Source organism: Streptopelia decaocto (genome assembly GCF_964273445.1).
Source record: "Streptopelia decaocto genome assembly, chromosome: 7".
NCBI lineage: Eukaryota > Metazoa > Chordata > Aves > Columbiformes > Columbidae > Streptopelia > Streptopelia decaocto.
The window spans coordinates 42,301,885-42,532,169 of NC_138661.1; the positions used below are offsets into that span (position 1 = coordinate 42,301,885).

The following is a 230,285-nucleotide window of genomic DNA, read 5'->3' on the forward strand; positions in this document are numbered from 1 at the left end:
GCCAGATGGCTATACTGCAACTTTAACCAGCTACCTTTGTGCTACATTCCCTGCCACTTTTGTTTCATTTACTGCCCAGTAAACAATGAAGTGTAAGAAACAATGTTTTCTCAGACTGCTGTCAAGAGATCCCTGGAAACACCTTCACCTTTTGGAAAGATAACATTGCCAGGAAACTTCCCAGTCCTGTGCCAGCAACAGCTGTGTGCATTAGTAGCCTTTTTCCATTGAAGAGGTTGATTGTCAGTGGTGGTAGAGCAGCCTTCCTGTACCTCAGCCCTGACCTAAATGGAGAACTTTTGCAATCAGTTCAATTTTTGTCACCCAGCCAGTCTTTGGCATTTCTTTCACAGCAGCCAACAAGACAAGTAGTTAATGACAGTTTCTGTTGTGGCAGACATGCCTGGTGAGAACTCACTAGCCCATTTCCTGATACCTGTTCATTAACTGACAGGCAACCACAGCTTAACATCTTCTCCACTCTGTTTTGGGAAAGAAGAAATGTTCAGCCCTTCCACTTGCAAGCACTAGTGTGTCTTATCCAGCAAAAAGCCAGACCCCTCCCAGAACACAATCACTGGGTTTTGTGCTAAACTGCAAAATGGTATTCAGCAAGAATTTATATCTGCAAATGAAAAGATAAATGTTTGATATGCTGCTCATGAAATCAAGGCAGACATGAGCCCACATGGAAGTTTAATTTATGTGAATACTGTTTAAAAATCAAACATAAGTGTTTTGGGTTATAAAGTGACATAGGATTGTTGCTTTCTAAAACAGTGCAAGGCTTACAGATTTTTCATAACTATCAAAGACAATTTCCCACATTTCTCCACTGATCTCGTATTAGCGATTGTTGTCTAAATCAGATGAAAGGGGAACCTATAAGCATCACAACAGTAAAAATTCAGCAACTAAATTGCATCTCTGGAGAGATAGAGAAAAGTTCAGAATACCGTCTGAAATGAAGAGAGTAAAATTTCTCCTTGTTTCACATCTGTATAGTCTTTAAAAACTTAAAGAAGAGGAAGGGGCATAACTCCTCTGTATATCTTCCCAGAGGAATAGTTAGAAGCCTTCTCTCTGTCACAACATTAGCTAAAATGAGTAAGTAAAAGCTCCTGACGAATACGACAGGCTTCTGAATCCATTGATTCCATTTGCTCGTACTCTTCTTCTGGTTGTTCCATGTGTCCTGTGGCTGGGGAAGACCACACATCCAGCCCGTGTTCCAGGGAGATGTTGTGGAGCACACAGCAGGCCAGAATGATGTGGCTGGATTTCTCCGGAGAGTACTGCAGGGTTCCTTTGGATCCATCCAGGCAGCGGAAACGCGACCGAATCGTTCTGAACGTCCGCTCAATGACGTTATGAGTGGCAGAATGCGCCATGTTGTAACGATATTCTGCAGGTGTCTCAGGGATGTGCAGAGGGGTCATTAGCCATGTTCGGAGAAAGAAGGAGCTGTCACCTGTTAGCAGCAAAAAGGAAGAGGACAAGTTACCTACTTACAGTTAACCACAGCTTTCAGCTCTTGAACCTTAGTTTTCTGTACTACAGACACAGAACAATTTATTGCCCTGGCTAAAGCAGAAGGTATGAGAAAATAGGAAAGAACAACAGTAACACAGGTTTACAAATGTGACAAAAGAACAAAATAAAAACATTCTGGTTTACACAGGGAAATCCTGGAAGAACACAGAAGAATTTTAAGATAATTCATTTACTATAAAATACAGTGAAAGACAGCTAGACTAGGGCCATACATAGAATTAAAAATTGCATAATTTGGCTTAGAAAGGTGTAGGATGCTGACAAGATCTTAACAGAATGAATGTAAACTAATATATACAACAATCAGACTGTATAAAACACAGATTGGATGTTACTCTTCTAGAATTCTAAAAGAAATATTGTACAAACTGAATCACAAATCTCAAGGAATTTGCAGGAAAGCAATCAAAAGTAAATATAACTTGTGCCCAGAGGCTCTAGACTCAAAGAAGAGCCAACATGTAACAGAATTTCCACTAGAAAACAAGGATGAAAAATTGACTTACCAAGTAGCCAGCCATCTTTATGTAGCTCAGTTTCAAACTGGCTTGTGAGGGCTGCCTGCTGTAACACTGTGCAGTCAGGCAGGCTGCCTGGCCAGTGCGTTTCTGCACTCAGGAGGACTCCTCTGGCATCACACACCATCAGGCAGTTAAGGGAATGGAGACCCTTTCGGTTCACATAGGACAGGTCCTCAGCATTTGGCGCCTTGATTGCCACGTGGGTGCAGTCAACCACCCCCAGCACTCCCGGCATGCCTGCCAGCCCATAAAAGTCATCCTTCAGGCTCTGTACAGTAGCTTCATCCTCAGGAAAGTGAATAAACTGAGAGGCTCTTTCCACCAATGCCTCAGTTACATTGGTAACGCAGCGGCTCATGGAGGCTTGACTAATGCCGATAGCATCCCCCATGCGAGTCTGGAAGGAGCCGGAGGTATAGAAACCCAATGCAGCAAGTATCTGTGTCTCTGGACTGATGGCCCTGGACCGCTGGGTAGGGTGAGAGAGACTGGCTCCCAGGAGATCCACCAGGTAGTAAATGAACTGTCGGGGAAAGCCGTACGTGGATACTAGATACTCATCTGTGACATCCTCCAGCTTGAAGCGATCCAGAGTCCTGTGTCCGCGGCCATAGAGCAGGAGGTCACAGTCAAGAACCGCAATGGGTACAGCCATGGCTGAGGGCCAGGGAGGCCTCTGGAGCTGCCTTCGCCTGCATAAACCAAACGGGAAGGAGACTCAGGATGGCTCGTGCTGGTCAGCCTTTCAGACTCTGCTACCATTCAGGTTATGACACAAATATTTTTCCTTCTTTCTATCTGCTTTTAAAACCACAAGGGGCCGAAGCCGGCGGGCTGACTGCGGAACAGACAACTCTCCAGCCCTGCCAGGCGCTGACAGCAATTTACTTCCCGTGACGGGCAGGTGACTGGTGCACCACAGCAGCCGCTTCCCGGGCTGGGGAACCGTCCCAGTCACCGCCGACCCGGCTGCCTTCAGACCCGGGGTGGCACAGACACGAACCGCCGGTACCCGTGTGTGCGCCCCCCCCGCCCCGCCGGGCCCGGCCCGGCTCTGCCCGGACGCCCCTGCGCGCTGAGGGACAAGTGAGCAAGCCCACCGGCAGCGCCGGGCTCCCTGCCCTTACCGGCCTGCGGTCCCTTCCAGGCCGGGCCCCGCCCCGAGAAGCCCGCACCCGCCGCGCTGCGCTGCCCGCCGGCCCGGCCCCGCCCCGCCCCCGCGGCGCCGTTACCGCACCACACTGAGGCCCCCGGCTGGGCCGCGGCAGATTCGCCACGGCAAGGGCGTGCGGGCAGGAGTGGCGGCGGGCGCTGCTCCTCTTGTCTCGACCCCGGCTCCCTCTACTGCCGGCCCCCCAGCCCAAGGCGGTGCGGGTCGCCGGGGAGCGACGACGGCCGCGTGTGGAAAGTGCCGCCGCGGACACGCAGACGCCTCCCTCCCTCCTCCTCTCCCTCCCACCGCCCGCCCGCAGCGGATGAAAACAAACAGCGGCGGCGATGGCGGCGGCGCGGCGGAGGCCGCGGCTCTGAGGGCAGCGCGCAGACCCCCACTACCGGCCCCGCACCCCCGCAGGCGCTGACAGCCGCGGCGAGCCGCCGCGGAGCCGCCCGGCAGCGAGATCCCCGCCGGCCCGGGACCAAGGAGAGGAGGTGGAGGAGGGGCGCTGGCCGGAGCCCCAGGGCGGCCGCGGGGCTCCTGGGGCTTGGAGGTCGCGGGCCCGAGGCCGCGGGAACCCCCCCGTGCCCGGGCGGGGCGCTGAAGAGACGCCGGGGCACGGCGGGGGAGCGGGGCGGCGGGTCCCCATCGGGCAGCCGGGCCTCCCCGCGGGATGAGCCGCCGCGCCGCCAGCACTGCCGCCCCCGCGCAGGTACCGGGGCCGGGCCGGGGCGGGAGCTCCGGGAGCCTGCGGGCGGCTCCTCGAGGGGAAGGGGATGGGGACGTGGATTTGAAGGCTTTGGCTGCGGCTTCGTGTCTCCGTTTTACTTTCGCTTCGCTGCTCGCTCCGTGGGGGTTTGCTGCAGACCCGTGTGCGCGGCCGCTGGGCTTTGGGCTCCTAGGGACTCAGTGGAGATGGGGAGGGATGTGACCCCCTGAAACCTCGCTAAGTGGTGTCTCTTAAAATGCTTCAGGGCCTGTTAGAAATAGGTAGAACTTCAGACCCCATTGTCCGTTGCATAGTTTTCCTGTAACATGCGAGTTTACTACCTGTTAGGGAAGATCAGGGATTTACAAATCATTGCATCTTTCTTTCCTGTTGGAGCTGGCGCAGTCAGGCTTCCACCAGTCGTTCCCATCGATTCGGTGGGAGCACAGCCTCCTGCCCTGTCAGTGAACAGGTGGAAAAGGGACACTTTGGACCGAGCCTGCAGATTGCGTAACAAAGCTAAAAAGTGGCGTGACTAGGCACACTGTAAAACCACAGTAAATTACTGCCTTAGCTGAAAATTGGTTGGCCGTGCAAATGAAGTCTATGGCATCTCCAAATCGTTGCAGGAGTGGCCTGACCTGGTAGAACCCTCCTTCCTGTGGCAAGAAAAAAAGTAATTCAGATGAATTAGGTGGTGTTTAAATGTCCAGAAGGATCATACAGGATCACTTTATTTTGCTTAAATGGTATTGTATAATTTCAACTTTTCTGAACGTACATTCACATAGAAGTTGAGACCTGGTGGTTACATTGGTTGTTGTAGTACAGGGTACATAGAAGCAGGTTCTGGTTCAGGCTGTATACTTTGGCCTGACAAACAAAATTAGAGGATGGACCTTTAAACTGACACCATTTTTAGACCTTGGGGAAGTACAGAATGTAACTGCCGGTCAACAGGAATTACTTAATTTTGCTTTTAAGCCAGTGGAGCTGGCAGTTTTGGCATTAATAAGATATTCCCTTAGCTGGGAAGTTATTTATTGGTTATGAAGCAAATATGTTTCCTGATTAGCATGAAAAATTGCCTTTTTATCAGTCAAAACTTAATCATATGATGAACTACAGAGACTTTGATTTGATCAGGGTGTTTACATTATGTGAAACAGTTTTTCTTCTAGATTCTACTCTAGTCTTTTCTTAAAAAAATCCATAAACTTTAAAGAATGAGAGTGGCACACCTTAAAATTTAGATCTGTTCCCTCCCTCTCCCTGGGTTTCTGACTAACCTACTAAGAAGGCAAAATGGAGACTAATTTTAAGTAATTGTAGGATGCTGGAGTTTGACTTGTAGGTCCAGCCTCGAAACAGAGCACTGTCTTTATGGACATCTTTTTATAGTTGCTTATTAATGTGCTCAAAATACCTGCTTGCAGTGAAGCTTCGTGGTCATTGAAGAGGATGTTCTAGGAGAGCTTTCTTGGCAGTCGAGCCTATTTGTCAAAGGAACTTGCATGTGCTTCTTGTTTACCTGCATGATTCAAGAAGGCTTTTCTGGAGCTTCACATAGGACATCTTTAGAGATTGGATTTGGCTCCTGTATTAACAAGGAAGTTCTGAAAGGGTGGTCGGGACAAGGAGCCTGGTTGCGGGGGGCACAGACAGGTAACCAGGAATGGGATGAGAACTGTTCATGGCCCTCTGCTTAGGACAACAGCCCTTCTGGTTTCTTCCCTCTGCCTTTTCTAATTTCACCCTGGGATAGGAACGCTGAGTAATTGTTTTGCATTGGTAAATATCTATCTGAAAGGAAAGCAGGATGACTTGAAGTTGTAGCAGCCGTGTTCAGAGTGAAATTGCAGAGGAGGGAGGTGAGGGAAGCAGCCTGTGTGTACTTTCCCCAGCAGCAATAATAATGCCTGGTATGTGTCAGGTGCTTCTGCTCCTTTCCTGTTTATGTATGTGAGTGTGAGACAGACAAACAGCTAAATCCCCAGGTATGAAGCACGTACAGTAACACAGGCATGCACAGGTGGACTGTGCATCTGCTGTTTGCTCGGGTTACAGGTATCAGCAGGCGGCGGGGCTGCTCATGTGCTGGTAGCCGTGGTTTCTCTGGGCTGTACTACGGTGTGAAGGGAAAGGCTCTTGCAGTTCATTGCATCACGCAGATAGGGTGCCATCAGCTTACAGTGATGTGTCCTTGTTGTGATTTATCTCCTTGGAGAAGGAGAGTATAAATACCGGTTGAGTGTATAAAGCACAGTAGTTAGATGTTAAACCGTTGAATAAGCCTTGTTTTACTCTCTGCTTCATAACCTCATTAGAAAGAGTAAGGCTTTAGTAAAAAAATCCACATGTGGCAGGTCTCCTTTGAACATCTGTCTCTGACATTTCTGTTTAGAGCAAAGTGGAGACAAAGGCATATAAATAAAGCCAATAGTATGAAAGTGAAGGTTGCAGGAAGAGGGAGATAAAGCAAAAAGCTGTATGGCCAAGATGCTTGTTTTTGCCTGTGAATAGCCTGTGTGTAAGGCTACAGCAGTGGGGTACCAGTTTACTTAAGGGCTTAGTTGGTTGAGGGAGAATCAGTCATCTGTGGGTTTCTAAGCTAGACCAAAGGTTATTTCCTTCTAGTTATTATTCAGTGTAAAATTAGACAGTGTCTTCTGTGAGGTAAGCATATGCCCAGATACTGGCACTTAACAAGGAGCTGTGCTGGCGTTGCAGCTTACCAGACTTAGGAAGTTGAATGAGTTTGGTGGAACTAAGCTTAAAGAATTTCCTTCCTTTTCAGGTCAGCTGGTGGCAGCTAACCTGAGGCTACAGAGGCATTTTTGTAATTAAAATATTTGCTGTAATTCTTGGCCTGTCTTGACTCTTATCAAGAGTGACTCTAAAGGCGAACACTGTCCTAACTCTTAGCAGATATCAGGTAATCAATCACCAGAGACCCTCCTGCAAAAATGAGGAGATGGTGGTCATCAGATGAAAGCCTTTAGACATGTCAGAGGCTGAGTTCCAAGGTCCCAATTTCCCCCTGAAATTATGGATTCCTGACAGGAACCCTTGCCTGATACTTTCTGCTCTACTTTGGGCTCTGGCGAGACAACTGTTGCTGGAATTTGGAGCTTGAGAGGTAAGAGTATGAATATACAAATGTTTTGTGAATGTTACAGGTAGTTTGAGATCTCACAGGAAGAATCCCAATTTTGCTGCAGCAGAGCAGAACCATGAAGCTCTCATTCTTTGAACCCTGAATCTAAGACATGGCTCTGGTGGCTGTTTCTCTCCTCTCTAGGGATATTTGGGTATATAGTAATTAGAACTAATTCCTATACTGTACAGGGAACCATGCTGATTATCTGCTTTGTTTCCTTCCCAACAGACCAGTGAGCCTAACACCTTCCATTAGTTCCTGAGTGTCTTGCAACAGTCAATACCAGAATTCTTTTCCAGCCCCATAAGGCAAATGTAGGTGCTTTATTTGACAGCTTTCCTACAACATCAGGATATATACTTCTTTGCACCTGTCTCCAGGGTTCACATAGAAATACCTTCTCACTTCTTTTCACATTAAAAGCTAATGTGATTTCTCTCGGTATTTAAATGTCAGCGTTCTCTTTGCTGAGAAAAAGATGTATTTTTAATGCATTATTTTATTGCCTGTATCAGCCAGGTTTTGTTCTAGATCTCTTGTCCCCACAACCCTTAAAGTGCCTTACCTAGTTAAGTCAAAAAATAGTAACATGTCATTCTTGCCTATTTTTTGTAGTGGGAACTGTCTACACTAAAAGCTTGTGGTTTTGTTTTTGGTTGGTTGGTTGGTTGGTTTGTTTTAAGTTAGGGTGCTGCATCAGCTAAACATTTAGCTCTTTACATACTGACTTCCTTTTACAACCCCCCAGTAGAAGAGATCTCTACTCTGTTTACTGGAGGTAAAGGCAGGGAAAGAAAGCATAATACTTTTGATGAGGAGGTTGAAATATCCAAAGGATTGTTGGATAATGCATTTAATGTTGAATTGCTTATGATGTTAGTTTTCAAATTAAATTATAATTTGTAGTGAGAACAGTATGTGGTGTGAATATAGCCTAGGAACTTTTAACCGTATTAGATGTCCAGCTTTCTTTTTATCGAGTCATTCACTTTTCTCTATAAAATGCTTTATAAATTGCAGTACTCTTATCTAGCAGGCCTTCTTACATGATGCTCCCAAAGCATTACTTAAAATAGGCATTTACTGTTATTGAGATATTTTAAATAAAAGTTCTGCATGTCCTCCCCTCAGTCTCTGTATGATTATTAAATATTAAGAAACTAAGGGACAGAAAAATTGTGATTTATCCCAGGCCATGTGATGTGTTGATGGCAGAAATCTGATTAGTGCCTTGGCCTGCCTCACTTCAGGGGTTGTGCAAGTTCATTGTATTGCTAGAAACAATCATACTTTGAAAAATAAGGCAGTGTGAATGTGGGAGCTAAGTATTTGTTGTCAGATTTCAAGAGAAGTGAACAGAGAATTTTGGTCTATCCCTTGGCCAAAATGTGTCTTTTCAGTTGGTTGTAGGTAAATTTGTAGCCATATAGGTTTACTGCAGGTACTATTTGTTGGAAGTAAAGCAGCAGCGTAGACTGTTCCAGCAATGGTTTGTTATATAGATTTCAATATCTGCTGAAATACCACTGGAATACTGTTTTTAGAATTTCAGTCTCAAGAAGACCATTTGCTTGATTTTGACCAGTGCTGATAACTGAAGAGATTATTATTTCTAAAGCAAGGACTGCCATGTCAGATGGATAGCTTGGTATAGAATCCAGCAATTGTGGTGTTGGGATGTTTTGGGTTGCGGTTTGTTTGGTTGGGGTTTTTTTAATTAAGATAGCAAAATTGGAGAACTTGTACCCAGTTTTAATAGTGAGCCCCTTTGTTCTTCCTTTTCCTAGTGTCTTGCACCAACCAGATAAACTATTCATGCATGTTTATACCTCACACCCATGCCAAGTTCTTAGCATGTTAGGATTTTGACAGGCAGAGGCCTTTGATGCCTGTCATTTCTTTTGAGGTAGCCTCTAGTGGCAAAATATTTTGAAATATTGAAATCCAAACAGAAAGATGAATAAAGACTTAATTCCCTTGCCTGTGTTGTACTTCAGGTTGCCATATGCAATGGACACTGATCTCAGTTCCCAGGACAGGAAGGACCTGGACAAGTTCATCAAATTTTTTGCTTTAAAGGTAACTTTTTCTCCTGTGGGCAAATGCTGCTTTTTTCTTTCTTAAGAAAAGCCATGCTTATTGTGGCTAGAGTAACAAGGTTGGGATTTGGGGTGGATTTATTTGTTTTTGCTAAAGACCAAAGCAAGAAAAGCTGATGTCAAATCCAGGAAATTCCTGAGAATAACTAGAATAACATAATTTCCCCTTTTTCTATCTGCATATCCTTTTCCTTCCCCCAGAAGTGTCCTACTGTAGAATCAGTTATAGGCACTTCACACCTCATTTTTTTTAACTTTGAATTTGTCTAGCTCAGGTTCCAAACTGTGAGCTCTGCTGAGCTTAAAACATGAATATGTATCTTGTCCTTTCTGTTCCAGACGGTACAAGTAATTGTCCAGGCCCGACTTGGAGAGAAAATCTGTACCCGATCATCGTCCTCCCCAACAGGCTCTGACTGGGTCAAGTCACATTTTTTTTAAAGCTTTTCTGTAACTGTTGGCATTTGTGTGTGTGTGTGTGTGTGCAGATGTGCATGTGTTGAGAACACAATGTAATAGTTACGGTCTTGTGTAAACAATAATAACTATTCAAAGACTAACTACTCTGTTCAATTATATTTACTGATGGTGTGTTGTTGTTGTTGTTGACATGCAACCTGTCACTCTGGGCTCTGAAGGTCTGATTAGAGGAGAGATAAATGATACTTCTCAGCAACTCTAGCCAGCTAAGGCACACTTCCAAGATCTGCTGGGAGTGGGGGGATGAGTTCTTTTCTGTCAGAATTGCAACTCTGCAATTCAGGACTTCATAGTAACAGGCTTTAGTAAAATTGAAGAGACTCAGGAACTCAGGATACTCTGTGCATGAAGACGGGACTTAAGCAAGGGACAAGGAATGTGTTTTATATGACAGGATCAAGAAAAATGTTTGAATTAGCAGCCAAGGAAATGTTTGCAAATACGAAAAGCCTGAGCCCATCTGGGAATTTTCTGTTTCATAAATATTTCAGTGAACACTGACCTAGTATGTTATATACGGGTCTCTGAGTCTGTCTGCAGTGTACCATCAGGCAGTTTTTCAAAGAAATACAAAAAATTAGAATCATCTCTTTCCTTCTCCAGTTCAATTTAGCAATCAAAGATATACCAGAGGTTACTCATGAAGCAAAGAAAGCCCTGGCAGGACAACTGCCCGCTGTTGGACGGTCTATGTGCGTGGAGATTTCTCTCAAAACCTCAGAGGTGAGAATTGAGTCAAAATAGATGCCATTTTTTTAACTTGAATCTTAAATCACCTACTAGAGCTCCTGCCCTTTAGTTCAAGACAATGTGAAAATATCTTCATTTATGAAGTTAGGTAGTATGCTCATGAAAAGAAATGTATTGTTTAACAGAAGCAATTCACTGCAGATATCTGAGGCCAAACACACAAATGGCAGAGCAGCAAAATTTAGTTTCTTAGACCATGAAGAGCCATTCTGAGGGAGGTATTTCCTCAGGTGATCTAGTTGTGCAGCAAGACTTCCAGTGCACGGTTTTCTGTTGCATTATAAGAAAGTGGGAGCCAGGAGAAATGTCTTCATTGAGAGGTGTGGCTGTTGCTGATCACTGAGATGTGAAAAGGTTTGTGGTCTGAAATGAGCCTTTGTTTGCCATCCTTTCTCTGATCCAGGGGGACTCCATGGAGCTTGAAATTTGGTGTCTAGAAATGAATGAAAAGTAAGTGCATTCTTCACATTTTCTTTGTGTATGTGTATTTATTGCAGCTGATGAAATGGGGAAGCTTGCTCAATCCATGGTGATGACTGAGCATGTATTGGCTGTGTGACCTGTGTGACCCTCAGAGGGAAGACCCCGCTTTGTCTAGTGCAGCAGTCGAAGTGTTTGATATTGGTGTCAAGAAAATAAACTAGTAATTTTATTCCTTCTTCATTATTCCATTACAACTAGCATGCTTCCTAAGATACAAGAATCCATATACTCAGTAACGACAGATGTTCTTAATACTGAAAAGATGTTTCTGTCTAGTAGAAGGCAATTTTTAGCAATTACTTCTGCAACAGATGACTAGATTGAAGTAGGGCTCTTAGGTGGTTGGTCAATAGCAGGTAGCCATGCCAGGGCTTTATTTTATCATTTTGTCAATAAAACTGACACCAAACAATTACCCCAGTCTAATTTTGATTTTTAAAAAAATCCACAACCAAACAAAACCAAACAACTTAGTTGGGAACAAGAGACTAATCTTTTCTTTTGTGTCCTATAGGTGTGACAAAGAAATCAAAGTTTCATACACTGTATACAACAGGCTGTCTCTGCTGCTGAAGTCTTTGCTTGCTATAACCAGGGTGACTCCAGCCTACAGACTCTCAAGGAAACAAGGCCATGAATATGTAATATTGTACAGGTGAGGCGGAATATTAAATTCCCTGTTTGAGATACAAACAGCAGAGATTGTAGACTTTCACCGTGCATCTGCAAATGTGCTAAAAAGGGATGAGTGATAATAAATTCAAATTATTTAACTTCTACTGATCAGTGACAGAAGAGAACTTTGGGCTATATATCACCTTATAGCCTCCATCTGAGCCACTGAAAGAAAAACTAAGCACAGGCTGTGAAGTGTTATTCTTCGTCTGCCATCTTGAGAAGAGTGCAAAAATCCTACATGCAAGCCCTGGTTAAATTGCTCTTTAGCATCCAGTTGTCCAGCATCTGGTCTGTATTTGCTAAATGCCTGTCTCCATTGCGCATAACTGCAATGCATACTTTTGCGGTGTAGATTCAGACTGTCTCCTGCTATTCCATTTTAAAGATGAATTCTCAGCTCCACTTCCTGCAGTTCTTGCAGTTTACTCATCCAAATAGAGAGTTGAACTTTTTCACCTGTGAGATCTGACTGACTTGTGGTTCGTCATTATCACCTTCCAGTCTTTGTTTCTGGCTTTGAGAAAAGTCTTGGACATGTTTCGTAGCTAATTTAAATGATTCTAAATCTCAGGTTTGTTACCATTTGCACAGCTGAGAACTTAAAAAGAAATCCCAGCCATTTCTTCATTTTTGCCTTCGTTGCTGGCTTGGCATATACTTAAAAGCAGGTCTCTTCACAGCACAGTTAATCTTTCATGTTGTGTGATGAGTATCAGCTTTTAGACTCAGACCTGTCCATTAAGTTTATACCACATCACAATTTTGCTCTGAACTGTAGACTTGCCACAGAGGCTTAAAAACTTTGAGAGATTTCTGATTAGACTACCATTTTCTATTCCTCTTTCTTTTTACATGACATGTCTTCCTCTGAAGTAGCTGGAAGGATTCTCAAGATGGTCATTCTAGCCACATATTTTTTTTCTAAAGAGGAAAAGTAGTTCCAGCCTTTTAACTCATAAAATTAAATATGGAATAAAGATATGTATAGCATTATGTCCCCAATGGACCTACTAGTTTTTCTTTTTCTTGCAGGATCTATTTCGGTGAAGTACAACTGAGTGGCTTGGGCGAAGGTATGATTTGCAACACACACAAACTAGAGCAGAACTGTTTTTCCGTACTGGCCAGCCATTTATTACTATTTGTAAGTGCCACAAGGAGAATTAGGTCTAAGGTTTACATATGCTTTTTGTCAGGATCTACCACTGAAGAGTCATGACAGGTATAATGGTGGTACTTTGACAAAATCTAGGCTGATTGCCATTTTGACTCTAGTGATCTGGAACTGAAATAAAAACATGGAAGTATGTTGATAAGGGATAGGACTGGTAAAGGAGATCATGAGCTACTTGGGAACAAGAAGCATTTCAGAGCAATATTTTAGACCAGGATAGGAAGCAACATCAGAAGTCTTGGAGATGCATGGAGAAGCCTATCAGCCAAGCAACCTAGTGCTGCTGATTTGTTATGGGTTCTATACGTATCTTTGGAGTTCATATTGCAAGGGATGATGGAAAAACTATCAAAATCAGACAATGTAACCTCAGAATGTAAACATATGGAACATAAATAATCAGTGAAACTGATAATCATTCCTTAACCTTATAGGTTTCCAGACAGTCCGTGTTGGGACAGTGGGTACTCCAGTGGGCACCATCACTTTGTCTTGTGCCTACAGAATCAACCTCGCTTTCATGTCAACCAGGTAAGAAAATGTGATCAGACCAGAAACCGTTTTACAACAACATACTATTAAACCCCTCATATTATGAGCTCCTAAGTTTTTCACTTCTGATTGTCCTTTCCTGCTGAGATTCTCCTTCATGGAGAATACTCTCTCTCACGCTTATGTCTTGCAGCAAGGGGAGTATTTGGGTAGCCCTGAGCCAGACTCTAGAACTCCAAATTGTTGATGCATGCTCGGAGTTGCAGGACTGAATTGTAAAGGTGCCCTTGTCCCATTAACAGACACAAGCGTTTTCTGTGAAGGCACCGTGCATTGGGATGAGAGTAGAAAGAAAAAGCCAATAACACCATTGCTTGTTGCCTTGCAGGCAGTTTGAGAGGACCCCTCCTATCATGGGGATTATCATTGATCACTTTGTGGACCGTCCCTATCCCAGCTCTTCACCCATGCATCCCTGTAATTACAGGTAACGAAACACTGAGCTGAAGTCATGGGCCATGGTGAAGGCATCAGTTATACCCAAATACAGAGCCTTTTCCACTGTTTGCTGACTGCATGGAAAGGGACACTGGAGGATTAGTGTCAATCATGTTGACGTGGCTGAGCGCGTGAGGAAGGGTGACATTTTTCTCTTCACGTGGAAGACAGAGTGCAGCAAGCCCCAGTATTTTCCCAGATTCCTTACAGAAGCATGTGGACATGAAGGATGTTTAACGTTGACTGCCTTTGGGAATTTGAAAGTGTAACAGTTAATCCTGCTGTAGACTTACGTGTTCAGAGGCATGCATCTCCAGATATTTCCATTGGGGAAAGATCAGAGTTTGATTTATCTTCATAGGTGGGAATTTTGTCTTCTCTAAAATGCACATGAGGGCACTCAGATTGGGACCAGTGGTATTGTTTGACCGTGGTTCTGTAAACACCAAAGCCTTTAGGTAAACAAACGAAGGGAAGTGTTTATATTTGGGGGGTAGAAGAGGAGTACCTGGGGAAAACTAAATTTTTCATACCTTGTTTTCCTCAGTTCTGCAAGTAGATAAGAACCCTTCATTAATTCTCCTTTCAACTCCACACAGATACTGTCAGCGTCTCTGCAGTATTTGTCCCAGTGTGTTTTACTATTTGTTTTAAGGAATATTTCCAGTTAGAAAGCTTTTATTTTCTTGCTGCTTTAGAGCTGGTGAGGACAATGGTGCAGTATACCCCTCAGTGGAAGATTCCCAAGAAGTGTGCACCACGTCTTTTTCCACCTCTCCTCCATCTCAGGTAAGAGAAATCAGGGTCATTTTACTCCTAGATAGAACAGTTGCTGCTAAGGTAGCGTGCACACTCCTGACATCAACTACTTTGCAAACAGGCAGCCTCCTGATCCTAATTAAAATCTAATGTATGGGCTATTTGTATCATTACACTGAGTAAAACCTAGTTAGATACTAATTTCAACAGAAAGCTAGGGGACTAGAAAGATTGAAATACTGAGAAAGATTGAAAGAACCTACTTTTATAGCTGGGCTCAGATGTGCTTGAAAAGGATAGCAGTGTACTTATGCATTCACATACCAATACTGCTGGAAGAGGAATTCAAGACATTGGTGTCAGGCAGTGTCAGTAAAAGTAACAGACTGACACTGAGAAAAACACTGAAATATCAGGAAAATGCTTCTAGCACAGTCATATTTTCTGCGTTGCAGAATGGAAAAACAGGAAAAAGACAAAAGCTGTATTTGGTGGACCATCTAAAACTAGTTGGGGCAGCAGGAATAAGTATCAGTAAACAAACTCAGTCATAGTGTTGAACTAGGGACTTAATACTCTGTAATTCCACTTACCCATGCAAATGTCATTTAATTTTCAATTTTAAAATAAACAGATAGTGGTTTCCCTCTGAACATCAAAACCAGAAACTCCACTTCCTCTTCCTGCTTCTTCTACTGTCCTTATCTATTTGATCCACAATTCTGTATTTTGAAGACTTGGCCAGATTTGCAGTTGTCTTATAGCTTTAAATATTCAGTTATGTCCTGCCTTCTTGTCAAGCCAAGCAGATGGCTCTATTGGTCTCTAAAGACTCTAAGTCTCTTTTGTTGCTGATGTGAAACATAGAATGAAGTATAATTGGAATGCTGTTCCAAAACGAAAGAATTTGCTATGGGTCTTTGCACTGCTTCAGAGGAATTAGTATGACTGGTTTAGCAGAATGTGTTCTACTGTGTGCATGAGCTAGAAATGAGCTTTTCTTAGCAAGCATTTTTGTGCCAAGTGGATTTTGGGTGATGGGGCATCAGGCAATGTTGAACTAATCAGCTAGCACTCACGGTAAGTCTGATGGAATAAAGCTTTTCTTACTCTGCAATACACAGCTCAGGAGATGGGTTTGTGGCAGAGTTGTGTCCTGCCTTTTCACAAAATGGGTTAAATGCAAAATGTTTCATAAGGAAATTCCCACTGGCTTGCTTAAGCCAGTGTTATTTAACAGTAATAGTGTATGTAAATGCATTGAAGTTGACATTTCCCCAGGGGACTTGAAGCTTTGCTGTCATTGAGAGGAAAAAGCTTTATGAAACCAGATGAACCTTGAGGATTCACATAAAGCATGAACCTACATTCTTGCTTTTCCTGTTGCTCATAGTTGCCATATGCTCTGCGCTTATTTATAAAGCAACTGACAAGTCTTTCTTACCACAGTTAGAATTGTAAGGCTGTCTTGCAGAGTGGCCTCTAAAGTAAATTAGAAGAGGGGGGAAAAAAAAAGTTAATTGCTTTCTCCAGCTTTCTATACACAACTTAATGTGTAGGAAAATACTGGGAACTGTGTGGTTGTGTAGGCAGATTGTCCAAATCGCTGCCTGCCTTCTCAGCAGAAATGAGGCCTGACCTGCACAATACAAGGGAATAGGTGGTACCTTCTCCCTGTGAGCTTACGTAGGATGTCTCTGTGTGTTGTGGAGTAACCCAGAATTCAGAAGAAAGTCTGGCCATGGGTAATACCTAGAAATTAAGCTTTCCTAAAACTGAAAACGGTTGATAGATAAATGACTGGAAGAAGGTACAGCACTGAACCAGGTTTGGATTGCCTTTTTGGCATTGGTACCCTCTGTGAGACAGTGTTTACTCCTGGAGTGTCATGCCTCTTGATGGAGTTCTCTCTTCACATCAGTGTGTTTGAACTGCACCTTAGTCTGGATCCCGTTTAATCTAAGGGTGTAGCACAGACCTGCCAAGATATGATCCCTCAGAATGCTGGAAGATTAGGAGTATGAATGGATGGAGAGGATTGAAATATATGTAATTTGTACATTTTAAAAAACAACAACAACAACAAACCCGAAACAAAACAATCCCAAACCAAAATGAAAAAAATAAAACCAACCACACCAAAACTCTTGGCTTTTTTCTGGCATCTGCTTAGCCTTGTCCCTCCTAATTGGCTGGTACCAATTCTAATTAACTGTGGAACAGAGTCTCTGGCAGCTACTTTCTGTCAGTGTTCGCTGGAGTCTAAAATAATTACCTGAGTTGAGTGGTTCACTGAGATTGGAAAACAGGCAATTCTTTACAGAATGAAGGTGCTTCTGGCAGTACTGAGGCTTCTGCTCTGTGTGTAGGTGTGGCTGCTGCAGCCAAAACCTCTTCACTAGCATTCAGTTCATCCAACTCTTTATGGTTCTGCTCTGAAGTCCTTCTCTCTCTCTCTCTTTCTCCCTCCCCGCCCCCCCCCACCCCTCACTCTCTCTTTTCCTTGTTTCCTCTGTGTATCTGTATCTGTGCACAGTGTGTTTTTACTGTCACAAAGACACATTTTCAGACCCCTCCTCCTGTGGTGACGGACACCTTGAAGGTCCCAGTGATGGGACTGGCCTTTTCACATCAAGTGAGTTGTCAATGGAATATGCTATACATGGCCAGATATAGTTCTGGCATGACAAAACAAAACCAGGAAAATACAAATTGACAATGTGGAATGTTTGTTGTGTGTGGGAAAGGCTGGTGAACCCAAAACGGGCCAGGCACATTATCGAGACTAGCTGCTTAAATGCCTTTGCAGATGAAGGTCTCCCAAAGACAGGACGAGCACCCATCAGTCAACAACAGCTGTTTGCAAGGATTGTTAGTGAAATACACCCATAGTAAGTTTTCTCTTAACAACAAGTGTCCCTAGAACCTGCAGTCATTTGTGCTCCATTCGACTGAACTAGCATCATGTGGATAAAAGTTCTGTGCATGATTCAGACCCCTGTAAATGATGTCAGCATTGGTGTTGCTGGAGTATCACATACAGAGCTCTGAGAGAAGTGTTCCTCTTGAGGTCAGGCAGGCTAAAACAGAAAAGTTGTATTTAATCCAACTAGTTAGATTTCTCTCTGGGAAGTGTAAGGGACCTCTCCTGGGTTTCACCATTTCCAGCACTTCATTCCTAAAGCAGTGTCACAAGGGTTAGCTTCCCAGTTCTCTTTACCTAGCACATTTATGGAACTCTGTATTCTTTGGCTGAAGCTATTTGAACAGGCCTTGAAGATCAGCTGTTTTAATGTGCAATGGCAATGGGTCCAAACAGATGATGATGCAGTTGCGTTGGGGAAAAAAGTGTGAAATGTTAGCTCTTAAGTAAGTTGATGATGGTATCCATGCTTTTTCCAGTATGTGAAACGGGCCTGTAGAGCAGAGCTTCCCTGAGACTGGATGTCTGTCATACTTTGCACAGCCTCCTCCTGTGTGTGTAGGAAACCAGTTTTATTTCCTTGTCAAGACCCAGATTTAGTCCCCTGCAATAAGAACTTTTTAGAGTAATAACCTTCATTATTGATTCCAATTAAAATCTAGCATCCTTCTGCCAGCCTGAAATGTTGTGCTGTGCCTCTGACTTTTCCTGTTCCTTCTTCATTGACTGATAATTATTCAGACTGTGGGGTGTTCCCCTTCCTCTCTCCTCTCCCTTTGCCCTTCTTGTTTTTTCTCTTCTTTCTTAGCTTTCCAGCTCTCGTCTTTCCTATCAGCCTGCTGCCCTGGGAGTTGGATCAGCTGACATGGGGTATCCTGTACTCTTTGCTGGTGGCTTGAACGCTGCACACCCTCACCAGGTACTTGTAGAGGGTAGAACAAGCGTGGCTGGTATTGTAACCATTTGTGTCACTTGTACTTCTGAGAGAGGCCTTGAACCTAGTGAACGTATTGGCAATCAAGTCTGGCAGGAATGAAAAGAGTGTAAGGTAAATATAGAGAAAGCACAACTTGAAAAGGAGCTGGATATTGGCTCCTCAGCATCCCTGACTTTACTGGGGTAGCGGTCATGTGGAAAAACTACACCAAGAGAATAGGCACCAGACTTGTTTGTCTGCATGAGCATGCCACTGATTCCAAACTTGGGCTGCCTTACAGAGCTGCTGCCCCTGTAGCTGTCCAAGCACAGCCCTGTAGCCCAGACAGAGGATACACTCACAGTCCCTATTGGCGTATTTGCATCCATTCATCAGATAAATAGGCGGTTGACAGTAGTATTTTTCTGTCTGTGAAGTTGCTGCTACACCAGTTTTGCAGACGCAGTGATGGTAGAGTAGAAGAGAATAGACTGTTTCAGTTGGAAGGGACCTACAATGATCTACTCCAGCTGTCTGACCAGTTCAGGGCTGACCAAAAGCTAAAGCACGTTATTAAGGGCATTGTCCAAATGCCTCTAAACACTGACGGGTTTGGGGCATCAACCACCTCTCTAGGAAGCCTGTTCCAGTGTTTGACTGCCCTCTCAGTACATAAATACTTCCTGATGTCCAGACTAAACCTCTCTTGGTGCAGCTTTTAACCATTCCCACATCTGTCACTGGATACCAGGGGTCAGACCTCAGCACATCCCTCCCCACTTCTCTTCCTCAGGAAGCTGTAGAGAGACATGACATCATAGCAAGAGGATATGAATTTGGGTTTTTTCCCCTCCTTTCCTTGAAGCAGAGGACCTATGGCCATAGAGCTCTGCACTGTAGAATGGGCCTGAAGTGGACAGGAGTGAAGTAGAAAGGGAATTTAAAAAAGAGTTTGTATTGTGGTGATCAGCTTCTACTTGACAGCTCTCTCAGCCTCATGGGGGCTGGAGCCCAGTCATATCGCAAAAACCCCACAACTTAGTCCCAGTATGATGTAACCTGCTCTGTGTTGCACTGTGGTGTTCGCCTGATTTTGAGATCTCCGACTTAACCATTCCTCTCCATCTCAGTTGATTGGTCCAGGCAAAGAGGGGGGAGTTCCCCCAGTTCCTAGCCAGCCAGCACATGGCACTCAAGCTGACCAAGAGAGGATGTGCACCCCACTGGATGGAGTCCACTACTCAGCAGCTACTCCTTCTAGTAGGTAGGTTGGGTTTAGATGATGCACCACTTGTGCTAGCCAACTTATAATCCTGTTAAGATAAAACTTTTTGTTTTCCCCTTTTTATCTATTGTTTGTAGCATAACTACTGTCTTTCCATCCCCCAAAACAACAAGCAGCTTTCTCCCTTTGGGGCTTCTTCAGCCTTTCTCCAAGCAATGATCTCCTCCACCTACTAACACCTGCTAGTCATCGTAATATCATTTTTTTTTTTTTTTTTTACTCTCTCTACCAGTTTTGCTTATTGTAAAATAACAAGGTGAAGCAAGTTCACGAGTGAGTCTTAAGTGCTCCAGAGCCTGAATGTGAATTGTTTACCAAAACCAGTTGTAGTTACCCCAAGTCTGTTCACTATTTTATTAAGAAACTTTAGGCACAAAGTTACTTAAAAGGAAACAATACAACCTCAAACTGTCCTAAATCACCTCTCTCTCAGCTAGTAAATTCCTTTTTTTTTTTTTTTTTTGTTCAACATATTTATTTCTTGTTAAGTCCCTGTTGGGGTCACATAGTTCTAAGTCATATATCTTAAGCAGAGATTTTGCTATGAGGAAACCAAAAATCATAGTTGTACTAGAACTTTCCTGGGTATGCCATGTAAGTAGGCCTCTTCACAGAAGACTCAAGAATTTTGTCTGTTTGTTTTAAAGTTCTGAATACCTGTGGTAGGAAAGAAAAACACACCACAGGTCATAGACATAACTAATAGCCATACAGTGAATTAATCATACTGGCAGTGGCAGTTGTGATGTATTAGACTGCTGCCTTTGTTACCTAAGTGACAGATACAATTCTGCTTCTTGCCCTCACCTGACAGATCTGCGACTACTGTATTACTGAAAAAATAATAGTGATGAACAGGAGTTGCTGTGAAAGTGCACATTCTGAAGTTAAAAGTCCACCCCCAAAAGCAAAAGCCTATTTCAGTTGGCAGCAACTTTTCATTCAACTAGGTAGTTTTTGTCCAGCCTTAAACAAAAGTCTGATCCCACAAGTGTCCCACTCCCTTGATGACCAAGGAGGAAGGTGTGGTACAAGGACAGAGATTTCTGTTGTCCTTCTTCCAATAGGAGTAAACCCAGAAAAATGAAAAAGTCTTGTGAAGCATTGTCTATATTGTTTGTGCCATGAGTTACTAATTAGGCCATTTTCTGCCCCCAGCGAGGACACAGAAACGGTATCAAACAGCAGTGAAGGGAAGTGTGGCTCCCCACATGACCTTTTGGAGACCATCTTTATCCGGAAGGTGGGAGCTTTTGTCAACAAACCCATTAACCAGGTAACTACCAGTAATCTTCTCAGAGGGCACCATAATACCCTGCTTCTCCCATCTGCTCCTACACCAAGGAGCAAAAAGCAGCCCAGTGCCAGGGCAACCCCAGAGACAGACAGCCTGTTCCTGCCTGCTGCATTTGCCTACAAGGTCTTGTCAGAGGCTCATTTTTCATAAAATCCTTTGGGGATGTGACAGCCATTGAATTTGCCTCACTTTACCAACACCCTATCTGGGTGTGGAAGACTTGATACTCCACTTGGGTCTTACAGTGATCTGCCACAGGTTCATAAACTGGGGGAGCTGGTAGCAAGCCTCCCTTTCAAGGGACATGTAGTAGACCAGTTCATCACCAGTAAGCAAGCATTTAAGCTCAGCTAGAGCAGCTTGGAGATTGGCCTAGTTCCTAGGGCTGGTCTTCTAGCCCTTTTGCATGGATGAAGGAGAATTTTTTGTATTTGCAGCAGTTCGTTAATGCTTACTTATATTATACAAGATGTACAGGGTGTTGCAAAAGGATGGGCCCATTTTCAAAGATATAATGATTTCAAATTGGGTCCATCTTTTTGAAACACCCTGTGTATAAACAATCCCATCTCAGGGACTGACCTGCATTATTAGGTCAGCTCAGTACAATCTCCGTATTTTATGCCTTTAAAATGAGGTTGTCAGCCTCCTGCCCAACTGCCAACATGATCTTGGGCGATTTTTAGCAGGCCCGACAAAGACTTTCAACATCCTTTTCTGTGCTGGGTAAGCAAAGCATCTTAGTGAAATTCTGTTTGCTGAATCTCCTCAGGTGACCATGGCCAACTTAGACATTCCTTTTGCCATGTTTGCTCCCAAGAATGTTGAGCTGGAAGATAACGACCCCATGGTAAGCCTCTTCCAGAGGTATAATATGTGTCTTCTCAGCATCCCTTATGCAACATCCATGCTGTTCCCTACCTTGAACAGACTTTGTTTTTCAAGCAAAGAACTAGTTACTCAAATTTGTTTGGTTTCAAGAAATCTCCCATGTTGAGTCTTGGGCTCTTTAGAGATGCAAATAACAACATGTGTTTGATGCCCCTGCTGTAGCATGTGTTTATTGTCCTCCTAACTGCCCCCCCCACTGTCAAAATACATAGGCAGATGTTATGGGAAGATCAGTACTCACCATCTTTGATTTCTTGGGCAGGTCAATCCTCCTGACTCCCCAGAAACTGAATCTCCTCTACAAGGCAGCTTACACTCGGAGGGCTCCAGTGGCAGCAGCACAGGGAACACCCATGATGACTTTGTTATGATTGACTTTGTAAGTGCCCTCATCAGTGCTCTCACATCACACCTGCAGCTCACACAGGCTTCAGGTGCTGGTACAGTGGCAAACGATGTAAGAGTAGTTTTCAGTGGGGGTGAAAAAGACCTGTTATTCACATCTTGACAGTCCCAAAACTGCAAAAACACTGATGCTCAGAACCAACAGATACAAATCAGATGTTTTTTCATTCCCCTACCAACAACTGGGCTTGGTGTCCTCTCTCTAATGCCTAAAGGAAACAGATTCCAAGGAACTGCTCTCTTCCAAGTGCTCAGGAAAGCACAGATCTTGGCTGTTCTTCAGTTATTTAATAACTGTTATTCAGTTATTGCAGCAACACTTGTAATGCCAAAATGTTTACTGATAGCAGGTAATGGCTTTACCTGAGATCAAGGCAAAAGGGAAGCCAGTGTCTCTGAATGGGAATTAACAGCGGTATCTTTGATTCTAGAAACCAGCATTTTCAAAAGATGACATTCTTCCAATGGACCTGGGGACTTTTTACCGTGAGTTTCAGAACCCCCCTCAACTCAGCAGCCTCTCCATTGACATTGGAGCGCAGTCCATGGCAGAGGATTTGGTATGAAACTCTGAAATTTCTGTTTGTGGGAATCACATGGACTTTATAATGGTCTCACTAGTCTTAGTTTGGAAAAAAAAAAAAAAGTCACATCTTCAGAGAATCATGGAATAGTTTGGATTAGAAGAAACCTTTCAAAGTTCATGTAGTCCAACCCCCTTGCAATGAGCAGGGACATCTTCAACTAGATCAGGTTGCTCAGAGCCCCCTCCAGCCTGGCCTTGAATGCTTCCAGGGATGGGGCATCTGCCACCTCTCCGAGCAACCTGGGCCGGTGTTTCACCACCCTCATTGTAAAAAAAGTCTTCCTTATATCTAGTCTGAATCTACTGTTTTTTAGTTTAAAACCATCACCCCTTGTCCTATCACAACAGGTCCTACTAAAAAGTCTGTCCCCTTGTTTCTTATAAGTTGCCTTTAAGCACTGAAAGGCTGCAGTAAGGTCTCCCCGAGCCTTCTCTGCTCCAGGCTGAACAACCCCAACTCTCAGCCTGTCCTCACAGCAGAGCTGTTCCAGCCCTCTGGTCATTTTATTGGCCTCCTCGGGCCCCTGTTGAACAGGTCCATGTCTTTCCTATACTTCTCAAAAGAGAGACCCTGCCCAAAGGGGGTCCCTCACTAATACGTTCCAGACAAACACAGATTTGTTTGTGGCACACCTGAGCCTCTGAAGCTGGTGTGTTTATCTCCAAGCCAAAAGCTGCTGCCGCATGCTTGCTGTGGCTGTCATGGAAACCCCCAAAACTAGTCCTGCCTCTGGCGTGTCGAACTTAGTGGCAAACTAGGCCTGATCTTGCAGCCTGAGCAGAGGTAAAATCCTGGTGTGCCTGGTGAAGGTCATGTCTGGGCGAGCGCTCTGTTGGGCTCACAGGCATTGTAACATACTGTGGGGAGAAGTGAATACCAAAGGCTGGAGCTGCAAGTGACTTGATGAAGGCAGTGACATGAGCAGGTTATTGTGCTGCAGCTGCTGGCGGGAATTGCATCCAGCGAGGCCCCTGTGCACCTACTGTTCTGCAGAACAAATACGCTCTGGGCACAGTGCCCTTCTCAGGGTCACTTGCTGGATGCTGCCAGAGGACTCTTAGTTTTGCACATGTGGGAAGGGGAGCCCAGAGCAGTGGAGAGGAGTTGCATGACGCAGAAACAGAATTTTTACCTTAGAGTGTGTATTTAAAGCTTCCTTTTATCTGCTGTGAATGAGCCCTGATCTGCACCCTTTTTAACCCTTCCAGGACTCGTTACCAGAGAAGCTGGCAGTCCATGAGAAAAACGTCAAAGAGTTTGATGCCTTTGTAGAAACCTTGCAGTGAAGCTGTTTTCCAGTTTTGCTGCAGCAGTTCTTCCTCCTCAAGGCATCCTGGAGAATGACATCAACAAATATCTCCATGGCCCCTGCTCTGCCTTTTGTCTCACTTTGACTAGTTCCTTCCATCAAGTGAGCTTTCTTTGATTGCTCTCTTCAACAGCAGATACAGCTCATCTGCTGATTTTCCTCAATGCCGCCGCATAGTTCTGATCTGCTTTTTCAGCTCACAGCCAGTTCTGCATCTAAGACTTCTTCAGTAGGGACACAAACTCCAGTGTATGAAATTATTTTCTCCGCAGTCTCTGTTCTGTGTGGAGGGGCTTTGTGAAAAGTTGCCATATGCTTCCTCCAAGGGTCCTACGGTGTAAGTTCCCTAGGTATAGCTTCTTGCTAACAGACCTTTTCCTACAGTCTCTGATCCTGTTAGAGCATGGAAAGCTTTGGCTGATTTCCAGGGCCTGTGAGTTCAGCAGAGTCAACAGTTCTAAGTCCAGGACGTGCATTCCACAGAACAGGGCATTTCATCCCAACTTCAGCGTGAATGCCTGGAGCCCAGGAAGAGGCGTCAGCTTTGGGACCTGTGTAAAACACGTTACCTTTGTCTCCCTGCTTCTGAGGAACTGGGTCTCTACATGGTCGTTTTGTTACACTGGCTGAGAAGCAGGAATGAAAGTACAGAAGCGCTTTCCACATTTCCTTCCTGAGTGCACTGACACTGGGCCATGCTGAGTTAACCAGAGTTGACTGTTGGTACACCTGCACGTGGCAGCTGTGATGATGCTGAATTTGTAGTCTCTGCTTCCGAAATGTAACTGTAAATACTAGGAATCCTATTTCTTTAGGGTTATGTAACTAGGAGTCTTAGTCCAAGATTCTTTCCTCTAACCCTTGCAAACCTTCCTGCTTTATGGTTAATAGATGATCTTAAGAATCAAGAAATATTTATTGCTTTTAAAGAAACCTATATTTAAAAGATGTTCTGTTTTCATGTAGTATTGTGGGTCATTCTGCCCTGGATCACTGCAGACAGCAAGTGTGCCATGGAACCCTGGCCAGTGAGACTGGTCGCTCTTTGCAGGAAAATATCCAAGATATTTATTTTCTAAGACAGACTTGATTATTCTAATATAATACTCTGTTTTGGGGTCTGTGTGTCCATTACATCTAGTCAGGCCCCACTGATAGAATGAAATGCACACATCAGTCTAGTGGAGTGGCAGGGACTTGGTGAAAAGCTGTATTCTGATAGGCATGGATGAATTTGCAGTGTTCTTCAGCCATTCAGAAGGCAGCTTCTTTGAAGAAGCACATTTTTGGGGGAGCTTATGGTACTTTTAAGTCAGCTGGCTTTTGATTAGCTGAAATTTTATTTTTGTAATGATCTGGCTATCAACAGTGTGACTGGCTGGCAGTGCTCTGTGGTTGATTTGGCTGTTGTGTGTCTTTTACCTGGTATAAGGACAGTGACACTAAACAGAAACTTAGATAAGGTAGGTCTTCTTGTGGTGCTCATTCTCCTCCTCCCATGTGTAACTAGAGTGAGCAACTGCAAGACCCCTTACTGTCCTAAAACACTTTTTCTTTCTTTCTACAGAAGTGGGGTTGTGTTGCCTCAGTACTGAGGAACCATCTCACTTTCCTTAGAGTGGCTGAGGAACCAGCCTTCTAGTTAGTGCAGTGTGGCAGCTGCTTCAACTTGGCTGCATTCTTAATTGAAAGAGATTGTTAGCAGCAGACGGGGGAACCTCAACTCCTTTCTAGAACACTACTCTGTGCTGCTGCTACAGCAAGGAACGAAGCTTGGAATACAGCTTGGTGTAAGGTCAGAGCAACACAATGCTTTGAACTTTACCAGCTTTTTTGTTGAGTGATATGTCCAGTGGGAGGCTGTGTGAGCTCCAAAACTTTAGGCAAGAGCTTTATTGAAGGAAAGCTACCCACCAGAACCTTATTATCACACTCAACCAATTCAACTTTTCAGCAACCTCACACAGAAGTTTCTTAGTCCTTGCAAAATAAGATGCACAAAAATCTAAGCAAGCTTCCAGGACAAACAGCTCACAAGAGGGCTTAATTACAGATACTTGATCCCTACAGTCAAAGCCACCTTGTTTTCCAGGTGGAAAGGGTCGCAGAAGGGTGCAGGAACACAAGGAATTAATGGATTGGCTGGCTCTTGCCTCTGCTCAGGAAGTTGGTCTCTGCCACCTTGTAGAAAGCAGCTGACAGACAGATGGTTGCTGTCACCTTTCTCTTAGTGTATGAGCTGTACTTGGGAAAGTGACATGATCTGGGCTGCAAAGCAGCAGAAATGGGGTAAAGTGCTGGTTCACAGGGTATTAGTGGAGAAAAACAGACTTAGGCTGAGTATCTAGCCAGTGCTACTGCTGTCCTCACACTGACAGGCTGTGGCGTTGGCAGACCTCATGCCGTTCTTGCCGATCCCGTCCAGCAGGTCCCCTGAGCCAAATACTCATGCTCATTTGTTGATGCAGTTCCTAACATGGCTACAGCTCCCATATCTCATGAGGCAGAATGCCAGCATAGCACGTTTTTCTCTACTTCAAAAGGCTGGACATTGGCCTAAAGAAGCTGCTAGTGTTGAGCTGGATGGCCACAGCAATAATGAGATTCTCCAGCGCTGAGTTATGTGCCTCTTCTGGACATTCCTCAGTTTCAACACATAGTTGCTGCATCTAGGCTCTGAGTTCCCTGACCACTGCACAAATGTTCTGCTTCAGGAAAGATCCAGCTGCTGCTGTGGCCTACCACAGATTGTGTTATGAAGGCTGTTTATTTTAGCAGCTGTCTGCTCGATTCTCTATTAAGGATAGTACATATGTAGCTGCTGATTTACAGATACTTTGGGTGAAGGGGAAGGCTCCTAAATTGTATTGTTTTGGAAATACTCTCCCAATGTACTTAAAGTATTCAAATAATTTCCAGTAAAACTTTTACGTAAGCAATGCTCTGCTCTGTGCTTTTTTCCATGTGTACTGACAGGTCTGGGACAGCCCCAGCCGCTCGCTCTTTCTCCTCCAGGAACCGGGATGCCCAGAGAACAGCTGGTTGGCGAGTGCACGATGGAGCAGGTGGCTGCCTCCAGCACCCAGGGTAAAATGCATGGGTGTGTTACACGGGGAGGCAGTCAGCAGGATGCTGGCGAGACCACCTTACTGGATGAAGGATAGCAAGGGAGAGACAGAACAGGTGCCTGGCTGGTCCCAAATGCAGGTGTGGGGAACAGTCACGCAGGGTTTGGCCCTGGTGCCATCCCCAGTGAGCTGGGAAACTGAGTTATCTGCGTGTCCTACTCTAGCTGAAATATTAACTTGCCTCCAAAAGAAAGGGGGGGGAAAAAAAGAAAAAAAACAAACAAAAACCAAAAAAACACAAATACAAAAATACCCTGCCCCACACACTAGCAGAATTTGCATTGCATGTGGTTGCTACTACATGTTTAAAAGGAGTGTGAGGATGTTTTGATCTGGTAGAAGAGCCAGAAGAGACTAGTAAGATGTGGAAAGAACTAGTGTGGGTATCCCAGCAGCAAGAAATGCTGGTGAAAGAGCGCGCTGTTTGCAGCATGTCATTCATGCCAGCCTGATAACCAAACTTGACAGCTGTATCTAGTGGTGCTTAAAGGTTACCTTATATAACACACAGGGCCATGTAAACTGCTAACACCTTCCCTTTAAAGGAAAGACAAGATGGTAAAAATCTATGTGTAAATATAACAACTGCTGATTTAAGCTGCAGTGTAGAGGGTGTCTGGCTATTATAAAGCAGAGACAGTGGATAAAATGGCACGAATGGAAAAAAAAAATAAAAGGAGAGAAAAATGACTGTGTATATTGGAAGCGTCTAGAAAGAGAAATACTCCAGCTTGAAGAACAAGAACAACTTTAAAAGCAATCTTAACCTTATCTTCAGGAGGTAACACAGCAAACTGAGTATCCCATTGCAGCCTTACAGATAGTGATCTGTCTACATTACACATGTGTATGTGTGTGAGTGTCATTTCATGCACTTAAAAGAGACACTGCACAATGTAGGGAGGGATGAATTGCTGGCAAACTCATAAACCGTCCTGTGGGATCTGGGCCTTACTACAGTAAGGGCCTTGTCAACAGTAAGACAAGGGACTGGGAAAAACATCAGCAAGTAAGTGAAAAAGTAAACAGTTCATTGAATGATGGGTAATCACCAAGGTCATGAACAATCAGATACCATCTAATTGTGAGCGTATTGTATGTATTTGTAAAAATAAAAATGTTCTCAGAATAACGTCATTAAGGCCACAGGGCAGCTATACATGAAAACACACCCCGTTGCAATGGTGTTTATGCCATGTTAAGTGCTGTCCAAGTGGCTGTGCATAGCGCACGTCCTGCCCACCACAGCAGCTGTGAGGGACAGACCCACCTTCCCCCAGCACAGCCTCAGCAGGTGATGGTGACTGAGCCCAGGGATGGGACCAACTGCCACCCCCGCAGAAGGTTTGAGATACTGATGTACAGTCAGTATATAACCACACTGGCCCCATTACAGGGGGCCAACATAGTCCAAGGGGCATCACAGGGGAAATCATAGGGACATCCAATGGGGAAGTCATAGACCATATCCAAAAGCACCATCCACATGAAAAAGCTGCAGAGAAATAACTCTAGAACTGTAGTAGCATACAGCAAGTTACAGCAGATAAATACATTAATAAATCAGGCTACAAGGACCATATGCAAACTATTACCTGTGAACAGATGCCAAAAATACCTCTGCCTTCTGGCTGACAGCTTGTCACAAGTCACTGTCAATAATGTAAACACATGGAAGGAGAATTGGCAACACTGGAAAGCCCTTAAGAGGATGGCTTGTTAGTAAAAAACTGAAAAACAGCACTCAGTTTTAGAAACGCAAGTGTAGCGAACTGTGTGTGGATCAAGGGCTGGAGTGTCGTGGTCGTCACCAGAAAACTATTGTCAGGTTGAGATGAGAAGGTGCAGGTCTCTGCTGCACATACCCCCTGGCTGCAGGATATACTCAGCCCCCTCATCCTACCTGGTGATCCCACAACCCGTGCAGCCTCTGGGAAAGGGGAATCCCAGGCCAGCTGCTCATCGTGACAGGGACACCACAACATGGGAGCCCAGCTCTGTTCAGGAAAGAGCCAAACTTGCAATACTGCATTTTTGTTTGAGTTCTGTTTCCAGCCTGAGGCTCCTGCAAACCAGTACTTCTTCGCGGAGTTACTCGCATTGGAGGCATTTCATACTCATTTTCCTCCCTCTCTTTTGGTTGTGGCTGGCAGCATAGCCAGCCTTACTTCTGTTTCTTGTATAAGTGCCACAGCTGCTGCCACTTGACACACACCTGGATCTGGGATTACATTTTGATTTTTATTGAAATACAAAAAGTGCAAACTGTGAAATATAAGATTGGTGCAGATAAGAAGGACATAAACAATATGAACCATAAAAACCCCAGCCCTGCATCTGATGAACATCAACAGAAAAGGCAGGGAACACCAGCAACAAAAGCAAAGCCAAACATTTTGCACAGGAGCCCCTGTGCACAAAAGAGGAAACAGGGACCAAACTGGCCCTCAGCTCTCTCTCAAATTAGCAAATATGGCAACAAGGCATCCAGATGGCCCCAGCACCCCCTGCACCACCCAAAAGCTCTGGTGTCAGTACACAGCTTGGGCCAGAGAGCAGGGAGTGGTCAGAGGCCATTAAGACAGCAGGAGGCTCAGCAGAGGGGAATGGTCCAGGTGCTAAAAAGCAGAGGGTCAAAGTGGCACAGGATCCCCCACAGGAAGAAGTGACTAATAGCCAACCTAAAAGACGAGCCAGGGAAGAGACCCTTGGGCAGCTCTACAGCAAGGAGAAAATCTACAAAGACCAGCACCCTCATCAGATCCTGCCCCAACCTGTACCTGGCAGAGAAACACAGTCCAGCCAGCGTGCTGCCCATGTGAGGGGGCTGACCAGGTGAGGAGGGGATTTAAGCCCCTGGGCACCCACCAAGCAGAGGCTGCAGGCTGGCCCCAGCCCCTTCCTTGCTTACATCCCAGGAGGGATATTACAGTACAAGGCATTCAGGAGAGCAGACTGCAGAAGCAAAAGCAACCCAGGGCCCCCCAGCAGCTCCAGCATGAGGAACAGCAGGGGAAAGGGGATAATTACACTGCGTCCTTTCCAGGATTTTCATGCACTTTTTCCCACCATGAGCAGTAGCAGCTTCCTGAACACCCTTCAAATCTGCTCCCTGCAGGCACTGAAGGGGAGCAGGCTTTTATCCCTGCCTGCAGGGGATGCACCAGTCTCTATTTTGCTAAAAAAGGAAACACTATTTCAAGAATTCACTAAAAAAAGAAAAATATTTTTTTTTAAAAGCAGCACCCACTGAAGTCCAGCCAGAACTGGGACACTTGGAGCAACCCCTGCTCTCCCCTGGAGAGAAGCTGAGCCTCCCCAGCACCGCTCCTCTCGCCACCAGGCAGGGAACGGTCCTTGCTGCCCCTGCATACAGGCACTCCCCATTCCAAGCTGCCAACCTGGGGCTTGTCTGTCCCAGGAGAAATTACCTGGGTTTGCCGTCCCTCTAGAGGGATGTAAGCAAGGCTGGTGTCACCTGCAGGTATAGGCAGAGCACCAAGTCCCCCCCATTCTGAAGCCTGCACAGACCAGGGTGCCTGCAGGGAAAGAGGGGCTGCCCTGGGCTCCCTCAGCATCCACGCTCTTCCCAGGCTGTCCAGAGCACCTTGCCTCAAACACTGGGGCAAGTACACCTCTCCCCACACTGTCCATCCCAGATTACTCCTCCACAGCACATCAGCCCTGCTCACTTACTCTAGCAGAGATCACAGGTGGATTAGGAGCTGAGTGTCTCTACCTCCAAAATATTTATTTGCTTACTGCTGTGAATCATTGAGGCTGAAACAATTCATATCCTGCTCTTGGAAGAGGGAGACTAAGCAGCCTTGTAGACTACAGGGGGCAAAGTCGCCCAGTATCTAGAAGGGATCATACCCAGCCCCATCCTAGAACGTCTCTTGCTCCAGCTTTAGCAACGCTTGGTTTCTTGTTCACTGTTCCCGCCCACACGTTGGTCTGCCTCCTCTGAGCCACCTGGCTGGACCTGTGCTGCACCGCAGCGCTGCCTGTGTTCACACCCATCCCCATTCCACAGCTCAGCAAAAAGCAGTTTCCATAATTCCTGCAACAGATGTCACATACTTTGATTACAACTGGGGCACTGACCTTTGGTCAGCGTTTAAAGAGAGGCTAATACATTATGAAAAAGCAAATTCTATTTAGCATCCAGTAGCTTTTAAAAAACTAGTTCCGCTTGGTCCAAAAAATTTGTCCCTGTGGCCAGATACAACAGCGAGGACCAGCCCAGGCATGCAGAGCACAAGATACAAAGATATATAATAACACAGCGGTGATGTAAGGCTAGCAGCTCCCTACTAACACCCTGCCAGGCCCAGGCCAGAAAGAGGGATCACTTTTAGCTCAGGTAACAGGAATGCTGCAACCCAAACCCAACAGTGCTGCCCTAACAGTACTGCAGCTGCTCTGGGAGGGTGCCAGGCCCACCCCACTCTGAGCCTGCCTGGCCAACAACCCCATCTCTCCAGCCATGCCCAGGCCATACAGGATGCATCTAACCTGCCTTCTATGGTAGGATAGAAGGTAGGCATGAACCGAGGAGGAGACGGGACAAAGGCCCTTGGCATGGAATAGCTGTTCCTTCACAGCTTTGGCACGAGTGCTCAGCACCTGGACAGAAATTTGTAATCCAGGCATGGTGTGCGCCAGGGTGGCGGTTAGCCCCAGTCTCTAGACCTTCCCTCAAGGCCATGCTGGGGAAAGTTCTGCTCAAAAAGACAACGAGCCAAGGCAGCCTGTGCCAGTCAGCAAACATATGCGAGCCTGACGGAGGAGAAGAGGCCTCGTGCTGCTGCCACAGGGAAAGACAGTGATCCTCGGTGTTCGGCAGGTCAGTGCTACCAGGACACTCACTCCCCGCCATTCTGCTGTCAAAGGGCCCCAGCCAGCCCCCCACCACATCCAGGTCTGGCATGAACCTCCCCAGCCAGGCTGGAAATGCTGCTGGACGGACAAATGCGCCTGAACTGGGTAACTACGGGAAGCACCTCACCTGCTGCATCCCAGCAAACACAATACAATCTGCAGTGGGCAACCCCAGAGGGGTTTGGGCTAAATTCAGCTTCCTTGGAGTCTGACAGGTAACACAGCCCATGTGCTGTGAGCCTGTCCTTCACCTGCCTGCCCAATGCACGGGGTCTGCAGTGGTGTTTGCAAGTGCAGGACATGCTGCTACCTGAAGCACAGGGCTGCCTGGCTCCCTTCCCTGCTTCACAGGTGCCTCTGGGGAAAGGCAGGATGCACATTCAGCGCTGAGAGGTGGCACTTACAGCAAAAACATCTCTGCTGCAAAACCCAGCAAGCCTGCCCGAGCCCAGAAAGCCCAGCTGAGGCAAGGGGGGTGAGCTGGGGCTATTGGGAGCCTAAACGAGAAAGATCTTTGCTGAGGAAGGGACCAGGAGGGCAGAAAAACTGCATGTGAGGGAAGGAGGAAAGGAAGGCAGGTCATCTGACAGGGGAGCAGGCTGGTGATGAGCCCTGAGGAGCTGCACAGACTGGCAGGTGGGTTAGGACTCCACTCCCAGCAGCTGGGAGACCAGCTCCCCTCCCCATCCGGAGCAGCAGGTCTCCTGCTCACTTACACACTTTCTCCACCATCTCCACAGCCCTCACTCTGCTCATCACCCAGAGGATCAATGGTCCCTTTGCACTGGAGACAGCTTGGTCACAGCTCCAAGACAAGGTGGGAAAGAAGGTGGGAAGGTGGGCACAGTGTGCTGGTGTGGGTTGGCCAGGGTTCAGGCCTCCACATCCTCAAAGAGCTCCTTCTGGTGGTCCAGGAGGAACTTGGTAAAAGTATTGATGGGGTTGATGGCTTTTAGGGTGATGGCTACATCTTTGGCCCACAGCAGATTTGGGCCAAACACAACTGCCAGGTTGGTGTTTGTCATCTTGTTTCTGTCACTGTGAGCAGAGACCTATGTGGGAAGGAAAGAGACCATTGTGAATCCTACAGAACAACAGCGCGGCTGCCCCCTACCCTCCCCAAAGCCAGAGTTGAGAGACTCCCAAGGGCAAATGGGAAGAAAGAGGCTGAAAGTCCAGTGCCAGAAGACATCTGAGAGAAACACAAATGACATCCAGCATCCAGGAGTTGAGAAGCAATATCTTGCCATTTGCCACTATGGCTTAACCACCAGGCCATATCGTAACAATAGGACTGAGAGCACCCTCAGCCAATATCTCTACAGTCCTGACCAGCACTCAAAGCAAAATGTTCCCCCCTTGTGCTAGAATAGCCTTGCAGTGGCTTATCTGGCAGGAGAAAGTTCTGTGGAACAGATCTGAGACCTGTCTTCTAGTCCCACCTACTTGGATATTTTGCAGCTCCCTGTGGAGCTTTCAGACTCCCTGGTACAGACCACATAGGCTTAATGCCCATCTGTACCTCTCAGCATTATGAGAAGCAACTGCTTAGGCTAGTTCACCATGATCATTCTTGATCTCTGTATAACGAGAACATAAGGTAAAGAAAGGCCATTTCCTGGCTTGAGACTCGTTTCCTCTTAAATAAGAAGGGGAGCAGGGAGTCAAAAAGCTGATGCAAGGCACTGGCAACTGAACTAGAATACGACTGCCCACATTTGGAGCAGCTCACCTGCACCAGAAAGGCTGTCAGTAAATGGAGCACTTCGTAGTTTTCTTCTGGCAGAGTCTGGAGTGCTTTACGAACAACATTCACACGATTCACCTCCTCCACACCTAAAAATCAAGAGAGACAGGACAAGCAAGTCCATGAGGAATCCTCAGCACCCACCCTGATGAAATCCCTGTTTGCAGTCACAGGGTATCCCATGCAGGACTGTCCCCACAGAAGGTATTTTTGCCCTTGGCCGGTGCAACATTCAGGGAGAAGCACACTCTTGTTACAACTCACTCTGGAAGCTGACAACGTGGCTGTAGAGGCCAAAAGTGAGGAGGGGCTCAGGTAGCTCCCTCAAGAAGGTCTTGAGAATCACAGCAGGGAGGTGGACATCTTCATACTGCTGGAAATCCACAGGCATACCTAAGAAAGTACACAGAGCAAAAACTCAGTGCTCACTAGCCAAAGCAGGACCTCCTCCAGACAAAGAATGGGACATGGTGGTCAGAGACCAGAAAAAGGGAAGCAGTATTTTAAAGAAGAACACAGAGAGGGTACTGAAGCACCCCATCTTCTAGCAGAGCGGAAAAATGTGTCCCAGAAGTATATGCAAAGCACTGCTGAATCCAGCACTACATCTTTAGAAGCCATCACATGAAACAGGTGACCCAGTTTCTTCCTGGTCATCTCCAGTCCCTCCAGTATAACCAGGCTAAATGGTATCTCCTACCATGTGGAACAGGGAAGTTTTCAGAAAGAAAAAGCGCAGCAAGGGGAATGTAAGTGGGAAAGAATATGCTTTTCCCTTGCAACTCACGTCATACCCTGATGAGGCCTCACCTAGAGGCATATCAGAGAAGCACAGGAGGCATGATGGACTAGTTCCAACCCAGTTCCAGTGGGACAGTAGTAGTTTGGGAATGAGAGGGGCTCTGCTCAGTTTGGGCACTTACCCATGTTGTATTTTTGCTGGACTTCCCTGACAACCTGTGTATTTGCTGATCTCCGGAAAATCCCCTCTGTAGAAAGAGCTGTGAAGTGAGAACAGGTGGGAAAAAAAAAGAACAGCCATGTGAGAATCTCTAAAAATGCTGGTCTTAACACTCAGAAATCCATACTGTGGGGCATTCAGACAGATGTCAACAAGACCCTTTTTTAGGGTACAATTCTTTCTGCTTCTGTCACCAGGCAAAGGATACAAGGAGTATTTTGCTACTTATACAAGTGGGAGCGTGGACGACTGGAAGAAAGAGGTCTCCTAAGCCACGCACAATCTCTCTTGAAGTCTAACTCAGCTGGTTCAGGCCTTTACACATTCAAGACTACTGTTCTTTATCTTACCACACTTTGGATGGGAACTTGGGTGTAGGATAGGCCACTGACATGGAATTAAGAGGGGCTGCAGCTTCTCCTGAACACTTACCATGCTCCTGCAAGTGAGCAATGGTGTCTCTGACCACCAGAGGAACAGGAGACTGATCAGGACTCTTCTCCCTGAGACTGTGGGAAGAGACAAAAGGTTACAAATGCCTGGTCCTCCCGGCCCTGCATACAGCCCCTCAGACTGGAAGCTGCCCACACAACTTCTACCACACAGGATCTTGCCATCCGAGTCCCTGCTTCAGCAATTATTCCAGCCTTCTCTCCTCTTCACCCATCACGCTACATCATTCACTGGAGCAAGTATGAGCTCATTATTACACCACAGGAATATTTCTCTATCTTCTATAAAAATCGTAGCCTGTAGATGCCAGGGCAAAGGGGTTCCCAGAAGGCAAGGCTGCTAGTTATGAATCTAGTGAAAAGGGTTAAGCTTCCTTTTTCCTTCCCCATAGGAGCAAGGCCAGATAGAAGCTGATGCATGAGAGGAATACATATGGGATAAGTTTACCCACCCTACTCCTGTAATGAAATATATTAATATTTCAACCCAGTGGCTGTCAGGGAAGACCCACTGATGACAAGGTGTTTGCTGCCGCTCTCACATTCAACAGTGTCTACCACTTGATCGCATGGAGCTGCTCACTTCCCTCAGGCCACTAACAAACTCAGGCACAGAGCACCATGGGCTTATGTTTGGGAACGTTGTGTTGAAGCTGGGGAATGTGTTCCCAGATTGCTTCAGAGGATCTGCCTGGCCACACAGTACTGGCTCCTCCTCATTCTCTGGAGAGGCAAAATCACAAAGTTAAGAATACCTTCAACACTTGGCCAGTATCACCAGCTCTTGCTAGTGTCTGCATTTCCCTGTGTCACTATGCAGGAATAGGGGGTGGGAATCAGTACAAGGGTGAACAGAAGTGCTTTTAAAATAGAACTTATGATATGGAAAAAAATGAAGAAAGAGATCTGCAGCACTGCTCAATCAAACCTATACACACCTCCATCAGCCTCCTATAGACTTCTTCGCTTAAAGGAAGTTTCTAGTGGCACGAAGCCATCCCCATGGCCCTTATTTTGCTCCTCCCTAAGTGACCCTTAGCTGCCTAAACAATCTCATCCTAACTTAGATACAATCTAGCCAGGGAATCAGAGTGTGGAACTGAACTGAGTCAGGATCCGGACACGAGCACAGGGTTCCTCAGAAGAACAATTAAAGCTTTCTCGGAAGTCCGAACTGCAAGAAATTCTACAGCCACTTTTGTTATAAATACAATGACCTCATATCAAGTCAGGGCAAAAGCAACACAATCCAGAGATACTCACTGCTGGAGTGAGACTCCAAACTGCTGGTTTGGCAGCGGTGGGCGTGGAGGTGTTGGCTTCTGGGGCACTTGTGAAGGTTTCTGCAGGGATCTCAGATATTCATCGTATCTGTGGCAAAACACAAACTAGTAAAAAGTGACTCCACCTCTCAGAAAGAGCATGAACCCAGCACTACATGTGACCCGCTGCACATCCACTGGTAGCAGCTCCAGCCTGGCATGGTGGATTCCACTTAGGCAAAACCAGGCAGCTCTGGAGCAGAGGGGCAGCAAGAACAAACATCTCGCTGCCAGAAAAAAAGCAGGGAGAAAGGAGTATCCATCTGGAATCAGGAGCTGGAATAGCTGAGGATGACAGGCAGCATGGGCAGGGAGCCAGGATTGCACTGCTTCTGATGAGACAGTTGCACGTGTGTGTGAGGAACAGGGAATCAATCTGGTAGGACTGAGATTGTGGCAATTTTGGGAAGCCCCAAAGACAAGCTGAGCTGTGCATTGTGAGCAAAGCAGGTGCCCAGATGCAGCAGATGTGCAGCACAAGCTCCAAGTCAGTGTTAATGCCAGTAGCTTGGAGAAAGCCCCTGAGGGGACAGTGGGAGAGGCAGGACTTGTGCTCCACCACAGGAGGATTTTGAAGTCAAGGACAGAACTGGGAACTGGGTCCATGGACACGCAGGAAGGAGGATGGAGAGAAACAATAGTCCTTTAGGTAATTTGTCACCACTGCCTCCAAAAACACCACCTGAGTGGAACAAGCTCTTCTTCCCCTTGCCATTCCTCCAGAAAAGCCCCCTCTCACACAGCCCTAAGCAAATGGGAGATAGGCAGCATTCTCACTTCAGGACTTGGCTTGGAATCCCCAACTGTTCCAGCTTCACATACTCCTCCAGCTCACTAAGGAAGTTCACATAAAAAATCTTTCTTCCAAACTTAAAGCTGAAAAACAAGAGCAAAGTAGGTATGTGAGGAATCAAGAAATCCAGTATCAGAACAGACTTCTTAAAGGCAAGGAGAGCAGGGGTCTGCAAGAGACATCAGTGGGGCAAAGGGGCAGGTATTTCTGAGCAGCAATGTTGCCCACACAGCTCTCTAAATCCATATATTTTTCCAGGAGATGTCAAGACTTTCCAAGTCACATTAGAAGCCCTAGCAGCTGTAAAACACTGAATTTCTCCTTCCTAAGTTCAGCGGTAGGCTGAAGAAAGTCTTGTTTTCAATTACTTTACAGAGTTAGGATTTCAGCATCAACACAGTGAATTAAATATGATTTGGACTGATGCTCTCATTTCCTTTTCCATTATTGGCAGAGCACGCAACACTTCACTTCTACTTGGCTGGATAAAAAGGGAGCAGCACATGGCTGCAAACTGTGTAGGTTCCCAGAGCAGTATTTCTTGTGTCTAAATATTTCTGAGCTCAGAAACAGGAGGAGATAGCATGGGTGAGAGGCTCCAGGGTAGGCTCAGCAGCCTGGGCTCATCTTATGCCCCACGAATAATGCCCCATTATCCCTGTGCAGTGTGAGGATGCAGGTGAGCCTCATATAGTGCTTCCTACCTGATCAGAGGCTTGAAGAGAATCAGCAGGGTCTTGATGAACATGGTTGGGTGCACAATATACAAGGCTTTTATGTTCTTTTTGTACCTGTCAAGAGAAGCTAAGTAAGGATGAGCTGCACTTTAAGCAGAGGAACCAACCTACCAACCTTTCCACAAGATTAAGGCACCCTAGGTGCTCCATTCCTTTTGCACAGAGGCTCATCACTCCCCAGCACCCATGGCCTCTGCTCTCCCATGCTTCATAGCTGTGTCAGGCCACTCAGCAGCCTGAAGGTATGTGCTGCTGTATTTCAGGATCCACCGAGAAGCAGTGAACAGCCCCACCACAAAGCAACAATTATACCACAAGGCTGACACACTTACACTGGGTCCTGGTTTTGCTGCTTGCCTGGTGGCCTAAAGGATGTAACTACAGAAGAAGCTGTTTATCCCATGATTCAGCCTGCATTAAACAAACAACAACTCACCTCCATAAGCAGCAGAAATAAATGATAATAAATTATGATCACCAAACTACATAGGGGCCTTAGGAAGATCTTCTATGTTAGGCTACAGAACAGTATGTTATATCCCTGCTTACTCTAGCCTTACTCACTTGCGATCAAACTCCCTGTATGCATCCCGAAGCCAGCTCAGTGATGGCTTGTTCTCGCTGGTCAGGCCGTGGTGCAGGTACACCAGTGTGTAATCACTCTCCACGTACTGGTCCAGTGTGAATTTCAGGTACCTGAGAAGAGACAACTGCTGAACTCACTACATTCTCTGCCACAGGGAGACTCTTCCTCCCTTTGGGACTCATTTTTGTGTGCCGTAAAAGAGGATTTGCAGTGCCAGCAATGGAGGTAAGCACTTTGGGAAGACATGTCCAGCTAAAGAAACTACTGCAGATAGATCTGACCCCAGGAATTCAGCACCTGGGAATTATGTCAAGCTTAAGAAGTTAACAGCAGCCTCTTAAGACACTACTCACCCCAGCAGTTTCACATGATCCAGCTGATGACTTGGGGGCATCCGGCAGGCACTGAACAAAATTACTTTCCTTCCATATTTGTCATCACCTGCAGATGAAATGCCAGAGATTACAGGGAGTTTAAAGACAACACTGTGGTCTTGACAGCAAGGGGTAAACAGAGAATGGGAAACCACCATAACAAGGCAGAAGTCTGGATTGCCACAGCTGCCAGCAAAGCTTAACCTGATTTTCAGGTGAGTTACCACAGGCCTAGTATGGAAGCAGAAACCTGAACACCAAGGGCCTGGCAAGCCCACAATGCAAGTGGAGAACAAAGTCCATGCTCCAGCCTTGAAAGAAGAGGAAGGGTTGGAAGCCAGGATGCCTTGGGACACACAGGGATGGAGGCCTCAGGTACCGAGCAGAGGGCTCAGAGCATTAATCCTGCAACGCTGCCTTGGGCACTGCTCCTGCTGCACGTGTGGCCAGGGAGGCACAGGGAAAACTGCCCCTCACAGGCACAACAACCACATCCTGCACACTGTCCCAGACTAACTGCTCATGGTCTGGTGCATTTATTTCTTGCTTCACCTGAAGCTTAGTCCTGCACACAGAACAAAGCCATTTCATACCCTGGAAACCAAGAAATTCCTAGAAACAGGGCAGTCCCAGCTGCACCCCAGAGATGAGAAGCAAGCATCATCATAAGCCTCTTCTACAGATGGACCAAGTAGGGCTGCTGAATTCTCCAGGGGAACTGCAAGACAAGGTGTTCGCTGCTTCCTAGATTTTCCATCCACAGAGATATTTTTCCAACCTGAACTGGAAGGAGCTGCGAAGTGTGGCACAACAAAGCATTCTGTGTAAAAAAACAGCAGAAAACAGTCCCCATCACATTGGAGCCAAATAACCCATAAAGCACCCTCATCTTGGGGAGGACAATCCCAGCTACCACTTGAGGCTTCAGCGACAACAAGCCAAGTTTTCCCAAAAGCAAGTCTTCATTCATCAGTGGACTTCTGCCAGCAGAGATCTCAGCCCCATCAAAAAGCCCAAGCAGATGGGCATGGACAAGCTTAGCAGACATGCTAGGGGAACTGAGAGATTTAGGTAATAACCAGGTCACAAATGTTTTGAACATATAGAGTTTGAGGTAAACTCTGGCTCTCTCCCAGACACAACACCCGTTCCATTTCCATAAGGACAACTTGCTTTTTAGCATGAGTGGAGATGAAATGGTTCCTTTAGTGTGGAGGGTTAAAGTCTTCGTATCTTTCTTGCTACTCACGTTGCTCCAAGAGCTATGTTTTCTTGTCAAACAGAATGAGCATGGAGCAGTGGAAGGGGCTTCTGAGGTTATACTCAGCAACACCCTCCTTCCTCCTTTATGGCACAACCATCTCACACAGACCACAGCACAGAAAAGCAGCAAGGATTGCCAGTTACGTAGGAGAGACTTGCAATACATCATTTCTCTTGAAATATATCCTTTTCCCCATACTGATTCACAATACTCTGAGCATGCAGCCATTTTCTCACCTTTGCGTGGGCTCTGGCCCTTAACCACTGCTTAGTTACACTTGCAAAGCAGCAACTGAAATCTCAAACTGAACCCTGGAACAGCAAACCCAAGGTTTTCCTGTTAGTAACAGATGACCACTTGGTACTGCAAATGGCAGCCAGAGAACTCACATACACCAGCCATCAACCCTCTTTTGCCCCCATCCTGGCCAGAAGAACAGACTCTTGCTACTTTTTCATTTACACTTTTCCCTTACAAATCCCATTTTCAAGTCACTCACCAGACAACATGAGAGACAGAATTTACTGATGCACACAAGCCAGAACCTCTCCAAAAGCTAGGGACACTGAGGCAGCACTAGGTACAGACCAGGAAAGGGTGGCAGAGGCCATCACATCGACATACACATGCAGAGGTAAGGGGCAAGTAGGGAGGACGCATGACCCGGAATGCAGGACTAGGAGTAACTGATGCAAGGCTCATCTGGACCAACCAGATACAGTCACAGCCAGGCCACAAGACCAACATCACATTGCATATCCCACGGTAGCCCACTCTCTGCCTAGCCCAGAGTTTTTCGGTAGCTTGCTATGAGCTTTAGGGCTGAGCCTAATGCACATAATATGTCTATAAAACAAAGGTGCAGGCTACAAAGTGCTGGGCAGGGAACATGGCATACAGCGATTCTTTCCAGTGGTCTTGAGCCACTCGTATGTCTCCACCTGGAAGACAAAGGGTCCTGCCTGCACAGAGCAGCAAGAAGACAATAGTATCTGAGAATCTGCTGAGTTTTGTAGTGATGAAAGAGAATGGTCAGAAAGATTACAGATCTTTGCAGATCGTAGCTCTGTGCTAAAGTCAGAATAGGTGCTATCTTCAGTTAACTGAGAGGCTGCATTTCACACCAGAGTGGATGGTCTGAGGGCCAGAAGCAGACTGCAAGCTTGATTCAAGGCAGGCCTTGGCTGTGAAGAACTGCAGCACAACACCATGTTCATGAGATGTTGTGGGTGGTCACACTCAGCTCAGACTCCTGGATGTTGATTTCCAGACCTGACAAGTCACAAACCACATAGCTGAAAACACCTTCCTCTGGAATGACATGAAAGCCCACGGCAGGGCCTATGCAAAGTCCAAAATCTCGTTTCTTACATAGCCTTGGTGAAAAGGTCTGAGAAAAACCAGACAATCCATGACACTGCCAAAGGGGAGATGGCATGTTTCCCCTGGATAATTACCAGGGCCAAGTACACCAAAGGATAATCTATAGACCCTGGATGACTGAAAAAAGAGTGGCCCATTTTGCCTTCCAAATCAGAACAAATGTATGCAGGAGACCTACACAGGAACCAGCATGCCCATTACTGAGTTCTGGGTTGCACTCTGGTTTCATCACGCTGAGTTCAGCCTGTCAACACAGACACTTTCAAAACAACCAACTGCCAATCTTGTTTCCATCTGACATACATCAGATCAGTCTGGTTCCTCCAATATGGCAAAATTCAAAATTCAGCATCAAATCTGAACAACCAGTTGTTTCAATTCATAAACAAGAACCTAAAGCCCATTTCATGCATTCCTGGCTGTCGGAGGAAACTGCCTGCAGGTGGCCTCTCTGCCTCCAGCCAAACAGATTCTTATCACGTTTGATCTTTTCCAGATGCTCCATCCCTTGTACTGCTTGCAATATTAATCTTATGCATCTAGGTTTTCACCCCTTGTTTGCAATTGCAAATAGATAAAGTTTCCATTGGACACAACTATAGACCATGAAGCAATCAGCTTCTCAGGCTGTCTGCTACCTCTCCCAGATGAGGAATGCTCAAGAGTTAACAAACCAACAAAGCAGCAATTATGTACCATCAGTAGTCACAGAGCATCCCAAAGATGTGCATAACTTTGTAAGTTCATACATTAAAAAATATTTTCAATCTACACTGGAATTAAACTACCTCCCTATGGGATGCAATTCAGATATAGTTGTTCTTAACAAAGAGCAAGACAGTAGCCAATATGCAAAGCTGCTCCAGTCAAGACATCTAAAGAGATTTTAACTTGTATCACTGATGGACATGCTAATTCTCCTGAACATTGTTATGGTGCTTTTAAGGCCCAAGCTTGGTTTTTCCCCTCACCAAAGAGCAGAATTTCCTGTGCACTTCCAAGACAAGACGCAATGAACATCACTGCTGTGGCTCCAAGCCAATCAGTGCAGGACCATACTTCTAAAAGGGCTGAAGTTTAAATACTGACACTAATGTTTCAGACTGAAACCTATAGCAATACAAACCTATCAGAACATAAATTCATACCAAGGTAGCAGCACTGTCCTGAGACAGGACTCTCTATTAAACAAATTTGTACAGCCAACATGGAAGATACATTTCAGGACAAACACCTAGGTCAAGAATGTATCTGTTACCCTTGATGCCATGACTGGAGGCTGACACACTACTACTGGCAGCATAACTACAGTTCAGGGACCCTGGTCATTCCTGCCTTCATTGGGTACCCTTGGCTGAGGGCCCACCTCAATGAAAAATTCAAATGGGAATATCCTGGTACTTTGATCCTGAGAAAATGCAGATGGATAAAACCAGCAAAGTTAACAGAGTTCAGGGTCAAGGAGAGAACACCACTACATAATTCTGAAACATTAATACACAAGTTTCACAAAACTTAGGATGTTTATCAGAGCCAGTGTTAGTAAAACCTCCTCTAATGGAATTTCAGGTTCCTGCCAAGCTTATGACACAGCCGGGCAGTGTTTAAGTATAGTTAGATTTTAGTTGCCTGTTGAATTCCAAAGTGGATTTAGCCTCTCAGGAAAAGAAGGTAAGGAGCTCAAAGTATTTTAGTATATTTTCCACCTAGACATTCCCAATATCCAAACACTGCCAGAATCATAAAGGCTTACCAAGTGAGTACAGCTCTAACTGATATAAAATATACCAGAGGGTCAGATTAAAGAATTCAAAATGGGAGGATGCCTGAAAACCTGGCAAATGGGGGAAGAAGAGCCCATGTAATGAAGCAGTGAGGATCAGCATTTCCATGGACTGTGAGGAGGTCTCGGCCTGCTGTTCAGAAACAGCAGAAAGAATTTCACACCAAAACAAGTTTTCAACTACATTGAGAAGTATGAAAGCACTTGCAGCCAAATTCTTAAGGCTTAGGACTGAAGTCCAGAGAGCATTAACAAATGCTCAGCAAGCACAGAGCGGTCTAGCACAGCTTTGGGCTAGAATGAGGAACAAGTTACCAATACGCGTCATCTCTGCAGCCAAAGGGAGAAGAAATAGATAACTGCTGCCTTCAGCTGGAGAATACAGCTTAAGCGCCAGCTGCTTAGCACGTGAGCCCAGCAGCAGATCATATGGAGGAATAGGAAGCAACCCTAGGATGAACTTCCAAAGCACACATGACAACGAGGTAAATATGAGTTTAAACTGAAATGGTCCAAGCAGACCACCACCATCACAGAGGAGGAACAGGATTTACACTGACACCCAAGAGCCCCAAAGTAAAGCCCACACGCCAAAGTTGGCTCAGATGATTCTGCTGTGCCTGAGGCAGAGGTGCAGCCCTCTGACAACAATTTTGTGCAGCCTTTGGACTCCCGAAAAGTTGCCAGTGCAGCCTAAGGCTGAGCAAAGTTTGGGCTCCCCTGAGACAGTCCAGCTACAGGCCACAGACATGCTAAAGGAATACCACGATCTACAGTACCAAATGGTAGTGCCACAAAAAAATCTACCTACCTGGATGGGACCCATCAAGTGCACCCTGATCTGGAGGAACAGAAACAAAGTTATAGCAAGCCAAGCTTCACACCCTTCCCAGAAAATGATCTTGAGTATAAAGTCTCAGAGCCTAGCTAGGTTGCTGCTGGGATGCATTCAGTTGCTATCTTGCAGCAGTCAAGCTCCTTCTACTTCACCTTTCCCCCACACTCCTCTCCAAAGCAACCTGACCCAACAATTAGAGGCAGTAACAGCAACCCATGATTCCCAAATCTCTTTCTTGAATTTACAACTAATTCTGAACAATCAGAGCCAAATTTCTGGCCCTTACTGTTACACTTCCCCCTACCACCAAAATGGCAACTGCCATACTGCCACTTTTAAAAGGGTTAAACACAACTAATTCTGAATGTCAAGATCCTTTGAACAACCTCAGAAGCACATAGAGAATGGCATCACACTGTTAGAACAACACACCTGACAGACTGTTTTGCAAGAAGCTAAATTTCACTAATAAGCTGAAGATTAGGTCAATTTATATCCCCAACACACCCACAGCTTAAAAAAAAAATACTAGGCTCTGAATGAAAAAAAAGACACTTCCAGTTAGAAAAAATGAAAAAAGGTTTCTCTGGGCAGGGAGGGGTCTATGAAGGCATTTATTGCCACACCCAGCCCCTTTCCATCACTCCCACAGCTATATATTCAACAGACACACATGGGCCTATCGCAACAGGAGCCCAAGCAGAACAGGGCTTTAGGAAGAAACTCTCGCTTCCCTTGGTTTCCCTTAGAAACTTAGAATCCCTTACAAACTCTCCATTCCCTTGGTCTTGCATGTCAAAATATGGTGCACAAGCTGGGCTGGCTTCGGATGGACCCAATCCTACAGAAGCAACTCATTATTCCATATGATACAAATACTTTTATTAATTTTTTTTTTTAAGTCAAAGCCAGAAGTTAAATCCAAAAGCAGCAGAAATGCAGGCACCCTGTATTAATGGAGCCAATAATAATGTGCCATACTGGAAGGGAAAAGGACCCTTGTTATTAAAGGCCTTTGCTGAGCCCATTGGCCACCGAAGACACACTGTGACATACTTTCAACACAAGTTTGGTCTGCACCTTCTACATTTGCCTGCAGCTACAGGTGCTCCAAGACTGATTTACCTCCCCCATGTCAATCACTGACAGCAGCAGGAAATCATCAGCACTAACTACAACTTTGGCACCTGCAGCCAACAGCCATCCACAAAGCTTTTTGGGTAGGTTTGGTACCAGGTTCACAATTAAAAAAAGATCCACTGTTGGAACTGCAATTTCAGCCTCGTAACACGCAAGAAGGTGCGACCCCATCTCTCCACCTCACTTTCCCACTTCAGTCACAGGTGCTGGGCACACCAGCACCCGCCATCTCTGGGATGGGCAGCCCTGCAGGCCAGCAACTAACAGTGTGAGGCAGCAGATTTCCCACAAAAAACTCGCAGAAACATACTCTGAGCTTCAGCAAAGCTTTGGCGTCACTGGGCAGGGACTACATAGCTGAAGTAAATAGCGATGGCCACTCTCCTGATAACTGCTACACCACCCTCCAGCCTACACAGCAGCAGATAATTCATACGCCAATCATATGCCAAGCCCCAGTTTTCTTATCCCAAAAGGAAGAAAGCTGGTTATTGTGTAAAATGGGAATGCTGATGCACCTCATAGCTATAGGTTTGCTATGACCACAAAGGCAAGACCAATATTTCAGACTGGGCAGAAGAACAAGGAAAGAGCACATTGCCAGAAAGCTGCCAAAAGCCCCACTCTTCCCACACAGCCCCAGGTTTCCAGCAGGCACTGCCACCTCCAGACACTTCCTTCAGGCTCTTGGCAACTATCTGCCATATTCCTGCAGTACAGCCCCTGCTGAAATTCAAGGCTAAGATTATATCACCCTAGTCTGCCTCAACCCCAAAGGAGATGGAAGCAGCACCTTCACCAATAAGAATTAGCAGAACAATATAGAAACTCTTAAACATAGCAGACATTTGGGATAGTTCCTCAGCAGCCTTCAACCAGAAGCCGGCATTTCCTCTGAACACTATGTGATGCGATCAAGGAAAAAACACACATTTTGCAGAAGTGGTTTGTGCAGTGAAATCAAGCCACCTCTGCTCCAGCTTCTAGCCACATGTAAAGACAAATTTCTCCGCTATAATACTCAGAAAAAAGAGGAACTCAGAGTCAAGAAGAGCACAACTGCATAGAGACCTCTCCAGAACCTGCATAAAACACTCCAGAAACACACGCCTTAAGGCAGGTCTGAAAGAACAGTAAGAGTATCATCTCTTCAGAAAAGCAATGAGTTTCCCCAAACTAAAATATTTTGATTCGTAACAATGCCACAGTACTCCCTCATCCAGGTGGCCTGGACGACTTTTGCTGCCGTCTTTCTGCGGCATACCACTGCTTGGGACAGCAGTGACATGTCTGCTCCGTCCCCATAGACGGCCTCTGCCAGGAAGGTCCCAGTCCCCAGAAGAGACAGGAGCACAGGGCACAAAGGAGAGTCTCCAGGAAACTGCTGCACTGTTTTAGGGTGAAAAACAAACCCAAAATTCTTACTGTTCTAGAAAATTCTGCAAAATGGTTTCCAATATTATTTTCCCTCTTCAGGCCAGATAGCCAGGATATTCAAATTCAGCCTTGAACTGAATCAGAAGTAAATGCCAGCTAGAAAATGAGTGCACTTTTTGTCATCAAAACCAGGCTTGTAATAATGCATCCATCCCCAAAGAAGCAATTACTTTTCTGACCACACAGAATAACCCTGGGATCATGGAGTTCAGCCCACCGATGGGAACCAGCATTCTGCTTTTGTCTCAAAATAGCATCATCATCCCAGAATATACTTCAGGGAAGGCAGGAACAGTTACCCATCTGCTTTCTGCTCTGAAGTGCAGAACAGGGAAGGACATAGAAGCGAAAGCTCATATATCAGCAGAATGGGTAAAACTACCCTTGATCTGCTGCCATTTGCTAATATTTGCACAGAACTAGGGTGGAGCTACATCGTTTCAGGCTCAGCATGGCCACTTCATTGCACCTGGAGGTGCTGACAAGCACAACTTCTCAGTACAGCCAGATCTGAACAGTTTCATACTAAACCTCCCATGAGATTTTGTTTCTCCAGACTACTTCTAACAGGATTTTTCCAGATTTTCCCAGATTGTTTGCCTCCAACAACAGCCCAGAGAACATTACTCTGTCTGATTCACCAAACAGTTAACGTTATTAATTATTGACCAAGAAAACAGAACAAACAGTTTCACCCCAGAGCCCAGATTACAACTCAGGCCCTTTTCATCAACTTCATAAATCCTGCTTCCAGGATATGAAACACCAGCGAGCCTCAAAACTATGGGGCAGCAAATACACTCTGGAGCTGTGCTACTTGCTCTTCTAATGCCAAGAAGAGCATTGCACCATGTTCCATGTGTGCGATCACCACGGGCTTTCAGATAAACCAGCTACTAGTGAAAACTGGCCAGGAGCAGCCAACAAAAGCTTCTCTGAGCTGCTTCAGCACTATACGGAGACACGACAGGGACAGAGGGCTCACTGGAAACACAGATTTAAACCACGACAGGGAAGAATGCAGGCACAACTCCCAGTCAGCCATTACCATCCCAAAATCCTCTCAGGAAGTTAGATAATTCTTCATTTGCTATCCTAGACAACGTGTCAAATGCCTGCATTCCAACAGCCACTGAGACACACCTCCACTGGAGTGATACTGCATTCAGAGAGCCTGGGAAAAAATAATATCATGTTACTTCGGAAAAGAAATCCCGCAGACAGACTGGTGCTTACGTCAGAAGCAGCACACCAATATATCCTTGGTTTGGGCTGACATTCCAGTCTTATCAATGTCTCTGATCTAATCTCTCTGCTAAGCACTTTGTCTGAAGTGAATAACAGTAGCATTTAACTCACCAGCTCTCAGAGCCCAGAAACACCAGTTACCTCTATGATTTGCATTCCAAAAATTCTAGCTATTATCACTGAAATGGTAGAGTACACACATCTGTCCCTTCCCAGCTCCAGCAGTAGGGACACAGGGTGCAGACATCTACAAATCCCAGTCCTGAAACTTCAGCCCCATGGGAAAGAAGGTTAATAACACATTTGTAAATGAAAGCGCTTGTGGCAAATCTACAAGACATAATGGCCCAAATGCTAAACACCTGGCCTGTCAACCTGAGCAACCAGAGGCACACAGGAGACAAAGGGCAACGTTTTGAGTTGGCCATTATAATTTTGTTCCTCAGAAGATGTAACATGAGAGGTTAGGAGAAAGAAAGCTCATTCTAGAAGACAACCCAGAAAATAATGATGTCAGGACAACTCTTACCAAGGTAAGTGCCTGAGAATCTTCCCTCTGTGGTCAAACCCTGCTGCAAGAACAAGCCTGAACAAGGAGGACTCCAGCTTGTGCCTCTGCTTCACTGCAAATTCACATGTTGGGCAGGGACCAAGGCACAGAGAAATGACAATAGGAGGGGTAGGAGGTGGCTACAGGTAATCAAGGAGGAAGTGTGAATCAAGTCACAACAGGTTGAAGACGTGCCTTTTTTTTTAAACAAGGAACACAAGACAAACTGGGATTACCCTTCCCTCAGACTTACCACAGCAACCTAAAAACGGCCCCTAAAACTCGTTCTGTTGGAGGTCCCACAAGCAAATCACCAAGAGTTAGTGTAATTAAAGCAATCTGAATAAAACAACTACACAGAAAAAATCCAAATGCTTGTCATCCTGAATGATCAGGTCTTTCCCTGCAGTGGGCAATGGGTCTATTCCCCGTTTCAGATTTCTGTAAATGCTCTTTCTGGGCAGGATGGCAAGCTCTGGCCATTCAGACATAAGAGAGCTGCCAGACCTACTGTGGATTGCTCCGTCAGCCCAGGACTTTGTGGCTGTACTGCATAACTAGGTAATTTCTGTGGCATTATCATGCAAAAAACACATCTTGTGCTCAGGATATAGTCAAGGGCTATATCTAAAACAATTCAGCAAAAGCAACCAAGTGCTGTTAATAATATAATCAAGACAGTAAGAGCCAAGAAGAAACGCAAGTTTAACAGAGTTCAACAGAAAATATTGCAAACATTCAGGACGTTTGGTACTCCTTTATGATGCCAGCTGTCATTGTCACTTGGGACTGGCATAAAGCAGATGCCCCTACAGCCCCATTAGACGCTTCCGCAGTCCAGCTGCAAAGACATCAGAAGAGAAAACAGAAAGTCCACTACCTGCTACTTCCACGATGTGGTGCCTGGCAATATCATAGTAGGGATCATCCCACTGCAGGTGAGTGACGGGCTCAGGGGAGCCTTTGGAGTCCTCTGCACAAAACACAAGGAACAAGCAATTAGAAGAAGGGATCTGCAACACCTTGGTGAGGGGTACAATAGCAAGAGAGGATGAGAAAAAGAATGGCTTTTGAACGTAGGAGGGACTAATGTATGCACCTGTCCACCTCAGAAACCCACCTTTGAAATTCTGAGTGGGCAAGAGCAGCAATGGCTTCAGAAGAGACCAGTCAATCCTATGAGGCCCATATGTGTCCCTCAGTCCCTCAGACTGTATGCAGTCTCAAAAACGACTGTTCAAATGTGTCACAAACATTCACAAGGACCAAACCCCAAGTGCCGAGGGCACCATCATGGCTTTTTAGAGCAGGAGGATCTTAACATTGTCCCCTGATGGACAGCCATCCTACATGCCCTTGAGCTAATTTCCCTGATATCTTCAGGCAGCAGGCCCCAGCACAGGATTTCAGCATAACAACTCAGATCTCCAGCCCCACTTCCCACATGGGAGTTCAAGACCCTTCCACTCAGGAAGGCCAAACTATCCTGCTAGAGACCGTAACAGAAGACACTCAAGGACTTACAGCATGTCTGTAGTGTCAGCACCAAAGTGCAGCCAGCCACAGGACTGAGAAGAGTATATTTACATCAGCTGCCTCTGAGCTTTTTAGTGCTGTTCAATGGCAGGGTTAATTCTCTTGGGTGTGGTGCAAGATTAATGTGTCTGTAAAGCTTTCAAATGGAGCTGGGGCTCTCTGTATAAGCAGATATGACCACAACGCTGCAGGACAAACACTTCCTTTTTGGCCAAAACCCAGACCCCAAACAAGTAGGATACTTACCTGGTCTGGGAAAAGCTGGGGCTTCATCTGCCGGCCAGTTCTTATCATCTATGGAGGCCAGTTTGAGCTGGCTGAGGGACTGGTTGGTATCATCCAAGTTCAGGTCATCCTGAAGCTCCGAGAGTGGGTCTGTAGCCATGGTCCCCAAATATCGCAGTGTATTTTGCAGCGTCTAGAATGAGGACTGCAGAGATCGCTACATGAGACACAGAGATCGCAAGTTTACCTTCCCATAGAGGCTCTTCCTCTTCTCACCAATTTTATCCCAATCCTCCCTTATCTTTACTTATCCAGAGATCTGACTTCCCCTCCCCCTTAATATAGGCAGGAACTCCTCCTCCTCCTCCAAGCCAGCAGCACCAACATATGTCAGGCATATGTCATATTCTTTCGTGCCAACGGCTATCAAAAGGCCATCAGGAGCCTGTACCAACCCTCTGAGCAAGTCTCTTGCTTGACCACTGCTCTGTTCAGAGCAGCTTTTCTCCTGAAACAGGGGCAGCCGCAAGACGTTGAGGAAGGCGACAGGCTACACCAGCCCCTGCCTGATGCACTCACAGTACCAACTCTGAGCTTCCCCTCCCTCCAAAGGACTGGCACAAAGCCCAGCTGTTTCCACAGTTGGCCCAGTGCTGGAAGCTTTCCCAGGAATCACCCCCCCTTCTCCCCATAAGGGAAGGCTAGAGCGCTCAGCAACACTGAAGTGGGTGCTTCAGTGTGCTGGGATCTGAACACAGAAATGAACAGCTTCATAAACAGGATTCTGTAGGCTGAGCTAGTAAGACAGGGAGAACAACACACACACAACCCTCATCTTTCAGCATCACCCAACAAACGCTTTCTCCTACATGACAGCAAGCAGCAAGGAATCATCTCTTTAACTTAAAGCCACATTGTTAGAATGAGTATTTTTCACCAAGCATGCAATGACACTCAGGAGATCAAGGAACTAAGAGGGTCCAAGAAACAGCCTGCTCAGTGTGTTTGCCATTGCTTGCAAATATCTTCTACTCCAGCTGAAAGAAATATGTCAAACCCAGGGCTGATCTAGCACAGCATCCAGCACCTCCTAAGGGTACCAGTTCTTAGGCATAACCCCTAGGAAACAGCTGTATCCTCTAATGCCAGTGTCCTGGAAATAAGCAAGGAAACACTGGAAAGGACAAGCACCGAGATCTAGATTGCTCACACCGACCACACGGATGACAGGCAGCAAGCCAAGAGGAACAGCAGCAAAGCAAAATGACACTTTGCATCAGCAAGACTCTCTGTAAGGCTGTTTCTCAGACAGGCTTGTGCTTATTTTGCACTACAAGGAGAGCAAAGAGTTCAAAGATGATCTGAGGAGGCACAAAGCCTTTGAGTAGAAAGATTACATTCACAGTAAAGTTACTTCCTTTAGCAGAATGGAGGAGGGCAACGATGTTTTGCATCTTCCATTCCAAGAACATGAATACATGTATTTATCCAAAGATGATGAAACAGTTACTTGGAAGTGAGCACAAAGGACAAAAACTGTGAGAGACTGAGCACTGAAAGTCATCACATCCATGCTCAAGGCAACACTCGTGACCAAGCTCAGGGACGGATTTTGAGAGTACAGGAAACTGGATATTCAGTGTTTGTCCCCTCCCTCTGGATCATTCCTTGCTTTTTAACTTCCTGACCTCCCTTATCTGCTACTCACCAGTTTACAACCAGTTTTCACCTCTCTGGGGCTCCCAAAGGGCTAGGAGCTATTGCTAAACAAATAAGTTTTCCAAATACGAAAGAGCAAGACAGATGTGGGCAGCGGATCACCCAGACAGCACAGCAAACACACAGGGTCTGACCGCTGCAGCCATGCAGAGACCCAACTGAAATTACTCCCTGGCCTCTGGTGATGGCCACAAGAGCTGTCTGACCTCCTCTGTCCTCCAAGGGACAAGAAGTGACAAATCAGGTTCCCTTGCACCGCGAGCTCACACTGGAACCAGGCAGTAGCGGAGCCAAGGCACAAGGGCTCCCCACCCCTGGCGGCTGATCCAATTTCTATGGCAACGCCAGGCACCGAGTCAGCTTGCTTAAAGGCTTCCCTGCTGCAGCTCCACAGCCCCACTACCCAGCCCTCTGTGCTGAGGAAGCACCCACAGCCCCCCAGCACAGCCCCTCAGCTTGCCCAGGGACTCTCCCACCCCAGTGGGGACAGAGGACCTATGTTCAACTGCTGCCAGCCACCAAGATGCCTTTCATGTGAGTTTCTTGCGGCTGCCCTGTAGCAACAGTGCCCCCAAAGCAAGGTTCTGAAGCACCTAGGGACCAGATCTTCCCACAGAGCAGTGACAGTACTGCCACAGGGCCAGCAAGACACCAAGTGTCCTCACTTGTCCCTACACAGATCACGACTTGGCTCCACAGTCAACCTGCAGTGCTTGATGAGGGGCAGAAGAGCTGGTTATTAGGGAGCACTGGGGGGGTTTCCCTTTGGGCATAAAATTAATCCTATGCTGGCACCATGTGGAAGAAGGAGGTCATTAGTAGGATCCTTACAGTTCCAGGCTGGAAAAAGCACCTGGTGGATAGTGCTCCTGCCAGAACTTTCCTAACCCCTTGGAAAGGCAGACCAGACTCCTCAGTTACCTCCACATGCTTTTCAGAGCCAGGCAGGAAGCTCCATTCCTTGGCTCCAGGTTAGAAATGTTAATGGACAGAAGATCTAGAGCAGAAGACCTTAGATTTCAGGTCCTTCTTGTGCGTCAGACTGTAGCTCCCATAGAGCTCTAGAAGACTTTTGCAGAATTTTCCCCAACCCTTTCCCAATAGTGCAGAAGACAAAAGCATGAGGTCTCACATCAGGTAGCCCTACAACAGTTTAAACAAACATAATCCTCTAAATGCCTAGGAACTAGCAGGCAATGAGAAGGAGAGACCTGGAATGAGGGTATAAGATACTACTTGGGGATCTTAGTGTACGGGTATATACATTTTACTTCCTGACAGGGCAGCTGTGTGAGATCTTTCCCTATGTACTCAAAAATGACACATAAGCAGGACCTGTCACTGAACAGAAAGTCCATCCTGTACCAGTATAAGGGTGAAATGGTTGTCAAAAACCAGCATTGCACCAGAAACAACACAGTTTAAGAACCCCACTTGTTTTAAACAAATGTCATGACAAAACCAAAGTGATACACTCTGCATAGACAACCATAAGGTTAGAAAAATGACATATCTAGATTTAAAAAGTAAAAAGCCTAGTCAAACATTTAAAAACTAAAGAATCACAATTGACATCAGAAGCACCTACTCACTACCAGGCTCTGAAGAGCCAACTGCTTCCATTTTTCTAAGCATTCAAATATGTTTTCTGCACTTACGCTGACTGACCTGAACACTTACTGTCTAATAAAATTTACTTCCTTAATAATAGATATATGTGCTGTAGAACAGCATGTTCTGCTGAAGGAGAGAAACCTCAGCCCTTTAAAATATAATTTTCACACAAATTCTGAGCTGGAGTCTCTTTATACAAGATCCCACCAGAATTTAGCCAGGGAAGATAGTTCACTTGTATCTATGAAGTCTTGGTAGCTGCTGTTCACTCAGACTACTTTTTTCTGCATTTCCAGTTTCACTACTTTTTCATCATTTATTTCTAAGCTGCACCTACTCCAGTTTCTTTTTCCTGTTTTTCTTCCAGATGTACTATTAATTCAGAAGTAAATTTAAACATCAAAATATGTCCATGATGTACTACCACACCCTGGACCTGCACTTACACACAATAAAGAATTACAAAAGCTAAGTGGTCTCTTCTTCCCTGTCCAATTAACAAGCAACGCTCAGACCCAAAGGAATCCTAGTTCTGGGGTGACTATAATATTCTTCTGACTGCTGCCATCTCCTCCCAGTGTTGTTTGTTTGCACAAGTGTCTGCTTTTCTGTAAACATCAGTCATGTCCCTACACTTTCCTACAGTCTTAATATCAAACTCATTGTCAAAAAACAAGTTACTCAGCAGCGGACCTTCAAAGTTCTCACTTGCATGAATGAGCTCCAGGACTGAGACTCACTGAGAGAGTCCAAGCCAAGTCTTCCCTCACATCAAGACTGATGGTGCCACTGAGAGCAACACCACCCTTGTACTACCCTGAAAGAACTGATGGGTCAAGTGCCAGATCAGCTTTGTCTGGAGCACTGTGACCAACCAACACAGGACAGACACACTATTGCTTGCGGAAACTCTTTGGCCCTTCATTATCTTAACAGTTTTTTTAATTCAGCAGCCTCCCTTCCTCAGTCATCTCAAACCCTTTGCTGAAGGCCACCTCCATGCCTGCTGGAAAACCATCCCAAATAGCAATTAACCTCCTCGTAGTGGTGCTCTGCAGGGTCTGAGCACAAAGGTGCGGAGCTCAGCAACCTCTGCAGGAGCTGCAGCACAAAGTTCGGAGGCTGCTCTCAACGCGGGGCAGGATCCGCCCAGCACCTGCGGAGCACGTGAGGAAACCGGGGCACACGCAGCCCCACTGGGGCTGCACCTCTTCTTCTCCTCCTCTTCACCAAAAGTCTGATAATTTCCACCTCCTTTTAGACTGAGCTTCTGTGACCACCCAGAGCCAGCTTCAAGCAAAAGGCTCAAAGATTTGTTATTTGCACTGTTACCAGAAAACCCCAAGTCCCCATAGTACATGCCAGCTGCATAACGGGGGGATATTCAGCAGCGTCCGCTGTGAGGCACCACAAGGGAGGTTCCCCCACCCCGCACCACCTCTGCAGCCGCCGGCCAGCGCCCGCCGCTGGGGACGGGACCCGCCAGCAGACAGAGCTGAGCCCGCTCAGGCCCGGCCCGGCCCCGACACCAGAAAAGCGACTAAAACTCCGCAGCCTCCCAGTCCCCGCTCTCCCCGCCCGGGTGCCGAGACCGCAACCGCAACACCCGCGGCGCTTTACCAGACGGGCTCTTCCCGCCGCGCCCGCAGCCTCCCGCGGGGCGGCCAGCGAGGACCGTGCTCGGCGCCTCCCACAGAAACAGCCGCCTCCTCGCACGGAGCAGGTGCAGCGTCCCCCGGGCTCGGCAACACCCGGGCAGGAGGGTCGCGGCTCCGGGCCCAGCGCTGGCCCGCCCGCTCGGCCTCAGCCCCGCCGCCGGGCCCCTGCCACGCCCCGGCAGCGCCGGGACAGCCCGCCGCGCCCCCGCGACGCGACCCGGGCCCCGCTGCCGCCGCTGCACGGAAGGCCCGCCCGCCGACCCGTACCTGCGGCGACCGCTCCTGCTGCCGCCCGGCCCGCCCGCCTGTCAACCCCCCCGGCATCCGCCGCCCGCCGGAAGCGCGGCCCGTCGCCCGGGGAACGCTGCCCCGCCCCGCCCGCTGCCGGACACCGTCCGGGCGCGCCCGCCGCTCCCTCGCACCGTTCCGCCGGGACGGAGCGCCTCGGCGGCGCTATGTGCGCCGCGGACGGCGACAGGCCGGGTCCCGAGGACCAGCTCGGTGCCGCCTGCCCGGCGCTGCGGAGCCTCCCGCCCGGGCTGGCGCTGGGGCCGTCGCTGTCCCGGGCGCGGGGCACGGGCGTGTGGTGCGTGGGCCGGGCCCTGCCGGCCGGGACGCTCCTGGGGCCGCCCGGCGGGGCCCGGGAGGACGCGGCGGGGCCGGCGTGGAGGAGGTGAGTGCCGGGGGCTGCAGGGCGGGCGGGCAGGCGGTCGAGCCCGCGGCCGACGCTGTGGCGGTGCCTTGCAGCCTGGTGCAGCGGAGCCCGAAGGAGGCGGAGGCCAACGTGGCGCTGGGCCGGGCGGGCGGCCGGCTGCAGCTGCGGGCGCGGCGGCACATCGCGGCGGGCGCGGAGCTGCTCTACTGGCCCGAGGAGCCCCGCGGGGCCGCGGCGGAGGAGCGGCGGCCGGACGGAGGCCCGGGGATAGCGGCTCCGCGGGAGGCCGGGCCCAGGGGGCGGCCGGCGGCCGTGGCGGTGCAGGGGGCCGGGGCCGCTCCCGGCGGGACGGCGGCGGGGCCCCTCGCAGGTAGGTGCTGCGCCGGGGACGCGCGTCCCAGCCTGGGCGGAGTGAGCGGCCAGGCCCCCCGGGTCCCGGGTTGCTGGTAGCCGGCGCCTTCAGCTGTCCCGGCATCTGTGCACTGGCGTTTGCCCCCCAGCCCCTCCGAGATGAGTGTCCTGAGTGGTGTCACTTTTAAGAGCTACCAGGCGAGAAATGAGCATGCCACCCTCTTTTATACCAGTCATGATCTTACCTCCTAGAAATACTGCCTGTGACATACTAGAAATTCTGCACGGGTGCTGTCTGTGGTGAAAGAACTGAGATTCCCCCCATCTTCCGCAGATTAACAGAAAAAGAAGTCATCAAGTTAATGCTTCTCATACCAGAGTCCCAGGATTACTGGATGACAGAGTATCTGTCTCCAAGGTTCATGTTCCTCTGCTCCAACAGCCATTGTGTCACATTACAACAGACAGTGTTAATTCACCCACCATGTTTTTGTGTTTGTGCAGGGGATCCCAATGTCTCCAGGGTGGTAACTGATGAAACCCCAGTCCTTGATGTCCCTGCTGAGGTTAGCAGGCTGGCCACAAAGCACTTCCACAAGCTGCAAGAACAGGAAGGCACAACTGTCAGACGTGAGCCATGGCAAGCTAAGGTGCTGAGGAGTGAGAATCAGCACCTCAAGACCATCTCAACCATTAAGGCCAACGGCAAGGAAGAATTGGATGAGAGTGTGGATCCTGGATCTGCAGCAGAACAAGTGGAGATGGGGCATAAAGAGGCATGTCCAGGAGACCTGGATCTGTTGTTGCCCTCAAGCACGGTTGGACTCAGCGCTCGCTTGGTTGGCAAGCCATGCAAGGTGCGTGCTCTGGCCAGCCAGCTCCAGAAGCACCTGCACGACTGTGGTGGCAAGACAACTGGGCAAGAATCCCAGCAGCTCAGTCCTTCAGAAAGAGAGAGTGTAGAGACTTGTGAAAAAGAGAGCAAAGCTTCCAAAGACTCCAAACCGGCATCCCCAGAACATGGGGGAAGGGGTCCATTGGAGGGGCCTGAGGGGCAGGAGGAGTATATGGAGCTGGTGGAGGGTCATTCTGGCAGCCCAGGCCCACCACCAGAAGCTCTCTCCCAGAAGGAGATGGTCAAGCGCAGGTACTGCTGCAGTGAGTGTGGCAAAGCCTTCCTGCAGCTCTGCCACCTCAAGAAGCACCGCTTTGTCCATGCTGGCCACAAGCCCTTCCTGTGCACAGAGTGTGGCAAGAGCTACAGTTCCGAGGAGAGCTTCAAGGCCCACATGTTGGCCCACCGAGGCCTGCGGCCTTTCCAGTGCACCCAATGCGACAAGGCTTACTGCACCAAGCGAGACTTGCAGGAGCACCAGGTCCTGCACACTGGCCAGCGCCCCTTCTCCTGTGAGCAGTGTGGCAAGGCCTTTGCACGCCGTCCCTCTCTCCGCATTCACAGGAAGACCCACCTGGCCACCAGGATGGGCATGGCTGGTCCCAAGGGATGCCAGTGTGCCACGTGTGGGCGCCACCTGGCCAACCCCGGCTCCTTGCGCAATCACATGCGCCTGCACACAGGGGAGCGCCCTTACACCTGTCCCTACTGCGGCAAGGACTTCCGACAGCAGAGCAACCTGCGCGAGCACCTCCGGCTGCACACAGGCGAGAAGCCCTACAAGTGCCACTTCTGCGACGACACTTTCCCCAAGCTGCCAGAGCTTCGGCGCCACCTCATCTCCCACACAGGGGAAGCCCACCTGTGCACTGTGTGTGGCAAGGCGCTGCGGGACCCCCACACGCTGCGTGCCCACGAGCGCTTGCACACAGGTGAGCGCCCTTTCCGCTGCGAGCAGTGCGGCAAGTCCTACACCCTGGCCACAAAGCTGCGGCGCCACCAGAAATCCCACCTGGCTGACAAGCCCTACAAGTGTGAGCTGTGTGGCATGGGCTACACCCTTCCCCAGAGCCTTGCGCGCCATGTGCTCACCCACAAGGTGGAAAAGAACACTGAGGAACTCACTACTGCAGTGGCCTCACGTGCTGTTAAGCAACCCCAGTCAGCAAGGAAAAAGCCTCAGAGGAAGGACCACCAGGAGGAGGTTGCAGCAGAGCCCACTTTGTTCATGGTGGAGGTGCCGGGGCCAGCAAATGAGACTGAGCTGTTGATCACAGCCAGTGGTCACTGTATTGCTACTTACCAGTCTCAAGGCAGCCCCCCAGATTCTGGGGCACACAGGAGTCCCACAGGGCATTTGCGGTCAGCAGAGAACATCGTTGAAATCACCATCTCCAAGCATGAGGACAAATGCATTATAGTGCAGGATGAGGGCTCACCGAGTGACATGGTGGTCATCCAGGAGGGGGTGGGCTTTGGAGCAGTGGCAGAAATCGTGGAGGTCAAGACTGGGACCTGACCATCCCAGCCTGCCCTGGCTGATCTTCTTCTGTACTTATTAAAATGGGGTAAAAAAACAACAAAAAGCCTAGCTCTCTTGTCTGTGTGTGGCAACAAGGCCCTGTGCAGAATTAGCAGTCTTGGAGGAAACTGCCTTGTGGACCTGGGTCTTTTCAGTAGCTGCTCAGAGCTAGGAGCCTGGTGCAGGGAAGGCATTGGCTGGTGTCAGGAATAACTTCTTAGAGAAGATACCGAGGGCGTTAATGAGCAGTGCTTCTCCTCTGCCTCTGTTAATGCTGTCAGCAGGTGACAGTGCACTGTGGGGCAGGCAGGAAAAATCTAAAAGCAGCAGCTTTGAACAATGTCTTTCTTTCAAGTTTTTCTTTCTCTAATTAATTGTTATTATTCAAGCATTTTCCTGGGCTTTTACTCTTGGAGCTCAGCAGCACTTCTGATCATTTGAAGGTGATGCTGATGCCAGACATTACTGAGAAGCAGCTTCCCAAGTGTTTACAAGGAGACTCTGCTGTGGGTTTTTTGAAGAGCATTTTCCACAATTAGCAGAAGCAACGTCCTGCCTTTGAGCTAGGGCTGAGTGTTCTTTCTCCACTGTCACCTGTTTTGCTTGCTGTGGGCTTCCCAGCCTTATGGTGACTGAATGGTCTGTCTGAGGACATGAAGGGACAGTTTTGTGTCTCACTGTGCAAATAGTGCACAGTGTAGTACACAAATACACATAGTGCACAGTATAGTACACAAACAGTACAGTACAATTTTCGCCGTCCCCAGCTGAGAGGCTCCTCACCTGTCCAAGTAAGGATTCAACATCTCAGTATGCTCAGGAGATTTTTCCTCTCCCCTCTGTATTCAAGTTGGGTTCATTAATCTGTTTCCCTTTTTATCATGTTCTTCCTTCCTCTCTTCCACTTCTTTCCTGCTCTTGCATCAAAAAGCTAAAAGACAGCACCACCACAACTACACTCTAGCATTCCCACTGCTCCTTTGCCAACCGAGGCACGCTGCTCAAACTTGGTCCTGTTGCAGGAAGGAAGTGTACAGTACCCAATGCCACATGAACTTGACCTCGTAGGAAGAGACAGACAGTACCAGACCTAACATGTCTTTCAGGCTTGCGTGCTCTGCACTCCCTTTTCATATGTTATACAAACACCACTTCCATTTGCTGCATCCTCAGTTTTAGCTATTCTTGCCCTCCATTTTGCCCCTCTAACTTCTGCATTTCCCCAAAAAAGTTTTTTTAGAGGCCTAAATTCTCTGGGCTTTTTATGCCCACTGCACAAGAGGAGGGTATAGAGTCACCAGGGAGTCATCAGTAGCACAGTTCCTTTTTTGGGTACGTCGAATGCAGTATCATGACAATCTGAAAGGCCATTATTTGTGGTTTCTACATTAAACTTTTTCTATAAGCTTTTATGACTGTTTTGCAAAGAAGGTGCTAGAGTCAGATGTGACGAGAGGATGGAAAGCGAATTCAGCTGATAAACTTTTGGGTATCTTTATTTTCAGCTATTTTCTTTGAAGTCAGGGGGCAGTTGAGCTCCATCTTTGCCCTGAACGCTTGGAGAGAGACTGGCGGGAGCAGAGGCATGAGGAGGGCTTGTAGTTGAACCCACCATGCTTTGTACTGCTTTCCCTTTGGTGCCTGACCTAACTCTTGCAGTTTTCAAATATTGACACAGCTGCAAAGCGTTCTCGCTGGAGCCGGGCTCGTGCGCTGTGTTTGAAGTGTGTGCCCTCTGTCACAGCACGACTGGGAGAGATGTGGGAGCAATGGGAGGAAGGGGAGAATCCAGGCCCCCATTGCTTTATCTGCTGACCTGTAATGACCTTCTTTATTCTGAGATCATAGGGAAGAAAAAGCAGGAGCGATTATGAATTCAAAGGTCCTCACAGAAACATTGTTTACCTAAGAGCTGATCTGAGCAGGCAAGTCTGTGCTGCGCGTCACTTGGCTGCAGGATAAACTTAACTGGTGCATCCTGACTGAGGGACCCCACAGGTGGTGGCTTCCATGGGGCACCTAGTGATGATGCCACCACCAGTTTTTTTATCTTAGAAGCAGCATGTTCTTACATGCACAACCTACAACCTTTTGCTTGACAGAAAAATTATGAATGAAGTTGCTTACTCCTAAGAAAATCCTATAAAAGCCCTGAAGACCATGTTGCTGGTGGATCTCAACATGAGTGGGATCTGTGCAGCATGCCATGGCCTGACTAGATAGCTGCCCGCTGCTGTGCAACTTGGTGTTTGCAGCATCTGAAGGAGTGTAGGATTATCTAATGCTACACCCTTTCTTGTGTTATATCCAATAAATAATATTTTAATTACTACATCGTGGGCTCCGAGTGTCTTTTTTACTGAGATTCATAACAAACACCTGCACCAGTGCGTTATGTTTGGTGTAGCTGGCAGGATCCTGGTGAGGAACACCTTACTGGAAGAAGGATAGTGAGGAAAAGGATGGGTGCCTGTCTGGTCCCATGCAGGGGCCTGGGGAACAGTCTCACAGGATATTGCATTATAATGCTAATAATGGTTTTGCTTCAGGGCAGCAGACACATGGGTGACCTGGCTGGCTGGATATCTTGTGCACCTGTGACCCTTACACCTTCAGGCAGCAAGCACACAGGTACCCAGGCTGGTGCAGCTCCACAGTGCTGCTGCAACGCTCCAGGGTGACAAGTGCACAGGTTTGTTGGCTGGCTGGGGTCCTTCATGCTGGCAGGGCCTCACCAGGTATTGGGCATGCACATAAACCTAAGAGTTGTTACACTTAAACCTCACACCATGGCCAGTGTTCAACACTTTTAAACTGGCTTAAACCTGACCAAGGTGTTTGAATGAAAAGGCAGCAGCAGGCTGCGAGGGAAGGGAACAATTCTCTGGGTCCTGAAGTCCTCACTGCTCAGTGGCTCCCCCATCCTCAGGGCAAGGGAACCCTTATGAGAGGGGATGGGGGATTCATCGTTTTGATTGCAGCCAAAATGTTCCAATTGGTGATCAAACTGTATAACTCACTTTGGGAACATGTTCAGAAATACCCCAGCAAGCTGTATTCACCATAAAGCAGACAAAGGCCCAAGAAAATAGGCCAAGGCCAAACCCTCTATGCTCTGCTCCCTGGAAACTGGAAAAATAGTTACATAGGAAATAAAACAATTGCCAAAGGCATTCTTCACTTAAAAAGATCGGTTAACCCATAGAGTGAAAGAGATCAAAACTCACAGCTGTGTTGAAAGCCATGACTCTGGGAGGGTAAAGTCAGCATCTTTAATTACTAACATTGTTTTAGGATACCAGAAAGGGCTGGAAAATGTTCCAGGTTGTAGTGAAAATTTTACAGAGTCTGGGTGCCTTTCTTATTGGGATCTCTATTGAACACTTGCACAGGGGCATTATACCTCCATAAAACACAGAAGCACCTGCCACTCATCACTACAATCTTTCTGCAGTGGTATTTCTTCCCTGCATTCACATCCATATGGGCTTCCTCAGTTATACCAGCTGAAAGCAGCCTTGGGGGTCACCTGTCCCACCTGCAGTGTGAGGCCAAAATCAAAGTATCATGTAGAGAGTAAAGAAACTGCCTTTGTTGCTATCCTCAGCCATCAGCTGAGCAAGGCTCTCTGCTTGCCAGCTGGGCTTAAGCAAGTGTGGGGCTGTTTGCACCTCCTCGGGCTTCAAGGAGTGTTGCTGGTGGCTGCTACCTGGGACAGCTGCAGCTCTGATTTCACCCCTCTTCCAAAACCTGTTTGCGTCCTGACACCTCCTTCCTGTCCCTGCCTGCACCCTCCTCCTAAATGTTGCTTCCCCCTTCTAAGTAACACAGGGTTTTTCAAGGGTTGTGCCTAATCCTGGGCACAAACACTCCTCCATCCAGGTCACCTCCATCCAGGTAATTCCAGCCATTCCTAAAAGTGTCTCTCCAAAATCCAGGGGTGTGTGTGGGTGAGAAGAGCCTCTGCAACTGCTCTTTGTACCATTGGCCACAGAGTCATTCCTCAGTCACCCTAATGCTAATATTTGCACTCTTTCTATGGAGATAAACATTACAGATGTATCTGCTGCACAGAGGCACAGCACAAAACATGCTCTCTGCTGTCAGAAAGCACTTTTGTGCCATGTGGCAGTTCCTGAGACTACCCCCAGCCTGCCCTGCTTTCTTACTCTGCCAGTTTTCTGTAGGAATTACAAGAGCTTTCCCAGCTCTGGTAGCTCCATTCTTGACTTATTAGCCAATGTCATGACATTCAGACTATTCCTGCCTCCCTGTTCCCGGAAGCTCTTGTTTTCCTGGCTGTTTTTGGGCATGCTAGCTCTTTGCTCATCAGAGCTTCTGTTTCCTTTTGAGTGTACTTTTGTGTATTCCACTGGTGTGGGAACAAGCGGGGGAGCCCAAACTTCATGCCACTTCACCCTCCTCCACTCCGCTGGGAATCGTGACACAGTGGGAAGCACACACTGCCAATGGCATTGCTGGCCTAACTGGGAGGAAAAAATTCAGATTCCACAGGCCCTGTTGCAGGCAGCCTTTCTGCTTCTTGTCAGGGGCAAGGGAGGAGGGGGAGACTTAAACTGTGTGTTCTGGTGCCAAAATAGCTGGGGCTGAGCTCACTGATAATTTCAAGGAGAAAAAAATGGACTGTAGGGGGAAAAAGCAAGGGGTGCCTGCAGCTAAAAAGAGAAAGACGGGGAACAGCTGAGGAGCTGGTGAAGTCTTGCTGCGTGTGAGGCTATCAGAGCACGGCATCCGAGAAAAGTCAGTGGCAGGGATCCAAACCAGCATGGTGGGGACGTGATGACACCAAGAGCTGGCGGGGAGAAGAGAGAAAAGGAGTGAGCTGCTTTGGCTGGGGTGGCTGTGAAGCTGGCAGAGACCTCTCCGTGCCAGCCCCAGTTCTCCCTGTGCGATGGGACAAGCTTGTCCCCTCACTCCTCATGTCATCTTCCTTGTCATGAAAGGGGATGCTAATTTTAGTACTATTGGGATCCAGAGACATTTGCTTGGTTTCTACCAGTTAAGTGAGAAAATGAAGATGCCCTGAAGGGAGGGAGAGATGCCAAGAGAGGAGGGATAAAGGGACCCTCAGTCCCACTGTCCCTGACACACCACGACCTCTGGAGTCCTGTTTCTTCATTCTAGTTCAATATTAACCCAGCAGGGCTGTGCCTCTGCTTGTTCTGCTCCTTTCACATTTCCCCTGCAGCCAAGGCTGTACAGCATGGCGCACAACAAAACCGGGGTACTGAGGGGCCTGCTCCTGTCCAGCCTTCTGCACCTGACACTGGGCCATGCTGGAGGTGAGACTCAATGGCATAGGGAGAAGGGCAGTACCGGGGGGTGACAGAAGGAAGAAAGATGGGGTTATTTCTTTCTAAGGGTAAAGCCAGTGGCAGGTTTGCTTAGTAAAGGAGGACAAGCTTCTGAAAGCTTGAAGCTGGGAGTGAAAGCATTCAAATTGTGGAGTGAGAGTGGTACTTTTCTGCCTTTCCTGCAGCAGCATCCAGCAGCTGGCAGGGAAGGCTGGTGAGAACAGCTCAGTGGATTTTGTGAGTCACCTGGAAGATAGGGGGGAAGTGGAATGTGGCTCAGTCCAGGGCCTAGTGTAGCACAACTGGGCCTTTTATTTGGGCTAGAGTTTCTCAGTTGACCTGGGTGGCTGCAATTCTCCATTGCTTCCCCAGATGTCCCTTATCCAAACCTCGGGCCACACACAGTGTGCAGCCTTCCTGCTTACTGCTCCTTTTCCCTTATCAGAACCTCTAATTCATCTATCTTTTCTTAATATGAGGTTAGATCCTCTCTGAACCACTGCTGTGTGGGGGAAGACCTGTCTACATGTCTCAAATCAGGGTCTCTGAACATGAAGATGGAACCAATCTGTGCCTATTGCAGTGGTCTGAGGTTGGCAAGACAGAAACACAATGGCTGGCAGGGAGCAGTAGTGGGCTCCATGCAAAACAACCTTTATCTAACTGCAAATGAGCAAAGCAGCCTTGCTGAGGACAGGAGAGGGTTCCTGTCACTTCTGTTACCTGAGTGATGCCAACCCTGACGGATGAATTATAGAGAGCCTGCTCGGATCATCAGGTGTGGACCTGACAGGTCCTGACAGGGCTTCTCCTCTCTGTATAGTGCACTGAGGGAGGCTGGGCTGTGGGATCATCACGTCAGCTGCATGTGATTTTTGGAAACTGCAAGGGGAGGCAAAGGGACCTTCCTGCTGTGAACACCCCTTTGACTGGCAGTGTTCTGACCCGGTAGTTTTCCTGGAAAAGGGGCAGGCACTGTCACTGCTCAAGCGCCCACGACGTGCCAACAAGGGATTTCTGGAAGAGATGCTCAAGGGAAACCTGGAGCGAGAGTGCCTGGAGGAGACGTGCAGTTATGAGGAGGCTTTTGAGGCCCTTGAGTCCACCGTTCAGACGGTACGTACAGGGGACATAGGTAGTCCCAAGAAACATTTGCTCAGCCAACCTCTGTCGTGAGAGACCAGTAGGTTGCTCACACAGTCAGGGACTGGGGCCATAAAACTCAATTCTGCGATACAAAGATGAGGCTGATGCCTGTGTGCCCCAGGGAGAACTTGGGCATCCTTCAGGAGTTTCCCTCCTGGCACCACTCCAGGGAGCGTAGCTCAAAGCCCAGGTTCTTTTCCTTCCCTCTCTATTTTAAGCATGAAGTGAAAAGGAGAGAGTATTTCCTCAACCATTAGTCCTGGGTTGCATCTTCCACTAGTTCAGCATGGTGCCACACACATTTGAACTGCCAGAGCTACACACACACACAGAAGGGCTGGCTTAGCAACCAAACACCTAATGCAGGTGCCTCAAACTCATGTGAGCTGAACCTTTGGCAGTCTCTGTCCCTTTTTCTGGCTTCCAGACTCACCCACTCTGCTAAATTTGTTCTGCATCCCTATGGGATTTGCTCCTAGGCCCAAGGCCAGTATCCATCCTGAATCCCACACCCAAAAATACAGCAGTAAACAGATGAACAGGTAGGAGTCTAAGCCAGCAAGATACAACCTCTGTGTAGTATTTCTAAAGCCATCACTCAGACTGAACAGCAGAGATGTAGATCCAAATCACTCAGCAATACCTACATGTGACCTGTGACTTCAGAAGTTCTAGGTTCAGCTCCTTGGACTTCTGCACTGTGGCCCAGGCTCTGCTTCCTCTGCAGGCTGATGAAGGCTATAAGCATCTTTTTAGAAACAACAGTTGATTCCTGAGTCTGATGACTGGGGATGTGGTTTTATATCAGATTTTTTACTTTGTTGGACTCCATAGTAATTGATACCAACAGAGCTAGGTTAGTTTGTTCCATTTATTCTGATGGGGCATTCTCCTACGGGTTTGCATTGGAGCAGCTAAGCAGGGTCTGATGTTCTGTGTCTCTGCTCTTAAATACATAATTTTTTTTAATTATTTTTTTTTACAGGAGGCATTTTGGTCAAAATACCAAGGTAAGTTGCTTCAAGTCCTACAGGTGCTCTGCTATCCCTTAGGATGCACTGCCCCATCATGGAGAGATGGCTCCCTGCCCTCGTACAAGAGCTCACTTTCCAGGACAAATTGCTTGTGTTTTGTCCTTGGATGATAAACCGGTTCAAACTATGATGCTTATTTGGATTCCTTTCCTATAATTTGTCTCTTTCTTCTTATTTTGCTAGTATGTCAGGATATAAGAAAGTCCAGGACAGCTCTGGATGCTTGTCTAGAAGGTAAGAAATTCATGCTGAGCCCAGTCTCCCAGATAGAGGAACTTTCTTCCTCCAGAGTTTGTAAGGACATATATATATATATTATATATATATATATATATATCTCTCTCTAAAGTTGGTGAAGCCATCTGATTAGAAAGAAAAAGAGCAGGAAGGGAGTTTGGAATTCCTTTCTTCCTCTTTATTTCCCCACTAACCATGTCACAAACAGCCTAACTCCCTCACTGAGACAGCACGGGGTAGATTTTCTTCTCTGTGTGACGGTCAGGTGTTCCCAAGCCCAGCCTCTCAGAAGGGCTCTGACCTGCACCCATGGCCAGAGCAAAGCGCAGAGCCTCAGGGCTCTGATGAGGCAGAGCGAGCTCCAGCTGCGCGCTCTTCCCCACAATGCCGGGCTTGTGCAGGTGCACACGTGCAGCAAAAAGCAAACAGATTTGTGGGATGGTACCTCTGACCTCGAAAAACACAACAGCCGTTATTTCCACTGGCTCACACTGTGTTGGGATTTTGACAGGGAACTGCTCTCTTGGTCTGGGTGAGAACTATCGGGGGACAATTAGCTACACCAAATCAGGGATCGAATGTCAAGTGTGGACAAGTAAATATCCACATATACCTAAGTAAGTTCATCTCCTACAGATCCCTAAAGGGTTCTCCGGGATGTCCTTCCTTCCTTTCTTCCTAGCCTAACCAGCTTTTTCTCATAGATACAATGCCACCATTTATCCAAACCTCATTGAGAACTACTGCAGGAACCCAGACAACAACTCACAAGGCCCATGGTGCTACACCCGAGACCCAACGGTGGAACGGGAGGAGTGTCCCATCCCCGTCTGTGGTAAGCTCAGCACTACAGCCCAGCAAGCCCTTCCCTGGCAGGGAACACTGCACTGAGACTGATACTGGATGTGTCAAGGAGGGGAGAGGGATCTTACCTGAGCAGAGCTCATCTGAGTAGACGGCCTGCGTCTTACAGGGTAAAGGGGCTGAGGAGGAAAAGGCATAGAGTTGCCCATACACCTAGGCTGGCTAAATTCCTCTAACAGGCTGTTTTCTCTAGACTACACTAATCTAGATCTAAATTAAATCAAGTGTCAGCAGTCCCCTGGAGTCTACTACAGTTCTGCCAGTCAGGAGCACCCCAAAATCCTGGCTCAGCTGCCTCTAATTTGTGACAGCAATGATTCATACTGGATTTTTTTGTCTGAATTTTCACCTTTATGATAAAACCATTACAGTTTATGCTTGACTGCCTGCCTTAACATTCACTCATATGGAAAGGTGCAATTTAATACCCACAATTTCAAGACAAGAGAAGATGCTCTTCTCTCACTGTTGCACATGGCAGGATGGAGAACCATCCCCCTACACTTATATCTTTCCACTTCTTCTCCACAATATACAGCTGTGTCCCCTGGCCTCTATCTCAAAAGAACTGGTGGAAAGCAGAAAACCTTCTCCCAGCAGAAATTTCTCTTCCGAAAGTGGAGATTAGAGGCAACAACTCTTATAAGTGAAAGAGAGGTCAGCAACTGTTTTCACCAAGGGGTGTTCTGAAGTTCTAAAAATCACTACCATTGCCGTGGTCTGCAATATGGCAAAGTGGAAAGAGATGCTGCTCTGCTTTAGAGTGATCAGGCATCTGTACTATTTCCGTTCACTAGTTAGTTTCTGACCTACAGTAGCTTACTGTTACATGTATGTGGATATGGCAGGACCAGAAAAGCCTTGGTTTTGTGTACAGTCCCTTTGCAATCACATTGACATGAGTCAGTCTCACATAGAATGCTACTTGCTCTGTGGCTGTTGTGCCCCAGCGTGAGTAATCAAATAGAGGGTCTTCTCTTCAGATAGGCATTGCCCCAGTGCACAAGGAGAAGGCAGCCTGAGGCCAAGCAACTGCTGCAGACCAGACTAAAGCTTGCAAGAAAAAGCATGGAAAAATCTGACAGGCAAACCTTTCTCTTATCATTAGATAGAGAAACATTGGCAAAAGTTAAATTTGATACTTTAGTAGCATATAACAGAAAAAGGCTCTCCCAAATATGGTCTAGTTATGTAGTTGAGAAAAACACATTGAAGGCTCTTAACACAGCAGCACTGTGATGCCTGAGGCACTTACCCATCCCTTCAGCTGATTCTCAAAGATACCCCAGAAATTAACACAATACTGTCCCTCACATCCTAGCACAAAGAGATGTGTGATGAGTAGTGCCAGCCTCACTTTCAACCTCCTGTTGAAAGAACCACCTCTGACACTGCAATATTGCAGAGGGCCACCATGTGCATGGGAGCATGGTTGGAGCTCCCAAACTTAATGGGATGCCCCATGGAACCCCGGGCTTCCATAAAAGGGCCCCAGTACTACTTGCTAACAATACTTATGAGTGCAAAGCTATGGCTTAAATCACAGCTGTCTGTCTTTCCAGGTGAAGAGAGGACAACAGTTGAATTTACTCCACGGGTCACACCCTCAGCCCCAGTGGAGCCCTGTGAACAAGACAAAGGCATGCTTTACACCGGGACCCTCTCGGTCACTGTGTCTGGAGCTAAGTGCTTGCCATGGAACTCTGAGAAAGCCAAAGAGGTGCTCCACGGAAAACACATCGACCCAGAGGTGAAACTGCTGGAGAATTACTGTCGGAATCCCGATGGAGACGATGAGGGTGTCTGGTGTGTCACAGATGAAGCACCTCACTTTGAATATTGTGACCTGCAGTACTGCGGTGAGAAGCCTGCATTGGTTTGGGTAGGCACACTTGTGAGGTGGTGGCAAACAAAACCAGTATGTGTGACTAGGGTAAAGTCCTGGGAGGCATAGACAAGCACATGCACCAGATATGTGGAAGTCCTGTTTGTCCATATATCACATGTACTAACGTGCTGTACATGTATAGAGCTGTTATGTCTCTCAGGTGTTCTCCTCTGCCTGAAAACTACAATAGTGGATGAGAAACATTAAAAAGAGCAGTGGTTTTAAAACAACATTCCTTCATCAGACTCACTATGCGCAGAAAGTAACATCTACATTGTTGATAATTATGGAAACTGCAGCTAGGCCTTCTACCATGTTTGTATTTCTGTCTCTCTCAGACAGCTCGCTAGAGGATGGGAACGAACCATCAGAAGGAATATCAGGACGTACTACCCTTCCTCAAGAGTTCAAAACCTTCTTTGATGACAAAACTTTTGGTTCAGGAGAAGCAGGTGAGCAAAAACTCTAGATATAGCATCACAGTTTATAGAAAAGCTGCAGCTTCATCTCACAGGGCAGTCACTGTTCCTCAGAAACACTAGTTTGCCAAATGATATCAAAAGCAGGGGGAGATATCTAAATTCCTTGAAGGACCTCCAGAAGTCACCATCCAGTTCTGATCATGGAGCTAGTAAGCACTTCCTTCCTAGGCTCTTCCAGTTTAGCATGCTGACTGCAGACAACATTTCTCCACTGTGAATCAGGTAGAGTAACAAAGCCAGATCGCCTGTTTTTTCAGACTGCGGGACTCGTCCTTTGTTTGAGAAGAAAAAGATAACAGACAAAAGTGAGAAGGAGCTGCTGGAGTCCTACATAGGAGGCAGGGTTGTGCACGGGGATGATGCAGAAGTTGGCAGTTCCCCCTGGTAAGTGTTGTCTTTGCATCGTCCTTCATGGGGAATTGTGTCTCCAGTTCAAGCAGGGGGCAGTGAAAGGGCTCTACCCTCATAGGCAGCATGTGGGCATTATGGTTTCTAATCAAAGCTCATCCAAGTGCTTGACAGGGCAGTACTAAGAAGGCTGGAAAGAAACTCTCTTCTTGAGCCAAGTACACAGCCACCTGGGAAAGCAAGAGTGGTCAGATGTTTATCGTCTTGTTTCCAGCTTTGCTGGAGCAGAGAGGACGAGAACTCTCTCCAGATGAAGGAAATAGGGTAAATGGCTTGCTGCATAGAATATACATGGCCAGGGAGGACTTTTGCTAGAGAGCCATCTATCCAGTTGTCTTTTTATAGAGCAACGTTCTTCCCTGCTCACTGCAAATGCTGCTCTTTCTGCACGGCATGAAGTCACACTCAGCCAGCTACACCTTTAGTCTTGCTAAGTCTTCTCTCTCCTTGTCTTTCAGGCAGGTGATGCTCTACAAAAAGAGTCCTCAAGAGCTGTTGTGTGGTGCCAGCCTCATCAGTGACAGCTGGGTCCTAACTGCTGCTCATTGTCTTTATTATCCACCCTGGGACAAGAACTTAACTACAAATGACATCTTGGTGCGGATTGGCAAGCATATGAGGGCAAAGTAAGAGCCTGGATGAAGTGAAATAGCCTTCCTCTTGGAGTAATGAGATACAATGAGGTTGGGTGATCATTCAGTGTCCAAGGAAACAGGCGTCACCACTGTCACATGCCTCTCACTAAAGAAACTGCCATTTGCTGCTCTTGCTGATCCTAAAGGTTTAAGTGAAAGGGAGGGTAGCACCATGGAGAGTCTAAAGGAGCACTCCATTGTAAAGGGAGGAGAGTATTGTCTCAGAGGGTACAAGGCATCTGAGAGCATCATGAACCCCAGAAGACTCTCAGTTGCTACTGTACAGTGAGTTCTTTCCTTCATGACTATTTCAGATATGAAAAAAATAAAGAGAGAATTGCTCTGTTGGATAAGATCATCATTCATCCCAAGTACAACTGGAAAGAGAACATGGACAGAGACATTGCACTCATGCACTTGAAGAGACCGGTCATCTTCAGTGACTACATCCACCCTGTCTGCCTGCCTACCAAAGAGGTTGTGCAAAGGTGAGGACACTGTCCCACGGTCCTAAAAATACAGGCTACAAAAGCCTGCTTTGGACCTCCAAAGAAGTCGGAAAAATATGCCTTATTTAAGCTATTTGCAGTAAGAGAGCCAGGCAGGAGAATGTGGTTACAATACATTTGACTATTTGCATGCTTCCTTCCACAGACTGATGCTGGCAGGTTACAAAGGACGGGTAACAGGTTGGGGAAACTTGAAAGAAACATGGGCCACTAGCCCAAGCAACCTTCCTACAGTTCTGCAACAGCTCAATGTGCCCATTGTACACCAAGATACCTGCAAGGCATCCACTAAAGTTAAAGTCACTGACAACATGTTCTGTGCAGGTAAGTAGCACTGGAAACACAAGGGTGACTTGCCACAGAAGACAAGGGCTCTGAGCTCCTAATGGGGCTCCTGCAGCAAGGTTATGTTCTGATAAATTTGAAAATGCCATCCATCAAGATTAACTTTTCTGTGACAAAAAACTTTTTCAGCTCTCAGAAAACAGGAAGGCTGGAGAACATAAAGCTATGAGTAAGGTTTATAACACCTAATGGCACCACTCTGCTGGGTATCAGCAACAGCTGTGTGAGAACTGCACACAAGTAAAATTATCTTTCCACCAGCATACCAAACAGTTCAGCATATTCATAGGTTAAAGGCTGCAAACTAGTTATACTACTCAGTAGCCAAATAACTCCTTCTCTACTAGCTTGTCTCAACCTTTTGGTGCCTATTCATACTTAAGCATGCAACTTCTGTGACAACAGGATCCACAGATTATTTATACAGCATGTGTGAAAAATTTAATTCTTCCAGTTCTGTTACATTTTTTTGTCTAATAAATGTGAAGATGTACACATCTGTACTCATAACTTAAAAAAAATATTTCTTCACAATGTCACATATGCTTATGTTATGGACCCCTTACAGCTCATTTATCTTCCAAGCTGGAAGGCATTTAATCTTTCCTAATATAGATGGCATTCTGTAATTCTGATAATCCTTTTAGTACTTTCCTAAATCTCTTCTAGCACTATACCCTTTTTTTAGAGTGAACGGAAGTGAACACAGTAGTCAAGATACAAAATGCCATGAATTTAATTGCACTGGTTTAATGCTTTCTGCTGCATTCTTCATTCCTGCAGCCTTTATCAGTTTCTACAAGCAAATCTCCAACAATTTTTGGCTGAGTTTGTGCTGTTTGCATCTAATAACATAGACAATTGCTTGAGTTAGGATAGAAGCCAATTTCATAAGAGTACACTGACAACAGTGTTCTTATGGTTCCTTCTTCTAGACAATGTCCTTAAAAAAAGCTGGGATGCAAATATAGAGCAGAAAGGGAGACTCAGATGATGGGAAAATGCAAAGATACTGCCTAGTTCATCAGGACTTAAAGTGAAATCTGTTTTCTCTTTGTAGTGAGACTGTAGGAAGACAGTCACAGTTGGGGCAGAGAAAGAACAGAGCCTGCAGACAGACAGGAAGGTAAAAGTGAGGAGGGCACATTGTCTCTATAGTAAACAGCATAAAAGAATAAGGTCCACGGAATATTACAGAGGTTTCCAAGACAGAGAAAGGCACAGTAGCTCAGGATACGTCTATGAACACAGTGGCAGCTGACACAACAGCAATTCTGATGAAAGAAAATGGCAAGAGAGCAAAGAGGGTAGCAGAGTGTGGTGGAATCAGTCATGTTACAAAGACAGAAGCAGAGTTAGTTATTTGATACATAATATCAAATTTAGAAATCTGCTTTGTTTTTAAGTCCAGTCGTTGACAGAAGTGAGCAACCTCTTGGCTCTCAGAAAACATATGCAGTGAAACTTCAAGGAGAAGATGGCCAACATCAGCCACTCCCTCTACAGTCAAATGTCCAACTTTCTTCTTGCCTATAGGTTACAGTCCTGAAGACTCAAAGAGAGGAGATGCCTGTGAAGGGGACAGCGGGGGACCTTTTGTAATGAAGGTATGTTCAATAAGTTCAACCTTCTAAAACACATAGAGACAGGCTTGTGCTATGCTGAACTTTTACAATCATCTGAAAAAACAGCAGCAGAAACAGAGACTGGGGAGGGGCCGAAGCAAACCCATCTTGTGCCTGAAGTGAGCAAGAGAGATGAATCCTCCAGCCATCCAACTCCATTTCTGTACTGAGTTCTCAGTATACACATATATCAGATGCAGAATGCTCAAGTCATGGCCAGTTCTCACTTAGAGGTTTAAGAGCAGAGACAGAATTCCTTCATCTAGTGGACGACAGTTTAAGTTCCAAAGCAGAATTCACCATTAAACAGGCTGAGGCACATACCGGGTTTAGATGTGAAAGTCTCTTACTTTTTGTGCCAATCTTGTTTTTCTTTGCTTTAGAACCCAGACGACAACCGTTGGTACCAAGTGGGAATAGTTTCATGGGGAGAAGGCTGTGACCGAGATGGCAAATATGGATTTTATACCCATGTATTTCGCCTGAAAAAGTGGATGCGAAAAGCCATTGAAAAACATGGGCGATAGAGGAAGGCTCTACCTTGCTTCATCTGGTTTGCTACAATGCTCCACTTCTTAAAAATATAAGCATAGAAGATCCTAAGTAAAACAGTTATATCCTTACAACTCAAAGGAAAGCGTTATCTGAAAAATTAAAGTTCTCAAACTCATCTTCTGCCTTTTGTTGATGTTGAGTTGCACTGGAATCTAAGCCATTTTGAATGTCTCCAGAGAAGACTCCACAGCCTCCCTGGGCAGCCTGTTCCAGTGTTCTGTCACCCTCACCGTGAAGAAGTTTCCTCTCAAATTTAAATAGAGCCTCCTATGTTCCAGTTTGCACCCATTGCCCCTTATCCTGTCATTGATTGTCACCGAGAAGAGCCTGGCTTCATCCCCGTGACACTCACCCTTTATATATCTGTAAACATTCATGAGGTCACCCCTCAGTCTCTTCCAAGCTAAAGAGACCCGGCTCCCTCAGTCTTTCCTCATACGGGGGCTGCTCCACTCCCTTAATCATCTTTGTTGCCCTGCGCTGGACTCTCTCCAGCAGTTCCCTGTCCTTCTGGAACTGAGGGGCCCAGAACCGGACACAATATTCCAGGTGTGGTCTCATCAGGGCAGAGTAGAAAGGAAGAAGAACCTCTCTCGACCTACTAACCACCCCTGTCCTAATACACCCCAGGATGCCATTGGCCTTCCTGGCCACAAGGGCACAGTGCTGGCTCATGGTCATCCTGCTGTCCACCAGGATCCCCAGGTCCCTTTCCCCTACACTGCTCTCTAACAGGTTGTTCCCCAACTTATACTGAAACCTGGGGTTGTTCCTGCCCAGATGCAATACTCTACACTTGCCTTTGTTGTATTTAATTAAATTTTTCCCCACCCAACCCTCCATCCTGTCCAGATTCTGCTGGATGGCAGCACAGCTTTCTGGCATGTCAGCCACTCCTCCCAGCTTGGTGTCATCAGCAAACTTGCTGACAGTGCACTCTATTCCCTCATCCAAGTTGTTGATGAATATATTGAATAGTACTGGTCCCAGTACTGACCCTTGAGGCACTCCACTAGATACAGGCCTCCAACTGGACTCTGCCCCATTGACCACGACTCTCCGGCTTCTTTCCTTCAGCCAGTTCTCAGTCCACCTCACTACCCGATGGTCCAGACCACACTCCCTGAGTTTAACTGTGAGGATGCTGTGGGAGACTGTGTCAAATGCTTTACTGAAGTCAAGGTAGACCACATCCACTGCTCTGCCATCATCTGTCCACCTCATTATGTCCTCATAAAAGGCTATGAGGTTGGTCAAGCATGACTTCCCCTTGCTGAAGCCATGCTGACTGCCCCTAATGACCCTCTTATCCTTGATATGCCTTGAGATGGATAAGTTGTTCCATCACTTTCCCAGGGATGGAGGTGAGTCTGATTGGTCTATAGTTACCTGGGTCCTCCTTCTTGCCCTTTTTGAAGACTGGAGTGACATTTGCTTTCCTCCAGTCCTCAGGCACCTCTCCCATTTCTCAAGACTCAGCAAAGATGATGGAAAGTGGTCGAGCAATGACCTCAGCCAGCTCCCTCAGCACCCGCAGGTGCATGCCATCCGGACCCATGGATTTATGGATGTCCAGATTGCTTAACTGGTCCCTCAAGTCAACTAATTTTCTGTTCTAGAAACAGAGCCAAAATAATCTGTCTGGAGACAGTGATGCTACAGTAACTGTGGCATTATGCAAAACACCAATGTCAAAAGTAAAGCAACTATAACCTGTTTTGATAAGATGGGATTGTTCTCGGTACAACAGCAGATAACAAATACTAGCACCAGTTTGCAACTTTAGCATCTTAAGAAGTTACAGACGCCAGCTGTATGCAGTTCATCCTACAGAGGAACAGAGGCTTGAATACATTAAGTAGCAATTCCATTACTATATGCCAGTAACTTTCTACATGGCAGGTGGTTCTGGGTCCTCAAAGTGTATTTTCTACCCACATAGTAAGATTCAGAAGGAAATAATTCATACACAGTCATTGTCAAAGAGCCTTCAGTGGAAATATCCTGCACTGTACCTGTCTGGCTCTTATAAAGCCTGTTTAGGGATCACCTCCAAAAGCAGCTTCAGTTTTTTCATGAATTCCTCTTTAGCGGCAATTTGTGGACCACTGAGGAGCCAGCAGTACAGGAATAAACACACATTCTTGACAAGCCGGTCTGTTCAGCCCAATTTTCTTTGAAAGTCATCACTGTGAGATTTGGAAACTGTCCTTTCTCCCTGCGACACCATATTCCTAAACTCCTCATTCACAGTGCCATCAAGAAACGGATACAAGCAACAGTAACATTTTGTTGTGCGTTATACAGAGTATTAAGCAGCAGAATGACTGTGTTAAAGTGACAGGAAAGGTAACTATCTGAAATCAGTTGGATATAAACAAAGTTATTGAAGAATTACTGTTCAGCCACTGCCTTGAAGATGCCTCATTTGGGAACCTACTTAAAGATAGCTCAATTTGACTGCCCTACAAAACCCTATAAAAACCATGTCTCAAACACACCTGAAGAAAGAAACTTCAAGTGCTCAAGTTCCACAACTTTTTAAAGTAATAGATAACCACAGGCATCAAACACTGAAAATGTTTAGCCCTTCTAACGTTTAATATTTTAGCCTCACCATTTCACCACTCTCTCATATCTGTGAGAAATTGCATATCTAAGAAGGGAACCAGGACCATGCAGTTTCTGGAGTAAGTCACTGTTAATGATGACTTATTACAAACAATACAGAAGAATCATTTTTAAAATTCAGTTTAATGTTATTTAAATATTGTCTGGGCTAAATATTAGGCTTTATTAATTTATGTGCACAAGTTTGAGTTCAGAACTCCCAGGATATTGAGTCCAACCAAACACTACAGAGACACAGGGCAAAAACTCGTTCATAGTAAGGAACTGTATCTTCTGCCACTCAGTTATTCCTGTACTTTACTTCTAATTCAGCTTCAAATTTAAAATAGTTGTATGTAGGTCTGCAGGCATTACTCTTTTAACATCCTGAGCTAATTAACAAAAAGCTCTTTGGAACATGTGCTGGACATGGTAAAGGAACATATGGATTAATTAAAATGTCAGTTAAGTTTCAGAAATCAGCTGGTAGTTGAGAGGTAGTGGCAGTAACTCTAGTGCCAGCCAACACAAGCTTATCCACAAGCAACCCCAGTTTAAGTGTGCAAAACCTCAGCACTTACCAATAAGGGCCAAACCTCCACTTGCCATTCAGCTCTGTTCCACAAGAAAGTACATGCCCACTTCCAGTTAGGTGAAGAGACTGTGACTACCAAATCGAGATGGTGGAGCAATGAATGGCATGATGTCAATTAACACAGGATGGAGAACTCTCGCAAGTCACCTGCTATCACAGTGTACAAACTCGCCGGAAGCACTAAGCAGTACTACATCAACTGCAACCCCAGTCTGGGGGTCCCACAAAAAGAAGATTTCAGCGATTTGCAGAAGCTCTGGCATAGCTCTGTTGTACAGGTATTATTTTAAAGACACATTTTTACTGTAGTCAGGCAAGATAGTTTCAGAAATGGCCCTAATGGAGAGACTGCTGGTCCACAGAGCAAACAACAAAAGCAGCAGTCAGGTGGAACAGGTTAGAATCTAGAGCAGAAGTGTGCTATTTTAAGCCTGCCTGTCCAACTCTTCAATAACTCTGTTCTAGCTATGGAACAGATGTGCAACTAATGTTCCCAACTAGCTCTCACACGAAGTGCAGTAGTAAGGTGAAAACACACCACTTCCCTAGAGATGAAAGGACTAGAAAGGCTACAGAGCCCATGTCTTAATCTTCATACTTGTAGCTGCTGAAAAAGGCTCAGAAGACACTCAACAAAAAAAAGCAGCAGCTACAGCTTTAGGACACTAGCACTACCAGGCATCTTAGCTATACAAAATAGCAGTGTTTGCTAAGATCAGATGTTTAAGAGCAAAAAGCGTGTGGTGGTGAGTTCTACCTGCACCTGAAAGACTGCTTGACCAGTCCACTGACTGTACATCACTGCTAAGCTATTTCATGTCACAGCAGCAGGCTCCTTTCAAGAAAGCATTTGGACACAGATGGGACTATGCTTAATCTGGGCAGAGGTATCACAAGGACTAGACAATTTAAAATAAGCATTTCAACAAACTAAATATTCTCAACTTACTCTCAAGTTACAGAAACATATTCCAAAACAAAAAAGTGCAACTATATGAAAAATGCACTACTGCTCATAGAAAGTAAGAGTGCAAAGACTCAGGATTGCACCCACAAATAGTATATATATTCACTCATCTTCCTTATCTTCCAAACCCCAAGGTTCATGTCAAGAATAGCTTAGTTCAGTTCCTAGCTGCCCAGTCACTAACATTCTGAAAAAGAGTGACTTCTCTAACCAGCAGTCACCGCTGTTCCTACAGAGGCTGGTATAGTTAATGCAAACTTTATTTACAAAAGACACTTAAATTAGTTACTTCATGCCATGTGTCCATACAGAATCAACAGTTCAAGGATTACATGGAGAAGAATTCACAAAATTAAAAGTGAAATCACTAAAGGTCTTCTAAGAGTTAAGAACTAAGAAAAGATCTTAAAGACAGTTTTACAAATAAAAACAAGTTATGAGAAACTAGTCTGAGCAAGAGGATGGTTGTTTACAGGTCTGTACACTAAAACTAATACACAGACAGCCTTCTATTGTCAAAGAAATGCTCACTGATAAGCAGAGTATGTACAAATACTTGTGCCACAATGACTCAACCCCCCAAAATCCACTGTATTATACATAAACCAGTTTGTATACATTAGGCCTAAATGAGGCCATTTAACTATGAAGACTTCTAGTTTAGTAAACTAAAGCTGAAGACAGCCCAAGCAACAGCAAAGCTGTCTCTCTCGCATCTCTACTTGCGACTGCTTTTTATTCTCTCCAATCTTTTTTTCAAGTCATCAATGTTAGCTGCTGCAGAAGAGGGTGAAGCCAGGGTAGTTCCAATGCCAGAGGAATGAGTCTGATTGGAGTCCAGATCCAGATGTTGGTACTGCTCCCGTGACTCACGCAGCTGGGAGAGCTTACTGTGAAGCATATCTGTAGAGGATGCAACTGTAGGGACTGCTGGTTTAGAGAGCAGAGACGTCAGAGGTGGTCTGTCTTCCTGCTACAGGGGAGAAAAGTGAAGTGTTAAAACAGATAGCGGCAAAAGCCATATGAGAAGTACAAACCATAATCAATGGCTTTTCATCTTCACAAGCACTAAAACCAGAGGAAAAGGAAGGAGCAGTACAACACAGGTGATCTGGGGCGATGAAATCAGTTGCCAAAGTCAGACCCACGCAAAGCTAACTACAACACAATTTCTATCACTTAAGTAGTTTACATTTAGCTTGATGTCAGTAGGGACACAAAGGAACTACAGTCTTTAAAGACTAAAATTCACAGCAGACCAGTGTTTTACTGAGATAGCCTGCTGAAGTCTTGAAGAGCCTGAATTCTACCACCATAAAAGGGAAGCCCGTGCCTACAAGCAGCATCAACAGCCAGTGAGTTTTCTGGAGGAATGAGAAGAGGAAACTTGCACTGATTGGCAAGATCCATCTTGCCAAAGAGTTACAATGTCAATTCACTGTTCTTTTACAAATATGAGACTTCCATCTGCATTAGTTACCTTGTTGCTCCCATCTAAGAAGCACTTTCACTTCTCAGAGTTGTAAGCTAATGTACAAGTTTGTGTTAAAGGTTAAAACAGTGAGGTGCCTAAATGTCTATTACTAGAGTGAACACCAGTTCTCATGTGGCTGAGCACAAACTTCAGTAATTGTCACTGGATTACTAACACACAAATCACCAGACTTTTAGAAAACCTGGCCCACAGACTAGGTTTCCAATACTAAGCTCATTCAGCATTTCTTTACCTTAGTAGCCATGCACCCAAAACACATAAAACTTATTTCAAAGTCTTCATTCAGCTCTTACAGTCATTTCAAAGCAGAAAGATCTAGTATTTTCCCCCTCATTCAATTCAGAGGTCAATATATGTTAACCTTTAGAGAACAGTAGTTATCTGAACCTACTCACTACATAGCAAAGGAAGATACCAAACCACAGGGCTGTAGGAACAGCCTGCCTATACACCAGTGCTGCAAACAAAGTGGACTGCAACATAAGCCTACTCGGCCAAGAAATGAGTGTAAAGCCATTTATACTAGGTATGGTGACATGCAGTATAATGGAAAATAAACAATCACTTGAATCATTAAAAAAGTGCAAATGAGTTGCCTCCCCTGGGGATTTACAAATGTTGTCAAGTACAATACCTTTGCGTTGTCAAGGCCACAACGCTGTCTGAGGATTTTTAACCTTTCCAAGTAAACCGAAGGTCCCACTTCCTCCCCATTTGTGTTTCCTATAGATGAAGATACAGTGTGGGTAGAAGCAGGAACACAAGTTCCTTCCATCTGAGGAGAAATTCCTAGAAGATGAGGGGAAAGGAGAGGGGAAAAAAGAAAAAAAAAAGAGAAAATTAAAACCATCAAAAAAGTGTAAGCCTCTTGGTCAGTTCCTTGAAATAAGATGCAATGGTTGAAGAATCAACCAACCTATAAACTACCAAGCTATTTGCATTTGCAAGTATAGGCATATCACTTCATTGCAAGAATGACAATTGGAAGCCAAGAAAAAAATGGAGACATTTAAGAAGAGGCAGCAGAGCAGCTCCACATGTAGTGCTGAGGCTGACAGCTGAATACAACAGTGGCGGGGAGAAGACGATGCTGCTGCTGTGGATCAGAAGTAGCCATGATGTCCAACAGAGAGAACTCAGCAACTGCCAGAACACATTTAGGAGGTTCTGAAGAAACTAACATGAATTTCCTACAGTAATTTACTGTGCTGGTTTGACTGGAAATGGGTTAATTTTCTTCATGCAGTTAGGAATCTTTCTTTTTCACAGCTAGCATGCTCATTATGTGGACTAAATTTGACAACAAGAGATAACACCCCAGGCACAGAGTTAATGTTTTTAATTGCTCTGGTCTGAGAGCCAAAGACATTCTGAGTGCTCTGCCCACAGGTGTGAGGCACCAGGGAAGCAGGGCATGGATGGGGCAGAGCTTGACTGACATCCAGGCTGATCAATAAGAGTATTCCATTCCATTAGCATCATGCTTCGTATTTAAGGAGTTGGGGCCTTCTGTTCTCTCTCTCGCTTGCTCTGGGGCGCAGCCAGGGCAGTTTTGGTTGGGTCATTTAGTTCGGCCTTTTGCTGTTTTGCAGAGGCCTCTGGGCTTTTCTGCCTTTTTCCTCTCTTTTCCCTCTCTGGGATCAGCTTTCGGACCAGGTGCTGTTTTCCTGGGACTGGCTGCTCAGTGTGTTCATGAAGAATTGCCTTGAGTATCTTTTATTTCTATTTTACATATATATTTACTAGTATTGTATTAGTATTTTGTTATTAAACTCTGTTTATCTCAATCCAAGTCTCTACCTTCCCTTTTGATTTTCTCTTCTACTGGGGGGTGGGGAGAGGAGGTGAGCGAGCAGCCATCATGGTTGTATTGCTAGCTTGGATTAAACCATGACTTCTACAATACAGGGACAGGAGAAGGAATAATAGCAGGAAAAAAGGCTGAAGTCTCACAGAACACCAAAATGTGAAAGAAATCAAAGATAAAGATAGTTTTGCCAGACTGTTTATTAGTTTTTACTGTCAGCTAATAATGTGCCACATTCCCTCCCTAATATTGCATTAAATACTCACTTGTGCTTATCTACAATGAAGAGACTAACTAAAAAAGTGTTTTGCAGTATTTTATCCAATTAAAAAGTTGATTTATTGGAAAGAGTGGTCAAAGACTACTATAGAAACAGTTCAAGTTATTTAAAACAAACTTTGAATCCACAGTAAACAATACTCTTCTCAAAAAACCTCCTGTTCCATTTTTAGTAACCAAAAGGAGAATCTGACAGCTGCTGCTGTTGTAAACAAGCTGTGTAGTCTGCAGAAATTCTTCTTGATAGCAGATACATGAAGCATAGGCTAATGTTCAACCCACACTACAGGACATGAATTAGAACCACTCATTTACCAAGCCTTTCAGATGTTTTCTACATTCAGCACGACAATGGTTATAACATCGCTTTTTATAAACAAAGAATGCAGAGTCCCTGCAAATGGTGCCTCATGAAGGAATGTAAGCGCCAAGAATATATGTGACTTGCTTTGGAAACCCATAAACATCTGCAAATACTAGTTTCTACCAGGGGACATGTAACTTCTCTATCTCTGCTTCTCATAAAACAACCAGTTTTGCTATAACATGTACCTGTAGAAGCAGCAATGCGTCCTTTCCCCTCTCGTTCTGTTTCTATCAGCCGGAGGCCTCTTTCCACATAGCTCTGGAAGAACTGAGAGGAGTTTTTCAGGAAGGGCTCAATGTCTGCATCAGAGTATTTCTTCTTGTATTCATACAGCTCTGCAAGACCCTGGGAAGGAAGAGTTCATATGCGTTACTGCAACTGCTGTGCACACCATTCTGATGCATCATGCCTTCTTCCTACCAGGAAGGGACCACTTACCTCCTTAGTGTTCTCCTTGGAGCCAATTTTCTTAAATATTTCTGCCAAAATATCATTAACCTTGGCCTTCGAAGCCTTCTCCTCCTAAATAAATAAATAAAAGCAGACTTCTAAAACAAAGTGAATAAAAATGAAGGGAAGTTAGACAAACCCACAGTGCCCTCAGAGCTGCAAGCTGTGTACAGAGCTTTCAAGATAAAGAAAACCTTGATGTAATTAGGGTTTTACATAGCCACTCTTTACACAGAATGAGAGCATGCACACCACCAAGCTGTAGGACTCCTTTTGAGAAACTAGCATCTAAAACCTGACTTGGGTATGGTTCGCTTTTAGTAGATCAAATGCTGTATCAGGCAGCACAAACCCTACGTTGTATCCCTGGGTGTCCTGGAGAGCACTTCATCCTGGGGTATGCATAGATTAGTTAGGTAATAACAAGAACACACCACAAGTTCCCAAAACAGCCACAAATAAAAGTGAGACTAGAAGTGCATTTCTGACACTAGTTGCATATTGGAAAGGCAATTACTAATTCATATTCCACAATCACAAAGTTAAGCTTGTTTCTTAAATAAATTGCCTCACATTTCCTCTCGTGACCCTCACATTTGCACTACTTACTATGTGAGAAGCCCCTTTTTCCGTATCCTTATCAGCTTTGCTTCCAGTCTGGTTCATGGAGTGTTTCATTACTCTACACAGGTGAGCCTCCAGCTCAGACTCATTTTTGTTGTCTATCATTGTTAAATGATCCAAGATCTAAAAGGAGAAAAAGAGAATTATTTAAAGAAAAAAAAAAAAAAGAAAAAGAAAAAAAAGGAAAAGCTCTAGAAACTGCACAAACATCCAGTTTGAAAGTACATAATTAGTGACTGCTCTGACCTTGGGTCCTTTCAGCTTGCACAGGGTGTGAAGCAGAGTCTTCAGTGTCCTTATAGGAAACTCACTCTTACATTGCTTCAGCTTCTCTTTGGGAAAGACCTTCATGAAAATGTGGATATCCAGTAGAATCCGATCCAGATTGATGCTATTAATGGTTTCTGGAAGAAGACGCACCATTCTCCACAGACACTGGAACAAGAGGCTGACTTGAAGCAAGACAACTCAAGGAAGAAGTATTTACACAGCACATACATAGTTCTTTAGGTTTAACCTCATTAAGAGCATCTATATTGTCTGTAAATCATTCCAGTTACAAAAAGGTCCTATAAAAGAAAATATTACACCCATGCTTGAAATGCAGACATTTGCATGTTCAGTCTGCCTGTCCTTAGAGATGACAAAATACAAACCAGCTCCAAGCTGGAATTGTTTGAATCCACAGTGCAGTGCCAAAGCAAATAAGCCCAGTAGGTGACCACATGTCTCTGGACTGAGTCTGTATCAGTACACACAAGCTTCTGTAAACTATTAGCAGGCATTAAGCTCTCTCCTGGCATACATGAAGTCACTACATGTAACATCTGACTGTAGTCTTAAAATTAGGTAAGAGTTATAAGAAATATTTCAAGTATTAGCTACTTATTTTTGGACATATCTGTTCTTCCAGCTCAGCTGATTCAGATAAACCAAGTCCAAAACCTCTACTACAGGCTCACCTTCATGACAAGTTCTGAAAACTTGGGAGAGCTGGCTGTTGCTAGCAGACTGTCTTGGAGCAAAACAAGCAGAGCACTAGAAGGAATAAATTTATAATAGTTACACAGGGAAAGCACTACACACAATAAGAGATGCCAGCTCCCCACAGAATACCACACCAGAGACCGGGGTTAGTCCAGTAGTTTACATCATGATGTGAAACAGCTGCTTCTTTCTTTCTAGTGCATTACAAGAGTTTAAGAGCCAGTCAGCTGAACTACGAAGCAGTTCAGAATCACACTAAGCTGGCCTGTTCAGCCTGCCGCCAGCTGTGCAGATTGTGCAGCCAAATTCCAATCACCACGGACCATCAGTGATGATTCTTCAATAGCCAGCTGAACGATTCCACAGGCATTCTTCACTTGCAGAACAACTAACAAACTCAGCCATCCAAGGAACACACAAGAATGGGTGAAGAGAAGTAGTAAACATTTAATTTTCATTGTATACCTCAAGATGTTGGTCTGGTCAGATTTTTCCAGAACTTTCACTACCAAGAGGTTGACTGATCGGATGACCTGCTCACCCTCCTCAAGGTCTTCAACCCGAGAATCCAGCATTAATGTAATAAGACCATGCATTAGGTCCTTCAGCACACCAGTAGAGGCCTCTCGAGCCAGACTCTCTATCTGAAACAGCTACAAATTCAAGACAATATTAGAAGATTTCCCTGCATGCAATGTTTTAGTATAGGAATTTCTCTAGATAACACTGCCAAACGGTTGGACATCCTCCCCCCAACATTAAACAAAAGGTGTGTTGGTGAGCAATTAGCAACAAATCTTCATAAATAAGACCCAATAGTAAGCTAACTGAGGTACAGGACAGCTCTGGACAGACATTCCATTATCCTGCAACTTCTGCACAGGAATTATTTGCTCTTCACCTGAATTTTTAGGTCAAAGCCTTACCGAGATCATGCTCCCAATAATACAGCTGTAAAGTTTGACTATCTCATCTTTGTCTAGCTTCTCATCTGCCATGTGCGTATTGTAGATTAGCCGAAGCTGCATAAATGTAGCTATTAGGAATTGGTCAATGTGGCCAGACATAGCTTCTGCTTTGTCTTCCTGTCTGAGAACCTCATCAATCTGAGATTTAAAAACAAAACACCCAAGTCAACATAATGCAAACAGTGCAAAATAACTATAGTTTTAAAACTTTTTTATAAAAAAGTCTCACCCTGACCAATGCATTTGCCAAGATACTTGTATCCTAAGCTTTCACCTCAAATCAGTAGTGACAGACTTTCATTGCTAATCCAAACAAAATAAATTATTAATCTTTTAGAGAGCTGCAATCCTAACCTGCACACAGATGAAAATATGAAATGCTATATTATGCATTTGGGAATTAATAGCTTTATGAAATCTTCTGGATAAAATACTTCTACATAGTTAAAGCCACCCTAGAAACATATAAAAGCTACAAGGCAAGACAACTCTCTTGCTGAGGATCTGCAAAACAGTTTACATTTCAAGTTGAATCTCACTGGCTTAACTGGCTTTTTCAAAGTTGTAGCACAGATACTCAACAAGAACAGAGATATGCTTTTTTTTTCCCTTAGTGCTTTTGTGTTAAGAGTCTATTCTACATCATCCAAGTGGCATTTCTATTGCTAAAGCGAGTCAGATGGCCCCTGTGCACTTAGTTTTGTCATCAGGGAGATTCTGAGCAGAGTCCATGTCACCTGACATGATTGCTCCACCACAGTGCAACTCATCACCCTCGCAGACACATCATTTAGTATAGTGTGATTAGTCACTACCTTAATTCTCTTACCTGTGCCAGAGCCTGGATACTTGTATTTATATCACCACTGGCTACTTGGGAAATGACAAAGTTGATAGTTGAAGCTGTGTTACTGTGCATGTCATCAAAGTGTGGGGACACAGCACGGATTCTAAACAATTGAAGAAAATGAGATTCATTACTCTTTGAAGAGATAGCTGTAATTTACACTGAGCTGTTATATTCCAATGACTGTTTAGAGACAAGAAAAAAGGATTTCATTCTTCACAGGGCATACTCAAGGAAGGAATGATTCCTCTTAACATGTCTGTTGAACTACTTGTAAAGACACTGATGATGCATTTACAAACTCAAGATCCTTTTACTATGAAAACGCATGAGCAGAACTCAGGTTGTTCATTAGAAATAACTGCTCTCCAGATTCCAGAACAGTACAAACCATCACTTTGACATTTCTCTTCAAAACAGCTGACACTACCTTCTCGTGTAAACAAGTCTGAATGCAGAGACTAGCATGGTCAATTCAGCTTCTCAAAACAGTTTTAAAGTAGCCCTATTAGTTTCAACTGAGGAGTTAAAACTACACTCACTTGGGCTCAGGAATCAAGACAGGCTCAAAGATGTCATCTAGTTTGTGCTGTACAAGTGCTGGCATCTCACATCTGACAGTACCGTTGTCATTTTCAATTTCATCAAGATCCAGCTGAAATTCCCGTGGAACTGTGTGTGTTGTCTCAGAGTGACTGCCCATGTTGCGATTTTGGCTACAGAAACCAGGAGAGAGATGTTTATTACATATCCACAAAAGGCAAGAGTATTAGCACTAGCATCCATTGGTAGCCCTAAAGTTCTCATAACAGAATACCACAGATTTTGAAGTTCTGATTTTATTCAAGCCCCTCTAATAACCTCCTTTGCCTTTCCCTTAGCCATCAGTAAAACAAGCTTTTGTAGGCCAGAAAAACATCTGCTAGTTACTCGCCTTCCTAGCTTCTCTTATAATCCACCATAAGACCTGCTTTGGGCATCTGTGACAGACGTGTCTCTAAACGAACTAGTGCATACCTATCGCAATTTAGAGTAACATTAACAGAATACAGCATTAAAGTTAATGAGTGGCTTTTTTTTTTTTTTTTTTTTTTTAAATGATGGCTAGAATGCATATGTACAAAGCAACCTTGTAAGCTCATCTGAACCCAGGATTCCCAGCATCCCACACAACTTGTGCTGCATGTTAGATTTTCAAGGAAATGTTCTAATACAGCATCTGAACAGGGACTTTTATTCCAAGGTAACAAGCAGGTGACAAGGAATACTGCTTCTGAGCTTTCTGTTTCTGGTACTGTTGCCTCAGGCTCTATTATTCACACATGCTCATCCAGTTCTGTGCTGTATGTCTGCCCTGACAAGTTAAGAACACGGTCCAATCAACACCAAGTTTGATGTAACACAGAGGAAGTTCTCTCAGTATTTCTAATAGCTGCCTAACATGGAAGTGCCATGTCTGCCTGCAGCTTGATATATAGTTACCTTGGCAGAAACCAGTAATTTTAGTTTCTTTCTTTAGAAAGAAACCTGTAAATAACCTAGCACTGGCCATGGTGAGCCTGTTACCATCAGGAAACGATGACTAGGATAGAAATTGAAAGATACAAGAGCCTTGCTACCAAGGAGTTTTGTGGGCAGTACTTACATCCTATAAGTGCGATACATAATTCTGTCCATGGAGAAGCAGTGAAAAAAGGCACAAGACCATTTAGAAAGATTTCAAGACAGACAAGACAAAAAAAAGATTCAGACATTTTGTTTTATATTATATGGCCAAATTTTACAACATGCAAAGATGATGATACAAGAACGAAAATAACATTGCCAGACATGGTATTGGTACATACACTGTGCAGGATATAGACCATAACATAACATTACGTACTTGAGTTTGGAAGACATGTCCTCAGCTGGTCCCTTCCGCAGCATGCTGGCATTAGCGCTTATGTTTTGAGTACGCTGAGGTTTCTCCTCTGCCTGTCTCACTGGAGCAGCAGACGGTCTCTTGGCTGATCGTTTTATTCTTTCCTCCAGCATGCTCATGTCTTTCTCAGAAAGCTGTAACGCACAACACTTGCACTCAATTTGCATTGTAGAGATTTTAGAAATCTTGGTCACCTACACGAGGTATAGCAGTTATTACTGCAGATTGAAGTTCTCTAATACCAAGGCTAAGAACTGTCAATATGACCATCTAGCAGAAATCTCAGAGATATTCTGGACTGACAGATGCTACTTCAGGATCTAATATATATTGACAAGCTGTAGAACTGAATACAGCTATTTCTAGACCACATAATTCCAAGTCATCTTGAATTTAAACTGCAGCAGTATCATGTATTGCTGCTTGCATTGCTGAAAAAAAAAAACAAAACAAAACAAAAAACCAAACAAACAACAAAAAACAGTCAACAAACCCACACAAAACAAAAAACACACCAAAAAAAGGCACCCACTTACCTTTCTATATCCCCTATTAGGAGCCCAGGCAATGCTTTAACTCTCTGGACCCCTCACAGAAACCAGGGTCTTTCTAAAAGCTGAACTATTTCACATACCCATAATGCAACCTGACCACAAAGTAAGCCAACTGAACGCTCCAGATCATGTGATGACAAGAATCATATTTACCTGCTCACCTAGAGGACTGAATGTTAGTAATAACTACATTTGAACAAAAGTAGCAGTGACAATTTTTTGGAAAGTACTTTCCAGCATCCCTATGATTTGGAAACCTTATTGAGAAGCCATGCATTTTGGAACAAGATGGACCATACTTAAGCTCAGAAAGCCATGGTTAAAAAGGGCTGAATGGTTCAGGTGCTATAGTTCTTTTCTTAACCTTGAAAATCCAAAAGCAAATGGACCATGCAACACAGAGGAGGAGGCAGACTGTACTCTGAACAACAGTTAAAGCAAGATGGGAATCTAAAATGTTAATGAAAACACAACATTGATTCTCATGAAGATTCTCTCAGAATCACGTTACATCTCAACATTTCAGGAAGTTGGGAATAAAAAAAAAAACCAAAAGCAAAACACCAGCCTTGCTTCCCTGTTCATCGTACTCCATAAAATATCCCTCCAATAGCTTGTATGCACTGTGGCATATAACACAATAGAAAAATAAGTATAGGCATCAACATATCTATCATATTCCCATGAGTTTAAGTGCTGCTAGAAACATTACCAAGACCACAAATTCAGAGAACAGAACAGGTAAGAATGGACTAACAGCTCTTGATTCAGCTAGAATTCAATATACTTAGTCTGTTAGGCACGGTAATTGTAGACAACATAGTGAACTAGCTTTCCACTGCTGGAGACTGGAAACTGAGTCTTGCCACCTTTAACTTTCACTGCATTTTAGATGACATGGCTGAGTATGACTTCCAGAGAACAATACAGCAATACAAAGCAACAAATTACTGTCACAGACCTTAAGCACTGAAGTGCAGTATTAGCACAAACAAACCAAATTTGCCAGACTGCAACTGCAAAGCAGTTGGTAGAAATTGGCATGAAAAAGACAAGAGTACTTGATGAAGCCCAAATAACTTGCTATTTTCTGCCCAATAGGTTACCCAAACATCATTTTATGTCACAAGTATTACCTATACCGTTGACTATAAACAATGTAATTCCCATAAAAGTCAGTGTTCTGCTTGTTTCTTCAAATTTAGTTTTTCATTCAACATCCAGGTTATATATCCCACAATCAGGAATTAAGCAACTAACTGTTAGAGGATTTATGGTGTAGCAAGTTATTTTCAGCATTACAAAATGCTCTTGACACAAACAGCAACATGTGTCATGACCCACCACAAGCAAAACAGTGCTAATTCCCTCCATGAGTGTAGGGATTTGAAAAAAAATAAAATAATTTTTTTTTTTTTTTTTAAATCTTGTTTCCAGTTACACTCACATTTCCAATCAGCTTGAACACTTGGTCGCCATGAACATTATAGACAGTCACAATGGTGTTCAGTGCAGCATTGCGCACAGTGTTGTCCCTGTCACCAATATGAGTTGCCATTTCTTTTAAGGCTTTCCCTGGAGTTGGCTGGCATACATTCATGCCATATGATTCCACAAGACATCCAAGTTCTTCCAGGCATTCTAAAGGAAGAAAATGACACATGCACATTCCAGTTTAAAGCTGCTGGGAAAAAAAACTCTCCCAGTGATGACAGATATACTTTCAGGTGATTTCTGAGATTAATAGTAAACTAAAGGTTCAAACTACTTCACACAGCATCTAAAAGCTGTAAATCACCCCTATAGCCTTCAAATATTTTGCATGACCATATATGAGCAATGTTTCAGGTAACTTCACAGGTAGTTTAGACAGGTGAGAGCTTGCAATGCTATATTATATAATTTACCTTTCTGATTATATCAAGACGAGATATTCTCAAGGTGACTATGGAGTTGTTTGAACTACAAACACACTGCAAATAATTTCTATAATAAAGTTAAGACAGATGTACAGTGTAGAGACGTTTCTTTCCGAAGTCTTGATCAGATTAACTGATTCCCTTAGTCACCTGGGCAATAGTACTGTTACTGCTCTCTCCATTACTGTTTCACTAAGTTAACAAGCCTACTCAAGGGAGGCTCATAGTGTTAATACTGACAGCAATTTAATAGATGGCTTGTCTTTGGAAGATAAAAAGACACCAAAAATAAAAAGCAAGATGATACTACTTTAAAATTTGACCCCTTAAACACAAACATTTCCATAACATGTTCTACAAAACCAAATCTTACTATCTACCAAGCACTATACACTGGGTTTTTCAAGTTAAAGAAACCAGAGCAATTTCAAGTACTCTGCAATTGCCCAGTTCATGATGCCATTTCCCACCTGCACGCTGTTTTGAATTCTTGGATTTTGTTCCCTCCATGATGAAAGTGAACATCTTGCTGGCTGGATAGATGAGACACATCCTGTTGAGAATGGCACGTACATCCCTGCGGATGACATCTTTTGGTTCTCCTACCTAATGAAGAAGTAAAATAACATTAAGAAAGCCAGAATTATTCTCAATGCAAAACCCTTTTGGTAAACAGCTTCTGAAGGCAAATATGCATTACAGAATCATAGAATCATTTAGGTTGGAAATAAACATTAAGACCATCAAGTCTAACCATTAACCTAACACTGCCAAGTCCACCACTAAACCATGTCCTTAAGTGCCACATGTACACATCCTTTAAACATCTCCAGAGATGGTGATTCAACCACTTCCCTGTGCAGCCTGTTCCACTGCTTTCACCCTTTTGCCCATGTTCCCTTCCAATGAAGAAATTTTTTCCTAATGTACAATCTAAGCCTCCCCTAGCAGAACAGGAGGTCATTTCCTCTCTTCCTATCACTTGCTACTTGGGGAAAAAAGAGACCACCACCCACCTCCCTACTACCTCATTTCAGGTATTTTATGGAGAGCTACAAGGTCTCCCTCCCCATAGCCTCCTTTTCTTCAGGCTAAACAGCCCCAGTTCCCTCAGCTGCCCCTCACAGGACTTGTTCTCTAGACCCTTCACCAGTTTTGTTGCCCTTCTCTGAACTCTCTTCAGCACCTGCTGCCTTTCCTGTAGTGAGGGGCCCTCTCAGACCTCACCAGCATTGAGTACAGGGGGATGATCACTTCCCTAGTCCTGCTGACCACAGTATTTCTGATACAAGCCTGGATATTATTTGCCTTTTTGGCCACCCGGGCACACTGCTGGCTCATGTTCAGCCAGCTGTTGACCAGCATCCCCAGATCCTTTTCTGCCAGGCAGCTTTCCAGCCACTCTTCCCTGAGCCTGTAGTGCTGTCTGGGGTTGTTGTGACCCAAGTGCAGGACCTGGCACTTGGCCTTGTTGAACCTCATACAATTGGCCTCAGCCCATCGATCCAGCCAGTCCAGATCCCTCTGTCTGGCCTTCCTACCCTCCAACAGATCAACACTCCCACCCAAGTTGGTGCCATATACAAATACTGAGGATGCATTTGATCCTCTCGTCCACATCACTGATAAATTAAACAGAACTGGTCTCAATACTGAGCCCTGGGAAACCCCACTCATCACTGGCTGTCAACTGGATTTAGCTCCATTCACAATATATTTGGAATGCACATATTACAGTGTTTGATGGTAGCCTCATATATTCCTCAAGAAAAATAACTAAGTTTCTGTACAATGAACTGTACCTTTAGGATAAGGTACGGGATGAAAGAGGATGCTTCATTTTCAGTAAGGTGATACTCTTCTTGACCCAGCAAGTTGAAAAGCAGTTTAAGGTACTCAAGTGTTTTCATCAAAACACTTGTGTTGGTATCAAAGAACCGCAGGGTAACCCATTTTAAGATCAGATCCAGACAGCTGATGACTCCATCTTTTTCACTCTCCAAGTGCTTAAAGAAAGAAAGAAAAAAAAAAAAGAAAAAAAAGAAGTTGTGCAAAATGAAACACACTTTTCAAGAAAAGAACAGATAATATGAAAAGCTATACCTGATAAGATGATATACATCTATTGGTTGATCCCTAGGAATCATAAGTACTCACTTTCAACTTACACAGCTTTCTGAAATTCTAAAAAGTCTCCAGTGAGTAAATTTTCCTTTCTCCCAAGAAATAATATCTGTACCAATTTCATCATTCCTCTGAAAAATAATTTCTGTGTATGTTAAGGTTTCACCTTCACAGAACAACCGCCCCTGGCTTTTCAGAGAATTCCTATTTGAAATTTTTTTTTTTTGTTGTTTAAATTCAAGTAGAAACTTTCATAGCAGAGAATAATTCTGTACACCATCAGCTAATACCACAGATCCAAACTCACCTCAATCATAACAGCCAGTGCTTTGTTGTGGTGCTGGAAGTCAGCATGAAACATCTCATCCTGTAGCCATTTGGCCACACAACTGGACATCTGAGTTTTTAGCTGCTCAATATATTCATCACGGGGAGTAGTGAAATTCCACTTTAACACCTGTAAAAGGCAACATTCGGGACTCAAAGCAAGCAACACCTTTTCTTCCTGAAAGAATCTGTAAATTGCCTCCCTTTTAATTATGCTATAGAATCCATTTTCAACTAATGGGGAAAATTCAGTGGTGTTTGTTCACCTGGGCTTACATGAGAAATTTTTTTTATGTGTAGTGGTTATCTTTAGGCCATTATCTTAATTATTATTACTTACAGTTGATGTTTTTAAGCTATAGATAGGCCTATTTACTAGCAAGTTACAAATAACAAGCACAGAAGTAATAGAATTTCCCTAAGACAGACAAACTTGGTAAACAGGGTCATTTAACATAAGTACATTAAAGCATCTACAATGTATCCAAGAACTCTGAAATTAGTCAACCATTTTCAGGGAAAAACTTGCTGATACTTCATAACTGAAGACCATCACTACAAAGCTGTAAAACTCCTTCTGTTTTTATTAGTCTATAAATGCACAAAATTTGAAATCAGAACAGAAACACCACAGTAAACCAAATACTGGTCTGTGAAAGTCAACTGAAGAACTAGGTAATCAAACTTTCATGTCACAGCACGTTGAATTTTAAAGTAAAAAATGAAAGAATGTGCTAAAATTACTCTCTTTGAAACTTGTGAATAACATTCAGATTTTTCTCACCTTCAGACCTTTCTCATCTTTCATCCTCTGTTCTTTCCCATTTGGGACTATGATAAAAATAGGACCTGATTTATCATCGTCTTCCTTCAAATTAGGCTTGCTTAGCACTTTCTTCCCCTGGACACCCTAAAAAAAGCAAAGTATTAACAGGCAACACAAGACCTACAGACCTGCCTCAGTCCAAGCAGTTGCAAGCATTAGATACCAGCCAACCTCATGCTGCGTATGTGTACAAGAGCCAGAGAGAAGCTCGAAGAATACTGTTGATTAGAATTTTAAAAGAATGTGCTCTGCTGCTGTGGAAGCAATACCCACGACAGTGTGCGCAGTAGCACCCTGTGAAATAGGACACATCACTCAACCAGTGTGCTAGTCACCCACACAAATCCCTAAATCCCAGTGTGGTACCTGTTTGATAGATTTGCTCTTTGTCAGACTGGTATTGCCTTTGCTGAGGCTTGTATTAGCTTTGGACAAGCTGGTATTGCCCTTGGACATACTGCTATTAACATCTGACTGCTGCAAATAAGCCACAGAAAAGGCTTTGTTGTTACACAGCTGTTTACTCTTAGGAGTTACCAATCCAAACCTTTTAAAGCGTTCACAGCAAAGACATTCTGAGTTTCAATGGAAGACTACATCAGCTCAGGCAAATCTACAACATCCTTCAAGGTTTGTTCCACTCATTCCTGCCACAGATCTGAACCTTCCTCAAATGTACTCATTACAGCACTACTATACACAATGGAGGCAACAGGACTGTAGAACAGTTTGGTTGTCTTTTTTTTTTTAAGTTATGTACATAGAAGAAACTTTAAAGTTAACAGCAAAATAAAAAATACTGTTAACACAAAACAACAGGAAAAACCTAACCACAAATTCTAATGTAATCAGTTGAGATTATTACTATGCATTTAAGCATTTTCATTCTGTTTTTGCACTCGTGACAGAATATTTTATCCTTCACACTGTAAAGGAGAGATTAATTTATTTTGATTAATTGATTCAAAAATACTGTTCAAAGTATAACATTGGAACTGCAATCATAAGAATGAATTCAACAGCATGAAAATCAAGTAGGCCAAACAGATTTAGAACATGTACTGAGCTGCTTGCGAGACTGCATTTTTGACAACACAAACTTTAAGAACTAAATAGGTAATGACAAAAGTAGTGGTTAAGGAAATTATACAGGAACATTTGTCATTTCAGAACCAAGACAGACATGAAGATTCTCAGTAAAAGCAGTCCTTAGCAAGGGCTATACTCTTCTACCTATGATACATTAATGAACTACAGCTACCAACTTTATTGAACTAATTTTTTACAAAATAGAATCAACATACCTTAGCTTTAGAGGAGGCTCCTCCTGCTTTGGCTCTTTTGGGATCAGGCTTGGATTCCATGGTATTGGACCCTGAATCTTCAGCAAGTGCTGGAGAAACAACAGACCATTTCAAGTTATCAAAAAACTGATTTTATGTCAGCACAGTTCTCAACTCTTTGTGGACTGAAGAAAAACTGCTCATTGATACAATACGCTTACCACACAGAGGTCTGAAGATTTTAGACCCATAAAAGAAATTCCTTGAATTTCATGTTAGCATACAAAGTTTTCATAATTAGGATCATAATAGGTTAGCAAATTCGTAGTTAACAATTTCAGAATGCACACACACATATACTGTGGAGCCAATGTCTACAGCTGTAGCTGTACCCAGTTTGAGCAGGTAAGTCAGCCCCAGAAAGATAAGGCAGGACTGCCTCTTTGAATCACTTGTACCCTAATCCCATTACCCTCTCTTCTGCATCAGCACAAGCATTCTGGTAGCTGTACAGTGAACTACACTAGGGAAATAGTACAGAAAAATTAATGAAACATTTAAAAAAATTATGCTAAAATCAGACTAACATCACAAAAAAAATGCCTCAAGTCTATGGGTTTTAGCTTCAGTACCAAGTAGAGGTTTTCAAAGAGAAGCTGACAGATGGTTGTGTGGAAAGGAAAAAAACCTCCTACATCAGAAGTCGACTCAATCACAAGTAAGACCAGAAGCGCAAACAAAACTCACTAGGATCACACAGCCATTTGTAACCTTAACTATGCTGAACTCCTCCTGCTAAGTATCTATCTTCCTCTGCCGCATCAAAAAGCTTCCCCAAACCCCTGAAAACTTGACTTCCACACCACAGATATATAAGACTATTCACTTGTTTCCACACATACATGCACACAATACATATGAGTAAACACAAACCTAATCAAATGATTCCCTGCAAGGATACATTTTCAGAATTGCAAAGCATTAAATCCATACATGTCCACTTAGTTTAGAAACAGAGAAGCACTAAAATCTTATTAACTAATTTTGTTTGTATGTTCATTTACTTTCCAGTGTATCCACATTAAAAAAACCAAACCAACCAACCAACCAAAAAAAAAAAAAAAAAAAACAACACAAAAAGAAACCAGAACAATGGCTGTTAATAGAGCAAATACTGCACAAGCACCATAACCTTTGCATCTATGAAGCAATGTTTTTACTACCAGTCCAAATCACAGAGGTAGCCTAAAATATGTAGTTCTGAAAGTTATCTTTAAAATAGCTTGCTTCTCCATTTACGTACAATTTATTCTACAATAGCATACTGCAGTTAGTATCATCCATGTACAACTAAAAGCTCTTCCCCGCAGATAATCAAGCTACCATCTTCATCAAATTTAACAGCAGAGATTTAATCTAGTCCTTTAATTCCCATGCGCAGATCCTGGAAATAAAACCCCTTCCTAGAGAATCAATTTTACAGAACCCATGGCTCTCAAAACCAAACAAGCAGTAAAGTGTTATTTTACACCAAAACAATTTCTTAAGGGAAAAGAAAACCACCCTTTCTCTCAGTCATTTCCTAGAGCTTAAGAGAGGTTACCTGAGGCAGGCTGGAATTTGGCTGGAGCTGCTCCCCCTGCCACTCTGGAAGATGCTTTAGCGGGCGGAGCTGGTTTGGCTGGCATGTTGGCTTTGGCCTTCTCAAGCATGGCCAGTACCTGGTCTTTGGAAGTTGGCTAGAGAAGAGAGAGTGGGGAGGGAAGAAGTGATACGTTTGGAAAGATTAGTGATACTGACTACTAATACATGTCACAGACACAGAAAATGACAATAGTTTAAAACAACCTATTCTCTGGTTAGTGTATTCCAGGACATTTATTTAAAAGATCGATGTTTTCAAGTATTGCTGTTCTGAGATAAAAATATCTTTCCATTAAGTTTCTTCTGCAAAACCTATGGGAAACATGTGAACCAGCAATTTGTTCCAGGTGAGCAGTCCTATGACATTAACAGAATGCCCTAACAGTGATTTAGCACTCAAGGATCCACAAGATCGACCAAATTGCTAGAAGCCATCTTAAAGCATGTGTTCAAAGGCACACAACTGAACAGTAACTGGTATGGAAACCATCTGCAGGTAGATTTTTTTCAGAAGAAAAGCAGACTAAATAAATATCAAGCTCCTGAAGTGATAAACCTGCAGTGGCAGCATTCCTTCTAAGGCAGAGAAAGCTCTAACTCTCAGCCTCCTGATGCTATTTTCAGCCCCCCTGGAAATATTCAATGCAGACTAGCTTACATGACTCAAAACAGTATGTCATGAGATTGTGAGCCTGACTTGTTAACGTCTACTAATTCAAGGCCACGTTATCTCCGTGACAGCAATACCTTCAGCTTGCTGGTGGCTTTTGTCATCTTCTCAAAGCCAAGATGCATCATAAAGAATGGCAGGGCATCCTGTGCCTTTTTACGCACGTCCCCATTTCGATCTTCAAGGCAGGAGTACAGGTGAGGCACACACAAGAGCAGGTCAGAAGGAACTGAACGGAGGGTAGGCAGCTTCTCAGCCAACCAACCAAGAAGCTGAAAGAAAGACAAAAAAAGAAAAAATGTTTTGAAGAAGTGCTCACAGCGCTCTGTCAGGCCATGAGAGCCTGAACAGTGGTCCTTCACATGCCACTGTGCAAGCAGGAAAAACACCATTCCAAATAAAAACATTTGTTCAGACAAATATCCTTAACCAGCATCAACTTTAATGTCAGCAATAAAATAAAAAAGTTCAGTACAGTATGTTAATACGCAGTTAAGTTCAAACTTGGAGCCTGGTCTGCTAGGACTGCATGGGCTGTTTCGTCCTTTTGAAACTAACAAACATATCAATGCCTCCAGTTCAGTTCTGGTCTTCATTACCATGTGGTTAATTTGAGGGAAAACACACTAGGCTCTTAAAATGCCAATCAAATAGACAAATGTTTAATTTCAGAGGCGCTGAAATCTGGATGACAGTTGTCACGCAGGAATAAAGTTCCTTATTATCCTTCTGGCCTTTCACAATTTTATATCAGTATGAACACAAAGCTACTTGTTTACTCATGTAATGGTAGCATTGTGTCATTTCAGTCTGCACAGATAAACACAGTTCATAGCAAGTAAGGTTATTTTGATTAGACACACAAAGGGAGAAGTTTTTTTAAAAGAAACTTACCTCTTGTCTTAGGAAAGGATTTTCTTTTTTGAGCTCCTCAGACAGGTCTTCCCCTTCCAACCACTCTTTCATGCCAGTTTGTTCAGCCCAGGCATTCACAGTTGCTAGTGCAGCAGCACGAACATTATTCTGTGGCAAGAACAAGATTTAAGAAGAATAATCCTAAAGAGGGGTCAGAAGATTACAACAGAAGAGGCAACAGATTCACCCTTCTACATCACAGGCTTTGCAATCTCTATTTTTATTCACTGCTAGAGAAGTCAAAGATTCAGAAGAGTTTAGTTTCAGTGACAGTATCAGCTACAGGAAGTCACTGAATTAGCCACTATACTTACCTAGCATAATTAAAAAAACCAAGCTGGATAAAAAAGGACAAAGGCTGTCATTAAAAGCACTTTGCATCATTCACTGATGAGAATTTTGGGAGTCTCCTAACTCTCAAACAAGCTACAGAATATGGTTAATGATTTACATAATGCTTAAAATAGACTTAGCACATTCACAAATCAAGGCAAGTGGGTTACAGAGCCTGCTATTGGGGCACTCTTATTTAAGACACACACAGACAAAAGTCAAGCTAGGAACAGGGGAGCCCTATCAAATTCACATCTTCAGTGTTTTTTCCAAGCAAAATGTAGAACAGCATTCTTTTTGGAGTGGCTATATGAAGTTAGGGGAAGTCAAATGGAATACTTAACAACCATGGTTCTTCAAAATGTTATCAGTATAGTCATGACTCCATACATGTGACTGTCTCCTGTAGGCTGAATTTCTGAGGCAAGCTGATAGTATAAGAGACTCATTTAGATTTAGTATGTCACCTTTGCATTTAAAATGGATTTATCCAGGCATCTACCTAAATAAGAAGTGAACATCTTTGCAAATAACTTGTCCCATCTTTAAGCTCATTGAGGGAAAGAAACAAATCGTGTGCTACAGCTAAATAGATGCTCATCAGCCTCTCTGAAGAGGCCTTAGATCCCATCACCAAAACCTAACTTGTCCTCATTCAAGTTATAGGTTGTTGGTTTTCTTCAACTATTCAGTGGGTCCACTGCCAACATTTCAAAATAGGGCCCAAATAGGGCCCTCCTCAACCTCAGAAACTCCAGCAACTGGAAAAACTGCATAAATCTTGTAGTACATCAAAAAAGTTACTACTGTGACAATGTTTGAATGAGCATACAATCCTGTTAGTGTTGTAGTGCCTACAAGTAACACTGGTATTCCGCATTTTAGTACAGGTTAATTGCAGTTGGTCTTATCATTAAGCCATGGAATTGCAACTGAAGGGAACTTGTTTTGTCAACATTAACCGGTGAATAAAAGAAGAATCGAACTTAATAATGTAAAACCTCAGTTCTTTAAGATTCTTCATGAGAAAACAATTTGAACCAAGAGTTTTTATCTAGCCCTAGGACTAGCCCTAGTGCTTGCATTGTTTGGGACAGATAGATCCCATGTGTGCTCTTTTTCCTACTCACATTCAGAGCAGAGACATCAGATAATTGCCTGCGACTTCTGGCACAAGACATTGGCATCTTCCCAAGCCTCCTTTTCCCACTGCTCCCAACAGCTCTTTCCCATGGTCCTAGCTTTGATTTTGACACAGCATCTTGACAAGCTCAACACTGACATTATACAAACTTGGTGTCAGTTGTGAGTGTCCTGTATCTACCTAGAATTCAAAGGTCTCCTACACAGTGATACAAAGACAATGCACACTGGACTCCACACTGACACACTAAAAGAACAGAAGTTCTACAAGCAACTTTACCAAGCAAACCTGATTAGGATCTAAAGTAGTATATTTTCAGCATTAAAAGTATGCCAACAGTCACCACGTTACATTTAAAAGCTGAATTCTGACAATGACTGAGTTTATGTACAAGCAGAAGAACACATCTCAGGCAGAATATATATTCAGGCACACATTCATATTTGGATAATAAGTTGTCATTTAGACAAGAAACTTTCAAAATAAATTGCTAAGCTTCCAAAAAAGTTTTAACTATCATCCACCTCTCAAAAGCAAGGCCAAACAACCATAGTTCTTCTCAGGCATAGCTCAGATAGTGAGCAGCAGAAGGGAAAGACCTTGATGAGTATCCTACCTTACTGTCTCCTAGGACTGTAATGACAGGAATGCCCAAATTTTTCACATGCTGTTTGATATTGGGGCCCATTGCTGTTGCCAGCTGCTGAAGGATGCTCAGTGTTTGTTGCACCTGCACATAAAAAAAAGGCTTTGAATAAAATACTATTACAACCATGTGCGTGAGAGTCCAAGTCACAATAGAAAAAGTAATGCTACTGTACATCTAGGCTTGTCCTTCAGAATGCCTGTTCAACGTTATCTATTCCAGACTCCAAATTCATCACAGATCAGTAAAATTTATTTCTATATTCAGAGTAAATAAAGTTCAACCGAACATTTTCAAACAAGGCACACTTCACTTTTGTCACAAGCAGAGCAATTACTCAAACTTATTTCTTCTTTACTTGCTTATCTTACATCCAGGGGGGCAGATTTTCCCTTTTTGAAGGCTTTTTTTTTTAATATTAAGCAAAGAGAAAGGCAAACATTTATAAAAACAGGCAAACATATGAGGTAGAAATACACAGTTTGCCGTTTTCCAACCGTTGATTTCATGACATTGTAACAGACTGAGTAATAAGCAAGGTTCAGAAATCATAAATAGTTTGTCTTGAGTTCTAAGCTGGAAATAGCTGAAACACTATTTTAAATAACATACCAAGATTTTATTGGAGTCATTGAGACGACTCTTCAAAGCAGTCAGAAGTTCTCCTATGTTTGGCTCTATGAACTTAGCTTCATTAATTATGCTTGTCACTTCATCTAGACCTTCCTTTCTGATCTTCCAGTTTTTGTCCCCAATTTTAGACACTAGTTCAGCTGTGATCTTATCACTAGAATAGGAAAAAAGATTAAAAGTTCATTTTCTTATTTGTGTGTCTTGTCATATTTGAGTGGTATAGCACCACAGATTTCTGCCTAGAAAGTGTTTATAAACACAAAGTTTTGAATTACAGTGGAAGCAGGTCTTCAGGTTGCAGAATCCAAACCTACCCAATATCAGTTCTTGGCAAGAGATCCACAACATCATTCCCAACTTCCTCTTGTTCCTCTTCCTCACCATCATCTCCACCTCCCACACTCTGCCTGGAAATTCCACGAGTTGGGGCTGGTGCCGTCTGCCCTTGCATCTATGAGCAACAAAAAAGCCAAACACATAAGAAAAATATATATTAAAAAAATAACCTCCGCCACCAAACCCACACACAAAAACGCCCCAAAAAACAACAAACAAAAAAACCCACACCCACAACCAACCAACAAATACACATAACTAAAACACCCAAACATCACACACAAAAATCAAACCAACCCCAAAAAACAAAACAAAAAAAAAAACCCACACAAACAACCCCGTCCTCCCCCCCCCCCCCCAAAATTCAGAAACAGCTATTTTAGAGTTTTTCATTTGACATTTAAAAAAAATAAACACTTGCACAATATGAATGCACTGTCTCAGGGCAACAGACTTCCAAAACATTATGCTATTTAAACAAAACCAGAAACTTTTGAAGTTTCTAACAAAAAAAGTGACTAATGACATAGTCAGATACAATGAGTTTTCAGCTGCTTTGGTGAGCTGCCTTCAAAAATCCAGGTCACCTATAGAAACACAGGTTAGACCACCATATTATTACAGATTCCAACTACTGAAGTTTCCAAGTAACTAATGATGTTTGGTAGTATGAGAGCTACACTTCATACCTTTTCAAATTCTGCATCTATCTGGGAGAGAAGGGCTGGCTTCTCATCCTCAAAAAACATTCGCAAAGAAGGCCCCACATACAGGTACATGACTCCCAACAAGGTAATGGCAGAAGTCCTCACAGCCTGCCAGAAAGAAAAGCACTCAGTCTTCACATTAAGGATCAATAATAATTCAGGATTACAATTCTAAATTTACTCACTGGGTTAGTTGCAGCAAGAGCCGTCTTCACGTTACTGATAAACGCTTTGACATTCAGTCTGTGGGAAAAAGATAAGCCCTGTAAGTAAAACAGAACACAGGAAGCACCAACAAAAAACCAAATTCATCACAATATGCTAAAGGAAAAAATGCAGAGAACAGATTCATACAAACAGAAGACACTTGCACTTATAACATCACAGGTACAGCATAGACAGTAGCTATTTAAATAACTATCACAAGACATCAGTTTGGGGAATAGCCTACTATGAAAATCAATACAGTAAACAAGATAATTTATATCAAAGATCACTATTATTACAGGCGGAAAGTATTTTAAATTACATCACCCACATAATAAAGGTGAGGATTGTTTTTGGTGGTTTTCGTTGGTTTTGTGTGGGTTTTTTTGGTGGGGTTTTGTTTTGTGTGTGTTTTGTTAGTCTGTCTCGAGATCTTCCAGAAAAAAAGCACATATTTCAAAATTAAGTTTACAAGAAAGGAAGGTTTACATTGCTGGATCTTCTATACCATCACTGAATTAAATAGAAGAGATAACAGGCAATTATGGAATCCTCCTTTGTGCAGCCTCAGTCACTGCTGTTCTAGTGTCACATCTCCACATAGATTACCCCGCTGGAAATACATACTTTTTGAGGAATTTACTGAAGACAGTGTGTTTTCCAGACTTAATCAATGTTGTTATCCATTTAATAGCTGCAAAACAACTTGGACAGGCATAGTAACCACCTAAGTCAAATAAACTAATATTTGAAGTCTTCGCTGATTAGATATTTTGTTCCCATGAGTAAACTTTATTATATATGCTTGACCACATTCAGTTAAGAGGCTGGCGATTAATAATTAAGGAACACTATCCCTAGTTCTGATGAAAAATCCATTCTTACCTTCACAGTGCCAGATGCAATAACAGCTATTTTGTTGACCAACACTTCATCTCTCTTAAGGAGAGCAATACCATACTGGTATGTACTCTTCTGTAGGCTGTCAGGTTTTTGTTTGTTGGTTTGTTTCAAAGTATAAAATATAGTGATCCACCTGAGTGCAGGCGCATCCAAGTAGAACCGGAATAACAGACATGCAACACCACAGCTCCTTGCCTAGCCCACTCCTATAGCATATAAACTATAAGTAGAATGCTCTTCAGAGAAAGCCAAGTGAATAAGGCATCTAGTAGTGTAATAGTGTCTTATACTATTAGCGAAGTCAGATAATTCCATTTACACCTTTAGAGCTAGAAGAGCACCTGACAGAGCTAGCATCAGAGTTTAAGAAACAGAAGTTCAAATGTGCTTGCAGTCACCCTCTTCAGAACAATTTGACAAGGAAGAATCGATTCTTAGTCCTAGATCAGAAATACTTTCAGTTCAAGTTTCTCTTAACAATTTACTTAAAAGACATACCCAGAAAAGCCAAACTCTTTAATTGCGTTTGAAAGCCAGTTCAAAGTTTCTGACTGGTTTTTAGGATTCTTTTGAGAGAAAGCCATGGCCACAACCTGGAACCAAAGAGAGTGAAGTGTAAATTTTCACTGGCAAACCAAGACAAAAAGCACTGTAATAAAGAATAATAATAATAACAATAATCAAGAGTGAAGACATCTGCAAAAAACAGAGCACTGCAAGTAAAGAGAAACAGCTGGGGTAAAATACAAGGAAAAAATTGTTGTTTCACTGTAGCAGAACAAGATTGCAAGTGAAGTGAATCAGAAGCTCCTGACATACTTAAAGGCAGCCAGAGGTACATTTATCGTGGATGTGTACCTGCTTCGGCAATATTTCAGTAAAGTATTGATTTACTACTCATTATTTCCTCTTTTGGAGGAACTTGTATTTAACTTCTGCCTTAGGATGTATCTTCAGAACAAACAAATAACTTTCAGGGAATAGAGAATAATCAAAGATTCAGGATTTACTCCTCAGACTGAAAGAACATTCCACATAATATTTCTCATTTTATTTACTGGAAGAATACCTTTGCTGGTCACTCACCTGCTCAGCAGTCCATGGCAACTGACAGGCCTCTGCTATTGCTGTCATTGCTTCTTTTGCATTACTCCCACATTTCACATCACCGGCCTTGTCTACAAGACCATCCAGCACGACTTGAGCTGAAGTTTTGGAGAAGTTTCCTTTCTGTGCAATCAACGCAACTATATGAAGTTTCATCTGCATTACCTGGAACATCCGTAACAGGAAGAAGTTACTCATGTCTTCATTATTTTAGACAAAACTTCTAAATCTATATATTTTTATGGATACACTAAAAACATAGGTAGTTGTGGGTGAACGCAACTGTATACATAAAATATCTACTTGTGTGTGTCTACAGACACAAATGTATATATACATCTCAATATATAAAAATGTATGTGTGTTCACACAGACATCTGTGCATACAAATACATACTTTATATACACACACTTGTATATATACATGTATGATCATATATACACAAATTCTTTGTATATATGCAAATACATATATTTTTATACCCATAGGTATATATATACAGTTAATAATACTGGGCAGCCATTATCTGCTTTTAAAACTTATATATGCATACACACACACACATATCCGCACACACACACATACATGTAGATATCTCCAAATGTTGTCTCTAAGACCCAAATGTCAGCAGAAACAAAACCAAATTTCAGAGTTCATATTCTCATTCACTACAGATAAATCTGCAGTCACAGTGCTATAGTCTTGCAATTGGAAACACAGCTTACATTAGGTAATAAAAATGGACTGGTAGTTACTGCAGGATAAGGTATTACCTGAAAATTTGTTTCCTTCCAACCAGGTTTCTTGGCCAGCATTCTTACTAGAGCCTGGCAAGGCATTTCACTTCTCTCCATAAGCTCTACAGCCTAAAGGATAAACATGAAGTTAGCCAGTGGGTCATGAGCAATACAAAACCAAAACCACAAAAAGTTACAAATGCCTTGTAAATATTTTATTAACACTGAGCTAAGTTGCAAAAATTCTCAGCATAAGAGTTTACCTGAAGAGCCTTACTATAAGACCCACTTTTACAGGGTAACTATTTTGCAGGTACTGACCCAACATTTGAACTACAGTATTTACATCGCTATACTTTGTATGTTCTTTAATAAGCGTTCTTACAAGCACTAGTGGCCCTTGCAGCCCTACAAATTTAACACTTCACTAAAAAACAAACAAACATACAAAACCAAAACAAAAAACCCCAACAAATACACAACCACCAAACAAACAAACAAAAAAAAAAACCACAAAAACCACACAGAAAAAACGCAAGCTTTTTTTCTTTTCTTTCACATGGGAATGCTGACTATACAGTAGAGATTAAGCCTGAACGTAAATTAAAATTACTGGTTTTAGTTGTTGTTAAGCTTATTCATTCCACTGAAACGATAATATCTTCAAGTTTGAGTAAAGCTGGCTTCTGCAGCAGCATTTCAGTGCATCCAGTCACTGTTTCACAATTTAAGTTGGTCACCTTTTCCACTAAAATACTGAAACTCAGTTGCAACTATAATGGTGTAGTGGTGTGAACTATTTGTACATCAACAGCTGATGCCTTTTAAAATGTGAACTCTCAGAGGTCTTACGATAGATACCACAGAAAGAAAGCCAGGCTTCACATCTGAGTGACATATGATGCTTTTTTGTTCGTGACTATATGAAGCACTCACCATGAGCTGTGAAGACTGTTGGTACTGTACAAGGCTTCAAACATCAACTATTTGCTAACTGAATTTAGCATTATAATTAATTGCTGCCTAACATGCAATCAGCAGGGACTTACTTGCAACTGATTTTGCTCAATCATTGCAAAACTTTGTTTAAACCTAGTTGTCTTTGAGACTAAGCTTTAGAATTACTTAGTGTTTTAAAAAGACCACTATGCATCCTCAATCCACATACAAATATTTTTGACAAAAAGCATAACTATCTGTACTACACTAGAAGACTTACTCCACTATCATTATGGAATAAGATCCAATTTAAACCATGTAAGCCACTTGTCTTTTGCAAATATTGTTTAATCCACCTGAAGTGCTGACATATCACTACTACTGGTATCTTTTTTAAAAGAGTCACCAGGCCTAAAAAGCTGAACCAATTATTGCTTTCTCTTTCCCTACCTGTCTCTTTTCCTATCAACTGTTAAAAACTCACCTTCTGAAACTCCTCCATGCAGGCGAGCCTCTCTTTCCAGTTTCCACTGTCTAACTGCTGGATACAAGAAGCTGGAAGGACAGCAGCAGCTTTCTCCTCACATACTTCTATCTGCAGACAGATCAGAACAAGGTTAACTCCCCACTGTACCCCTTTGGAGGGGGGCAGCAGCCTTGAGGACATTTAACATATTGGAATGGCCCTGTGCACTGTGGTGCATTGTACAAAGCTCTCTGTTCTAGGTTGAAAGATTTTGTATGGATTATAGTTTAGGGGCCGTATGAGTTTTGGAAGATGCTAAATTGTACTGCAACAGAAAAATAATCCCTGAAAAATATGGTAAATTGTGTCAAAAATAATTCCAAGTAGCCACTATGTACAGAATCAAGCAGAGGTAAGCTAAAGTTTGCAAGATAATTCTGTATGAAGTTTGAAAAAAACATTCACAGCAATGAATCCATGGTTGATAAGGGTGGATGGAAGAAGACATATCTTCTGCATCCATTGCAGCAAAATGAAGAAGTTATTTACTATATCAACAATTACAACTTTTTCCCTTGTTTCACTGGTGTTTGCATCACCTTCAGGAAGCATATACTCACCTTCCACTGTATAACTAGCAATATGAACTGGATTCATAATGGAAAGAATTCATTGTAAGTGATACTCTAAAGATAAATGAGAGTCCAAAAAACTTGCAGATATATCTAGCAGAGATTTAATAGCTTTTTGTTACTGTTTAACCTATAGATAGGTTAGTCTGCCTGGTTCCCTACCAGGAAGATGGATAGATGGATCAGAATTCAATCTTTTTCTTGAAATGTAACTGAACATGAACAGCACCGAATAAACTTGCAGTAGTTTATTTAATTACTGTATTCTACTTCAGATTTCAATGTAAACTCCAGAATACTATATTCCCAGGCTTTTATACCAGACACCTTTGGCAACACATGCATCATAAATTACATATAAAGTAGTCATGTTGTTACTTTTTTCATTTGTTCCTAGTTCAGAGACAACATGATATGCCCTATTATATAGTACGATTTTTTGTTACTGTCTTATATGGCCTGGTATCAACAACAGCCGGAACGACAGGTGTGTATTTACCGGAATATACATCCATTTTACCAGTTAATTAACATCCAAATAAATAACATCAGTTAAATACATCCATTTTACCAATTAAATATACATCCAGTTTACCAGTTAAAAGTATTGCTTTCCCCTTGTCCTAACACGACAATCTCAACTTCAGTGAAAAATTCCATAGTAGCCAAAGAACTGATTAACCAAAGCTACTTATACAGAGAACTTAATGTTTCAGAGAATAGTAGAATACTCACTGAGAGCTCAGATTCAAATATTTCTTTGGTCTCAGGGCCCTTCTTGCCTTTTGCTCCAGCACCTCCCACACCTGCAGCTGCAGCTGGTTTGCCTTTCTTGGGTGGGCCTCCAGGCTAGAAAGGAAGTGGGCAAGTGTTAACCAGAATCAAACAGGTTTCTAGTTCATCAGATATCAAAAGAACTGATTTTTTCCACACTTCAAAATTCTCATGTAAAAAAATACATATCTCTCCAGTACTATAACAGCTGCAGGCAAAAAAAATAGTTTTCTGCTAGAGCTTATTTAATTCATGTGTTGCACCTACTCTCACAGAAAGACAGTGATTCCTCAGTGGAAGATGTTCAATAGGCCACCTTCGGTCTTCAATAAGTAACTGTTAGATGCAACCACAGACAACTGTGATTGTCAGACAATCTCTTGGCAATCTCTCTTACCTTCGCAGCAGGTGCTTTTTTCAGTGGTTTGGCTGCTGTATCTTTTGCTTCCTTGTCTCCACCATTCCCTGAAAAAGCAGGGGTCTTTCCAGCAACAGGCTTGCCTTCTTTTTTCTCAGCAGCTCCTCCTGTCTTTTCACCATAAACCAGTTCCACCTTCTCAGCACACTCTTTAATCTGATAAACAATTAAGACAAAAAGAGAGGAGAAAAAAAAATAAAAGGAAACAAAAGTGCTATTTAGCTACCACAATTGGATGTATAGCGTCCCTTCAACAGCAGTGGCTCAAACTTGACTGCTCTGGAAAAAATGTGAAGAGTTAATGTTGTTTACACAACAAAATTTTGTTATCCTGTGTCCCTTACAGTAGTAATGTTAACCAGTCAATGGCATCAGCCATTACCGTATTGCTAGAATCATTTTCTTAGCTCAAAAGGAACAGCATTTATATACATAGAAATCATTGATTCTCCCCCAATAGTTGTAGATGTTCTAAACACTAATTCTTAGCACCTGAAATTATACAATCATTCAATCTGACCTGTCAGCTTATGCAGAAGCATGAAATTTTGTGTTGGAAAATCTTTAATACCAAATGCTGTCAGATAATATAGAATTAGACCATGTGGTTATGACCTAAAGCCCTAAACTTTGTATTAGCCAACAGAGAACATGTTCAAAAACAAACAAAACCCCACATACAACCAACCAATGGAAAAAAACCCAAACCAAACCCCAGAGCCCACTTCATGCACAATATACCCTTGAAGCCAAACAGATACTTTACATAAGAATGAAAAGGTGCAATGTTAACATACTAACGCATTTTAGATAGTGGAAGTCAAAGAAAAGATGCTTCATAACCTAACAAGAAAAACAGATTTTCGGGTTCCCTGCAGCATCAGTAACTTTTATGTAAAATATACATTTTAAAAAATCTGTGTTGGAAGTCATTAGATAAAACATCCTCTCTTTTCTCTAGCTTAAGACGCATCTTAAATGGAGCATTTTTTTTCCTACAACATTTATGAAAATAAACTCACCCGATCAAGTTTTAGCTTGTCCACATCTGCTAGAAAAGGATTCACAGCTTTCTCTCCAGCCACTTTCAAGGCAGTACCTAATGCTTCAAATCCAGCATCTCTTACTTCAGGAGCAGAATCATTGATATGCTGCAGACAAAGACAACTTGTATCATATGACTTGCAGCTCATATCTAAACAGATTTGTAAATCCATCTTCTGTAGAAGTCCCCTCCCCTCTTTTAAAATCTACACCTAGTACAGAATAATCCTTAATATTCCACTGAAGAAAGAAAAAAGTTGATTTTCACTTCCCTTTTCCTATGTACTGATCAAGTCTACTGTTTCTCATATATGGCCAGTTTCCCATCTTTGGATCTGTCACACAACAAGAAGAGGGTACATATTCATGCTTTAATAGACACTGCAGCACCATGAAAGTTCACAAGGAGCTTCAAGTTCTGCAACCCTGTTCAAGCCTCCAGTTTTGAAGCCAAGGATATTTCCCATAACAAGGAAAGGGCTATTTAGCAATGATAAAAAAGTATATATCATTATTGTTTTCACTGATAAATGCTCTAGTGTAATTGCAGTACTTGAATCAATGATGCTTCTTTTATTTGTGGTGAATTATATGTAGCATTTCAACAAAAGCTTGCTAGAAATGTCTGCAAGAAGCAAGTAGCACAGTGCCCAGAAGTTAAGTAGTTGCAAATCACTGGCTGAATCTATTATAAACTTGGTGGGTCTTCAGCTTCAGAGAAGCTAAGAAAAGGAGACTAAATTGTTCCTATGACTGATGATCTTCTTCAAGTTAGACATCAATCAAAACTGACTCTGATGGCTACACAGCACACAAGAACTCTTTATTCCTTACATCACCACAAGGGTCTTTCTCCTAAAACAATTCCATGCTTCACAACAGCAGCACTTGAGTCAATACCAGAGAAGTACCAACTCCTCCTGCTTTACCTTGAGAAGTGCAGCACAGAAAGGTTTCAACAGGCTTTTTGGCAGAGTAGAAGGTGTGCAGTGACGGAAGCTTCTTGCAATGAAAAGGGATGTTTGCTGCTTAATTGTTGGGTTTTTGTTGTCCATCACTGCCAGCACATCTTCACTTATATTCTGCAATGTGGTCTACAGCGTTGGATAAAGCAGTCATTAGTTTTGAGTAAAGTAAGAGAAAAAGCAAACCAAAATTAGAGACTAGTTCTCAGACAATGGGAAAATTGTCAGTCTTACTTACAGTAAGAAAGATTGCATCAATGGCCTCCTGCAGTGCCTGCACTACCTGAGGCTTCTTCTCCTTAAACTTCTCCAAGATTGTTGGAACAACCTATGGAAAAGGTAAAAAGAAAAAGAAAAAAGTCAATCCAGTCTTCATTAATACAACTGGAAAGTCTAATAGTCAGCTCCATGACATTTTGCAGAGAAGGAAATAATGTAAACATGGCTGCTGCCCTCTCCAGGGGTACACAACAACAGTATGAACTAGTTTATTCTAGCTGATCTCCAATATTAAATTCATTCCAGTCAATCTATTAACAGATTTTCAAGCAATTTCATAGCAGAGACAAACAAATCACAGATTAATACTCCGGTTCTAATGGTCTGAAACACAGAGCAACAGAATAGAAATTAAACAATTTCACAGCACAGAGTGCTGTGCTCTTGTACTATAGGAATCCAAGACTGTATATAATCAGTCCCCTCTTTCCCAGCTTCCTGACAGCACTCAGCACGGCTCATTAAGAAGCTCTCATTTGACCCACAGTTAACAAGACCACGGTTCTAAAGCAACTTGAATCCTTCCTGGTGCTGAGATCATGCAACTCATAGCTGCCATTACAGCACTGAAAAAGCCACCTTCTCAACACCATTTGCTTGGCAACCATGGAACTATACCCCTATTTCAGAGGCTCAACATTTTCAATACTAACTCTGTAGCTAAGAGGGTTAACCTTTAGAATCATAGAATCATTTCGGTTGGAAGAGACCCTCAGGATCATAGAGTCCAACCATAACCTAACTCTAGCACTAAACCATGTCCCTAAGAAACACGTTCTAAATGCCTTTTAAACACCTCCAGGGAGGATGACTCCACCATTTCCCTGTGCAGCCTGTCCCAATGCCTGACACCACTTTCTGCGAAGAATTTTTTCCTAGTATCCAATCAAAATCTCCCCTGGTGCAACATAAAGCCATTTCCTCTTGTCCTATCACTTGCTACTTCAGAAAAAGAGACCAACGCCCTCCATGCTACAACCTCCTTTCAGGTAGTTCTAGAGAGCAATAACGTCTCCCCTCAGCCTCCTTTTCTCCAGGATAAACAGTCCCAGTTCCCTCAAGCACTCCTCAGACTTGTGCTCTAGGCCCCTCACCAGCTTTGTCGCCCTTCTCTGCACTCTCTCTAGTACCTCAATGTCTTTCTTATGATGAGGGGCCCAAAGCCTAACATAGGATTCAAGAGGGGCCCTCACCAGTGCTGAGTACAGTGGCACAATCACTTCCCTAGTCCTGCTGACCACAGTATCTCTGATACAAGCCTGGATGGTGTTGGCCTTTTTGGCTACCTGGGCACGCTGCTAGCTCATGTTCAGCTGGCTGTCCATCAACACCCCCAGATCCTTTTCTGCCAGGCAGCTTTCCAGCCACTCTTCCCTGAGCCTGTAGCGCTGCCTGGGGTTGTTGTGACCCAAGTGCAGGACCTGGCACTTGGCCTTGTTGAACCTCATACAACTGGCCTCAGTCCTGCAATCCAGATCCCTCTGTATGCCTTCCTACCCTCCAGCAGATCAACACTCCCACCCAATTTGGTGTCATCTGCTAACTTACTAAGGGTGCACTCAATCCCCTCATCCACATAATTGATAAAGAGATTAAAAAGAACTGGCCCCTCAAAAAAGTCAACAGTAAGAAAGATTGCATCAACAGCCTCCTGCAGTCCTGGCCCCAAACACAAATCAAGTGTGAACAGATATAAGAATGCTTCTTACACCTACAGACAGCTGTCAAAATGAAAGGGACTTTGCCCAAACTGTTGTTCAGAGTTCAGGAGACTCGAATGTTTCTGAAGCAGTGAGATTCAGTAACTTTCCAATTCATCACAAAATATAACACTACTGGCAGCCAGGCACATCAGTTCTCTCTGCCTCTAAGCTCTACCCACACACCTCTTGCTTATCACAAGAAAAAAAAAATTGATTGAGCAGCTTAAAGAACACAGTATAGACTTGAGAAATAAGTGAGAACTGCAACTAATTAAAAGCCCCTTTTCTTTCCAGAGATTGGTTGAGTGTCCCTCTATTCCCTGATATTAGCTATTGGTATGAGAAGAGTAGCAAAGGAGAACAGAGAAGAGCATTAAACTAGACCACCAGAATGTTTTGGTACCAAAAATCTCAGTAGTTTGGTTATTTAAAACAGACAAACCCCACAAAACCCAGACAAACACACACACAGGAACTCCCAACACTCAAAAAAAATCCCAGCCAACCTAAACACACACATCCTGGAGCTGCTAAGTAGAACTCCGGTTCAGAAGCTATTTTTTCCACTGTGGCCTACAAATGCATTTCTGTGAGTGCATCTCCAGGATGAGATAATATAAATAAAGTTCATTTCATGGCAGAGTAATTCAGAGTTGTCTTACTACAGAAGATTTCTTGGAATAGTAAGCTTCATGTTGCTGCATGTGAACAAACAAGGTCTTCTTAACCTTAAGATGCAAGAGATCTTAGCAGGTATTTCACTACTTGCTCCATTAAGTGGTAGGTAAGCATCTACAATTGTACAAATAATATCTTTGATAAATACCAAGGTTTACAGGAAAAAAATATTAAGGTACTTTCTGGTGTCCAGCATCAATAAAAACAGAAAAAAAGTACATACTCTTACTTACATGCCCTGCATACTGTCCAAATTTCTTTCGGAGCCCAGAAGCTAGTCCCGCAAGGCATTTGGCAGCCAAAGCAACTAACATAACATTTGTGTCCTTCCCAACAACCTGAAGAGAAGGGGAAAAAAAACCCCACAACATAAAATTGAAGACTGAAAAATCCAAGTTTCAGAAACTTGGAAGAATTCTTTACACTAGTCAGTGGGTCACAGATAAGGTTATTTCCACTGCTGTTCCAGCTAAAAATTTTCTACTAATTAGTATGATCTCAACTGTAACTTTTTAAATATAATACAAATAAATTACAAAAAATACTAATTGTATGTGCACTCTGGGTTTTATTTATTACCTTTTTGAGAGCTTTCACCAAGTCTGCATAGTCTCCTGATTCCAATTTGGGATTTTTCACCAGCAGTTCAACAGCTTCTAAAGCTTCTTTCCTTTCTTGCCACTTCTTTGCTTCCTGCACAGCAGAAAAATTATGTTCATTTATAAAGGCAAACAATTCTAGAGAAGCATGCTTGCCACAAGCAATAGATTTTAAAACTGAATTCTACCCTGAGAAAGCCAAAGTCTCCCTACAGTTCAAAATCAGTAACTGCAAAGAAATACGATACACAGTCCCATTCCCAGGACATCTCAGCTCCTTAAAACTACAGCTTTCTTGTTGACAAATCAAATTTGAGACTTATTTATGATAGTCTATATTTTACTTACACTAGTCGGTTATTATCCATATACCAGTAAAGCACACATTGCAGAATGCTAGTAAGTTTTAAGACTCATTAGGTCCACACCATAGAATTAACTGGTAGCATTTAAGTTTATGCTTACAACTTTCTCATAGAAGTCTTTGGGAAGCTTGGAAAGAATTTCTACAGCTTCAAGCAACTCATATGCATCTACTTGTGGTACTGCCTCTTCTTCGTCATCATCTCCTGCAAGCAGAAAAGAGCAAAATATAAGCAGAGTGACAAATGAAATTCTGACTACAGCACCACCTAGAGCTCTTCTTTAAAAATCCACTACCAGTGGTTGTGATTTTGCTATTCCAAAGGACAGATACTCTTTCATATGAAATTTTTTCCCCGGCCACATAGTCTTGTTGTATACTGCACTGCACGTTTTGCACCAGTTTGAGAAAAAGCACCTTTACAATTTCATGTATTCCTTCACAAATAACACACCAGTTATACATCTTCCAATAGAGTTCAGAGATAAAATAATTTACCTCCATCTGCATCTCCTCCAGCTGCCTGCTGCTGCTCAAATTTTGCTTTCAGCTCCTGTTGGGAACGCAGGAACCTGGTCTGCTTAGGAGCAGCTGATGACACTTTGACCCACTCTTCTTCCAGTTCTTTTAACTGCCAAAAGGGAAAAGAATCGTCGTATCAGAGACACTTTGTACAAACCCCAGGAACAAGTAACCCTTCATGGAAAGCAATGGAGTTTTCCCATTTCAAGGCCAAGACAGCACTACTTTTCAAGTTCTTTTTTTCTGCCACCAAAAAAGTGGCTTCCCCTTCATGTTCACTGTTCAGAATTTTTTGATCAAGTATATCCACAGAACAGAATATCAAAAATATCAATGCAAAGCATTTACATAAGAACAAACTGTAGAACAGTCAGAATGGCGTGTCCCCTCTGAAGAAGCTTTAAAATAAAAATGGTTGAGCATGAAGGAAGATCTTCTGGATACAGACATGCTATCACAAGCTAAAACTATGACAAAACAAACATGTTGAGCTACTTTTGATGAGACAGTTGGGTTTGTTTTGTTGTTTTGTTTGTTTTTGTGGGTTTTGTTTGCTTAATCTTTCTCCAGAAAGTTACTGCTTTCCACCTGAACACAATTAACTTGAGCAGGTAGGAGGCCAGGATGCATAAAGTTTTAAAATAACAAAGCGTTCCATCTGCACTAGCACAGTTATCTATCATAAGGTAATGCCACTTCCTGAAGTGGAACAGTCACATCCTGAGCACCACCAGAACAAGTCTGACTGGCTGCATTAAAAAAAAAAAAAAAAAAAAGTGAAAGAAAATGGTTGACTTGAAGACTTTAGGTGCAGGGGTCTTTTATAAGGGTAACCATTCCCCCTTGGGTTAGGTCTCCAAGAAATACTATTATACTTCTCAAAGCCCCTCCTCAGTTTCAATATAATGTTTGGCCCACAACTTCACACATATTCAGAGCAACAGAAAATTGTCACAATTTCTTTACAAGTAACAAAGAGGGACTAACATTGTAGGTAAAGTTACAAGAAGCTAAAAAATGTTGCTGTTACTGAAAAATTCCAGCTTTGACTTTAAGAATGCCCAACACTACAGGATCAGGGAAGGTGAGAATGGAACTGTTTTCTCAAATGTTTGGATACAGAACTGCTTTCTGCCTACCTGCACAGAATTTATGTTCTGCAATGGAGGTCTCAGAGCATCCCTTATCCAACGGTAGATCTCCACAGCAAGGAGTTTGGCTTCATCTCGAACAGCCTTTTCCCGAGACTCAAAAAGTTTTGGCAATACTTTAATAATTGGCTTCAGGGAGATTATTTTTGAACCAAATTCACTGAAAGTTAAAAACATGGAATAGCATCAGTGTCCTGGTAGGAACAAGAGAGTGATCCACTTTTTAATTTTTTTTTTTTAAAAACAATCCATTCAACGCTTTCAGTGCACATTTAGAGATTGTATCATTTACTTAAATCATGATTATAGCAATTATTTTGTGAAGCTGCTAAGCTACTGTAAAATATTTGCCCTACCATAATTACCTTCCACGCTCAGCTTGGAATTACAAAAATCAAGCCTCTGAAATACTTCAAAGCACTTAATCCAATCTGCTGCTTAAATATGTTCCCTTGCCAGGGGGGTAAAAAGAAAAAAGAAAAGTGTCCTTAGACCAGAATTTGTATGACCTACTTTTTTTTTTTTTAAATAAATGAGAATAGAATCTCCTCTGTCTATCCTTGGAGACAAACTGCAGTAAAAGCATTAGTCACTTTTCCACTTGTTGGACCAGATAATTATAGTGAGGCCTGGGTCATCGTCACAGAAAATACACGTGTTGAAATATGTGCTGCTGAAAGGACACATAAAGGAAGTTTCCCCAGACAAACACCCTACCCTGTCAGCAGATTCTTCTATAACTTGTTGAAGTTAATACACTAAACTTCTTCAGTCACTGCTAAATGAGAACACACAAACTCTCTCTTCATGCTCATAGTAAAGTTAACTGCTACAATTCTTAAAGCATCACATCTAAATCACCTCAGAAGCCACAATTTTTTTTTATTCAAAAGCATTTCTTTTCCTCGAGAAGTCCAAATTAACCTTTCCATTCAGACCTTTTCTTCTGCTTCCCTCCAATCAAGCACATGAAAAAGCCAGTAAAATGGCAGCTCAAGAACTAAAACTTACATGTCTCACTTTCTAAAAACTCTAGTGCTAAACTTAGAAACAACCCAACTTAGATACAGATCATGAACAAATTACTCCCCTAAGGTTTTTATTTTTTTTTTACCATGACTCAAAAAAAAGTGTGTTAGAAAAAGTGCCTATGCAAATTCTCTTATTTTTATCTAATTAATATATTATTATCTAATTTGTTCCACACCACAAGAACAGAAACCTTAGCACAAGACAAAAACCACCAGAAGCTAAACTAGTTCTGCACTCAAGCTATCCACCTAGGTACAACACAGACAAATTTTATCAATGCAGAAACCCTGTCAAAGCACAAGACCAAGTTAGGTAGCAACATTGCTCAGAAGCAGAAGACAAAGGTTAAGTCACAAGGCTCCATGGGGTAAACTGATCTTGCCATCCTAAAGGTAATAAAATACTGCATATAGAAAGGCAGATGTGGCACATTTTATAGACACAGTTGAAAGATATTGAGGAAGGTTATGCAGGTTTCTAATTACACTGTACTGTTGAAAGGACATTTGATTAGATAAAGCAATTTAAAATAGCTAAAATATATTCTTAAATGTGGGACAGTCATTTCACTTAGTAGAAGCACTGATAATGTGCTAAACCAAATACTTTATTTTGACTTCTATTAGAGAAGCCTGAAACAATTAGTTTAACAAGGACTATCTACACATGTGCTTCAGCAAGTTGTCTAAAAAATACTTAGCATAAGATACTCTTCATCTGTATTACAGAGTTGTCACATGAACTACTTTTTTCAGAAAAAAAAGTATTCTGTCCATTAATACCAAACTTAACTTTCCTTAAAAAAATCTAATATATACATCAAATATAAGAATTTGATAAAACCACAGTATTTTTCACTCAACTTGCAAAGGTAGCAAACATACTTGAAGTGGAACAAAAAAGATGCTCCTAATCTCATCTTGAAACAAACTACCCCAGGTTCATTAAATTTGTTTTGATTTTTAGGGAGCATTATCAGCTTTTCTTTTTAATAAATTATATGGACAATGGAAACTTACCATGCAATGAGCTGTTGTTTGTTTGTTTTTTTTTTCCAAAAAACACACACAGTGTACCCAATTAAAGATGTTCACATCAGTGAGGAAAACAGTGTGTTTTAACAAAAGACTATGTTTTAGTTTTCCCATCAGTGAGTTTATTTTCAGCTATTCAGAAAAGAAGCTCCACAGTCTGGAACAAGATACACTACTCCTCCCATTCTTTCAGATGTACATTGTGAAAATGAAGTTGGGTAAACAGCTACTATGGATGAAAGTGATCCAGATGAGGCTCACACAACAAAGGCACCCCTCACATCTAACAAATTCCATGATGCTCTCTCAACTGTTGGTGTCACAAAATAGTAGTTCAATAATACTATTCAATAATAACAAGGACCTGGTAAAATGACCTAAAAAACAAATCAGACTCTACATACTGCTGGGGTAAGGGAGAATAAAACAAACAAATAAACAAAAACAACAACAAACAACCACCAAACACAACGAACACCACCAAAAAACAAAAACCACCACAAACTAAAAACTTACCTTAGTGCTTTCCTCAGAGTCTCTATACATGCTACTATGATTTTTGGGTTTTTGTTGTCCAGACCCTTTAGTAATTCTTCTTGTACTGCTTCCCCTTTCTCAATTTCTATATACATTAGACATATATCTAAACCCAGCTCTTTTGCTCTGGCTTTCGGCTGATTGAACACCTTATTTACAACTCCAGACGCTACTTCTCCTGTTGTCCTGAAAGATGAGAGAATGTTACTTTTGGAACATTTAAGTGAATTAGGTGTTCTACACCATTATCCACAGACAAAAGCGCACACAACACCCAAAACAGATGAAAACTCAGCGAAGTCTCACATAACAGGGACTAAATTCTAAGTTAACTTTGAAGGTAACAACCATTTTTAATAGGTGACTTCAATCTCTAGTTTAATCAAAATGACCCCTGCAGACTGAGTGCTAGTTAAATTGTTCCCAATACTGGACTACACCAGACAGTTTCTCAAAAGCATATTCATTAATACACATTTGTTAAGGTCCACAAATAAACACCATTTCCCAGATTTCCATATGTTAGTTAACTAACATTCAGTATTGGTGAACAATCCCAGTACATAATTTAATTTCTATTTCAAAGCTTCCAATCAACTAAATTATTTACAACTCTTTTAAATCAACAGGTTTTGAAGGTTATTAGTTTGGGTTTTTTTTCCCTAAAAAAAAAAAGCACCTTGAGTTTGTTTGTTTTCTTCCCTTCCCTTAAATAAGACTTTAATTCATCAGGTCACAAAGTCAGTGGATCAAAGCACTGATCTGGCCCATTAGGTGTTTTTACTTTACCCTCAGGAATACAGGGTATTTCACAGGCTAGAGAACAGTAAAATACTAACAAACATCCTGTGAAGAAATTGGCAGGTATGAAGATTTGTGTTGGTTAAGTTGGATGCAACACCTACATTTTATTCAATGAATTAATTACACTAATATCTCCCTTGAAAGAAAGGCTCCCTGCATGTTCAAACTCTTTCAAACAAGAATCCCTATTCCAGTTAACAGTGCATATGCCATCAAATTACTAATTCACTTTCTTTACCATTTCAAAAATCTTTACTACTGCCTTTAATAGTTTCTTTGAACACTTGTTAGTAATTTCTGAGAAGTTAGCATGCACATAGAAGCCACCTACAAGGAAAACCTACCATTTGGCAAATTCTCTAGATCAGAAAGCAAGTTTCGCCTTTACTACTAAAGATCAGAATTGTTAGTGGCCACCATACAACTTATCTAAAGCCTTTCACAGAGAGACACATTAAACTTTCACAGCAACCTACTAACAGTGAGAAAAAGACACTTACTTGCCAGCTACATGAGCATTTTCAACATAAGCGAGTGCTGCTTCCAGTCCTTTTAACTGAGCTACTGCATTGGAGTCTGTCACGAATTTTTTTATCAATCCAAGATACTTGGACCATTCAGGACTCTTATCATCTAACTTCTGGAAGAGCTTAAGGGCTTCTTCATAACCATTTAATCTGGCTTTCCACAGCTGGAAGCAGAAACCAGACATTTAAATGTTGTGCTAGTACAATCAACTCACCAATTTCACAAAATTCTTCATAGTTGAAAGTGTACAAGACTTCTCTTCAATGACTATATGAATAACATGCAACAGGACAAAATACTTTCTCTTCTCCCACCATTAATGACCTGGATAGAGAGACACCAGTCCTCCCCACTGTTCTTCATAAGCTCTACCCGATGAGTAGGTGGGAGCCCAACAATAGCTTCAGCTACAGATGAGTAAGTTCTTCACATGAATGAGTGCACTGATCTTTCAGCACACAAGCTTGTGCCATACAGATTATCATGCTACTAAATTCTGCTTAATCAATGTTATTCAGCCTCTAGGTTAGATAGAACTGATGCAATTTCAGACCTGTTATATGCACACTGTGCAGCTGTCAGGATTCCCTAACTATGGTGTGCTTTGACAGAGGAGTACCACAGAATCACCACAGTGGAGAGATACAGCAAGCCAAACCCAAAGACAAGACTTCCTACCTTGTGTTCGCATTTCTGGTCAATGGGCAGTTTCATCCATTCACTGTCGTCCCCCATTTTAATTCAGGTTCTCTCTATAATTACACTAAGTCCTGTGGAGACAGAGACAAGTTAGAACATCGGAAAATACATGTGAGATGCTACCTGCAACATACTTCTACTTGAAAAACAAACAACAAAGACAGTTCTGTAGCAAATTATCGCTAACACACAACCCACTCTCCCAAGTCTGTAACTATATTTAGATGTGCACTACTAAAACTAGACCACTATTCTGCTGGCCCTTGAAGGCTACCAGAAGCCATTAAATATTACTAATTGCACTGCTTTCTAATATTTCAGACCCTAGAAGTCTCAATCTTTGAAAGTGTTAGTAGGCCAAGAAGGCATGCAAAATATAACCCCATCTAAGCTTGAGGAAGAATGTACTATGATTAAGGCGCTAAAACAAAATGAGTACCCATCAACACTAGAAAACTGACTCCTACTGACACATGCTTCCAGCAACTGGTGCCATGAATCAGTGTCAAAAAATAATCAGGTGCTAGTGTAAGGACAGCCATTTTAACAGCTTTACAAACAGCACTGTGAGAGAAACAGAACCCATTTTTGCAAGCTGGCCACTTTATGCCCTAAATCTAATGTAGCCAGCATCAGCAACTGCCAACAAGAGATCAATTTCTTACCACACGCAGGGCTGAAATCCTTACTCATTTGAGTTCCTAAGTGTTTTCCTCCTTTCCCCAGCCCCCTTTCCTTGTTATTAAGATAGGACCATTAGGGTATGAGAGATGAGACCTCAGGCTCAACGTTCATCTCAGACATACTATACAACTAACCTGGCTGCTCAGAGAATAATGAGATAATATGCATGATGCAGGGAGACCAGCAAAATGAAAATAGCAGCAGCAGTAATGACAGGGCTCCCAACATTATTTGTACAAACAAACAAAACTAAACCAGAGGAGTAACACCTTCCAGCATACCAATCCAAATGCACAGATCAAGATGACCAAAACTCTAAAAACTGGCCGGCATATACAACAACTTATCACTACAGGCATATAAATGCACCATACTAGCAGAATATTCCTCATGCAAATTCTGTCTATACCAGCAAAGTTGGATACCTTAACCTACAAAGTATTTCACCTAATGCACAGAGGTTCCCTGCAGACAATTAACTCCCGGCAGTAGGAGTGTAATTTCACTGGTGTAAGTTAATATAAGCAAGTTCTTCAAAGCCTTCTGTCAGCCACACAACACTATCATACAGCTAACTTGACAGTAAAATTAAGCTAGCAACAGTCTACAATAAAAACTTTTTTTTTTTTTCCTTCCTGGATTAAGTTAGAAGATACTTATTAAAAAAAAAAAAAACACCAAAACACAACAAACAAAACAACAAACAACAAAAAAAACAACCCTACCAAAAAAAAAAACCCACCAAAAGAGAAAAACAACCCCCCCCCAAATCCTCACCAGCTACCAACACACACCCCCCCACCAAACTACATGAAACTTACCTTGAATATTTATAAATTCCTATCGATGTTAATACTGGTCTCCCTAAAATGGCATAAACCTACTGATTTGCCCAATGGCAATATAATGAAAATCAATGTCAGGACAGAAGTTGACTACACATATAAACAAACATATTCAAGCATTATTATGGTTTGCCCTGCTCATCTCACTAACAGTGATGTGGACCCCTTTTATTGACATCAGCACAGTTGCACAGTGGTACTAAGAAGTTTGCTTTTACAGTAACAACAACAAAAAAAATTGTTAGGAGGGCCAAAGATGAGGACTGACAACCTCTAGAACTATAGACTATGGCAAATGAAGGGATCACTCTGCTCATTATGTAAGAAATGAAGTACACAAAGTCAGGCTACCTATAGCCCATGCTATTGAAAAGTTAATTCTGGTACACTATGTTTTAAAAATGTATAATTTATTAAAACAAAACAAAACCCAAACCAAATACACAAAAAATAACACAGCTCTGTGTTAAGTACCAGTCACACCACTCCTCTATGTCAGGAACTGACAAGAAAAAGGTACCCTGACTTAAAAGTTACAATGAAAATTCAAGCTTTGACATGCCTTACCAAAACAAAAAAAAAAATCATAAGTCAGAGCAAGTGAGTTACTATTTTTTTATTTGCATTGAAACCCCATCAGCCTTTTGCAACAGATTCCACTTTCATGTGTTTAAACCCTTCTGAAACTCTACTGCTTTTTCTCTGCCCAAACCTCTCATTTGTTCTCTTATCCCTTCCTTCAGCCTACTGAAAGAGAGTTCAAAATTAAATACAAATCAACAACTTGCTCATTAAAATTCAAAGCATTTTACCTATTTTAAAAAGGCAAACACACCCTTAAAACTAAAGGAAAAAAAAAGCCACCGTCCCTCCCCCCCCGCCAAGCAAGACACTCATGGTAAACATGGAGGTGGTCTTAAAACTCTACCTCTATGACTGATGATTTCTCTCCAAAAGCTATAATGAGACTGCATTCACATAAAAAACTTCAAATAGCTCACCCTAGTGAAGGATGCAGGAATGCCCTAATGAGAACACAGTCACAGCAGACTTCCCTCTGGCACTCAGTTCTGCTGCCAAGCACCTCCATCTGAACATGCACAACAGAAATAATGGGGTGTTTCCCCAGCATAGATGCAGATGACATAAATAGAGCAGTCTTCTCCCAGACTCACATATGCCTTTGCCAAGGATAAGCAGAGTGAACTTAAAAGGACATCAGGTAGTTCTGAATCTCACCCAGAAACTTGGAGGTAACCAAGCCATTGCCTGTCTATAGTATTTTGTTGAAGAGAACTTAAGGAACCAATACAAGGACAATAGTTATTCACAAAGAAAACACAATAAGAAATAAAGCACTAACACATCTGCCAGCAGCAGAAACACCAGAATAAGAGTTTTAGCACCTGTACTAGGGCAAGCCCCCATCTACACCCCAGTCATTTAGAAAACCATCAGCAGCATGAACTTCCTACTTCAACAACACAAAGAAATATTTATTTTTCTACAGAAATCTGTCCCACCAACAAAAACTTTATTGTTGGACACTGACTACCATATTACAATACTAAAATCAGTTCGAACCCAAGCCAGGAGCAACTCTACTAAAAAGGCTTGGCCCCTTGCAAGGCTGAAACCACTTTAGAAGTATTTTAACCCTTACGCTCATCCAGCAATTTATTGCTACAAAGTGTGACCTCTTGCTTGTACACCCTCAAGAAGCATTATAAAAACTAGAAGAAAAGGATCTAGGACTTGCCTTCCCAACATCATAATGTACTCAACTGAGGGACTGACAAGACAGGGAGGGGAGACAGATGACCACGAAACAGTGAGCATTTTCTCACCCATTTTTTTTCAGTTTGGTCAAGTCACTTCCCCTACTATTTTTAGTTGTAACATCTACAACAGTTACTTCAATTATTAAATGGGTTAAGTTGCCTTCTGTGCTGAATCTGGCATCTAAAAATAGTAATAAAATTATACTTCTCCATCCCCCCAATAACTTACAAATCCCCTTAGAACAGACAATTTATCAGAAAGTATTCCATGGTCACAGAGGGAAAGCTCCTTCTTAAACATCCCTTCTTTCTAGCTTCATCATGGCTCATGCCTGTCCTAATGCCAAGATCTTGTACTGTCTACATCTTGCACTTACTAGAATAAAAGACTCTTGTTTCTCCCTTCAATTAAGTCACTGGGTTCTGTATGATCACAGAATATCACACATTTGACAAAACCCTTTTTTTTAAAGCTGCTTTGCAAAACCACGTAAACCTCCAGCCATTACCTCTCAACATCCAAGTAGCCTCATTATACAATAATGCAGCTAAATTATGTTATTCCTAGTGAATTTGCAGCAATGAAGTGTTTGACCTACATAGCTTTCTTGTTACCACAACTCAGAACAAACAGATTTGAGTCTTTCAGTAACGATATTTTTTTTTTTTAATCCAGAAAAAAGGCCTCTGAAGTCACTGAACCACCAAAATAAGTTTTGTGAGAGAGGTTTGGTATTAACATGGTCAATACAAAATTTCCAAAAGCAAGTCAGCTGAGGAATCTACAATGGAGATGAACAACAAATCCCCCCTGACAGTTCTTGGCAGGACAAGTTCTTATATTAGGGAGCAGTGAGCAAATGAAGACCATCAAGGAAAGAACAGGATGCCTTTCAAAGGGAGACCATGAGAAAGCAGCAAGAGTAGAAAATATTTACAAGGCAGAACAAATGCAAGAATCTCAAATGTAAAAGTTAGAATTCCCCACCAAATATAAGTAAGTTTATGAAGCTAATTTATTAAGACATTAAAAGACTATGGGAAAGTGTCAATACATGAAAATTCAGATTAACCACTCACCGCTCTAAACAGCTCCAACTCAGTTTCTAAATAAAAGGTCTCTGCTACAATTTTTGAGGGCTGATTAGCATCAACCTTACAGCGTCATAGTATGGGGAACTACTAAATAAAATCCTTTCATTGCAAACAGCTTTAAATGTGTTTTATTTTGAAGCATCATTTATCACCTATCACTTGATTTTGTTGTGAAATTTCAGCTTTCAGAGCATTTTCTACATAAAGTGTGCAATGGCAAACCATGAAGCCATTTTATACTAAACAATAACAGATGCTGACTGATTGTCCACTTCTTCCTACTCACTTCTACCTATTGAACATCACTGTGCACCAGAACAGCATCAAGCATTTTGATATTTTGAAAGCTTCTCAAAAACTTTACTCAAAAGATTAAGTTCTGAGAAAGCAAAACAGGCCTTTTTAAAGGAAAAAAATCTGTTCAAAATGTTCCTATACAGCAGGGAACGTACTTGGAAAGAGTATAGCTGCATGTTACATTTCAAGTGAAACTGAACTCCTCAGCAGACAGAACTCCTCAGTAGTACAGCCCAGTAACTCAGAAAATAAGTTGAAAAATTCAAGTACTCATAAGTTACATTTTTATTTTAAACAACACCTGGACACATTAAGTATTTGAAGAGCACACAAATCCAAGGACTATGGCTTAATCGGTCAATGAAATAATGCAACTGCTTTGGTAAATTCTACATAGTCAAAAGGAAAACTGAAGTCCAGTTAACAACCCTGAACTATAAATATGTGCAAAAGCAGCAAAGAGTCAGAAGAACTTTCAGTCAGACTGTAAGTGTGCTTTCCAGCTTCAGTCCACATACCTTTTGATGACAGACAAAAGAAGAGGTTAAAAAAAACTCAGAAGACCATTTGCTGCTTAGGCAATAAAAATTTCCTATAGTTTTAGAAGTTGGGATTTTCCATTAAAATATGAATTAAAAGATGCAAGATACACAGACTCTTGATGAAAGGAAGGCAGGACCTCAGAATAATGAAAAAATAAATAGGAGAAATGCATGCTAAAAAGGAATTGTTTTGCAGGTTGTTGAGTAGATGGCAGCTAAGAGAAGCTACTGTTTCAGCAGCAATGAAATGGCATTAAAGAGTAAACAGCATTAAATTCTCTCTTGCCAGCTTCAACTCATACGTCCTAACTCAGCTTAGGAACAACTTAATAGCACAAATGGCAACTTATTGGTAAGGGAGACAGATACTTAATTTCTTCAGAAAAATATATTTCAGCACACAGTCTCTGAAAATAACTTGTGCATGGAAAAGAACGTCCTCAAAGCGAAAGACAATGCAAAATAAACTGACCTTCCGCTACTGCTAAGAGCACAAGCTATTTCTTACTGCATGGGTAAGCCTGGCGTGAAGCCAGTCTTAGAGAGCAGAGAGGGGCAAGAGAGAAAAGGGCAACCCACGGGCAAGTTTGTGAGTGCTGGGACAATTCTGAGTGTGGCCGGCTGGAGTGAAAGAGTGGGGCTGTGCTTATGAGCTGCAAACTCTCCCATCCCTCAAGGTGTTTACAGAGCTCACGCACGGAAAGGCTCATGTGATGTTCTTTAAAAGAACGGCCTGAACTGCTAATGAAGGAAAGCTCCCGCAGAGATATCCCACCCCAGGAATGACCACCAGCTTCCTCCCCCAAGCGAAGCACCCTCCAACACAGCAGCGACGGCCCTGGCTCCCTCCCCGCCCCCAGACCAGCAGCGGCCTCGCCATCCCCAGCCCGTTCCAGCAGAGCTCCCCTCCACTTCTGCCGCTCCGCACCGGCTCCCCGCCCGCAGCCCCAGCTGTCCCCCTTCTCCTCCTCCCCCGCACGCCGCAGCCCAGAGCGCTTTCCCGTTCCGCGGCGGCAGCGGGTATGTGGCACAGGCCGCGGCCGGGGCCCGGGGCAGCGGCGGACTGGAGCAGGCCGCCCGCCCGGCATTGTTTCTGCCCGCCGCCGCCCCAGGGCCAGGCCGGGCCCCGCCATTGCCGCCGCGCACCGCCCGCGCGGCTCCGCCGGGCCTCGCCAGCCACTCACCCTGACAGCTCCGGCCCGGCTCCGCGGCGAGAGCGGGCGGGGAGCCGCGGGGCGGGCTGGGCCGGGCCCCTCCCCGCCGGCGGGCGGGGCTCGGGGCGCCGCGGCCGCACCTGGGCGGGGAGCCGGCCCGCGTCGGGGCCAGACAAAGGCGGGCAGGGCAGTGCCGGGGCTACCGGCCCCGCCGCGTTGCCCCCACGGCAGCCCCTGGCACGTCACACCCCCCTTTCCCTCCCCCGCACCGGCGGTGGCGGGCTCTCCCCGGCCCTCCCGGCGGCTGCAGCACCTGCCCTGCGGCTCGGCTCCCCAGCGCGGCGGCCGGTGACCAGCACGGCCCACCAGGCCTGCTGTTCTCATGAGTCACAGCCCTGAACTCCCCTCCCGTCAGAACAATAATTCTGGTGACAGAGGTAGCTGTTCGAGCATGGACCAGATGTTATGCCAGGCCACCATCATCCAGCAGTCCCTAACTGAAGAACGGAGCACTGCAAGGCCTGCTGTGAAGAACGAGAAACACAGTACCTTCCACAAGAGGTACGAACAAATAGCCTGGCACCGCACTATCGTTGCGTTCCATGTTCTGCTGTGAGATGTGTAATGACAGTGCTCCGGTGGAGCTGATTCATCAGCAATCTCTCCAGCACATCGCCTGACATTTTGAGATGCCTTTCTACAGTGACAAGGGCAGTTGAAGAATCTGGTATGGTGCAAACCAGGCATCAATAGCTTCCTCCTGAGAAAAACACTGAACCATATGATGCAAGGCTGTGTTTCTTCAGACATCTTTTCAGCTAGCTGAAGAAAGAAGCCTCTTCTGGACACTGCAGCACCAGCCATGCTCCTCACTGAATAATCATCCAAGTTACTTGTTCAACCATCTCAACCTCCCCCACTACAACAGGGAGGCACAAACATGCACAACAGCTTCTGCTTTTCACTGTTTGACATTTGCAGCAATGGAGCTGTCATAGAGACAACCCCAAACAACACACAGTTGCTCAGGTTGAGAGACTCTTTATTCAAACAAGCCACAGCAACACTGCTCACTTCAAGGCAATGCTTAATTTAAACACAAGGGCATGAGGCTTTCCCATGTCACTCTTTAGAACTCCACCCCTATAAGATGAACGACTGGAACAGTCTACAACAAAGCAGCAGCAACACCACCATATTAGTTTTAGATGGTGATGTCTTGAAACCAAACATTTTGTTACAGATGCAAATGGCCTGGCAGAAACATCACAAACCATTTACATTAAATAGTTTACAAACAAGCAATAGAAAGTTTATACATTTCTTATAAAAAAAAACAGAAAAGGGCATCTGCCTGATACCATGGAACAGAGGAGATATATAGGAAGGGGAAGAAAAGGGAACCAGATGATCACTGACCATGATTTTTAAAACCCTAATTAGGAGGTATACAAATATTTACATCTCTCAAGGGTCCTTCAAGTCATACATCCTACACAACAATATCTTCCAAATTAGACACTTGAGACTGAGAGACAGTTATGTCTACTTCACAAAATATTCAGAGCAGTTTCTAATTGTATGTACTGTTCAAGATGTTCATAAGAGATTTATAAAAAGAGGCAAACGGAGGTGTCACAGTTTGCTGGTGACACAATCAGGGTAGCAAGAAAAAAAAAAGATTGACTGAAAAAAACTTAGAACATGCCAAGTGAATTTCAGCTGTACATTTATCACCCAACACACACTGTGATGCACAAGAGAGAAACAACTTTTAACATTACACTCTAAGTCAGGTTTTGTGAGCTGACTATGAAATGGAAACAAGACTTGACTGTTCTAATCGACATGAGTGCGATATGATCAGCTCCACTGTGGCAGGCCAGGGCTGCAGAAGCACAGGCCCCGATTGCACAACTGGCCTGTATCAAGGAAAGGACAAGAACCAGTGTGGAGGTTAAGTCCCACCAAATACCAGTCATATGCATACTAGAATTAGCAACCATGTTCCATTACAACGCATTCATTTTTTATATTAGACTCTCAAATGAGAAGTCTCACATCAGTACAGAAGTAAAGCACACTCACTAATTTCCCATGCTTCTGAAATCCAAGTTTAATTTATTTTTCTGCAAGTGTCACATAAATATATTTTTCCATAGCAGGTCCCCTAGTCAATGTTCCCAACTCTGTATTCTTGATAATTACCTTCAAAACATCTACAACAATCTATTTAGAACCAGTTCATTGTACTTGAAAGCCATTTTTTTTTTGTTGATTCCGCTTTGATATATCACCCTCTTGATGTAGCTTAAAAAGTTTAACCCTATTGCAAGTCTTGAAAACAGGGTGGGAAGAAAAAAAAAAAAAAAGAGTATCTATAAGTTTTACACAAGGGAAAGCTACCAAAACAGCAAAGCTTGAAGAAAGGCCAGGCCTGGCTGGGGCAAGAAAGTCAAACCAAATTCTAATTTTTCCACAATCAACTGATCTGCTATTGGATGCTAAAGAATCAAAACTGTAAGGGCAACTTGCACCAAATCATTCTTCTTTCTGGCTTAGCCTTATTGCAAAGTCTTAATAACAGATTTTTATGAGTAGCCTTTTAGAATGCTTCATTATTTGAGACTTTTAGCATTCAGAAACATGCATCTTTAAAGTTTCAAACTAGTAGATATGTTCATTGAAAGTGTATAGCAATACTTTCTCTGATACATAAGTAATAAATAGGGAAGGTCTCCCATAGCTGGTAGCCAAACATCCTGACAACTACTCAACCCTTTCTCATCTGCAGATGGCAACTCTAACAGTACTGCAGTTTAGCAGTAGCGCTGGAAGATGCAACACTAACCATGAAAAAATAGATCAGCAAAAAAAGGAAAACTGCAGCATAATTAGCTGATACATGCGGGACACAAATCAGAAAATTGTAATAGATGAGTTAGTGATTTGTTTTTAAAATTATTTTTGAACAAGGCTGAGGTCAGCTTAAGTAGCACAGAAGTTTAATTCTTCAGCCTCTGCTGTACAACACTTTGGATCTCTCACTGACAGAGATCCAATTTCAGGAGGAACACCCTGTAAAAGCCAACCTGAAAGCTACCAGAATCACAAGACTCTGACTCAGAAACAGAATAAAATATAAAGGGGCAGAGGGGGGACATGAGACCCATATTTCTGTCCAGACTCCTGTAGTCCCATACACTAGAGAAGATTCAATAAGAAGCACCTCCTGGTTAGGGACCCTGGAGATCCAAGAGTAACACCTGCGCCCAACAACAGACCTGTAGAAACGGAGATGAGCTCATGCTTTTCACTTTAAAATTGAAATCACCTCATGGAACGTTTTCCGCAGGTCATTTTAGAGGGGAAACCAATCCTGCACGCAGCCTCCCGAAGCGCCCACTCAAGGAACAGAAGATGCCAGGCCTGTATTTCCATCGAGGGGCAGCCGGAAGGGGCCGATCCCGACTCCTTCACCAGCCCCTCCGGCCCACACTGTCGGCCGCCGCCTAGGCAAGATCCCGGCAGCTCCCTACCGCGCCTAGGCCCACGGTGATGACACGCCGGGGACAACTGCAGCGAAGCAGCCTGAGCCGCGGCACCCTACGGCCCCACGCCCGCGCGCCGCGGCAGCCTCAGCGAGCGGCGCCGCACAGGCCGCAGCCTCCCGCCGTTAGCGGTCGCAGCGCGCGCCTCCCCCAGCCACGAGAGCGGCTCCAGACGAAGCCCAGGGACCCCGGTTGTTCCCGTGGAGCGACGTCAACGCCGCTCGGGACCGCGCCGCGCCCACTCCCCAGGTAAGGCATGGGAGGCTCAGGCCCAGCGGCGGAGGAAGGCCCACCCCACCCTCCTGCGGGCCCGGGGAGCAGCGGTGGATGGAGAAAAGGGCCAAGTCCCCGCTGGGGAAGGGACAACAACAGTGACTCTCACCTGGGAGCCGGCGGGTCGGGCGCGGCGAGTGTCCGGCCGCTCCTCGGCAGGGTTTGAAATCGCTAACACCGCCCGCACCTCCCAGTGTCCTCAGTGCCCATTGGCCGGTGCCGGCCCCACCCACGCCCGCACTCGCTGATTTTATTGGCCCGTTTGAATCCGGCAGCAGTTATGCGTGCTCCGCGCCCTTCGGAGGCGGCTATTGGGCGCTGCCGGCGCCGCGGGGAGAGCGCCCCGGCACGGGGGTGGTGCCCGCCCGGCCCTGCGGCCTGGTACGCTCAGCTCGGGCACCAGTGGAGCGCGCCAGGGAAGGAGGCCGCTGCGCCCGCCCGCCCCGCGGTGCTGAGGGGAGACTCGGACCCCCCGGCAGCCCCCGCGGGCCCGGTGAGGGCGGGGGGCGCCGGCCTAAAGCAGCCGTGCTGGACCGCAGAACCCGCCCCCTTTTCCCGAAGGGCTCAAGTAGCTCTGAGCTGGTTGATGGCAGTTTTGTTAGGACAAGGGGAGCAAGAAGGAAAAGGCGCTCCTGGCTGCGTTCAGCTTCCAGGAGCAGGTTGGGCTTTCTCTTCTTTAATATCTTTACTCTGAGTTTGCAAAGCAGTAACTGTGTGTTGTGGCAGCTGTGTGTTATCCCTCCAGTTTCTTCACTTCAGCTGAAGTGAAGGAAAAATTCTTAGGGGTAATCACAATAGATGACAAGTGTGCCATCAACACAGCTGCAATTAATCTTACAGTGCCACCTCTGCCCATAACACTGCAGCAGCATTGCCTTTTTTTTTTTTTTTTTTTAACTAAAGTGCAATGATTGTAGTTTTGTGTGACCTCAGGGAAGCCACTTTTGCACTACGCTTCAGTGGTGACATGAGCAGGAATAAAGCTGGTTTAAAGGGTTTTGGTAATTGTTTCATCATAAGGAGACAGAATGAGGCAAGAGATTAGCACTAGTACTGCAGTGTCAGTTATTACTGAATATTTCATTCACTATTTGGTCTTTCACACCATTTAAACTCTTATAAAAATGCAACAGAATCTTGAACAAAATCCCTTACAGACAGAACAACAGCTCTTCTTCAGAGCTTTATTTACTACTGGGCAGAGGCTGGAGACCAGTACCGTCCTAATACTTACCAAAAGACAAACATCCTTTTCTGCAGTTGTCATGTTAAAATGATAACAAAATGGAAAAGAAGCAAGGTGGGGGCAGGGTGAGAGGTATTATGTGTGTGCAGGAATTTGCACAAGTGTGTGAGTGTGGATATCTGGGCCTTGATTCAAAGCTGTAGTGGTAGAAGAAGTGTGTGTTGCAATCAGATTATCAAAAGAACCCAGACCTATTCCTACCTTCTTGCTCCTCTCAAATGAAGCAAAGTTGAGGTTCTGTGCAAACGAGTTTGGAACTCCTCTTTCAAAGGAGAGTCCAAATAACGTGTATGATTCACAAACAAAAGCCAGGCAGAGTGGTTAAGAAAAGCTAAATTTATATTAAATTATCATAAACCCCTAAAATACTGAACACAGTGGTTAAATAACTCCAGAAAGTCCAATGTCTCCAGTGAGTAACATTAAAACCATTACACAGGAACACACAGAAATCACTGACGTTAGCTCAGGACAGACAGGAGAGAGGTTTGCTTTTTACATAGTAAATCAGTGCGCAAGAGATCATCCTCCAGTGGCCCTTCTACATTCTTAACATCCTAAGTGCAACAAGGGTCTTTTCTTCCCCAAAATGGGGAACCGAGATGCACTCCCCAGGCAGCATCTCACTGGAGCTGTCTCTAGGAAAAAGAAACTAATTTCTGCCCACCTCACTAGTAGAGGAGAGGCCATAGGAAATTTTATTGCTCCTCTTTGCCATAATCATTTGAGGAACGAAGCAGAGAGCAGTTATGGATGGTTGTTAGGCTGGAATGTGCAGGGTCTCTCCTAAGAAGCTGCAGAGAATATTTCTTGAAGTGGAGATCACAAGCACCATGAGTTGTTGTAAAGACTGACTGGGTTTTCTTTTCCATTCTGCACTTGCAACTCAGACAGCAATTATTTTGCGAGGCTGACTGAACCTCAAGTGACATATCCAGGCAGATGTTTTCCTTCATCTCTATCGCACCTCAGGATGCTGGTGCACACTCACGTAGGCTATTGGGGAAGGCCCTCCTCTCCAAACCCAAAGAAACCCTGCTCTCCTAGAAGTCAGAGCCTTCCTCCCCTTATCCACTTACTCACTCCCAGCTCTGATGCCCCAGCCCTCACACATGGTTTCTGTTCCAATCTATTCTTCTGCCTACACTTCAGCCCTCTGGTGTTGCCCCTGCATGAGGCAGCTTAGACAGGCAAGGTCTGCCTCAGTGATACACACTCCCTTCTCAGTTCTGTCGAGTCCACACCTCAATCCAGAAGTGCATCTGCCCAAAAAAACACAATGCTTCCCAGGCTGGAGTCAAATAAATAATTAAATAAAAATTTAATTTAAAAAAAAATCCTTTTGTGAGTAGGGAAGAGTCCCACATAAACACAGGGAAATGTCCAAGCCTTAGCTCCAGTTCATTTTCCACAGGAATATATACCAGTCAGCCCAATGGTGCAGTTACAGAGTTTCAAGCCACCTAGCCAGGTCAATGCTGCGACCTTCCCCTCTCTGCAAAGCTACCTCTGCTGTAAAACATACAGCCAACCCACTGGAAACTATTGTGTTTTTCAGGGGTAGCAGGACTGTTAGTACATGAACAAAGTTAGAGCAGAGCAGGATGGATTTTCCTTTTTTTTTTTTTTCTTTTTAACCAGCTGGAAAAATATTACACAGGAGATGCATCCTCCCCACACCCCCAGCATATGCTTTGCTCTCTTTATACCACAGGTGGGAATGTACTTGACCTCCTCCCAGGAGATAAAGAGGTTACAGAATTTGCCATGAGGGATTCTTCACTGGAAAGTTCTGCTTCCGAGTATGTGGCTTAGCACTTAATATTTTACTATGATAGTAACCATATGACTTGAGGTGTCAATGTAAATCTCATTTTTGAAGCAGCATCAAGAGATATTTTATCTTTTTTCCCTCTGAAACAAGAGATGACAAGAGAAGTCAAGAGAATATGAAAAGGTGGCAATAGCCTGTGGGAGCATGCAAGCTCTGGCTCCAGATGCTGCTGGGGTGTAAATGCAAGGGTAGGATTACATCCCCCCCAGAGGGCAAAGGCCTTGGAGACCAGAGAACAACCGAGGCTCTTGCAGCTGATGGGAAAAAATGACTTGGCAAGGAGAGCTATTTAGTGGTAATGGAAGAGCTCAAAGTGCAATTCTATTTGATAAACAACTCTCTTAAAATGGCCCTTACAGCTCCCTCATTATTGTCTCCTATCCTAGGTCAAATGCGCTCAGCCTGATAATAAAGAAGTTCCTAACTGTCAGCACTGAGCACTCTCCTGGGAAATACGTGACCTAGGAATTCTCACTTTTCCCTCATTACAGTAATCAAAGGTCCTAAAGGCCAAGAGAATTAGGGCCTTGCAGAATTTGGACTGCTGGGAACTTAGAAAATTTTCTTTTTTATTTTATGTCAGTTATGCAACGACAAGTGTAGAATTTGGGTCTTGATGAGATCCATTTCCTCCCATTATCTCTGTAGAGCTAAGAGCTATACCAATCTCCTCTTTCCTCATGTACAGCACTTGGACTCCAGTACCCACAGGGAGCAGCTCTGAAAGGGCCATTTGCTGACTCTCGTTTTTCCAGAGCAGAAACATGTTTTAACAGGAAAGGGGAGAACAGGAGCAGTGTCCACTGCCAGCAACAGACACAGCGCTCCAATCTGAGCATTCCTTACAGTTTTTACTAGCAGATGGGAAAGCAAGCAGTGATGCTCTCATGAAACGAGTCACGGCAACTGTGGTTACTCACTTTGTGCCTTTAAAAGGTGACCTGATGCTGTGCCAGGGTCCCCTTGAGCCCCAAAGTATACCCCATCTATTCCAAGACCTCTCTCAAGCCAGAGATCACTCAACACAAAGCCTCAAAGAGTGCTGCTAGTGCTGGCATGACTAGGGGAACTTCTGTGACCAGGAGATAGTGATGAGGCAGCTCTGCTCTCTTCATGGGCATCGATCATGACCTGGATGGCACAGGACTTGGTGGTTGCCAGATAACACAGAATCTGAACCAGATTCAGGCCAGAGGAGTCACTGCAAAAGTTAATGTGGCAGCTTCCAGGAAAAGGGAACATATAAATAAACCACAGACAGTGAAAATGAGCCAAAAGGGTTCCAACCCACCCATCTTCCCTCTCCAACCACAACAGCACAGCTGCCCAGGCTCCTTGCTAAAAGGCAAACACAGTCTCTGGGCCCCTCGCAAGAGAGGCTGGTCTCTGTGCCCTTCCTTGCCTAGCAGGCAGAGTCTTGTCTTTTGTGCAGAGCAGAGGCGAGGGAGGGTACGAGCATTTCCAAAGTCACGCATACTTTAGACCTCGCTCTCCGTGGAGGGCTTGCGTTGGTGTTTCCAGCCTGTGTCTGGGAGTGAGCCACGCCGTTCAGGAGTGGCTGCTGCTGTGTTAACACTGCTGCATTCAGACTGTTCTTCCTGTAGCAGCTGCTCAGTTTCGGTGTCGTCCAGTGAACCAGAGCTAGCCTGGATAGAAACCGTATCTGTCTTCATGCAGACGTGGTCCCGGAGGATCCCTCCTCGGGAGCTCCGAATCTGCTTAAGGTCATCCCACTCGGAATCATCACTGGATAAAAGGCATATCCCCTCCACAATCTTGATCTTCTCCTTGGTGTAGCTGTGGTCAGGACCAGCCTATGAAGCAGACAGATGAATGAAAAACATAATACATCTATGGAGAAATATGGCAAAGAGCAAAGCAGAGCTGAAATGTAGACAGTGAAGCAGACAAAAGGCTGGACCTCCATGGAAATGGCCACTGGCTTTGACTGTCACAATGGCAGAACCCATTCTAAGTTTCCCTTCAATTCTTTACCACCCGAGATAAATCTTCCCTGCAAGAGCTATCATTACAAACTCTAAGAGCCTTCAAATCATGGAAAGGGAATGAGGATGAGCTGGCTCTTTTACTTCAACTATATGTATTCCCTGACAGTAGGGAATAAGAATGACACTGAGTCTAAGAAGGAAGGGGGGAAAAAAGAAAGGGAGGGGGGAAGCAGGAACAGCCAGCAGACTTCATGGTAAAAGAAGGCAGGGAATCGATTCTAGGTCTGCAGTATCTTTACATCTGAGTCATTCTAGATTGATCTCTCAGGAAAGCACAGCTGGAATACCACTGTTGAGTCCAAGTCTCCCAGTGCCACAGGGGAAGGAGATTATAGGGAAACAGTGGGAATGATCAGAGGCTAAAGGGACCACACTGAGATTAAAGCAGTGAATTCTGTCCAACTTGGATCACTGACAACATTAGAACATGTGATCTATCCCTGATGAGAAAGTGGAGGGGGTGGGGAAATATACATCTGGGTATATCTAAGAGCAGCAGAATTAAGGGAAAGTGGAAAGTATTTAGATTCTCAGATAAATAATCCTGGCTTATCCTTAGTAGACGAGGCTAAAATGGCAGGGAAGTTTGGGAAATCTATTAGAGAGTACCTTTGGAAGACAAAGCCTGGGAAAGCTCTCCTCTGTGTAACTCTTGCTGTGATCCCTGCTAGATGAACTAAGTGACCTAACAGATTATCTTTTTCAAATCTCACATACAGAGTATGAGTAGCCAAAGCATCTGCCATGGAGAACTACCTATACTTTCTTGACATACAGCAGAGCTGGTTTAAGGACATAAAAGCAGGGGAAAAAAAAAAAGAACAGTTAGTATGGGACAGTGCTTGAGCCACACAACAGAGCTTGAGTGAGGGAGGCAGGATCAAACACATACATAGAGTAGTGATACCTGATGTGAGGATGTGGACGGAAATCAGAAGAGGGAAGATGAGAAGCTATCTGAGTGATAAGAAAGCTTCTGAGGAGAAAACAGAGGAGAAACTAAGTGCTGCAAGATACCATATTAAACCCTCTCCATCCTGTGGCACACAGGGCAGACCTCTACAGGGCCTTTAAAATGCTCCATTTAATAAGGGCTCTGGTTCTCTCCCTGTCCCACCCCTTCCAGGCAGTGCCCAGCCAGAAGCCGCATCGTTGTTACGGAACCCCTTCCGGCTGCCTGGTTCCCCAGTGACTGTCCAATGCCGTCTTGGTGCAACAGTCACTAACTGGGACTGTGTCCAGGGAAGACAACCCCCTTTGACTCCTGTACTTCAAGGTCCAGCACCCAGTACAAATAAAATACAAGACACAGTGTGAGTGAGGGAGAAGTCGAGAGCTAAAGACAGATCTAATTCGCTACAGCTCACTGAGGAAGAAGTGCTGCTGGTTGATTTCCGTAAGAGTCTGAGCAATTCACTGAAGCTGCCCTCCTGTCCTAGAGGTAAATGCTGACAAGTTGCAACATTTTCACATACTAAGGCCTGTAATACTCAACAGCAGCTTGAGCTGGGCTCCCATGCCCTTAGTAGCAGCTCTTACCTCTTTCTTATAGCACAACTGGTTGTACATGGTTGGTTTGGGAATTGCTTCAATCTTCACCTCCTGGGTAGACGTTCGATATGAGGGATTACTGTAGGTCAGGTTCCCCAAGCCAGGGTCTGTGAACTTGGACTTATTATGCCTAGAGGGAAACAGCTGTCAGAAAAGACGTAGATCCCTGCTACCAGGATAGAAATTTCTTGAGTGCTCAGCAAGTGGAAATCTCCAACAATCTTCACTGTCCCTCAGAGAAGGAGAATGCTGACTTCACCTGGCTCTTCGGCTACCAGTGCATTCACCATCTACCAGTACAGCAAGGTACTGCCATGTCAGCACAGAAGCTATACTGGCAGTAACTGGTGAAGCTTTCTGGCAGAAAGCATGTGAGCTCACACATATACCGAGATATGAATTATCTCACATCCCTGTCCACAATTCATAAGCTCTCTGCAGGAAATTCAGCCAATAAGGCTTGAAATAATAGTTGCACTTCAAAGGCACAAGACTCAAACCTTGCAAATAAAATCATCAAACACTGCTTCTAATTGAGAACAAAGGAATTGTAAATGATGACAAAGAAAGATGAAGTGCTTTCAGGAACTTTCTTCTCTTACAACCCTAGATTTTACTATTGGCCAGGAGAGGGTGAAAAGGATCACTTACCTATATACAACTAAAGCAGCAATAAGCAGCAAAATAAACAAGATGCTGAGAAGACCTCCAATAATGTAGCTGACATGCAGTCCTTCTCCTGAAAGTGAAGAGCAAGGGTAATTTATGCACTCTCCTTAACTTCCACTGGGTAATACTGACCTCACTGTAACACCTAATACGCCATACAGAAGTATGTAAAATAAAATGTCAGCACACCAAGGTTTAGCAGAGGGTTTTGTTTGGCTTCATATGAAACCAAAAATATGACATATGTAACCCTTTTTCCCACCCAGGCCCCAGAAAACTGAGGAGCATTAGGGTCTTAGCAATGGGGTTAGATGAGTTAGACCCCCTTTCTGACAGGTTCTTCCCGCAATGGGTAGCAATTACCCTAGTCAACCATCCTCAGGACAAAGGGGATGGTGAAGAAGAGTATCATTAATCTAATAAATGAGGTATGGAATGAAAGAAAACAGAACTATTCTTCAGACCAAAGTGTCATTTGGAGAAGTCCCCATATAGGCTAAATGAACACGTATGACTAATGTTCATCCTTAGACACTCTGCTCTGCTCAGACAGCATTTGAGTAATTCAAGTCTGAGATTCAGAAGTTTGAGTTTCATACACTATAGACTGGAAATGCCCTGGACATATCTGGAGCAACAACCCTGGAGGAGAAGAGTTAAAGAAAAGGAACTCACCCATGGTTGCTAACACTGCCTCATTGGCATGGGTACACAAGCCTCGCCTAGCATCTTTGTCCGAGCAGCTGAATGACAGGACAGTTAGTTACTCAAAGTAGTATCAACAGTGTCAAAGGTATCAAAAGACAGGATGGGACAGGCTAGCACTGATATCCCTTCCATTTCCAGTTCAACAACAGTAGCCTTGCCTTATCTTCAATATCCTTCTGTATCCAGAGGAGCGCAGATCATATACATATATATAGGGGAGTGTGAGTGTATATAATATATATAAAGTATAGGTCTGCAACATCTTTATATCTGATGCATTCTAGATTCACCTCTTGGGTACACAGGTGCATACATATATCTAGCTATCAGAACACAAATTTCAGCATCAGTGCTGAAGAAGGAAATCAGAACATCCTAGAATGAGCAAACATCTTCCCGTCCAACACATCATACTCAACAAAGTGAAAGTTTTGCCTTGTAAATAACCCAGCCATATATTTAAGAACATATGGGGTTTTGTTGTTGTTGTTGTGTGGTTGGTTTGGTTTTGTTGTTGTTGTGTTTTGTTTGTTTTCATTGTTGTTTTTGCTGGGTAGCAGAAATAGCAGGCTGCAGGGAATTAGCACAAAAAAGTCTCTTAACTACTTGCACTGTAACTTAAATGTTTGAGCTGCAAAGGTTCTGTTCTACACCAAACAAGCTCTCTATTTGTAGCCAGGGCAGAGCCACTTCTGCAGATGTCTGAGTCACGTCTGAGATATCTCAGTGAATTAAAGCAACACACTCTCCTCTCCTCCTCTCAGAAATAAGTTCTCAAAATTAGGACTTCAGAAATCAATCAAATTAATGATATGGTCTCAGGAGGGTTTTAACACTTCAGCACAGTCAGCCTATACACACTTTTTAATAGGACAGAAAGATGGCTGCTGAGCTGGCGAGAGATGCAGTGTTCTGCATTCTTTGTCAAAATGGTTTTCCCCATTATGTACATGAATTCTGGAGCTGGAATTGCCTCTTTTGGCTAGGAAGAGGCACACTTGGATGATGACAACCAGATGGGGCCTACATGTTGCACCTTGCACAAGCTGGGACTTTCACATCCCAATTCCAAGAGAACATGAGCACTTACTTTCCTTGCACTGCTTCCAGGGATGTGAGAGGTTTGGTTGTTGAGGTTCCTACTCTGCCAGGTGGTGTCTGACTTCTCTCACTTGCACTGGTGGGTTCAGGATGAGGGGGCACCACACCAGGAACTAGAGCAACAGAGAAAAACAAGTAGGACCCCAAATTTGTGGGACAGATAACAAGTCTGATAAGCTATAGAGAGTTTCCAAAATGGCCTATATGAGCAGCTTTCCCATCTCAAACCCAGTCTGTCAGCAAATAAGACAGAGGAAGGCTCTGTTGCTCACAACTGCCTTACTTCCAGTATATGACTCTGCATAAGTTTTTATACACTGAAGAGCTTCAGATGCTCCGGTTGTCCCAGCCATTGCATAACCAGTGGCAGTGGCTCACTTATGGAAGCTACTACCCTAGTGACACTCAGTAAACTCACTAGTAGAACAGGGCCGCCCATCTGGTTCATCCGGACATGCGCAGACAAAGTCAGAAGCCCTGGCAAAGCAGAGGTGAGTGCAGCCTCCATTGTTCACTCCACAAGCATTAGTACCTGGAAGGAACAAGCAAGTTGATAGAGATGTTGTAGATAACCAGGTAGGAGCTCAGAGCAACAACTTTTCTTCCAGCTCAGCCAGAGACACTTCCTAGAACTCCAGCACATGCCCTTCATCTAACTGCTAAGAAAGTGATGACAATAGCCAGACACTGGTAGGATTAGAGCAATCTTGAAAGGAAGGCACTGGAAATCATTAGACAGGAGGCTAGTCAACACAGCTCAACAGATTTAAAAAAAAAAAAAAAAAAAGCTCACATTCTTCTGATTTAACACAATGTCAAATGAACACCACAGGGAGTGATGTTTGCTACTCAAAGCTGTAACAGAACACCATTAAGATCTACTTAACTGAATCATCACAGGCAGACAAGGAATGTGCCAAGGGAAGGTACATTAACAAACTGAGTACAAGAAAGGGTGCCAATCTTGCTTGACATCTACAGTAGCACAGTGGTTCCAGAGTGCTTTTTGTCTCCAATTAGCATTTGCCTGAATCAAGGTCCTCCTATTTACCTGTCTGTCTCTGAGGCGAAACCACAATGATATCCATCAGTCCCTCAACGTTGGCCAGGACTGTCTCTTTGTTCCGTCCAGAGTATTTGTCCACTCTCTGGATAGATTTGGTTTGCCAGTCAGTCCAGTATATCCATCTATCCTGCTGCTCAAGGACCCAGCAAAGAAAAAGCACAGCCATTAGCATGTTTAGCCATGTAGACGCAGGATAACCATAAACCACATCCCCAGTGGCAGAAGGCCCCAAACAAAGGCCTTTTCAACCCCCTCCCCTCTTGTCATGAAGCAGATTACTGTCTACACCCCACGGGAGTTCAGACAAACTTTCTTCACTAGCTCCACAGAAGAGTTAAGTACTATCCCCTCAGCCATCTTTGTTTCCCCAGACTATAAGATTTCCCTGTCCCCAGGCTGCACTGTCCAACTCATCAGCATGTCAAGGAGAATGATGGCAGCAAGAAAATCATCTTACCTGCGTCAGAGCAAAGGGATGTGACACCTGGCTGACCAACACTTGCCGCAGCTTCCCATTGAGATCACAACTCTCTATGCGATCAAGATGTGCATCCACCCAGTAAATTCTGGAGGAACAGGGAAAGATGTGAGATTCCATCTATACAATCCCTCTTTCCTTTCTAATAATTTGCTAGCCAAGATGGATCAGAGAGAAAAAAAAAACACCACCAAACCCCACAACCCTACTCCAATAAACCAAGCTAAGAAGGCATAAAAAATAATTACATCCCTTAACCCTAGGCAAGTATAAGAAAATCTTTCACTGACCTCCTGGTGTCATAATCCAAAGTCAATCCATTTGGCCATCCTAGGTCAGTGTTAATCAGGATTTTACGTTCAGAGCCATCCAAGTTTGCCCGTTCAATTTTAGCAATGTGACCCCAATCTGTCCAGAAGAGGTATCTGAAGAGATAAAAGGCAAGTGTAAGAAGAAAAGGATGTTTTGTTTAGCTTTAGTTATGAATTTAACTGCCAGATTCTTCAAGTTCAAAAAAGATCATGTAGTCTGCAGCTTGCTTCTCCCAGCTATCTGCCCAACCTTCAAATCCACTGTCTGCCTGATTATGGTTGTCCTTCAGAGTCAGCCCCTTGCTTGTACCTGCAGACTCACACGGCACATCTCTTCTTCCTCCCACAAACCTCCTCTTCCAATCTGCCTCTGCACAGCCCTTCTCCCAGCCCCACCAATACCCCGTACTTACCCCTTCTTGGGAAAGACAGCAATGGCTCGAGGCTCATCCAGGCTGTTGTTGATCAGCACTTTCCTGCAGCTTCCATCCAGTCTAGCTACTTCTATGGTATTGCGTCCTGTGTCTGTCCAGTAGAGGTTCCTGGCAACCCAGTCTACTGCGAGGCCATCTGTGGTCTTCAGACCCTGACCAATGACAGTTTCCATGTTGCTGCCATTCAGATCAGACCGCCTGGATGGAAATCAATGACAAACGGCAGTGAGGGACAGGTAGCTTCCAGAAAGCCTTCACACCTCCATGTGTGATCCCTGTCAACCACCATAATGCTACCTCCCTAATACCTTTTTCTCTACACTCTCCAGCAGGCTAAACAAACTGTCAGCATTTAGTTCAGCAATACACATGATGCTGTGTACCAAAGATAAGGTGTAAGTAGCAGTGTATTGCCAGCATCTCAGTCTCCCCAACTTAGTGGCACACTCCCCAGCTCACCACGGCACAACCAGCACAAGTAGCTGGATTACCTGGACCCTGGCCAAGCAGATGACTGGCACCCACCTGATGACATCAAGAAATACATCTGTGTAGTAAATCTTGCCATCCACACTATCATAGTCCAGAGAAATGACGTTGTTCAGCTCAGGGACAGGTATGTGCACATCTGTGTGGTCACTGGTGTCCAATGAGATACGACGGATGGAAGCACGGCTAGAGAAGAGTAGGTAGGTTTCTGGAGAAGAGTCACATGTCTGCTCGTCTCTCTTCAGCTGGATGCCAGTGGGGCAGGCACAGGAAAAGCCAGTGGGGTGAGGCAAGCAAAGGTGGGAGCAGCCACCATTACGAAATCCACATTTATTGAAGCCTTTAGAAATAGAGAAACCATCGATGAAGGATCAGTGTGGTCTCAACAGAACAAAGCTTTATTTTAAAGGCTACACACATGCACAACTTGCTAGCAGCTGAGTTCATCCTCACCATCTCAGCCCTGCTGGGAATCTACAGCCTTTCATACAGAGACTGCCTCCCTGCCACCCAAGATTTGTAGTGGGTGCATGGTTGGGCATGGAGAACAGCAAGGCACAGAAGAAGGGGGATCGTTAAGAGCAAAATCTTGACCTGCATTCCTTGCTTATCATAATTTTCCCATAGAAAAAGGAACAGCCAAATGCTGATAGATACACACAACTGCAGTTTAGCTTTATAATTGTTGCAAATGGTAATGCTGACAGAAAGATCCAACCCTGTGGGGAAGCAGCGTGACAATGCACCAGAGGCCAGGCTTACAAAGAAGCTTCTGTTTCAACTTAGCTGCACACAGTGGCAAGTAAACAAAAGCATCAGAGAAGCCTGCTGAAAGTGCCTGACATATTAGGGTCATAATTTTTTTTTTTAATAATTGTAAAAAAAACCCCCTACAACCTACACAAAAACACAACAAAAAAAAATCCCAAAAAACGCAACCCCAGACAGCTACAGTTTTGGTTAGCTTTAAGTTATATTGTGAAGTTGTACTGTCAACACTGATGTTATGCTGTTAGTAGCCACAGAAGAAGCAGCACAGAGTTTTCTGCAGAAGTATGTACTGGGGAAATTCCACCAAAATACAGCACGGCACAACAAACTCCCGCTGAAGAGCAAGGAGGCAAGATGGGGTAGTATAGCATCCACAAAGAATAACGTAAGGAATCTGACTCTGGCACAGAATTGTTGAAGAGCATGATATATTAAAAACAACTAAAGAAGCAGAGATTTTGTAGAGGAAGTGGCAGACAGGAAGACGAGGCCTGCAATGATTGGTGAAAAAAGTAACTAGAACTTCAAATAAAGTTCCAGCAACTAGCTTAAGAGGAATTAGTGCCAATGCCAGTAGACTCTGGTGGAGCCTAATTGGGCATGACTCATTCAGTCCTCCTAAGAAAGTGGCTCTGTTGTGTATGAGAATGAGGTTGTCAGTGCAATCCAGTAAAGGAAATGGAATGAAGGGGATCAAAATGCAGTAACAGACAAACACCAGACCTACGGAGCTGGGTAAATAGGGAGAAGTGCAAAAACAGCTAAACAAGAAGGAAGAAGAAAAGAAAACATAATTTTTGAGAAGTTCCTCTATCACTCATGCAGTCCACCAAAGGACTCTTTTCAATGACAGGTCTGAAGGGCCCCTCATCACCACAGACATCCCCTGATTTGCGAACAGCCTAGCAACTCACCCAGGGGCCGTGTCCTATCAACAGCCTGAATGTCCATGAGGCCAGGTAGGTTTGTCCTCACCAAGATGACATTGGCACCAGTGTCCTTGTCAGCCCTGTGAATGCTGCGAGTTTGCCAGTCAGTCCAGTAGATGTAGGAGTCCAGCAAAGTGAGGCCATAAGGATGTTGCACTGGAGATAGCAGGGTGTGGCGGTTAGCACCATTGAGATCTGCAGCCTCAATCCGCTAAAGAAAGAAGTAAACATCAGCCCCATACTCAAAACACTGATTCTCTCGCTAGCAATTACTATATCAAGTGGGAAACAGAGTCTAAGCAAGTGACATTATTCAAGTCCACTCTCCCCATAGCCCACACTCTAATAGAAGCTTATGTTCCCCTTGCTCTTTTGAGCTCAAGAGCTTCAAAACAGCCTCAGGCTACCAAAGACCCAATGACAAACAATGCTGAAGGACAGAATCAGACCTCAGTGTGTGCATCAGCCCAGAGCAGCTGGGACCCAGCCTTATCCACTGCCAGTCCATTAGGCCAGCCCAGGTTGTTGCTGATCAACACCACACGTCCAGAGCCATCCATCCCAGCGCGCTCCAGCTTCGCATTCTCACCCCAGTCTGTCCAGTACATATACCTGAGGAAATACCAGCAAATATTATGGAAACAGAGGTCAGAAGTCCTGTTCTAACTCCTAGATAGCCTCTTGACAACACTAACCCCATCTCGTGGTACAAAGCTATTGCCCGAGGGCTGTCCAGGTTCTGCCAGACCAAGACTTTCCTCATGGAGCCATCAAGGTTGCCCACTTCAATCCGGTTTGTTCCTGTATCTGTCCAATATATCTTTCTGCCAATAGCATCCACAGCCAGCCCATCTGTAGTCAACAGACCTGAGAAAACAGAAAGGTGTATTGGTCACTGCTCATCCTCCTAGCTTAGTCAGGAACTTCCCATATTCCCCTTTACACCTCAACAGGCAGTTACTCTAGGCTTCGCTTGCCCTTCTGCCAAAAACTTATTCTCCCAGGGTATCAGAGAATCTCTCTTCTCATGCTGCATGAAGGTGAGAGGCTCACAAGCCAAAATCTCTCTTACCTGTAGTGATGATGTCCTCAAATTGTGAGCCATCAAGGGCAGCCCGGCTAATTTTCCGCAGTGTGCTGTCTGACCAGTAAACCTTTCCTGGGTGGTAGAAGAAAGAGAAACTTAAAAAAAAGCCCATACCAAAGCCTGAAAGGGCCATGAAAATGATTGGAGAGATGGAACATCTCTCCTGTGAGGAAAGGCTGAGAGAGTTGGGGTTGTTCAGCCTGGAGAAGAGAAGGCTCCGGGGAGACCCTCTTGCAGCTTTTCAGTACTTAAAAGGGGCGTGTAAGAAAGATGGGGACAGACTTTTTTAGTAGGGACCGTTGTGATACAACAAGGAGTAATGGTTTTAAAGTAAAAGAGGGGAGATTCAGGCTAGACAGGAGGAAGAAATTTTTTACAATGAGGGTGTTGAAACACTGGCACAGGTTGCCCAGAGTAGATGGAAACATTCAAGGACAAGCTGGACAGGGCTCTGAGCAACCTGATCTAGTTGAAGATTCCCTGCTCATTACAGGGGGGTTGGACTAGATGACCTTTGAAAGTCCCTTTCAACCAGACTATTCTACAATTTTCTGAACCAAACAGTGAAATCCTTAAAAAACAGATCCAGGTCTCTGACTACCAGCTACTCCATTCAAAACAGATCTGACTGCACAGGACTAAGAGCAGCACAGGACTATTAAGCTAGAGTTATAAATCAGTACAAATTATCTCATTCCAGTCCTCCCCAAAATATGCAGGAGCACTGGCACTCTGACCTTTACTCAAGGACAAAGAATACATAACATATTACCAGCTAGTAGTTATAGAGTCCCATATTTGATTTCTCAAAACATGCCAGAGGACAGCAATCAGATAATCTACCTTACTGTACAACAGTGAGTTTACAGCCAACATAGCACCAGATGTTTAGTATACACAAACAGCCAGAGTGTCAGTTCTACTGCTGTAAAAGGCTTCAGCACCAGGAGGAAAGCTTTCTTAAATCAGAAATGCATGGGAACCTCTATCAATATAGCAGGCAAGTTTCTCCTGACTGGAAAGGAATATTTGCAGCACATACTAAAACCAACTAACCAATCAACAACAAAAAAACATCACACACATACCAAAAAACCAAAAACCCACAAACACCAAACCACCACTACCCAAATTCACAACCTCTAGTAAGATCTGGATCTTTACTCAGACATTTTCATATGAAGTCACTTGTTGCCTTTCGAACAGACAGTCGGATACAGTAAAAAGTTAAGACCTTCGCGAGGATCCACTCCAATTGCAATGGTGTTCTTCATGGTGACATTTACGGAGACAACAACATCTGCAAAGTAGGGAATATCCAGAGAGACCATTCGGATGTCAGTCCTTCTGGCGAAGATCAGAAAGCTCGTCATTCCTGCAGAGGGTTGAAAATGGAAAGATATTAGGGAGAAACAAGTTCAGTCAGCAGCAGGTATAATTTATTGAACATCCTGGAGGTTACATTCACTTCAGTGGGGAAGTCTCAGACAGATCTTACGGGGAGTCTGGGTACAAAAGCTTTACTGAATGTTATTGAAAGCTTTTTTACATCCAAGTTGAAAAGGAGTGCACTCATAGAAGAGTTACTTCTGCTAATATGTGTGGGAAATGGGAACTAGGAGTCAGTTTTTTCCTGCTAAGGAGAAAAAGTGGATGTATCATGGACTGAAGCTGAGTGCCTTCCACAATCTGCACAAAGGGTCCATGGGAGAAGTCTGTACAGGCCTATTAAACAATATAGCACCTTGTCGTTAAAAACTAATCCACCTCAACATTAGGGCAAAAGTATGGGGAAAAATGTGACATCTGGTTTAGTTGACCAATATAATTTCAAGAAAAATTTCTTCTGCATCAGTCCAGTTATCAGTAAGCTTCTTCATAGTAATTCCCACTCAAACTGAAGGTAGAGGCATGAAATTTTTTTTCAAGGGGTAAAGCAGATAAAAGTGAATTTTGTTCTCTAACAAGACAGGAACAAAATGTTGCTGTGATACAAAACTGCAATGCGAATCCTAACAGAGAGGACTCACCAGGGGAGCAGGTCTTGCCATCAGATTGCAGGTTGATCCCAGTAGGACAGGTACAGCTGTAACCTTTTGGAAGAGGTGCCAAAAGGCACAGGTGACTGCAGCCTCCATTGTTAACTTCACACACTGTATGTACTATAGGAAAGAGGATGAGAAATCCATAAGCCAGTAGCACAGGCACAAAAAAGGGATGCATCAGCTACAGAAATGCATTCTAGAATGCCCTTAAATACCAAGCTGAGAGTTATTCTCATGCTCTCATATTCCACCCAGAGACTTAACGCATGGAGGGCTGACAGATGGTCAGCTCCTTGCAGGAGAGCTGTGCCACATACCAAAACCTGAGCAAGCTCTCAGCTCAGCATGGCTTGGGGCGACCTCTGTACCTGGTGGCCTGTGCCGGTGGAAAACATGAATATCCATAAGATTCTCCAGATTGTCCTGCAGCGTTTCCCGAGCCTGCCCAGTCCTTCTATCTGCGCTCTGGATGCTTTTGGCCTGCCAGTCTGTCCAGTAGATTCTCTCGCCATAAAGAGTAAGTCCAAAGGGGTGAGGCAGATTGCTCCCAATCAGCACCTGGTCAGATTACCCCCAGCCCCCCGAAAAAACATTACTAAGAAGTCACTAAGGGGAAGAGGCTTCCCTTGCCCCCTCTCAACACCATATTGTACAGTCACAGCAAAAAGAGAGAGATATGGCAACCTCAGCCCTCAAAAGGAGGTTCCCTCACACACAGTTTGCAATGGAAAGGGAGCTCTTCTCTCCCAGTGAATGCAGCTCAGCATGTCTTGATTTGGACATTTCACTTTCAACTGGAAAGAGAGGCAGAGGCCATCAGCACTCTGTGCTCTAGGATTTACACCTCAGGCTCCCAGACTCCCCCCTCAAAGACGGCTTCCTTACCTTCCTGTTGCTTCCATCCAGACTGGCATACTCGATGGTCTTCATGCCTGCATCTGCCCAGTACAAGCGCTGTGACTCATAGTCAATGGCCAAGCCGTTTGGCCATGTCAGGTTGGAGGAAATGATCACCAAGCGGTTTGAGGCATCCATACCAGCACGCTCAATTTTTGGGCTGGCTCCCCAGTCGGTCCAGTACATGAACCTGAACACAAGCCCAGACACAAGTGAATGCCTACTCTCCTTCACTGCCACTATGGCCAGGCTGTATTACAAACAAGAGAGCCTGGTGCCTTCAGGCCCTAGCATAAAGCATCATTAGGCTAATATTGTACTTGTATCCAGCCTTAGCTTCTTGTAATGTACCTAAGATCACACTCAAATTTATATAACTTCTACTGCTCAAGTGCTGGTCTAATTACAACATGGAGGAAAATGTTCAAGCTAATAGTTCCAGGTCTAAAGATTAACCAATTATTTACCAGTCTCCACCACTGGCCCTTTATACTCTTGCTGCATTGGTCTTCCAGTAACTAACTCAAGGAAAGAACAGCACACTTTTATTCAAGACCTTCAGTGCTTCTAAAGCAATGCCTGGCAAACTTCCTCCTATCCACCCTATCCCCAGCTCCACAAGGTCTTATGATTCAGAAGCAAAATCTGTGACTGAAAGCATTTCTTTCAGTTATTCTACTCAGGTTTGCTTTCTATGGCATAGTTGATCCCTCAATAATTTGACACAGTTCTTCGAAGCCAAGAGGCCACTAAAGTTACAGCTTGCTTGAGATTAGCAGTAATTCACCTGAGGAGATCCTTCTGATTGAACTCTGGTTGATAAGCAGAGAGCTTGAATACAGATTCAATAGGTGTGAAATAGAAAAGATCTAGATGGCCTCATTCTCAATATTTTTGTACCACATCTTTAGTTATTATGTCTCAAGGATAAACAAATGAAACCAACAGCCAGCTCCTGTACGCTACACAGCACAGCAGACAATCACCGCTGCTTATCTTGCCCCACTAGCATCCGAAATCTGGTCTCTAATTTCAGTCTTTGGTAGAATGTAGAACAATGGCACTGGAGAGAAAGTCAATTGCCAAAAATCAAAGACCTTTAGACATACAAGAGTTGCCATGTCACCCCAGAAAGAAAAAAAAAAAAAAGTCTCTCACCCTCCAACTGGGTCCACCACGATATCTCTAGGTCGGTCTAAGTTCTCCCAGATTAAAACAGTTCTCATGGTTCCATCTGTGTTGGAGACCTCTATCCGATCTGTTCCTACAAAAGTCAAGAGAGAACAAGAAAGAGGTCAGCGACCACTGGAACCACAAGAACCAAGGCATAAAACATCCCTACAACAATGCAGTCTTTCCCTCCGTCCATCTCTGTTCATAGCTGGAAGACAGGTAAGAAACATGGCTCAAAGTGTCACCTCTCTCAGGTCAGCTCTGTGGCCATCACTGGTGATGAGTCCTGTAGGAATGTAAATGAGCCCCTTCATAAGCCCCCGAAGTATCTACATGGGCATGAGAGAACAGCTAAAGAAGAATGACTTGACATCTCTCTGAACTACGACTCTCCAGCAGGGAACATCTTCCAAATACTATCTGCTGCACCCTGCCATGCACTGTTGGGGGATATGTAAACACACAAACACACACAATCACAAGCTCTGCAGCAAGACAACTGTCGGGCTTGACTTCTATAAACCTTTCTACAGAATTAGTACTAGGAATATTGCAAAGAGAAGTACACTAAGGATTTCACCTCAGCTCCTACTTAGAAGCACACAAGATGAAACTTTGCTAGACAAACCCAGACAAATTTGTAATGAGACAGAATGAATCAGCTGTTTTTCAGCATTCATGACTAATAAGGAAGACAAAAACCTAGGTAAAGCAGAGGATCCCAGTACCTGCATCAGTCCAGTATAGTTTGTTGGTGACCCAGTCAATTGCCAGTCCAGCTGGACTTTCCAGGCTGGTATCCACCACAACCTACATAGAAAGAAAAGGAAAAAATCCTTAGTAAGATTAGACCTTAGAGAGAAAGCACTTGCCTAATGCACTACCCATTCACGACTGTTAACTTTCAAGAGGCAAAAGCCCAAGCAGAACAATGCCATGTGAGAGAGAGCATTAAGGATGTAGAAGTTGAAATAAATCTTACGTTTTGAGAAATATCTATTTGTCATATCTGTTCAAACTGCAGCTCCAAACTTTGAACTCAGTTCCCTTCATTTATGGCAACATTAGCCTAAGGGCAGGTGCAAAAAGCATTCACATGGAGCATGGCTCTTGTTGCAAATGTGGTACATAACAGAGGATTTAATACTTCTTCCTTTCAGATTTTAGGGCTACAACAAAGGAACTGACCACAACTCACAAGTCAACATGCTTTGTGTCTCAATTCAAGGTTTTCCATACAAGCGGGAATATACAACAAACGTGTATGAAGTGTTCAGTGATCTCAGGGCTCCTCAGAGCCAGAACTAGGCAAGCTAATGAACAATAAATCCAGCATGAACTGCAGGCCCTTAAAGCCAGTGTACCCCGGGGGCTTAAAATCTGATGCTCAAGGAGTTTCTTGACTAGATGACCTCCACATGTAGTTAACACCGTACCTCCTGGCTTGATCCATCCCATTTTGCTCGGCTGATTGAGTCAGTGCTAACATCTGTCCAGTAGACATAGTCGTCCTTTGAGTCCCAGTCCAGAGCCACAGCACTGCGAACGTCAGCAAGGGGGATGACATCATCTGACAGGTCATCTGTGTCAAAGCTGATCCGACGGATGTCCATCCTTCGGGCAAAAAGCAGGAACTTGTCAAGACCTGATCAAAGGTCGAAAGGTCTTCTTTTAATTTCTCTAAGTTCAACAACACAGTGATAGACACAGACAATTCCCTGCTATATCCAACCTTAACCACTTACATCATCTCTCCCTGGCAGGTCATAGCCCAGGACTTTATTGCTAGCAAAATATCACTGGGGAGGTGGAAGCTGAGCCGGGCAGGGGAAAACAGAGTAGTAGAGACCTGTCTCCCAGAGGTAACCTATGCTGAGGGACCAAAGTCAACCATATTCTTCAAAGAATGGCACAGATCTCCCTCCAAAGTAAATAGCTATGCTGTCTATTGAGAATCTAGGAGATGGCCTAATTCTCCCACATGGTTGCAAACCAAGAGAAACTGTGGCAATCAAGAGCACTGAATTTTTTGTTCATTACTGACGCAGCTCCTATGGGAGCTTTGGGGAAACAATGAGCTGTGCAGGTAGCATGGCACAAACAGCAGCCCTGAAATAAGGACCCAAGGATGGAGCTTTGCTGCATCCCCACCCATCAAGCCTAGTGAGGGCAATGGGAATGCAGACCTGCAAAATGCATCAAACACATGAAGCTTCCTCTGGCAGGGCCCTTGATACTACCAACTCAGTCTATCCAGCTGTATCTCCTTGGAAGCAACTGCTGCTCCTTACTGCCACTGCCAACCCTCTGCCACCCACTGAACATCTGAGCATGCAGGCTGTGGTCCCACCTCACTTACTCTGGGCGCAGGAATGGCTGCTGGTCTTGCGGAAGCCCGTGGGGCAGGCGCAGGTGTAATCCTTGCTGCTCGGCAGGCAGAGGTGAGTACAGCCCCCATTGTTGGTCCCACAACGGTTTCTCCCTGCTCAAGTAGCCAAAGATAAAAACAACCACACATAAAGCAAAGAGCAGAGAAAAGAGGGAAAACACCATTTGAGGTGTCAAGACCCACATGGATAAGATAACTTGTTTACCCAGAGGTTAATAAGGAAACTTAGAAACTAAAGCACTAACTCCATTTGCAGGGCTCAATTTTAAAATAAAATATTTAACTCAATCCACTTCTAGAGCAGATTACAGCAACTGAAGAGGAGTAAGGGACGTGTCAATCATTACTAGTGCCCACTTATGACTTTTTTTGCCTCCCAAAACAGGTCTTGCATAAACAGGCCACAAGTATTTCTTACTGACAAGCCTCCTCTCCCACGTGTCAGCAGGGGGAGCTGTGGTAACACCTAACACCAGGTTACCGGGTCTGAGGGACCTCAACTAAACTGCCGGATGGACCAATTTCCACAGCAGCTCTGGAAGGAGGCAGTGGATGTGTCGCTAGGCTGGGTTCAGGCTTGCCATCCCCCGGCTTTATAGGGTGGGTGGCAGCAGGTGGAGCAGCTGAAATGGGTCTCTACCCTCTCTGCAGTTACCTGCTGGCTGGCGCTGAGGATGCAGCGTGTGGATGTCCATAGGAAAGTGGAGCTTGTTGCGGATGATCTCCTGGTTCTTGCCTGTGAATTTGTTGGCGCTGTTGATGCTCTTGGTGTGCCAGTCTGTCCAGTATAAACTGTCCTCAAATACGGTGATAGCAAATGGGTGTGGGAGGCCTGTAATAGACATTTAATCCAGGGATATAATCGGATCCAACAGGACTCCAGGTTCCAGTATAGGTTGGGAAATTACATATTAGAGAGCGGTGTAGGGGAAAGGGACCTGGGGGTCCTGGTGGACAACAGGATGACCATGAGCCAGCACTGTGCCCTTGTGGCCAGGAAGGCAAATGGCATCCTGGGGTGTATTAGAAGGGGGGTGGTTAGTAGATCGAGAGAGGTCCTCCTTCCCCTCTACTCCGCCCTGGTGAGACCCCATCTGGAATATTGTGTCCAGTTCTGGGCCCCTCAGTTCCAGAAAGACAGGGAACTGCTGGAGAGAGTCCAGCGTAGGGCAACGAAGATGATTAAGGGAGTGGAGCACCTCCCTTATGAAGAAAGGCTGAGGGAGCTGGGTCTCTTTAGTTTGGAGAAGAGGAGACTGAGGGGTGACCTTATTAATGTTTATAAATATATAAAGGGTGAGTGCCACAAGGATGGAGCCAGGCTCTTCTCGGTGGCAAACAATGATAGGACAAGGGGTAATGGGATCAAGCTGGAACACAAGAGGTTCCACTTAAATTTGAGAAAAAACTTCTTCTCAGTAAGGGTGACAGAGCACTGGAATGGGCTGCCCAGAGAGGTTGTGGAGTCTCCTTCTCTGGAGACATTCAAAACCCGCCTGGACATGTTCCTGTGCGACCTCACCTAGGCGTTCCTGCTCCAGCAGGGGGATTGGACTAGATGATCTTTCGAGGTCCCTTCCAATCCCAAACATACTGTGATACTGTGATACTGTGACTCAGGCTAGCAGGAGATAAGGGAAAGCTCTTTCACCACCCCTTGCACCTTGCCACAGGCAACCTACTCAAATCCAACTTACACTAACATAACAGACAATCTTCCTTCTTGTCCACCGAAGACTGAGTAGCAAACCCCACCCCCCTCAGCGGTGGCAGAATTCATCCCACAGTGAAAGGAGACAAGCATAGAAGCAGGAGCCAGTATCTCTGAAACTCAGAGGAGCACTATGCAACTGTCTTCTCTACTGCAGAGAGCACTGCCCATACATAGTCCTGTTACCTACCTTGGCTAATAACAGCCTTCCTGTTCTGCCCATCGAGGTCAGCCCTCTCAATGACATGATGTTTGGCATCCACCCAGTACATTCGATGTCCTGCATAGTCAATGGTCAGTCCATTGGGCCAGAAGAGGTGTGTATCCGCAATGATGCGCCGATTAGAGCCATCCATGTTGGAATACTCAATGCGGGGAGTGTTACCCCAGTCGGTCCAGTAGATAGTGCTGGAGGAGGCAGGGAGAGACAGGCTAGAAAACTCAGGTCCCACATACTGCACCCAGCATCGCTCCTTATCAGGGCAAAACAATATCAGTTCAGTGACCTTGAGCATGAGACTGGGTCACAGCCAAGGGAGAAGTATCAGCCAACAAGATAACACTCAGCACTTTCAGGCTGGTGAAACCTGAAGGGCCCAAAATAGGATTACGGCTCTGAAGGCCCCCAACATTGCCAGGTTCCCCAAACTGGCAGTACAAAATGAAGGCTTGAACTCACAGGTAGACTTTGTGAGCAATGATGGGGTTTTCACCGTTCACCTGGAAGCACTTGCATGGAGGGCTCACTGGGGTCCTAAGTTTTCACTCACCCCTCCATGGGATGTAGGGCAATTGCTCGAGGCTTCTCCAGGTTCTGCCACAAAAGCACTTTCCTGTGAGTGCCATCCAAGTTTGCTACTTCAATTCGAGACGTCCCAGAGTCTGTCCAGTATAATTTGTTGTGGATCCAGTCAATAGCAAGCCCACCTATCTCCAGGGGAGAATTAAGCACAGGATGAAACCAGGAGCAGGATCTGCTCAGAAAAATAGTTTCCTTTCCCTCAGAAGAGGCTCAATTCAGTCCTCCTGTATCTTTCCCCATCAGCCAAGATTAACTCCAGGCAGACATCAATCTCACACCCATTCTATCCAACCCATACCCTTGCTCAGGGAGATGCACTCCGCTTTGAATGCTGAGTACCCACTCTTCTACACCCACCCACCCCTATTCTCATACCAGGGTCAGTCCCCAGATTTTTGCCTTTTTTGTGGTGACGCACCTGGGCTCTCCAGCCCTGTGGAAACCACCTCTTCCACATTGCTACCATTCAGATTGGCCCTCATGATACGATCGAGAGTGACATCAGACCAAAACACCAGCTCCTTGCTGTGGTGGAAGTCAAGGGCAATGGCATTTTCCAGGTTGTTCAGGAGCAGCGTATACTCTGAGCGATGAGGCAACACTTGTCGGATATCTATTCGGTTGGCAAAGAGCAGCACTGGCTCTGGCCCTAAGAATATATAGGAAGACAGCATTAGAGTATTTCAATAGGGTCCCACCTACCATTCCCTTCACACCAAGTCCCAGAACATAGTTTTGCAGTACTGACAACAAGAAATAAACTCCCAAGTGCAAAACAGTTCAGAGAGCTGTTTCCACATCCTCAATACACAGTCCTAACTCAAAGATGAGCAGTTTTCAACCTTTTGGCAAGTGGTCACTCAGCAAGAAGTGATAATTCCAGGTCCCACATAAGCCTGCCTCACCTGAGCCTCTGAAACCATACTACTAGGCAGCCACTTGGCAGCTTAACCACAGTTTCCTTTTCTTATATCCATCTCCTAGCCAAACTAACACACATGGTCTACCACATCATCTACCACAGACAAGACACAGTTGAAAGCTGCCTCAGCAAAATATAAACTCAGCAGGTACTTCCAACACAGAGGTAAAAAAAAAAAAGGTAAACACTGTCAACATCCTCTATGGATTTAATTAGGGGAATTCCTAATTAAATCTTAATTCTTTAAATGGAATTTCTAATTCCTCAACTCCTACATCAGAGGAACTGAGGAATAAAGTTAAACAAGTGTATAGGTGTCCTTAAAAATCAGCACCTGCTCATATAGCAGCCACTCACAGCATTCAGGACTGGTGATCAGCATCAAGGGTCAAATCACAAGGAGGTGTGATAGAACCTCACTGACTGGAAAGGTTAAGACACTTCCTGAACAGAGGCTACGGCAGGAAGCTGTTGTTGTCCCAGAGTCTAGGTCACCAGGAATGACCAGGGACTAGGAAAAGAAGGCAAAGGCTGTTCTGCTGGCAGGGTAAAGAAACAATGAAGTATCTCTCCATGGTCAAATTCACACAAAATTTTCACAGGCATTCACCAACAACCGGGGTATATCTAATACAAATCCAGGTACTTCCTTTTGTTGGTTTGGTGAACATCATAGTTCTGCCAATGAAGCCTTAGCGACAAAATTATAAGAACTGGACCAACGCACACACATGCCCCCCTCACAGAATAAGGTTGAACTTCTCTTTACCTAGAGCTTTGCAGCTACGCTTGTCAGGTCGCAGCTCGTAGCCTTGCTCACACCAGCACTGGAAGCCTCCCTCACTGTTGGTACAGCCTTGGCTGCAGTATCCTTCCTCAGCACATTCATTCACATCTGCATGTAACAAAGGGAGAAAGTTACCATGAGATCATCAACAGCCTGCTTCTGCTTCCATGCCCTGATTTGCACCCTATCATAGCCATCAACTTCAGGCACATCAAAGCAGTAGGGAGGAGGTTACAGCTCCAAAAACCCACCTTGGCACGATCGGCCATCTTCCAGGAGCCTGTAACCTGTGTGGCAGGTGCACTGCACCATCCCTCGTACCATCTGGCACTTCTGAGCACAGCCACCATTGTTAACATTGCAGTTCTCCTCCCCTGTTCGTGGACCTGTGAAAGGAACACATAAAGATAACTGAGCTGAAACCGCAAGGCAGCTGCTTGTGTTCTCAGCTGTCAGGCAGCAGTTGCCCTTCAGAACAGGCTGAGCAAGAGGGGGAGGACACAGTTGGAACTCTCCCCTGCAGGCCATAACTAAAGGCGACAATGAAGCTCAGAATACTACGTTTTTAGGCTTCACTGTCTCTGCAGACAAACTTTGATACCTGAGATCATAATCTTCTCCCTATTATTCCTTGTCTGCAGTATGTAATTGGCAAAACCACCAAGGCCTTTTTCCTCAGTCTTCACTTCTCTCCCATTATCACAGCCCAGGCTTTCTTCCTTATACACATCCTTTAGCAACAACAGATAGACTCCCACACATCACAGTGCCTCCATTTATATTTAGGACTGAACCTGGACGACTTACGGCAGTTTTGATGCGGGCTCTCATCACTGCCATCTCCACAATCATTTGCTCCATTGCAGAGCTTCCTCTGACCAATACAACGCCCGTTCCCACACAGGAACTGGTCTGGGGCACACTGAGGGGTTCCTGCAATAGAAGAAGGGAAAAATAAACACACCACAGCTTACTGATGGGGCAACAGTCATGTTAAAGAAAAGGATATAGAACATTTTCTAAGATTTGTTACACACTTTATATATGAGCACAAATCCATGACTTCCTCTTTCCTTGAATTCAGCTCATCTTGCACATTTTACTGCTCCACATATCTTTGGAGGCTTGCAAACTCTCCTCCAGACTGAGTCCAATGTTGTTTTATTGGAAAGTTCAGCTATTTAGTTTATCTCAGAATGACTGGAAGGTCTTGGCTTAGTTCCCTTTGGTTCCAGATTCTACAACCCTACTCAGAATGTGCAAGAGCAGAGTCAGTTCCTCACTTTAATCATCTGATGTGTCACCACTGCTATGGATCTTAAACCTGCCTAGGAATGAGTGTCTTGTCCAGCCCTAACTGCACTGTGACAGACCTGGAATGAGATTTACATGCATCCTTGAAATCTGAGCTCAAGCAACAGGATTTCACACATGAGCTACATGCTTCAACTTCTGCTGTTGGCAGGGAGACTCTACAGAATTCTTGTAAGTAAAGTAATACTGTTTGTAAGGACTTTGCCAATCTGATTGCTTCTTCAGCAATAACTGCACTGTCCTGTTGTCGCTTACTTCTTATACTTCTTAAGCTGACTTGGTTAGTGATTTCCACCCTCTGATAATCCTAGGGAGACAACAGAACAATACAGTTATCAGCAAGGAAATAATGAGATTGGCAGACTGCCTGTAAGCAGCATGGAAAAGGGCAGTTGTGAGATTAACAGCAAGTACAAATAAGAACTAACAGACACACCAACAAGGAACATAAAACCAAATCACATGCAGATTCACTTTTCAGAGCACAGTAATGCTTTATACGAAGGATCCTGAAACTCACACTGCATTTCTCATACTTGAACATAAAGATCCTTACATCAGCTGATCTCCTAGTATTCTAGGAATCTTTTCTCTTTGGCCAACAAAAATATAATTCTGCTCTAAATGCAAGAGGTGACAGGATTTTAGCTCTTGCTGCAGACTTCGAGACAGCACACTATTTTTCTTAGGTGAGCCAGCACACATACAGCTTGGAAGTCCCAAGGTAATTTTTTCTGCTATCACCAGAGACCTAACGCAGAACTGCACAACTTAACCTTACAATAACAACTGCTGCACTCAACCACCTTGGTTTTGGTTCCAGGTGGAGAGGCTGAATTTCAGTGGCTCTGGAAGTTTGACTTGGCTTCTGGGTGTCGACTGTTCTTTCCACACCTCTAAATACCTTTGTTATCAGGAGGAGGAAACAGGGTTACGGGCTTGTCCTTAAGTACAGTTGTTTTTTCCAGGATCACCACCATTTACTACACACTGGCCGTCATGACAGCTGACCAATCTAGAGCAGCTGCTTTCAAATGACTACACAGTGTCCCTCTCCAGGTCCTCTAAGCTCAGCTGTCCTTGTAGAACACCCACTCTCCCCTCCTCAACAGGCCAAAACACCAGGATAGTTTCACAAACCCCTTTTGTCACCCCTAAACCCACTGTTTAAAACACACTGAACAAAAAATACTCCATAAACACTAATAATTTTAAAATATTAAAAAATATATAGGATGTTAGTCTATAAACACTAACTTTTCAATAGCCATTAAGCTCTAGAGAAGGAAACAGCTACACATAAAAACACATAAAAAATTCTCCATAAACACTATTATACGAAGAAATGGCTATATGCAAAATGATTACTAGAAAAAGAGAGACTCCTGAGCAAATATCAAAGGGGGAAGCTGACACTCTTATCCTGTAAAACAAAGGCTTTATCCTTCATTTCCACAAAATGCTCTTTTTGATTCCACTGCCTGCTAGAATTGTTTGGGAATTTCACAAGGCAATATGAAAGCTACTCAGAACTATCAGAAGGCATGAGTTCGACATAGTCCATCTGACAAAGGTAGCAACTTTGCACACTACTCAAGTTTCCAGGTCTGAATGGAATAGTCTCACAGCTCTGTGGTAATTCACAGTGTAGGGACAGGATTGGAAGATACGGGGATCTGGTATTTCACCAGAAAACATCACCATTTAAGTTAGTTTAAGCACACAGACCTGCACCTGTTTGCAAGCACATAAGACAGCCCATAGATCCCACTCTTTGGGAAGGATGGAAACTCTTGGCTGAACTTGATGAAGCAATACAAAAGAGACTTTGCTACCTGTTACCTCCAGGATGGAAACATTAGCTATAAGCAGCAAGGGAGCAGGCCAAACCTGTGTTCTCGCAGTTCTCCTCATCGCTGTTGTCAGAGCAGTCATCTTCCCCATCACAACGCCAGGACAGACGGACACAGCGTCCTGATTTACAGCGGAACTGGTCAGCTGTGCACATTGACGTAGCTGAGGGACAAAAAAAAAGAACAGTAGGTGAGCAAGAACGATCAGAAGAGACACAATTCCCAAGCTAAGTCCCAAACACTCTTCTGCATTCACAGAATCTGAACACTTCCCACCAGCTCCCAGCACTCACTGCAGTTCCTCTCATCTGACTGGTCATCACAGTCAAAGTCTCCATCACACCTCCAGCCAGCGTTAATGCATAAGCCACTGTTGCACATGAACTCTCCAGAGCGACAAGGCTGGTGAGATGCTGCAGAGATGGTAAAGAATACAAAGAGCAAACTTAGACCAGCGTAACAACCCCAAAGCCGCTCAACACCACCCTTACACTCCACTGTTGGGGAACTTGGTCCTGAATAGATTCCTCCTGGAAACTGCTTTAATTCCAGTACACAGAAGTGTGCTAACTACACAGTTCCCATCACTATCTCAGTTTCCTGAGTTAAAAAAAATAATGAAAGAGCCAGCTTATGTGTAAACAATTTGATTGCTGTCTACACTGCAATTCTCCCCCAGCCAATGCAAAATCCATTTAGGTTTGCAGCTCAGATGCTTGGACCAGTGTATCACCCCGCACTAACTTACAGCAGTCAGATTCATCAGACCAGTCCCCACAGTCATCGTCACCATCACAGTGGTAGATGTCCAAGATGCAACGTCCATACGCACACTGGAACTCTTCCAAACTGCAAGTGGCAGCTGGAACATCTGAGGCTAACAAGGGAATCAAAGAAAAAAAAAAATGCCTGATGTGACAAGGTACAATGCAGTTCAGATGCAACCTTCTCAGTCCAATAATGGACTAGCAAGTATTCAATGGAAATTACTTGCCATTTCTGCATAGTTCTGCATGACTTGTATTATTGAAAATAATGTTTGTGCTTCACTGAGGGGCAGGGTAAACCTATATATAACACCACCTGTGCAGACAATTCACTAAAAATAATTTTAAAATATTAAAAAATATATAGGATGTTAGTCTATAAACACTAACTTTTCAATAGCCATTAAGCTCTAGAGAAGGAAACAGCTACGAAGAAAGGTTGATGGGAAAGCAATAAAAAGGATTCAGGAGTGTCCCCTACCATCTTATGCTTGAGATGCTATGTTTTAGTGCCCTCCAGAAAGTGTTTAAATTGTTTACTGAACCTGAAAAAGGTAGATACAAAAATAGATGGAAAAAATGTTATAAAGGTGGCTCTATATTAAGGACTGAGGCATTTCATCAAAGCACATAATAGTTTGGGTTGGAAGAGACCTTAAAGATGATCTAGTTCCAACTCCCCTGCCACAGGCAGGGACAACTTCCATTAGACCAGGGTGCTCAAAGCCTCATCCAACCTGGTCTTGAACACTTCCAGGGATGGGGCATCCACAGCTTCTCTGGGCAGCCTGTTCCAGTGCCTCACCACCCTCATGGTGAACAATTTCTGCCTTAGATCTAATGTAAACCTACCCTCTTTCAGTTTAAAGCCATTACCCCTCGCCCTGTCACTACATGTCCCTGTAAAAAGTCCTTCTCCAGCTTTCTTATATGTCCCCTTCAGGTACCAGCAGACTGCTATAAGGTCTCCCAGGAGCCTTCTCTTCTCCAGGCTGAACAACCCAAACTGTCTCAGCCTGTCCTCACAGGAGAGGTGCTCCATCCCTCTGATCATCTTCATGGCCTCCTCTGGACTTATCCCAACAGGTCCATGTCTTTCTTATGTTGGGGGCCCCAGAGCTGAAGACAGTACTCCAGGTGGGGTCTCATGAGAGCTGAGTAGAGGAGGAGAATCACCTCCCTTGACCTGCTCGTCACGTTTCTTTTGATGTAGCTCAGGATATGGTTGGCTTTCTGGGCTGCAAGTGCACTTTGCTGGGTCATGTTGAGCTTCTCATCAAGCAACAGCCCCAAGACTTTCTCCTCAGAATCACTCTCAATCCATTCTCCACCCAGCCTGTGTTTGTGCTTGGGAATGTCCTGACTTGTGTGCAGGACCTTGCACTTGACCTTACTGAACTTTATGTCAGAACGTAAGGTTCAAGTATGGAATGACTACTTTAAAATTTTAACAGAAAGAAGCACTTGAAGACCTAAGAAAGCAAGCAAGCAGCAAGGTGCCCAGCTCTGCACCTGACCTTTTAGGATTTCCCTCCGCCCTTTTCTCTCAAGTTGTTGCCAAAACAAACCATGCCTTATCAGAAAGGATCACTGCCAGACAGATGACCCTGGGCAAAGCCCAACAAACAAAACCCAAAGTCAAGGATTTGTCCACTGTTCTCTGTGCAACAGTACACTACGTGGGAAAGGATGAAAAATATTTTGAGCCTACGCAACAGAATCTGACACCTCTTCTGACTGTCCAGAGAATTAACTGCATGTTTCAGGCATATGAGTCTTCCAACCAAGGACCTTTGAGAAGAAATGCATTAAACAAATGGGAAAAGAAACACTGACAGTTTGAGAAGTGAACTACACCTGCCTCTCCAACCTGAAGTAGTGGGCACAGCCTGCATGCATGCAGTAAGAGCTTTAGTTCAATGAGAATCCGGTGGCTGGATACTAAAATGTGTGTTAACATGTGCCTCACCAAAAGAGCCTGAAAGGAGTGTTTGTGTCTCCTTGAGGAAAAAACGAAGTCAGTGACTTAAATTCTCAGGTAGTGTGATTCAATTATAACACACACCCCCTAAAGAAACACAAAAAAACTACAAAAACAACACACACAGAAGAACAGTATAGTCCCACCTTGTCTTAGATGAACAACAAGAAGGACTGGTGATAAGGAAAAGATGACAACCACATAGAGGAAGATAAGAGAAAGGGAGGTAGCAGCTCCTCATTGAGTTACTTAAAATGTCTAATAGAGACAACTGCCAGACAGGACTGAAGAAGCATTCCAGCTCAGAGAAGTAGAGGTGCCAGTTCTGGGTGTCCCTCCACTCCCATAGGAAGCAAGGTTGAACCATCTCCCCTCCCTTCCTCAGGGCCTATTCGTGGCCTGTGGGGTAGTGACAGGCAAGGGAGCAAAAAAGGAAGAGGGGGAACTGAGAGGCAGAGAGGTTGGCTTCCTCTTAGAGCCCTTTCCTGTCTTAGAAACGTTTGCAGCCCCTGGCTCCCTGCCAACTCTCATTATCTGGAGAGATAAAAGACAAACTCCCCCATGCATCCACTCCCCCTGCCCTTCAGGAGCTGGCAGCCCTGATCCCCCTCCCAGAGCCTTTTGAAGTTTCCTGCTATCTAGAACAAATTCTGCAAAATGCCTTTGAGAGCAGGGTGGGGGAAGGGACCACTGCAACCTCCACAGACACTGACAGCACTCTCACAGACATGGGAGAGAGGCGGTGGCGGTTAGGAAGAGACATAATAGACCCCTGTCCCACTTGCTACAAGCCTGTAAACGTGGAGGAAAAAACAACTGTCATGGGCTCTCACAGCCCCCCTTTCCCATCAGTCACATCAGCTTCCAGCGCACTTGTCCTATCGGCCCTTTTCGGACGACATCCTGCATAAAGCATCCGAGTGAAGCAAGGCTGGTCAGGCAGGCAGCCCCTGCAGTGTGCCAGCTGGGGATGTGCAGTCCCTGAGGATGCTGTCAGTGGGCAGAGCCCCCCCCGAAATTTCAGGCAGGAATCAGACAAGACGAAAAAGAAGGGAATAGTTTCCTCCCCTCCCCCCTGCCCTCCAACTCCCACAGTTTTATATAGAACTGTATTCAGTAAAGCATAAGCCTCCTGCTCTCACTCAAGGTCACACAGCCATGGGAAGGAACAGAGAAGCAGCCAGGCACACATGAAGTATGCCTGTGAGGTAACACAAGAGATATACCATTCTCTTGTGCCCTCTGGGGTAGGCAACAGAAGGCAGCATAGCTGCCAGTACAGGCAGGACTAACTCGTTTTTGATCTCTGCTACAGAAAATGTGCCAAACCCCAAGACAGGAGCAGGTCCAAAGGGCTATTTCCTGTGGTTACAAAGCAAGGAGAGCACTTACGGCAATTCTCTTCATCCGAGCCATCCTTGCAGTCTGTGTCACCATCACAGAACCAGTGTTCGGCTATGCAGCTACCATCACTGCAACGAAACTCCTTCTCGGAGCACTTTCTCATATCTGCAGAGACAGCAACACAAACAAAGTCTTGGCTTTTCTCAGAGATCCAGGAAACAACCACATCATGCTCCTGAAGCTCCCAGGGCACCCACAAACAAGATTGCTCATTAAACCATATATACCCATGTCATGCAGTGCCTGAGCAAAACCATCACTGTTCATTCAACTGACAGAGCGCTGGATTCAAAAGGAATTCACAGGACTTCACAACGGTATGTCAAGGAATAACAAGTCTCAAGTGATTTTTGCCTGGCAGGTAAGATACACAGCCTGAGATCCCAAGCAGCCAGCCCTGAGAACAGAACATCCCCCAAGCCCAGCCCAGCCCAGCCAAGTCAGCTGCGAGCACCCACCATGCTCAGGGGATCCTAGAACTGCACAAGTTGGAGTCTGTGCAACCCCTTTTAACAGACTGGCGGGGCAGTATTTGTGGGGCCACATCACTCACCACACTGCTCATCGCTGTTGTCACCACAGTCGTTGTCACCATCACAGTGCCACAGGCTGCGGATGCAGTATCCATTCTGACATGAGAACTCATCTTCCTCACACTCCCGTGGAGCTGCAGGGACACAACAAAGAGAAGGTGAAGGCAAGGCAAGAAGATTTACCTTGGAGAACACAAAATCTGTGACATGTTACAAACAAAGTAACATCAGCCTCCAAGGACACAGCGATGTTGGAGAGCTGATTCCCCATCCCCTAACAATACCCGGAGGGCTACTGTGAGATTTCTTGAGTCTCTCTCTTCCACCCCATCTGCAAGTCAATAGTACAGCAGGTTCTAAAACTTGAGAACATGGGTTGGAGGAAGTTCCTGGAACAGGTACCAGTGGACACACCCACCCTGTGGTGGTATTCTAGCACAGCCCCAAGCCAGGTTCAAGAGATCCCTGCACCAAAAAAAAAGCAGTGCAGGCCTCTTTTAAAAGGATTTAACAGTCCCTATCATTATCTAACAAATAATTGCTGGCAGAATTATATCTCCACCTACTTTTCACAACAATGCCAAAGCTATCTTCAAAGGAAAGGAAATGTTCATTGAAAAGAGAGAGAAAATTTAAACTTCCTCTTCTGAATGCCTCGGTATTTGCAGTCTCATTCCATCCTCTTTGCCAGTCTTCTAAGGCAGCTTGTCTGCAGACCAGTGAGGAAAGGAAAGAAACTGCAAAATTAGCACCTGAGGAGCTCAATCCAACAGAAACCCTTCTATGGTTATGTGTTAGTCTGAACAACCCCCTAGGAGTCTCTTATTCACAGAACCTTGCCTTCCTTCTTTCATTAGTCTCCAAATCTTTTGATCACACCCTTCTCCACTGTTGTCTTAGATATGAGGGCATTCCAACTTCTTCTGAAAAACAGAAGACCAAACAGATCTAGACCTACACACCTTTTCTTTCATGAAAGTCTTCAAATAGGCTGGAAAATTAAGCTTGGTCCTGCGATCCAGAGCATCACAGAGGATGTCAAACGACCGAACCTTGCTTCCCAACCCTGTGCCCAAAAGGGCAGGCAAACATCAGAGGCATACTGATCAAAAAGTAAATTCATTTCCATGCAAGTATTGGATACAGAATACTTTACAGCCAAAAGGTTTATTTTTGTATTTCTTGAGATGTGGTTCCTCCCTCAGAGCTCCACTCTGGAGCACCATGCACACAACTTTTGTGGAATTCAAGGGCTGTAGAGTACTGCTTATTAAGCAGCTGCAAACATTTCAACTAAACAGCAGAACACTTCTGCTCCTAACTGCAGCCTGATGTCAGTCCTAGCAACCAGTGCAGCTTCGGAGAAGCTGAAGCTCGAGTTCCAGTGACACACTGGTTCTCTGGCACGTGCTGCCAAGTACAGACCTGACGATTTGTTGTGGAGAAGGAAAGCCATATCTTTGAACAGCTTTTGCTAATGGAAGCCAACCACAAGTATTCCCTTCCTGTTGAGGACAACAGCAAGGAGGGGGTTGAACTCCAGAGCCTCAAGAACAATTCCCTCTCTCCATTTAAATAACCTGTAGAAGCACAAAGGCATTGCCCACAGCCAGTGGCCTGCCATGGCAGATCACTTGAAGATGGCTCCTCATATGGCGGCAGACCATCAGCTTTCAGGGTAACTGGTCTTTGCGGGCAGCATCCCTACAGCACCCTCCTCTCCCCAGAGAGCTCTGTTTGAAGGCAGAGGATGCTGGGGACAGCCCGGCACAGCAGAAAAGTCAGACAGTGGAACTTGAGGCCACAGGAAGTCAGCCAGACAGGCAGTTCAGGAGGATTTGGCAGGGGTTAGGTGTTTCCATGAACAGGAGAGGACATGAAGAGCTCAGCTCAGGGAAGTGCTTCATGGGACATTAACTAGCAAGGCTGCAGGGCATAAACGGTTCTCCAGCTGAATGGAGAAGCAACCCCTCCCCCAGGACACACAGCTGAACAGCAAGCCAGGTGCCAAGGTAGCAGGGCTTACACACCACTGTCAGAGGCAGGATATCGCTTATTAGAAAAGCCAAAGGTCTGATTCAGTGGATAAATTCTTACATTCCTGTAATAAAAAGGGTCAACCTTCCCCAGCCATGGCAGGCAGGCAGTGCGCCCACCCTCTCCCCTCAGAGAGGTGACTTACGGCAGTCCTGTTCATCAGAATCGTCCTCACAGTCATTGTCTCCATCGCAGACCCACGACCGGCGGATGCACTTCCCATTGTCACAGTGGAAGTCCAAGGGGGAGCAAGTGGGCAGCACTGCAACAACATAAAGAAGCATCTCATAGACCTGCAGCCAGCTTCCTTCCTGAAAGCAAAGTTCCTTCCTTCTTACACCTCTTAGAAACAAAAGACATACAATTTCAAATCATGAGGAAGAGCTGTACCTCAGATGGGTGGCCAGGGTAGGTCTATAGCTTGGCAGTCTCTCCTCCCCAGAGAATCTCTAACCTTTCCAAAATAAAGTAGCCACCACAATTCCCCCACTGAGTTCCCTTCTTCTCTTTCATCCCTGAGCCTGCTGTCCTCCCATAACTGCACCTGTTTTATAACAAGCCAAATTACATTATCAACATCTTTCCTGAATGCTTCCCAGTGCAGTCCATCCTGTTTCTATTACACAGCAAACTCTTTAAAGTGAGAACTATCAGAAGCAAAGTTCTTGGGGACAGGATTTTGCAAGGTACACGAAACAACACGTGTTCCAGCACAGGGACTCTGCCTTCGGTTTTGTCTAACAAACCTGCAAGAAGCAGCTTAGAGGCAGGAATCCACTGCTGGGGATAATGAGCTATGCCTCAGGTATGGGCAACAGAGGTCCTCAGAAGAGGTGGCGGAAGGTGGCAGACATGGGATGATGCTTGCCTACACAGGAGTTTGCTGGCAATGGAGTGGAACCACAAATCCACAGTGTTCGAAGAGGCCTGGAGCCACAAAGCTGGAATTCAAGGGGGAGCATCAGCCCTGTCCTTCCCCCCACAGATGAGAGGAACACTCAGCCCTGGGAGGTTCATGCTTTTAAGTGCTGCCAGCTGTGGTAGGGAAGGGTCTGCACAAGACTGTTCCTGGCAGGTGTGCTCTCCAAAGAACAACGTTTGCTCAGCAATGCGAAGGGGCGAGGGCTGGAGAGGCCAGTGCCTGAAAGCCTTTCATCCCAGCCCAGCTTGCCGACAGCATCTCCCATCTGTCACCAGGCGGGCCAGCCCTCCTTTGCTATGCTGCTACTTCTTCCCTTGCCAATGCTATCCCAGAAGCCGGAGCGCAAGGGGGAGGGGGCAGTAAAAGAAGAAGGTGAAGACAGCAGCCACACACACAAGGAGGAGGATTTAATAACAAGAACAAATATTCACATTTTCAGCTTTTGCAGCTTCCTCAACGCTCAGTTTCCCCTTGGCTCAGGACTGCTGTCAACATCCTGTGAAAGCAGCACGGATTATGCTATACAGAATCATTCACTGCTCTCTACAGCAAGTCCACCAACATTTCTCACCAAGGGCCTGCCCTTAAAGCCTCACACCCAAAGAATACACTAGTGCAGTTAAATTCAGACTTGCTTGGATATCTCTTTTCATAACCACAAATTTGGATGAGCCATTCCTGCAGTATGGCAGGCATAGTCATCTCTCTATGTGAGAAGACATCACTGCAGATACCACTGCTCTCAATGCTGAACCCTCCACTAGGTGACAAAATACAGAATCTGGCACTGGCCCTTGGCAAAAGGTTCTTCCTGTCATGTCTGGGATGCCCCATGTGGACACATGGCCATGTCAGATCCAGCCACTTCTAGGCCCCACAGAGGGAAGCACACAAATCAGTATTTTCATCACAGATTCGACAGCACCCTGGTTTTCCAATAGCTGACCAGTTTCCTTACAGAGTGCTTTCTGTGAGCACCCCTGTGCTGCTGCACCCCAGGGCAGGCAGAAGGGGAAAACACTCCAGTTCCCAAACTCTGCCTCCAAACAAAATCAAGACAGACTTTGGATTCCGAGGGTTAGTCCCACAGACCAGCCCTCTCTCCCCCTAGCACAACTTCCATATATTGCACACTGAGCAAACCTTCCCTGGCCTCAGCTGCAGTTTCGGGACTAAGACCATCCCCCCAGCATATGCTTTTCTGTCTGCTCTCCCTGGTCCCAGCGTGACTAATCACCAAAGGACTGCACAGGAGCTGCCTGGAAGGGAATTTGCATGCTGACTCTCCAGGGGAGAATTCTTCAGGCTCCCAGAGGGTTAGGCCATTAGCGCTGGTTCAGAGTTGATACCATTATCCCACTGAACTGCTGCATCCCTTCATGAGGTAACGACACAAAATGAAATTCCACCCCTACAGGGAGCAGTTCAGCCAATTTCATACTCCCCCTAAAAATAAAAATTGAGCTTTGAGGACAGGGGAGGGGGAGCAGGGGAAAGAGGGCAAAACAGAAACTGCCACATACAAAGGAGGACCTAATTCCCACCCCAGCAGACAGCAAGCGTGTGCCAGCCCAGACAACACCAGGAGGGAGATAAATCCCTTTCTGCTGAACCTCTCTTTTAAAGAAGAAAGAAAGAGCATGAATCCATTTAAGACAAAAAAAAAAACAAACCCCAAACTAATGAATGAAGGCTGATGTCTCGTAGAACAGAGGAACTGCCAATGGGATCAAGGCAGGGATCCACGTAAACTCATAACCTGAATCTAATAATGGTCACAAACAGATGCCTCAAAGGAAAATCCAAGAGATTCTGGCAGCAGCTTTCACATGGGGGCAGTCTCTTCCTAACCCCCCCTTCCCATCTCTGCCTTTCCAATCCATGATCCCTTTTCCCCACTAAAAAGCAAATTGCCCAAATAGAAACATTCCTGCATTTCCTTCTATTTCTAAACAGAGCAGGCTTCACTGCCTTCCTACAGCCTTTTGCTCTAGGGTTGTTATTTTTCAGTTCTTCTGCCTGACATTTATTACTTCATATTTTGATGAGTTTTATTCCTATGGAGTTAAATCTGAGGGCATAACACTAGTCCTGAGTTAATGTTTAGTACTGTTGTAAATACATCCAAAGTGTTTGGAAATTTGAAGTTAAGAGAAAATTCAAAAGTTAAGAGGTCACACTTGGGACATTTAAACAACCTCCACTATATTTTGTCCTGACATCATGGAACAGCTATACAATTTGCTAAGTGTATTTTACTGCTTTAACTGATTTTAAAAGCCACACTTCCATGTTCTTCTGACAATGGTCAGAATGAAATTCCACCCCTACAGGGAGCAGTTCAGCCAATTTCATACTCCACCTAAACATAAAAATTGAGCTTTAAGCACAGGGGAGGGGGAGCAGAGGGAAGAGGGCAAAACAGAAACTGCCACATACAAAGGAGGACCTAATTCCCACCCCAGCAGACAGCAAGTGTCAATGGTCAGAAGAACAATACATGGCATACAAATCATAGACTCACAGAATTGTTTGGGTTGGAAGAGACCTTAAAGATGATCTAGTTCCAACTCCCCTGCCACAGGCAGGGACAACTTCCATTAGACCAGGGTGCTCAAAGCCTCATCCAACCTGGTCTTGAACACTTCCAGGAATGGGGCATCCACAGCTTCTCTGGGCAGCCTGTTCCAGTGCCTCACCACCCTCACGGTGAACAATTTCTGCCTTAGATCTAATGTAAACCTACCCTCTTTCAGTTTAAAGCCATTACCCCTTGTCCTGTCACTACATGCCCCTGTAAAAAGTCCCTCTCCAGCTTTCTTGTACATCCCCTTTAGGTACCAGCAGGCTGCTATAAGGTCTCCCAGGAGCCTTCTCTTCTCTAGGCTGAACAACCCAAACTGTCTCAGCCTGTCCTCACAGGAGAGGTGCTCCATCCCTGATCATCTTTCATGGCCCTCCTCTGGACTTGTCCCAACAGGTCCATGTCTTTCTTATGTTGGGGGCCCCAGAGCTGAAGACAGTACTCCAGGTGGGGTCTCATGAGAGCTGAGTAGAGGGGAAGAATCACCTCCCTTGATATGAAGAAGCAGGAACTCCTTTCGCTGTCAGAGATGGAGGAAAACCTCTCTGGACAAGCACTAGAAGACTGGAAACAGAACACATATATTCTCTTCACAGCTTGATAGTGATGTTTGCGTGACCATGGGACAGTTCTCTCTCTTTAGCTTCACTTCCCCAACCTGTAAAATGAAGGATCTTTATCACTGCCTAAGAGACCTCAAAGTCCTTTGTAGGCACTGTCTCCACTGATGAGAAAGGAATCATAGATTGCACTAACGTGGTCTCACCACTTATAGCAGGATAAAGTAATGCAACAGTAAACACAGTTAAGTCTCATCCCTCTCTTCCCTGCTCAACTCCAGCTCGATCTCTCCATATCTGTGCAAACAAACAGCATTTTCCTAAAGATGATGAGCAAAGGCAAGTCCTAGGATGGAGCTGAAGGCAGACAAATGCCCAGACAGACAGGGACTAGGCCACCTCCCTGCAGAGCGGAGATGCAGGATGGGGAACAAACCCAAGGACGGGGAGCCAGTGGAAGAGCTAAGCTGGGCAGCAACAGCCCAAGACAGCGCATCTGTCAACCAACAGTGAGCAACACAAAAAGGCCTTTGAACTTCCAGCCATTTCCCTGAGCTCATCCCTCTGCATGGTCACACTGGACATCTTCCAAGGTTTCAGCAAAGCTAGGTCTATCGTAAGCCTGCTATTCCTCCCCCTCTCCCAACTCCTATTACACACGGCGCTCATTTATGGCTGAGCAGAAGGGGAAGCGGGGGGTGGGGAGGGGTGGAAAAGGGAAGTTTATAAGGTGAAACGCGGACTGAATCACGTCCCACTGTCCTTTGAACACTTTATCCCTGTTGCCTGTCGTGAGCAGGTTGCTTTGTACCCACAGACAGCGAGCAACTGGAGTTCAGAGCTCTGGAGCACAGCGGTTCGAACAATACTGCTTGTGTTTAATTAGGCAAACTCTTGGTCATGTGAAGAAAGATAAGTTAATTTAAAAAATAAATACAAACTAAAAAAAAAAATAAAAAATCATGCTATCTACATTAGAGACAACTGCAGCCTGATCCCCAGCTATGTCCACACTCATGCATGTGTATGAGCACATACACCCACAAACACAGATTTGTTTGCCAAGATCTGTAGCACAGTGGGCACTAACTCCAGAAGCAATAAGGACAAAGGACATTAGTCCAGCCCCAGGAAGAAATAGGAGACACTACATTTTTATAACAATATTTTGGAATATCTGGTTCCACAATAACATGAAGTGTTTCCAATGGCACTGCTGAACTGTCTTTAAGTATGTTGCTGGTAAAAAGAAGAAAAAAAAATTAAAAAGAGTATTGGCACCCAATTTTTCACAGCCCTTTGATCACAAGTGCTCTGCCCGAGGGGCACTACATTAATTCTGATGCCTTTTAAAGCACACACTCATACTCGAAGCCAAATAAAATGACAAAGTATGGTTCCAGTTACAGAAGTGGTGTCTTTTCAAGAGAAACTTGAACTCTTTTCAAGAGTTGCTAGTGAGTAAAATTTGACATTTAGAAGTGAAGCTTTACCTGAGCTCTTGCACCTGAGCTCAAGACTAGTGATTACGTGAAGGGCAGAGGGAAGATGATTCTTTTAAAGTTTCCATTGATTTTAGTAAAAGACCTGTGAGATTTTTATCCTCACATCACCTCAAAAAAAATTGTTGTGAGCCTGATAAGGAGGCGGTACTGATAGCTCTGTTCCTGGCACAAAAGAGAACCTCTCCTGGGCTTGAATGAGTTGTGGCTCAACAGGAACTGTCTAAATTTCCCAATGAGATGCGAACAACAGACCACTTTCCGTGATCTTTGAGGTAAAAGGAGTTCTTCAGTCATTTTAAATTAAAAGGTAGTGTACAACATGTTTCAAGGAGTTACACATTCACAAACTGATTAGGTAAGACAGAGGTCCAAAATTCAGAGCAAGAAGGCTCTACTGGGGGACGGTGAGGACGGGATTTGGCATATCTTATGAAAATCAAAACTATTTATCAGTCCTCAGGCCAAGTTTACTCAGTCGTCCTTTCACCCTTGCCACAGGAAGTCAGACTCATTCACACCACACTGAACTTCAAAGCGCCATGCAGGAGGGCAGAATGAAAACCATTCCTCCGCTTGCACGGAGGCTTTCGTTAGGGACGGTCCAAAGTCGCCTCTGTTGGCACAAGGAAGGCAGCTGAGCTACTCTATGCGTGTTTAGCGAGGGCTCCCAAGCCAGACACTGTCAGCAAGCCAGAGAGCTGACACCAGAGCAAGTCTATGAAGCTGGCATGACAGCTGGGAGGTTGCTTATTACTATTATTACTACAGCACTTTGGCTTGTAAACATGAGCCAGAGCAGGAAGCAAACATGTCACGGAATAATTGGCTCCCATCACAGCAGGGCTTCAGGGCTGCAAGAAAAACAGTTCCTGTCACAGCCAGGTAAGCAGAGGCAAGGCTCTCCCAAAAACAACGGGAAAATACTCAGGAGAGACAGACATTGCGAAGACGCCAATACAGGTGGAAAATGTCTGGGCTGTGCAAAAGTGGTAACAGTTCAGGAAAAACTTAGCTCAACTGACTCAAAAAGTGAGAATTTGTTTTATAGTTTGTAACAGAACATTAAAAACAAACAACACCCCCACACACAACAACAAAACACCACACATCGCATTTTGAGAATTTCTCTCAAAAGCTGTCTGTCATTCTTCAACTGAAATGACAGATTACCAGTTCAAGGCTAGAAAATTGCCCTAATACAGAATTTAGTAAACTCCAACCAACTACTCAAGCAGTGCTACATAGACATGGATGCAAGACTGAATCTTGACTTGCTAAAGTAATTTTCACCTTTCCCCCCCACTCTGGGTTTCACTCCCTTCATTAGAAGTCCCGCAGCCCAATGTGTACCCATTCTCCTTTCCCTTCCCCAAGTAGACAGAACCCACTGAGAAACTCACTCTTGCTGTTTTATCAGCACACGGCATACATGAGCTGATGCAAAAAGGAAAAGTAGACCTTAAAAAAATGCATGTTTGCAGTTTTATTTCTCTGGAAATTTAGGACATTCACAGGAGAAAAAAGAAAATCCTATAACTCTGTAAAACTAGCTTACAGCAGACCAGTGGAAATGAGGGATTCCTTGCAATCACTCCTGTTTGCTCTTCTGATCAAAGACATCCACTTGATAACTATAATTCTTGTCTTTAAAACTCAGAGTTGTACTTTCAGACACTGCTGATAAAGAATCCTGACAGCTTTAGCATCTCAGAAGACCTCATGTAAGTGGGTGCACAGCCTTTGGTTCATCAGTCAGAACAAACCACTGGGACCACCCCAACATGAAGACTAGCCCCATGGTTTTTAAGGAATCTCACTAAAATTTTAACTAGGCCTTTAATACATCTAGTGCTTGTAGGGTGACTTCATCAGGACAACCTAAACCTACAGCTCAATATTTGTATTAAAAAGAAATTCAACAATTTCAGACCTGGTATAAGTCAACAAATAAAAAATAAGTTCAAACCAGAGAATGTGTCCAAAATCACACTCCCGCCAGAACACTGTATGCATGTCACAGACAGATGGCCAGGGAAGGAAAGAAAATCTGCGAAATGATCATCTCATGTACAACATGTGAGAAGCTTAAAATGATTTAAGGTTCAAGTCGCTGTTCCAAGGGGCTCAACACCCCACCCCCACTCTCGCAACTCCTGCTGCCTTCTTTATGTTGGCTTACACAAACAGATCAAATGGAAAGTTAACGTCACAAATAGGTACACCTTCACAAGGGATTTAGCAAGCATCTGCTCTAGCAAAAAGTTTCAGTGCCATAATGACTAAGCAAGATAAGAAACAGCACAGAAAATTACCATGAACCTACACTGTAGATCCAATCTAGTTCTTACAAGTTAACAATAATATCATATACCTGAACTCATAATGAGCAATAATAAGCAGGCTTAATAGAATAAGTGTTCCTAGGACCTCTCCACTGCAACCTCACATGTGTGCGTATTTAACATTTCTATAGGAGAGTCCTTATCCCCATCACTTAACTTTTATTTTTGCTTTCTTCTTTCCACTCAGTTGCACTCAAGGGTGTTTCTGGCTGTCAGCTGAAGAAGTTATCCTCTTTGTACTTATTCTACTACGACACAATATTTCAAAAGGCAGCTCATATTCTACTCCTTCACCTCGAGTCACTTTTTTACTCTTTATAAATTTGGTTTTTTATTTGCCCTCCCATCTTGTCAAATCTATTGTCCTTCTCTGTACATGCTAGCTTACTGCTCTCACTAAACTGCAGAGACCTACGGCACAAGTTGTATTCTGAATGAGATGTTTAGACAATCCCACCTTACATGTGCTGTTTTCTAGAGAGCGCCCTTTGCTTCAGTTTTATTCCTCTCTGTAAATTAAAGAAGGCAGAAGTCAAACCCAGTTCCTACATTCTCTGCCTCACTTGGTTGTCTGCCTCTACGTTATATATTTCCCAGCCTCCAGTACCTGAGACTATCAGCAGATTGATCACAGTTCACTACTACCCCTTAGTTTGCACAGCTTCCAATCAAATCCATAAGGGCCAGATTTCCTTAATATATTAGAGATACATAGTAAAGCTGTGGTTACAGTGTAAGCCCAAAAGGTTCCTCTCACCCAGGCCATGAAGAGAGACACAATGCAACAGCAGGTCCCAAAAGAAGAGTATAAAACATAGCATGCAACTAGAGGTTCTTCCTCAGAAGACAAAATCAGCCTCTGTTTGTGATACAAAGGCTTCTCCTAACAAGAGGTGGCATATTCATCTTTAACAGCCTTCAGTGGATTCCACATCCATAAACATGACAAATTGCTTTCTGAGAATGTTTGACATTTCAGAATCAGTGTTTTGTCGCAAGGAGATCCACAGCTTAAGTACACGTTGAACGAACAAGCAACTCTTTTTAGCTTTGAACCATTTCCTGTGAGTTCCTACGAAAGGTCTTATCTCTCCTGCCTCAATCTTACGATGCCTGCTTAGTTTAAAAACCTTTGATGCTCGATTTTGTTCAAGTACAGACATTACCAACAAGTATCTCTTTTCTAAGTTGTTACTGACTCTTTCACGGTGTTCCAAGAGATTCATGAAGCGCGACTTCCCCTTATAAACACGTCCTCCCAAAAAAACAAAACCCACAACACCCAACCCCCCAAAATAATAGAGTCTTCCTCTACGGTCAGTAAGAAGCCAGCCAAACCAGTTTAGTTATTGGATATGCCCTTATTGGATAGTCCCTTATTCCTCCTCAACTTCTCTTTCCTCAGCCTGTGCAGTTGACTCAAGCCTACTCTCTCCTGCTCTTCTGAGATTTTAATACTACTTCAGTTCCCAGATCCTTATCTCCTCTTTCTTGACCATGGTACATTCTCAAATTCACACTTTTCTTCACTGGACATAAACATGCAGGCTTTCCTCCCACTTTCTTTGATTTCTCCAGTTAAGGTCACTTCCTTGCTCAATAACCCTTTCACTAAACATCTTTAAACCAAACACTGACCACCTCAGCTTGCAGGTAACTTATTCTTTAAAACCCCATTTTTCACCTAAGGTCTTCCATGTTGCTCACTATTTGCAAAATTAAAAGAAAAAGAATTGAGAAGGAAACAAATTTTCACAAAGCTGGGTTGAGATTTCCCACACTTAAGGAAGAAGAGATTCTCCAAAACAATATTTCAAAGATGAGGAAAGCTCCTTTCCTTGAAGAAGTCAACAGCGGAAACCAGCGAAGGCTAGAGAAATATCCAACAGAGGAAGATAAATTCATCAATCATGTTCATTGACAGGAGCCTTAAATCTTCAGCTCTAGGGGAACTTTCAGGAAAGCACTTCCATGAAACTGGGACTTTTTTTTTCCACCCTTCAATCCTGCCATGGTCTGTGGAATCCAAAGCGATGAGGTAAGAAAGCAACTTGCTTGTGGCTCCAGGGAAAAAGGTTTTCTCTATTCATCTGTATCGTGCTAAACTCACTAAAAGTGACACTTCTTATCAGTTCTCACCTAGCTGGGCTCTGATACACAGATGCTGACACTATGCAGAGACACAGTAGCTGCAAGGTAACTTCTCTCAGTAGATCCCAAGATCCACGGACGTTGATTACAGTGCTCACCTTTCCCACCTTTCATGGGGCAGCCAGGACAGAAACTAGAATGTTACTTAAGAGGGCAGACATACTCAATTCACTCCTTCACACTGCTTATTTATTTGGCATTAATATATATAGCAAAACCATACAATTTAGTTCACAGATAGCGCTTTTGCAAGGGTGGGAAAAAAGCGGTGCTTCTCCCTGTCCCTCCTCTCCCTCCAAAACAGTCACGTCCAAAAGCCACCTAAAAACAGCTGCAACAGGCAGAGTTGGGCTTTCACTGTGCTTTGTGTAAGTGGACACGGGCTGTGTTTAGACTCTGAGCGCTGGGGTCAGTCAGAAGTATGTCATCTACAGTCTTAAACATTTGTCGTACAAAAACTAGGATGTGCCCGTAAAACAGAGAAGCATCTGCTAAGGCATTCAGTTTTCACAAACACAGTCAAGAATGGTATTCTTACTGCAGCCATCTTCATCACTGTGGTCCCCACAGTCATTGTCTCCATCACATTGCCACTGAGCAGGGATGCACGTGCATTCACCAAAAGCACTGACGGCACATGTAAAATGATTACGTCCACAGGAGCATTCGGTGCTACTTGAAATACCTATAAAGGAAACAACAACAACAAAAAAGATATTTTGAAGAGATCTGTCTATTTTAGGCTAACTGCATTGAACACAAACTGACATCACAGTTTTTCTCCATGTACACACTACATGTGCGAACAAATACTCCACTGCAAAGGAAAACATTCAGCCTCCTTGCATCACTGAAATAGGAAATCAAGTACTATGTAAGTTGCCTGGAATGGTGCTATTCAAAGGCAAGAGCAAATAGCCACCTGACAAGAAGAGATTTGGGAATCAGTGGAAAAATAACTCGGCAGTCGTCACAGTTGAATTCACAACATACTCTTTATTCCACAAACTCAGTCTTCTCCTAGAGCACAGTGCTGCTGCTGCTCCACTGAGTTCTGACACCAGACTGGAAGGAATAGCTAAGATCCTAATTCAGAAAGTTATCAGGGATCTTTTCCAGACCCTGAACTTTCTAGATGCAAACCTTTTACATGTCTCTGCTTTAGACATTTCAGGCTCCAGTGAAAGAAAAAAAAAAATCCTTCATATTTATTTGTAGAGATTAAACTGTCACAGTATCCTGTGCGTAACTGACATCCAGGAAAACAAAAAAAAGATGATTTTCAACTCTACAAACTGACCAAAAGAAAATGCAGTCTAAATGTTGATACATAATCTGATAAGAACATTTTTTTTTCAAGCCTTAAAGTTAGCTTAAGGAGCTCCCAACCTTTTCTCCCCTCTCCTAGCTACAAAACAAAACTCTGCACAACTCTGACTCTCACCCCTGTGCATATGCAACTATTTATGAGGATATCCCACACAGACTCTTAATACATCTCTGCCTTGAGAGAGAACAGGCTACAGCCCACCTCTCACAATGGAAAAGGTCATGCCTGAACTTCTGTCTGACATTATCTAGACAATCTATATAATCAATATCACTGTTAAACAAATGATTATTCTATCAAGCAACCCCTCAGGCTAGTCTGTGACTGGATTCTTTTCGCATGGCTCCTTCTTTCTGCAATTCAAACAAATCTAAAGCTCTCAGATTAAACAATAGATCATAAGAAAAATACAGAGAGACACTTGCCCCAAGTGGTAGTTATAAATAACCTGAACTATTTGCAGACTTTTTGATCTCATCTGTTACACCCAGTATATCTGTGACGACACATGATCTGTAGGAACCTAACCACAAAATCCTAAAGAAAGAAAAAAAAAGCCTCATAATGTCATTATTCTCCATTCTAATTGAGAAAAGCAGTTTCTGCAAAATTTTATGCAACTGTTCTGCAAGCTCTCTCTCCTCCTCTCTCTCCTCAGCAGAATTCCCACCAGTGAAAATACCCACTTGTCCAAGTTAAGCTGAGATTTAAGTTTAGAGGGGATGCACTTCTTCCTTGTGGAAGAACTCCATGATAAGTTTCTTCTGCAACAAAACTGGCTGACAAGGTTTTTGCCAGTCTCAGCTGCAGGCTCCCATTGCTACCCTGCAGGTTGCAAGGCCGTGCTACAAACTGTTTCCCAAGCACATCCACAAGCTGCTGAACTGGGACAACTGAACCGGTTGTCATATTCCCTGCACAGATTGTCATGGCTGCAATGAGCTTTTTATTCTTTCCCTCATCTCCACTACAAGTTATCTTTAAAAGGTCTAGTAAAAAAAGTGCATTTCAAGGCACTAATGTAGATGTCAGAGAATGCGACCAATATCTGGCGTAACAAGGGATAGAGGCAGGAAGAATAAGGTGAATAAGGAACTGAAAGAAGGCAAATGAAAGGGAACAGAGTGGTCAGATCCCCAAAGGATTTACCAGGTGTGGGCAGGGCAAAGGCTGACTTAAAAAGACAGCAAGTGGATGATGTAGAGTCAGAAGGCAAAAAAAGCAAGCAACATCTCTAAGGAAAAGCAATGCTTCATCTCTGCAATGTATCTATTAGAAATAAACATGAGGAAAACCAGAAGAACCACAAACCTCCCCCAAAAAATCAGACGGACACCTTCATACTGGCAGCACAGGAAATTCAGGACAAATCACCTTCTGTGGTTGCGAACCCCCATTCAGAAAGGCAGAACTAGCTGTATATTGTACTCAAGGTAGTTGCTGTTTAAAAGACTTTTTCCATAGCAATTTTTCTACCATGTTCCTCAACAGCACCCCAAAGCACTTATCCCAAATACTTTTAGCTCCAATATCCCTTCCTGTTGGACTACACCAAGATGATCATCACCCTCTTTACCCTAGAAAAGGACAAATATGAGAGTAATAGTGACTGGCTCTGCCTTGCTCAGGGTCCAACCATGTCTTAGGGTAGCTTCAGCAACAGGAAAGTATCAAACATCAAGGCAACCAATTCTTAAACTAAGGGAATATAATCAGTAATTTGTTTCCAGAAAAGTACAAATGAGAGAGTTGGGAAAAGAAGCAAGCTATTTTAACTCCTCAATATTGGCATGGAGGTACAGCTCTGCAACAGCAGAGAAAGAATTAGTGCAGCTGTCCCAATCTGCAAACTGCAACTTAATCTGCTGCACTGTCAAACACACAGTTATCTTCAAAAGTTGCTACTAATATCAGGTTATATATATATATATATATATATACACACACATATTAAATCTCTTTTTCTCACCTCATTAAACCTATGTTCAACCATCTCTGGCTTATGTTTTTACCATGCTATAGAAACTGTCAGAGCTGAAGGACACGTTATGACCCAGATACCAAAACTCTCTCATATGCGCTAGCCTGTATCTGTACTACTATTATGTAAGCATACTTTGCTTAACTAGCCCAAATTAAGACCTTTGTGATTATAATGCTTTGAGATTTGTGACATTCAGGGGTTAATAACCTTTTAGTCATTATAACAATGCATTTTATAAACCGTGATTTGCCCCAGTCTTACACTTGTACAAGTAAAGCACATTGTTGTTCAGAGAGCACACTAATTCCACCCTATAAACAGTATCAGAAGAACCAATCCTGGATGAATAGTCTTTATCCAATTAAACAATTTAAAAAAAAAAAAAGTTGAATGAAACCTGGGACCCCTTACAGACAGCAGGCATTTTCTCCATTATTTCAATGCAGATAGTATTTCACCCTTGGTGTCCCATGACTACTTCCCAGTGCTCAGAGTTCCAGTGACATTACCCTGTAACTGTATCTGTAATAGTAGAGGGCCAGGAAGGATAAAGATGAGAAGCATGTGTTCTCCAGCTCCCTCACGGACAAGCGGAAGCCGTGCATTTGGTGTGAGAAGCTCAATGGAAGACTTACTCTTTAACGTCGAGCTCTCATTAGACATAGGGAGCGTGAGACGGAAGACTGACCAAGCGCGCATTAGGGTGGAACATAAACCTCCAGTGTCACGTTTCAATCCCAGCTAGTCAGGGGTCCAGGAACAGGACGGAAATCAGCATTTGCCATTCAGGCAACTGGACCAACAATCAAAGCAGATGTATCTGCTTACACTCCTGCCTATTCTTTTGAAGCAAAAACAAGGAGGTCTACTTCTGGGCTTACACATAACAAACATTTTCCTAAAACTTCTCATCACACTGCAGGCTTGGACATTTTACCAACCCTCTATTTTCAAAAATCAGTTCACTTGTGCAGGAGGCAAAAAAACAAAATATTTAAACAAAGCAATATATACAAAACAATACACAAAAGCTAGCCAGAGGCATTTGCCAGGTGCTGAGCTGACATCATTCAACTTCCCTGACTTCTCTCAATAACTCATGTGAGCACCACACAAATTTTCTAGTCTCTCACTAGTCCATGTCTACAAGCAACCAAAAAATCATCTTCACTGTTTGTAGTTTGGCTCCTTCTGGATGTGATAGCAGCAGGATTCAGTAACCAAACAGTTTTCACAGCAAAGTATTATACAGCCTCCAGATTTTAAAAACAGGAAGCCAGTCTAAACACAGGCCTCATACTGAACATCTGCCATCACCTTAAATTTAGCACAGTGTGCTCAGTTTCTTCAGATTCCTTCTGAATACCCTCCCCATTTTCATGTTTATCTGACAAATGAAACGTCTCCTCAGGGAGGGTGGGGCTTTTTCTCCCCCTCTCTCACCCTGAAAAAGATAGTTAGGATCTTTGTAATTTTGTCTAAAGTTGGCAAAACAGTTACGTCATTGCTGGCTGAAAAGCAAAAGACAATAATAATCCTGTTATATCTGCACATCCTTTTTTGGGGGGGTAGGCAGGCTTGCTTAAACAATAAGTTGCTACTCTGCTTCCCTCCCCCCCCAACTCCTCATTAGGCCAAATAATATAGCCCATAAAGAAAAACCTAATATACAAAAGCTTCATTTGCTGATGAGGTCACTTGCAACCCTCAGAGCTGCTCCATAACAGCCCTGTATTTGCCATGGTGCCACAGATTCACAGAAATACAGACATTAAAAAGGAAGCTTAAGCAGACAGAATAATTACCAAAATGAACCCTGTAGCCTTTGTTTTCTTAGGGACAGCAGATTTCTAGGGGAGAGTGAAAACACTGTTTCTTTGAAGTCCTGATGGCATGCTTTTTTTCCAAAGGCAGAGATGCTAATTCTACTTTCAGTAAAATTAATGACAGATGGCAGCTCTTACCACTATTCTGTAGCAATTCAATCTTGGACAGGCTGTTGCTTCAACATGGAAACGTGTAACAGCCCAGGTTGGAAGGAACCTCAAAAGACTGTCTGGCCCAACGTTTTGTGGGGAAGGGAGCCTAGATGAGATTAGCTAGCAACCTGTCCAGTCATGTCTTGAACACCTCCAGCGATGAGGACTCAATCATGTTCCTGGGGAGGTAGTTCCAGTGAATGATTGTTCTTACAGTAAAAAAAAAATAAAAATGTCTTTCTTATGTTGAGATGGACATGCTCCTGCTCTTCAGGGTCCATCAGCTCTGTCAGGCCCTGGCAGCATTCTAGCCATAGCAGGATATTCTCACAGTCCTGTAATATTGATGAAGCTTCCTCAAATGGATGTTTATCAAGAATACTGAATGAACAACTGCCAAAGATCCCAGCATCTATGGTCAACACCATGCTGCCTTTCCACATTTTCTTTCTTTCCAGGTACCAAGAACTGACTACATAAGAGACTCTTCCACTTCACGCCACCCCATTAGTTGCATCTTTTCCCCTTCATCCTAACACATAAATTCTTACTGTTATTTTTTTTAAAGTAGTAGTACTAAATTCACAGCAATCAGTTTGCTCGTGCCATCCTGCAGTTCTTCATGTACCATAACTAAGTAAGTATCCATTTAGTTCTTCTACACTGCAAGGAAAATAATACCATCAGGTTTAGAAAATCCAAAACATCCTCATTACTACAGGAGACACAACAAAAAGCATGAGAGTACTAGCTCTTCTAATTTTAATACTACCATATAAAAATCGCTGGCAGAGGACAGAGGGTGTAAGTCAATATTGAAGAGGTGTGAAAATACAGTACAACTATGTAACAGTTACAGTGAGAAAGAGGAAAAAAATCCAAGACTCCGTAAAAGAACTGGAATATGAACAATGGAATGAAAAGGAAAATTAGAGAATGAAAGTCCTACTAGTGATGGGCATAAGGCTGTGATTTCCACCCTCCCACCCCCCACCCCCCAAGACAAAGTGTGGAAGGGCATCACCAGAAGCATTTTTGAACAAATTTGGACTAAGCAGCAGAATATTTTGCACTGGCTTCAATAGATGCACTTCACTTTGTACTCTGAATTCTAAGAACCTATGAACATCTGATTGTTTATTTGGGGTTAAAATTGGTGAATTCTGTAGCACAGCCTTTAACAGCCTCTTTAACACCTTGCACACCTGTTGTTAGAAGGCCTGGGTCAGGTACCATTTTCTCTGTTCCTGCACTTCCAGGTCAGACTCACTTTTGCATTCCCACCACACACACACCTTGATGAGGGCAGACCTCGGACATTTCAAGTGGCCTTGAACATAGTTCAGTTTATACATTTTCCTTCTTCATGCAGCACTTCCCCAAGTGTTTCCATAGCAAAGCAGCTCAGCTTTCTTTGCTTGTCTATCTGGAGGGAAAATGAAAATTTTGGATTCTTCTCTCTTACCCAAACAGGAGTTCCCACTGAAGGAAAGTACAGTTAATCCAGCTTTAGAAGAGGGATTTGCTGGCCATTGTTTAAGCCCCGAGCTCTGCTGGCAGACACAGCAAAAGCAACATTGCAGCACAACAGTCTGATATCAGAAAGGGCACCACACACTGATAAAAGCCAACAGGGTTTTTCCATGTTTTACTCCCATTATGGAAGTATCTGAAGCAGTTCTGACTGGGTACCCACATGCTCTCTAAGTATTTGATGCCTGCCTATAGTAAAATCAACCTCAATAGGAAAAGCAACACAAAAGTTTTCAAAGCTTTAAACTGAACTGTTTCAGTTTTGTTTGAGGAAGAACATGATAGCGGTAAGTTTTAAAAAATACTAGTAATTAAAAAAAAAAAAGGGAAGAAACAAAAATATTAAACTGGGAAGAGAGATTGAAGACATTACAGCTTTTTTGTAATTGTGTTTTGTGTCTACTTTGGCAATTTACAAGTAAGGATTAAAGTTTTCCAGGCTTAGAGGTTCTCCTCTCAAATAGCAAAAGCAGGGATACCTCATTCCCGAACCAGCTGGTTCTCAATTAAGCATGTGGCTGAACAAAGTTTTATGGAGAGGCACACTATCAAGCACAACAGCCCTTCAGCACTCATATTAAACTGCACAACTGTGCCGGTAAGACCTGAAAACGTCATACTTGATATGACCGCAGGGAATAGGAAGCATAAGGAAGAGAAATTCCACAGGGCACCTGCTAATTGAGACCTAAAGAAAATAAGGGACACAACGAAAGCACTAACAGAGGTAGTGTTTGGAGCAATGGGTGTATGCATGAGGTAGAATGAGACAGGAACAGAAGCCATATTTTCAAAAATTTCATATGGGTCAAGAGATACGAGGCCTTTAAAACATGTTTGAGTTTGTGAGGCCCAATTCTGATGCACAGAAGGACAGACTGCCAACCCCACTGCACCCAGGGAATGGGAAAGCATTTATGGAAACAAGTATTGGAAAAGAAATACTGAAGAAGGATTTGACTTCAACATAAAAAGACTCAAGGATCAAGAAGCAATTGTTACAGTTCCTTCTCCCAAATCCTTCAAGTCATAAACAAGCACCTTGCAATAAAAACACTACTATAACCAAGGTCTCTAGATACTCGTCCTAACTCCATCTGTACCTCCTACAGCATTTGACAAAATTACTTCTCCCCTTCTAGAAGTGGGGATACTGCTACTATGTCGGCACAGTGTAGTACAGTTTAATATTTAATGAGTGTTTCTATGTATCCAGACTCTTTGAATAGAAGGTGTAGCTGAAGTATTATTGCCACAAAATCATACTCAAAAACTAAGTCAAATTGGCTTGGCTACCAGCACACACAGATGAAAAAAAAAATCAGCTGAAGGATCATAAACAAAAGATAATGAGAAATGGCAGCAAGTCAAGCTGCAGGGGGTAGAGGCAGCTAGCAGGTATCATAAGGATCAGCATTAGATCCAGTCTCATGAAATAACTTCATTAACGATCTGGAAGAGAGAATAAGGAACATGTTAAAGGTGCCTGCAAACGATAGCAAAATATGAAATATTCTACAAATACAACAGAGGAAAAAGAAATAATATATAAGGGACCTCAGAAGATTAAAACTATGGGCAGGAAATTAAGATTCAACCTTTTAAAAAAATTCAAAAGCTACTGCATCTGGTGGAAAATAATTTGAAACAGATACTCAAATGAAAAGAAAAATCTGGGATGCAGCAATGCCTGGAGAATAATAAAAGACAAGCTAGCCATTGGTTTATGTTATGACACAATATGGCAGCCAAAAACTGCGTTAGTCTAAGTATGCGTGTCATATCACGAAGGAAGCAACTTTCTCCCTGTGCAGAACTTGGGTGTAAGACTGAGTTCCACACTGAGGCTGATATAGGGAAACTAAACAACATATTCTAACCACAGCAACAAAATATTTATCAAAGGCGTGTTATGGCACTCTGCTCCCTCAAGACTTCAAAGAGCTTCTGTTTGAAGACTGAACCAACATGGCATTTTTTTCCCCTGCTGACTATTTAGTTCTTGAAATCTGACAAAAGGCAATGACCATCAACTCTGTGCTTTTTTTTTTTTCTAAATAGGATTGTTATTATCCTGTTTCTTGAGCAACTCTGAGTTGCCTATGGAAATAGTTCATGGTGGACAACATTAAGGTCCCAGTATAAAAACAGGAACCTTTCAACCACCACAGCACATTAAACACATCAACATTTCAGTCCAAAGTCCCTGCCCAAAGGCAGGCAAGAAGTATCAGGTAGACATCAACTACTTCCAAACAACTGAGGAATTCTGTCAAGCAAAGCCAGACAGCAGAAAGTCGTATCTGAATGACTTCTCCCCTCAGCCCTCTCTTCATATTCCTATGCAGCTCTTTCCTGGTAACACCATAAGTACTCTGAAAAAACATGGTAAAACATCTAGTTTCCAAATCTTTTGGCTGAAATGTGACTGTACTGTGACGCTTTTTGCGTATTTGCTTGCCATTAAATGGCCAATGTGCCACTTTCCCTAACTAAAGGTTCCCTCAAACATTTACTACTGTTGGATGAGTAAAAAATGCAGGTTTTGCTCTGTTGCTCCACATGCTGCCATTCATGAAACCAAGCACTGTATCAGCCTGCTTCAGGTGTCATGTACAATGCCAATACAAATAGACACCTTTTAGGAAGGGCTGTGAGCCTTTCAAAAGATCACAGTTCAATATGATGGTTCTCCCATTCTCTCCACAAGTGTGCTCAAAACCATTAGATGGTGGGAACATCTGTTTTCACCTTCACAGATTTGTGTTAGAACAAGGACCACAGAAAGTCATGAGCTGCAGTATTCCATCTCTGACGTTCTGCTTCTCACCTCCAAGGCCCTTTTTTAATGGAAGAGATTCAGCTCCTAAATCCTTTCAACACATGTATTACATTTACATTTTCTCTGTGGACTAATTCATTTTTCCTACATATAAACTTGGATTCCAAGAAGCAAGAGCATTGTGCTTCCCACCTTGTGGTATTTCCTTCCTGTTACTGTTAAAAGTATCCCTTTGGCCTTGGCATTTCATTATCTGTAGATTTTCTCTACACAGCGAGCATTTTGTATTATGAAATACAGAGTGATACCTGAAGGATGCCATCGAGAAACACACATTGCTGATTTTAGCCTGGAGCGGCATCTCCTTACGTAGCTGCAAGCTCCTGTGCAACTGGATGTCAATAGAGAACTACAATGAAGAATCTCCACAGGACAGATATAAAGTGCTCAACCACAGCACTAAATTACTTGTCATGCAGGACCATTCCACTCAGGCACATTAAACAGAAATGAAATACTCCTCAGAAATGGACAGAATAATAAAAGGTTACTGCTGCATAACTTAATTCAGAAATACCATCATCTGCTCTAAAAGAGTGCGGGAATGTTTAGCTGGACCACCAGGGCCTGGCAGGCAGAACTACGTGACTCAAACCCTTTCAGAATACACGCACGCTAGACATTTTAAAATACTACCCTTAAGCCTACATCATGCTTTGCAAGAATTAGTCACCTCAGCAACATGAGACACATAACTTTCCATTTATTTCACTGTATTTTTTTTTTAAACCACATACTAACCACCTCTACCCTTTCCTGTCCCGTAAGGGTTGTGAATAATTTGCTGCTCATTCATGATGAATCACACAGTACAGTAGACACTAAAATCTAGAAAATAATGGCACAACAGCAGAAACGTTACCAGGAGACTTTCACAATACTAGACAATTGCTAAGTGCCAGCTAGAGAAGCAGCCTGCTATTTTAAAAAGATAATCCATAGGAAAAAGGTACTTCTGATGTATTTCACCTACTTCAGTCACTGAAGAGCTTCACTATCATGACAGTTCTCGAGAACGAAGCTCACTTAGCAGTCAGAAACCCTTCTACTGTATCAAAGTTCATGGAGATAGGCTACAGACATTGATCAGGACTAGGGAAACACTGCAGTTTGTTTTCCCAGTTACAGGACAGAAAACACTGGTATTTTAACTTCCATAAGCTTTCCTTTATCTTTTCCACTACTTAATAGACAGAGGGTTTTCTCTCATCCTTCTCTTCTGAAAATAAATTAAAATGCGGAAACAAAATGAAAGAGGCACGTAAGAACCCTATTGATACTTGTTGGAGAATAAGAGGAATGACGCAAAAGGAAAACACTAAGCAGCTTTGATGCATATGCACCTCGGAGGATATTTCTGTGATAGTAGTTGATACATAAACTTGGGGCAACTATGAGATCGATACCCATGTTTTTTAAGTTTCAGACAAGCAAAGTGCACCTACTCCCCTGAAGGCAAAGCACCACTTTAATCAAATGCTGCTACTTAGAGCCCTCAGAAGAAAGAATTTGGGCAAAGCCAGCTCTCACCAAGTCCCTCAGAACAGATCCCTGCTCTCAGTTGCTACAGTGCTTTGTGAAAGGTTTGTCTGAATCGCTTCTGTCCCTGAAGTGCACCGTCAGAGTACTCCAGTCAGCTTTAAACTAGCTAACTTGGGTTTTGGTGGCAGTAGATCACAAAAGCACAGAGCTGCAATCCACCTGCAAAAGTCATCAAAAGCAGCAGAGTAAATACTTGAACCAGTCATCACATAGTGAGCCTTACATTAACTCAGCTACAGGAACACCCAAGGTTTACTACAGTCACAGCAAGGATAAGCTCCATCACTTCTGGGAAACGCCCTGGAAGAACCAGAACTTGGAGCTATTTCAGAAATTCTGAAGCTTTGCAATCCCCCTTTCACTGAACAAACTTGAATGCAAGCAGACTACAACACCCAATGAAAAACAGCTTGGCATCTGTCACTCATAAGAGCAATATGAGAAAACAAAGGTTTAATTTGCATCCATGCATTCATCCCTTTTCTACTTCACTTGCCTTAGTTTAAGTAACCCAAGTATTAACTTTCAATGCAAAAAAATGTCAAGTAATTTTCCAACTTTCATTCTGTTTCTGCTCCCATCCTGTCACAGCCTCTTCCAGGCTGGAAATGTTTTTGGCGTTTCACTGAATCCCTTGCTTATCAGCTGAGACAGACATAGTTGTCATCTAACTGTGCATGGACTAACTCAACCTGGCTCAAGCTAAAGAACAAGCAAACAAAGCCCCGCTGAGTTTCCAAGTTGATGGAGGATAGCTATACATCCTCCTGTCTGTGGACACTACTGAACAGTAATGACCTCCAACTCTGGTAGATCCTACTGAAGAACCACTTACAGGCCACAGTATTAAGGAAAACTGAAATTAATGTAAATTTATTTTATTTACTGTCTGTAAACCGCACCTGTTGAATTGCAGCTTCACAAGATGCTAAGCTGTCTCAGGGTGGGGGGGAAAGAGGGCCAGGAAAATTGAGTGGTCAAAAGACGACACCTAAAAAGAGGAAGCACTACTGCCATCTTTGCTTGAGAAGTAGTGGTCAGAGGCTCTAGGGAAACAAGAAAAACTAAAAGTGGTATTTTTTAATCTGGGTTGCAAGGCTTAAAACCTGGAAAAAGTACTTACAAAAATTCAGAACACAATGGATCCAACTCAGCCACCTCCTTACCACAGATCTCAGAAATCGGTTCCTTTCTCTTTAGATTCAGAAGCTTCTTGACCTTTAGCGTCCTCTTGCACACCACTTACAATCTTTGTTAATTACTGCATCAGTGCTTGTCCATTGCTCTCTGGCTTTCCAAAGCACCCATAACCTTGCTCACAACACATTCAGAAGCCATTTTGGACTTGACCTTCAAGATTTCACCCTGCACTGGCTCTCTGAAATATGCGAAGTTTGTCCCACAGGAAATCATCAGCCAGGCTCTCATCTTCTGGATGCTCCAGGCACTGGAGTAGCTGTGAAGACATTCTGCCCTTCAGAATAGATGACAAACTTTTCTTCAAAACTAGAACCTAGAACATTCTGTTGTTCATTTAACCTATTTAAGACAAAAGCCAAGTTCCTCTGTCTTCATCAGTCCTAGAACACATCAACATGGACAGTCATATACTTCTTTTCAGAAGATAAAAATGCAAACATTGTGAAGTCCTCCTTTTCATGGAACCTAATGTTCTAGCTGTACTGCAGGTGTCCAGACACATAGTGAAAGGAGACGAGTTCTATCTCAAAAAAAAGGCCCATTTTGGCTTTTGTGAGCTGCAGATTCTTCCCATCATTATGGCACAACATAGAAAAGGCCAGGTTCCTAGACAAGACAGAAACGGTTCTCTTACAGGGTCATTTTAAGGAGTTTATTTTGGTCTTCTACAATGAGGCCATCATGTTAGCAGTGGAGCATCCGAGCTTTCTAGCTTTCCAGCTCTCTGCCACACAAGAGACTGGGAAGCCAACCACAACAGCTCTGCTTAGCAGAGTTCTCCAGGGAAGGGATGGGATGCACAGTGTGGTTTTGTGGCAACAAGGAGGCAGAAGCTCGTTTTTGCAATTCCACAGGCAAAAAGACTTCAAATGCACAAACCACAAGATAAATTGAGCTATCTTGGGACAGAGATAGCTGTTCTGTATGTCGTTTTCTAAAAAATAGCCCCACACATGATATTATGTTGCCCTCGTAGGAGAAGCAGCAAAGGGGCAATTATTAACTGGCCAGACTGAGCTGGCAGAACAGGGTTGGGCCTGGCAAGGAGAGAGGTACCACACAACCACAGAGACATCACAGCTACTGTGGTGCCTACCAGAGAACTGGATTAACTTAAAAAAGAAACCTTTGCTAGTAACATTTTTAAAATATATATATGTATACACACACACACACATATATATACACACACGTGCAACTCACAAACATAAGCTTAACGCTAATGTTTTATGGGCTCAGATGGGATAAGTTCTTTCCAACAGAATTGCCCACAGGAAAAACAAGAACAGCAATGCTGGGTTCCTGCAGGGCTGCCCTATTCAGCCCGCCCGCATTTGTTTGCTTTCTAGGCAGGTCACGAAGCCCTGACCTACACCCTCCACAGGGCCTGGACTTTAGCCTCCTTTGTAACACCGAGAAAGTAGACACAAAGCTCTTCCTCTGCTTCAGCTGGTGCTGCCTCTACAAACCCACAAACTCCGCAGTTCATTCATACTCCCACACCAGAAAAAATACACGCAAAATTGAAAAACACCAGAGGATCCCTTACAGCAAATTTCATATTCTTCACATCAGGTTTTACTTCTGCCTTCAAAGAAACGATAGGAACAGGACTGAGGCAGGGGGAGTAAGATGCACAAAAAGCAAAATGGCTTAATTACGGAACCACATCTTTGTAGGTATGTGTGTGACCTTCATCACAACAGTGTCAGAGTGTCTTTTTCTACTAATAAATAATTTCAGCACCTGTTAAAAGCTGGGAAGTATTATCTTCAATCAGAAGCAGAAAATGGAAGCCCAACAGCACAGATCTGAGAGTATGTGGGTGCCTAAGTAATTTAAAAATCAGTAGAAAATTAGACATTTAATTATCATTACACATCTGGCCAAATAGATTTAGACCTGACTCACGGTATTACAAAGTACTCATACCTCTCACCGCAGGCAGTCTTCATGCTTGGAAAGCTGAGCCCTAAGTGACTTCCCAAAGAATTTGTGGCCAAACTGAGAAATTAAAACAGATCCTACCTGGTCCCAGTCCACTTCTTAGCCAGGACACAAGTTGTCCTGCACTACCTTGGTCCTTACCCCAGGGAGCTCATTCAAACAAACCTGCAGGAAATCAAAGTCAGTATTGCTCAAATGTGGAAGGCTTTACACACGCTGCTTGAGAAGTCAAAACACCTCCTGCTCCACTTCACCAGTCTGCTCCCTGACCCAAATTAAGTCAGATCCAAGTCCCAATTCTCAAAAAAAAAAAAAAAGGTCAGAGCCAGGCTCCTGAGACCTTCCTGGGGGTCCCAAGTTCCTGTATTAGCTTTACAATTATTAAAAGGCCAACATTAAAGGAAGTCCAGCCCTGAGGCCACTGTTGATCTAATAAACACTGGAATTAGATTTCTTCTCAGTGAAGAGGCTGCCCGCCTGATGGCACAAAGCCAACATTTAAATGCTACTGTTGCTGAGAGCCCTATATTAGTTTTGGATCTGGGGAGTTTGCCTTGAGCTACAGCCAAAAGAAACATAGGAACTGGAGGGAAATTTGTTAAATGTTAACAGAGCTGCAGGAAAGGGCTACAGCAGGACTCCTAGGTGGCGGAGAGGAAGGAGGGGAAGCCACAAACAAACAAGAAGAAACAAAAACAAGAAGCAGGACATGGAAAGTGAGCAACAAGTGAGAAGATTTTTGTGCAGAAGTGACTCCTCCGTCCAACCAGCCCACTCAGCTACATGAGCAACAGACTTTTCAGGTCTCACTTGCTCGTAGGGTTTTTTTGCAACTACAGTGGTTCTCATCTACCCTCCTCTCTACACGTTAAAAATAATACAGAATAAGACTCTGAGGAAGCTCTGTTATTCCCAACTCCTTGGCTATGTCAATGCTGAGTTACCATGAAATTTGACTCTCATCCTTGGCCAGCTAAGAGCAGATGGATATTTCCAGTCTCCCTGATTGGGACCTAGACAGATCCCACGTTCTCAGAGGCAGTGGGACACCGCTGTCTGCAGGAGCAGCTCTTGCAGCAGGATCTCTTTTCATTACAACAATGCTGTGAAAACAGTACAAGACTGTCTGTTCCTGCTATTCTCTGTTTTACTGATGAAATGTAGTGACCTAGCACAATGCCCTTCTTGCCTTGAATACCAAATACTCAATCTAATCCAAATGTCCATGCATAGAGAGTTTAAAGATACTCCAGTTCTTTTTTTTTCCCCTTCCCCAAGAGCTGAGTATGAAGACTCTCCCATTTGACAGTTACTTCCTGCGAGGTCCAGCCAGCGAGGGCACAACCTGCATTGGGAGCTTCTGACGGTAGTGACCACAGGTGCAGGACGAGAAAAACAAAGATCAGCAACTTCCATCCCAGAAAGCTCCTACTGCCTCCACAATTCCTTCTCACTTGGAGAGATGAATTGGAAGGAACGAGGAGATGTAGCTAGCAAAAAGCAACCTCTCTGTCATCTCCCCAGGGCTCATAAAAGTCCTCTGTTTGCTCCAACTACATCTCTGCTCTTTCCAGCCTCCTACAGAAACATTTCCGAAGCAGTGGGCGCACACATGCTATTGGTGCTATAGAACAGGATAAAATGACTAGAGAACACACTCATTAACGATTTTACGTGCCATCCTCTACTGTGTCACACTTGAAGCTGAACATTGCTGGGGGGCAAGAGTGTTTGCTCCCCCCATCTCCTCACACTGCAACACAGACACCCCTTTCAAAGCTTGGAAGAGTCTGTTTGAATAAATCATCTGTGCTTCTCAGCAGAAGCAGCAAGCTACACACATGATATTAAAGAAGCAAGAGAATGAGCAAAGAGCATTCAACTATGGCCAGAACTAAATCAGCTGAGGAAAAAAACTGGTTAAAGGAAACCAGAAATATCACAACATGGACTTTTTTCCAGTATTTGAAATGAAACCAGTATATAATAAAACTGGGAGGTTTCACTAATAGAAATGGGTTTCTAAGCATCTCGAAATTCCATCCTATCACTGCTGAGATAATATAGGTCCGAGTTGTCCATCCACTTTCAATCTCCACATCAGTCCCCAAGTTCAGCTTCTTTAAACGCTTACCTAGTTTTTTATGTTATATCCACCACAGGAGTATTCATGTTTTTACCAAGTCCAATTGCAATAATTCCCAAAGGGTCTGTAGAACTTCATAGGTCTCTTCATAGATTTTTCTTCTTATTGTCATATTCAGCACAGAAGGAGAGCCAGATTTGGACAAGGGCTGCTAAATTCTGCAAAACTACCAAAATACAGCCAGCAACGTTTGAGCAAATCCTCATACAACTTCTCCAGGAACAAAATATCCCTAAACCTTATTTTCATTCTTCAGGCACTTGTCTTTCACAAGATACGGTCTGTTTACAGGTCACCTGCTGTGCACACAACTCCTTCTCCAAATGACAGAAGTCCTCTTTCACACAAACGTGTAAACACGGACCGGGCAATGCCGACTCCGATGAGCACCCCCTTCCCCCATAAGCCTTGTAAAGGGTTAAGGCCCAGTTATCACATGCTGGTAGGCTGACAGCTTTATGTCTATGTGGGTTTTGGACTCTCCCTTTTATCAGGTTCCATTGCAATTAATCAGTGGGGTTTTTTATAAGAAAAAAATAATAATAATAGAAACCGGCAAGCACTCTATTCAACCCAATTCAATCTGCCCAGCCAAATCTCATGACCAGCTGGAATGCCCCTTTCCTAGCCTGCCCAGCAGGATGCCCAAGAATGGCGTGTGAACGTTTCTCTCTGCTCCTGCTCCAGCACTAAAATGAACAATAGTCCCTGCCAGTGTCATTCTTCAGCAATTCATCTCTTCCTGTCGCCAGACTCTTTCGTTCCTTCTTGTGCCTTCCACCTTTTTTGTATTAAAAACAACAGCAGATCGGCAGGAATATAATAAAATAAAATTGTATTTACTTGGGAGATTTAGGGGAAGGGGGAAGAAGGGGGCTGGGGAGAGGAAGAGCCCCCACCCCCTCCTGCAATGAAGACACAGAAGGGGAGATTTCTCAGGCCCCAGCTGACCTGCTCCGCTCCACGCCTGGTCTCCCTGCTGCAAGGAGCATCGAATCTGCCAGGGGGGCTGCAGGGGGGACAGGGCCCTTTTCTTCTGGAGGATGTTGGAACTGTAATTACAGAGAGGCAGTTTCCGGGGAGGAATTAACATGGATCTCAACTCATGTTCCCTGTGTTTTCCATGTGCAGACCTGTGGCCTTTACTCAACGCTCTCATTCACCAGGGAATGGGTCAAAAGAGGCTGAAAGAGGCTGCAAGTGCAGTTAGGTGAGACTTGGATCTCCTCTTTCTGAAGGAACAGAAATAGGAGGGTGATGCTCTGGGACAACTCCAAGGAAAAAATAATATTTTATTTTATACATATATATACACACACACATATATTTCCCAACAGAACGGAAAATGTGTCACTCTAAAAAATTATGCACCACTAAACGGTCCATGAGGAACAGGTTAACCGCAGAGGCAGCAGTAAAGAGCACATTAAGAGACACACCATGACTCCCCAACACCAGCTCGCTCTCCATCGAAAAGCAACAAGGGACCAGGCCTAGTGGTACAAAACCTGGAAGATTTTAGTAAATTTACTTTTACAGGTGTGAATCTACAAGGGTTGCTTCCTGGTATGCAGAACTGACCAACAGTCTGAAAAAGACAGTATCTTATACAGCATGCTTGAGAAGAAATTAAACCCATCTGCTATTGATTACGCAGGACATTTAAAATCTATTATAAGCAAGTTTTAAAAAGCTTTAATGCAAACCCAGAATTAAGTTCACCTGCACAGCTTTTAACAGGCCCCTTTTGCACTTTATGACACCACACAATTACTTGCAGCACAAAGTCCTGAACTGAATGTAAAATCATTATGCAGTATTCATCATCATCACAGTTAAGCAGTCCATAAACAGATTCATCTTCACATCTTACTGCTGTGAATGGTTTCATCAGCTCCATTTTATAGATCTCAGACAGCCAGAGTCCCAAGCCAGAAACCTCAGTTCCTACGTGTCCAACCTGAAGAGCCAAGGAATGGTTTGCAGAAGTGTTGGATGCTCATAAAACACAACAGAAGGGGAGAGGAAGGTGGTACAAAAGTAAAACACTGTCGAACAGGTCAGCCTCAGGCCTCTCAAACTTGCAAGTCCCTTTTTTTCTAAGAAAAGAACCTGAATGACGCAAGCTGCTCTGTGGGTGAGCCACTAAAGAGAAGTTCCACTTCTGAGAGGAAGAGGGACAGGCTAGATGTAGGAAAAGAGAACACAAGGCAGAGTCTCCCATCTCACACCTGCTACCCAGAACCCTCCATGCACCTGCCCACATTCCCTCATCCTTTTTCTGTCTCTTAACAAGCTTTCCTACTTCTGTAGTCCAATTCTCTTCTGCTACTCTTTGCGTCTCAACTTTTTTTTTTTTTTATTTCACTCCCCTGAGAAGTGCCCAGAAATTCAAACCTGACCCAAATCAGGCGCAAACACAGTCACCTTTCTCTCTATTCCCAGCAAGCACAAATATCTGAGTTTAAACCAGGTGCAAGTTGATTGCAAAAGAGCAGTTAAGTGATCCGGATGGAAAGCTGCTAGCAAATCAACTCTTCAGAATTACCTGGAAGAATCTGAAGAGGCAAACAGGTTGCCTTGTTCAGTATCTGGCATCATACAGCTGCGCTGGTTTTGTGCATTTGTTATATGGCCTTGTGGGATGACAGACCCAGCTCCATAGTGGACTCCTTATTGTTACTTGCACTGCAACACGATCTACAACACACAGAAACAGGCTTATTGTAGCTACCTTCTCCTACTCCTCCTCCTCCCCGCCTGTAGGCCAGCGAAGCCGCACTCAGCCCAGCAGGCAGCCGCTCAGAAAGCACCACCTGGACCACAGTTCCTCTGCAGCTCAGGGGAATGCTTGGAGCAGAGCTCCAGTTTAAGTCAAGCCTGCCACTGGACAGTCAATGTCCATTGCAGAGAGAGTCAAAGAGGCTTTTGCTGATAGGCTTTTTAACTCTCTACGCAGCACATAAAAGTACCAGTTTTCAAATACTTACAATTCCAGCATACAAGGGTAAATTTCAGAGACGCTAAAGAATCTTTACACCCCTTCTGCTTCTTTGTATTTCTGGAGCATAAGAGGCTCAACAAACATTCTCAAGCTTTTCTGTACTATGGCAAGATTTTAAACATGGGGAACAAAAAAAGGGCATTTTCTCTCTATCCTTTTTCTCCAAACTCGCTGAATAGTTCTAACTGAAGTTTCACAGGCAGTTTTAAGCAGAAATTCTTTTCTCTCTCTCCCTCAAATTTCATCCTGGAAATTTAGAAATTGGTCAAACTTTAATCAACTGACAAGAAAGAGAAAATCAGGTAGGGATTGGGGTAGGCTTGCCCCTATGGCACCACTCCTTTCTCGCTCATCATCCCCTTCTGCTCCAGAGGTATCAGAAACCTTCTCTCCAATTTCTAATTCATTAACACAGTCAAGCTGAGCTCAAAGTAACTGTTCTCAACTTGCACTTAATTTAAGGACTTAAGCTTCTATTTTAGTTCTGAGGAGATACTGCTCCCAAAAGCTCATCTGTTTTTTCAGCCATATTAGATGGTCTAACTATAAAAAAGTTGTTCTCTCTCCCTACAAATCTTGCCTTGCTTGTAGTTGTGATGCTCTAAGGATAGAATGCTTCTATGCACTTTGTATCATGAACAATATAGAAAGAAGGGGCAGTCACCAGATGCCAGTGAGGATAAGAATGCTTAAAAATGTCCATAGTTACATACATTCTTTTGACTCAGGTCCTTATTTGGCATATTAGAAGTTTTTTCTTACAAAGGACTCTTATTCTACCCTCATCAAAAAATGAAAGGCAAGGATGTTCCTTATTTAAAAACATTAGCTATATCCCTCCTAAGAACTTTACTGTGAGCTTTACTATAGCCCAGCAGTCTTGCCTCCTCTGCACATCCTCCCACACACTGACACAGAGTAAGCCTTTACTTATTGAATTCTGCCAGTCACCTGGAGACTGGATTCGACTTGGAAATTTTGCTGGGATTTAACTGACTGGAAGTGGAAGATGAGCCAGTCTTGGACAAAAAGCTCAGAAGTCCAGCCTCTGTATGTGCAGTCTCTAGTTTCACCCAGCTTAAAGTCACAGGCCTTAGAGCAGGGGTGTCAAACTCATGTTCACCAGGGGCCACATCAGCCTCACGGTTGCCTTCAAAGGGCCAAATGTAATGTTGGGACTGTATAAATGTAACTACTCCTACATTTAAATGTAGGAGTTACATAAACGTAACTACTCCTACATTTATACAGTCCCAACATTACATTCGGCGTTTGAAGGCAACTGCGAGGCTGATGTGGCCCCCAGTGAAAATGAGTTCAACACACCTGCCTTAGAGCAAGAGTACACCCTGCTCTGAGAAAACAATTAACACAGGCAAGCCTCTCCTGCCCAAATTCAATTTCTGACATGATGCATCTGGAACCAGGATGATGCTTCTGGCATCATTCCTACTATGACAAGAGCATCAGTTCTAATACAACATTTGAATCTTTAATACACAGCAAACAATGCATGCAACATGGCTTAACCAATATAAGAATTTAGCCCCAAAGTGTGGGCATCCCAAGCTTGCTGCCAGCCCTGAAGAGATGGAAAGTAATGTTTAAAGGAAGCGGCCTGATTACTTTTTCCCCATAATGTCAGGGAGAAGTGGGCTCACATGGTCTCTTCTTGACACAATCAAGCAGTTTCATGGCATTTAGATATCTCCAACACAGCTTTAGAAATGGGGGACAGAACCAGCCCACAGATATGAGCTTACTAGACTATCCCAGGACTGTGGTAATGGACTCAAGGAACTCCCAAGGCCAAAACCTATCAGATGGTCAAGTTGCAATAGTTTGCTCTAAAGAGACATCACTTCTCTGATTTCTTCCACATCTGGAGCTGGGACTCAGATCAAATAACCTAGAAAATGAGAGATAGTTCACACGTAGTAGAAGGAAAACGAAGTCAAGCATAAAAACACAGGGAACAGTTAAGCAGAAATAAGCTCAATATACTTAGCACAAGAAAAGGCCACACTTTCAGCCTACACCAATGCTTCGGATGCAACCACCCAGAAGGGGCTTGTCAGCTAATATCTCCTACTAAAAGAAAAAAAAAAAGACGACTGGCTGAGTCCAAATAATTATACGTTGTCTGCCTAAATCTCCCTCCTCCCTCAGATCCAACATTGATGCACCCAAAACCCTCTCTAGCTTCAGCATAGATGCTGAATGCTGACAAAGGCTCCCTTTAGAAGCCTGGACTGCAAAAACCAGGCATAATTCCCTCCACCTATCTCTGGCTTACTTACCCTCCCTCACATATACAAATTTTCCTTCCCCCTCTTACCTCCCAAACCCATCTCACCCTCCTCCCCTCAAAAGTGATTAACAAAAAGCTGTAGAAATATTTGCCCAAAGCTGGAGCCTGCTGCTGGGCCCAGCTGTATTGTTGGTAGGAATACACACAGCAAACTTGCACTGTGAGGAGCCCTGCGGGACTCTGGGCGCTTCGGGGAGGCTTTGTGAGCCCAGCTCTGCATGCACTAGACAGACTATTGTGAAAGGGAAACAGAAAAACCCTCACAAACCCCAATGATCCCCCACTCTGGTTTCCCCCGCCTCCCAAGCACCCCCCTTCCACCAGCCTCCACCTTCCCCAAGACAAATCGAGAGGGGAGGGCGCTGCTGCTGAAGAGAATGAAAAGGTTTCTTCAGTTAGATTTAAGGCAACAAGTCAGGGCTGCAAGAAGTCCTTTATCTGCCAGGGAAGCCTCCCACTGCTCCAGAGCTGGGCCGAGCGGGGATCCTGGGGGCCAGCTTTCTGAAGGCTGCCATTGATTTGTCACTGGTGATAAGTGAGGCCAGGGCCGTTCCCACCATCGCCTGCAGAGGGGATGACTCTCCCACAACGCCCGGCAGGGGAGATGGATGGCAAATGAGGAAATGCAGAACCCTACGGTCAAAAAATCCCCAATGGCTCTTTTTCTCTAATGAGCAGCAACAAAAAGGAGTGACTGTGCGGAGACCCAGGCAGGGGAGGAGAGGCAACAGTGCACAGGGCAGCGCGGCCGCCCACCGGCACTCAACCAGAGCAGAGGGGAGTTCTTCAGCCCTCACCTCCAAACAGCCTCCTAGTGTCAACCCAGTCAAACAATATTCCTTCAAAAACTCCCAGGCCACTCCTTTGCCAATAGCAGGACGCTTTTAAACCTGCTCTATTTACATAGAGACACTCTTCTCTCAAGCAGATGCTGCTGGAAACTCGTTCTTCTGCTTTTTGGGAGGGGAAATCTTTTCTCACAGTACTAAATAAACGAGAGAGGCTAATGAAGCACCATGTCTAAAAGGTGAATTCCCAAAGCAACAGGAGATCTTAAAGGAGCACCAGAGCTTCCCCCAGGGAACATACAAATAGAACAGCAGCTGCCTGGGCAAGACCAGGGTGAACTGAAAGCAAGACAAAAGGGGGAGGAGGGAAGAAGAAAGGGAAAAAAAAAAAAAAAAAAAATCAGTGAAAGAAGTAAAGATCCTTGGCCTTTCTGATGTAACTAATTAGAAAAGACCATCAGAACTGGTTCAACATGCATTATAAAATGTCCCTCTCTTGTGCTCCAAGATGCTGAGGAGGTTTACATACGAAACCTTTCCTTCCTTTCCCAGCCCTCAGCAAAACCCCTCAGCTGGAGTTTACCCTGGCCAGGCAAAGGCCGAGGCACACAGGCCTTGTAACGTGGCCCAAAGACCAAGAGATTTGAGCTTCCAGAGAGAAAAGTGTCATGCCTGCAGCCTCCTTCCAGTTCAATCAGTCCAGACCCAGCAATCCAGAGGATCTTATCTGGCAAGATATTACCTCAGGACACTTGTGCACAGCTCCTAAAGCACCAGTTTATAATCCAGCATGCTAAAATAAATGGAAGTTGCCAGGCTGTAAACTCTGACATTCAGCAATTCTTTACCTCATATTCAGCCATTCAGACACACCAGGCAGATCACTGGGAGCAGTAATTATTTCAGATATCCTAGTTAAAATTTGTTGCTACATAAGAGAGCACAGACTCTGTGGACTCTTAAGCTCGGGATGAACACAATATCAGAATCTTAACAGATAAAATCCAATTGAAAAATTTCACAAGTTAAAACAAAAACAAAGTAAATAAATAAATAAAGCACCACACCACACCCTAAACCTCTCATTTATATCTGGGAATCAGCCAGCAGCTAGTTAGCTCAGAACACAAATTTAACATGCTCCTTGATTGAAATATTGGTGCAGCCAAGCAGCCACATCCTAAACCAGCCAAAGCTTTTGATCAGTCCTAAAGTGCAACCCAATTAAAGCCCATTGAAGACTTCTGCCTCCTAACGGGAGAGGACTAAATATCTTCTGAGTTGGGTGAACTAACTGCTTGGACCACTGCCACTACTTGAGAACCTGGAAATCGGTTTATGTCCAGCACAACTATAACTTGCACACCTGATTAATCTCACTAGCAACATGAGAAGCAGAACTAACAAAGCCTGTTTCAGATGGATTCATCTCTAATAGTCAATTTTGGTGCATCTGTTGCCAAATAGAGGGAGGGGGTTCTTTCATGTCTAACAAAATGCAAACTCACAAGGAATCTTCACCCACAGCCAAATCACTTCTGTTGTGCCTTCCCTTTATTGTGCTGCCCATTTTCATAAAACCTCTCTAGGACCAGTTTTTTGGGTGAGAAGATATGCACACGTATTGAAATAACCATTGCTTCCATACAAAGGCAAGCTAAAGATGCCTGCGGATTTTTCTCATGAGAAGAGCCTGTATTAACATTATTATTATGAACTGCTTCTGATACCACTTCCTGGACCAAGTTCCAGGATCTGAAGTGCATATCTAGACAAAAGACAGAGATTCCTCACAAAGCCCACAAATCATTTCAGCTGACACGTCATTCAGCCCTGAAAGAAGAATTTTTGACACTTTTTAAAAGCCTTTTAAACTCAGACCTACAGAGGAAAAGTTCACCCTACATGCAGGCACACTGTCTTTTGCTGGAATCATGATCTCAGGGCCAAAAAACATGACAGGACAGTGTGGTGTCTTCTGTTCAGTCTTGCAGATGTATTTACTGTGATGAACCAAGAGCCATTTTCCTTCTGTTACCCCACTGTACTTTGGGGAGTAGGGTGCAACAGACAAATCAAGTTGAATTGAGCTTTTGAGATGATTTGTGGGCATTGCAAGAAGTGATGTTATTCAGTCAATTACAGAGTACTTCCTCTGACCAAAGAACAACCCAAGCCCATCAGTGCTATAAATGCTACCTAAAATGACTGGATAACAGTAAAGATACAGCAGAACACAGGGCTACTCATCTAGTTACTTCTATTTGTAGCAGAATTTTTATCTCCAGTAATTACAATCTACCTTAAGAAGTTCCTGGGAATTATTTTCAATTGGACAGAGACTTTTTTCCCCTCTTTCCACTCTTAAGTGGAAGAGTTACATAGTAATCCATTTTAATGGTTGTACACTAAAATAACTTTTTCCAGTCAAGAAAAAACAAAACAAAACAAAAACAAAAAACCACAAACAAACAAACAGAGATATTTTTGTGGTGGGGAAAAAGGCCTTAGTGTGCAGTCTGTATCTTGACTAAATTTGCTAAATATTTCTGGTACCATACACTGCCATTCTCAGACACTGTAAGAACATAACCTTTATTCCTACAGATCACTCTCTAAGCAAGAACATCTGGTACATTCGGACCCTGACAGCCAACAAGCCTTGATGAGTCAAGATCAGATCTACTGAAGACACAATACGCCACTAAGCCATACACATGATAGCACATACATCTCACAGGCTGAGCTCAGTCAGCTTTCCCAACTCCTGGTCCTTTATTCCAAGATCGAACATGGTCCATTAATTTCCGATTCTGATGAGTGTGCCAAGAGGTTAATTCCCCTCCCTCCATTTTTTTATTGTACACTATCAAATAATTTGGAAATACAAACAGCAACAGCATCCTGGAAATCGTTCCCATGTCCCTCCTTATAACTGCACAAACACTTGGCAAACTGGAATACATGCAAGATGATTTAGGTACCAAGTCCTCAGAAGAAGAGGACTGTTTTCTGTGAGGAAGATGTCATCTGCCTTTCATGCTATAACTTACTTTCTTGATTTCTTTGCTAGATATCCTCCCAAAACAAACCCTCTTCTGTGCATGATAAGCAAAGGACAGGAAGCAGCCTTGATTTGACTATGCTTAAGTGATAGCACAGCTCTCAGGTCCTCCAGAAACACACTGATACTTGCTCAAAAGGAGAAAGAAACGTCAAGGCTGTGGTTTCATATCTATCAGCAGTGCTAGCATAAAGAGTTCCCAGCCCTCCTTCCCCTACTCCCAGTCCCATGACCCCCATGAGATGGCACAGCTTTGTGCAGCCTCGTAAAAAACAGACGGGAAGAGGTCCAGTGGACAATGAGCAGCAAAAAGATGCACATTATCTTCCAGCTCCTCCTCGCTCAGCCCAGTTTAATTCCTCCCTTTGCTTCACTGCTTGCAGAATCACGGCCTCAGAGCCAAACTGACAGAAGAAGTTGGGGTCATTTCCTGTTTTAGGCTTTACAGACATATTTACTACAGTGGCTCAAGAGTTATTTTCTTCTTACAGTCTGTTTACCAAGTGTTTGTACATTTAGAAGTAGGATACCCATGCTACTGAGCTGAAAATTCTTATGAAAATGAATAAACATGGTGAATTAGATCATTTTGCTCTTGAGTACAGTAAATGTTTAAAAATGCAACATTCTAATCTGGGAAAAAGCCACTGACTTCAGTATGCAGACAAAAACAACTCTTAACAAACCAGTCACCATGGTTCAGTTCTTTACCCTTCCAAGAAAAAATTCTGTAGGGTCCAAAATTGAGTGGTCAACTATCCTTAGGGGAAAAAAAAACCAAAACAAAACAAAACAACTAGCCATTAGCACACCTGGCCCAACAACCATAGGGAACATTTATGTCACAGCTTGTAAAGAGGACACTCGCAAGTTAAGTTCTGTACAGATGATCTCCAAAGGTTATGGGGAAAATCACTTAAGCTATTGGGTAAATATGGCCACTGAAGCCAATTACGTGCATATTCACAGAATTCTACCCAGCAATTTAGCTTGCTGCTACAAAGCAGCAAAAAGAAACATTCAATAATTACTATTTAAATTTGGCCACAGCTAAACTATCCCAAGTCAGGAATCCAGGGTTTAACACTTGAATTCCCAAACAAGTCCAAGTTATGCTTCTGTTCTCAAATTTCTTCATCTTTGCAGTTACATGGTTAAATATCCATTTGCGATCCAGCCTACAAGCTGCTACTGTCAGGATAGGGGAAAGGGTGGAAGAGTCACAGAGGCAGAGGAGATCTTTGCAAGCTGGGTTCAGACATGATACCCCTCATTAGACTAATGCTAACCATTTACTGAACATGCTGGCAGATAACAGGAACATGCACTACCTAGGACAAAAACAGCAAATAAATTGTCTTAGAAGAGCATTACATCTGAGAAGAATTTTCACTCTCCCAGTATCAGACCCCAAACATAACAAATGCGTCTACTTAATTGTGATAACGTTGCATGCAGCATGTCAGAGGAGAGAAAAAGAGAAAGGCAGCTCAAACACAAAGATATTTTGGGGATGCAGAGAACAGGACAAGGAATATCAACATATGGACTCAAATGCATAGCATTTAAGTGGAGCCTCTATTTATTATGTTAATCAGTATTTCATTGTGTTTTTTTCTCTTGTTCAATACATCTGTCAATTTATTACATGTAGAAATTATGAACTCTTCAGAGGAGGCACTGTCCTTATTGTACACACACGCTGCATGTAACACTGTGAAGCTCTGATTTCCATCAGAGTGAATCTTTACATGATCCAATTGACAATTCATGTGTGAGATGCAGCCCATGTAGATCTTCCCCTTCAGCCTGCCACATACTCATTCAAGGAGAAAAGGAATGGCTGTTTGGGCAGCTCACGTTTCCAAACAGCTAGCTCTGTCTTCCTTTGACTAACCAGACATTTAGCATAAGTGCTGCCATTTCTGCATCAGCTCTGGAGAAGGGTGGGATTGGGCCTCCTTTTGTGTCCATGCCCAGGCCAGGCTTGCCAAACCACGACACTCCGCTGCATCAGTGGAGAAGGGTGACGAGAGCAAGCAAAACTTGGATCCAGATTCTGCAAATATGGGTCAAAAAAAAACCTCTTTGCCAGACATCAGTCATTTACAAGGCAAGATTAAGGAAGAATAGTCAAGGCACTAGCAAGGGGATAAAGCTTTTCATAATCAGATGGACCATGTCTCTGGCAACAACTCAGAACATAAGCCTGTGTGAGCCCAAGTAAAACAAGATAGTAGGTGTTTGCTTCCAGTCTTAATGACTAGAAGTTCCCAACACAAAGGCATCACCAATTAATGCACCGCACCAGCTGCAACATTCATAGGTTGATCTTTCACCACACTTTGACACTAATCCAGCACTAAGACTGTCATACTAGCACAATACAATAAAGAAGTTTATGCTTACATGAGCCATAAAAACTGAACCTTGGGCTTGAATTCTCACCTTCCCTTGTTTCCAGAGGAAGTCTTTCAAAATTAGTGTGAAGCAAAGCAAAGCAGCAGTAAGCTAGTGCCGAAAAAAACAGCTGGTCTTGCCTCACTCCATTCTTCCATCAAGTCTACGCTGATCAGCTCACTGAAAAGCAATTCTCTTCAGCTTACCAACACCACGTGGCCTGTGGTGTCACTGGTTTCACCATTTTGCAGGTCACTTCTGTGAGAGATCAACAAGCTGAAGCCGTTTATCCAGCAGACATGCAAGCAGACCTACCAACGGGAGGAGGGGGCAAGACCTCTCTTGTGGGGTAACCCACAGTTAAACTAGATGAGGCATAACATGAAACCGCACCCTGTGGTCAAGGAAGCCGTGCAGCCAGAGGCTGAGCCACACACGTTGTGGGCAGAGAACAGATCTCAGCAGTGACAACATCCAAGCACCTCCACCAAAAAAAATAATAATCTGAAAGCAAAAGGCAGCAGGAACAAAAATTCCTCTCAGTCTGATATTCCAAAATATGGGCTTTATATTACTCTAAAAATGGTATTTTGAAGATAATGTTTCCCACTAAGCCCTACTGCAAATCAGTAACGGGCCCTTATAAGTCATTTGCAGTTAGTTTCCTAATGTCACCTAAAAAAAGCCACGGACTGTGTTCTAGGCAAGCCAATCATTCAAAGTGGTATGTTTAATTTAGAAAATTTAAACAAGGGGAGAGGACTAAGTTGATAGAGATGAAGGAATAGGGGACAGGAAAAAATGCAATTTGTGATCCATAAGTCATTTCTTCTAGTGCTCTTGAAAGAGACATGGATCTGCAGGAAGGCAAGTAGGTGATAATTAGGGACAGTTGGAACACTGTTTATTTCCTACTAGCAAAGGCAGTAGTTCAAGCCTCCAAGGATAAATCAAATTTCTTAAGCAGATGGAAGAAATTTCATTTTCAAACACCAACCATACAACAATGGACCACAGAAAGGAAGGAGCCAATTCACAACAGCAACAAGAAAACAAAATTACTAGAGATTTTAGAGATGAGTTCTCATCAAGATCTGCACTTACAAAAAGCTTCATGTTGCATCAGAACTTGCACCACATCCCACCACAGTCAATTCAAAGACACTTTTATTGGCAAAACAAGCTCTGCAAGTGTTACCCACATGTACGAGCCAGCACACTTCAGCTTCTCCCAAGAGTGGATTCAACATATGAAGCGCCTGCCTCCACAGAGGTTCCAACAGAGAAGGCCACTTGGCATGGAGTTAAACAATAGAAATGAAAATATTCAAAGGAATAATGTTGTATTTCTAGTGAGATAAGTGTTTTCTTGCTCTCTCTAATCTTCTTTTCTATTTTATTCACAGGATTAGAATATTTCCTTCTCAGTCTCTCCTTTTACTTCTCTTTCCCACAAACTTACTGTTTGATTTATGGTGTTCTCCCTGTATCCAATTCAAAGTTGCACATGCCAGTTCAGTATTTCGTAAGAATCCAACTTGACTTTGCACATTTCCTTTGGTACTATCTGCCAGCATAATAACTGTGTACAATAACTTGTGGCAGTCTAGTTGGCTAGTAGGTTTGGATGACTTTTTTTTCGTTACAGAAACTTGTGTTGTTGTTTAGATTCAGACTAGTTTCTCAAACAGATGGATTTTGGATTAAGCTATTTGCTTCATTAGTCTCAAATGGAGTGCCAAATCCCAGAAACAATGTTTTTTGTAGGAATGGACAGCATTTTCATTTGGTTTCAATCTATGGTTCTCTAGCACTTTTAGGCTGAGACAGGTTTTGCTGCTTTGGCTGAGATAGCACCAAAACCAAGTCTTTTTATGCAAAGATCAGCAATGGAAATCCTTCCAGTTCTACTCTTTAGCCATTACTGTGTAGATTTCATAGATGTAGTTCTATCATGTCTTTGCACATCTGAAAATAAAAAAGTTAACTTCCCTTCTGTTACAATACAAGAACATCCAGAGCTCTGGAGTTCATTCTTGTGGGAGTCAAATGGTTAATTTGCCACAAACACTCTAGTAGGAAAATCTCAGCATTCTGTTCAGTTCTCATGGTTTGAGTAGTTGAAATGTGTCTTAATTGTTAGGGACATTACACAGCCAGCACAGCCACACTGGCACAGAGTCGCAGGTGTGCAGCGGCTCCTGAGGCTGGTTACAGCAGGGCTGCAGAGGGACCTTTCTGCATGCTCACCTCAGCCCAGCCCCATCCTGCAACAGAATAATCCTCTCCTTATGGAGTTACTGTCATTTCCCTCCTATGAGCCACTCCCCTTCTGCTTGTCTATAAAAGGCACAGAGCCACACAGCACATACCTTAAAGACCTTGGTATGCAGCCTACAGTGTCGGAAGAGCTGGGTCCCCAGGCATATCTGGTCTTCTGTGGCATAACTCTGATGGCCCTCTTTCCTCGCAACGCTTTAATAGGCAGTTTTAGCTTTACCACAACATTTATTTTGAAATCTTGACATACAGGGTGCAGAGCATGTTGTTATGACATGCCTCAAGAAAAAGCCCCAAACAAACCCAGATATCACTCCATTCCTTTCCCAGATTAACCTGCAGGACCAATGCACTGCAGTATATTAGCTAGCAAATATAAGTGTTTTGGCAGCTGTCCCAGTCACTTAAGCAGAAGCCTGAGCTCAGAGGCTGTTTCACCTGAGCAGGTAAGTCAAGATGTACATACCAAAGATGTCATCTCTGCCTCACTCCCTTCCTCGCTCGAAGGCTTCTGTCTGAGTACTGTTTATTTTTATTTTTATCCTACAACTGATGGATTGTACATAGCTTTAATTTGCCCTGTATCTCCTATTGGTTTTAAACTGTAACTGTGTTAGATTTGGCCTTGTGTGCCTGATTAAGCTAAAGAGGGAGTTTTGACAAGTACTTAAAGTAGGCAAGTGCCTGCCACCCACTCTTCCCTGCCAGTCTGTTACAAAGCATCTGCAGCACAAAAATTGCTTATGGGTCATTTCTCAGAAAGTAATCATCTGAGCTTCTGTTCTTCCTCCAGCATAAGTATTATCGTCATCAAGAGTTTGCTTCCTCAGCACAACTAACCTACAAAAGGATACTAAAGAGTATCATAAGAAATATCGCTTTTTGGTTTTTTAGACATTCCCTTCCAGCTTCAATGTTTTCTCCCAGACTTCTGAAGATTTGTGGGGAAAGAACTAACCATAAGAAGCAAGAAAGGAAGCATGAAAAAGATATTTTTAAGGGACAGTTGACTGGAAAACTTAATGAATTAGCTTATATTGCTCTAGCCTTGAATTAGCACTAAGAGCAGCAGAAGACTACAACTCCTCATCTTCCAGTTCATAGCTGGCAGGTCACAAACAAGAGAACCCTCAGAGAAACAATGGGCTTCTCTTGTGAGTGGATGAGCCACTTCAAGGCAAGTAAGTTTACAGAGGAAGGTTGCAGAAGGCAAGGATCAACAAGGTTGTTCTTCCCTGCTCGAGTACTGGTAGCATAGAAATTACTCCATGTAACTCATAAAGATGGAAAGATCACAGATCTGCCCTTGCAGGGGAGTTGAGGCACAGGCAGGAGATCCGCCAGCTCCACAGATAAAAGAACCCTGGGTCTGGAAGAAAAAAAACACAAAACAAACAAACCAACCACAAACAAACACCACCACCCGAAAGGCCTAAAGGCCTTCTGTTGTTTAAGGTAAGGCTGATTGCAGGTCTGAATTCTTCCTTACACTCAAAAATGCAGTGAACAAAGGCCTACGGCTGGTGTTAATTCATGAGCAGTGACAGCTCAAACTGGCACAACACATGAGGTTACCACCCTTGTGGTAGAGACATCTTAACTGCTCAGGAAATCAGTTCTTCATGAGTCAACACCCTCTTGCGGTGGCTGGTCGGTCACTGGCACAAGAAAGAAGTCAGACCCAAGGGTAACCTTCCCTAGGGCCCAGCAAAGATAGAAAAGGGCCATTATGGCACCAACCAGCCCAATTCAGTCCTTCCCTGCTTCCAAGTCAATGCCCAAGAAAAATCCATTCACCACGTGAACTCTGCATGGATACAGCTCTCATTCAACCTGTTCTTCCCTTGTATTAAAGTTAGGTCTGTTTGCAGAGCAATGACTAGTGCCCTCATCAGAAGACTTCACCTAGTCTCCCACCTACTCCCATACAATGCTTTCTAAGATTTAGACACTGAATACTTCTATTTGAGATCCATGACAAAAATGCAGATAGTCCACTAGCATTCCTGTTTGCCAATTACTATACTCTTCTGCTTCTTGGCTATTAAAACTTCCAGAATGGCAGCCTCAAATCCATCCTCCTTTCTCATGCCACAAACTTGCCATTTTTTTTCTGACAGCCAGATCCATTATATCTTTCCTCATTCTAACAGGTACTATGCTGATCAAGGCCCTTTTCAAAAGGCAGCATAAATCAGGGGCATGTCCTCCAGCCATAAGAAACTGTATTCAAGGTTTTCAAGAGTAACAGGCTTCAAAAATCATGGTGAGAGGAACACAACCTCAAAATCCTCATCTCCTAAATTTGTCAAGCCTGAATAAGATGCAGACTCTGAATCTCAAAGAAAGGACAGCAGTAAAGCTGGTTTCCTTTTCAAAAATGCAATTTTAATTCAGAGAATTATCCCACCTCCTGGCTCATCCTCAGGAGCTTGGAACAGAAGCAGGAAATGACAGTCCCGAGACTTCTTTTTTTTTCCTGCCCTCAGAGTTGCAAATAAAGGATTTGACTATTCAGCAGCTATGGAAATTCAGAACTAAAATTGGGTGGGAGTACAAAGAAAAATAATGAAGGTGTGTCTTTACTTTATTCTAACCCTAGATCCCACAAGACACGGTTCTGCTGCAGTGAATGGCTGCAACTTAGGCAAGAACATCTCCCAGGCACAACCAGCTGTCACCAAGTCAAATGAACTAACAGATCTGGAGATTCAGGCTAAAGGAGCAGAGTGCGTATTTCTCTCTAGCCCTCCTGCATAGTCACACAATGCTTCTTATGAGCCTTTCAGAGAAGGATGCTGAGAATATCACGTTTATGTTTTAACTGTTCTCACTAGTGACTCACTCGTTCACACAGCAGTTCTTAATGGAGATGAGGACAAGAAGTCTCCTTTTCCAGGAAGGGTGTTATTTTCTGCCACCAGCCTTGTTGTTTCTGTACCCAGACTCCTTTCCAAACCCAGAGTAACTTCCTATTCTCATGTTATGCCTTTTTCCAGGCAATCGTCTCCAACCTCCTAGCTTCTCTCTTCAACTCTGCCCTCCCACTTCATATACTTTTCCAGACAGGACTGTCCTCCAAAATATCTTCCTGGACATCCCACTCAAAAATCCTTCTGGCTGTGTGTGTTCCCAAGCCTGACAGGTCCCACATTCCACCGCTGCAGACAGCTCCATCACTACATTATCTCATGGGCTCACCATCTCAGCACTATGCCAATATCACTCTCTCTTCCCCATCTCTGCTTCCATTGCTAAGCTCTGATATTTCATAAAATCACCCCACTAGATCAGAAACTCTACTGTTGAGGATCCCTAACAAGTTCTCACATCCTCCTTTAAAGTATTACTAAAGTAAGTCTTTCCTTGCCCCAGCAGTTAAATTCTGCTCAATCCTCATCTTCACTTCCAAAACTTCCATCTTTTCTACTACCTAATGAACAACTCTTTCTGCCATCAGATCCCATATAATTACTCCACTTGGATCTCCTTAGACTGCTCTTCTGTTCCTTTGCCAGCTCGAGTCCTTGGCTCTCATTTCCAAAATGCCGATCTTTGCTACTGTTAACATCTGTACTCCTACATCCCCTTCCCACCTCCTCATGGTTTACACTACTCTCGCATCTGCTTCCTCATCCTTATTTCTGCAGTTACCAGCTTTCAGCAGCCTTTGATGCCAACTCCTACCCAAAAATCCCTCTCTATCTTTGTTCAAAGAAATGATTGGAGTGAAAAACTTTCAAAAGCTTTTCCCAGTGAACTAAGGCTAAAGGAAATTTAATTAGAAAGCTATGCTATTTTAATATTGGACTTTATCTATCTCATTAGAATTATCACATCCCTGATCCTTATCAGATGTCAGATATCTAATTTAGACTGTAAACCCTTTGGGGCAAACATAGCCTCTTCCTCCATGTTATACAGCGTCACAGCACTTAGACCGATCCTTAAGGCAAGAAAACTACCTCAGAAATTCAAAGAACTTGATTTTGCCAAGAGCAGCACCACTCCATACACTGAGACTTGGGGATGACCAGAGAGTTAAAAGTACTCACTCTCTGAAACCTCAAAAGGCAAGAATAGGGTTCTCCCCCAACAGAAATAATGTCTGACCATGTCTAAGATGAGAGGAGCTGGGTACAAACTGCACTGAAAAAGTTTCTCCATGGTATCTCTAGCCTCTTCCTGCCTCAAGTCTCCAAAGCCATCACTTATCCCCTTCAAAACAGCAGGAGAGTCACTTCTTTTTTCCTTCCCTCTCCAGAAAGAACACAGCAGAAATAAACCTCGAATGATAAATTATGCACCACCTTTGTGTGGCTGCCTCTTGGCCAGACGGGAAATTTTTCTCCCAAAGCCTTTTGTTTCCAGCTTTGATCCCAGTGTTGGATCCGCTCTGTTCAGTACTGCCTCAGCATGGAGGTGAAGGGAGAGCTGACACAGGCCAAGTTCGGGCTTACTGCAAGTCACAGTCAGATCTTCCATTAGCCTTCTCCCCTCCCCCTTCCCAACTGGAACTCTCCTTGAGTTTGAAAAGATCCTATTAAACATTTTCCAGAGGGCCTTACAGAGGATACATTATTTTGATGGATGCTGGGACTAAAGGAGGAGGATTTCTAAGTACAGCAAAATAATGGAGTTTGTTCTAATGGGTTTAAGAGATGCCCGGGGACACCGAGTAAGTTCCTTCTGTGCAAATCAAAAACACAGAAGACCAGAAAATGGAGTCGAACAAGTAAACGCCAGGAAGCAGGGAAATCGGGCTCTATTTAACTGCTGCTCTTGGTTACAGCCAACTTCAGGCTGCTTGGAAAACCAGCACACACACACATCACTGGCACAAACTTAACAGGAGAAAACAAAGAGACAACAGGGGTCAAACTGGGGGTGGCAAGTAGGAGAAGGACGCAAGGCTGGGTCCCCACCCCCTACCAGAGAGTCGGATCAATTATCCTTGAATACTAACAAGATTTCTGATTAAAGAACTGCTGCTATGCAATAGAAACAGAAAGCTCCAGCAGCCGGGAGGGGCTGTCAGGCAGCAACAAAGAGACACAGAAGCCTCTGCCCTGCCGGGGCACAGGGAGGAAGTCACCACGCTGGTAGCCAGCAGAGGGGTCTCCCCTGCCTAGAGTCACCATGACCTCTCACGGCTGGTGAATTTGACTCCAGGAGTAAAACTTCACCTTGACGCTACAGAATATGGGGTCTGTTTTCAGGTAGACATGTTCCCTGTTGGAAGCTTTGCTGGACAACATTTCTTCAAACAACCTCATCCCTACAGTACAGGGAGCTTATACTTTTTCTTACCCTAACCCACTCAGGGGAAATACCTGGTTCTTCTGAGTACTCCAGCATCAGAAAGTTGCTATTAGCATACAACAGCTTGAGAAACAAGAGCATACACCATCTTCTGTCATACACTTTTTGACAGAACTACAATTTGCAGTACAAACGTTTAATATACATCTACAATACAGTCCGTTAATGGTTTACGACTTGATGATGGATGGCTCAATACAGAAAAAGCTACTGACCTAAGAAGCACCTCATGAAAAACAGAAGCTTCTGTTATTACCTTTCACGACCCGAAGTTGTGCTAACATTAAGCATCCTGCTATATCCTGTATCTCATTCTATCAGAATCAGGAACCCAACTGTTCAATCCCGTTTTTCTTTTTCTTCTATTTTAAAAAGCAAACACAATTCCTTGATATGAGGAGTTTCAATTACCCACAATTTAGCAAGGCAAAAGTCCACAAACATCAGCTCCATTTGATGTAAATAAAGTCTTACGCTCTTGCATAGCAAGTCTCCTTTCATCTAGGCTCATAGCAGCCAAGGAGTTCTGCCCCTCACAGAAATACTGACTGTAGCTCAAGAGTCTCTCAGCCTAAATACATAGGCTGAAATACCTCAGCATTTAATAAGCAGTTCTGCATAACAGTGGCCTGGAAAGCTGAAAAACCTGAACATGAACTCACCCACAACAGGATGGCAGCCAAATACTCCCAAGGTAACAGTCCCAGAGCGACCAGATATACAGGATGAATAAACCACAAGCCTACGGAATCACAAGCTCCTGTATCCTTAGAGTTAGTATCTTTAGTACAAAGAAATGGAAATCTACAGTGAAGACAATATACACAGAAGAGATTAAAGAAGCATTATAATGCCCAGTCTTCACACAGTATAGACAACAAAATCCCATAAAAGAGGAATGCCTAACGTAACAGCCATGGCAAAGGACCACAGGCACTACAGACGCAAAAAGCAAGAGCCTAACCATCAAGCGCATTAGATTATGGATGACAATTACAATTAGTGTTCTCTGCCATGATTAGTGTGAAACGCAGCCACTAAGTACAGTATGCCAATTAATGGAGTGGGTTTGCTGAATGCCAGAGCTCCAGCTCTGGATGTTGTATCAGGTAAAACCAGACATCTTAAAAGATGGTCAGTGCATATATATCGCCTCACTATGTAAAACCCCTTCAGATAACATCACAAATAGCTAAGATGGAAATAACAGAGGACTAGAAAAATAAAGTGTCCGCTTTTCTTATACATTTCTTTTAAAAAAATTTACTTTCCAATGGAGAGTCAGTAAAATTTCTGCAGTTTTATAAAACTTTTGATCATCAACAAGAGAAATAGAAGTATTTTTAAAAAGAGAACTATCCACAACGGTCACAAGCAGCAGAGGAATTCAACGAAGGTGTAGGATGTGCACTTACTTTTTAAACCTATTTTTAAAACCTTGACTGGTTTTCAAGATAGCATCTCTTTATCAGCTTTTATGAGTGTTATGAAGTATATATTCTATTGTGTTCAATGGTAAGTTGCATTCTAGGGCAAATGGAGTTGGCCTTGGGCAAGACAATTTCTACTTCACTTCCCACATTTACAAAACAAGGATAATATTTGCCTATTTCACAAGAGCACAAGAAGATTCAAAAGGACTATCAGACTACAGATCATTCTCACAGAATGAATGTTTTAATTATTTTTTAATGTTAATTTCACCAGTCTGGAGAACTACAGGTTTTTAGGAGTAAAAACATGATACAGATCACTTTGATTTCTTTTTCTAGTTAACATACAGCAAGTACTACCTTCTAGTTTGAAATACAAACAATTTGATAATGTTTATACCCAACCACATTTTCTTCTGTAACTTCAATGAACCGAATGTAGAGAAACAGCTCCAAGTTTTCTGAAATCCCATTTTCTGGCCCATATAAACAGAACATCCCTCTTCAAGGTTCACAAAACACTCTGGAAATGCAAGCACTTTACATAACTAAGCACCTGTTAATTCGATTGCTGCATCATACACCCACACTCCCAGGATGCAAGAAGGGATTCTCTATTGCAGAAACCAGTGCTAAAGCACACAAACGAAAGCTTATCTACACTAAATAAAAAGAGTAACATTAACTTCATACTGGAAGATTTATGCTTTTCGACTAATGCTACCACATTTTAGTAGACACAGAATTGTTTTAAAAAAAAAAAAATCACAAACACTTGTCAGCTCCTACTGCATCTCTCAATTTTAGAAAATCAGTCAAGATAATTCAAGGTGATCACGAGATCTGTGAATATCATCTATCATCCAACCTGATCAACAGTAAACCCTGGCACACTCAGGAAGCAGAACGTTACCAGCTCCAAGCTGACAAGAAGAAAATGGGCATCTTGCACTTGACTGAGAGCTGTAGAACAAATAGCAACACCAAGCCCACTTGAGGAGATCCACTGCAAACTCTACATCTGTACGGGTATCACATTCAGGTTTGTGACTCTACAATGTAGTTGAGATGTTTGAGGAGTGAAGCTCTGATATTAGCTATGTATTTTTCTGGCAGAGCTCCAGGAGTCAGAACAGCAAGCACATTACCCAGACAGGTTCTGTGACATTCTGTATTTATACTGACACAGACCATCATAGTATCAGGCCCTTCTTCATCACCATGCAGCAGCAGTGCACACCACTAGCTTTACATTCTATATACCTGTTTTTACCTCCAACACAAGACCTCAAGATACCTGCGGACCTCTTAAGTGCCATTACCCACCTAAGGAGGGTTAAAAGTCAATCTTGTGAGCTTGTTTGCTCTACCTGCTCCTGTATTGAGGTACAGTGGTAAATGACTAAGAGCTTCTAACATTTTACCTGTTTGGCATTGTGAGTTGTGTGGCTGTGGAGGTTTTATGACAGCTGAGCTGTACACCACCCGCAAAGGTACTTCTAAGGGACAACAATTAAAAATTTCTAACTAAGAGGAAGAATACCAACTCGTTACAAACTTTGGCATCGCCTCTGCCACATCCATCCTGATACCTCCTCGTACTTTCCCTTGCTTCATATAAGAAAAACACTGATCAGGAATTGTGTTCTCATGGCAAAGCGTATCTCCCCATGAAGGAAAGAGAGGATGCTCACTTCTGGAAGCAGCTGGCACTTCCAATCATGAACTCACTTTTAATTTGACAAAAGGATACAGGAAAGCGCACTGATGGGAGAACTACTTGAAAGAGAAACAAACTGCCATAAAAAGTGTCCTGGAGACATCAAGGCACAACCGAGTAAACCTGCACTTTACAATCAGACATCCCCCACATGGCTGTTAACAGCCCAGACACATTAACTAGGAGCACCTGGGTAACAGCAAAAATAAAACACATCTAGATCTGCACCTACACTAAGATCTCTGCTTTAGATCCTTCCCACTCCTAGACTGCAGCTAAGTAGCCATGTGGCACTTGGTAACTTAAGAGTACTTCTGGTTTCTAAAAAGCAGATTTTCTGATACACAGAACTGCAGCCCTCTACTCAGCCTTTCCAGGCTGGTTTAGCACCTTCCTCAAAGCTGCCTGCAATTAGGTTTCTTGTTAGAAGAGAAATAATATTACTTGAAACCCAAACCCCATGTGATTGTGCCCCAGAGGCAATACTTGTAGAATGATGGAGGTCAGCAGCACTACTGCAAATGCTTCCTGTAATTTCAGAGTAGCATAGAAGAAAACGGATGGGTGAAATTATACAGCAGCTGCCAAAGGAGTGAAGGGAGAAAAACGAGGTACGTATCTCCTCTCCGCTCCCCTCCCCCAAAAGCCTTCAAACTCTTGATAAACAATTCCGTAAAACGTTTAGATGTTTTCTACTCCACCGGGCGCACTTGTAAAATAAAGCACTACCGCACAAGAAGAAGAAACAGCGATCCCTTTTTAGTTGATAGAGCAACCACAAAGCTAAGTTTTCACCGACGAGACTTCATGGCACTGTTTCCCTGCTCGTTAAGACCGCAGCTAGCCCGTCCCCTCGCCACTATTTCTGGTACCGCTCCTGCCCGGACCCCGCTCTGTCAGGGCGCTGCGGGAGGACTCCCAGTCCCGCCGAGGCAAGGAGCCCGGGGCGCCGCCGCGGAGCCGGGCTGTACCTTTAAGGGGCCCGTGGCGGCGGGTGCGCGGCTGCATTCCTGCTCCGGAGCGGCGGCTGTCCCGACACGCCGGGCACGGCAGCCTCCGAGGCAACCTGCGCGCCCGCCCCGGCCCTCGCACCGCGGGAACAAAGCCCGCGCCCGCCGCCGCCAAACTTCCGCGGGGGCAGCGGCCGCGTGGGCGGTGGGGACCCTCTGCTACCGCCGGTCAGGGCAGCGCCGCACGGGGACCCGCGCCCCGACCTGCCGGGGGACTCCGGCGGCTCCGGCCCGCCCAGGCACGGGGACGGCGAGAACGCCGCGTCCGGGCGCGGGATGGGGCACGGACAAAGCGCGGCGGCGGGGCAGAGTAAGGCAGGGCTCCCCGCCCGGCGGGCGTGGGCAGGTAAGCGGCGCGGCGGGGCAGGGCTGTCCGCCCGGGAAAGGCTCCCCGCCGCCGAGCCCTGGGACGGCGGCCGGGCCCCCCGCGCCGCGCGGGGCAGAGAGCGCCGCGGCAGCCGCTTACCTCTGGCGCGGAGCAGCGCTCCCAGCAGCAGCAGCAGGAGCTGCGGAGGCGCGGGCAAGAGGCAGCCCCCGCCACGCCGCCTCATGGTAGCAGCGCCCCGGGCCGCCCGCAGCGACGTCTCGGGCTCCTCCTGAGCGCAGCACCCCAGCTTGGCCGCCGCTCACTCCGTCGGCAACCACGGCAGCACCAGGGCTGGGGGCTCGCTCCCCGCTCCGCCCGACCCGAGCCCAGGCCCGGCCCCGGAGGAGGAGCCCCGCCGGGGCAGCCCCCGCCCCGCTCCCCCCCAGCGCCGAGGCACTTTGCAAACTTTCGCGCGGCAGAGGCGGTCCTGGGGCAGCGGCTCCGCAGTGAGACACCCCCCCCCACCCCCCCGTTTCATCATCCCCTGGGGCCTCCGCCCGGCACCGCGGCGAGAACCCAGGGCTCACCCCGCGCCCCCGGCACCCCTCCGCCCTTACGCCGGGTGAGGCTTCCTCGCTGCGGGCGGGGAAACCCTTCCTAAAGCGGCCCCGGTGCTCGGGGCTCTCCCTGTCAATGCCGGCCCTCACTGTCCCCGCTCCCGCAGCGCCGCCGTGGAGCATCGCCCCGGGATCTCGGCTGCCCGCCCCAGCGCTGCCCGGTACCCTCCGCGGACTGAGCGGTTCCCCCGTGCGTAGCCACCGCTTCCCGGCTTGTGGTGGCCGTCAGTACCCAAGACAAGTGGCAGAGCCTTTCTCCCTCTCCCAACACCGTTTGCCAAACGCCCTTCAGAAACTGAAAGCCTCTAAGCACCTCATTTCCGAGCCCTTTGCCCAGCGTACATGTTGGTATCTAAGGGAAACGTCTCGTTTTTCCCTCCGTTCATTAAAAGTTTTCTGCTTTTTGGGGTTTTCCTTACAGACGCGGCGTCCGGAGACAGCCGATTATGTGTGATCTCGGATATCCTAAAAGAAAAGCTAGGATCGTTGCCTGTAGGAGTAGAAATTAACACTTGGACAATTGTTTTATGTGCCTTCTGGTCTCTGTGCTGCATTTAAAAGCAGACAGGCTTTCGCTGGACACCCTCGTTAAAGCCAGTTTTATCATCCTCTGTGGCATTATTTGACATTTTAACACACAGGGTTGGCAACGCAAGAAACTGTTGTTAAATAATTAATCTCAGTTGATTTCAAAGTATTAACTTGAATGGAAAGCTGATTCAGATAGCCCTTACCCTGGACCACAGGGGGAAGATGGGAATTCTGTCAAATTGACACCAAAGAGCTGGTGATAGGAATGGTCTTATTTAAAGCTTTCGCAGAGATTAATCCAGAGGAAGCTGCAATTAATCTCTCCTTTAAAGAATCACCAGAGCAAGTGAACAGAACAGCATGTGATTGAGAAAATTCTGCCAGTCCTATTAAATAAGTGTAAAATAGTGAAGACAAGGGATATTACTAAAACCATCGACATAAAATTAAAGCAGGAAGTGAATATTGACAAATTGAGCTCAATGTAAAGAAAAAAATAATCCAACACAGAGCTTCACTGAGGAGGAGAACCCCCAAGAGCAAGAAGACCATAAGAAAGTGTAATCTGCAAATCATGCATAAATTTACAATATATGGCCCCCAAATTTTAAAAGATACAGACTTTTTGCTTTATATGCAGAATCACTGCTTCAAGGTAGGAATAGATCCACTGCATTGAATTCTTCACATTTGATCGGCAAAGTGTACAGAGTGGCAGAGGAGTAACAACAAATACAGGTAGCCAAAAGGGACTGATTGAGGTGGAGAAATTAAAACACCTCTCCATGCTAACACTGACTTCGAAGCAGTGACAGAATGAGGCATGGAAAGAATATGCAATTATTCTAAAGGAATAAACTCCAAGATACCAGAGTAGAAGATGATTGACGTGGAAGAGTTGGGAACAGTGGGTTGAAGACAGGAGAGAAAATGTTAACAGCACTGACTGGGTGCTGGCTGATAGGCTAAGCATGCAAAACCCTCACTGCATCCCCCTAAAACACAGGGCAATATAACCAAAATTCATTTACGTTTATATTCTCTACTGAGGCTAGATTCTCAGGCAGTATAAATCAGAGGAGCCCCGCTGACTTCAGGCTCACAGAAGCATGTGAAAATTTTAGATGCTGAAGTACTGAACATGATGAAGTACAGACACAGGGCCCAGAACTTTCTGGTAATTATACACTTAGGTCATGGAACAGTCTTCCAGCAGTTGAGATGAGTATTTTCCTGTGTTTGAAACAAAAGCCTCTTGAAAAATACTATCCTAAACACAAATAAATTCACTCGTTAGCTCTTCAGTTCTTCTCTCCCCAGGGAACAAATGTTTTTACCCACTTACATTTGTTAAAGTGTGTTTACTAGTTCTCTGCATCTTGCACTATATTCTGGCAAATCCCTTTCCTCTCCAGGCTCAACTTCTCTAAATTTTATCTCTGTCTTATAATTTTGAAATCTCCTGGTGAAATGTTAGAGGAGCACACAGTATTGCCTTTCACAACAATCTCCTAATTAGGTTGCAGTTGAGGAGATGGAAGTTTCAATTGTAAACATCTCAGTTACCTACCTGTTGATACAATACTATTAATATAGTCCTGATTCCATGTAGGATCTTTGGGGAATAATTGTAAAGTAGATTTATGCAGTGTAAAATAGATATTTTTGTTGAAAGAAAACTAGAAGGGTTGCTAAATAATGCTGGCAAAATTGAACCATATGCTTAGGACTTGCCTCTTTCAGACCAAATAACTTTTAAAAAGACTGCATAAATATCAGAATGCGCTTCAACCCATGCAGAAGATAGGTACTTGCTTTTACGCACAGCTATGAGGAAAGAACATTATTAAGTAACTTGTAGTAATTTATAGATCACTGATAAGTGATATATAACACAAGTATTGTAAGAAAGATGAGAAAGAAGTAATTAAAATATAATTAACAATTCATTTCTATGACAACATGCTTCATAAAAAACCACACCAGGCATTATAAAGGGAGCAGGGAGAAGATTATTATCATAATTACCATTTCAGGACATAATTCTCCCAGTTCTGCTCCAAACAGACACATCGAAGAAATAAACTAATTCCATGAGAGAAGATAACTACTATGAAATAATACTAAAAGTTAGCATCACTTTCAGAGTGATTTCAAATAGCAACCCTGTGTCAGGAAAAACAACCAAGGACATAATATCATTGGAAAAATAAGAAAGGAACCAGAAGAAGGTAGGATTACTAGCAAAAATACTCTTCAACTATTTTAAAACCACTAAGACCTTAAGAAGAGGTTAAAAAAAAAAAGGATGGGCAGATTTTGTCTTACTTGTCGAAGTATTTTTAATGTATTCGAATGGGAAGATACTTCTCCACACCTCAAGTGTCCTAGAAGAGAATGACAGATCAGATAGCTTAATTGCTATGTTCAGAAAACCTTGGAGCAATTGTGCTTCAAATATTTGAGATGGAATGAATTAATTTAATAGAATGAAAAAAAAAAAAAGAGCACATAGAAAATGGCAAAATGCATTTGTGCTAAAACAGGTTCCCTTTTTTATGTAACATTAAGCTCACTGGGTAAAAATAATGCAATAGACATGACACATCTTGTATGGCTTTTGGCACTGTCTCACAGGGCATTTTCATAGAATGACATTTTAAATACAACTAGTGGAAGGTGTGGAGGCATTTGATAGGAGAAAACCACAGTGTTCATTAGTAGTTATTCATCAAAATGCAAAAGCATCTCAGAAAGACACATTTCAAGGTCTGTCCTAAGCTTGCTTTTTTTTAGTGTGGTCACTGACAACTTAGAAAATGCAATATTTATGCTTGTAAAATCTGTTCTAAAAACCACCTGATACCCTCAAAATAATGGCAGGGGGTGCAAACACTAGGAAGGATGAGATCAGACACCCCAAATGCTATAAATGCTATTGGCAAATTGGACAGGTTGTCCAAAAACCAACAAGTCAAAAAACAATAATGGAAAATGTAAAATATTATTTTTAGGAAACAGACGTCAATAAACAATGTGAATGCACAGCTAGACAGAAATACAGCAAAAACACATCTTAGGGTTGTAGGGATAGCGGGCAATATAAATCGCCAGTGTAGTGCCACTGCCAAAAAATGCATTTCATTCTGGAATGTGAACAGGTGTGTCACATCGAAGACAATTGAATTGATTTATTAACTTTGTGTGGTACCAAAGCCCCGAGTGGTACACAGTGTTTGGTCCTGGCTGAACACCTTAGAAATACAAACATGGCTGAAGAGAAAAAAGAAAATAACAACAAGAACAAGAAGTTTAGAAAACAAACCCTTTGAGAAAAAGCTGAAGGAATTAGATTTGCCTAGTCAAGAAAATAAAAGCTTCAAGCGAGATGCAGCTTTCCAATACATACAAGCTCATTAGGGAGATGTTGATCAGCATTTCTCTATGGCTCCAGTAGAAGGGCATGAAAAACACAACTTGATTTGTGACAAGAAATGCTTAAAAGATTTTGCTGATCATCATTCCAACTAAGGATTTTTGAACACTGAACAGACTGTCTAGGGGGCTGGGCAGTCTCCTCCACTGGAATTTTTTAAGAACAAAGTTTGATAAGCATGCTGGTACTAGCCTTGATATATTTAGTCTTGATGCAGTGTAGGCTGTACTGGGTGATCTTTTGGGACCCCTTCCAAACCTAAATTCCACAATGCATACAATTTAGAAAATTATAACTGGAAAGATCATTACAGTCTCTGTACCCTGGCTGATCAAATTTTCTGTATTACCAGTGAGCTTCACTAACTAAACAGAAAAGCCAGGAAAATAGCAAGTTGTTCCCAACAGAGCTCTAGGTTCAAGATAAAATCATGGGTTTTGTGCTACCAGATTATGAGATTTTCCAATGCCCCTTTTAATTTCTATCATTATTCCACCGTTACATTATCCACACCAGTTCCCTCTTCAGTATCACCAGTGAACCAAAGAGGTGTTAGCTTGGAATGCCAGGTAAGTTAAAAGATTTTACCCATAAACAGGAAGATGCAGTTACACAGTTGGGCTTCGAAATTTGCCGTTGGACATGTAAAGAAACAGTTTAATTTTCTAAAGAGCTGAGGGACCTACAGCTGCCGCAGCTGGTGACCTCGTTTGTAAATTATGGTGTCTGTGTTAAATACATTAAATGAAATTTTAGAATTGATTTATATTTTATGCTATCGCTTTTTCATCGTTGCCATCCCTGAAGTTTTCTAAATTTTGTCAGTATTGTTCTTTAGAATGTTTCTCAAGTTACTGCCCATTTACTGTTATGAAAACATTAATCCATGTGCCATCTTCTGCAGTGTTATCACAATTGTTTTCTTTTTCAATAAAATAATATTCAGGTTAACAAGTCAGAGCCTATGTGTTACTTCATTTTCTTCACCTTTCATTTATCTGCTGCCTTCTAAGAATTCCAATTGCATATTTATTTTGGGAAACTCTGTGACCATCACCATTAATTCTACTTTGCATTGCAGAACCTCAAAACTAAAGATTACATTAAATGGCTACACTCAGAAGCTGAGATATGACAAATCTTGCAAAAGCACCTTTGTAATTTAATGACCAAAGTTGTTAAGGAAGTTTTCTATTCCCTAACAAAGGTGGAGATTCATCTGAACCCCCTCCTTTTTGTGTGTGTGTGTCTGAAAGGTGGAACTGAAGCCAACCTGCCAGGCTGTTCAACCTTCCGCTCTGGGAAAAAACAAACAAACACAACAAAAAACCCCAATGCTAAGTAAACTGACCCTCAAACTGGAGGGGTGGGGGAGGAGAGAGAGGAGAACAAACAAACAAACACACACACAAATCTTTCCTCATCTTTTCTTTGAGATGGTAGTTCTTCCTGTGTGTCTTGCAAGCTGGTTCTTCTCCTTCATTTGCACGTTCCCTTACATCCTCCATGTAAAAATAATGCAGATGCACCCTCTTCTATTCCTGACGAGACTCCACCCATGAGTGAAATGGCAACTACCCAGGCCTTGCACAATGTCTTTATTGCAAAGGTAGCCTGTGGCTTAGCCTTGGGAACAGCACAGTTTAATACCTTGACTCTGGCACAGAAAAAAAGAAGAGAAAAGAAGAAGAGCATAAAAGGAAAATGTTCTTTTAAAAGTCAGCAGTAGAAGAATTCAGTTTGAAGACTGAAGCCTAACCACCTTTATTCTCCAAATACATTCAGATGGATAAACAGCAAGTTGTGGCTCCTAAATTAATTTTGACTGCATAGACAAGCATTTTCCAAAGAACTGAAGACCTGTGTCTTTCTTTCACTTCAAGCTATTAATGTAGTTTGTCATCAATAGTCTCTGTATTCAGATAAAATGTTTGTAATAGAAACCAATCACACAATCAGGAAGAAAGGTGACCTTATGTCTCGGTATCCGGAATATCTCTGATGGGCTGTTTTCCTTTCTGAGAAAAATGGAATACATGAATTAGGCCTATAAGAGAAACAAGTAGCCATGGGAAGAGATGTGGAAGACAGAAACAACTCTTTCCCTAAGCTCACAAGCCTTTCTTGTTTGCAGAAGTCCCGCCACTATGGAGATGAGTGACATGTAAAAATGTAGACAGACAGATAAACAGCGCTTTCTTTCTTGAAGATGATTCAGTTCTAATGCTTTACTGGCATGATGGGTTAGGCAAGTACTGCCAGCACACACAAGATATAACCCTTGAGTCTTTCTGATAAGAGATACGGCATGTCAACCATTTGCTTTCCTATCAGGTGGCTGAATCAGAGACATCTCTCAACACCTCTCCCTCTCTCATCTTAGCTCTTGATAAATGTGAATGAGGGAACAAATTAATTGCTTCTTACCAGCACTGAGACCTGAATAAAGGCACAGGTAGGAGCAAGATCCAGCATTGCACACACCTTCCACATGAGTCTGAGATCAGCCACCCACACATATGCACACACATCCAACCTCCCTCCTAGCCACGTACACTCGTGTCCATGTCATTGTAATTTTAGGATTTTAGGGTACTTAAGCATAGTAACATAATATTAGCACTCTAAGAGTTCAAGGTAATGTGGGTTTGTGTATTGCATTTCCATTTATGCTTCATTCTAGATCAGTAGAGTGGGTGAAAACTTTATTGGTGACTTCAGCAAACAGAAACCCATGCTTTTAATGCATAGTGAAAACTTTGTCACAGAAACTGCGGGTTTCTTTTTTCAAGTAACTTAGAGCCCACTGAGTATGCTCAGTAAATACCAGACATGGACTCCAGTGACAGAGTTTGAGAGGAACTCTGATCCGCATCTGAACTTTAAGTGTTCAAGGAACAACTCTTCTTTCACTAACACTGTGTAAAGTTTAACACACACAGAGTTGGAACCTTAATGACATTTTCTTGCTATCTAACATGTTATTATAAGTTTCAAATATGCAATGGTCAATCTATTTTGCTGTGTTTCAGAAACTAGCATGATAAAGTTAACAAAGGAGAAATTTAAATAAGATTCTTCAGATAAAACTTAATATCTTAATTTGCTAGTATATTCTGAAAAATGTTCCATGTTCCCTCCATTCTGTTTAGAATTATCTGCCATGATCTTCATTTGCTGTTTCAGTCTCCCTTGATTTACCTCCTCAGTGATTTGCATTCTACCCTTTCCATCTCCCAATCTCCCATGCATTACTCCTCAACTTATCTTCCTAAGCACTTCAACCATTATATCATCTTCTGGTCTCTGTCTTCTCTTCTAGTGACTCCACAAAGATGTTACTCTTGAAAACATGTTGAGTATTATGTAGCAGAAAGGAAAGAACATTCATCACTTTGTCATCTTACAGCATGAATGACTTGGACACCAATTTGTGCCTTCACAAGAAAACAAAACAGAACAACACACTGACTTCAGCTCTTGCACGGCTGCAGGGTTCTGCAGTGCTGTCTCATAACAGCCCTAATAAACACTCAGATTTTCGCCTATGTACCTAACAAGCAGAACTAAGAATGGTTTTGCAATAACTTCACAATTTTTATGAATCCGTGATCTCCTCTTCCTTCTTTTATTTTTTTTTTCCCTTGCTTCCACCATTTCCTTTTCCCTATAGGTATTATAAGACAAAATACTCTCACAGTATTTTGCATGTGCTAAATCTCTGTACTGCACACAGAAAGTTATAAACCTTTCCTGTAAGAGCTGGCCAGTATAGCCATCAGAGTTACTGCTTCATGTCAGCCCAAGAAGGAATATCTCACTCCCACACAGATTTGCCTACTGTCTTGCACACACATAGAGCTATTTACTTATTATAATTTCCTCACACAGACACCTGGTCTAATAGATAACACACTCTGGCAGCTTAACTTTGCAAGGAACATTCGATGAGCAGGAAGGAAGAATGAAAATTGCAGCCCTTCTTGGGTTACCCCCCAGGATGAGCTAAGCCTTGGCTGTCAGAAATGTTTCCCATGCCAGAATTTCATAGTGATATTTATTTTTACCAGGCATTTTAGACTTTTGTTGTTGTTTGGCATGAGAGATCCTGCAAACTCTGCCAGAAATGGCTGTTTTTCTTCTCTGCATCATTAATAGGGCGGCATTCCAACAGAGAAGGGTCACTTGCTTGGTACTTAACTACTTTTAAAGATGTTGTTCTTTCCTTCCTGATGAGATAATGGGAACAAAAACTCAAGGGGAGTCCTTCAAGAGCTTGCAGTTACAAAAAATAAAACAACTTTGCTTGCTACCACTTAGCTCAAAACTTACTAGAATTTGGACAGTGCATTTAATACATGCCAGGAATCTATCATACAACTTACAGCTACCCTTGATTTTAAAATTATGAGGCCACAGAACATATAATAATAATCCCTCTTCTCATAAGCAGATAACCCAGAATTCAGAAGTACTCCTATGACTGAGGAGTACAAGAATGTTTCACTTTTTTTTTTTTTTCTAACAGCTTGTATTTAAAATACAAGGATCTGAACTTGATTAGACTGAAATCCTCAGGTGAACATCAAGTTCATTAATACAGAGAGACATCAGAATTAGATCAGATCCCTACTTACTTTCTTTCTGTCCAAGGGGAAAAACAAAATTGCAGCAATTCAGATTAAAATGCAGCTGAACTAGTAATTAAATATGAATTGTGATGGCATAATGTTCACAGCACAGTTTCTTGTGTGCTTGTGACATCCTACCAGTTAAGTATATTCTTGACTTAAGAGTCCTAGGAACACTTACAGGTGTCAAATTTAAGCCCTTTAATGGTACAAATGCTGGCTACTTAAGAGAGCTGCTGCTGTCATCATGTCCTATCACTAGCTGGAAAACACACAGTTGTTTCCAGACTTCATCTTGTAGCAGATGTTAGGAGTGAGAAACTTTGTAAATCTTATTTTTCTAAAGTCCAGTGATCTTAAAGAACAATATGAGTCCAATTTGGTTGTCTAGGTTTTACCTGAAGAGGTAAACTAGTATTAATACTGCATTATTATACTTGTTGTGTGAAACCACTGTGCTGCATGTGAACAAGATAAACAATTCATGCAGCTTGAGAAGGCTCAGATTATGATAAGCACTAGAAGTACTGGATCTTTCTCTGTAAATGTCTCCTGAGGAATCAACAATAAGATAATACAGATTTCATCACATAATTTCATTGTGATTTTGGCTGACCTTTTCATTTAAGATAATCTCATTTTTAGTGCATGTGTTTAGAGAGTTTGGTCATAATTCATAAAACTAATTATCAAATCAGAAGTTTAATAGGAGATTTTTATGGGTTTGCAACTGACTCATAAATGAATCACCCAGCTTCAACACCATTGATTTTTAAAATGTCTTGCATAATAGAATCCTAATTTCACTTACAAGATTTCAATTTATTTACATAAATAATAGCATGTGCAGCTCTTATTTTCCAGTTCTTCAGCTCTGTCCTCAAAACTTATATCTTCTATGGTGCCCAAAATAATAGATTATCAATAAAGATTGACAACTGTTAACTCAGCATTTTTCTTCTCTCAGTATGATTCGTTTTTCAGGTGTCTTAAGATAAAAACATTTTGTTATCACACCTGCAATTTCATTAATTCTCTTGTACTAGGTAAAGCTCAACTGGCAGATGTGTCAGAAGACTCCCCAAAACCAAAGCACCACTAAACCCCAAAAAGTTAAGTCCTGCATGAGACAGGCTTTTAGTTAACTGTTTTAAAATAGGACAAGGTTTGGACACTCAAAGGATGAAGAAAACCACACACACAGAATCACAGAATGGTTGGGGTTGGAAAGGACCTCTGGGGTCCAACCTACCTACTAAAGCAGGTTCAGCAAAGCAGATCATACAGGAATGTGTTCAGGTGGGTTTTGAATGTCTCCAGAGAAGGAGACTCCACAACCTCTCTGGGCAGCCTGTTCCTCAAAGTAAAAAAGTTTCTCCTCGTGTTTAGATGGAACCTCCTGTGCCTCCGTTTGTGCCTGTTGCCTCTCATCCTATCATTAAGCACTGCTGAAAAGAGTCTGGTCCCATCCTCTTGACACCCACCCTTGAGATATTTATAAACATTTATGAGATCCTCTCTCAGCTTTCTCTTCTCCAGGCTGAACAGGCCCAGCTCTCCCAGTCCCTCCTCAAAAGAAAGACGCTCCAGACCCTTAATCATCTTTGTAGCTCTCTGCTGGACTCCCCCCAGTAACTCCTTGTCCCTCTTGAACTGGGGAGCCCAGAACTGGACACGGACTCCAGATGTGGCTTCACCAGGGCAGAGTAGACAGAGGAGGAGTTCCTCCCTTGACCTACTGGTCACACTCTTGCTAGGTACCATTGGTCTTCTTGGCCGCAAGGACACATCGTTGACCCATGGTCAACCTGTTGTCCCCCAGGACTGCCAGGTCCTTCTCTGTAAAACAAGAAAGACTAGCGACAGTTTCCTGGTCTTTCTGTGAAACTGGCTTACATTAATTTCACGGAAGTCAGATGGAACAGGACTGAAGGCTGCCCACAGTCTAGTTCTTTATGCATTACAGCTGTAACGCTTAAAGCAATAGCATTTCCAACTGTCACCTGAAGAAAAAAAAAAAAGTTAACTCTCCTCCAATACATCTAGGCTTTATTGTAACTACTTGAGCAATTCTAAGCAAATAAAATATTTCATTCCAAGAAAAAGTAATAGAAGCCAGACAAAATTACTCAGCCTGTTTAAAACAAGGCATTTCCTCTGGAATTTGTTGCTTGATATCTAGTCCTGTTTATTATTCTATATAATACTCTCTGAAAGAGGAGCCGTTTCTCAGGAAAGCTTTGTCTAATAAAAGGAAAATATTTCAGCTCAGTATTGATAATATCATTTAGGAAGGTGAACATAAAACCAGTAAAGAGTAAGCTAAGCAATTAACATAGTAGAGGCAGAGTATGTGGGAATGGAGGAAAACAGAAATCTGATTTAAACAAACTTGCTGAGGAACACTTATAAAAATGATGCAGAAAGGCGTTTTTCAGTCCATGCATCATAACATAATAAACAACTTTTCTTTAATGAGATAATTTGAATTATAGCACTGACTATTTTCAAACTTGTGGTCACATGGACTCTTATATAAATAAGTTAGCACAATTTACCTAAAGGTATGGTTTCTGAAAGACTACTTAAACCACACTTTGAAGTGAATTAAGCTAAATCAAATCAAGGCCACTTTAACTCTGAAAGAGGGGGGTGTGCACACAATATATCAATGTAGTCTAACCGATCCTTCTTGAAAGACTGATTTGGATTTCCACATGTCCCTGATTGACAAAACCAGCAATTTTAGTTAAGAGAGGGAAGTACCACCATGAATTGGCACCACCAGGGCAACTGACAACCCTAAAAGTGTACTCCACAGGTTTGCCCCGAAGTGAGACCTGTACTTCATAATCTACCCAAGGGTTGTGACAGAGAAAAATATCTTTTTTCGCTGTCATTCTTCCAGCTGGATCCAAAAGAACATTAAGCTCTTGTTAGATTTGCCCCTCTTGGAGCAGCTATTAAGCTTGCAGATGTTTTCCAGTGACGGAGAAAAGCCTTCTTAATTTACCAAAATGCACTAATCTATGGTTCTAAAATCAATATGGCAAAACAAACTTAATACCTGTGGCCAAGCTGGCAGCATTTCTCCCTTTTCAGGTCATGAGTGTGAGAGAACAGGTGAGTCCTGCAGCTGATCCGTTATATCACCTAATCCTGGCTCTGTCAAGCCCAGAGAGAAATAATAGTAAACAGGGAAGTCTATAAATGGCTCCAGAAACGACATCTTGTTTTTATATAGTTTTCTTTGAGTTGTTAGCAGTCAGGCGCCACTACTACTGAAACTTATCATTATTACAACCACAAACAGGCTCAATGTCCAAAAGGATTCCCTTAGCTGGGTTAAAGGAAATGACAAAGTCCAACATGTAGAGACCAAACAGTAACAAGAAAAAAAATCCCAGAGAGAATGAAAAATAGAAATATTAGAACATAGTATTTAAAACTGGACTTTAAAGGCCTCTTGTAAATGAGTGCTCCAGATACTGATCAAGGATAAACTGTGGTTTACAGAATGGTTTAAACAACAAAAAATAAACAGTGCACAACCTGCGGAAGGCTCCTCCCGGCTCAGCTGACCAGCAATATGGGAGGGGAATGCATGTATGTTTGGCTTTTGAACACCAGTGAATATACCTGGGTGATGGTAAAGGTCTGCTTGTGAAAACAGAGATCTTGACACTAGTTTTAAAAGTACAGGAACTATGCTCTTAAACCTAATGATCACAGGGGGTCTATCAAATTTCATTTCTCCTCTCCAACAGTGGCCTAGAACCAGATACCTCACTGAAGTGCCAGAAACCCTAAAGTGAGGAGTCATGAAATAGACATTGTGTTAGGGAAAATGTTTTCCAAAACCCCATTAGTCAGACAATTGGCTTCATTGTGAAGCAGGATAATTCATATTCCTACAGATGTTGTGCTCTTTTTTTCCTTGTGTTTTTATATGTAACAATATAATCCTGTATTTTTTTCATTCTGCATGAAAATATTTAGTTCCTTTCTAAATTCTGCTGAATTACTGGCCTAAAAAATATCTTGTGGCAATGTATTCTACAATCTAGGTGTATCTATTACCAAAAATTTGCCATCTGTAAATTTATAGCCTATAACCAAATGCATGAACTGCGAAACTGAACAAATACAAGTTTTTAACGAGCTTCATTACAGCACAAATCATTTTAGAAAACACAATTTTATATGTTATGCTTATCCTCTTTAACGCAATCTTCCATTTTTTCCAATCATTCTTCACACTGGAATGATTAATTGTCTGCTTCCTAAACTATTCTCTCTGCCCATCGTCAAAATATTATTATCTAAGCGTTATCCTTTGGAAGACAGAACAGGCCAAAGACAGTGGAGGGGTCCAGGAAATTTTGGGGAGCATGTAAGTAGGTGAGTTATAACATCCTCTTTGCCCTTTTTAACTGTGGCTGTCGTTTGAGTACAGATTCAAGTTGTGTTGCCAACAGTCACACCCAGCTCCTTCCTCCAGTGGAATAAGGGCAGGTTATATGCACACCCAACTGTTTTATTTAATTTCTGTTCACTTGCATTTCAGCAAAAACATAGACAACACTTCCAGTCCTTTTGTTTTGTTTGGAACTCCCAGGATTACATCCTGGGCTGGGATTTTTCTAATGATGATACAATAAACTGAAAAGTAATTTGGGAATTTTAGCCCCGTCAGCTCTGGGGGAGGTGGAGCCCAGCAGGGCTGTTTCAAGCCACACAAAGAGCTCTGCCTGCCCTGTGTCCCCGGGATAAGTGCCATTCCCAGACAAGCTCCCTGACAAGAACGGAAAGAGGCCTGTGGCTCAGGACTTTTCTGGTAGTTGCTACTTCCATGTGAACGAAGGCCAATTACCAATGCTTCCCACACCACCGTCTGCTGAGCACAAGGTTTGCAAAAAACAAGCACTGAGGAGTGGTACAGGCAGAAGGACACAGCAATGAAGGCACCTTGGTCACCGTGCCCAGGCCCTGCTCCCTGGGACAAGGGTGCCACACAAATGCACTTCATTAACCTACTACCATTCACCTTCAAATTAGGCTCTTTCCCTCACAGCTGTAGTCCCAGCAGCCCCTGACATGAAGCACCTCCTTCTTTCCAACACAAATCTGACCAGAATGCCTTTACTCGTGCCATTTTGGCTCTTCAGCTTTGCCAACTCCTCAGCCTCTCAGGCATCCTGCGGCCCCGAAGCAAGTGCCCAGGGCCTCCTCCACCGCCCACTCCCCATGGCCAGGCTGCCATGTCACC

The 230,285-nt window shown here is 43.8% G+C and overlaps 6 protein-coding genes across 17 annotated transcripts; 2 read left to right on the forward strand and 4 right to left on the reverse strand.

The window, feature by feature from the left end:
• Positions 1-679: 679 nt before the first annotated feature.
• On the reverse strand, positions 680-3,328 carry HARBI1 (harbinger transposase derived 1). Its single transcript, XM_082059048.1, has 3 exons — positions 3,203-3,328; positions 2,061-2,767; positions 680-1,471 (listed from the first exon to the last, which is right to left on the reverse strand). Exons 2-3 carry the CDS (start codon positions 2,728-2,730, stop codon positions 1,095-1,097), a joined length of 1,047 nt encoding a protein of 348 aa, XP_081915174.1. The 5' UTR covers positions 2,731-2,767; positions 3,203-3,328; the 3' UTR covers positions 680-1,094.
• A 14-nt stretch (positions 3,329-3,342) lies between these two features.
• Positions 3,343-27,065, forward strand: ATG13 (autophagy related 13). Of its 10 annotated transcripts, none has more exons than XM_082059039.1 (19): positions 3,344-3,943; positions 7,004-7,079; positions 9,098-9,179; positions 9,539-9,619; positions 10,283-10,402; positions 10,833-10,879; positions 11,427-11,567; positions 12,623-12,663; positions 13,199-13,295; positions 13,645-13,743; positions 14,453-14,543; positions 17,050-17,148; positions 18,245-18,355; positions 19,483-19,616; positions 20,796-20,913; positions 21,707-21,784; positions 22,088-22,204; positions 22,662-22,790; positions 24,026-27,065. In XM_082059039.1, the coding sequence occupies exons 3-19, from the start codon at positions 9,111-9,113 to the stop codon at positions 24,101-24,103; spliced, it is 1,650 nt and encodes a 549-aa protein (XP_081915165.1). In that variant the 5' UTR covers positions 3,344-3,943; positions 7,004-7,079; positions 9,098-9,110; the 3' UTR covers positions 24,104-27,065. The 10 variants fall into 10 exon arrangements, with proteins under 10 accessions (XP_081915167.1, XP_081915170.1, XP_081915165.1 ...); XM_082059040.1 differs by lacking the exon at positions 7,004-7,079 and adding an exon at positions 7,329-7,414 and having other exon boundaries at positions 18,272-18,355; XM_082059036.1 differs by lacking the exon at positions 7,004-7,079 and adding an exon at positions 7,329-7,414 and having other exon boundaries at positions 3,345-3,943.
• Positions 27,066-29,474: 2,409 nt separating this feature from the next.
• On the reverse strand, positions 29,475-55,867 carry ARHGAP1 (Rho GTPase activating protein 1). 2 transcript variants are annotated; one of them, XM_082059046.1, is made up of 13 exons: positions 55,773-55,867; positions 50,536-50,719; positions 49,634-49,726; positions 39,090-39,177; positions 38,715-38,846; positions 38,118-38,204; positions 37,398-37,496; positions 36,562-36,669; positions 35,279-35,355; positions 34,809-34,886; positions 34,150-34,278; positions 33,871-33,974; positions 29,475-33,190 (listed from the first exon to the last, which is right to left on the reverse strand). In XM_082059046.1, exons 2-13 carry the CDS (start codon positions 50,672-50,674, stop codon positions 33,011-33,013), a joined length of 1,314 nt encoding a protein of 437 aa, XP_081915172.1. In that variant the 5' UTR covers positions 50,675-50,719; positions 55,773-55,867; the 3' UTR covers positions 29,475-33,010. The 2 variants fall into 2 exon arrangements, with proteins under 2 accessions (XP_081915172.1, XP_081915173.1); XM_082059047.1 differs by having other exon boundaries at positions 50,536-50,731; positions 55,773-55,823.
• Positions 55,868-55,948: 81 nt separating this feature from the next.
• On the forward strand, positions 55,949-74,079 carry LOC309442902 (uncharacterized protein). The gene is made up of 17 exons (XM_082059235.1): positions 55,949-56,178; positions 56,253-56,530; positions 57,016-58,907; positions 64,138-64,231; positions 65,196-65,359; positions 66,375-66,399; positions 66,607-66,657; positions 67,172-67,277; positions 67,365-67,495; positions 69,087-69,383; positions 69,751-69,864; positions 70,152-70,278; positions 70,761-70,928; positions 71,252-71,425; positions 71,592-71,770; positions 73,328-73,398; positions 73,800-74,079. Exons 1-17 carry the CDS (start codon positions 55,961-55,963, stop codon positions 73,941-73,943), a joined length of 4,233 nt encoding a protein of 1,410 aa, XP_081915361.1. The 5' UTR covers positions 55,949-55,960; the 3' UTR covers positions 73,944-74,079.
• A 4,306-nt stretch (positions 74,080-78,385) lies between these two features.
• On the reverse strand, positions 78,386-130,478 carry CKAP5 (cytoskeleton associated protein 5). Its single transcript, XM_082057409.1, has 44 exons — positions 130,407-130,478; positions 120,055-120,146; positions 119,349-119,539; positions 118,024-118,230; positions 115,430-115,601; positions 114,267-114,399; positions 113,870-113,973; positions 113,385-113,498; positions 113,039-113,143; positions 110,384-110,473; positions 110,110-110,274; positions 109,159-109,287; positions 108,116-108,292; positions 107,680-107,793; positions 106,331-106,441; positions 104,944-105,036; positions 104,149-104,334; positions 103,561-103,655; positions 102,138-102,195; positions 101,935-102,060; positions 101,224-101,360; positions 100,889-101,063; positions 100,247-100,360; positions 98,133-98,261; positions 97,316-97,510; positions 96,528-96,663; positions 94,946-95,034; positions 93,600-93,725; positions 92,796-92,945; positions 92,167-92,370; positions 90,835-90,970; positions 89,893-90,086; positions 87,853-88,025; positions 86,510-86,683; positions 85,950-86,070; positions 85,079-85,258; positions 84,618-84,805; positions 84,128-84,203; positions 83,412-83,600; positions 83,151-83,288; positions 82,530-82,613; positions 82,277-82,436; positions 80,273-80,427; positions 78,386-79,116 (listed from the first exon to the last, which is right to left on the reverse strand). The coding sequence occupies exons 2-44, from the start codon at positions 120,109-120,111 to the stop codon at positions 78,862-78,864; spliced, it is 6,105 nt and encodes a 2,034-aa protein (XP_081913535.1). The 5' UTR covers positions 120,112-120,146; positions 130,407-130,478; the 3' UTR covers positions 78,386-78,861.
• A 1,385-nt stretch (positions 130,479-131,863) lies between these two features.
• Positions 131,864-216,093, reverse strand: LRP4 (LDL receptor related protein 4). Of its 2 annotated transcripts, none has more exons than XM_082059200.1 (38): positions 215,961-216,093; positions 176,198-176,344; positions 165,741-165,857; positions 163,579-163,692; positions 163,014-163,130; positions 159,622-159,750; positions 159,167-159,286; positions 158,911-159,036; positions 156,514-156,639; positions 155,958-156,092; positions 155,689-155,814; positions 154,416-154,646; positions 153,966-154,122; positions 153,386-153,603; positions 152,140-152,316; positions 151,455-151,577; positions 150,532-150,740; positions 149,824-149,905; positions 149,081-149,186; positions 147,911-148,112; positions 147,394-147,583; positions 147,011-147,142; positions 146,215-146,355; positions 144,966-145,052; positions 144,589-144,760; positions 144,343-144,505; positions 143,879-144,104; positions 142,230-142,533; positions 141,684-141,902; positions 141,250-141,384; positions 140,939-141,047; positions 140,467-140,611; positions 139,834-139,947; positions 139,405-139,528; positions 138,282-138,349; positions 137,589-137,676; positions 136,926-137,067; positions 131,864-135,191 (listed from the first exon to the last, which is right to left on the reverse strand). In XM_082059200.1, exons 1-38 carry the CDS (start codon positions 216,043-216,045, stop codon positions 134,856-134,858), a joined length of 5,742 nt encoding a protein of 1,913 aa, XP_081915326.1. In that variant the 5' UTR covers positions 216,046-216,093; the 3' UTR covers positions 131,864-134,855. The 2 variants fall into 2 exon arrangements, with proteins under 2 accessions (XP_081915326.1, XP_081915325.1); XM_082059199.1 differs by having other exon boundaries at positions 151,455-151,580.
• Positions 216,094-230,285: the final 14,192 nt, after the last annotated feature.

Bases quoted from the DNA above. Each gene is read 5' to 3' on its own strand.
- HARBI1 (XM_082059048.1), bottom strand. From the start codon at position 2,730: ATGGCTGTACCCATTGCGGTTCTTGACTGTGACCTCCTGCTCTATGGC. The intron at 1,472-2,060 runs GTAAGTCAATTT...TGCTGCTAACAG, and splicing joins TAAAGATGGCTGGCTACTTG to GTGACAGCTCCTTCTTTCTC.
- ATG13 (XM_082059036.1), top strand. The intron at 17,149-18,244 runs GTGAGTTGTCAA...CTTCTTTCTTAG, and splicing joins GACTGGCCTTTTCACATCAA to CTTTCCAGCTCTCGTCTTTC. The intron at 22,205-22,661 runs GTAAGTGCCCTC...CTTTGATTCTAG, and splicing joins ACTTTGTTATGATTGACTTT to AAACCAGCATTTTCAAAAGA.
- ARHGAP1 (XM_082059046.1), bottom strand. From the start codon at position 50,674: ATGGCTACAGACCCACTCTCGGAGCTTCAGGATGACCTGAACTTGGAT. The intron at 38,847-39,089 runs GTGAGTAGTGTC...GTCTCTTCTCAG, and splicing joins GATCATGTGAAACTGCTGGG to GTACCTGAAATTCACACTGG. The intron at 33,191-33,870 runs GTGAGCTGCTCC...CTTCCCACATAG, and splicing joins TGACAGCCTTTCTGGTGCAG to GTCTCTGCTCACAGTGACAG.
- LOC309442902 (XM_082059235.1), top strand. From the start codon at position 55,961: ATGTGCGCCGCGGACGGCGACAGGCCGGGTCCCGAGGACCAGCTCGGT. The intron at 64,232-65,195 runs GTGAGACTCAAT...CTGACCCGGTAG, and splicing joins GACACTGGGCCATGCTGGAG to TTTTCCTGGAAAAGGGGCAG. The intron at 67,278-67,364 runs GTAAGTTCATCT...TTTTTCTCATAG, and splicing joins AAATATCCACATATACCTAA to ATACAATGCCACCATTTATC.
- CKAP5 (XM_082057409.1), bottom strand. From the start codon at position 120,111: ATGGGGGACGACAGTGAATGGATGAAACTGCCCATTGACCAGAAATGC. The intron at 86,684-87,852 runs GTACGTAATGTT...TGGTTTCTGTAG, and splicing joins GACATGTCTTCCAAACTCAA to CCAAAATCGCAACATGGGCA. The intron at 79,117-80,272 runs GTATTGTACTTG...TCTCCCCTGTAG, and splicing joins GTGGCCTTGACAACGCAAAG to CAGGAAGACAGACCACCTCT.
- LRP4 (XM_082059199.1), bottom strand. From the start codon at position 216,045: ATGAGGCGGCGTGGCGGGGGCTGCCTCTTGCCCGCGCCTCCGCAGCTC. The intron at 154,647-155,688 runs GTAAAGAGAAGT...ATATATTCTTAG, and splicing joins GCGTAGCTGCAAAGCTCTAG to GGCCAGAGCCAGTGCTGCTC. The intron at 154,123-154,415 runs GTGCGTCACCAC...CCCTGGAGATAG, and splicing joins CACAGGGCTGGAGAGCCCAG to GTGGGCTTGCTATTGACTGG.